This window comes from Muscardinus avellanarius (assembly GCF_963383645.1).
Source record: "Muscardinus avellanarius genome assembly, chromosome: 13".
Classification (NCBI taxonomy): domain Eukaryota; kingdom Metazoa; phylum Chordata; class Mammalia; order Rodentia; family Gliridae; genus Muscardinus; species Muscardinus avellanarius.
The window spans coordinates 5,325,327-5,605,375 of NC_137799.1; the positions used below are offsets into that span (position 1 = coordinate 5,325,327).

General features: G+C 55.6%; 5 protein-coding genes across 13 annotated transcripts; 2 read left to right on the forward strand and 3 right to left on the reverse strand.

Annotated features, from left to right (window-relative positions):
- Nucleotides 1–2,940: 2,940 nt before the first annotated feature.
- RAPGEF1 (Rap guanine nucleotide exchange factor 1) lies at nucleotides 2,941–128,235 on the forward strand (the record flags this gene model as incomplete). The annotated part of the gene is made up of 27 exons (XM_080708867.1): nucleotides 2,941–3,001; nucleotides 65,311–65,450; nucleotides 72,039–72,217; nucleotides 76,878–77,034; nucleotides 89,359–89,447; nucleotides 90,202–90,354; nucleotides 90,919–91,039; nucleotides 91,343–91,526; nucleotides 92,880–93,386; nucleotides 97,403–97,605; nucleotides 99,845–100,000; nucleotides 111,047–111,304; nucleotides 112,421–112,513; nucleotides 113,802–113,887; nucleotides 117,550–117,661; nucleotides 119,617–119,692; nucleotides 121,324–121,460; nucleotides 121,686–121,789; nucleotides 122,320–122,547; nucleotides 123,295–123,480; nucleotides 123,942–124,026; nucleotides 124,110–124,204; nucleotides 125,559–125,637; nucleotides 125,715–125,816; nucleotides 126,304–126,401; nucleotides 127,733–127,861; nucleotides 128,085–128,235. The coding sequence occupies 27 exons, from the start codon at nucleotides 2,941–2,943 to the stop codon at nucleotides 128,233–128,235; spliced, it is 3,969 nt and encodes a 1,322-aa protein (XP_080564993.1).
- Nucleotides 128,236–134,344: 6,109 nt separating this feature from the next.
- On the reverse strand, nucleotides 134,345–139,429 carry PRRT1B (proline rich transmembrane protein 1B; the record flags this gene model as incomplete). Its single annotated transcript, XM_080708868.1, is given in 6 exon segments — nucleotides 134,345–134,494; nucleotides 136,041–136,209; nucleotides 137,613–137,630; nucleotides 137,632–137,932; nucleotides 139,116–139,313; nucleotides 139,420–139,429. Coding segments are annotated over 6 exon segments (846 nt in total).
- A 5,546-nt stretch (nucleotides 139,430–144,975) lies between these two features.
- On the forward strand, nucleotides 144,976–148,833 carry UCK1 (uridine-cytidine kinase 1; the record flags this gene model as incomplete). Of its 6 annotated transcripts, none has more annotated exons than XM_080709537.1 (7): nucleotides 144,976–145,083; nucleotides 145,339–145,498; nucleotides 146,069–146,165; nucleotides 146,562–146,704; nucleotides 146,789–146,944; nucleotides 148,261–148,347; nucleotides 148,652–148,833. In XM_080709537.1, 7 exons carry the CDS (start codon nucleotides 144,976–144,978, stop codon nucleotides 148,831–148,833), a joined length of 933 nt encoding a protein of 310 aa, XP_080565663.1. The 6 variants fall into 6 exon arrangements, with proteins under 6 accessions (XP_080565663.1, XP_080565664.1, XP_080565666.1 ...); XM_080709538.1 differs by having other exon boundaries at nucleotides 146,789–146,916; nucleotides 148,281–148,347; XM_080709540.1 differs by having other exon boundaries at nucleotides 146,789–146,883; nucleotides 148,299–148,347.
- Nucleotides 148,834–150,977: 2,144 nt separating this feature from the next.
- POMT1 (protein O-mannosyltransferase 1) lies at nucleotides 150,978–171,077 on the reverse strand (the record flags this gene model as incomplete). The annotated part of the gene is made up of 17 exons (XM_080709660.1): nucleotides 150,978–151,159; nucleotides 151,858–151,984; nucleotides 153,513–153,626; nucleotides 154,180–154,277; nucleotides 154,754–154,874; nucleotides 155,138–155,230; nucleotides 157,997–158,093; nucleotides 162,442–162,537; nucleotides 162,865–162,995; nucleotides 164,926–165,081; nucleotides 165,299–165,392; nucleotides 165,465–165,530; nucleotides 166,496–166,607; nucleotides 167,643–167,789; nucleotides 168,526–168,576; nucleotides 168,733–168,839; nucleotides 170,956–171,077. 17 exons carry the CDS (start codon nucleotides 171,075–171,077, stop codon nucleotides 150,978–150,980), a joined length of 1,914 nt encoding a protein of 637 aa, XP_080565786.1.
- A 6,368-nt stretch (nucleotides 171,078–177,445) lies between these two features.
- PRRC2B (proline rich coiled-coil 2B) lies at nucleotides 177,446–232,395 on the reverse strand (the record flags this gene model as incomplete). Of its 4 annotated transcripts, none has more annotated exons than XM_080709229.1 (31): nucleotides 177,446–177,580; nucleotides 178,918–178,999; nucleotides 180,804–180,895; nucleotides 181,327–181,482; nucleotides 183,174–183,414; nucleotides 184,075–184,202; nucleotides 185,165–185,262; nucleotides 185,919–186,111; nucleotides 186,211–186,315; nucleotides 187,112–187,198; nucleotides 187,576–187,752; nucleotides 187,855–188,043; nucleotides 188,445–188,527; nucleotides 190,514–190,655; nucleotides 191,114–191,259; nucleotides 192,467–192,672; nucleotides 193,632–195,680; nucleotides 196,243–196,459; nucleotides 202,191–202,386; nucleotides 204,362–204,585; nucleotides 206,003–206,318; nucleotides 209,005–209,197; nucleotides 211,966–212,056; nucleotides 218,850–218,992; nucleotides 219,550–219,659; nucleotides 220,057–220,298; nucleotides 222,931–223,074; nucleotides 225,195–225,267; nucleotides 228,824–228,926; nucleotides 231,482–231,659; nucleotides 232,281–232,395. In XM_080709229.1, the coding sequence occupies 31 exons, from the start codon at nucleotides 232,393–232,395 to the stop codon at nucleotides 177,446–177,448; spliced, it is 6,654 nt and encodes a 2,217-aa protein (XP_080565355.1). The 4 variants fall into 4 exon arrangements, with proteins under 4 accessions (XP_080565355.1, XP_080565354.1, XP_080565356.1 ...); XM_080709228.1 differs by having other exon boundaries at nucleotides 187,855–188,046; XM_080709230.1 differs by lacking the exon at nucleotides 178,918–178,999 and having other exon boundaries at nucleotides 177,538–177,580.
- Nucleotides 232,396–280,049: the final 47,654 nt, after the last annotated feature.

Here is a 280,049-nt window from a genome sequence, read left to right on the forward strand (position 1 = left end):
CATTTTACCTCTGAGCTACACCTCCTGCCCCATTTTTTATTCTTTTATTTTGAAACAGGGTCTCACTGAGTTGCCAAGGTAGCTGAGGCTGTCCGCGAACCGCGATCCTCCGGTCTCAGCCTCCCAGATGCTGGCATGACAAGCGTGCGCCACCGCGCCCGGCTTTGACGGTAGCTTATCTGATTTATGTATTTCAAGGTGAACGGGAGGGAAAACGAGCCCCTTGGTTCTGTGCTGCTTATTTGTACGTGGGCTGAGAGCAGTGAGCAGGGCCGGATCCCTGACATGGAGCCTCCCACCTGCTACTACAGTGCGCTGTTATGCCGGGCGTGGGGCGCACGCTTGTCATCCCAGCACTCGGGAGGCTGAGACGGGAGGATTGCAGGTCCAAAGGGCCTCGGCAATGGAGCAAGGCTCTCAAAAACCTAGTGAGGTCCTGTTTCCAAACGAGAAATAAAAAATTGAACTAGGGGTATGACATGGAGGTAGAATGCCTTTAGGCTTAATCCCCAACACACACACACACACACACACACACACACACACACACACACACACACACAAAATAAAGTATGTTGTTATTCAGTACTTGCGTGACACAGTCTGGCTCCCAATTAAGCTGTGAAGTCTTCCGAGGGAAGACTCAATTGTGTCCATGTTTAGAGGACCACCGCCTGGCCCTAGTAGGCTTCTCGAACCTTCAATGACTTTATTGTTTTTTTGGTTTTGATCCTGGGGATTGAACTCAGGGGCATTTTGCCTTTAAGCTATATCCCCAGCCCAATATATGTGTGTGTGTGTGTGTGTGTGTGTGTGTGTGTGTGTGTGTGTGTGTGTTTGGTGGTACTGGGGTTCCTGGAAGCCCTTCTACCTCCGGGCTACACTCCCAGACCTATTTTATATTTTTATTTGGAAACAGGCTCTCTTAAGCCAGCAAGGATGGCCTCGAACCTGTGCAATCCTCCTGTCTCCACCTCCCAAGTGCGGGGATTACAAGTGTGCGCCACCATGCCCGGCTCCATTTTATATTTTTAAAAATTTGAAACAGGGGCTGGCTAAATTGTGGAGGTTGGCCTTGAACCTGCAAGCCTCCTTTCAAACCTCCTGCAAGCCCTGGGATTATAGCTGTGTGTCACCACACCCTGCCTCCAGTGACAGCTCCTTAGGGTGCTGGAGAAGGTCTACAGCTGAGCCCCAGGGCTCCCATCTGAAGGGAGTTGAGTAGGGCAGGCATGTTCTGTTGAGTCCCACCAAAGTTGGGGGGGCAGTCCACCACTTGGCAGGAATGGTGGGGTCAGCAGAAGGCCTTCTTTATATTTGTGGCACTGGGGATTGAATCCAGAGGCATTCTACCTCCAAGGTATACCCCTAGCCCTATTTTATTTCTTTTATTTTTGAAACAGGTCTTGCTAGGTTGATAAAGCCTCACTACTTGCTAAGGCCGTCCTCAAACCTATGGTCTTCCCGTCTCAGCTTCCCAACCACTGGGATTCAGGCAGGCCTCACCATGCTGGCCTTTTTTGGGGGGGGTTGGTGGGTACTGAGGATGAAACCCAGGGGCTTTCTACCTCCAGGCTATACTCCCAGACCTATTTTATATCTTATTTGGAAACAGGGTCTCACTAAGTTGCTGAGAGCCTCACTAAGTAGCTGAGGCTGGCTTCGAACCTGTGCGATCCTTCTGTGTCAGCCTCCCAAGTGCTGGGATTACAAGCGTGCGCCACCACGCCTGGCTCTGAGGCTGGCTTTGAACCTGTGCGATCCTCCAGTCTCAGCCTCCCCAGTACTGGGATTACAAGCATATGCCACCATGCCTGGAATTTTTTTTTTAAAACAGAGTTTCACTTAATCACGGAGGGCCTAAGTTGCTGAGGCTGCCTGTGAACCTGAGATCCTGCTGTCTCAGCTCTGGGAGTACTGTGGGAGGTGCTGTAGGGTCACTCCCAGGCTTTGGTGTGGAGGCTCCAGTTGGATTGGGGTTCGAGGACAGCCTCAGCTCCATAGGGAGGCCAGCTGCAACTTAGTGAGACCCTGTTTCAAAACAAAGAACCAAAAATAGGGCTGAGGTTGTAGCTCAGAGGTAGAATGCCCCTGGGTTCCATCCCCAGTACTGCAAAAATAAATAGATAAATAAGAAGGGAGTGCTTTATCCTTGGCTAGGGGGAGAGGGGCCAGGTCTCCAGATGGCAGAAAGCTAACCTGGTACCCCAGCTGTGACAACCAGCTATGTCCCCAGCTGGATCACTTTCTGTCTTTGGCGTGGAGTTTCTGGTCTGCAGAGGGTGCTCAATATTGGAGGGTGGGTGCAGTTCCATGTCCTGGGGTGGAAAACCGGGGTCAACAGTGGGTCCTGCGCTGCAGGTGAGGGGCAGGCCAGGCTGGGGGCCGTGCCAGGCCCTGGGCGCCGGGGCTCAGCCCGGGTGGGTTCCGAGCGCTGCGGCGGGGACTCCGAGCCGGCAGGGGGCGCTGTGCGCGGCGGCGGGGACTCCGGGCCGGCAGGGGGCGCTCTATGCGGCGGCGGCGGGGACTCCGGGCCGGCAGGGGGCGCTCTATGCGCCGGCGGCGGGGACTCCGGGCCGGCAGGGGGCGCTCTATGCGGCGGCGGCGGGGACTCCGGGCCGGCAGGGGGCGCTCTATGCGGCGGCGGCGGGGACTCCGGGCCGGCAGGGGGCGCTCTTCGCGGCGGCGCGCGGCTTCCGGCAGGTGGCGCCGTGGCCGCGGCGGCGGCCGGGCGGGCGGCGGCGGGCGCTCGGCCGGCTCGCGGGCCGGAGCGGCGGGCGGCGGAGCGGCGGCGGCGGCCGGGCGGGCTGGAGCGCGGGCGGCGAGCGCGGGGGCCGCGGCCGCGCGGGGCCCGCCATGGCGGCGCGGGCGTGAGGCCAGGCCCGAGGCGAGCGGCGGGCGCGCCGGCCGGGGGCCCCGCGGCGGCCCGGCCCGGGCCCGATGAGCGGCGGCCTCGGCCTCCGGCGCAGCCCGGAAATGTCTGGCAAGATCGAGAAAGCAGGTGAGCGGCGGCCTCGTGGCGGGCCATCTTGGCCCCGGCGGGCGGAGCGGCCGCGGCCCGGGCGGTGTCACTCTCCCGAGCCCGGAGCGTAGATTTAGCCCCGGGTGGCGGCCGGGGCGGCCCCGGGCGGGCGGCAGGCTGGCCGCGTCCGGGCAGGTTTTCCGGGCGCCGCCAGCTTGGCCCGGATCCCGCCCCGAGCGGGCCGTGCGCGGACCGAGGGCTGGGGAAAACCTCCGCTCTTTGTGCGCCCGGGTGTCGGGGAGTCGCCTCCCTGGCGGATTCCCTGGGCTTGGCCTATCCTGGGAGTAGACGCCCCGAGGAGTCAATTACCGCGGTGCATCTGGGGCTCCGGGCTCCATTAGCCGGCGACACCTTGCAGGGCGAATGTCTGGGTGCAGGGCGAGGCAGGGGCCGGCCAGGGCGGCGTCGGCTGTCACAGCCGTAGGAGGTCAGCCTGGAGCAGTGTAGGCAGGCACGCCTTGGGGTCTGGAGAGGGGTCAGTAGCACTGATTTTTGGAAGTTGTTTGTGTTCCCCAAGCTCAATCGGGCTCCTCTTCTGGGATGCATCTCTGCAGTGGACCCAGAAGGCGATGTAACTTTTGCAGCCTGCGGTTTAAGCACAGGAAGGAAATTTTTGTAGCCTCTGTTGAGGGTTTGCAGTGTATGCGGCTGGGTGCTTAGCTTCCTAAATGTGTTGCTTCTTAAATCTTTGCAGATTCTCTGCGAGAGAGAATAAGGCCCCAGTTTTACGGGCTCAGAGAGGTTCAGTGAACTTCTGTAGCCAGCCCAGCATGGGGGCAGCCCCCTAGCCCTCTGACCTAAAGCTGGAGCACCTTTCCCAGGAGGAGGCCCCTTGTTTTCCGGGTGCTGTTTCTAGGGTGTTTTCTCAACAGCGCTCTGGCCCCAGGGCCTTGCCTGGTGACCATGAGTCGCTCTCCCGCACAGGTGCCGGTTCAGAAATATCTGTCCATCTGTGTGGCGTCTCAGGAACTCCCCGTGCAGCGGCTCCTCCGAATGGCACTGCTTAGAAACTTGGGTAGTTTCTTTAAAAATAACAGCAGCTGGTTATTCTTTGATTATCCGAATATTATACGTTCATTGTCAAAAACTTGGGCTTGGCGGGGGGGGGGGGGACGATCAACAGCACAAAATGAGACTGACCTGTCGTCCCATGAGCCGTTTTCCACAGCTCGGATGACATGGCCTTGCGCTTGGTTCTGTGGTACCAGTCCATTTCAGCATAAGGCACATCGGGCCTTCTGTGGCCACTGCCTTCTGCTGGAGGCCATAGTAGATGCAAACACCAGCAGGTGTCTGTCCTCAGAAACACCGGAGCAGGCGGCTGGACGGCTGGACCCAGCCATACTTGGGCTGCCAGTTTGCACGTGAGGCTGCGGTGGGCCCAGGTCAGGGAAGGGCCTTATCGGCAGGGAGGGATGAGGAAAGCTCTGGAGGGGACCGGGTCTGCTAGGCTCTGAAAAGAAGGCTGGGATATCCTGGGGGAGGCTGCGGAAGGAGGGCTGAGTGGACAGGGCTGAGCAGGGGCTGTGGAGGAGCGGGAGGAGGATGCGCTGTGAGAAATAGCTCCAAGACAAAGTTCTAAGGTTGGCAGGAGCAGGGTTGGCACCTCTTCTGGTGTTGGGGTCGCAGATGCGGAGCTGGCGGGAGGCCCAGCTCTCTTGCTTGCAAAAGCTCTTTTGATGCACGCCCGCTGAGGAGGGTTGGGCGATTCCTGGAGTAAGGGCTAAACCTTTCATCTGGTCATTATAAGTCAACTTCCTTCTGTACTTTGACACTTTCTGGGTAGGCTTCTGTTGGAGTTTTTCATTTTGTCTTGTTTTTAAGATGGGGTCTTGCCAAGTTGCCCAAGTTGGCCTTGAAATCATCATCCTCCTGTTCCCCCCCGCCCCCCAGTAGCTGGAATTGCAAGTATGTGCCTCCAAGCTGGCGCCTGATGGGGTTTTGTAAGTGGACCTGCTACTCAGTCATCAGAGGAGTGTTTGACTTGAAGGAGCCGTCCTTCGGTGAAGTGACTGGTCTCCAGGAATTACGCAGCCTCGCGCCCAGCAAACAGTCGTTGCTGTGAGGTGTGCTGTTTGTGCTGCCTTGAAGCACCGGCGGGTGTTTGTAGTCCCTTCCCTCTGAAAGTAGAAGGACCACCATTTCTACTCCTCAGGGCTTTCTGAGGGAGCCGTAAAGCTCCTTTACACACCCTCAGGGCCTGGGGAGGCCCAGCCGCCTCTTTGGCCTGCAGGTGAGCTGGCTTCCTTCCAGCCCCGGGGCAGATCTTCCACGCCTGCCACTCTTCTCTTCAGGGCCTCGCTTGTCCAGCAGCACCTGGCAGCCACATACATCTCAGAGGACACGCTGCCTCATGGGGACACAGACGGGCAGGCCTCACAGTCGGCTGTCAGGCACCATGGGGGTTAAGACCCTGGGTTCCAGGGGTGGCCGGGCCCATCAGGGTGGAGGGCAGGAAGAGGCTGGGGTGAGGGCAGCCAGGGGCCTTGGGTGCGCTGTGGGCAGGTGCCGAGGACAGCTCCTAGGAACCCAGAGGGGCTTGTGGTGCAGGACCCCAGGAGTGGGGCCGGGGCCGTGGCGTGGGTCTGGTTGTGCACGCTCATGTTTCTTCCAGACACTGTGAGACGAGTCGTGCTCTGGCATTTCTGGAGCTTAAGGCCGGCCAGGCAGCTGGGGGCTGGCATCGTCTTTTGATGCACAAGTGTTCCTGAAGAAGAAAAAGAGCTGATGGTCTCCCCCCCCCCCAGGGGCATTCTACCTCTGAGTTACACCCCCAGCCCTATTTTTTATTCTTTATTTTGAAACAGGGTATCACTGAGTTGCAGAGGGCTTCACTTAGTAGTAGCTGAGGCTGTCTGCCAAACGCTCTTCTCCTTGTCTCAGCCTCCCAAATGCTGGGATGACAAGTGTGCGCCACCACGCCCGGCTTTTATCCTTTATTTCGAAACAGGGTCTACTGAGATGGAAAGGGCCTCACTAAGTAGCTGAGGCCGTCCACAAACCACAATCCTCCTGTTTCAGCCTCCCAAATGTTGGGATTACAAGCATGTGCCGCCACACCCAGCTTGATGGCATATATATATATATATATATATATATATATATATATATATTAGTGTGTGTGTGTGTGTGTGTGTGTGTGTGTGTGTGTGTGTGTGTTACTGGGGGGTGGGACCCAGGGGCTTTTCTACCTCTGGGCTATACTCCTAGACCTATTTTATACTTTATTTGGAGACAGGGTCTCACTAAGTTGCTGAGAGCCTCACTCCGTACTGAGGCTGGCTTGGAACCTGTGTGATCCTCCTGTCTCAGCCTCCCAAGCGCTGGGATGACAAGCATGCGCCACCACGCCCTGATGGTCAATATTTTAAATCAGGAAATTACTCAGAAATCTCAGGTTCCTGATTCTCGTGAAAAGCGAGGACCTCTGGGAACCCCGAGCCCTCGTTGGAACCTCCTGAACCTCCACGGAGCCCCTGGCCCCCGCCAGCCACACCGCTGACTCCCACCGCCCACGTGACTGCTGACACTTGGATTTGTGTCCCTGGTTTTTTTTTTTTTTTTTTTTTTTTTTTTTTTTTTTTTGCGGTACAGGGGGTGGAACTTGGAGGCTTTCCACCTCCAGGCTATACTCCCAGACCTATTTTCTATATTATTTGGAAACAGGGTCTCACTAGGTTGCTGAGAGCCTCACTAAGTAGCTGAGGCTGGCTTCGAACCCGTGCGATCCTCCTGTCTCAGCCTCCCGAGCACGGGGGTGACAAGCGTGCGCCACCACGCCCGGTTTGTGTCCCTGTTTTGAAGACGCGATTCACGATTGTTTGCATTCGATCTGGACATTGGGATCTTTGCCCCATTCCTTTGTTGGCTGGCTACTCGGTTCCTTCGTCCACCAGAGCTGCCAGGCGCTGTACTGGCCTTGGGGTCTGGCGGGAGCTCGGCAGCTCAGGTCACCCACTGTACCAAGGGCATTGGCCCGTGGTTACAGGAGTGGCCTCAGAGTGGTGGTGGCGGCTGTGGACTGCTGTAACCCAAGGAGATTTCAGGAGGGCCATGAGGACGAGGGGATTAGCTGGCACAGCCTGCTGGGGCTCGCCCGCCAGGCCCCTGCAGCTGCAGGAAGGGTCCTTCAGTGCTGACCGCTCATCGCACGCTCCTCTGCTCTCTGCTTCCTTCCTCCCCCACCCGGTGCGTCCAGCAGGGAGTTTCTGGAGCACCATCTGAGCCCTGGAGTTACAGTCCTGGGCAACATGGGCCAGAGCCCCGTCTCTGGGCCTCACTAGCTGGGGCAGACAAAACAGTACCAAGAAAGAAAGAAATTACACAAAGTCCTTTTTTCCCCTCCCTTGTGTGTGCGGCTTTCCTCCCTCTCTGCTTCCTGCAAACACAGTTTGCTTAGAAGTTTCATCATTTACCAACCCCCTGGTCGGCGCTCGCTCCCCGGGGCCTTGGTGAGTTCGGTGGCCACAGGCCCACCCGGCACTCCAGCAGTAGACAGAATAAACGTGGGTCTGACTCCATGGGCTCCATTTTTCAAATGCTCAAAGCTGCTTTTATTATAAAGTGAAAGGAAATGCAGTGACCGTCTTCCTGGTAACTCCTAGTCAGCCTGTGTCTTCTTACAAGCACTAGCACAGGCGGGGTGGACACCCTAGCGAGCGTGCCCATTTCACCTCGCTTGGGTGGCAGCCCTGAGGATGAGGGTGGGCAGAGCGGCCTCATTTTGCACCTGTGGGCAGCAAAGGCCCCAGGGAAATTTGGCTACTTGCTCAAGATCGAAGCCATAGAGAAGTGAAACGGGGAACCGCCTCTGCAGAGCGCCGGCCAGCGCCTGCGTGCTGGCGCAACACAGCAGCTTTCGCTCTTAATTCTGGTCATGCTTCTACATTGCTTTTTTTATCTTAAGGGAAAAAAGTCTGCCATTTAAATTAAGGTAGAACCCACCTAGCCTTTAGGCTGTATAAGATATAATGCTAACAATACTAAAAATACTCTAAGGAGGCCAGGCGCGGTGGCGCACACTTATAATCCCAGTACTTGGGAGGCTGAGCGAGGAGGATCGTAGGTTCATGGCCAGCCTCAGCAACTTAGGGCCCAGAATGAAAAATAGGGCTGGGAGTATAGCTCGCAGGTAGAATGCCTCTCGGTTGGATTTCCAGTACCACAAAGGGGAAAAAAAAAACATAAGGAGATAAGAACTTGCCCTAACACAGACAAATGTGTGTTTTTTTGTTTGTTTGCTTTTGTTTTTTTAATCAACCACGGCAACCCCAAATGTTTCCTGGTCTGAGCAGCTGTTCGCAGAGGCCTTTTGAATGGGATTCCTTGTAGCCAGGAGACCTGAGAGGAGGCCTATGAAGATGAGTCATGTATGAGCTTGCAGAAAAGTCATTTCCCAAATTAGCACAGCTTACAGACTGCCTGGAACGCCAGGCTGGGCCTTACCTCAGTCCAGCTGAATGCTGCCTGTTGCCGTGATGACGCACTGGAGAGAGGCCCGCCGCCCACGCCGCCGCTCTGGGACAGGTGGCCGCGACCGCAGCCACTTTGCCCCAAGGGCTGTTTATGAGTAAACAAATAAAGCCCATAGTTTGTGAATTGTTAAGGGACCTGCCATCTTTGTTTCTAGTCCTTTGTTCAGACCAGTTGAGACCTGATGTGTCCTTGGGTGAGTCTGGCCCGTTTTGGGGTCTCATTTTCTCTGTCACCAGGAAGGGGTGGGGCTCTGAAATTAGGGTTCCTCTGTTTGTTTCTGTCTACAGGAGAAGGCCTTTGTATGATGGCTAGTGGGGAAGCCGTCCTCCCACCCTCCACCAAACTGTGAAAACCCACTTCCTGGGTGCCCTCCCGGTCCCCACCAGCACTCTCCCTGCACACCCTCCAGCCTCCCTTTCCTCTGGCAGATAGCGAGTCCCATGGAAAGGCCCCAAGGAAACACTAGGTAGAATGACATTGTTTAACTCATTCAGAATTCAAAGCTCCAGTTTCCTGTCTGTGAGTTAAAAATCAACAAATAAAGCCCTAAATAGACCATTAGCTCTGTGAGGGAGGGTACCTGTCGACCTCCGAGTGACCAACAGATGCCCAGCACACAGTAGGTGCTCAATACACATTTAATAAGAATGAGTAAACTTAGTTAATATTTTCAGAGTAAACTTGGGGTTCTGATTTCTTTTTTGCTCTTTCTTTTCTTTTTTTTCCCTCTTGTGTGTGTGTGGTGCTGGGATTGAACCCAGAGGCTTTCTACCTCCGAGCTGCATCATCACTCCTATTTTTTCTTATTCTTTATTTTTGAAACAGGGTCTCACTGAGCTGTGGAGGGCCTCGCTAAGCTGCTGAGGCTGGCCATGAACCTGTGATCCTCCTTTCTCAGCTTCCCAAAGACTGGGATTGTAAGCCTGCCTCACCACACCCGGCTAGGGCTTCACCGTCAGTCTCTGATTATTTTTAATCCCCCTTTGGTGCTCGGGACTGACTGTAGAGTCTTGGACTTGCTAGGCAAGCGCTCTGCCACTGAGCTCCATCCCAGCCCTGAGGAGCTTTAGATGTCGCTTCTGATTTCCAGTTGCCAATTAGACTGTCTCTTGGTGAAGTAGGAGGACTAGTATTCTGAAGAGGGCAGGGCTGTGTTAACCATGCCCGCTGATCAGTGCTTTCTTATGACTGAGGAGGCAGAGACTGGCTTCCCAAGCCAGTGTGCAGTGTATGCACCTCACTCGGGGCTACTCAGGAGACTGAGGCAGGAGATGGCCTGAGTCCAGGAGTTCTGGCCAGCCTAGGCAGCATAGCAAGACCCCATCTTAAAGATGGGCCAGCAGGAGGCTGCTGGCAGTGAAGCCAGTGGTGTGGCCAGGAGACAGCGCGCCCCGCCCACGGATTTGCCGGTCAGCGCGCACTGCTGGCTTCCATTTGTAATGGCGGCTTGGCCCTGTGGGACCTGTGGGAACAAGTACTCTTGGGCCTTGCCCATTCTGTGGAGAGCAGTTGTGATTTTGCCGGACAGTCACAAACCGAGCGAGGCCCGGAGCCCATGGGCGCGCTCCCCTTCCCTGTGCTTTTGCTGGCTCTGATGACATCACTCTCTTAACTCTGGTGACATGGTAGGAGTGGGCTTCCACATGCCCAGGGACCCTCTGCCTGTGAGGCAGCTGCCTGGTGATGAGGCCCCTGGCAGCATGGGGGTGCTTGAGAAGACAGCTGCCCTGCTGGAGCTCCCCGGGGTCACACTGGCTGACTTCTGCCCAGCCTGGCGCCCATAATGAGCCCTAGAATAGAAGTCCATCATCCCTAGCATTTTCTCCTGGTCTTAGAATGGCAGTGCCAGCTCCCTGCCCACCAGCTCTGTCTTTGAGGGGCTGGGAGGACCGCTCGCCGCCCTCTGGCTCCTCTTTGGTTTTGTCAAGGGGCTTGGGTGTCTCTCTTGCCACTTCCTCCTCTGTGCGCTGAGAGCAGTGGAGAGTCTTGGCTGAGTGGACTAGAAAGCTGGTGTTGATGGTCACAATTCCTTTCTTGCCCATTTTCTTCCGGGCTGTGGTTCTGGAGACAGATGACATTCTCTGAACCCGCCCACCTGCCGCTTCCTGGACATGGCTCCCGCCCCACCACGGCTCAAGCTTCTGCACCTGTCGGCCCCGAATGAGGCCTCTCTCTCTTGGATTTTCTCTGGCTGCAGAACTGTAGGCATTTCACAGCACACGACGCTTTGTGGTCCGGAAACTCTGCCCTGTTTTTAAAGCATAAAGACGGGGCCATCCAGCACAGCATGGTGTGGTGCTTCCCAGGGCCAGGGGCAGAGGGGCTGACTTCAGGCGTTTGCTTTATAGCTTTTAAACGTGTGTGCCATTGTGGGGACTTGGCAGGTGTGGCTGCCAGCCACATGCCGAGCTGTTAAAAACAGCGCAGGTGCGTGGCGCGGCGATATATGGGAGAAGGAAGGACGTAGAATGGGAAGGGAAGGCGGCTGAGCGCAGGGCTGTGGTGGCTCCAGACACCCGTGTCGCCGACCCAAAGCAAACTGAGCCTGCTTGGAAACAGTGGCTGTATCTGTTTGCTGGTTCTGGGCAATCACGTGCACCGGCCCTCCTCCAAGTGGCTGGTTGTGAACAAATAGATGGACAGTTGTGCCTGGGCCCTGGCATTGGCTCCTCTCGGGCCCTCCTTTCAATGATAAGGAAGAACCATAGTAGCAGCTGAGCTCACTAGGGTCTTGTCATGTGCCAGTACCAGGCTGTCCTGTGTGTTTTGCACATGTGATTTAATCCTTATAATAGGAGAAAGGTGCTGTCACTGTTCCCGCTCTGTAGAGGACACTAATAAGCCACAGGGCTTTTGACGTCTGGGATAGTTAAGATTTACACCCTCATCCAGTGAGTGGGCAGAGCCAGGACCAAAGCCCATGATTCTGAGGACACCATCCCCGGCCCTTGTGCGCGGGTGAGGCGGGCTTCCACGTGTCCAGCGACCCTCTGCCTGTGAGGCGGCTGCCGAGGTGGTGAGGCCGACACCGTGGAGGGCCTGGGACGGCTGGCCTCCTGGTCGCGCAGCTCAGGCAGCCCTGCCTCTTGCTGGGTGACCTCGGCAAATGGCTTCATCTTTCCGAGCCTCTGGTGTCTGTCGTAACGTGACAGATCCGCAGACCCGCCTGAGAGGCCTTTTCTCAGCTGACTGTGAGTCTAGGTTGCAGAACAAAGAGGGGCTTGGACACAGGGAGAGTTGTCTTGCTGGTGGTTTTTTTTTTTTTTTTTTTAACATGCCAAGGGCTACATGGCTCTTAACTACCATCAGAACAAAACCCATATAATCCTTTATTTCTTTCAAAACACTTCTCTAGACATTCGCTTCTTTGTTGCTTTAGATTTTATTAATCCCTTATTTCTTAACATAAGGTTTTGGCGTTAGATAGCACTTTTCTCTAATAAGAAAGATGTCAACTAGCCAGTTGTGGTGGCGCACACTTGTAATCCCAGCATTTGGGAGGCGGAGACCGGAGGATCGCTGTTTGCCGACAGCCTCAGCTATGCAGCGAGGCCCTTCACAACTCAGTGAGACCTTGTTTCAAAAAATAAAAAATAACACCAGGGGTGTAGCTCAGAGGTTGAATAACCCTGGGTTCCATCCCCAGTGCCGCAAAATAAATAAATAAATAAATAAATAAATAAATAAATAAAACAAGGGATGTCAACTAACATTTGTTTAGCACTTCCTGTATGCCAGGCACTGTGCTAGGAGCTTTAGCTTCAGATGAGTGTATAATTTAATTAATTGTAGTAATGGGAGAAACTGCAGACTGGCGTGTGTGTGTGTGTGTGTGTGTGTGTGTGTGTGTGTGATCACCCAGGGCACATGCTAGGCAAATGCTCTTCCCCTAGCTACATCCCAGCCTCTTTTACTTGTTTATTTATTTGTTTACTTATTTACTTACTTATTGAGACAGGGTCTCATGAAGTTGCTGAGGCTGGCCCTGAACTTAACGTTCCTCGTGCCTCAGCCTACCACGGGGCTGGGGTTAAAGCGTGGGCCACCGCACCCCACTTTATGCGCCCATTTGTCTGTTGAGAAAAGCGGGGCAGTGAAGGAAGAGACTCGCCCAGTCCCAGACTGGAGGGCCCTCGGCTCCCGCCCTAGCCGCTGGCCGCACTCCCCCGGCCAGGCTGGCCTGGTCTGCTGCAGGGCCTCAGGACGCACCACCTTTGTGCTTGCGTGGAGCCTGCCCTGGGCTCCCCTGGGGCTTTCTGGTCTCTGCAGGACAGTGACACTGGCTGTGCCTCTGCCTGCAGATTTCTGAGGTGCCTTCTGGTCTCGGTTACAGAATGGCGTAAAGAGCGCAGCGCCCGGCTGGGTGTGGCAGCACGTGCTGGTACTCGGGAAGCTGAGACAGGAGGGTTGCGGCCAGCCTCAGCAATTTAGCAAGGCCACTCCTGTTTCAAAATAAAAAATGAAAAGGGCTAGGGGGGATAGCTGAGAGGTAGAATGCCCCGGGTTAATTCCCAGTACCAAAAATAAACAAAGTGCATTGGCTGGAAATACTGCCTGACAGTGTGCTAGAGAGACTTTCACAGATGGTGCAGCAGAAGGAAGTGGGCCTTGTGAGTTAAAATGGTTTCCTCCAGCCAGCCAGCCCCGGCTGAGTGTCCCTGGATGCCAAGCAGCCTGTTTAGGTGGTGGGGGACTGGGACGGTAAGGGGTGTCAGTGCCCTGGAGGAGCTGGTCTGGCTGCCACCTCTGTGCACAGAGACTGGGCCTGGGCTGCACACGCTTGCTTTGTTAAAAAAGGCAGGAAGGAAGAGCATCCATGTGGCCCCGGCCTGCATCGATGCCCTGGCCAGTGTCCCTTGTAAGTCCTCAGCCTCACGCCTGTGCAATACTGCAGGGTGTCAGGACCAAGCCGTACTGAGTCTGGGCCTCAGTCCTCTCTGCAGCTGGGGGTTGGGCTTCCAGCTCTTGCGTATGACAGTCCAAGAATCTTGAGCAGGCCACTCCACCTTATCTGAGCCTCAATTCCTTATCAGTAAAGTGGAGAAAGTAAGAGTAGCACCTGCCTTTGCTGTTGAGAAGGCTCACACAGCATTTTAGCATCTTGACACCTGAGAAGCGCTTTGTCCTTAGTAAGGTCCTGTCTGCTCAAAAATGACCACTTCTGCAAAAATGGCAATATGGGTCGTGCATGGTGGCACGCACCCGCAACCCCGGTGCATGAGAGGCTGAGATGGGAGGATCCCAGGTTTGAGGGCAGTCTCAGCAACGTACTGAGGCTTTCAGTCCCCTAGTGAGATCCTGTTTCCAAACTGGAAATAAATAAAAAGCGCTAAAGGCATAGCCTGGAGGTAGAATGCCCCTGGGCTCAATCCCTAGGAGCCCCCCAAATGGTAATATGGTAAGTAAAATGTAGACCTCAGCCTCCACAGAAGAAAGGGAGGTCTCTGGCCACTGTGATGTTCCAGTGTCTTCTCTTTCTATGGTGCTGGAGAGTAAACGCAGGGCCTTGTGCCTTCTAAACAGCACTCTACCACTGAACCGCACCCTTCCTCCTCCCTCTCCCAACACTTGAGGATGCCGAATTCCAAAGAATAGACTTTTACAATTAAGCAGCGCCGGGGAAGAGGCAGTTCATAGGAGTAGGTGGCGTTTAACTTTAGCTGCATGTGTGCCCCAGCGCATGCAGACAGAGCAGGGGGTCCCGGCCTCCTTCTCTCGCACGTCTGTCTAGCAGGAACGGGACCGTGCTCGTGGGCCAAGGTTTACGTCAGAGCCACGGCAGGGCTGATCTAGCTGCGGGTGTATTTCTGCTCCATCCCGAGAGATGCCACTTCAGTGTCACCCAGTAGGGGTGACTCAGGATTAACCAAACCGCCTGTGTTCAGTTCTGGAGGCGAGATGATCAGAATGTGCTGCTTTTGTTAAATGATAAAACCCCACTTGTAGGGGCAAGCGGCTTAAAACGATGTCGAGTACCTCACCAGGGTGAATGCGTACCGTTTGCTTTTCTCCCTTGATGAACTCCCGGGGTTAAGATAAACTGAAGGATCCTGTTGTTGTGTGTTCCTTGACAGGGCGCTCCCGGGCGTTTCTGGCCTGTGAACGTGAGCGCCTGTCGCCGCCCGCAGATGTGTGCAGCTCGGGAACGTCCCTTGCAGAGGCCAAAGCCCAGTCACCCCTTTCACACTCCAGCCATCCGGCCCCGGAGCCGTAGGACCTCTCACTTCACACAGCCACGCTGGGTTGCACGTTTACCTCAGCGAGTGGAGAGTGCTGCGCAAATATTAATTCCGTGAGCTCATCACAACCAGAGGCGCAGATCAAAGGCATGCTTTTCTGTATGGTCGAGCCCAGTTGTTTCTGTTCAGAGGCAGCTGTCCATGAATGACACTGAATATCCGAGGTTTCATATTTGACAAGAGAGGGATCAGACTAGGGGTGGACCCCACTTCAGCCCAGGTGGCAGGGGCCCCAGGTCACATGAGTCACTGTCGACAGCGCGGCTTGGAATGGCTGCGCCTTTGGGTAAAGCAGGAGAGTGGGCGCAGCGCTACCCCGCCGGCACTGTGTCCTCCGCACGCCGCCGCCCTCCCGGGGCCCTGAGCTAGAGCAGAGGCTCCTGCGCTGCCTAAGGTCATAGGTCTGCCGAGGGTATGCTGGGCGCTCTGGGACCTAGTCCCCAGGGGGAAAGATTGATTATGTGCAGGCGTGTTTCTGCCAGCTGTAGATTCCTACTACCATGACATGAGAATTTCCACCCCCCTGGGCCTGGGAGAGGCGAGTAGAACTCGGGTGCTGGGACTATCAAGGCTCGGTTGCTCCCAGATCTCTCAGGTCTGGTTCAAGGGGCAGTCAGTGGTTATGTGCATTCCTAGGCTTCTGAGAGGATTCCGTGAGCTACTGCTTGTAAGTCACTTAGTTTAGTGCCTGTGTGAGTAAAAGGGGAACTTTCCCTGCTGCGTGGGAATTTTGAAAAATCTCTGTATAGTAGAATTGGCTTCTGTGAGCTGAAGTTCTGCTGCACTTGGGCATGTGCATAACACCTCCACTCCAGGATGCAGGGAAAACCTTGCGGCTGCTCCTACATGGTTTCTCCTCTCAGCTAGCAAACATCAATCTGTTTCCATCTAGAGCTACACATTTGCCTTTTCTAGAATGTTTTACAAATGTAACTACATGACTTGTAACCTGTGGACGTTGGCTTCTTTTACTGTGCATGCTGCCTTTGGGATAAGTTGATACTGTTACCACTAATTCCTTTTGTTTTGTTTTGCCTACTGGGGATGGAGCCCAGGGGCATTCTACCTCCAAGCTACACCCCCAGCCCTATTTTTTATTCTTTATTTTGAAACAGGGTCTCACTGGGTTGCAGAGGGCCTCACTAAGCAGCTGAGGCTGGCTGCGAACCTCCCAAATGCTGGGATTACAAGTGTGCGCCACCACGCCTGGCACTCATTTCATTTATGTTTTCTTTTATTACTGGGGTTCGAACCCAGGGGCACTCTGTTACTGAGCTCTGTTCCCAGAGCCTTTATTTTGAGGTGAGGCCTTGCTGAGTGTGCAGGATGGCCTTGAACTTGTGAGCCTCTTGCTCAGCCTGCGTGTTGCTGGATTACTAGCATGTGCAACAGTTCGTTCCTTTTTATTGCTGAGTAGTATTCCATTGTATGGACATGATAACTTTATATACATGAGAATTTGACCTTGATTAATCATTTAACTCTGCTTCCTAGAAATAGATAAAAACGACAGGGAACCAACAAAAGCAAACAACTCGCCGAGTGCGGTGGGCGCCTGTCATCCCCGCGCCCGGGAGGCGGAGACGGGAGGATCGTGCAGGTGCAGAGCCAGCCTCAGCTCCTGAGTGAGGCTCTCAGCAACTCAGTGAGGCCCTGTTTCCAAATAAGTGTAAAATAGGTCTGAAAGTATAGCCTGGAGGTAGAAGAGCCCCGGGGTTCCACCCCAGGACCACCAAAAAAACAAACAAACAAAAACTCGTTTTTTAAAACTGGGCAAAAGACTCAAGTAGACATTTCTCCACGGAAGGTATCCAAATGGCCAACAAGTACGTGAAAATAAGCCCGGGGTGGCGCACGCTTGTAATCCCCGCGCTTGGGAGGCGGAGACAGGAGGATCGCACAGGTTCAAAGCCAGCCGCGTGCGCTGGCTTAGGAGACCCTCTTTCCAAATAAAAATATAAAAATAGGTCTGGGAGTGTAGCCCGGAGGTAGAAGGGCTTCCAGGAACCCCAGTACCAAAAAAAAAAAAAAAAAAAAAATAGGGCAGGGGATGGGGCTCGGATGCCCCTGGGTTCCATCTCCAGACCTGGAAAAAAAAGAGGATAGAGGGGTCCATGTCGGTGATAGAGACTTGTCTAGCACGTGTGAAGCCCTGAGTTTTATTCCTAGAACATAGAGATAGCAAAATAGGGTTTGCAGGGGGAAGAGGAACAGAGAGTGAGTGTTTAAAGAGTATTTCAGTTTTGCAAGGTGAAAATGGTCTGGAGGTAGAAGGCAGCGAAAAGACAATAATATGAATGTTATTTACCACCACTGAACTGCGCATTTAAAACGGTCACCTTATTTGTTTGTTTGTTTATTTTGTGGTGCTGGGAATTGAACGCAGGTCTTGGTTCATGTTAAGTTAAAAAAAATTTTTTTAAATGCTATTGGAGCTGGGCATGGTCATGCATGCCTATAACCCCAGTACTGTGAGGCTGAAACAGGAGGATCCCACCTTCCAGGCTAGCCTAAGCAATTTTTTTTATGGTACTGGGGTTCCTGGAAACCCTTCTACTTCTGGGCTACACTCCCAGACCTATTTTATTTTTTTTAAATTTGGAAACAGGGTCTCTTAAGCCAGCGCGGCTGGCTTCGAACCTGCGCGATCCTCCTGTCTCCGCCTCCCAAGCGCGGGGATTACAAGCGTGCGCCACCACGCCCGGCTTAGCCTCAGCAATTTAGGGAGACCCTGTTTCAAAATAAAAAAGGGCTGGGAGTTGGTTGTGGTGTCAAATACCTGTAACCCTAGTGCTTGGAAGGCTAAGACAGGAGGAGCACAAATTTGAGACCAGCCTCAGCAACTTAATGAGATTCTCGGCAGCCTCGAGGGACCTCGTTTCAAAACAAATTAAAAAGGGCTGGGAGTGTAGCACAGGGGTAGAATGCCCCTGGGTTCAGCCCCGTTACAAGGGGTACCTGGGCACTTAGCTGTGCTGGGCCCCTTCACAGACCCTCAGAGCCATTGCCCAGCCCTTTGACAAGCTGCAGTTCCTCTTCTGGATCTTGACTCCATCAGTGCCAAGAATGGCCGATGGAAGTCCCGAGGACCTAAATGTCCCACTGGGCTCCACCCCAGTGGGCATTGCAGCCTGGCACAGTTGGTGCTTAGAGCATGCCAGCTGTTAGGAACATTTCCACCCCCCCAGTGGCTTCCATCAGAGGCCTGCCTGGATCCCATCGCTGGGTTGTTGGGGTGGTTTGTGCTCCAGCACCACTGGGCAGGGCTCTGGGCCCTTGGCTACATACCTGCGGTCGCTGGCTTGGGAGGGGAAGGGAGAGGGTGGCCTGCCCGGAGCAAGGTCAAGGCTCTTCTGAGAACTGCTCGGCCCTGTTGCATGGAGTGGTGCTCTGGATGGGGATGGCCACCTCGGTTTGCCATAGTAGCGTCTCTGGTCCATTAGCATCATCAGCACATGTCTGAGGATCTGGGTGATAACCAGCCACTGTGTTTTGGACATCAACACACTAATGTATTAAATGGATTTTCTCCCTGGTGCTGGGGATTGAACCCAGGGGTGCTCTAACACTGAGCTATGTATGGCCCCAGCCTTTTAAATTTAATTTTTGCAACAGGGTCTCACCAAGTTGCTCAGGCAAGTTTGGAACTTGTGATCCTCTTGCCTCAGTCTCCAGAGTAGCTGGGATTACACACTGCTCCTGGCATGAGTTGTATTACTAATAGTATTTGTTTAGGAAAGGAAAAGTATTTTAATAGGGTGGACTGTAAAACAGTGTGCCTGGATTCAAGCTAGACTGTGAGGAAGTGTGTATCTGAGAGGCAAGGGGGTGCCGATGGTTTCCCTAGCGCCTGCTCCATATGGTTCCCCCAGAGGTGCTTGGGGCGCTGACCGCAGGTCCAGGGCCCAGCCCCAGTGGCGCTCACGGTGGCTGGACTCCAGCTCGCCCGCTGAGCTGCACCCAGCCTTTGACTGCAGAGAGGTGGGCCATGGAGCTTCACTCATACCTGCCCCTCTGTCCTGGCCCCACGGTTCGATGTCTAAACTCCAGAGGAAAGTCTTTTTGGAGTCCCTGCTCAGGTGGACTGTGACAGATGGGGTGACAGCCGCACTTGCCTGCTTTCCCAGATGCCTTTAACAGCACTCCCCTGTTAGAGAGTGGCGGCGAGCCTGTAATCCCAGTACTTGGAGGCTGGGACAGGAGGATCACAGGTTTGAGGCCAGCTCAGCAACTTCGTGATAGGTTGTTTAAATAAAAAAGTAAACAAGTAGGGGGAGGTGCTGGAGGAGCCAGGCGCAGTGGCACACACCTGTAACTCTAGCACCTGGAAGGTGAGACCGGAGGATCACAGGTTTGAGGCCAGTCTTGGCAACCTAGCAAGACCCTGTTTCAAAATAAAAAATCAAGTGGGGCCGGGGTGTAGCTCTGAGGTAGAATGTCCTTGGGTTTAATCCCTAGCACCAAAACAAACAGAAGTGCCCCCACCCCCTCCTGCCACGTGTGCCTGGTATGGATGGGAGGCGCCGAGGAGGTGGTGGCCGCACATCTGCTGAGCCCCACGGCGCGCGTGGCCGAGTCTGGGCTGCAGTGAGGGAACTGCGCAGGGCCCAGCGCCGAGGTCCACGGGAGGCCCGTGGGGTCTGGCTTGGGTTCTTTTCCTCCTGTGGACATCTGCTTCCCACGTTCATCTCATTTCGGTTGTGAAAGTGTCAAAGTCTGGGACCGTTTGGTTTAAGGAACAGTAAACATGTATGCACATCAACCAAGAGCGTGTTTTCCATCTGATAAGTATTACCCATAGACTCATTCTTGGGATGGATGGAAAGGAAACTAGTATTTATGTCAATTTAAGTCCCATGGGGGGTCATTCTGGAGGGACAGTGAGCTGGGTTAAGCTGACAAGAGACTTTTCCTTGTCTCTATAGGGAGAAGTGTTGGGATAGAATTTTTGTAGGAAGTTCTGTTTTGTGCAAGTGGTGCATTTGGGGCTAAAGGAAACCATCCGGAAAGACCGATGGGAAGGTTTGAGTTTGTGAGAAGGCGGCAACGTAGCAGGTAGTGATCCGGATCGCCAGGACCAGATGGTCCCCGTCCAGAATGTTTCTGCAGGGGTTCTCAGCCTTTCACACCTCCAGGCTGCTGGGGTTGGCCTGAGAACTAGCTTTCCAACATTCCCAGGTGCTGCTGCTGGGCGCTGTGGAGCCACTGCAGGAAAGGGGTGGGAAGGGTCCTGGGGATTGCCCTTAGGATACTAAGAGTGATTAATGGCTGTCCGTTGATGTGGGCAGCTGGGTTATGTTTAATCTTCCCAGCAGCACTGCGAGGAGGTCGTGCTGGTGTTACTAGGCAGCCCAGCCTGAAGGGTTTGTGACTGGTCTTGCTGGCATGTGGGAGAGCTGGGTCAGAGGCCCTGCCCAGACTGAGACAAACCCATGGAAGGGAGCAGTGGCTGGAGACACCCCGGAAAAGACACCTCAGGCCGGACACGACGCTACGGCGTAGGCACGGTGGGCCGCGAGGAAGTCAGTGCCGACACCTCTCCCGGACGTGCGCCTTGCCAGCGTATGAGACGGAGAAACTGGCGGTGATCTGATTAGCTCTTCTCACACTTAATGTATATCGTGCCTTGGGGTGTCAGCTAATTAATTAGCATGACGTACTAGTCATCGTGCACAGCAAGACGTTCAGAAACTAAGCATCCAGAATGCGGAGGCAAAACTCTAAAATTCAAATTATATATTTTTTAATTTTTTTTTTTGTGTGTGTGTGTGTGGTACTAGGGGTGAAACCCAGGGGTTTTCTACCTCCGGGCTACACTCCCAGACCTATTTTCTATTTTATTTGGAAACAGGGTCTCACTAAGTTGCTGAGAGCCTCACTCAGTAGCTGAGGCTGGCTTCGAACCTGTGCGATCCTCCTGTCTCAGCCTCCCAAGCGCGGGGATTACAAGCGTGCGCCACCACGCCCGGCTCAAATTAAATTTTAAGTCACATAGTACATTGGTGCTTGTTTTTTTAATTTATTTTTTGTTTTTTTGTTTTTTTCTTCTGTGCTGGGGACCAAACCCAGGGCTTCACCTGTGCTAAAGAAGCACCTTGCCACGGATTCACATCCTCGGCAAGACACTAGTGTGTTAAAAACATAGCAGGGGAGCCCTCTCTTTCTCTTCTGAACCCTCCATTTTGGGACGTCCCAGGGTTGAGACCTCTGATCTCTTCCTAGGTAATCTAGTCTGTCTAAATACAGGTTATCCCCAAATACATACTCATAACTCCTATTTCTTCCTGAATTACAGACTTCTCTATCAGCTACCTGCTTAACATTACTACTTAGAGCTTTGGTTTGTATGGGCTGCTATAGCAAAATACCATAACGTGGGTGACTTATTTCTCACAGTTCTAGAGGCTGGGAAATTCAAGATCAGAAGCCCTGGCAGATTGGCCGTCTGGAGAGGACGTCTTTCCCGGTTTGCAGAGGCGTCTGTTGACTGTGCCGTCACGTGATGGAGGGCGTAGGTCTCTCTGTGGCCTCGGAATTTCCTGAGGGCATTCATCCCTGTGTGGAGCCGTTCTCATGACCTAATCACCCCCAAAGGCCCCACCCTCTCCTCGCAGCATGCTGGGGGTTATGACTTCAACTTGGACTTTGGGTGGACGTAAACATCCCGAATCTAGAACGTGTCCTGCCAGCGCAGGGCTCCGTGTGCCGGGCCCGAGAGTCGGGCTGTCAGGCTACCCTCTGCCGGCGGACTCCTCGGGTCTCCAGCACAGTCTCCCCGTCGCTTGGGCTCAGAGACCTCGACTCATCCTGACTGCTCTCACGCCCTCACCCGTCCACTGTGTCCTCCCCACTTGCTTCCATGCAGCCGTCGCCACGCTGCCTCCCCTGGGTGGGGCCGTCGCAGCCCCCGGCCCTCCCCCGCAGATCCGCTAGCCGCAGTCTTGGTTTCCACTCTTCGCTCCCAAGTGTGCACTCATCATTCGGCGGCCAGAGGGGAAAGGCCATCCCGTTTTCCTGCCCGCGTTGTCCGGTGCCTTGCGGCAGTGTCCTCTCCTCCCCAGGGCCGGTGGTGCCTCCTCTCTGGCCAGGCCCGCTCTGCCGCTGCTCGGGCCTGTGCGCTTTTCCTTGGCGCGTTCTCTTGCCTCTCTGGGAGCCTTGCCCTCGCTCTTCCTCCCCCAGGTGCTGTGGCGCTGCTCCTGAGAGGTGGGTCACAGCCTGGGCGGTCCTGTGACCTGGAGAAGCTGGCTCACCCTCTGGACACTCGGTTCCCTCCTGCGTGCTGGCACGGACTTGTTATCCTCGTACTTGGGAGGCTGAGGCAGGAGGAGCCAGGTTCGCAGCCAGCCTCAGCTACTTAGGCCCTCCGCAACTTAGTGAGACCCTGTTTCAAATTAAAAGAGAAAAAAAATAGGGCTGGGGATGTAGCTCAGAGGTTGAATGAGCCTGGGTTCAATCCCCAATACTGAAAGAAAAAAAAACCCACAAAACTTAATTTCGAGGCCGGGCATAGTGGCGCATGCTTGTATTCCAGTTACAAGCTGGGAAACTGGGACAGGAGGATCGCAGGTTCGTGGCCAGCCTCAGCAACTTAGTGAGACCCTGTTTCAAAAGGAATTGGGCTAAGAGTGTAGCTCAGAGGTAGAATGCCCCTGCGCTCGATCACAGTGCCACGTCCGTGTGTGAGATAGTTTCTTCTTCATAGATAGACCCAGTGGTGGAGCAGTCCCTAGGAAGCATGAGCTCTGCTGTGTGTGGCCACTCCTGGGCCCTGCTTCCCCACGCACAGGGGCCATCCCTCATTGCTGGGTCTGGAGTTGTACTCCAGCCATTTGGACCCATTTGGTGGCAGGCGGGTGGGGATGCGGGGTGTGTGGGGAGAGGGGATCAGGGTGGGAGGTAGCGTGGGGCTGGGCTCCGGAGGTCTCGAATGCTGTGGTGGCAAGTAAGACCCCTCTAGGCACTGCAGCGTAAGGAGTGTTCGCTACACGCAGTAGGACTTCGTGATCTTCCCATCTCTGCCTCCCAAGTGCTGGGATTACAATAAGCGCTGGGATTCCAAATAGCAGGAGGAAATGACAGAGGGGAAATGGACTGCTTCGTTCACTTTTTAAAAATAATGCCCCCTAGCTATCGGAGGCAGGTGGAAAAGTCGGGGGTACAGGTTTGCATGTCCTGATGCGGGGCAGTGGTGAGGGCCGTGCAGGGTGGCCCTTTCTGCAGTGGACCAGCATGGTCCACGAAGGTCCTTGAGGGCCACCGAGGTCCTGAAGTCTTTTTGCAGGCCTGTGGGCGGAAGTGAGGGGCAGGTTCTGAGCCCGGTGCAGTCCCAGCGAGATAGGCTGGTGACTTTACGTTTGTAGCTGTCCAGCGTTGCTTCCGGGCCTGTCTTGGTAGATAAACAGAGCGGCCTTGTCTGGGATCCCGTCAGTACTCAGTGAGGTTTGGGTTTGTGGCTGTTGACAATTTTCTTGCAGAAACAAGGTGCTGGGTGTCAGTGACCAGTTTCTGGCTGCCTAGAGGAAATCTTTACCTTTCTAGGCCTCAGTTTCCCCAGAAGAGGTTAGTGGTCCCTAGGCGTTTAGAACTTGTGAGACTGGTGAAACATTAGATCTCTTCCCAGAAGAAGGAACACGTGTGACTTGACCACTTCTGGAAGCCCTGAGGGTTCCATCCAGCCCTGCCCACCCCCTGCTTCACGCACCTCCAGCTACCCAGGGCCTTTGCACACACTGCCCCCCTGCCCAGGCTGCTCTCGGCCCCTTTGCTTGCCTGCCTTTGCCTGGCCTTCAAGCCTTACCCTTCCCTGGCTTCCCAGATTCGACTGAGCCCTGGGCTTTTCCTGCCGAGGACGGCAGCGACAACTAATCGTGCATGTCTTCTGATTCCGGAAGCGGCTGGTGCTGGTTCCGTAAGTCCCTGAGATGCTCCATCCTCACCTTCTGAGACCGACCTGGGGGTACGCGAGCGTGTCAGGAGAGTGCCGCACTTCCCATGCCACAGGCCGTGCCACGTGCCTTTGCTTTTGACGATCCCCTGGGCCAGGCAGATCGCTGCAAAGCCGAGGCCCAAGCACCCAGAAGCACCACTGGGAGGGGAGGGAGGCGGGAGCCTGGAGCCTGCCTCACGCCGCCCCTTGTGCGTGTGCTGGACCCAGCCCGCCGCCTCTCGAGGCACTCCCACGGAGCTTGGCGCTTCCTCGTATTGTTGGGGTTTTCTCCAGGAGGGAAGTGGCCTACATCAGACTTTCCTCCCGCAGACAATACACAAAGCTCCAGTCAGCTCCTAGTGCCCGCCCGAGAGCCCAGCCTGTTTCTTGGGCCCTGAGTGAGTGTGCCCGTGTGGGGCTCTGCTGGCCTGTCTCCTGAACCATTGCTGTCTTTCAGACGCCCCACTGCCAGAAGTCTTTCAGACACCCCACTGCCAGAAGTGGGCAGTGCCTCACAGAACTCTGGCTTAGGTTTCTTCTGAGTCCAGTAGCTCCACGCAGAGGACGGGGTGGTGGTGTGGGGGGGGCTGTCCTGGACAGGCCTGGGTTCCGTGGCAAAGCTGCCCTGCGCTGCGGATGTTTGTCGGCTGAGTTTTGTTTTATTTTCAGCACTGAGGCTTGAACCCAGGGCATTCTATCTCTGAGCACCACCACCATCTTTTTTAGTTTTTGTTTTGAAACAGGGTCTCACGGAGTGGCTGCGAGTCTCACTACATTGCTGAGGCCGTCCTCCAACCTGTGATCCTCCAGCTCAGCCTCCCAAATACTGGGATTACAAATGTGTGCCATCGTACCAGGTGTGAATTTTTTTTAATTGCACTGACGGAATGAGCAGATCTCACAGTGATACGATATGGGGGAAAGTCCCTGGAAGGGTAAATAATGTTTTTCTTCGGTGTCTGTGTCTGCTGCTCGGAAGCGCAGGGTCCCAGGAGACTCCAAGCTCCCTGCGCCCCCCGAAGCTTCTCCCCATGTCACAGAGGCCCCAAGGAGGGGCAGGGGTCCGGGCGCCAGATCTAGTGAGAGGGCAGGATCCTTGACTGGAAAACTGCTGCCCACCTCCTGTGCCCAGAGGCGCAAGAAGGAGTGGGAGAGACGGGCTTTGGAGGACAGCTGGCCTGGTTCAAATCTCCATGTGGGCACTTTTGAGCCGGGCAGCTCTGGGACAGAAATGTAACCACAGAGTCCTCACGAAGAGCTGCTCTCCCAAGGACTTCCCAGGTCGTCTGAAAGCATCTTCAGCAAATGGGTTGTTTGGAAGTTGGGTGCATTTTCTCATGGAAACCCCGCTACAGATGTGGACGCTAAGACGCAGCGAAGCCAGCCCTGAGCCCGGCTCCTGTAACGGACGCTTTGTGTGCACGGCACAGGAGGAGTCGCCACCAGCAGTGGGACTTCAAGGGCCTCACAGCCTAACAGGGAAACAGAGATGTGGGTGGCTCAGGGCAGGCACGCAGGCCGCGGCTGGGAAGGGGGCCGGAGCCCCCAGACTCAGCTAGGAAAGGAGCGTGTGCCATGCTGGGCGCGGGGCGGTCGGGTTTGCATTTGCTCCTTTGTTCATTTCTTCACCTGTCCGCCCCTTTGTTTGTTCAACAATTAAGCGCTGTCGTGTGCCAGGTCCTGGCCAGCATCATAAGTTGTTTGCCAAATGTTGTAAGCTAAAACTCTTTTAAAGGGAAAAAACTTTGTTTAGGTGGAAGGAGCTGTTAAACTGGCAGGTTGCTGATCTATGTGGCTTTGAAGGTACGTTGAACTGGGCTTAATACGGAAGGGAGGAGGTCAGACACCGCACCTACTATTGAACCCACCCAAGGAAGAGGGCGGGGTGCCTGGTGGGGGGGCGTAAGCTGCTCAGAGGGTGGGGAGGCCACGGCCGGGCCGGGTGCTGAGCTTAGGGGTGGCAGGCGGCAGTGCCCTCGGGCGAGCGGAGCCCTGCCTTGGGCTCTCCTAGTTTGGGGTTGCACTTTGGTTTGTGGAGGAGCGCAGCCATTTGGTGAAGGAAACGGGCACCTTCGTGCTTTGGCTCCTTCCTGCAACATCACTGACGTGAAACACACGTGGAGTTTGCTTTGCCATGTTTGCAGTCTGGGGATGACTTTGCCAGAATGATCCCTGTACTGGAAGGTCAGAATATGCGGTCTGAAGCCGGGCGTGGCGGCGCACACTTGTCCCGGTGGAACAGGAGGAGCACAGGTTTGAGGACAGCCTCAGCAAGTAGTGACACTCTCATCAGCCTAGTGAGACCACGCTTCAGAGTAAAGGAGAGCGGGGGTGTCGCTCAAAATACAGTGTCCCTGGGTTCAAGCCCCACTACCACCAAAGAAAGTCAATAAAGAAGTCTCACATCTTGCCGGGCGTGGTGGCGCACGCTTGTCATCCCCGCGCTTGGGAGGCTGAGACAGGAGGATCGCACGGGTTCGAAGCCAGCCTCAGCTACTGAGTGAGGCTCTCAGCAACTGAGTGAGACCCTGTTTCCAAATAAAATATAAAATAGGTCTGGGAGTATAGCCCAGAGGTAGGAAGCCCCGGGGTTCTACCCCCAGTACCACCAAAAAAAAAAAAAAAAAGAAGTCTTACGTCTTGCAGAGGTCTGCACTCGGGCCATCCGTTCTCTCTGAGTTGGCAGGAGTCGCTCCTCAGACCTGGCTGGCTGACACCTGGCCACAGCGCCTAGACGTTGTTGCAGAGCATTAAGCTCCTCTTGAACTTGGTCTCCTTTGTTCTGCGGGTCTTTTTTTTTTTTTTAATATTGCTTCCAATTTTACACCAATACTCTATTTGGTGTAGCCTCCAACGCTACAGAACAATTTGCTTTGGTGCTGTTGGCTGAACTGAGCGGAGCAAGAACTCTCCCTCTGGGCGCAGAGCTTCCCAGGCTCAGGCTGCCGTGAGGACGGTAAATATTTACGTGGGGCTTCCCGAGCGCGGGCAGCGTGCTTGGCTCTGCACACACTTTCTTCCCTTACGTCCTCGTTACAGCTGAGGAGGGGGCTGGCCTTGGGCCTTCAGCGGACGAGGAGACCGAGGCTGCCGGACTTCTTGTCTCAGCAGGCGCAGAGCCTGCAGGGAGAGCTAGGGGGTCCGCCCCTCCGGCCTTCCCCTGCGCGCCGGCGTTCTTACCCCTGATGCGGGGTGGGGGGGGGGGTCCTTAAGAGCTTGTCAGACCTCCACTCTGGTGTTTAAATAAATCAGATCTTTCCACCCACCTGGACGTCTTCTTTCTTACTACCAAAGAACATATGGCTATGTCCTTGTTTTCTTCAGCAAACCCATTATGTAGAATTCAGGTGATGCGACACCTTCTCTAGCGGTCATTCCCACAATGGAGCGTGCTCTTGGGCTTGAAGTTACGGGTGCTTAGCTGCATTTGGCCCTGTGGTCTTCTGTGGAAGCGGAGGCCTGTTGTTCTGTATTAGTGACATAGTCACGAGGTGCACACTGTGCAGGGAGACCTATGCCATGTGCCTGTGGGTAAGTTTCTGGAGGCACGCCCCAGAATTGGCCTGTCGGGACTGTCCGCTCTAGGAGCGCCCGGTTCCCTACTTCTCCCAGGGAAGAGCGTGCTGGGGAACGTAGTCCATTCTTTGAGGCTGCTGCTGTGCAGATGAGTAATAATGTCACAGAGATGCTTAATATAGAAAGATTACGGGGCCCACCGGTAGGGCGGCAACGAGCCCTTTCTTCTGGTTTCCTCCTGGGGACCAGAGTTTGAAAGGCAGGGCCGAGGCCTTCCAGAGTGGAGTTCCACCGTTTCCTCCGGGGGTGCGCCTGGGCCTGCTGCTGGGCGGTTTGGGATGTCCCAGAGACGATCCCTTTTCAGCCAGTGGCTCCATGCTCTTTATTTGCTGTTCAGCAGAGACACGTAGGCTTGAGGGGCCCTGTAATCCTCTGGCTGTGGGATGGGCAATGTGGTTGAAAGACAGAAGCCCCTGAGACGAAGCCATCTGTACCCCTGGAAACAAGGTAAGAAAGCCCTAGCTGCGTTTCCGGGAAGAATCGGGGCAGCCTTCTGCTGGGGGACTTGGCCAACACAGAGCTGGGAGGACTTGGGGAAACTCCTTCCCGACCAGAAGGCACTGCGGGCCAGTGTGGTGTAGAGAAAATTGCCAGACAGTTGTAAGGAGCAGGTGGCTCCTACCTCCTTAGGGCCGCTGGCCTGGGGAGAATTCAGCTCTGCTCAGGCATCAGGGCAGCATGGGCCTGTGTGTTGAAATCTTTCAGGTTCTTTTTTTAGGGACCTTCTACCTCCAGGCTCTTCTCCCAGCCCTGTCTTATTTCTTATTAGAAACAGGGTCTCACTAAGTTACTGAGGCTGGCTTGGAACCTGTGGTCCTCCTGTCTCAGCCTCCCAAATATTGGTATTATAAGTGTGTGCCACCAAGCCCAGACAAAATATTTCAGTTTTTAAAACACATTCTAAAGTCAAGTTTAGATCTCTAAGCGTGTGAGTATTTTGTGATATATTTGCCTAAGAATGTTATTAATAGCTCTTAAATATATACCATCTTTTTTCCAAAGAACCAGAGACCTGTAAAAATCTCATGTTCATCCATCACAGACACCATGATGCCGGCAACCTCTCTGAACCCCTACACTGTTTCTCAGGGGCTTGTATTAGTGCCCACTTGGAGGAGAAGGAAGGCCAGAGCAGTGCACTGCTCCTGGGCCCCTGGACCTTTAGACAGTGACCGCGCAGTTCAGTCTCTGCCGCCTTTCCCCTGTGGACACAGGGTCTGCAGGCCCTGGCCTGTCGGGGTGGCCCGCGGGGGCGTCTCCAGGGTGCGCGCCACTCGCCAGAAGTGCGTGCAGCAGTGCTGGGTCTGTGGCTGTGTTAGGAAGCAAGAAGTAACAGGACCAGAGTGCCTGGGAATGTTAACTGAGGTCAATTTATAGAAAAAAATTTTTGTTTCTCTTTAAAAGGGAACAGTAGGCAGGATGCTAATTTACTGTCAGATACCAGCTGTCTCGACTCTCCATAGTCACCTTTTTAAATTTTTAAAAATTTTTTGGTGATACTGAGGATTGAAACCAGGGCATTCTACCTCTGAGCCACACCCCCAACCCTATTTTTTTATTCTTTATTTTGAAACAGGGCCTCACACTAAATCGCTGAGGCTGGCCTTGAGCCTGCCATCCTCCTGTCTCGGCCATGGGATTATAAACCTGCACCGCCATGCGTAGTCACTCTTTGGCCTAGCTTGTCACTGTGTTTTTCTCGGTGCTACATATAATAGTGGTATGCACTGTGACTTGTTAGTGCATGCACATACCATAATTTGGTCCATCGCATCCCCTAGTTCCTCCCCTTTCACTCCTCTCGTCCCTCTCCTCTGCTGATCTCTCTCCTATTTTCACAAGGAACCCTCCCCCTTTTATTTCTCTCCAGCTTCCACATAAGAGAGAAAAATAACATGTTACTTTGAGAAAGGTACTCTGTAATGGAGTACCAACCCAGCTGGGATTTCCATCTTTAAGTCTGTTACCACCTGATTATAAACTACCTGAGAGCCCTCCGCAGGGCCCGTGGTCCTGTCCTAGCCAAGGCTCAGAGCGTGGCCTGGTGCCCTTGGAGCGCTGCCTGGCTGGCGTCCACGGGTTCCATGTGAGAGTGCGCACAGCAAGGGCCCTGCCAGTGCTGGCCAGGCTGGGGGACTTGGGAACGCGCACTCTTAGCCTTTCTCTGCCCAAAGGAGAGACGCTGGGCATGAAACAGGCCCTCAGCCCCTGAAGATTGTTTCACAAAAGACCTTTATGAAGAACCGACATTTAGTTGCTGATTCATTGGCCTCGGTACCTACCAAATACCTTCGAAATTTAGGACTAAATTGAGCTTTTCTTGAAAAAGGCCTATGATCCTGCCCTCCCAGAAAATAGGCAGGCAGACTTTCTTCCTCTATCTCTTCCTTTCTAAGGAATAGTTTGAAGGGTTGCTTATAGTGTTCATTTTGGTTCTTGGAAGTAGAACATGGGAAGAGATTTCCTTGGGAATTAAAAATTGCAGCAGTAATTGCAAATTGAATTGTTATTTCCTTCAAAATTCCCAGAAGCTCTGGGCCATACCAGCCTGGTAAATGGAAATGTTAATGATTTGCATGTTTGTACACAGAGTGGGTGTCAGTGAATGAAATTAGCACCGTTGGTGGAAGGGCTGACTGTAAAAAGCTTCAGCCCACAGCCCAGCTGAGTGTGAGGTTTGCTGTGCCGGGCAGGAGACTGGCAGTCAGAGGCTGGCCTGGAGGCAAGGACTGCCCAGCTCGCACGCCTGGGCGCCTCTGCGGTGGGGGCAGATCCGGAGCCTTGGATTGCATCCAGCAGAGGTGTTTAGACTTGCTCTGCACACTAGGTAGTGAAGAAGCGTCTGCGGCAGCTGGTCGTAAACATGAATCCAGAAGACGTGGGCTGGGGCTGCCGGACTCTGCCTGCCTGGTTGGCCCAGTGCCTTCCGGCTAAGGGAGACAGATAAATTGCTTTGCATTTCAAAGCATGTTTTCTGGTCTCTAAGCAAGATTTTTAACAGTGCCCATCGAGGGATTCTGTGAGAATGAAGATGGTTTGTGTAAAGATGTTATGGCCCTTAGCATGCAGCACGCGTTTACTCGATGACAGTAATGCTTGTTCTCATACGTTTCATAGTAGGAAGACCTGGATTTGCCAGGTCCGTGAGCAAGGATCGCAGGCCTGGCTCTGTCCTAACCCAACAGTTGTGTGAGTTTGGATAATTCTCTAACCACTTCATGGGTCCCCGAGGTCTGTGACCGGTGACTGGCAGACGGGTCACCATTGTTCACCCCTCAAGGGTTGCAGGAATAGTTTCAGTGGTATTGAATGCCTTTGAAAATGGTCCTTGTGGCTGGGCGTGGGGCGCACGCTTGTAATCCCAGTACTTGGGAGGCTGAGACAGGAGGATCACAAGTTCGCAGCCAGTCTCAGCTACTTAAGGAGGACCTCTGCAACTTAGGGAGACCCTGTTTCAAAATAAAGAATAAAAAGAAGAGAGAGAGGGGGAGGGAGAGAGAGGGAGGGAGGAGAATGGTTACTTTAGGTGAGTGAGTGTCTCTTAGTTACCCTTAGTATTGAACTGCCAAGGACAGTCCATTTTCCAGTCCTGGGTATTACGGTGTTGGAAGGTGGTTGTTATCATGTTACATAGTGGTTACGAGCCTGCACTCTGGAACCTGGCCGCCAGGGTTGAATCCTTGTTCTTCCACCTTCCAATTGGCTGACCTTGGGCAGACTTCTCATCTGCCCAGAAAACTGTGCCCAGTTTTCTCATCTGCAAATAGTACCTAGTGCACAGGGTGGCATGAGGCCCAGGGAGGGTTCACCTGTAGACTGCCTAGGACAGCGTCTGGCATGAAGGAGGGCTCACCGACTGTCCTGTTGTCGCTCCTGGGTTCAGTGCACGGACGTGGCATTTTAGTTGAAATGATGCTACTCCTGTTCTAAGCTCTGGGGATTGAACTAGGCCACATGCATTGCGAGGCACGCGCTCAGCACTGAACTCTACTTCTTCCCAGCCCTGTTGCTACAGTATTAAAGAAAAAATATTGGGAGAAATTGACAAGATGCAGAAAAGAATGTGCATGTTCAGCGTCAAACCTACGGGACTAGCCAGGCGTGAGGCGCAGCTTGTAATCCTCAGGCTGAGACAGGAGGATCGCAGGTTCAAGGCCAGCCTCGGCTACTGAGTGAGGCTCTCAGCAACTCAGTGAGACCCTGTTTCCAAATAAAATATAAAAAAGGTCTGGGAGTATAAACCGGAGGTAGAAAGCCCCTGGGTTCCACCCCCAGTACCACAAAAACAAAACAAAACCCCCTAAAGGACTCAACAGCAGAGGAGCGCATCAGCAGCACTGGTCTCCGGCACTGCACATGTGCCATGCTCCTGCCTAGCTGAACCATGTGCACGTAACTTGCTTTCTATTTTTTATTCTCTATTTAGAAACAGCCTCACAAGTAGCTGAGGCTGGCCGCAAACCTGCCATCCTCCTGTCTCAGCCTCCCGAGTACTGGGGTTACAGGCGAGCACCACCACGCCCGGCCTAAGATATTATGTTATGCTTCTGTGTGGTCTTCATACTGCCGCGAGGCCGTGGGATTCTACGGTGCTCATGTTCCACAACTCAGGTCATTCGCCTGCTGTCCGTTGCTGAAGTTTTGCTTTTGTAGGTAAGGCGGCAGTAGTAGCCTTATTAATATAGTCTGTGGTTCTGTTGAATGATTTTTAGGATGAGTTCCAAGCATAAACCCCCCTCGCAGAAACATGGGGATTGCTTTAAGGATCTTGCCATGTTGTTTTCTAAAAGGGATCCAGCTCTGAACATTTTCAGAGTGATACATAAATTCACTAGTTAGCCATAGGCATGTCAGCAGCCAGTGTTATCATTTGAAATTGTTCTTATCAAACTTAAACTGCACGCGCTAATGCCACAGTGATGAGTCCTCTGATGGCCTGGGGCTCAGGGAAAGGTACGGGAGGTCCAAGAGGCATCATCAGTGCCAAGAATCCATCTCTGTTAGAAGATTCTAATCCCCACAGCCCTCGCCTTGGCCTTGACGCAGTGCTGTTCAAGTGCTCTGTTTCACCCAAGCCATGAGGCTCTGCCTAAGGGTGCCCTCGCCATGAGGCTGTACCTAAGGGTGCCCTCGCCATGAGGCTCTGCCTAAGGGTGCCCTCGCCATGAGGCTCTACCTAAGGGTGCCCTCGCCATGAGGCTCTGCGTAAGGGTGCCCCTCGCCATGAGGCTCTACCTAAGGGTGCCCCTCGCCATGAGGCTCTGCGTAAGGGTGCCCTCGCCATGAGGCTCTACCTATGGGTGCCCTCGCCATGAGGCTCTACCTATGGGTGCCCCTCGCCATGAGGCTCTACCTATGGGTGCCCCTCGCCATCACGGCTCCTTGCCTCTGTCTCCAGAAAGCAGTGATTATTAAATACTCTCCTCACATGGAAGGTGCTCACCTGACCCTCGCTGTTAGGCGGCCTGGCCTGGCTCTTCCCAGCTGCTCTCATGGAAGGGCTGGCTTGTTATCATTTCCCCGGCTGCTTCTGTGCTGGGCACCAGCTCGCCGTGACTAAAGTAAACGGGCTGCAGTGCTATTAAGCGGCTCGCCTCCACGGGGGTTTGGATGGACCGTGCGGCTCCTCAGGCCAGTGCGAGCAGGATGGGTGGGCCAGGGCTGTGAAGTCTGCACCAACGAGAGCCGGAGCTGTGTTTGGGTGTCGTCAGAGGTGGTCCTGGGTGGTGAGCCATTTATGTTTTAAAAACAAGAGTTACTTAACATGCTTCTGGAATCACAGGTATCTTGAGCTAGAAGGATACACATTTTCTAAAATGGTTCCCTAATTTTACTAATGAAGAACTGAAGAGGAGTAAAGTAACCTGTCTAAAATAACCTTCCGCAGCTCATTCGTGGCTCTGTGTCTCCTGTGTTAGGACAGCAACTTAACATGTGTATAACACTAATGTAAAGCAATACAGCATACTCTCTGTTAGGGTGATATGGCTTAATTTACATGTTAGACATTTTAAATACATTGCATACATACCACATTATATATTGTATCCGTCATTGTTACATGCATACGATACAATGATGTATGTAACCATGCTCTGACACAGGAAATCTGAAGCCAGAGTTTGGAGGGTTTTTCTCATGAGAGTAAGCATGGGGCGCCGCTCTGGGTGTGGGTAAGAAAAGGGAAGGAAACTTGGCCCTGTCATCAGACATCTCCACATTTAGAACAATGTCTCTCCCTAGCCATTGGCTTTAGGGTGTGCTTTACTCTGGGAACATGCGTAAAATACATTTCCGTGTTTGGCTATTTCTTTTCCAGCTGTTTAGAGGGTGTCACCCTTATTTAATATAATAACAGTGGCCAGTGGCAACTTTATATCTAGTTACTTTTCTGATTACTTCTCAGGGATTGCTTCTAAAGCACTTGATTTCAGAAGTCACTTCATGCTGAAAAACCAGGGTGACTCTTTCTGAGGACACCGTAGCTCAGGAGTTTGCCCCAGAACAGCTCATCTGTGTTAAGGGTCAGGCAACTTCCTAAAGGGCCAGAGAGTGAATAGTTTAGAAAAAACAAAATCCAGACTACTCTGTAGATACGTATATGGTTATTTAAAATGAAACCATTTAAAAATTTGAAAACCATTGTTCCTTGCAGTCTATAAAAAGCAGAGCCTGAGCCAAAGGTGGCTGGTGGGGTGGAGTTGTAGGCAGAATTTGCCAGCCTGTGGCCTCCAGGGTCTTTTGGTTCGCGTATTCTCTGCAGTCATTGTTACTCTAGCAATAAGAAGTGAGCTGAATCTTCTGGAGCTGGGCATGTGGCACATACTTGGAATTCCAGCTACTTAGGAGGCTGAGGCAGGGGGATCTCAAGTTCAAGGCCTGCCTGGACAGCTTAGCATGAAATACTGTCCTAAACTAGAAATAAGCTGGGCATGGTGACGCACGCTTGTAATCCCAGAGGATCGCACAGGTTTGAAACCGGCCTCTCTGGCTTAAGAGACCCTGTTTCCAAATAAAAATAAAAATAGGTGCCTGGGAGTGTAGCCCAGAGGTAGAAGGGTTTCCAGGAACCCCAGAACCACCAAAACAAAACAAAAACAAACAAACAAACAAAAAACTAGAAATAAAATACACAAGGCCTGGGTTCCATGCCCCGCCCCAGCTTGTGTTCAGGGTAGAGGAGGACTGAGCGCCTCCTGCAGCAGCCCATCGTTGCAGTGGCTTGCTTGGCTGAGCTCTCTAGTCTGCCGCACACATCCGGGTCTGCGTCCCAGTGAGCAGCGAGTCGAGGGTGGAAGGCTTGTAGGCCCTGATGCGCTGACTGCAAGGCTTGCAGTGGCTTTCCTTCGCTGGTAAAGGGGACAGTGCATGAAAGGATTATGTTGTTTCTCTGTTCACTTGTCTCTGTGTTTATGTATTTTGCAGTACTGGGGATCAAATCCAGGACATCACACTTGCTAGGCAAGTACCCTGCCACTAGCTACATCTCCAGCTCTCACTCACTGCCTGATGGAGGTTCATTCATTCCACAAATATCTACTGGCTGGGTCCTGTGTTATGGTTCACATACAAATAGGTAAATGTATTCTCTTGGATAACAGCTGTTATATGAGGAAGGCAGGGAAGGGCAGAGGGGCCGAGGCTGAGGAGGTAGGTGTGAGTTTTGCACAGGGCAGAAAGGGGGTTACCCGACGATAAGAAATGGGAAGCAGAGTGTCGCAGCTGTCCCTGCCAGAGCGCCCTAGGACAAGGGAGAGCTGGTGCAGAGGGCCACGATGGGAGGGACTAGTTGCGTGCAGAAGCCCAAGTGGCCGGTGTGGCGGGCAGGGGAGTGCTGAGGTGAGCCTTGGCGGTGTGGGAGAGGGGTCGCGGGGAAGCAAATGGCCAGAGAGTGCCAGTGGAGCAGATGCAGGGCCAGCGGGAGCTGTTGGGTACGGACAGGGTCTGAGAGACTTACAGGAGGTGGCCGGCAGGCCATTAAGTATAAAAGGAGCTGAGACAAGAAGTCTGGGCGATGGGCTGGGTGAGCTCCCTGGGAGGTGAGTGAGGAAGGGCGGAGCTCCAGGCCTGTGCCAGGCACTCATCCTAAGGAGGGAAAGACAGGTGTTCTGGGACCAGGTGTGGTGAGGAGTCCAGTGAGGACGGGGCTTGGCCGCGCCCGGGCCCTGGTGGGCAGCTCCAGTGGACACTGAGGTGGATAGGAGGAAGGGAACCGCAGGGAGGACTTGGCCACGAGGAGCGTGCACAGCTCTTTGAAGAGCTTTGCCTCAAGGAGCAGACACAGGTGGTTGTTGTTGAGGGAGGTGGGGTCAAGGGTGCGATGGTGGCATCACCCAACAGAGAAGGAAACCCAGGGTGACCTAGAGACTTGCTGGCTAAGATAGAAGTGGGAGTTACCACGCTTCATTAGCACTATGGTGGCCAGTTACTGCTAGTGAGCTTAAACACTAGGTTTCTTATGTTTCTGTTGTTGGCAGTCTAGGCCAGACTGCCGGGCCTTTGGACTTCTGTCACAAAATCAAGACTGCAGTCAGCTGCAGGAAGGGTTCATCTCGGTGCCTCCAGCCTGCCACCCTGAGCCTGGCAGGTCTCCCAGAGACTGGGAGGCATGCAGGGAGAAGGGAGGAGGCCCCACCTCTTGATGGGGACCTGACTTTCAGCTTTTTGTTTTATAATTTGTGGTGCTAGGGATGGGATTCCTGAACTCACGCATGCTAGGCGAGGGCCCTTTTTATTTTTATATTGTGACACGGTGCTGCTAGGTTGCCCAGGCTGGCTTCACACTTAGGATCCTCCTGCCTCAGCCTCCCTAGTAGCTGGGATTACAGGTGTGCGCCTCTGTAGCCCACACTCGGGCCGCGACGTTGTGTTTGATCCTCACAGCACTCTCTGTGGTTGGCAGTATTAGACTCGCTTCACAGCTGAGCACCTGGGTCTCCGAGCCCGAGATCACAGGCCAGGAAGTGGCAGCATGTGGAGCGGCGCCTTGGTCCCTCCAAGTCCTTTCTTCCCTCTCTGCTTCCCCGATGCTGTCGTTTTCGAGAGCAGACTGGAGCTGCCTCCTTCCTCTCCTTCTGGGCATGGGAGTATGTTTTGGTGGGTGGTTATCATAATAGGAACGGACGGAGGGAGGCGGTTATCTTGTTGTGACTTGCCTGTTTACTGGATGGGGATTGGACAACTGTATTTATTAGAATCCCATTGAGGTCACAGTGGTGTGTTTAATTAGGGCTCTTATTGAGGCAGATTCCTGTCTCTGCGCTCAGCGGCCCCTCGTGCCCTTTCACAGACCTTCACACGTTCTCAGCTGACCTCCCTGTCCTGACAGCCTCACGTGGCCCTGCCGGCCCCTGGCGTGCAGGTCTTCTGACCCGTGTCCCGCCTTTGACCTGGCTTCTTTCTCTCTGTCCCTGGCACAGAGACACCTTGCCTCTACTCCAAGACCAGCCCCTCTTCATAACCTGTGGCAATCGGCCTGGCTCCTCGGCCAGCTGGTCGTCACGCTTTCCAAAAGCGGGATCCAAAGACCGGAAGGTCCTGAATCCACACCAGGCGCGTCTGCCTTGCCCCTGACTCCTCAGCTTTGGGCAGGCCCTTTGCCTCAGCTTCGAGTCTGAGAAGAGCGCACGGAGCCATGCCTGGGGAGAGCCAGGTCTGTAATGCCCACGCTGGTCCTGGAGCTCAGGCCTGTGTGCGGTGGCAACACTGTGTCCTGGGTCCTGACCTCCATGTGCATCTGACCACCCTTTAATTAGCTGCAAGAGCAGCAGCCTTCTCTGTGCCCTGTCATCCCATGTCAGAAGCTTGGTGGCCCGAGGGTCAAGCAGCTGCTGGCTGCTCAGCGTGCTAGGAAAGCAGCTGGGAGGGCGGCTGTGCTGGAGGCGGATTCCAGTCCCCAGAAAGAGGACATTTGGTTGGAGAGTGGAGACACATGAAAACGTGCTTCAGTGCTCTCTCGGCAGAGGGGCGGAGCCGTGGTTAAGAGGTTCCACCAGGCACTTCTGGCTTCTGGAACCTGGCTCGTATTGGAGCCAGGGAGCTCTGCCTTCCTGGAATCCCTGGTTGGGATCCCCGCCAGGCGGGGTCAGGACGCAGAGGTGGTCTTTACTCTTTATGCACTTCGCAGTCTCTTGCGACTGTGTCCTCTAACCTTGCAGAAGTGACCTCGTTTCTGTCAGCCTCCGTGTGCGCATCTGCAAAACGAACGCAGACAATGGCAGCTCCCTCCGGGTGTGCGGAGCGCACAAGAATCTGCTGACCAGTGCTGGGCCGAGTCGGCCGTGGTCCTCGCCTCTGTCCTGCCCGTATTGTATGGACATCACTGGCTAAGGAGCTTCCTATCTTGATCACCTGTGCTCCCAAGACTCATCCTTGCATTCCCGGCCACCTAGCCGTCCATTCGCCCGCTCACATTGATCCAGCGCCTGTTCGTAGGCGAGGAACTGCGGCCTGCTTCCTGTGTGTTCATCTTAGTGCTAGGTTCGAAAATCAGGGCATGAGGAGAACGTCATGTAGAGTCAGAATCACCCCTGGACAATCTCATCTGCTGTATTGTAAGTATCTTAGGCTTTGCAGACCACATAGGATCTCAGTTACACATACTTTTTAATTTTCCTTTTCACAACTGTTTAAAATGTAAAATCCATCTGTTAGCCCTGGGCCCTTCCAAACAGGCCTTGGGCCACATGAGTGACTGGCCCAGCGCCTGCCTCCTGGTGTTCACCTCTAGGTGTGGTCCTCTCCCCCACCGGGTCAGCTTGGTGCCTGTGACCAGTAGAATCTTCCAGGACTCACCATCTCTGCCTTCCTATCTCTCTCGGTGCCCTGTTGTGCAGGAGACCAGCTGCCCTGTCTGAGATCCAGGCTTCCTGCTCGCAGCTCGGCATTGAGCTAAGCAGGCAGCATCCCAGCCCAAGAGGCTCAGGCCCTCAGCAGCCTGGAGTCTGGGGGCCAGAGCCACTAACAGACCTGCCCTAAAGGGGCAGGCAGTGAGGACTTGTAAAGAACGGCTGCTCACCTGCAGAATGTAAATGCTCTTGTGGTTTTGTTTGTACATGAAGTTTCTGGCCAGTTATACATGCTAGCACCTGTTCATAGTTAGGATGAGATGGGAGGTGGCTAAGTACCTGAGGGTCTGATGAAGCTCTTCTGTGCTGAGGTCAGGGCTAGGCAGCCCTGAGGTCCGGGCGAGTTGGACCTGGAGACCTTGCTCCCAACCCCGGGAGGCCTTTGCTGATAGGCAGCTCTCAGCTCTAGCACAGCAGTGCGCTCGGGTCTGCAGAGAGCTTCTGCCCCCACTGGAGAGTTTCAGACTGCTTCGCCCTTTTCCAGTGTCACCCAGAGGAGCTTGTGCACTGAGCGGCTGCTCTGGGCGGCGGGCCTTACCTCTGTGCGGGCCCACGTTGGAGAGATGAGCTGGCCGCGGCGTTTCTGGCTTAGGAGCTCCCGCCAGGCTTTGTAACCTTTGGACGTTGGCGCTGGGTTGGAGCCGGGAAGCCTCGACGTGCTCCACAGTAGGACTGAGTAGTACTCAGAAGTGTTTTTGTGTGTTTCTGTAGAATGGGTGAGGCACTTACTCTGCACCACACATGGCCACGTATGTCACAGATCTCCTTGTGGAACTTCCACCTCTAGAATGGGAAGCCAGCAGTGAGCGGCATCCATTAGTGAGCTACGTGTGTAGCATGGAGAAAGATGTGGTTGTTCTCAGCTCGGACAGGGAGGCTGGTGGAGGAGAGGGTGGGGCAACCAGGTGCCGTCCCACGGAGAGTGCCCACTAGTTACCCTTTGGGCATGTGAGTGCACAGCTGGACAGAGGACGCCTGGGCAGGGGCTCCAGCAGAGATCCTTTAAGGCCTCAGGGGATGAGCTCCTGCGGAAGGTGCAGGTGAAGCCTGGTGCCGAGAGCCAGGGCTGCCGGAGCAAGGAGGCGGGTGCTGGGTCTCAGCAGTCCCCCTCCCACCCTTCCTGACTTCTGGGCCTGTAGCTGTCCTTGGGTTCCCAGGAGGCTCCTTGCGTTCTCATTTATCATCTGCGCGCCCTCTCGCGCTCTCTCGCTCTCTCTCTCTCTCTGTCTCTCTCTCTCTGTCTCTTTCTCTCTCTCTCTCTCTCTCTCTCTCTCTCTCCCTCTCTCTTTCCTGGTAAAAACTGACCATTGGGTTTAGTAATGTGAATGCAGTGAGACCATCACCCTCTTTGTATTTATATAAGTGTAGCCCATCATTTTTAATGTCATTGTCAACTATGTGATTTTTTCCCTTTTTCTTTCTTTTTTATACTTTTTAAAAAATTAGGTCAAGGTGAGTTTATTGTCCAAATAGCATAACCTAATTGTATGCAAAACCATTTCAACTCCATCTTCAAATCCATCTTTAAACTAGTCAAAAGAACAGGTTATTTTTTTAAATCACTTAACACTGAACAGATAAGACCTCTTAAAAAGGCAGCTGACTACCAGGTCGCCATCGTAGCCAAAATGACGTCTTCCCATACTTCCTAAAAGCTTTTTTTGTTCACAACCATGCTACTTTAACACTTTCTAGCATCCTGACCAAATAAAACACCCACACCTCTTCTAGAGTGCACTGCGAGTCTTTTTCATACTTTGGCGGGTACATTATAGCCTCACGTCACACTGTAGTTCAGAGATACTGACGTTGGTGCGCACACAGCCCCAGCTCCCTCCCACCCCCCTTCCCCACAGGGTACAGATGGCCGGTGTGTTCTCACGTAGACCCCGAATGTCCACAATGTCGGTTCCTTCGTTGATCCTCCCTCTCCCCCTCCTCTTCCCCTCGTCGCCTCCCTGGCCCCACTGAAGCTTCTCCTCCATTCCCTCAAGTCTCTGGTGTCCCGCTTACTCCCTAGCTTCTGCACATTAGAGAAAACACGGGCCCTTCACATGCTGTGCCTGGCTAGTCTCACTTCGTACGTGTTCTCCAGGCCCACCCGTTTGCCAGCAGAGGACGTTATTTTGTGCTTGATTGCTGAGTAGAAGTCCGTTATGTGTATATCCCATAATTTCATCATCCATTCATCTGTTGCTGGACACCTAGGTTGGCTTCATAATTTGGCTATTGTGAATTGTGGTGCTATGAACATGGCCGTGCACCAGCACTGTGATTCTCTGATTTCAGGTGCTTTGGAAAACTGCCCAGGAGTGGTGTAGCTGGATGCCTTCCTCTTGAACAGGTGTCCCCGAGCGTCCATTCTCGCTTCCCCAAGGCATGGGAGGAGGCACGTCCAGGGGTCTGATGGCTTTTCTGGGTTATACCAGGCGGCCTGGCCAGACTGGCTCCCAAGGGAGTGCTCTGTGGGATCCCGGTGTCCTTCCCGAGCTGTGGCTAGCCAGTGCACCGTGTGGTGCTCGGGGAGCCTGTGGGCTTGGATGGTCTCAGGCAAGGGAAGAGACTGGGCGAGGCCTCACTGCAAACCGTCCGCTGAGCTTTAAGCCTCAGCAGTCCTAATGCAGTGAAGGGGACTGAGGCAGTGGGTGGGTAGTTGACACGTTCCTCTTGCTTCATTTTCGCTCAGCAAACTTTTGAGCACCGACTGTGTGCCAAAGCTTCCCAAACCTGGGTTCCTCCTCTGAACCACAGGATGAAGGACTGCGCAGCTGTTTTCTCTGGTGTCTCAGGGCTCGTACACGGCCAGTGTCACTCTAGACACGCAGAGAAGCTATGCAATTCACTGCTCTGATGGTTGCTTCAGGGCTGCCAGGGAACCCTGGTTGAGAAGGCAGAAACCCTAATAGCCAGGTAGGTGCGTAATTACACACCGCTAGTTACTGTGAAAGGGTGGCGCTGAGATCTGAAGGCTCAGTCAGTTAATGAGGTGGAGTGTCAGGTGGGCCCTGGTGAGGGAGGAAGTGGCCTTTGTGGGGGGAGGAAGCCGTGGGCACAGGCCTGGGGCAGAGGTGCCAGTGGGGCTGACACGAGATGTGGCTTGTGGCCTATCAGAGCGCTGAGATTAAGGACACTGACAAGCCAGGTAGCCAGGAAGTGCTTCAAGGAGAGTGTGTGTGTGTATGTGTGTGTGTGTGTGTGTGTGTGTGTGTAGGAAATTGGTGAAGAGGGGGAAGATCAGATTTGTGCTGTCTCCTGGCTGGGGAGAGAGCACCAGAGGGCCGAGGATGGAATTTGCAGGTGGAGTTGTCTGCAGGCGGTGGTGACAGCTGGGTGGCGGTGGTGGCGGCAGTGGGGCTGAGAGAGGATGGCTCTGGGGTTTGAGGGATGGTGAGTGGGTCTTTGAACTTCCCAGAGGTTTGGGGCTTGGGTTGGTGGGTTGTTACCACCCACTAAGATATGGCATACAAGAGGAAGCCTGTTGTTGTGTGTTTGGTTTGTATATAAACAGTGGATAGTGATTCACTCGAGGGACTTTTCCACTTTTATTAGCCGTGCAGGTCCAAACTGCTGGCTGTAGGTGTTCACAGAGCTTTTTCTTTTTAAATTATTTTTTAGTATTAAAGGTGAAACCTGGGGAATTCTACCTCTGAGCTACACCCCAACTCTTATTTTGTTTTAAGCAGGGTCTCACGAGTTGCAGAGGCCAGCCTCTGCAACTCATGAGACCTGCTCTGCCTCCCACATGCTGGATAAGTGTGCACCACCGTGCTCACCCAGCTTCCCCAGAGTTCTGTTTTCTTTGCTTTTATATTTTAGTGGTACTGGGGATGGAACCCAGGGCATTCTACCTCCGAGCTACACTCCAGCCCTATCTTATTTTATTCTTTATTTTGAAACAGGGTCTCACTGAGTTACAAAGGGCCTCTCTATGTAATAGCTGAGGCTGTCTGGGAACCGCCATCCTCCCCTCTTAGCCTCCCAAATGCAGGGATTACACGCGTGTGCCATCATACCCGGCCTCCCCAGAGTTCTTGACCTGTGATTTGGGGGCTTTTAACAAGAGCAACTTGGAGAGCACCCCATTGCTTGGCACCTCTTTGGCAGCTCTGCCCGGGGAGAGAACTGCACACACCCAGAAGAGGGCGAGAGACCCTGTGGTAGCCCGTCTTTCTTTATACTCATGGCGGCTGGGCTCCTAATGACAGTGCTCCTTATTGGCGGTCCCAGGCAGCCTCCATCCACGAGTGGCTTGCGTGGCTCAGCGAGCCACCGCCAGGTGCCCTTCCTGCGGGGAGCAGCGCGCGCTCGAAGCAGCCCACAGGGCTTGGCATCAAGTTGTTGGGGCCCATGTGAGTGTCAGATCGACAAGTTAATTTTCTATTTATATGAACATTAATTTTGTGAGGCGTGGGGTGGAGCATCCGGGATGTGTGCGTGGCTCGGGGAGAGAAGACGGTGCTCTCACTGCATGTTAGTGTTGCCAGCGACGGGTGAGCTTTGGGTGGCGCTGAGCTCCGTGCAGGGGCTCAGGCTTCCATGGCTCCCTTCGCCTCTTCTAGTTAAGTAAAAGCTGAGGCTGCCTGGCGCTTTGAAGTAAATGAAGTGTAAAGGAACCCTCCGCACTGAGATCAGGTTCCTGGGGAGAGTTGAGTGGAATTCTCTGCAGGTCAGAAGAATTCCTGGCTGACTGCCAGCCACCCCTGTCCTCCAGGCCTCCCTCCTTACATCTGTCACTGTTGTCCAGAAGCCGATGCCAGTCACGATTTAACCTGGCGTGGGAGGTGATTCACACACTGGCACCGCTGGCAGCGTTCTTATCTTTGCATGGGTTTGAACTTCACAGTTGGAGCGTTCAGCTTCTTTCTTCTCACCAGAATCCCCTTTATAGTTCACCTGAGCAATTACCATATGACCGTGTGATGGCATTCAAAGGCTGGAGATGTCCGGTACCTAGGGCTGAAAAGCTCATAATGGAATCCAGTCTTTTACTCTACCCAGCAGATAGTAACAAGGGCTTTCTAGGTCTCTGCTGACCTGGGTGCGGGAGATGTGACAACAAGCAAGTCATAGCCAGCCGTGCTGCTGTGGCCTAGAGCGTCCTCAGCACAGGACGCTCCGACTCTTGGCCTCGCCTGGGAAGGGCCAGGAGAAAATGGCTCCAACAGAGAAGCCAAGCTTGTCTGCGCCTTCGGACCGGAATTCGATGTCCACTTTCAGGTTGATTTGGCAGCCCTGTGTAGAGGCCCAGCTGTGTGGCAATTGCGTTTTACATCGTGTGTGTGTGTGTGTGTGTGTGTGTGTGTGTGTGTGTGTGATGTACAGAGACAACATTGTGTATAGTCACAATCACCCTTGAAAATCCCTGTGGAGAGACTGGCAAAGCCCTTTGTTTTGTTTTCCAGCCTTCGAATAGAATGCTTGTGCTGGCTCTCCCCCTCCCCCTCCCTCCCTCCCGCTCTCCTTTCTCTCTCTCTCTCTCTCTCTCTCTCTCTCTCTCTCTGTACTGGAGATTGAACCCAAGGGCACTCTACCATTGAGATACATCACCAGCCCTTCTTTGTATTCTCTTTTGAGCAGGTCTTTTACTGAGTTGCCTAGGTTAGGCTTGAACTTGGGATCCTCCTGCCTCGGCCTCCCAGGTTGCTGGGATGACAGGCACAGGCTCCGTTGCTCCTTGAGAGCCCCGCCCACCTGCTCGCTTATCCTCTGCTGCTCTGTCACTCAATGGCAGAGTTGGCTCGCCAAGAGACCGTACGGCTCACAGAACCATCAGTATTTAGTATCCGCCCTTAGAAAGGAAAGTTTGCAGATTTCTGCCTTAGGGTGAGTGAAGGAATTAGTTTTTTGTTTAGGCATGTGTTATTTTTTTTAAAGTACCATCTTTAACCACTGGCATCCTGAGGAGTTCACACCACACAAGGCAGGAAGCTTACCCACTTCTCCTTTCTGCTCTCAGCCCAGCCAGGTGCTCGCGAGCTATGAAAGCGTTCACTCTCCTGCCTCCCTCCTGTCGGCAAGAGCAGAGTAGCCCCCGTGTGGATGGGGGGTGGTGTCCCCCACTGAAGGCCAAGCTGAGAAGAGTGAGCTATTTTAACGGCAGGCGGGGCATACGGAACCCTGCCACCTGCCGCCCCGTAGCTCCCTGCTGACCTGACGAGGGCACGGGGCCGGGCTGGCTGTAAACGGTGCTGTTCATCTGAGTTCGGGGCGGGCTTAGTTCATTCACACTTCATTTTAAGTGTGACCTGATGTGGGGATTGTCAGGGCGCTTTAAGCATGTGGCCCCAGGGCTCCCCACCCTGGTGTTCAGCCAGGAGCTGAGGGTGGCCGCCACCCCACAGCCAGCAAGAAGCAGGACCCTAGATCCTGCAGCTGTGCACAGGAGAGAAACATGACTTCCCTCTTCCCTTCTAGGCTTCGAGGCTCAGCTGTGAAGTAGATGACACAAAACAGCTCCTCAGGAGAGTGCCCACACCGCGACCCAGGCGCAGCACCCCACAGACAGGAGCGCTGTGCCTGGGCCGCAGAGGGGTGGGCTCCTGGGAGTGCCCAGCGCAGCTTATGGGAGGGTGCAGGAAGGGTTGGGTGGCCAGTGAACAGAAAGTCTCAGGTCATAAAAGCATCTCAGAGCAGCTCTTCCTGGCACGCTCACTTCCCCAGCTTAACTTTTGTGTGGGTGCACATTTCTTCCACAAGGGCAGCTCTGCAGAGCTGCTTGTGTGTCTGCAGTGTCTTGAACCCGTGACATGTCTGCTTAGGGTGGCATGTTCTAGCCTCCTGCAGTCATTTCAGACCCTGCTCCAGGGCTGCCTCCAACCCAGCACCGTGCCCTGCTGCCCCAGACTTTAGCCTCGGGAGACTGCTGGCTGTGCGGGACCCCACCCACAGAAGCTGTGTGAGGCGCCTGTCATTTTCAGTGGGTAAGTTTGTGATGCTTTGTTATGCAGAAAACAACACATTTAAGGAGTTTATACTAGTTATTAATGGTACATGTTTAGCATAAAATTCCAAGCCCACCCTAGAAACCTGCTCTAGTCCTCGGGGCTAGGGTGCAGCTCAGTGGTAGAGTGCTTGCCTGGCATTGTGAGGCGCAGCCCTGGATTTCATCCCCAGCATCACCAAAAGATGTTGTTAAATTATTGGGTCACTCCTAGCTAGGGCAGTGGTGTATCTACAGATCCAGCTCTGGGAGGCCGAGATCATGCGGAATTCGAGGGACCACCTGGAAAGCTTAGCCAGACCCATCTCCAAAGAAAGAAAGTATTGGGACACTTGACAAATGGAATGACAGCTTAAATAAGATCACTGCATCAATGTCACATGTAATGAAGTTGATTACTGGGATGATATAAGAGAATATCCCTATTCTTGGGAACTATTCACGAGGTTCTTAGGAGAACAGATCTCTTGTGTAAAACAACTCAATTTTCAAAGAATGCACGGTCTCACTACGCACAGCAGCCCTTTGTGGTGGGTGCTGGAGTTTGTTCTGTCTCCATCTTCCTAATGAGGCAGTCAATTGTCCACATTTCAGAGCTGCTTCGTGGTGGGCCAGGCTTGACACAGGCAGCCACCACATCCACGTGCTCGCCCGATGTGGCCATGGCAGAATCTCGGTCCAGCATGCCCTTGCCTTCCGCGGGCCCAGGAGAGGCCAGCTGAGCTCGGATGGGGCCACGGCCATCGAGTGCACCTTCAGTGCAGTCTGGACGTGCGAATCAGAACCCAGAGCTGCTGACCGCCCGTTCCCTCCTGCTCCTGGGGTCATTTTGGTGAGCTGACTTAAAAAGACGCTTAAACAAGATGCCCTGCTAGTGAGGGTTCCTTGGTCACGGTGCAGGGGCACTGTACACCTGTGGCCAGTGTCCTGTCAGAGGGCCCTGCGGAGGGTGGGGCTGGCCCTGCGCTGTCCACTGGGAGTCAGCTCCGAGGGGCACTGGGGTGCTTTGACCCACCCTCCACTCCTGCACGTGCCCCATGGCCCCAGTGCGGCGACCTTCAGGACACCGCCCACAGAGCATGGCTGTGATGGCCTCAGGTGGAGGAACTCCGCCAGTGCGTCTGTCCTGCTCCTGGGGTTGCTGCCCTTCCAGGCCTGTCCAGCGTCTTCATAAAGGCAGGGACCAGCGGGGCAGAGAAGGGCTGTGTGCGTCCCTGCTTTGCTTCTGCCAGGTTTCTCTTAGCTTCAGTGTTAAGTTGGGGCTCCTGAAAGCCAACACACTGGCCTATATATACTAACAGTTTAGATTTCCTAAGAAATATCTACTGACATGAAGTTATTGGGCTGCTGAATTTTCACAAAGCACCGATGTTAAAGAGTATTTGGGAGAGCTGGGCATGGTGGGCACGCTTGTAATCCCTGCGCTTGGGAGGCGGAGACAGGAGGATCGCGCAGTTTCGAAGCCAGCCGCGCTGGCTTAAGTGACCCTGTTTCCAAATAAAAACATAAAAAATAGGTCTGGGAGTATAGCCCAGAGGTAGAAGGGTTTCCAGAAACCCCAGTACCGCAAAAAACAAACAAACAAACAAACAAAAGGTATTTGAGAGAATGTAGATCTTATAAAATGAAAGTTGAAGACCCAGTTCACAGTTAACTTTACATCTTCCTTGGAACTCCTTGTACTTTTTTGTACCAGGGACAGTTACCTTCTTCTATGGATCCATATACTTTGTTTTAGTGACAAAATTAGCTCATCTTGTTCTTTCTACATTCACCACTTGGAAGCTTGGATAAACTAGCCACAGCTCAGCTACTGTAAGTCCTGTGTTCAGAGCTCCTGACGTGGCTTTTAAACCCGCCTGTTTGAGTTTAGTGCTGCCTGACAAAGCTCCTATGACAAGATTTGTTTTGCAACTGCACATTGGCTCTGTGCTTAGCTTTGACCCAGAGAGGCAGCTGAGTATGTTACACTAATTGTTACGTGAGTTGCTTAACTCTTGTGGACAAGAGTTTGTTGACCTGCCATGTCCAGGGAACTCTGACATCTGCTTTTGCTCAAGAGATCGCACCCCTGCTGCAGTTCTGACTTAGAACCCCCTCTTTGAGCAGCTGTCAGTCTTTGCGGGACGGGTGTGGAGCAAGGCTCTTGTTAGACCAGCTCTATGGCAGCCGGGCGGCTGTTTGCCTCCTGAGCTCCTTTCACCTGCCCCTCCCGTCTGCCTGGACAGAGGAGGGGGAACTCTTGGTGCATGTTTTGCGCTCGACCCTTAGGTGTAAGGGAGGAAGCTAATTTTAGTCCTGTTTATAGCAGTATGCTGGTTTGGTTGCGTGTTTCCTCTTAGGGTAGAGCATTTTAGCTTTTGTTTTTGGGTTTGCATTTCCTGTGTACAGCTCCTGAAGCAAAATGGATTGCTAAAAACGTCACTTGGTGTTTGTTATTTTGTGCCTAGAATAACATTCAAGACTTGTGAAACTGTGAGTCACTAAAATAGTTTTAGGAGAAAGAAATGTCATCTGTGTTACTCTGCTCTGTATTTTTCTGGAATATTTCTAGTTAATTTTCCGTGCTTATTGAATTAGACATACATAGGGCTGGGCTGTAGCTCAGTGATCGGCCTGACTAGCTTTGCCTGGAGGCCCCAGCTTGATCCCCAGCACCTCACACCAAAAATTGTGAGCTGGACATACAAAATCCATGTTTTCATCAGTAGCAATGCACCTTGCGCCTCCACTTGTACATACACACCTTTTCCAGGGAGGGGTGGGCTCAGTGGGCCTCATGTATGCAAGCAAGCGTGCTACCACTGAGCTATATATCCCCAGCGCCAGAACACCCCTTTAATAGGACAGTACGTTTTGGAAGACGATCGTGGCTAGAAAGGAGAGGCGCTGGGAAGCACAGTTGGGCTGCTTACCCAGTAATCCACCAACAAACAATAGTGTGCACATCCGTGATCAGAGTCTCACGGCGAGACACACACAGATTTGGGGTCATTCCCCGGGGTCCCTGGTGCCCAGCACACAGTAGACATTCTGTCAGTATCTGTTGGATAATGAACCAGTAGGAAGGCTAAGGAACAGTTTTGTAAGACAGTAGAAAGGGAGATTAGCTAGGCGAGTGTCCTCCAACTTAGTGCGTTCAGAGTCACCTGGAGGCTTGCTAACCCAGCTTACTGAGCCCATCCCGAGGGTCTGATCAGGAGTGGGTGGGGAATGTGCCTTTCTAAGAAGTCTCTTGGGGAGGCAGCTGCTGTTGCTAGGTGAGGACCCTTCTTTGAGAATCTCTGGTGTAGGCCAATGCCCCCATTTTCCACATGAGAAAAGAGAATGGAGGATTTGTTTACTTAACAAAACTGATCAGTGGCTGAGCCAGCACTAAAAGCCAGGTCTCTCCTCTCACTCAGGGAGGACTGTATTCCTGTGCCCCATGCTGGCCAGCTGCAGTGGTAACCACATGTTCATTTCTTTCCTGGGATTCAGTCCCAGCGAATTGACAACTGTGGGCAGAACAAGAGGACCAGGAGTGATGTTCCAGGTATCAGTTATGTCTGCCCTGTAACAGTCACCCCTTGACCCCCAAAGACGTGTACCACCCGTCGAAGGAAGAAGTTCGGTCGGGATCTGAGTGAAGCCTTGTGGTTGTTTGGAGGTTGCACCCCTGGAGTCTCTTCCCATCTTGGAGATCTTAGCGTGGCCTCAGGTGATAGCTGCCACTGTGTCAGGTGTGGGACAGGAGGCACTCTGATAGACAGAGGCGCGTTTGCTCGTAGCCCTTCTCTGTGTACTCCAGGTGAGCAGGAGGGGCCCTGGTAAGCACTTGGGCTGAGGGCAGGAGCTGTGCGGTCTGGCAGAGGTTCTTGTGGCCATTCCTGCCCGTAGTGCCTTTCATTTCCTTTCTACAGCACTGTCTGCTTCTTCCCCAGCTCCGGCTCACTCTGAGAGACATTACCTGTTGTGCTTAGATTCATGCGTCCAACTGAGTTTGTAGCCAGTCAGTGGAGCTGCTTCTGCGCTCAGGCTCTTCCCCTCTCTGTGCTGGGCCTGGTTGTTTTCTCTGAGCTTTAGTTTCTACGGCTGTACAGTGGTCATCAAGAGACCGTCGTAGGTCAGGGCTTACGGAGTTGACGTTCTCTACGTTATGGGTTGTTTAGGAGCATGGTGAGGATAGATTGGGTTCTGGGTAACACTTGGCTAAAGTTCACCTTAAATTTATCCTCATTGCGCATGTCCTAGCGCAGACTCGGATTTTACCATGTGGTCATTTGTTGGAAGAGAGTAGGAGGAATCCAGTTTGGGCCAAACATCAGGACTACCAGTACGCTGGTAACGACTTACATCTCAAAAGAGGGAAGACGACCTCCGGATTATTGATGTCCCACCTTCTTGGGATTTGTATGGAGATTTCCAAATTTGTGCTTTCTCCCAGCAGTGAGAAAGTGCATCACACACCCCAGACCCTGGGGTTATAGCACCCTCCGAGGCCGCAGGGCCGCCTGGTTCAGCCCCACGCAGCGCCACCTGCCTGCTGGCGCCATGCATCGGGATTCTGTCAGCTCTCTGGCCCACCTGACCCACTGCTCTTCCCTCACACGTACACACACCTCTGTCCATGCCTGGCCCTGCCAGAAACAGTGCACAGCCTACCTCCTGTACTGGCTCTCGTGGGCTTTAGGCCAAGCCAGTCTCCGCGGGCCAGGTACCGCCTGCTCACCTGTGGGTCTCTGTGGACCATGGCTCAGAGGCTTGTCTTTTCTCGTCGCTTTCACTTTCCTGCATTGCTACCCCACTCCCTCCAGTGGTCCTGTATCCCCAGAAACCACTTCTCAGGAGCCTGCTTCTGGGGAACCCATGGGGATTTAAGACCCTCCCTCACCATCACCAAATTCGCCAAGGGCTTTGGCCCCACTGTGTAGCCAGCACCCTGTGCTGATGTGCCTTCCCCACCTCCCTGAGCATGGAGCCTGTCTGCCTTGGCCCACCACAGCCCCGGTGCCTGACCTAATGTTCTCCTCCCCAGAGAAGGACGGAGGCAGGGAGGGCATGACTAAGGGCTACCCTAGCGGGCCCCCAGCTCCAGTGGGTTTCCTAGAAGGGCCTCTTTCCCAGGGAGCCAGGGTAGGCAGGACAGTACCGGTGACGTTTGTGCTTGCCAGGATAGACTCCACTGACCGTCCATGCCTCCTAGGACCTGCAGGCCTCGGTGGACAGACGGTAGACCTCTGTGTGGTGAGGACTCGTGCTGCGGAGCTGGCCCAGGGCTACTTGATGACACAAGGTCTGAGCTCATGCTTGTGTCGGGTTGACTTGGGAATCTCAAGCCACACAGTTCCCTGTCAGAGTGGGGAGAAGCGGCTGCCTGTTCTGGCACTTGAGGACTGACCTTCCATGGCTGGCATGGGGTCATGGCTCTTGGTGTTGACGATAAAGTGACGAGCAGCCGTTGCAGCAGCCAGACTTTACTCAAGTTCAGGACACATAGTTCTGTGCTAATATTTTTGTTTTGGCGAAAAAATTTAAAATCACTGCTCTCCACCTCCACCACAAAGAATACAAAAATATTATTCTAAAGAAACTAAATATATTTCAGTTCCTGCCCTGTGGTAGTGCGTAAGTCTGTAAAGAAAGAACAAAAGATGCTTTCAAAGCTAGGCTTTGCATCCCTCCTTACGGAGTACAGGCCCCACACTTCAGCCTGCAGGTCTGCCTGCCTCCTCGCACACACCTGCCGCCCTTTGGGCTGTGTCTCGCTCACCACTGTGCCCTTCGTGCCGAGGACAAGGCGAGTGGCAGGCACTGTGGCGGAACGGAAGCCGTCTTTTCTAGGGCACAGCCTGGGGAACATGCCGCGGTGTGGGTCTTCCCAGGGGAAATGAAGGATGTGTTTTTCATCGTGGTCACTTAGTAGCTCCTGGAAATTTCCGGTGAACACCATGGACTTCTCTCTCCTCCCTGAGGAAGGGGCTGTGGTGCCCATGCAGGTGGGCAGCATCCTCACTGGTAGGAATGTCTTGCTGTCCTCAGATCTGGGAGGGCCTGTCTGTGCTCTGGCTGCTGGGCCCTTGGTAGATTCCCTTCCTTCTCAGTAGATTTTGTTTTCCTGTTGAGAATATTCAAGATTTTCTATCTCAAACGTAGAACGAATGTGGTTATCTTCTTAATGTGCTGGCAGGACTTTGAAGTTACTTTGTTTTCCACTGAGGACCAGTTTGCCACAGGCTAGGGCAGCAGTAGAGCCGGAGCAGAGCCAGCACCTTAGGCCACGTGGCCCCGCGGCTCTGCCCAGCCTGACCTGTCCATGTCACTATCTCAGCCCGTGTCCTTCAGAAACTCTGCATCGAAAATCACTTCGTGTGCTTTGCATTCCCATGAGAGGGGCAGCAGGACTGTGTGCAGAACTGCCTTCTTGACTGTGCACCCTTTTGTTTGTATGTATGTATGTTTTGTTGTATGCCCTTTCAGAGCAGGCACCCTGTCCTGACCCACCTCCTTCCTCTCTGGGGAATTACCGACACAGTGCTGTTACTTGAGGGCAAAAAGCACTTTCCCCCAGTCCAGAAGAGGTGCTAAGCCAACACTGCAGCTAGGTAAACAAGCAGGTCACTAGGCAGGAGGGAGAGCCTGCCTGGGAGCCCTTTGCTCCTCCCGTTCTGGATGAAACGCCTGCATCACACTACCGCGTGCAAGAGGCTTGGGGAAACGGCGAGTGTCTGCTGGTGCTCGGGCTGGGCCTGGCTAGATCTTCCTGATGGGCGCCTGTGGTTCGTTGGACTTTGGCGGCTGGGACTGGTAGCCACCCCCGCCCCACGCCGTGCAGGGCAGACCTCCTCTGGGTACAGACTCTCCCGGGCTGTCACGGTCGAGGACCCCACCTGCCTGCTGCTCTCCACATGCACGTGCTCTACCCCTCCTGAGCGTCACTGTGACCGCAGCCCTCTACCTTCGGAAACAGCACACTGCAGGCGCCTGCAGGATTGTGAAAGCCCGGATTCTGCAGTGTCCTTAGTCCCTGGCCAGGGGGACTGGAGAGCTGGTGACCCTGACTGTCATCCCTGCTCAGATGAGAGAAGGATCGAGATGCTAGCTTGTCTTGACATTAACCCTGTAAAATAGTGAAAAGGGAAATAGAATTTAAATCCCTTCAGATTTTTTTATATCCTTTTGTACTGAAGGATAACAGTGAAAAATGAGATTCCTTCTCCAGAAGGCACAGACACACCAGTTCCTGCTCTGAGGATTCTAGGATGAAGCCACTGAGGGTTTTGGATGTGTTTTCTGTGCTGTTTTAGAGACAGGTCTTGCCATGTTGCCCAGGACTCCCCGGCTCAAACGATCCTTCTGCCTCAACCTCCTGAGTAGCTCAGACAAATTTTGGAGTTGGGTCCCCCCTCCCCTGGATTTCTCCTGAGGTACTCTCTTGGAAGGGGTGTGTTTCGGGGGTTCTGCAGGAAAGGCAGTTTGGAGGGAGGTGCAGAAGTGTTGGGGCCAAGAGAAGGAATGGCTGTTTGCTAAAAACACATTGCCAGTGAGCCCTTTCATCAACATCATGAGGCCGCCCTGATGCTGAACACAGACCGTGAAGCCTCAGACTCAGACCCCTTCTGGGCTTCTTAGTCAACCATTGGCCACTCCAGACACCCCTGAAATGCAGGTTCTCCCTTGCCCACTGCTTAAAAATCAAGCGGGGCTCCACCCGTGGCCCCAGCTCCAGGTTGGAGAGCCAGGCTGGGACTGTGGCGTCTTCTGCCTGAGTGGTTTGGTGGGGCACTCTCCAGCCAGCAGGCTTTGATGTGTTGCTGCTGCTGCCTCTGCCGCCGCTGCTGCAAGTAACCCCAGGGCTGCCTATCAGAGGCGATTCACTTATGAGCGGCACTGGCCAGAAGTCTCGTCCTCTGGTCTTGTGGCGACTTGTTTCCTTCGTGGCCGTGACCACGGCTATGTGCTTCTAGCAGATCCTGTGTGCTAGGCACTGGCTATGAAGGGGGGAACGGAAGTGTGGGGTGTCCCGAGAGTGGGGAGCCAGGCCAGCACTTTGCTCTTCCCTTAGAAGGCGCCAGCTTAGCCAGACGTGGTGGCGCACTCTTGTAATCCCAGCATTCGGGAGGCTGAGATCGGAGGATGGTGGTTCACGGACAGCCTCAGCTACTTAGTGAGGCCCTCCGCAACTCAGCGAGACCCTATTTCAAAATAAAAGAATAAAAAATTGGGCAGGGGGTGTAGCTCGGAGGTCAAATACCTCTGGGTTCCATCCCTAGACCCGCAAAAAAAAAAAAAAAAAAAAAAAAAAAAAAAGGCGCCAGCTTGTTGGAAGTGGAACACGGACCCAGATGAAAACAGATTCCCCAAGGGATGAAGCGGCTCACCCATGTTCTGGTCTTTGAACCATCCTCCTGAGCACGCTTACTGCGACCCCACTCTGAAGCAGGAAGCTGCTGGCTGGTGTGTGAAGCAGGACTGGGTCTCAATCCAGGGACTGCCCTTTCTCCTCTGCCTCAGCCTTGCTGCTGTGAGGACCGGGTGCCCACCCTGCAGGGTCACTGGGGATGAGATGGGGCAAGGCCTGAGCAGGGCCGTGTGGACGCTAACTGCGGGAACTGGCCCGCGCTGATGCTGTGCTGTCGTGATGGTCACCTGCAAGGGGCCGGCTGTGGGAGCTCTGCCAGACACAGTGGGGACTCCCATTGGACTGGGAGTGAGGCGAGTACATTTCAGCCTCTGGACCAAGGAAATTGTGGCTTTGCCTAATCAGCATGACCTCAGGATTTTGTCCCAGACAAAACCGGTGGGCTGTTGGCTACCTGTGGCGGAATTTGAGAGCAAGAGTGTGGGTGGGCGTCCCCAGCACCGGGCCAGGCGCTGTTCTCCCTGGGTGGGTGTCCCCAGCACCGGGCCAGGCGCTGTTCTCCAGGCCCTCGGAGCTCTTGGCGCTTTGTTGAGGCAGCCACGTGAGGAGCAATGCTGGAGGTTGGGGGTGCTTTCCTAGCACCGCTGAGGAAGGAGCCGCCGTCCCTAGCACCGTGCACTCTAGGCAGAGAGGAAGGGGAGGGCCCAGGGTGACAGGTGATGGCTCTTCCCTCGCTGCCACAGGGCACGGGCTGCAGCAGACAGCGCGGGGTGCTGCGGCCTGGAGCAGCCCAGCCCTGCACTTCTGGGCAAGACGGGCCAGCCTTTGTCTCAGTTCCTCAGGAACCGATGAATATTATTGAATTATATGCTCAGAGACAGAGACAAATGGAAATGGAATTTCCTCCTCTGGAAGCCTGGAGGGTGGCCGGACAGTACCGAGTCCTTGGGGACCCTGAGCGAGCGAGGGAGGGGGAGCGGGCCGAGCCCAGCCTGGGGCCGTCTGCCGGAGCCTTCATCTGGAGCCCTGGTGAGCAGGCCTCCCGAGCCCACGAGCCCACGCTGGTGGCTTGCTGGCGCCTGCTGGAGGGTAGGCTGAGGTACGGGGGTGGGGGGGGAGAGGCTGCGGGTGGTAGGACCGCTGCTTCCAGTGGGACCTGACACCAGTCCTGAGGGAGGAGTTGCTCCAAAGAGCTCTAACTAGAGGACAGAGGTTAGGAGGGCTGCTTCCGTGTTATCTGGACCCCAAATGGCTCTGCCCACGTTCTGCCCTGTGCCCTCTGTTTATTCAGAATAAACTCTTATTTTATCATATCTCGTTTTTTTCATTTTGTTTCGGAAATTAAACTGGAGCAGTGATTCATTCGCATCTCCAGAAGCCTGAGGTCTTAACCTTCAGGTCGGCCTCATACAGCAATGGAAAGAAATGTAGGCCGAACGCGGCGGCGCTGAATGGCCAAGACAGGAAGCTCACGGGGACCAGGCGAGGCCCTGCCCCAAAAACAAAAGCAGGCAGGGGTGCCGCTTGGAGGTAGAATTACCCTGCGTTCAAGCCGAGGGAGGGAGGATAGACTTCCTTGGAGCAGGCTGCTGTAGGCACAGTGGTCCTTGAAAGACCCGGACTCCAGTTAGGCCTGCTCATGGGCGCTTCTGGCTTAGCCATGTGACTGTGTCCGGCTCCTTGGTACTCTGACTTGGTGTGCTCACTGTGACGGTGAGCCCTTCCTTCCCGCTCTAGGCGTGCACAGGAGTGTTGAGGGTGCCCCGGATAGTGCCTGCGACTGTGGGTTGTTCAAGGACAGCAGCTGCTGGCACACGCCTTCACTGGGCTCCATGAGAGCCCCTGTCCTGGGCTCCCCACACTCCTTGCGCTGCTGCCTGGCTGCCAGTCAGGTAGTGCTGTCTGCAGAAGGCCCGGTGCGCAGTGATGTCTTGAGCCAGCCCTGCCGGGGAAGGCCGGGCTCCACCAGAGGAACTCGAGTCCTCCCTGAGCCTGGTCTGTTCATGCAGACCGTCCCCTCTGCACCTGCAGGCAGCTCTTACCTCTGGTGTAGAGTGAATGAAGTTAGTGTTACAGAATTCATTCTCGGTTCTTCTGTGCTCTTTATCAAACACTCTGTCCACTGTGTGTCTGTTACTGGGCTAAGTGCCACAGCTGAAAATGAACAAGACTTGATCCTTGTTGGAGTCTTAAGGGACCAGTGAGTAGCACCCTCTTCTCTCCTGAGTTCTGAAAGTTGAGGGGGAAGACAGTGAGGGAGATGGAGACCAGAGTACCACCTTGGCTTCCGACAGAGCCTTGCCTGAGGGGTGGGGTGCTCTGTGGGCCTAATGGGCTTCCGGGTGTTGGGCCCTGCTAGACTAACCCTGCCCCGTTGTGGCCGCCTGGCACCTGTCTGTGCGGGAGCGCATGGAGCCAGCTTGCAGACAGGAGCAGCCTGCCGGCCTTCCTCAAACACAGCCACTATCTTGACTGACGTCGAAGTTGAAATCTGACTACTTTTGTGTTTATGTCAGTGGAGTCAGTATAGTGTCTCCTGTGTCTAGCTTCCCTCTCCTTGGGAGAGTCATGCCTGCAGTAGTCTGCGTAAGGCGGCCACACATACTCATCCCGTTGTCCACAGGCCTTGGGACAGCACTTCGGCACACGTGTCATCGTGCTCGCGCAGGCACGTCTTCAGAGCACGCCCATAGAGGAATGACTGGGGCTGGGCCAGCGCACCGCGGAGCAGCTGCGAGGAGGGGCCGCCTCGCTCTCCTCCTCCCAGCCCGTGCTGGCGCCTGGCGCCCACTTACCCGGCGCGAGTCGGTGCCCCTCTAGAGCTCTGCTCCCCTTACTGCTTCCTGATGCCAGATGGAATGGGCTCCTCGCTCCGTGCTTGCTGGCTGTTTGGATGTCACCTCTTGTGGGACATCTATCCAATTCAAATGGTATTTTAATCCTTCACAGTTATGCAAGTGAAAGGAAAATGGCGGCTCTGTCAGCCCTGAGTCCAGGCCCAGGGTGAGGCTGGCTTCTGCAGGCGGCAGCCCTGCCTGCCCGAGCCTCGCTGCCGCGTCCAGCCCGGCACAGGGCAGTCTGCAGCCTCTCACCCACTCTCCCTGCTCCTCCTCTTCACCCTGCAGTCCTGTCTCTCTCAGTCGGCCTTGTCTCCCAGGGCGCGTGTCAACACAGCGTTGTCTGGAGAGCGGCAGACAGAGTCCATTCAGTCAGGACTGCATATGGTGTGGGCTGCCCGCAAGAGAACATTAATTAGCCGTTCACTGTAGTCACAGGCGAAAATGCCCAAAATGTATTGTTAAATTAAAAAGTAAGCCAGGGTGTGGCAGCACGGGCCTGTAGGCTGAGCTACTCAGTAGGCTGAGGCAGAAGGGCTGCAAGTTCAAGGCCAGCCTCGGCAACTTAGTGAGATCCTGTCTCAAAAATAAAAGGAGCTAAGCTGGGCGTGGTGGCACACGCTTGTAATCCCAGAGCTTGGGAGGCTGAGACAGGAGGAGCGCACAGGTTCAAAGCCAGCCTCAGCTACTTAGTGAGGCTCTCAGCAGCTTAGTGAGACCCTGTTTCCAAATAAAGTATAAAATAGGTCTGGGAGTATAGCCCAGAGGTAGAAAGCCTCTGGGTTTCACCCCCGTACCAAGAAAGAAAGAAAGAAAGAAAGAAAGAAAGAAAGAACTTATCTAAAAAATAAATAAAAAATAAAAGGAGCTAACGATGTAGTAAGTAGTTCAGTTGTAGAGCACTCGCGGGCTCAGGGCCCAGCACCACACACACACACACACACACACACACACACACACACAGCATTCAGTCCTGCCATATGTGGAGTCATGAGTGATTTTCACTTTCTTTGTTATTTTTTTCAGTGCTCAGATATTTATGAGTTTATATGAGACTTTTTTTAACCTTTGTTGTTGAGGAAAATAGCATAGCCTAGTATTTCCTTCAGCAGAGTTCTAGGTATCTAGACTTACTGAACAAGTAGGTAAGATAAACAGATTTCCATGTCATAAGAGCCTTTGATATGGCAAAACTTCAAATATTTTCCCCTCTCTTTTAACAAGAATAGTCCTATATTTAGTAAGAGAGGATCTTCTAATGTGGAAATTGTTAGGAAGAAATAAAACACCAGGTTGCTTTTGGCTGTGCTTTGCCGGGACTATTTTTAGCTTTTGCCTTATTAAGCGCTGGCAGAGGCCTGGCAGTGTTATCAGACAGCGGTAATGGCAGTGATTCTGAAGCGTTTGCTACATAGCAGGTCCCTCCGCCATGCTTTGCCTACAGGCTCACTTTAACTCTACGGCCACCCAAGGAGGAGTCACGCCTTTTCTCTAAGTGAGGAGAGGCGAGAGGGGGAAAGCAGAGGTTTGTCCAGTTACTGGAAGCTCCAGGTACCCGAGCAGGCGGCCTGACTGCAGCCGCGGCCCCAGCCCCTTCGGCCCCACGTTAGGGCGTGTGGGATCCTAGACAAGCCCACGCTCTCGGCCAGGCTCTTCCTGACGCCTCCCAGTCCCTGCCGGTGCTGTGCGCTGCGGCCGCCACAGGCCAGGAAACAACAGTAGCTGCCACGGGGTTTCTCAGGTTGGCTGTGGACATTTTAGAACTGCCTGGAAGTGTTGTCCATCCTGACCTTGACTTTGTGGTCCTTATGTGGTTGATGTTTAGAAACTCCCCCATCCCAGGGTGAAATTAAGCCCGGACAGAAAGCACTGCTAAGTTAAGCTCCCAGCTGCTCTAAGTGACATTTGGACGAGGCCGGCTAATCCGTACTTTCGTCAGCAACAGGCAGCGGCACTGTCAGGCCTGGCCGGGGCGAGTCAGAGACCTAAGAGTGAGAGTAGCCCTGGAAGACCACTCGGGGAGGGGTTGTTGGCTTTGTGCATTTCCTTTCGGCCTATGCCTTCCCCCGCTGCCCCTCCTCGCTAGGTAGAGTCTGCGGTGTGTGGGGGGTGCCCAAGGAAGTAGCTGTTGTTAGTAACACCATGGTCATTTACACAGAAATTGTGACGTCATGTGAGTTACTCCTCCTGGGAGAAATGACTGCAGACGACTCCTCGAGAGCCTGGCAGGCTTTGGCATGCATGCCACACTGGGCAGTGGGCGCCTAAGGCCTGTCACGGCCTGTCGAGTTGCTTCGGCACGTTGAAGGGGCACACTGGGTACACAGCCCACGGCATTTCCATGTGAAGGAGGGCGCCTTCGCTTCCTGCTGTTAGACACGGCTGTGTGGAGAGTGTGCGCGTGGGGCAACCCCAGTCACTGGCAGGGAGCGCTTGCTCTCGAAACCATTTGACAGTATCTGCAAGATCAAATATGGCTCACGTTCTACAACCCAGCAGTTTACTCACGGAGAACTCTGGCATCTGTGCCAGACAGGAGAATGTTCATAGCAGCATTGTTCATAAGAGCAAGGCTGGAAACCACCCAGTGTCTGCCAGCAGAGCAGCTCAGTGAAGGTGGTAGTATGGAGTTCGTGGGACTTCAGAGCTCCCCACCTCCGCGCAGTTAAATGCCAGCCTGCTGCTGAGTCAGATAGCAAGAGCGTGAGGGTCCTCACAGTATGCCACTTGTGGACCTTCACAGACTTATAAATTGAGCCACGTGTGTAGACATAAACAGTCACAGGCAGAAATGTAAGCATGAGTGTCGGCATTGTGCTGTCCGTCAGAGGGGGCAGACCTGTGGCTGTCAGACATCTGGACACCATGCAGTCGACGCCACCCCACCCGGTGTGGCAGCCACCCGTCACGTGTGGCCGCCTAAAAGATTCAGTTAAACCGAAGTTCTGCTCCTCGGCCACACAGCCACGTTCGAGGGCTCAGCAGCCACGGCAGCTGTCGTGTGAGTGCAGACACTGGCTGTTCCATCCCTGGAGAACGCTCTCTCTGACGGTCCACATGGTGGGTGCGTGAATTGGATGCATCCTTTCTAAGTGGAATACGTGCATGCAGAAGTCTTTTTAATACTTTTTGTCTTCAGCAGGGCGTGGTGGCGCACACCTATAATTTCAGCAACTTGGGAGGCTTAGGTGAGAGGATCACAAGTTCAGGGCCAGCCTTGGCAACTTAGCAAGACCCTGTTCAGAATAAAAATAAGAAGAAGGGCTGGGGATATAGGTCACAGGGAAAACAATTCACTTTAGTACTAGAAAATCTTTGTGTGGGGGGGGGTACTAGGGATGGAACCCAGGGGCATTCTACCTCCACGCTACACCTCCAGCCCTATTTTTTCATCCTTTATTTGGAAACAGGCTCTCACTGAGTTGCCCTTGAACCTCGATCCTCTTGTCTTAGCCTCCTGAATGCTGGGATCACAAGCGTGAGTCACCACGCCCGGCTTGCTAGAAAATCTCTTAAAAAGCACACAACATCTGCAGTGTGATTTCCTAAATGGAGTCAGGAGGGAGCAGGGGGGGTGGTAAGGCAGCCCACGGCAGCAGTAGCACTACTCCAGTGATTGACGCACGCGTGGGGAGCAGGGGAGCGGGAGAGCAGGCGGCTCGGTGCATGTGTCTGGAGCCCTTGGCAAGATCACCCCAACAGCAGTGCTAGGCGGGTGCCGCCGCTGCCGCCTCCACCCTGGCGCCCGGTCGCACACGGCGCCTCGCCAGCACTCGGGCGTAGGTAGAAAGATTGGAACTCAAGAGACCTGTGCTCCAAGTTAGAATCTGGCCTCGTTCTGCTGGCCTTGATCTCCTGGGTTGAGGTTAGCTGTCATTGCAAAAAACAAAACAAAACAAAACAAAAAACCTCCTTTCTCCCCCTGATTTATCTCATCGCCCTGTGCTAGAGCTGGCTGCTTTGGGGCTACTAAATACCCGAGAGAGAGCAAGATTTATTGGTAGGCGTGCCCCAGGGCAGACTGTAATGGCGGGCGAGGCTGGCAGAGCAGGGTGGAGGGAGGCTGCTGTGACCTGCTTCCTGGGCCCTCAGCAGCTCCTTGTTCGTCTCCAGGTCACAGTCGGGGCCAGCCCCGTACTTGGCCTTAACCCAAGAGGCTTTTGTGTGACCGCATGACCTTGCCTACGCTGGTCCCCCACCCCGCTTCATGATGGCGGGGCTGTGGATCTGGCCTGCCTGAATAGCTCAGGGCAGCAGAGTGCGGAGAGACTGAAGGTGCCCACCCTCCCAGCCCGAGTTTCTGAGGCTCTTTGACCTTCAAGCAAACCCAAGAAACCACACGTCCTGCCCAGACTCCCATTTGTGCCTGTTTTTCTCTCTGCTTTCAGTCTTACTTATGTAAATTTGTAAGTTGATGCCCGCACCCATCTGCCTTGGGGGCCTGTCTGGTGAGGATGCACTTTATCTTTTAGGGGGGCTGTGCAACCTGCATTGGAAGGAGTGGGTGGGGCCGCAGGATGGTCGAGGCCCAAGGAGGCAGGTTGTCCAGAGAGGAAAGTGGGTTAGTATGCTGTTGGATCAGTGTGAGCAGAGGGGAGAGTTGGCTGCTCAGGAGAGTACGCTAAATGCTCAGTGCTACAGGATAACTTGATACAGATCTGTGAGCATTTGGGAAATAGGAATTCAGAATTAGATCAATCTTGCTACCCAACCAGCCCTAACAGGTAGTTAGTGTGTGCACTGAGCAGGCACCATGTGGCAGCACATGGTGAGAACAGGTGCTCCTTGACTTAGGATGGAGCTCTGCCCAGCGAACCCGCTGCAGTAAGCAGTGGTTTAAGCACACTGGACCTACAGAGCGTTACACTTGCTCGGCCCCGCCCACCTTCACCACGCTCAGAACACGTATGTTCTCCTGTATTTGGACAAAGCCACCTAACAAAGCCTACCTCATAATAGTGCCCAGTGTCTTGGGTCATTTATTGGATATCTGTATGTGAAGAATGCCAGCCACACAGTTAGAATGTGAGATGTCTCCTTCACGATGGCATGGCTGACTTGGGAGCTCTGGGTGCCATGCCACATTGCTAGCCCAGGAAGACCAGGATGTGAAGTGTGGTCCCGCTGCATGTATTGTCCACAAGCAGCCTCCAGTTTAATCCTCATCACACCAGCCATTGCCAGAAGAGTATTCTTGGCTCGAGATTTAGGGAAGCCATGTGTACGTGTCACAGCCCAGCCAGCCGACGCCGGTGCCCTTTCAGCAAGCACGTGGCTTGACTGCTCCACAATTCCGAAGTACCGGGGAGGAAGCATAAACGGGGAGCGGGACACAGCCTGCCTGGTGAGGAGGGGGGCAGGCCTCTGCTCAGAGCCCCAGGGTCCAGGGCTGGCTGCCGGCCACAGGGCTAGTGCTGAGAGCCCTCAGCCTGCGCTGGCGAGGCCAGGCACGCTGCGCCTGTGGGTTTGTGTCACTTCTGGGGACGAGATAGGTTTTCCTGCAGCTCTGGCCAGCACCCGGCTGTGACGCGGTGAATGGGGACCAAGCCCTGGCTTTTCTCTTTGGTCTAGAGTGCTTTAGGCTCCTAGGTAATTTGTAAAGGGCAGATAGTGTATCTGATCCGGTTGGGCCACCTGCAAAGTCTTTGACAAAGGAACTGAACTTTGGCCTCATTAAGTCCGCAGCAAGGCCCTGCCATACAAGGTGTTGTGTCATTTACCTTATCTGTGTGTGCAAGCAAGGCGGCCACGTGCGCACTGTCATTCATTTGGACGGGATCCTTTTAGTACTAAATTGCTGGAAAATTTGATGGAGTGCTTTTTATTTTTGAAACTAGGTATTTATTTTTCCATTGCATAGGATGGTGTTTTGTTCTTTAATTTTTCAGCCAATTTTAAGTACTGTCTGTGAACTTTTGTTGTTGCTAAAAGAGGCAGTGGTTCTTCTTGGGTGTATTTTGGTTGCTTTGTTCATTTGTTGAGTGGATATTTACTGAGCATCTTCTCTGAGCCAATACCATGTTAGCGCTGGGAAAGCAGGCGTGAGCGGCGTAGGTGCTGAGCTCAGGAACGTGAAAGCCTGTGAGGAAACAGACATAAGTCAGTCAGCTAATAAGCCGATTCGGGCACTGGAAAGTAGTGTGGGAACTGCTGAGATGGAAGGAGCTGCCCAACTTTATTAAGATGTTGTCCACATATCTTACAGCTCATTGTTTCAAGTATACCGCTGGGTGTTCTTTGAGTAATTCGCTGGCTTGTGCAGCATCACCAGATTCTAATTTTAGTATAATTTTGTTCCCACCAGAAGAACCCCTTTACTCATCAGCAGTCAGCTCCATCCCTCCCCTCCTCCTGTAGTCCTGGATGACTACGAATTCACTTTCTGTTTCAATAAATTTACACATTCTGGGATCATACAGTAGGTGGCATCACACAGCATAACGTTTCCAAGACCCACCTGTGTTGTTGCAGGAGTCAGTGCTAATCTCTTTTTTATCGCCAAATAATATTCCATTGTGTGGATATATTAGTTTTATTTATTCATTCATGAACAATAAGACATAAGTTGTTTCTACCTCCTAGTTCTTTTGAAAAATGTTGATGTGTGCTTTCCTGTACAAGTCATGTGGCTGTATGTTTTTGTTTCTTTGGGGTATTTCTAGGGGTGGAACTGCTGGGCCATACGATCACTGTTTGACATCCCAAAGTGGCTGTGCCGTTCTCTATCCCACCAGCCGCATATGAGGCTTCCGGTTGTTCTAGGCCTCACGTGGACATGAAGTGGTAATCTACTATGGTTTTGATTTATGTTTCTCTAAAGATTAGTGATGCTAGCCATCTTTCCATGTGTATATTGACAGGTTTTTTTGTTTAATCTTTTTTAGAGAAATGTCTATTCAAAGCCACTGCTCATTTTAAATTGGGCTATTTGCCTGCCGTTGTTGAGTTACACGGATTCTTTTAATTTCTTTGTTCTTCTTTCTCAGGGCCTCATGCGTGCTCAGCAAGCACGCTGTCACTGAGCTATACCCCAGCCAAGTTTTTCCATGTATGTATACAAGCCCCTGGCCATATATATGGCTGGCAAATATTTTTTCCCATCCTGCAAGGTCCTTTTTCTGTCTTTTTTATTGTTGTTGTTGTTGTGCTGGGATTGAACCCAGGGGCATTCTACCTCTGCGCTACATCCCCTGCCCTATTTTTTATTCTTTATTTTGAGACAGGGGCTCACTAAGTTGCAGAGAACCTCACTAAGTAGTTGAGGCTGGCTGCAAACCCAGCTTCTCCTGTCTCAGCCTCCCAAGCACTGGGATCACAAGCGTGCGCCACCGTGCCCAGCTTAAGGTCCATTTTCTTGATGGTATCATTTCCAGCACAAAAGTTTTTTATTTTGTTGAAGTCAAATTTATCTACTTTTACTTCTGCTGCTTGTGTTTTGGTGTTATATCTAAGAAAACGTGGTTAAATCCAAGGTCACAAAAACTCCAGTGTTTTAGTTAAGAGTTCTATGGTTTTAATGCTTACATTTTGGTCTTTGACTCAATTTGAATTCATCTCTGCATATGATGTGGTATAGGGGTCAAATCAATTCTCTTTCATGTGATTATCCAGTTGCCTGCGGACCGGTTGTTGAAAACACTGTTCTGTCTCTGTCCATTGGTCTCGACATCCGTTTTGAATGTTCTCTGGCCATAGACACTTGAGTTTTTTCTGGACTTCCAGTTCATTCCACTGACCTGCGCGTTCATCTTTATGTCTCCGCCGTCTGGCTTCCCAGTGGTCTTTAAGTCGAGCAGTGTGAGTCCTCCAGCCTTGTGTTTGGCTATTCTGAATCTCTTGCATTTCCATACTAGTTTAGAGTATGGGATTCTCATAGGGAGTACACACGCTCATCACAGAGTGTTGCCATTCTAACGGTTTTAAGCTTTGTGATTCATTCAAAAAGGTTTCCATTTACTTATGCTGTCTCTAATTTCATTCAGCAGTAATTTGTAGTTTTCAGTGTGTAAGTTTTGCGATTCTTTTGTTCAGCCTATGCCCAAGTATCATCTTTATGATGGTGTTATAAATGACAGCTTGGGATTTCATTTTGGAGTGCTCATTGCTACTGTCTAGAAGTACCATTCTTACTTTTGTATCTTGATGTGGTACCCTATGACCTTACAATACTTACTCGGTTAATAATGCTGTTCTGCCTTGGTTTGCTTTGTTACAGTGCTGGGAATTGGATTCAGGGCTGTGCAAATCCAGCTAGGCAAGCACTCTACCATGAGCTGCGCCCACAGCTCAGCATTGATAGTTTAACAGCTTGCTTGTGATTTTCCATGAGCGAGAGCATGTCTTCTACAAATGGAGACAGTTTTGCATGCGCCTTTCCAATCTGGATGCCTTTCGTTCTCTTTTGTGCCTAATTGCCCTGCGAGAAGCTGCGGTGTTTAAGTCAGAGTGGTGAGAACAGACACCCTCGCCTCCTCCTGATGGTGGGGCAAGCATTCAGCTCTTCAGCAGGGCCCAAGGGACGGGAACACCTTTGCTTCTGATTCAGTCTCCACCGCCAACTCTGGGCCTGGCCCTGCTGCTCCACCAGAGGATGGAGATTGAGTTGGAAGGGCCTTCCTGGCTAGCTCTTACATCCTGCACTTCTGTGATTTCCCCTCTCTTTCTTCTTGGCTAGTCCTCTTGAATGTGGGTGAGATTCGCATACAAACTCAACAGGGACACTTGGGTACATTTGAAGCTTGTTTTCCATACCCGTTTTGACTGTTTGGGATGTCCACAATTCTGACCTAGATGGGAACTGCAAACACTGAAACGTGCAAGCAGAGCAGAGGAGAGAGAGAGAGAGAGAGAGAGAGAGAGAGAGAGAGAGAGTGAGAGTGTGTTGTGCTGGAGACTGAGCCCAGGCCTCGCACACATGCTAGACAAGTGCTTTGTCACTGATAGTCCCAGCCTTAGAGATGTTTTGATGGTTCCATATTTCCTTTCCTTTTAATCCCTGCCCAGGGAAAAAGATTGGCTTGAGGACACTGCTCGTTTTCCTGAAAGACCAGCGAGCCGCCGCGTCTCCCCCTCCACCTCTCACAGTCTGTGCCCTCTCTGTTTTCCAGACTCTCAGCGCTCTCATCTCTCCTCCTTCACCATGAAGCTCATGGACAAGTTCCACTCGCCCAAAATCAAGAGGACACCCTCAAAGAAGGGGAAGCCAGCCGAGGTGTCGGTGAAGGTTCCGGAGAAGCCTGTGAACAAAGTAAGCCGCCCCCTGGAGTTGCCCCGCCTCCCTGTCCACCTCAGGAGCGGTGCTGCGGTGAGCACGCGCTCGCTCGGGCCCGCAGGAAGCAGGGCTGGACGATGGTGAGCGTCTGCCACGTTAACCAGCCAGCTAGGTGACCGGACAGTTCTCCTCCCCAGCTGTGTCGCTCGCTGGACATTTCAGACAGCTCAGGCATGTGTTCACACCCCGGGTCTCCCTCCCCAGAGGTCCCCGAGGTGCCCTGGGCCCACGTCGACCATTTGGCTCTGAAATATGCAAACCCCTGAAAACTCAGCCAGAGATGTCCACCAGCCCTGGCAACCTCAGCAGGCCAGTCCAGGCAGGAGTGTCGAAACAGCTGCAGGATTCCACCCCCCTCAGCCTACGTGGCCATTCCAAGCTCTGTAGGAATCCAGGTTTCCTCTCTTCCAGGAGGCAAGAGACAGATTTCTACCAGAGGGCTACCCTGTCTCCTTGGATCTGGAGCAGCAGGCAGTAGAATTTATGTCCACCAGTGCTGTGGCTTCCAGGTCTCAGAGGCAGAAGGTCAGTGTGACATGAAGAACAATTGGGTTTGCCTTACCTTCTACTGCGGAATCCTGGTCCATGGTTTTGGGGATGAAAAAACTCAGATTGCAGTATCGCTGTGTCTCACTGTGCCAAGCACTCAGAAGAGGCTGCAGGGCACTGGATTAAAGGGGGACTTTACCCATGCTCCCCTGGGCTGTGGAGAGCACTCAGAGCTCCTCAGCAGAAGCTCGGGAGCTCGGGGTTTCGCCTGGGCTTGGTGTGGGCCCGCTGCTAGGGTCCAGCCGCTCAGGGGATGTGGGTGAGCCTCGCCTCTCAGGAGCAGCTGTCCTTAACTTGAATTGCTGAGATGATGCAAATGGCTAGAAGGGGAAGGCTTCTAAGACCTTGGGCACGCTCAGCCATCTGCAGGGTCTGGGGGATGGGGAGACCAGATGCTCTCAGAGCAGGGACTCCTGGCCGCCAGCGCTGAGGGGGTCTTTCCCTGGCCCCTGCTGAGTGCTGCACACCTTCTCCTACTTTGTCTTCACAGCTCATAGGACAGGTGAGAACCCACTTGACTTCAAGGACCCCAGTAGTAGCATCGAGCCAGCCACACTGCCTCCTGTGTGCTGCGTTCCTCTTTAAGAAAGAAACTTGAGTATCCCACAGATTGAAATGTTAGTCCTGACGTGGCAGTGTAAAACAGAAACAAGCATCGAACACAGATAGACCCTTCCCCTCTACTGAGCCCCCGGAGGCGAAGCGATGGGGCCGTTGTCAGCCTCAGTGTCAGGCAGCTGACGATGCTGCTCCACCGTGGAAGCAGTGTTCCCACTCCGTGATTCATCCACCTTTGTTTGTGTCAGCCTGCGGCGTCTTAAACGTCTACTTAGAAGTAGAGAAAGTAAAGGTTCTGAGTCCAAAGTCGTTTGTTGAATAGCAGTTTTTCCTGCCCCATCTGTTAACAAAAGGGGCCTGAAGAGCAAGAGGGATATTCAGTGTTTGCCCGAGACCTAAATTCCAGATTGAAGAAGAGTAGTAAGTTAGTTAAAGATGTGGTCCAGCCACACGTTGTTTTGTTCACAGTCTGTTTAGCAAGCTCACAGCTGAGTGTCATGGTAACCTAAGGGCGGTATATGCCACCCTCTGACACTCAGCCAGGCAGTTCAGAGTCAAATGGCTTATGGACAACTTTGCTTCCTGGTAAATTCTGCTATGAAACTGTTCAGCCACTTAATCCTCAAGCTTTCCCCTCTGTGTTCACTAACGAGAGAGGCCATGGAGGAGAGTTGGATGTGAAGCACGTGGGCCCCAGGCTTGCACATCTGGAGGTGCTTCTAGTTGTCGTCACAGCAGGCTGAAGCAGGTGCTGCTGGGCATGTAGTGGGTGGGGCTACAGCGCTGTGGGCATCCTGTGGTACCCAGCCACCACCGGCAGAGTCAGCAGCGTTGGGGCTGAGGCCTGCTCTGGAGCCAGGAGCTGCAGGGGTGACCTTCAACCCAGGGAGACAGCCCGTGCCGGCCTTTGCCATCAAGTAGGGCTGAATGACTGTACCCTGTACCGCGTCACCTGCACACACCAGATTGAGTACAGACCGCTGCTTCGCTGGGGCCCCACACAGCTGGGAATGCTGGGAGTCTGCCCGGTACGCACACCAGGAGGAGCGTGGTCTTGGCTGCTGGCGTAGTGTCATCCATCCGCGCTCTTGCCACTTCGAGGATTGATGTACATTCTCGTCCCGGCTGTGTGCGCTGCCTTCTCTGTTGAAATGCCTGGGAAACTGAGGCTCGGGCAGACAGATGCACTCGCTAACGTTGGTCTTTGTCCTGCCCGGGTGTGTGTCACACGCTCTTCTCTATTCCTCGCCATAAGCGCGCGGGGAGGCTTTCGTTGCCGCCAGTGGGCACTGCGTCGGCTCTGGCCCAGGCTTTCGAGTCGTGTCTGTTCTCCCACCACATCCTCCGTCTTTCCAACTGGTTTCACGTAGGTGTATAAGTTTTCTCTTACCTTTTCAGAGATGAATGTATAAGCTCTTTTTGCAACTTTTAAACAAGCTTAGCAGTGAGCTGGAGAGTGTTAAAGTAATAGAGAAAATGTAGCCACACACTGAGAGTCCAAAGTTGATGGTCCCAGTGTGATGGCAGCACGTTTCTGCTAGTCCAGAAACTCCAAAGGGGCAAGTTCCCCAACCCTGAGGACATTTGTTTTGTTTGTTTTTGTGGTATTGGGAGCAGAACCCAGAGCCTTCCACAACGGAGCTACATGCCCAGCCTCGGTTTTTTTTTTTGTTTGTTTGTTTGTTTGTTTGTTTTGTTTTTTTTGGTGGTACTGGGGTTCCTGGAAGCCCTTCTACCTCTGGGCTACACTCCCAGACCCATTTTTACATCTTTTTTTATTTGGAAACAGGGTCTCTTAAGCCAGCACTGCTGGCTTCGAACCTGCTTGATCCTCCTGTCTCCACCTCCCAAGCGCCTGGGGATTACCACGCCCGGCCACCCCTAGCCTTTTAATTTTGAAAGAGCATGCTGGTGTCTCGGCCTCCCAAGTCCTGGGATTACAGGCGTAGGCCAGGCTCCCTGAGGGCATACGGACACATCGTGGGGCTCTTGAGTGGCTCCTGAAGAGGCTTCCCTCCCGGCTCCCACGGTCTAGATGAAGTCCAGGCAGGGAGTTGCAGTACCACGCGCCGGGCAGTGGCGGCGCTGAGCACTCTCCCGGCATGGCTGGCCTGGTGGCAGGGAGGGCTCTTCCCGGGGCCTGGAGAGCGCCCAGGGAGGGACGATTTTGCATTGCCTTGAAACTCCCACGACTCCAGGTTTTTATTACGCTCGCTCTGATTTGTTCACTATCCTACAGTGTTGGGAATTCTGTGGAGCAGGGACAGGCAGGTGGGATGGGGACGGGGGTGCCAGCTGGGACTGGCGCCGGCCCAGTCCCTTCCCGCTGTCTCCTGCAGAGCCTGCCCTGCGCAGCGGCCCATAGCATGAAGCGCAGGTCTCCCGTGGAGACAGCACCACAGGCAGGGAAGCGGCTTCCGTTTCTGTCCATCAGAGCCTCCTTTTGCCTGTTTCTGAAATGAAAGCTTGGAAAGGCGATTGCTAATAAATGACTTTTCTTCTTCCCATACGCTTCCCACGCATCCCCCGACGAGTAGCCCGCAGGAGAGATGGCGCAGTGCGGCGGTCGGCCCACAAGCCCCTGGCCTCCTCCGGGGCCTTGCATCCTTTGTGCTGCTCTGCTTCGTTTCTGGCAGTGATCCACTCCCTGGTGTGGTGTAGTCCGCGGTGTGTTCTGTGACCTCCATACACGCCTCTCCCCGTCCTCACTGATCCCCGGAGCTCTGAGGGCAGGCGCAGCCTCCCCCCCACACACAAGGAGCCTGAGATCCACTGAGTCCAGCGGTGAGCCTCACTCCTAGGCCCTTCCCGGGACCCTCGTCAGGGCCAGCAGTGGCCGCTGCCCGGTGTGTCTCCCCAGGGTAGGCAGCCGGGCAACCTTGGCAACGCCACAGCCAGCGAGCCCCGAGCCCCAGATGGCTGTGCGGGGCGCAGGTTGGCCGCAAGCAGGCTTCTCACTGCCCCGTAGGGCAGGGGAGTGGACCGTGCTGGCGGTGACGGCTGCCACCCGCCTCTGCCCGGCCCTCAGCGCCTTTGCCAGGTGCCTGGGGCAGCCCGGCTCTGGCAGGCTGCCTTGATCTCTGCAGGGCAGCTCTTTCTGTTTTGAATTCAGCACCTCGCCCCTTAAGTGCCCCCCATCCTCAGATCAGCCCCCGTGCCCTATGTACCTGCTGAGGACATTTCTTAACACTTCCTGTTCCCTCACCGAGTCTCGTCACTGCTGGCTTCCGGCACGTTCCGGTGTGCCTCGACAGCAGTCTTACCCCATCCTCCTCTCACCACACTGCCAGGCTCTTCCAGCACCTTCCAGCATGGCAAAGCTGAGGGCCCTGTCCAGGAGGTGGGTAAGCAGCCCCAGGCCCTTGGGGGTGAGACAGCTAATCAACAGACAAGTCAGGTCGGGAACGGAGGAAGTGAAGGGGGCAGTGATGGGCTGGGGGTCGCCTCAGGGGTAAGGGCCACAGAGAGAAATCACGGGCACCCACTTGTAACCCTAGCATTCAGGAGGCTGAGACAGGGGAATTGAAGTTCACAGACAGCCTCAGCTACTTAGTGAGGCCCTTTGCAACTCTGTGAGACCCTTTTTCAAAATAAAGAATAAAAAAATAGGACTGGAGGTGTAGCTCAGAGGTAGAATGCCCCTGGGTTCCATCCCCAGTGAAAGAAAGAAAGGAAGACAGAAAGAAAGTCAAAAAGGAAGGAAGGAAGGACACTGTTTACTGACCGATCCCCTTCGTTTATAGAATTTTTATATCCCTGTGAAATTAAAGTTTGTGCTGTTGAATTTAATTTAAAATTATATTCCCCATTATTTTAGAGCTAGAGTCCAAAGCCATAATCGTTTTTGTAATATTTTGATCATTTATATATGTATAGATTGTTGTTTTCCAGCCAGTGGTGGTGCACGCTTGTAATCCTAGTCCTTGGGAGGCTGAAACAAGAGGATCGCAGGTTTGAGGCCAGCCTCAGCTACTTAGTGAGGCCCTCCGCAACTTAGTGAGACCCTGTTTCAAAATAAAGAATAAAAAATAGGGCTGGGGGTGTAGCTTGGAGGTCAACTCTCCTGAGTTCAATCCCCAGTACTGCAAATAAATAAGTAAATGACTTTCTTTTTCCATAAGTTGCTCTTGCCCTCAGTTGCTCCTGTTTTCATGCTTTGTACTGGAGAGCCCACGGGCTGCAGTTTTGTCATGCACACTCCTTTTAATTTGCACTGGCCCTGTGATGGGTTCTCCTTGAGTAAGTGTCCACTCGTAGAGCTGTCCGTTGGGCGGATGGCTCTCCGTTTCCTTGAGGAGGAGTGGCAGGGTGTGTTCTGCTGGGGTGGGCCCAGGGCCGCCCACACTCAAGGAGAGCAGAGCTGGGTGGTCGTTCTGGAAGCACAGGCTTTCACCTTTCTTCTCATCGTGTGTCTACGTGGCTTTCCTGGGGGCAGAGGGCCCATGCTGTTGGCAGCCATGCTCCTGCCTCCTCACCTTTCACCTGAGCATCCTGCCCCTCCCAACCAACCGTGCGGCTCCTGGGTCCCGTGGGAGCCGCAGACCATTTCTTTGAGAGGAGACTGAACAATGTGGGCGTCTCCCGAGGAACCCTGGGGACTTTGGAGCCTTAATGCCCACGGCCTGTCCCACAGCCTGGGATCTCTGAGAAAGCCTGCGGTTCTGGGTTTGATGTATAAGGTACGGGCATGTGCATAGGACTTGGCCTTTGTTTCCCAAGTCATCAGCTAAGTAGTCCTCATTAGCCGGGCGCGGCGGCGCACGCTTGTAATCCCAGCATTCAGGAGGCTGAGACCGGAGGGTCGCGGTTCGCAGACAGCCTGCCCTCCGCAACTTAGTGAGACAGTTTCAAAATAAAGAATAAGAAACAGGGATGGGGTGTAGCTTGGAGCGCGAATGTTCCTGGGTTCCATCCCCAGACTCGCACACACACACACACAAAATGAGTCCTCACTACACTTGCTGAGATTAGTGATGTGCCCGGTTAGGTGAAGGCAGGAGAGTGATTCTCAGCCCCTCAGAGTGGGGGAAGGGAACTCAAGAATTTCTAGATGGCCTCCCCCCCCCTTCAGTACTGGGCATGGAACCCAGGGGCATTCTACCTCCGAGCTATACACCCAGACCTATTTTTTATTCTTTCTTTTGAAACAGGGTCTCACGGAGTGGCAAAGGGCCTCACTAAGTAGCTGAGGCTGTCCTTGAACCGTGATCCTCCTGTCTCAGCCTCCCGAGTGTCTAAATGTCCTTTCTTAGTCCAAGCCCTTTCTTCTTCAAGTCTGGCCTCTGTCTCCCAATCACAGTCTGTGGAAAGGTCATCTGGCCTGGCCTCTGCGGCCAGAACCTTCTCCGTGTGCAGCAGCCTCGAGCCAGCTTACAGGAGCTTTCGTTGTATGCTGTTTGTTCAAATAGTTCTCTTTAATCTCTCTCCTCCCTCCTTATGTTTAACGTTTTCTTTCAGAACCTGAGCTGGCTGGAAGAGAAAGAGAAGGAAGTTGTCAGTGCCTTGCGCTACTTTAAGACCATTGTGGACAAAATGGCTATTGATAAGAAGGTGCTGGAGATGCTTCCAGGGTCAGCCAGCAAGGTGCTGGAGGCCATCCTGCCCCTGGTGCAGACCGACCCCCGGATTCAGCACAGGTGAGTTGCTGTGGAGCATCTTGGTGTGAGGTGCTTACAGCACAAGGTTCTGGGAGCAGTGGGGAGAAGGACTCGATGTCCCCTTGAGCTCCCAGCCGCCCGGGGTTGTCCCAGCATGTGGCGAATCCGTGTCCCCTGAGGTGTTGATGCTGGGGCGGATCTTCCCCCGCCCAGTGTCACCTGTGGCCTCATGGATGACAACCCCGTTGGTTGGAACATATTTCTCCTAGTACCTTTGGTCACGTAACATGGCCACGCACCATTTATTTTGACAGGTAGTCCTATTAGTAGAATCTTTGACCACTTGGATGACCAGGCCGGAAGAGGCAGAACACAGGAGATGCTTGGCTGTGTTGGGCCGGGGCCTGCAGACAGCCTGGGGGCCGGGCCGGGGCCAGCCTTTGCCCGCGATGTTTGTTGAGTGCAGAGGCTTTTACAGCTAGAGTGCATTTCCTCTTAAGGTTAGCAAGCAGCTTGCCCTGTATTCATTGTGAAGTAGAGAGAAGAGCCGTGTTAAATGTGATCTCGAATGAAGGCCTGGCGGGAGCTTTCCTTAAGAGGCTGGCGGCCTGTGTTTTCGTCCATGGTACCTGTTCAGGATAAACGGTCTGTTTCAGTTCCTCCAGATGGCTTAGTGTTCATTTGGCCCCAGGAGGCTGAGCTTTTGTGAATGGCTTTCAGAACTTGGCAGTGAAGTTCAGAGTTTTCTTCTTCTGGGAAATAAGGCAGCAGTGTCTTGATTTCTCAGAAATCCTCTGCTCTGGCTCCTCCCCCGGGCCCTTTCTGCTGCCGCTGGAGACCGTGGTCTTCTGGCTGGAAGCTGCCTGGCGCTGTTGGTGTGGCTACCTGTCTGCTGTGTGCACTGTGACTCTCCTGTTAATCCTGTGCCGCCTCCTGGAAGGGCTCTGTGCAGCTCTCCTTCTAGGGCGCCTGACAGGAGGCCAGGCTGACGCATGGACGCTCCCAGTGAAGTGCTGTCACCACTTACTGTCAAGTGCTGGTCTACCAGGGAACAGTTAAAACCTAGTGGAAAAGACCCAGCTGCCCACCATATGCCAGAGTGCTAACTGTGTGGGCAGAGTGGAGCTCTGTTGGCGTTTCCAGAAGGGAGCCCGACAGGAGAGTTGGAGTTGGTCGATGGAGCTTCTTGGAGGAGGAGGTGCTGGCGGCAGCCCTGGGGAAGGCGGGGGAGGGGCGGAGGAGGGGCAGAGACCAGGCGCCCCCCCACCCCCGCGGCAGGGTGTCCCTGGGAGGGGTACAGCGGCAAAGAGGAGGACCACTCACCTGCTAGCCTCTGGTGCTCAGCCTCTTTGGGAAGGTCCCCATCCTGTAGTCATTACCGTTAGTATGTGTCGTCCCTAGAATTGCTGGGTCCTGGGCGGTCGCCGGCGCCTGTGCTGGGAGAGTGTGCAGACACCTGGTAGTGGCTGGGGTACTTGATGCAGTCAAGTTGCTAAAAGTCACTTAAGCCGGCATCGTGGGTCATGCCTGGAATCCCAGCCACCTGGGAGGCTGAAACAGGAGAATTGAAACCCAAGGCCGCCTGAGCAACTCGGGGGGCGCAGTCTCAAGTAAACAGAGAAGGGTCGGCAGACGCAGCTCAGCAGAGCCCTCGGTTCCATCCCCCGCCACAAAATAAGCATCACTTAATGTCTGCCCCTTCCCATTTCCTAGGAAGGATAAAGGGTGCACCCAGATGTAGCAACACGGAACAATGAAATAAAAATTCTCTGCTATTCCTTTGGCTGGTACCATTTAAGAGATTTTTTCTTCTGAAATTCCTCCAAAGCCAATGATAATACTTTTATTTCCCCGAAAGGGAGAACACCCTCAGGTGTTTCTTCTAGTCTTTTCACTGTCTCCTCCTCCTCTGTGGCTGGTGCCCGGCCACCCTCCCCGAGGTTTCTAGGGTGCCTGTGGGGCCTGGAGTGGGCAGCCGGCAGCAGCCTGAATAGAGGGTGCTGCGGTGAGATGTGTTTGGTGTGTGAGGGGAGAAGTAATTCCCCCACCACAACCACGCAAACAGAAAAACCGCGGATTCTTGTCCTAAGCTAAGAATAAATATGCATAGCTTGGACAGTTGCTGAAGATTTAAAGAAGTTTATTAAAAAGATAAAAATACAGGAGATAGAGCCCTGTGCCCAAGAGAGAGGCACAGGGGGGCAATTCGAATGAAAATACGGAAGAACTCCAGTATACTGAGTGTTTTTATCCAGACCAATTCTGTGGCAGGTCCTTTGATCTGTAGATGTCTCTAGCCCTATCTCTAGCCCAGTCTCTGCTGTCTCCAGCTGGATTTGCCCCGAGGGGGCAGCTGCTCCGCCTCCAAACACAGCCGTCTACACCTCTGTGTGAAATTGTTTCTCTGGATCTGGGATTTCCTCCACCCCTGGCTCCGGCTTTCTTCCTTCTCTTTAGAAATGTAAATTACAAGTCCCTCCTTCCTACCTGGTGTTTCTAGTACAAACGATATATTTTTAAAATTGGAAATCTTTCCCAATACTGATACATTAATACATTTTAAAACCTCTTCCCATCTTCCCAATACTAGTACAGAGGGCTCTTCCGCGCCCTCTACCTCAAGCCTTGAGGAGAACAGGAGTCACACCGTTTGCATTAGGCTTTGTCCTTGGAGAAACCAGCCAGCAAGGGGCCCTGGGCACGCTTCCTAGTGGGAACCCTCCTTCCTCTCTCCTGTCTCAGCTCCTTGCCCAGGACCCCTTTGCCCCGGGCTCATCAAGGGAAGGGTGGGCAAGGTGGCCAGTTCTTCCAGTGCCTCTAGGGAAACACCAGCATCGGTGCTGGTAGAAATGAAGTACGAGACAAAGTATCCCCCTTTCATCTTCTCGCTGCCAGCCGCTCTGCAGCAGGGCGCTAGGCGGGCTCTGCGCACGCTCCGCACCATGCAGAGGCCGCAGGCTCTGTCAGAGGCTCGGCCTCCAGGAAGAAGGGCCCAGGGCTGCGAGCATGGCCCGGGGGAAGGGAGGGCTCCCGCACCACTCCCCATCTCACTCCCTGGGCCTGACCCATTTCCCTTGTTCTCAGACTTGAGTTTGCTTTCTGTCTTGCTGACCGTCCTGTCTGGACACGCAGAGGGCAGCGATGGGCTGAGGCGAAGTGCCGTCTCTTAGAGAAACGTTTTCCTCCAACTCGGGTCTGAAGGGCTTCTGGTGAGAGCACTCTTTGTTCAGGGCTTTTTTTTTTTTTTTTTTTCTGCACTGGGGACATTATACTCCTGGCCTCTAACCCAGCTCAATTTTATTCTTTATTTTGAATCAGAGAGTCTTACTAAGTTGCAGGAGGCCTCCCAAGTCGCTGAGGCTGGCCGCAAACCCATGATCCTCCTGTCTCAGCTTCTCAGTTAACTGGGATTACAAGTGTATGCCACCATGCTCAACTCAGGAGGTTATTTTAAATGACTTTGTGAACCAGTTTTAGTCATATCTTACAGTGTTATGTCTTTGACTCTTAAGTGTCTGCCCCATCTCCTTCTGGAGTGGAAAAGGGGGTAGCATACACATTTTCTATATCTTTGCGCATGCATTCTCTTTATTTGTTTACTTAATCACTCGTTCATTCACTTTGTGGCACTGGTTATTGAACTCAGGGGCATTCTGCCTCCAAGCTATACCCCCCCCCCCAGCTCTGTTTTATTATTTTGAAACAGGGTCTTGGTTGATGAGAGTCTCACTATTTGCTGAGACTGTCCTCAATCCTGCAATCCTCCTATCTTAGCCTCCCAAATACTAGGATTACAGATGTGCACCACCATGCCCGGCTTCTCTCTGTTTTAATGAATAAAGTTTGAAATGGAAAAAAAATTACCCTTTCCAGAATTCCCAGGGAAAGCTTTAGTCATCTAAAGATATGGAAATGTCTTTTAAAGATGGAAAATGTAAAAATGGTGCTCTTGGCTGCTAGTCTGCAGTCACTGGGGCTCCTGCAGTACTTGGAGCTTGCATTTTGTGTGTGTTGGCATCATGTGTGGCTGGAAGCTGGCACCTAACTCACAGGCCCACCTGCATCACCACCGCACCCCCCCGTCATGGGTCCTTGCCTCCGGCCCTCGCTCTCAGCAGTCTTCACTAGTGTGCTCCTCTGCCTCTGCAGCCACCATCACAGTGCAGCGATGGGGAGGCTGAGCTGGGAGGGAGGAGTCCTATCAAACCACAGATCTGCTCTGAGCTTGTCGCTCTTCCTTTAAAGGATCCTGCTCATTAAAATTCCACAGGCCTGTTGGCTCCTTGTGACCCGTCCTAAGTGAATTGTAGTCTCACCTAAGACAAGTACACAGAGCTTTGACCTAGGCCATTGTTTAGCAGCTTGAAGATGGGGAAGACTGAGCGCTGTGTGAGAGATGTCATCAGAATCTTACAGAGGGAGGTGATGTTTGGAAAAGGTTACTGTTACAGCAGACTTTATACATTATATGTGGGAAATAAAAATAATTATAACAGATTAGAATATAAAGCTCCATTGAATCTCCATTGAACATGAGAAGAAGTTTATTGAAAGGAGGTGCAGATCTTACACAGCCTGGCCACTGAGGCACTGGCTCCATGCTAAGTAGACATCTCGGTGCTAAGTGGGCGTCTTGAAGCGGTGGCCATGGTGTCAATCTCTCCTAACGTTCTCTTTAACATCCTTCTCTTCACTCTAGCTCAGCACTGTCCTCCTGCTACAGCCGCGTGTACCAGAGTCTCGCCAACCTCATCCGTTGGTCTGACCAGGTGATGCTAGAAGGCGTGAACTCAGAAGATAAAGAGATGGTGACAACCGTGAAGGGGGTCATAAAGGCTGTGCTGGACGGAGTGAAGGTACCCGGCGGCTTCTGGCAGCATGCTTGCTGTTAACTTGCTTGGAGACTTAATGCAGGGGGTGAATATCCTCCAGAGTTTCTGACAACCGCTTCATTTTCTCAGGACTGTCACGCATGGCACTCACAAGCCTTTGGAGTACTTGTCCAGACAGTTGGAAAGGCCCAGAGCCATCGGCCTTGCTGCTCACCGTGTTAACTCTTGTGGGGGCGGGGGAGGGTACTGGGGATGGAACCCAGGGCATTCTGCCTCAGCCCTATTTTATTTTATTTTGAAACAGCATCTCACTGAGTTGCAGAGGGCCTTGCTAAATTGCTGAGGCTGGCTACAAACCTGCGATCCGCCTGCCTCAGCCTCCCAAGCATTCACTCTACAATGAGTTCTCATATCCAGCTCATATCAGCTCTGGCTGGCACAGAACGGCGAGGCAGAACAAAAGGCGCGTGTTTCAACGTTGACTTAGAGCCAATCTCCCGGGGTATCAGCAGCTACCTTTCGTGTCTAGAACCTTCTGGGATTTTTGGTAGAAAAGCAGGAGTGAGAGGAGTAAGAAATAAAACTGTTTTCTACCATCCGTCATGGGGTTTGGTATTTGCCATCCAGGGAGTTATAAATTGTAGTGAGGGTGAGAAGCAAAGACCGTGCGGGGCCTGGGATCGAGGCCTGGGATCACCTGATGGTACAGTCCAGTGGATGAGGAGCAAAACGGAAACTTAGGCATGAAATGTGGAAGGGCTTTTGCATGAGGACTAGGGCAGTGGGCCGTCGGAGCGTGGGGACCAGCCGTCAACGAAAAGAGGATAGCCAGGGGCCTGGCGCTCCAGCCTGAGGCCAGCACTACTGCCCTGTGAGCTCAGCTGCTCTCTGCCCTAGCTCAGGATCTCTGTGAAGGTCCATAGGAAGGGTCCGATCACTCCACATCTATACAGTGCTTCTAGGCTGTGCCTTGTACATACCGAGCACGTGGCACTAGCAGCTGCTTATTATTAGTTATGTGGTGCCAAACGCATGACTTAGAAGTGTGGCTTGGAGCACTGTCCTCTTCCTTCCTGGGCCCTCCACCTCCATGTACGTCCAAGAGGCCTGCCTGGATCAAGGATGAGTCCTTCCACGTCCACTCGTCCAGGCTATCTTTGGAGTCCTGAGGGCGTCAATTACGGAATGGGCTGAGGGAGCATTGCTCAGCATGGCAGACACCCCTGAGCAGGCCGTGTAGCGAAGCCCTGTGGCTGCCACCCCAGCACCCTGTAAAGGAAGAGGGCTGAGCTGCCTGCCAGGGCCTCGAGCCCACGCAAAGGGCAGCGTGGCCCAGTGGTTGCCACCTCAGCACCCTGTAACGGAGGAGAGCTGAGCTTCTTTGCCGGGGCCTCGAGCCCACGCAGAGGGCAGCATGGCCAGTGGCTCCCACCCCAGCATACTCTCGGGGAGGAGGGCTGAGCTGCCTGCCGGGGCCTTGAGCCCATGCAGAGGGCAGCGTGGCCAGTGGCCGCCACCCCAGCACCCTCTCAGGGAGGAAGACTCAGCTGCCTGCCGGGGCCTCAAGCCCACGCAGAGGGCAGCATGTCCCGGTGGCGTTCATCTCCCGGGGTCTCCTCATTCCTGGTAATTAGGTCCCACGTTGCCCGTTTGGCCAGTGAGCCCTGTGGGCGTCACCAGGGCGGCTGTGGCAGTACGGCCGCACGTCACTCTCCAGAGGTGGAGGCAGCCGCAGTCCTGGCGTCCACTCCCCGCCGTGGCCCTGGTCGCAGGTGGCAGCGCCCGCTTCGCCGCTTTGTTGTTTGTTCTGGGCTTCCGGAAATGCTGTTGCTGGGAACTGTTTTTCTGACCAGGGGGTGTGCTTCCCAGGGCCCGGCTCCACGCGGGCTCTGTGGCACTCCCGCTGACCAGGGGGTGTGCTTCCCGGGGCCCGGCTCCACGCGGGCTCTGTGGCACTCCCGCTGACCAGGGGGTGTGCTTCCCGGGGCCCGGCTCCACGCGGGCTCTGTGGCACTCCCACTGACCAGGGGGTGTGCTTCCCGGGGCCCGGCTCCACGCGGGCTCTGTGGCACTCCCGCTGACCAGGGGGTGTGCTTCCCGGGGCCCGGCTCCACGCGGGCTCTGTGGCACTCCCGCTGACCAGGGGGTGTGCTTCCCGGGGTCATCTGCACACCATGGCTTCGCTGGAAAGGCGCGTCTGAAAGGAGCACTCTGCTGGTTACAGGGACCTGGACGGGAGGGAGAGCCTCTAGGGCGTCACCTAGCAGTATCTAAGCAAATAATTTTCCACACTTGTTTTAAAAATGTTTGTCAGAACAAAGATCTCTAGATGAGTTCTAGAAATCAGTCTTGCTGCGTTTATTTAAGAAGCGTTTGGCGGGGTATGGTGGTGCATGCCTATCACCCCAGTACTTGAGAAGCTGAGACAGGAGGGTCATAGGCTGGAGCCCAGCTCAGCAACTTAATGAGACCTTGCTTCAAAATCAGAAGTGTTGTGGTATGCTCAGAATTAGAACCCTTAGGTTCAGTCCTCAGTACCAAGGCCAAAAGCGTTTAACGGTGACGTCTGCGTGCTAGATTGGAGCGTGGTGAGGGGCGTGTCCGCGGGGTCCTCGGCCTCCTGATGCTTGCAGACTAAGGAGAGGAAGGCAGTGCGCGGGTACATACCGTGACACTGCGGGGAAAGCTGGCACGCGGGGCTAGTGTGGACGGGCCTGCCTTTTTCAGGGTAGTCAGAGCTGCTTCTCCAAGAAATGATAGGCCAGTCCCTGGAGGAGGGCAGAATGGCTGTCTGTGGAAAAGGTGGTGAGGGCGATCACGTTGTTGGCCTCTGTTATTAGTGTCTTGCAGCCACCATAGCTAGCATTCACTGAGTGTTTGTTGTACAGTACCCCCGCTCAGTACTCAGCGACCCTCAGCGGTAGGCCTGAGCACCTTCACAGGTACAGAAACTGAGGCTTGGGTGGACCAGGCGTCGGCCCTGACTCCTGCAGCCTCTGGGCCCCGTGTGCTTAGTCACCATGCACTGCCGCCTGGGGGAGGAGATCTGCGCCTCGGCCCAAAGAGTGTGTGCTCTACCTCCACGCCAGCCAGCTCCAGCCTCTCGCCGTCCTGCAGGCCTGGGACACCTTACAAGCCCACGTCCTGGTGTGAGAGCCTCGCCCAGCCGGCGGCCCAGGGTGTGCAGAAGCACACGGCCTGTCGTCATCGCTCTGGAGGGCGACGCTGGCACGTTCCTCTGAACTGACTCACCGACTTTCAAGTAACTCCTTGAGTTGTTAAACAGAATTTTATTGAAGTGGGTAGGAAGGAAGAAATGTTTTAAAACCGAATTACTTTGTTTTCTGTCCCTGAATGGGGAGTGTCGTTTATCATTTGAAACCCTGCATGGACACCTCCCTTAGCTGGAAGCCGGGACAAGTCGCTTCTCAGAGGTTGCGAGGACAGACTGGGCTGACGTCTGTGCGCACCTGGTGAGCACAGGTGCCGGCGGGCATGGAAGAGGGCTGCTCACCACTGAAGTGTGCCAGGCCTTCACCGATCGCGGCCGTCCTGCAGGTTTCCAGTCTTCCTGAGCTGGCCCTGCCCAGTCCTGGAGCTCAGTTCTGCCCTCTTCTTGGACCTTGTGAGGAGGCAGGGCTCCCCTGTGGACCTCCCTTCTCTAGCTTGAGGTGCCCCTTGCCCTCCAGCCGCCCATACACGCCACATCTCTTTGTGGGGGGAGGCCTTCATGTGCTCAGAGACCAGGGGGAGACCTGCAGTTCTGTGTTCATGTGACCATTAGCATGTGTCAGTGCAGCTTCACAACAGGAGTCCTTTACAAGGAATAGCTTCTGATGGTCAGGATTAGGTCTAACTGCAGAAAGCCCAGGAGGACAGTGCTTTTTTTTTTTTTTTTTTTTTTTTTTGGTGGTACTGGGGTTCCTGGAAGCCCTTCTACCTCCGGGCTACACTCCCAGACCTATTTTTACATTTTTATTTGGAAACAGGGTCTCCTAAGCCAGCGCGCGCGGCTGACTTCGAACCTGCGCGATCCTCCTGTTTCTGCCTCCCAAGCGCGGGGATTACAAGCGTGCGCCACCACGCCCGGCTTGACAGTGGCTTTTTTTTTTTTTTTTTGGTGGTACTGGGGTTCCTGGAAGCCCTTCTACCTCCGGGCTACACTCCCAGACCTATTTTATATTTTTGAGACAGGGTCTCTTACGCCAGCACGGCTGGCTTCGAACCTGCACGATCCTCCTGTCTCCGCCTCCCAAGCGCGGGGATTACAAGCGTGCGCCACCACGCCCGGCTTGACAGTGGCTTTTTAAAAGATGGAACTTTCTCACTTGCGTGTGTGAGAACCCATTGCAGAGATGCCCAGTTAAAGCTAGTGTGGGGGTCCGCAGTGGCGGGGCTGCCATCTTGCTTTCCTCTGCTCTTCACACATGCCTTCTGCCTCCCGCTAGAGTGGCTGTCGCATCTCCAGCTCTCACAAGTGCAGTCCAGCCAGCAAGGGAGACAAGAGCGGGCCCGGTGTGGTGGCGCACGCCGCTGCTAACATCAGCTACTCGGGAGGCTGAGGCCCAAGGATTGCAACTTCGAAGCCAGCCCGGGCAACTTAGCGAGATCCTGTCTCAAAAAGGAAAAGGGTTGGGGGTGTAGATCAGTGATAGAGCACCCCTGGGTTTGATCCCAGTGCTGCAAAATGTAAGTAAAAATAGAAATGAGAGTAGGAAGCTGTGTCTTCCCCCTTCAAGGGTGCTTCTTTGAAGGCCTTACAAAATTTCCCTCTACTTTTAGAGGCACTCTGCTTCCAACCTGCACCCCGGCCCTCTTTACGTTTTGTTTCTAAACAGGGACTGGCTTGATTGCTGAGCCTCCCACTAAGTTGCTGAGGCAGCCCTTGAGCCTGGAATCTTTCTATCTTAGCCTCCCAGGCACTGGGATCGCAGGTGCCCCGACCTGCCCAGCTTCCCTGTGTGTTTTATTGGCCAGAGCCTGGTCATGCGCCTGGCTGAAAATTTATTTGAAAAAACAGGTACTGTGGGCAGCCAACCGCCTCTGCCACACTGATATTTCAGGTAACCCATTTCTTCGGTCATTTTCAGCCTATTTTTAAACCTTTTTCTGTGGATAATTTCAAACATTTTCAGAAAAGAGAATAGTGAGTAGGACGAGAGCAAGGCGCTGAGAGAGGCCCCGTGCGCTCAGTCCCCCGGGTCGGTGTCCCCGCCGCCCCTCGCCGCCGGGCCACTCTGCTCCCGGGATGACGTGGCGGCCGGCCCCAGGCACCCTTCCTGTCGCCCGTACCTACTGTAGCGCCTGTCTCTAGAACAAGGCACACTTGTTCCAAAGAGTCAGTAGTCAGCATGGTAGGTCTTCAGGCCGCGGTCTGGTTGCGTAAGCCTCTGTGGGTTTTGTCTTCGTTGATCTTGAACTAGTAGTCTTACCTTGAGAGCCTGTACGGAAACAAGCCCTGGGCTGGATTTGGCCTGCAGGGTGTGGTTTGTTTTTTACTTTAGGATCCAAACAAAGTCCATATCTGTAACCCCCTCTAGGTGTCTAATTCCCCTTTCTCTTTGTGTCTCCTGGAAACTTGTTTTTAAGGAGCCTTTGCTCATGGAGTCCCGCAGTCTAACTCTTGTCAAAGGCCCCCAAGTGGCGCTGCTTGTCAGCACGTCCCTCTGGCCGTGACCCGCCTGCAAAGCCCAGGGCTGAACAGATGGGGGCTTTCTGTGTTGGTAGGAGGCCTGGGTGGTGCCCGCGCTTGCCCGCTGGCCGCTGCCCGCGCCCGTTGGCTCTCTGGGTTGCAGGCTGAGGGCACTGAGGTCCTTTCCACCACCTCTCATCAGCATGGGCCTGAATACGCATGAAGGAGAGGCTCCCCGCCAGCGCCATGCAGAGCTCCACTTCTGTGCACAGCACCGCTTCCTGTGTCCTCTAACGTGACTAGTGAATGTTCTGATTGTCATTACATATGGATGGATTGAGGCCTGCTTGATATGTTTTCGTCCAGTGCAGTTACTATTCTTAAAGACGCCCAAGACCGTCTTTGGCCAATGGAAGCTCCTTTGAGTTATTTCCTGAGTTAATCCGACGTGACCCTGGATGTCTTTGCTAGTTCTCTGTTTTTATTCCGCGCATGTATTTGCTGTTTCTAGACGGGAGGGAGGGGATGGTTTAGTAACAGCTTCGTTGAAGTATAATTTCTGCACCATACAATTAAGCCATTTAAAATGTACAATTTAAGTCAGACGCATGCCTGTAATCCCAGTACTTGGGAGGCAGAGATAAGAGGATCACTAGTCCGGAGAGGTGGTGCACGCTTGTAATCCCAGTACTTGGGAGGCTGAGCTAGGTGGATTACAGGTTCAACACCAGCCTCAGCTACTTAGTGAGGCCCTCCACAACTTAGTAAGATCCTGTTTCAAAATAAAGAAAAAAAATAGAGCTGGAGTGTAGGTCGGAGGTAGAATGCCCCTGGGTTCAATCCCAGTTCTGCAAAGAAAAAAACAGGATTATAGGTTCAAGACCAATGCAATAACTTAGCAAGACCTTGTTTCAAATTTAAAAGAGGGCTGGGGTGTAGCTCTGTCATAAAGGGCTTCAGTGTTCAATCTTTAGTACCCTTCTCACACACATAATAAAATGAATAACTTAGTAATTTAAAGTATGTTCATATAGTTGTACAACCATCACCACAATCCGTTTTAGAACATAAGAGTCTCAGAATAAATAACACCACCAAATCTGGCCGTGGTGGTGCGCGCTTGTCATCCCAGCAGTTGGGAGGCTGAGACAGGAGGATCCGTGTTCGCAGACAGCCTCAGCTACTTAGTGAGGCCCTTGCAACTCAGTGAGACCCTGTTTCAAAGTAAAGAATAAAAACTAGGGCTGGGGCGTCACTCGGGGTAGAATGCCCTGGGCTCCACCCCCAGTGCTACAAAAAGAACCCATCATGCTTATATTTCATATTTCAGGTTCATATATTTAGGATTTGGAGAGGTTTTGTTGTGTTTGTTTGTTTGTTTGTTTGTTTGTTTGTTTGTTTGTTACAGTTCTGGGGATGGAACCCAGGGCATTCTACCTTCAAACTATATACAAGTGTGTGCCACCAGGCCCGGCTTGCTTTGTTGTTGTTTTTTTTTATTTTTTTTGTTTTTTTTATTTTATTTTTTGGTACTGGTGCTTGAGCACAGGTGTTCTACTTCCAGGCTACACCTCCAGCCCTTTTTATTTTTTAATTTGAAACAGAGTCTCACTAGGTGCTAAGGCTGGCCTCAAACCTACAGTCCTCTTATTTCAGCCTCCCAAGCATTGGGGATTATAGGCCTGCATCAGGCTGTTTTGTTTTTAAATAAATGTGCACCTGTAATCTCAGTACTTGGGAAACTGGGACTCGAGGATCGTTGGTTCGAGGATGGTCTTAGCAAGTAGTGAAACTCTTGTCATCCAGTGAGATCCTGTTTCAAAATAAAAATAAAATTGGACTGAGGTTGTAGCTCAGAGTTAGAAGGCCCCAGGATTCCATTCTTGGTGCCACACACACAACAAAAAATAATGTGGCTTCAAATAAAAGCTTTCTCTTTCCTCTACTGACCCCTCCCAACCTGTTATCTGAGCAGTCCAGTACTTCTCTTCTGAATAAAAGTCCTCATAGGAAGCGCACAACAGGTATGTACTTCTCTTAGACTTGGGCGCTGGGACGCAGAGTGTACTCGGAGTCCTGGCAGCAGCTCCTCCTTCGGTTGGAGGCTGGTTCTTTCTGGCTCAGTTGCTCAGCGAAGGCTCAAAGGTCCATAGAATCTGCTCTTATCTCTGAGCTTCTGCAGGGCCTTTTCTAAGTGACCTGCAAGCCTTTGTTATTTGAGTTGTAGCTTTTTGCCCCAACTACATTATTGGTTTTAAAATCGCCCCCTGCCCCTGCCTGGCACTGCTTCCTGGTGCGACTCGGGCCTCCCGCTGGGGTGGCATTTGAGACACCCGGAGCTCACAGCCAGGGCCGCGGGCTGGGAGCCGCCACCACCAAGCCGCTGTTGCCGCAGCTCCCTGCTTCCAGACTGCGCAGAGCAGGGAGACGTGCCTCTGTCCAGCTGCTGGGTGTGGGCAGAGAAGGGTTCTTTTTGTCTCCATAAGAAAATTGCCCTGGGACTGGACATCCTCTGATCTCACTTTGCAGCTTCAGTCAGAGGGAGCCCCACACACCCAGTCTGTCTTCCTCATACTTAGAACCAGGCCTCATCCGAGGCATGTGAAGAAGTGACAGAGACGGCTGTACAGAGCGCCTCCCCTCGGCCAGGCAGGCCTTGTGGGAGCAGCGGGAGAGGGGGAAGGGGAGGAAGATAGCTGGATCCTGCTCCTTTGTTGAGCACTAGGAGGCCATTGAAGGCTTCTCTCTCTGTGATAATTTTCAATAGAAATAAAACGAACATGGAAATAAAACATTATGGCGGGGTGTGGTGGCGGACGCTTGTAATCCCAGCATTCGGGAGGCTGAGACTTGAGGATCGTGGTTCTCGGACAGCCTCAGCTACTTAGTGAGGCCCTCCGTAACTTAGTGAGACCAGTTTCAAAATAAAGAATAAAAAATAGGGCAGGGGATGTAACTTGAAGGTCAAATGCCCCTGAGTTCCATCCCCAGGCCAAGAAAGAAAGAAAGAAAGAAAGAAAGAAAGAAAGAAAGAAAGAAAGAAAGGGGGGGGCACGAGCATTATGTATTTAGGAAGGTATTTTTCTGGAGTATTGAAAGTCTTTTCGGTGAGCCAGTGATTGGTCTCATCTACGCCATTCTCCACTCGCACACAGTCCAGAGCCATCACTCTCTGGCTTTTCAACTTGTGCCTCAGGTTGAGTAAGTCTCCATTACCCTCAGCAGTTCTGCCTTGAGGAGGAGGCGTGGACCCTGGCCGGTTTGCTCATGGTCCACTCTCAGCGGGACCAGGCTGTCAGGAGCCACCGAGGCGTGCACGTCCAGGGCTCGCCTCCGTGTGGTGGCTGCGAGTCCAGGCAGGAAGCCCCGCCCCTCCGGCCTCGCCAGCCACACAGCGTGGGCGCTGGCAGGAGGGAAGGCGCTGCAGTCATGACGTGGTCTTGGAATTTGGGGGCACGCTCACACATGCGAGCCTGTCGTTCCAGGATTCTTTTGCCATTGTTCAGTAGTTGAGGTCACAGCTGCCTTTCTAGAAAGATGGTAATCTAATTTTAATCGCTGAGGGATAAGGAAGAATTGGGGGAATTTGCTCCTACGTCAGCAGATGCGAACGCGTAGACTTCTCTCATGATTTTGTCGCTTTTAGGAGGGAGCGTGACAGCGGGGCTCCGCATGGCCTTGGTCTGGCTGCAGGCTCTCGGGAAGGCTGCCTCCGCTCTCCAGGCAGCAGGTGCAGGGGACTGCGGCCCCCAACTGCTGTCCTCAGCCCCCACCCCCACCGGGCGGGCGCCGGTTCTCTCCTGTGATCTGTGCCCCTGGGCTCAGAAACCTCCCTGCTCCGAAGAAATTATGGCTGTTTTAGGAAACTTAGAAAATACAAGAAAATGAAAAGAAGATAAAGGGTGTTTTACGGCCATATTTTTTCCATTACATATATTCCTGGTTTTGTTTTGTTTCTAAAACATGTTCTACACCAGCATACCAGCTCAGGCTGTTTTTGCATTCAGGGTTTTATCATAGCACCTTTTTTCTTTCTTTCTCTGATGATACTGGGAATCAAACCCTTGGGGGTGCTCTACCTCTGAAGTACACACTTGGCACTTTTTATCTTTTTATTTTTGAAACAGGATCTTGCTAAGTGGCCAAGGCTGGTCTCAAACTAGGGATTCTCATGTCTCCGCCTCCCAAGTCCTGGGATTCTAGGCATGTGCCACTGTACCCAGCTATGACTTTATTCTTAATGGCCATCTCCTGGTTCCTTGATGGACCCTTTCATGATTTACTTAATACCTATTAGCAAATATTTAATTATGGGCTATTGATAATTTAAATTTTTTTCTGAGATAACAGTTCTTTGTGGCTGAGTTTTTGCACACATCCATGACATGTTCCTGGGGCAAAATTCTCATAGTGCAGATATTTAAGACTTCCCACATGTCCCAGTAAGTCATCCTCTGAGCAGTCATCTGCTCAAAATGATACTCCTCAACACCACCCCCCACCCCCACCCCCCGTCAGGAAGTTTCTCTTTTACTACCATCAGAGCTGAAGACTCCTGTGATTATGACCATGTTGTTTATGTTGATGGATTTTCTCCTTTATGTATTTTTTCGACGTGCTCATCTTCGTGTCTGTTTTTGTGCTTTCCGCTGCTCTGGGAAGAATGCCGCCTCTGCCTGACTCACGCGCGGCATATGTTAGAGTTTCTGTGGGGTCTTTAGTGTGGAGAGGCTTCGCAGCCCTGACTGAGGGGACTGTTCCTGTGCTGCCCACTTCCATCACTGCCTCCTCTCTGACTTTAGAAGCAACGTTCATAGCCCAGCACGATGCCACACACCTGTGATACCAGTACGTGGGAGGCTGAGACGGGAGGACCAGAGGCTCAAGGCCAGCCCCCGCTGCTTAGCAAGGCCCTTAACAACTTAATGAGACCCTGTTTCAAAAATAAAAGATAAAATAGGGCTGGGGGTATAGCTCAAGGTAGAATCCCCCTGGATTCAACGCCCAGTCCAGGAAGGAAGGAAGGAAGGAGAGGAAGAAAGAGAAATCCTGTTCATGCTGAAAGCCTGAAACCCCGAATCAGAAGTAGGGCCTGCAAGCACGTTCGCCAGCAGAGCAGGTCAAGACACCGTGCACCTTCACGCACAGCAGCATTGCGCAGCCGCAGGAGGGGCACCCCACCGGTGCCCCAAGGAGCAGGGCCGGCTGCACAGAGCAAGAGAGGGCCGGGGCCTAGGCGGGTCCATAGAGCCAGAGGATGGACATGAGGAGGGCCAGGACAATGAAAGGCCTAAAACTGACCGTGTTGATGGTCATTCAGCTGTGTGAATTCTATGTCCATACACCTTTCTTTGTCTTTCTTTTCTTTTCTTTTCTTTTTTAATGTGATCCTGGAGATTGAACCCAGGGGCATTTTCCCCCAGCCCTCTTTTTATTTTTTATTTTGAAACAGGGTCTTGCTAAGTTGCTGACAACCTCACTCTATTGCTAAGGCTGTCCTCGAACTTATAATCCTCCTGTCTCAGCCTCCCAAGTACTGGAATTACAGGTGTGTATCATCACGCCTAACCTTTTTGTTGTTGTTGTTGGCTTTTTTGGGTTTTTTCGGTACTAGGGATTGAACCCCAGGGACATTCTACCTACACCCTCGGGCCTGTTTTTGAAACAGGATCTCACTAAGTTGTAGAGGTAGTTGCAAATATGTCATCCTCCTGTCTCAACCTTCTAAGTGCTGGGATTTCTAGTGTGTCCCACCATGTCCTGCTTCCATAAGCCTTTTAAAAGAACAAGGTGGACACAAAAAATATGCACATTACTTGGTTCCATTTATATCATACTCTGAATAGACCAGAGTAATCTAAGATAGCAGAATCAAAAAGTAGTGGGGCTGTGAGGGGTGTCCCGCACCTGTAATCCCTGTAATCTCAACAACTTGGCGAGCCCCTGCTTCAAAAAGGTGCAGCGGGTAGGGTCTAGCTCAGAGGTAGAATGCGCCCGGGTTCGATCCCAGGACCACGCAAAACTGAGAAAGTAGAAGTGGGGTGGGTGGGCAAGGGCCCCTGAGCTGATGGCCTTTCTCTGTGTCCTGAGCGGTGCTCAGGTGGTGCGTGCAATCGGGAAAACTCATCAGATGCGTCCTCACTGAGAAAAACAGAGGCTTCCGTCTCTGCCATCTTCCCCTGTGATTTCAAAGTGATTTTCTTTTTTTCTTGGTCCTGTGTTAATGATTGTAAAGCCATTTCCCTGCTGAGTATTAGAATCTCACTTCCCTGCCCATTGACGGAGATGGCAGCCAGTCCTTGGGCTCTAGCCGCCAACACCCTAAGGCCAGCTCACTTGGGGAAATCGGAGCAGAGGCTACGTCCTTACAGGGCCTCTCTGAGCACCAGTGTGATGGCTCCAGAGAACTAGACGGGTAGTTCTCTCCCGCAAGCTGGCTGGGGAAGCAGTGCTAAGCAGTCATTTTGAGACAGTGGGTTTGCCATTTCCCTTTCCAAGAGGAAGAAGTGTCTGCATTTGAAGCCTCTCGACCTGCAGTGAAGGTGTCTGGGGCAGACAGGGGACGTTTGGGAAGTCTCGAGCTTATCTACGGCAAATAACCCTCGTATGTGGGCTGCGTGAGGATGTGGGGGCGCAAAAGCAAGACTTGCAGCGTGCGCCGGAGGCTCCCTGCCTCTGGGGAGAGCTCAGGGGTCCTTGCCTCTCTCTGTGTGCAGGAGCTGGTCAGGCTGACCATCGAGAAGCAGGGGCGGCCGTCCCCAACAAGCCCAGTGAAGCCCAGCTCCCCGGCCGGCCAGCCAGACGGGTACGTGGTGAGCAGCCCTCCGGCAGCGCGTTCACGCGGTGGGGGCCCACATGTGTTCTGGGTGAGTGAGGACCTGTTACTCTGCTGTGTGCGTCGTTCACATAAGCTTTGCAGAGCGGCCTCGCCTGTCCCAAGGTGGGTGTCCCGAGTGGCCGTGTCTGGAGATGCTGCAGACCCGGTGACCTTTACCGAGCAACTTCCCTCCATGCTTACAGCCCCCGAGACACTGGTCGTGGGATTTGCCTGGAGAGTGCTTTGGGTTTCTAATATTTTCTAATATTCAATCAAAAGAGTAAACTGACGATGATGCCTTGCGTTAAATTGTACTACCTAGAGCTGGGCGTGGTGGGCACGCTTGGCATCCCCACGCTTGGGGGACGGAGACAGGAGGATCGTGCAGGCTCGAAGCCAGCCTCAGCTGGTTTAAGAGACCCTGTTTCCAAATAAAATATAAAATAGGTCTGGGGGTATAGCCCGGAGGTAGAAGGCCCCTGGATTCCATCCCCAGAACCACACACACAAAAAATAAAACAAAATAAATTGTGCTACCTACAAACCCCTGGGGACGACACGAGGCATTAATTTGTAGCCTTGTAGGGCACGTTTAGAGTCTGTTTTCAGGTGATGAAACAGATGCAGCTCCGGGAGGGGGGCGGCTCTGGTAGTTGGTCAATGCCCAGGGCTCCCGCACCTCAGCCCCAGGGCCTGAGTGTGTCCTGTAGCCCGCTGTAACCTCGAGTCCTTCCATCTCCAGCCAGCCTGAGCTGCCCCTGACAGACCGAGAGATGGAGATTCTAAACAAGACAACAGGGATGCCACCATCAACGGAGCTGCTCCCAGACTCCTCGGAGGAAGAGGTCGCGCCCCCCAAGCCTCCTCTACCTGGCATTCGGGTGGTCGACAACAGGTACATCATGGGGAGGGTGGGGAGCCAGGCTCTGGCTCCTCTGATGCTCTGGGGTTTGGCCCTGCGTACGAGGGGTGTCTCTGAGGGCCTGGGGGTCCCTGCCCAGGGCCCTGCACATGCCCCGAACTGTCCTTACGGCTTGCATTTGGGCCTCAGCCAGGTGAAACCTGGTGTGACTTACTGTGAAAAGAAGGAATTCTGACTTTTGTTCTTTTGGTATATATTTTGGCAAGAGGGGAGCAGGTGGAAGTTTAAGTGTGAAAATTGGGTGTGGAGAGTGATAGTGAGAGAGCCCGCCCACATCCTATGCCCTATCATTCTTGGGGGGGCAACAGTTTCCAAGGTTTGAACCCTGGAAACTGTTGTTCGTGCCAGGCAAGCACTGAGCCACACCCCTGCCCATTTTATTTCACTTTGAAACAAGGTCTCACTAAGTTGGCCTTGAACACGCCATCCTCCTGCCTCAGCCCCCTAGGTAGCTGGGATTGCGGGCGTTCACCACCGTGTTCTGGAGCACTCTGATTTATGGTGTCTGGTTTGCCTGGATGTTTTGCTCTCTTTCAGCCCACCAGCTTTGCCACCCAAGAAAAGACAGTCAGCTCCATCCCCCACCCGAGTGGCCGTGGTGGCGCCCATGAGTCGAGCCACCAGTGGCTCCAGTTTACCTGTTGGAATTAATAGGCAGGTAATGTGGCCCTGCTCCCTGTAGGGAAGATGGGAGGTGGGTCCTCCCGCCTGCCGTGAGTCACATCAAGAGGCGCGGGCAGGGGCAGAACCTGTGTCCTCCCTCCAAGACGCGGTAGAAGCTCTGGAGCGGGGCTGGAGCCACAGGTGCTTCCTGGCAACGGCCCTGTCCACACCCTCGAGCCCGCGGGGCTTCTGGTCTCTGTGTCACTCGGCGGCTTCTCTTCTGCCTGTGTACTGCTTGCATTGTCCTTGGTCTCGGCCACCTTTCTCAGAGATGACCTGACTCACTTTCCCCTCCAAGGACTTCGACGTCGACTGCTACGCACAGAGGCGCCTGTCGGGAGGCAGCCACTCGTACGGTGGGGAGTCTCCCCGCCTCTCCCCCTGCAGCAGCATCGGCAAGCTCAGCAAGTCAGACGAGCAGCTGTCCTCTCTGGACAGGGACAGTGGGCAGTGCTCCCGGAACACAAGCTGTGAAACACTAGGTGAGCCGGGGCAGCCTCCTGTCTCCTCCTTCTTTGGTGGCTTCTTGGGGTCATACCATCCTGGGCTTGAGTCCCAACTAGTGCCAGTCAACGGCTCGTTGACCCTGGCCATGGAAAAAGTCACTTAAATGCAGGCCTCCTCTGCAAAGCGAGTCTAACATTCACCTCTGGAGGCAGGCATTCCTGCCTGGAATAACAGCATGAAATCGCACGCAGCGCTCAGGTGGTCATCATCCCTGCGGCTAAGCCATCAGCAGTAACTCCAGCCTCTTCCATCTGTGCCTAGAAGAAGGGCAAGCCCTGACAGTACCTGGCAGAGGGCGAGGTGGCAAGCGGGCTTGCTGACCCGAGTTGGCAGCCTGGTCTGGCAGGGGCTAGAAGGCATTAGGCCATGTGTGTCCCGTGAACTGGCTATTTTCACTTCTAAGAATGTGTCCAAAGAGCATAATCTGATGTATAGCAAGATTCTGACCGCAGTACATTGACCTCCGCGTTGTTAGAAGTGGTGATGATCTTGAAACACTGAGAAGGTCCTGCTGAGAAAGCTGACGGATGTTAGGACCTTCATCTGGTGGAATAATCTGTAGCTATTAAAAATCACTTATGCTAGATTGGTTAATGAAAAAATCTAAGACCATTTACATAGTTTTTTTTTTTTTTCTCAGCTGGCTTTAAAAATAAAAAAAGGAATGCTAGAGGGAAAGAAACTTTTAAGAAATTATATCAAAATGTAAACAAAGAGCCGGGCGTGGTGATGGCACGTTCGTACTCCCAGCACTTGGGAGGCTGAGATAGGAGGATCGCAGTTTGAGGACAGCCTCAGCTACTTAGTGAGGCTCTTTGTAAGTCAGTGAGACCCTGTTTCAAAATAAAGAATAAAAAACAGGGCCGGGGGTGTAGCTCGGCAGTAGAATGCCCCTGGGCTCCACCCGCAGTACTGAAAAAATGTGTGTATAAATGAAGATGACGGGTTCTGAGATTACGGTATTCTTTATTTTCATGATAGTTTGTCATGTTTGAGTTAGAGATTCAAAAGATTATAGGAAAGGGCCAAGGGAATAGCTCAGTGATAGAGCATTGCCTAGCACATGTGCAGTCCTGGGCTGAATCCTCAGCACCAGCCCAAAATACATGTAAGTGTAGGAAAGCACAAAGAGTAGAAGAGCCGTATCCCAGCTGTTTGACAGGCAGGGAGCAGAGGGAAGACTACCAGGTAAAGCGAGAGCTCGCATAGGTGAGACTGAGACACACCTTACTCCCTCGGCGAAGCAAGACCAGGCGAGGCAAGAAGGGCGGGTCTGTTGCTTGGCGGGGCCTGGCAGCTAACAGGCATTTTTCCTCCTGTGATTGCAGATCACTATGACCCTGACTACGAATTCCTCCAGCAAGACCTCTCCAATGCAGACCAGATACCTCAGCAAGCGGCCTGTAGCCTTAGCCCATTGCCCGAGTCCTTGGGGGAGTCTGGGTCTGGGTCTCCATTCCTTAGCCATCCTTTCCAGCCACCTCTCGGCAGCTGCACCCAGTCTGAGGGACCCACGGCCCTGGGGCAGCAGACAGACCTGCCACCTGCCCTGCCCGAGAAGAAGCGCAGGAGCGCAGCCTCCCAGACCACGGACAGCTCTGGCTGCCGGGTGTCCTACGAGCGCCACCCCTCGCAGTACGACAACATCTCTGAGGACGAGCTGCAGAACCCAGCCCCGGTCCAGTCCATCCCCTGCACGCCGTTTGCTGCTGTCCTCCCTTTTCAGCAAGGAGGCTCCTCCGCCCCTGTTGAGTTTGTGGGTGATTTCACAGCTCCTGAATCCACGGGTGACCCAGAGAAGCCACCTCCTCTCCCGGAGAAGAAAAACAAACACAGTAAGCTTTTGCTGGGCTCTCGTCAGGAAGTGCATTTGTGACCTGAAATAGTGGTGTGTTTTGCTTAGTTTAAGCATTAGACTGAAATAAAACCAGTAGCTTCTTTATTTTATAAGAGATAGGGCCACAGGTGCACACACGTGGACATTCCGGGAGCCTGGTGCTATCATCCCTGATGGCTGTCCTTTAAAGCCCGTCAAGCTGGCCTCTCCCTCGCAGTCTCTGAAGCCTCAGCCCTTGTCAGGTGGCGGTCAGTTGCCGTCTGGCTGCACACGGTGACGAGGGGGCACGAGTGCCAAGGCACACGGGACGGGCTGCAGCAGCGTCTGCGTACTCGGAGGGAATGTAGGTGTAAACAGAACTGTCCAGCTCCCAGAGTGGCTTCTGAGGCCCCCTGTGTAGACAGGCATCCCGGGTGCACACCGTCCTCGGCTTGCAGACACAGCGGACAGCACAGGCACAGAGCCGCCTGGAGCTGAGGCTGCCTGGGAGGGGCTGAGAAAGCCTCCACCAGATGTCCTCACGGGTGGTGCTAGCGTGCTCTGAAGGGTGGGTCTGCAGCACTGCGTCTGCATTTGGAAATTTCCTACTGTAAATTGCCGTAGAATGACTAAGTAGCGTCTCTCCAGAAATCTGTGTTCTCCCAGCTCCCTTTACGGCTCCACCTCACAGAGGGCCGTCCACTGCCCCAGCTTCTTGACCTTGCAGAGGGCTGGCCATCCGCTGCCACCATTGCAGTGTGTGTGGCCACGTCAGCCCCACAGCCCCTCATTCCCTGGACTCAGTTGAAGCAGCCGGCAGAGGACACCCACAGACTAGAAACGACCTCTGTTCCAGACTCCCAGGCCAGAGTGCCCACTCTGAGAAGGGAGGGCCTGGCGTGGTCCTACAGGACCCTCCAGGGCCAGCTGGCAGCTTTGGAGGGGAGGTCGCGAGGGTGGAGCCTTCCTCCCTGCGGGCTCCCTGCAGCGTGTCGCCCAGCTTGTTGCTGGCCTCAGTGGGGAGGTCCCCAGCTGGAGGGAGAGCCGGCTCTGTGGGCCCATGATGTCACTTCCATCTGTCACATACGCTCACTCCCTAGAAATCAGGGCCTTGGTGGGGATGCACATCCGTGCCAGGAATGTTCCCCTCTGGGCTTCTCCTTCAGTACGGGAGGGGCATTTAAAGAGACACTGGGCCAGGCACTGTAGCCCATGCCTGCAATCCTAGTACTTGGGAGGCTGAGACAGGATGATCCTAGGTTTGAGGCCAGCCTGGGCAACTTAGCAAGACCCTGTCTTAAAATAAAAAATTAAAAGAGCTGGGGGGGTAACTCAGAGATAGAATCCCCTGCGTTCAATCCTCAGTACCATCAAAAGAGAGACAGACAGACAGAGACACACACACACACACACCCACACACACACACACACACACACCCCTTGGCCTCTCCCTCCACCACCTTGCCCAAGCAGCTTGCCATTTCCAGCCCACCCCCTTTCCTCTCCTCAGAGTCCTGGAACTCAGGTGCAGGACAGGATTGCAGCCATGCCAACTGCAGCATCCACGCGCCACTGCCTGGCCAGGAAGCCTCCCCTTCCAGCCCTTGGGACCAGTGTGGGCGGCACCTATGGAGCAGGAAGTGGAGAAGGGTGGCCATTGCTCCTGTCAGCCCAAGTGGCTGAAAAGATCTGCCCGTGGAAAGAGGCACTGCCCAGGGCCTGTCCTGTGTGTCTGCATGGATAGCTGCAGACCTAGCAGAGCCATGGGTCCAGGCGCGCTGTGCTCTGTCAAGCGGAAGCTCCTCAGGCCGGCCTGGCACGGCAGGCACTGCCAGCTTCATGGAGATGAAGGGGCTGGAGCTCAGGGTAGCTAAGCTGCTGTCCAGATTGCCTACGAGGACCTGGAGCCAGGATCCATGGTGGAACAGGTTCTGTGCCTTCCCAGCCTGAGCAGGAAAGAATCGGCCCACCTTCCTTGAGACCCCATCCTCAGTCGTGACCCCGTGCAGGGGTGGTCTTTTCTGTGCTCTCTTGAAAGAGTTCCAAACCTGAGGTTCCCCAGTACCCTCTGCTCCCTGCAAAGCCCTGGAGAGCTCCAGCCTGTGACACTGGGAAATGCCTCACAGAGTTGCTTTGGGAAAACGAGGTCAGCACGCCCTCGGCTCTGGCAGCTGCTAGCTAAGGTCACACACACAACAGTCCCAAAGTCATGGTGTGTCCTCGTCCAGCGGGGGCTCCTCACATCACAAAGGGCCTGGCCGCCTCACTCGGCACATTAGGCCCATGGGCCCCTGGTGCCAGGGAAGCCCCTGATCACAGTCCCAGTGCCCAGCGGGGCCCAGCCGCAGAGCCTGCCTGCGCTGCCAGCAACTCCACGTCTGAGCTGTCACTGGCTGTTTAGGGAAGGGCCTGTCTGGGCCTCCTGTTCCGGGAGGGTGGGCACCACTGCTGCCCCTCTGGGCGTCTCTAGAACTCGCAGTGCAGGACCTCGTGTTGGGAGTTCTAGAGACCTGAAGCGACTGCAGCTTGATGGGCCTTCGGGCGGAGCTGGCTGCGTGGTTCCGCAGGGAGCAGCCGGTCCGTGGCCCCCTTCCAGGCTCGCACCTGATCTTAATGTGGCTCTTCCGAGTTCTGCAGTGGCCCCGGGTCACCTCCCTTCACTTTCTGTGGGGACCTATTTCCCGACTGCTGCACTCTGCCCATGTCTGTCACCTGAGTGTTAGCCCCTCGGGGTAGAGGGTCCGTCCTCTAGCCTGCTGTAGTCCTACCACCCGTGTGGGGCCTCACCTGAATGGCCGGAGCTCAGTGAACACCGAGTGAATGCAGGGCGGCCGCAGACAGCTCTGCTCACATTGTTCCTGACAGGGGTACGCAGGCGAGAGGAAGGCTGTGGGGAGCCCCAAGTCCAGTGGGCACACCTAGAGCCACACATGCAGACCCCTCAGGGTGTTCAGCACCTCGAAGGGTGGTGCCGCCAGGGCAGCGCAGAGGGCCGGGGTGGGGGTGCGGTGAGCAGCCCTGCCTAGCTCAGGAGCCCCACAGAGGGCTGTTGCTGAGTGTGGCTGGAAACCCCCGAGCTGTTCAGGGAGGAAATATGGTACCCCACGTGCTTTCTTTTAATAGACGTTACATCTTTTTAGAGAAGCTGGAGGTTCACAGCAACAGTGAGTGGAAAGCACAGAAATTTCCCTTTTCCCCAAACCCCACACACGCGCAGGCTCCCCTGTCCCCCTGCCCCACACATGCTCAGCATCCCTGCTGTCTGTACCCCTTCCCAAGCCGGCCTCTTTTTTTTTTTTTTTTTTTGCGGTACTGGGGTTCCTGGAAGCCCTTCTCTCTCCGGGCTACACTCCCAGACCTATTTTATATTTTTTATTTGGAAACAGGGTCTCTTAGGCCAGCGAGGCCGGCTCCAAACCAGCGCGATCCTCCTGTCTCCGCCTCCCAAGCGCGGGGATTACAAGCGTGCGCCACCATGCCTGGCGCAAGCCAGCCTTTTTGACCCCACACACGTGCAGGCTCCCCTGTCCCCCTGCCCCCACACACGCTCAGCATCCCCGCTGTCTGTACCCCTTCCCAAGCCGGCCTTTTTTTCCCCCAGGTACTAGAGATTGAACCCATTCTACCTCTGAGTTATACCTCCAGCCCTATTTTTATTTCGAAACAGGGTCTCACTAAGTTGCTGAGAGTCTAACTACTTGCTAAAGCTGTCCTTGAACCTGCAATCCTGCTCTCTCAGCTCCCAGGGACTGGAATTACAGGTGTGCCCTCCCATCCCCGGCCAAATGGGGCATTTTGTTACAATAGAGGGAGCTGCGCTGACATGCCACCGTCGCCGAGAGCCTTCTGTGTACAGGAGCGTTCTCCCTGGGTGTTAAAGGTTCTGTGCATTTGGACAAATGCGAGTCTGCCCTCAGAGTATCGCCCAGGGCAGTGTCGCCACCTGAAGCCCCTTGCTCCTGCCCTCCCCCAGGGTGGGCTCTCAGCGGGGCACCTGCCCCGGGAGAGGTGCCAGGGTCACACTCTGTCTTGCAGTGCTGGCCTACATGCAGCTGCTGGAGGACTACTCGGAGCCGCAGCCCTCCACGTTCTACCAGACGCCACAGAAGGAGCACGTCTACCAGCAGAAAAACAAGCTGCTCATGGAGGTGTACGGCTTCGGCGACGCCTTCAGCGGCGGGGACCCCGTGCAGGAGCTCGCCCCGCCGCCCGCTCTGCCCCCCAAGCAGCGGCAGCTGGTAAGCAGCCCCGCCTCGCCTCAGGCGGGCGGAGTGCCAGAGCACCCACCTCCTGGCCTGGGCCTGCAGGGGCTGCGTCCCCCATGGGCACCTCCCCTTCCTCCCGGTACTCACAGGCTGCGTCTCCACTCGCTGGGGTCGTGGGCTCTTCTTTTCCAGAGCAGTTTGTGCAGCTGGGACAGGCTTGTGCTCAGAATATTTGCTTTCTCTGCTGACTGTCTCTAATATTTTTTCTTTCTTCTTTGGCTCCAACAAAGATCTCCCAGGAAAGAGACGCAGTCTCAGAGCACAGGGCGTGGTGTGTATGTGACCATCTGTGGACGTGGTTTCCATACTGGGCCTAATTATATGGAGTGGCTTACATCCCAGCCCTTGGCCAGGGATGGCCCCGTAAGAGCAAACTCTGCTGGTGCAGGACAGCTTTAAACAGAGCTGCTTTATAGCGCACACACAGCACCCGTCCTCCTCTGACACACCTCTGTGGGGAGCGCCTCGTGGGGAGCAGCTGCCCCGGCGGGCACTGGGCAGACCAGCGGACCTGTTGGTGCCTCCAGCCTCTCCCTTTACTCAGCTGACAAGCCCAGTGGGCTCTCGCCAGGCTGTGGGATCCAGCCTTGGTCCAGCCACACTCTCCAGGAGGGACGTCTCGGCTCACTCAGAGCTGCGAGTGCCCTGGCTCCTGCACTGGCCCGTCTGGTAGTTTTCAAACCAGAGGGGAGTGGTGTGGCAAGCTGGGCCATCTTCTGTCTGTCGCTACCAGACATGAAGGTGCCGCCTGGTTGCTCCTTTTAGCCCCCTGAGGCTTGGCCTGGGCCCTGGGTCCTGAGCTATCTGGCCTTCAGTGGGCCCTGGCTGACCAAGCCAAGGACTGCAGCCAGCCAGCCCTGCTGGAGACGGCCTTGGCGAGCAGAGGAAGGGCTGCGCGTGGCTGGGAGTCCTGGATCCCAGAGCTGCCGCTCACCAGCTCTGTCACAAGTGCTGTGTTCAGGTCTCCATCTTCCTCTGCCCCGCCCACCCATCAACACCACACTAGATCTAAATTGCCTTCACAGAGGCTTCTTCACCACGGAAACCGCTGCCTGGCCTAGGGACCCCAACCCAAATGTGCTCGAAGCCATTGCAGAGCCAGTTTCCATCGGAAGATCAGATCGGTCCTGTGTTGCCTCTTGTCAGCCTTGGGCGTTGGCCATGCTGAGGAGCCCATACGCTCCGAATGCTTGGAGGCAGAGCCCCAAGGAGCCTGTGGGACCAGAGCCCCTCCAAGGGAACACCCAGCCTGCTACACCCAGCCAGCAGCATGGGCCCTGGAGAGGCCAGGCAGGCATGGGAGGGTTCATGTGTTTCTACACAGTCTTCTCCATGGTCCTGGCAACCCTGGTGTAGGTAAACTGAGGCTGGGAATTAGACTTGCCTAGTCAAAGATCTAGAGCCCAAGCCAGGCATGGTGGTGCACACCTGTAATCTCAGTATTTGGGAGGCTGAGATAGGAGGATCGTGGGTTCAAGGCCTGCCTCGGCAACTTCGCGAGGCCCATAGCAACTTAGCAAGACCCTACTTCAAAATGAAAACTAGGGCTGAGGATGAAGCTTGGAAGTAGATCCCTGGGCTCAATCCCTAGTACCACAAAAAAAATAAAAAAAATAAAAAATTATGTAGAGCCCAGCTCTAATGAAGATCAGGACTCCGTGCAATGGCCGTGTGGCTGCCGGTCACGGCCTGTGCCCAGCGCAGGAGGAGCTACGTACATCCTGTGAACAAGAGTGATGGTGGCCAGCCATGCCCTGGTCAGCGCCATTCCGAGCACTTCACCATGCCAGCTCAGTGACTCTCCCACAGCCCCGCACAGGAGGCGCCAGGGTTGGCCCCGTTTTCCACATGGGAAACGGAAGGCGCCGAGATCTTCAGGGAACACCCAGGGCTCCAGGTGGTCAGTGGCAGAGTCCACATTCCAACCCAGGTGTCCTGGCCCGTTGAGCTCTGCCAGGCTAAAGACACGGGTCTGCCCCCTGCAGAGGAGCTCCAGCCGGCCTGAGCCGCTCTGCAGCTGAGCTGAGTGCATCGTAAGGAAGCTCAGGGGTCCCCTCGCTCAGGCGCTCTTTGGTGGGACTTGGTCCCGGACGCGCCAGGTGGCCCTCCTGCAGCATCGCTGAGCAGGGCTGGGTAGCAGCGCCTTGGCCCTGGCCCACATGCTGACATTCTCTGCTTTCTCCCTCCTCCCTGCCTCTCGCCCTCTGCCCAGCAGGCCTCCTATGCTGCTTCCTCCTTCTCTGTCTCCTACTGTGTCCAGCAAACTAAAGTGGCCTTCACCCCCGAGGACGGCAGTGCCGCTCAGGGCCTCAGTGTGTCCGTGTCTAACTCCTTTCTCAGCCGGCACAGCAGCTTGCCTGTGCCCTCGGTGAGTCGCTCCCTGCCGGTCTTTACTTGCAGCCGTGTGAGCAGCCTGTGCCTCTCGGGCATGCTCGTCGCTGGCCCTGCCTTGTGCGTGCGTGCATGCATGCGTGCGTGGGAGAGGGCGTGCCAGGCTGCTTCTCTGTGGCCTCCAGGACTGACTGTCCAGGCGGGGTGGGCAGGGCAGGAGTAGGGAGGGAGCAACCACGCAAAGGACGGAGCCCCCTCGGCCTCTTGTTCTGCCCTCCGTGGGGCCTGGGTTTAAAAGGGGCTGTCCTCGCTCCTCACGAGCACAGCGAGGCTGAAGGGGAGAGCAGCGTTCCCAGGTGCATGAGAGTGAGCTTGAGGCCACGGCAGTTAGCTGCTGCTGCATAACAAGCCACCCGAGGCTCTGGCTCCACACAGCCTCACGCTCGGCACGCGTGGGCAGGCTAGGAGGAGGGCTGTGGGACCTCTCTGGGGCCTTAGCTGGCAGTCCTGCTTACTCATCTGTCGTCTGCATGAAGCTGGCCTGGGCTTGTTCTCATGGCAGCTGGCAGGGCTCCCAGGAGACAAGTGGGCGTGTGCGAGGCACCCTGAGGCCTAAGCTGGAGCAGCGTGCCCAGTCACTCAGAGCAACCACAGGCCTCCCATTGCCGGGCGCGGGGAGGAGATCCACACAGCACCGTGCCACAGGCGCAGGTGGACACGGGGGCACAGCCATCTTCATAGACAGGTCACTGCAGAAGGCAGGGAGGTATAGCCATCACTGGAGTCTGCATGTTCCCGAGAGCCTGGACAGCCACCATTCCCCGTGACCTGCTCGGATGAGCCCTGAGCAGCGGGAGAGAACGGCGCAGGTTCCGTGGTCGGTTTGGCCTCGAGTGGCTGGCCTCTCCTCCTGGCCTCGCCTGCTCTGCAGTGTGTGGTTGAGAGGACTCAGCAGCACCGAAGGTACACTGTAGTGAGTTTAGGGGGTGTGTTATGCTGATCTGAGCTCTGGGCTCTGGGCTCATTCTATTTCTAGTTCTATACTCAAGAGTGGAGCAAGTGCCAGGCATGGTGGCACATACCTGTAATCCGGTTCTTGGGAGGCTTGAGACAGGAGGATTGCAGGTTCGAGGCCAGCCTCAGCAAGTAGTGAGACTCATCAACCTGGCGACCCCGTTTCCAAATAAGAAAATCCGGCTGGGGGTATAACTCGGAGGTAGGATGCTCCCGAGTCAGTTGCCAGTGCCACAAGGTTAAAAGAATGGCGTTTGCCACCCACCCGCCCTCTGTAAACGATGGCCTTGAAGGGGTGGCCTGAAAGACTTGCCGAGGAAGACTTGCCGGAGCCCAGGTTCCTGGTCTGACTTGGGTGTCCATCTGTGCCCAGCGTTGCAGTCCGATGCAGGCTGGCATTGCCTGCAGCGAAGGCCCGGACTGTATCCTTTGATCCAGTGCCGAGGCCTAACCCTTCAGACTCTCGGCAGCCCGGCATGCCGGAAAGGCCAACCATTGCCCCGCCGCCTCACAGACGCTCCCAGCTCCTGCAAGGCCCCTGGCTCGCTCCTCCCACACGTCCCGAAAACCTGGCTCCGGCAGTTCCTCTGGCTCTTGATTTCTCCCCGCCGTGAACAGAAAGGGCGCATTATCCTAGGAGTTCCTACCATGTCCCTCTGAGCAGTGGGAGGGTCGAGGACTGAATGGACTGGACTGTGGGCGTTGAAGCAAGCACGAGGATATCCTGATCACGTTAGGGCATCGGTGTGTCACAGCTCGCCCGGGACGGAGACCGTCATAGGGCGTCTCGTGTCTATAATCCTGTATCCAGCACCTTTCCAGGAGGAAGCTGGGGGTGAGCTAGCACCACTTTATTTCATTAAAAGGGAAATGCCGCCAGGCGTGGTGGCGCGCGCTTGTCATCCCCGCGCTCGGGAGGCGGAGACAGGAGGATCGCGCAGGTTCGAAGCCAGCCTCAGCCACTGAGTGAGGCTTTCAGCAACTTAGTGAGACCCTGTTTCCAAATAAAATATAAAATAGGTCTGGGAGTATAGCCCAGAGGTTGGAAGCCTCTGGGTACCACCCCCCAGTACCACCAAAAAAATAAAAATATAAAAGGGAAATGCCTTAAGAACTATTGGTAAATGTTTCTAGCATTCGACATCTGATAGCTGAAACCCCAGAGAAGTGATTCAGTGTAATACACACACTTCCCAAAGTCTCTGTTAAATCCTGAGTGCAGACCTGGGGCTTCTGATTACTGTCAGAGCAGCCCCTTATTCCAGAATTTCCCAGTCTGTGTTGCTGGGCCTGTGTTGTTGGTCCAGCTTGGAATTCAGGACGGTGCCCTGGGAATGTAGCAATTTTCCAACCTGAGAACACCTCGCATAGTTCTAAACTGAAGTGGGTCTGAAGAAGTATCCCCTCCACTCCCCCAAGACCCCGGGGATGAGGCTAACTCAGCAGACAGGATGTCTCCTGGCAGGAGGGACGGAGGTGGAGGCCCCATGCCCAAGAGAGGCTTGCAGTTCAGTGGCAGAGTGAGGAGGCAGCTTGGGGTAAGGTGAGGAGCGTCTCCGGAGTAAGCTTGGGCGTGTGGGGGTGCTGGTTTTAGGGAGGTAAAGGGCAGCCAGAGCCCTCCTGGACAGTGACGTGAGCACCCGGCAGAGGCAGTGACGGGAGCCAGCTCCCACCATCTCCTCGTGCGCTGCCTGCTGGCGGAGCTCCCCTCGCTGGCCTGGCCCCTAGGCCCAGGCCGGCCTCTCTCCTGGCTCCGAGCCTGCAGGTTGGTCCCCAGTGGCTGCAGTTTCTGCTCCCCGTTCTCTTCCCAGCCTGCAGGGGTACCACACCCCACGTGGTGTCAGCGCCGGCTCACAGGTTCCCTCTCTCCTGACATGAGCAGTCGTCCTGGGCAACCCACGCAGCACTGACAGCCATCCACTCCCATGACCAGACCCAGAGAGAGGAGCTCCAGAGAACCAGGGGGAGGCCAGAGGCCAGGAGGGCAGCAAGCGGGCACAGCCTCCACAGAGGCCCCTTGCCACGGGCCCGCCAGCTCTCCCTGCTGGACGCCCCCAGTGGCTCTCTGCTCTCATGCCCCCCTGCTGCCTGCCACATTCTCGCTGCTGCCCAGCCCCACCTTCTGCCCCATGCCCCGGCCAGCTTCTTTGTGTGGCCATCCTCTGTTCTAGAACTTTTGAGTTTGGTCCATATTCTCTTTGACCTTGACCAAGGTGTCATTGTCAAGATGCTCAGTGACCCTGAGGGTCACTAGTGCCCCCCAGGCACTGCAGTGCAGTTGGAAAAGTCTCCTTTCTCTTCCCAGACGTCTTCCAGCCTTCCCCTGTTGGTAGGAAATTGCAGGTGTTACCCCCCAAGGGGCCTGTTGGGTGCTAGCAATCCGCTGGCAGTGATGTCATTTCCATCCTGGCTCCCAGATAACTAGGAATGAGGATACTGCTGGGACCCACTTCAAGGGTCCATTGATATGCTTACAGTAATGGCCATTTGAGCTTTTCAAATCTTCAAGGCAGGAAAGTCAGCTGTGTCATGGTGAGGACCTTGGGTTTAGAGGGGTTAGAGAGCAGCGGGTGGTTTCCCCTTCTGACTCATGTCACTTTTCAGAGAGTTTGGACCCAGGTCTCTGCAGCGGCACACACGTTCCTCACAGGGGGCCTGGGCCTCACACCGGCACGGGGTTTCTCTGCCATGGTACCCCTCACTCTGCAGCTGCAGGGCCCCTCCCCCGGCACTGGGCAGGCCTCTTCTGCCCCCCAGTGCATCCGCACCTCTCTTGCTGGCTCACTCCATCCCCCGACCTGGCCGCTAGCATCACACAGAACAAGGGAGCGCTGCCTGGTCCAAAGCCAACAGGAAGGGGAGCTGAAGGGGGAGAGGACCGCAGAGGGGCTAATGGAGGCAGGGAGCAAGTGCGGCCTTCTGGAGGCTCAGCAAAGTGCAGTCTGTCCACAGGCGGGGAGCAAGGCCCCGCCACCTCCCCCTGAGCTTTCCCAACTAGCCCCATCCTTACCAGCGTCCTGACCTGTGCCAAGCTCAGCCCCTCCCAATGGGAGAGGGAAGGGAGGGTCTCAGAGCCGCCTCCCAGCCAGGGGACAGTGCTGCCCCAGGCCTGCCTGCTCTGCATTTCCCTGGAGCGTCCCCTTGCACCGTCAGCCTGGGGGATGAGGCACCTGCTGCCAACCTCCGTGGGAAGCATCTGAGGGCCTGGGTGTCCCCACTGGCCTGCTGCATGCGGTCTCATGGGCCTTGGCTCCCAGGCATCCAGGCATGGTATTCTCGCTGCACAGTAGCCTCATTTCCACACTGGACTCCGGCCAGCACATACCAGGTGGTCGGTGAGAATTGACTGACTTTTTTTTTTTTTGCGGGTCTGGGGATGGAACCCAGGGGCATTCAACCTCCAAGCTATACCCCCTGCCCTATTTTTTAGTCTTTATTTTGAAACCAGGTCTCACTGAGTTGCGGAGGGCCTCACTAAGTAGCTGAGGCTGTCCGCGAACCGCGATCCTCCAGTCTCAGCCTCCTGAATGCTGGGATTATAAGCGTGCATCACCATGCCCACTTCACTGACTCTTGTCTGTTCAGACCACCTCTTCTCCCCAAAACTGCTGTCTCGTGGGTGTTTCCGCTGTCCCAAGCAGGCAACAGAAGTGTCACCGTGTATACTGGACTCACGTCCACACAGACCCCAGTTCCACCGATGCCCACACCGCACACCTCGGGCAGGTCGCAGCTTCTACCACTTTGGCCCCGGCCCTGCTCTCCTAGCATCCTGTCCCAGTGGCCACTGAGGCCTCCTTACTGGCCTTCCACCTTGACTGACTAAAGTGCCACCTGCCCCGCGGCACCCAGAGCCAGCACTGGCGTGGTCCTCTAGGCCTGGCTGGCTCCGTCTACCTGCTGACTGCAAGTCTGTCCTTGAAGTGCCCTTTGGCCTCTGCAGTGTTCCCGAAAAGTTCAGGCACTTTGGATGAGCATGGCCTCTGAAGTGTGTGGTCCAGATTCCACCCTCTCCACACCTGACACACCCTGTGGAAGGACTCCTTGCAGACTGGCACCCCTCCCCATTTCCACAACCTCGGGAGAATGTGGGGCCACATTTGTACAAAGCCCAGCTCGAGCCAGGAGCAGCCAGCAGCCAGAGCCTGGCCACAGGACAGACCTCACAGTCCTCGGTTGGGGCCTTTGCAAGCAGCAGCTCTGGCTCAGCCGTGCCCCTTGTTTCTAGACTTGCTGTTGTTAGCCTGACCCAGCTCTTTTATTTATTTTTTATTTATTTTGTGTGTGTGTGTGGTACTAGGGGTGGAACCCAGGGGCTTTTCTACCTCCAGGTTATCCTCCTAGATCTTTTTTTATACTTTATTTGAAAACAGGGTCTCGCTAAGTTGCTGAGAGCCTCACTAAGTAGCTGAGGCTGGCTTCGAACCTGTGCAATCCTCCTGTCTCAGCCTCCCAAGCGCGGGGATTATAAGCGTGAGCCACCATGCCCGGCCCTGACCCAGCATTTGATAGGTCAGGGGTCTGGGACCAGCCTCAGGCACAGGGACGTGGCTGTAGCACCCACGTCCCTGTGCCGGAAACACACCAGAAAACAGGTGTGTTTCTGAGCAGCCAGCACAGTCAGCTGGTCAGGTAGCAAAGGTCACCTTTCTCAGGAAGGTCATGGTGGCGTGAGCCCTCAGGGCTCCGCTCCACACTCGGCCTGTGTTGCCTTCCCTTCCATGTTGTTCCTCTCTGTCCAGGGCCTTCCTTCCAACTCTGTGAACAATGTTTCTAGAGAGGGAGCAGCCCGAGTCGGGAGGCTGAGCCATTACTTGTAGTTCTGAACTAGAGCAGACGTTAGAACCCAATTCCTCTGAACCACCACCGTGTTGGGTTGCCATTTACCAGCTGCTTAGCTGCCAAATAAATGCTTGATCAAAGGAGCCAGTTGTGTAGACGCAGGGCGTGTGCTGGCCCTCCCTCGCCGAGGCGGCGCTACGTGCAGAATAGCCCTGAATAGAGTTCTAAGAATAAGTGAGTTAGAGCCCCGTCAACCTGCCAAAATCCAGGCAGCATAAAAATAGTTCTGGTAGACTGTGAGCCCAAGTTTGAAGCCTTTTTTAATCTGTACTGGATCTGTCTGTAGAGAGCTGCTGCTGCTCTAGAGACAGATTCAGGTCTGCGTGTGGCGTATGCAGAGCCTCCTCCAGGGCGGCAGGTTTGGAGAGGAGGCCGTGGGCGGAGCACGGTGCTCTCGGGAAGGCCTGTGATGTCGCAGGCGTGTGCAATTGGCAAGGGACGCAGTCCGTTTTCACGCTCACACCTCTTGCCCCCAAACTTCTCCCAAGCAAAGCACCACTGTTCTTTTACATTCTCTGTCCAAGGATGGTTACGTGGCTTTTTTTTTAAACAAACACTACCTTAGGCCTGCTGATGCAGCTCAGTAATAGAACACTTTTCCTAGTATGCATGAAACCCCAGTTCCATCCCTAAAATGGCAGAAGGAAAAAAACCACTAAAAAGTTTGTTCCAACAGGGAGAGGATATTTTTGGGCCTCACATGATGCGAATGCCATCTTTCTTGATAAGGTCAGTGTCCTCACTGGTCTCACAAGTGCCTCTCCTTGCCAGGAGCAAAGATAACAGCAGGGGGCAGGTGTCAGGCCCACGTGCATGTGGTATTGGCTCAGAATCTACCCGTTGGCTCTGGAACTCTTTGGTTATTACATAAAATGTAGTTGTTAGAAATTAGCACAAGGGCATCAGAAGAGGGAGTTCCTCTGGGCCCAAGGTAGACCCAAAGGACGGCTTTCATGACAGAGCTAACTGACCAGGAAGAAGAGAGAAGGAAGAGGTCTGCCCTGCAGTTTGCCACAAGAGTAAGGAGGAGATTATCTAGGACCCTTGCTGGTGTCCTGGGAGGGCGTGCGTCCCATCTCCATAAGAACCAGCTCAGACCAGCGTGCGGGCTGCTGGACGTCCTTGAAAAGCTTGGCTTCTTTGAAACAAATTAATTGGGCCCCACGTGTGCCATTGCCAACCCCTGCTGAAGGCAGTCTGCGCTGAGCCCAGGGCCAGCCGAGCACGGTCCCACCATTCTCCGCAGAGGAGGAAGCCTTGGCGCCCTGGAAGGCAGTTTCCATGAGTGTTTTCTCACAAACGCGGGATTAAAAATGAAAGCCTGAAAAGCAGCTCTCCAAAAGCTCATGTTGCGTTACATGCATCCAGAAACACGGATGTCCCCGCCTCTCCTGAGCCGGGAGGATGCCCAACGACCATCCCCGACACACCCGGGCAGCGAGTCCCTTCACACTGCACCCTCGTTTTCCGTCCCTGGCTGGGAGCTCCCGCGCGGAAGGCCGCCTTCAGCCCGAGCACCTGCGCCAGCCCCGCTGCTGATGCACAAGCTCTCCTCCAGCACCCAGGTCTCGCTGACGTCAGAGGAAGTCAGCGGAGTGACGCTGAGAAGCTCCTGCCCTGTGCCAAGCCATCAGGGCCCTCCCCGTCAGGGCTCAGGCCTGCCGACATGGAGAGGAATTGTCACCGCAGCTGGTGCCTGGCAGCTTGGGGGTGTTCGCCTTTACTGACGGGCCCCAGGCTACATGAACGCCTGCCCACTGGCCTTTGCCATCTTTTTGAGTCTAATCTCAGGTTGCTGCTTCCAGTCCTGGAATGCTCGGTCACAGAACTGCTCTCCTCATCCTCGGCCTGTGTGGCAGGGCCGGCTCTGCCTCTCACAGGCCCAGCACCGCAAAAGGAGATCTGAGTGACGGGGGACCCTGCCGCGCTGTGGGACCACGGGGGGCCTGTTGTGTGCCTAGAACAGACCTCAGTGTTTCAGAAAGTGAGCACCCTGTGTGACACAGGTCAGCCCCGCACCACCTCTTACCAGCTCTGTGCTGCTGCCTGCATGGTCACACGGACTGCAGCGGCACTCCCGCATGAGATGAGATGATCCTGCAAGGTCCTTCTGCCTGCCCAGAAGTGCCCAGTGAGGGCAGCTGTCCTAGTCTTCAGTGGTTCTTGCTGGCATTTGGCTATGTGGCCAGGGCTGACAGTGGAGGCCAGACACGCCTCTCCTGTCTGCTTACTTACTCTGGCACCCCCAGATCTCCTGCAGAAGTTTGCAGGTATCAGACAAGAGCCCTTTGTGTTCTAGAATCTTCAAGCCAAACAGTCTCGCCCTGACTATAAATAAAAGTTCCTGCAGCAGGCAGAGCAGCAGCTTGTCAGAAGCACAGCCGGGGCACAGCCAGGTCCCAAAATAGACCATGGCTGCCGAGTGGCCTCCTGCCCTCCCTGCCCTGGGGGTGCACATGCTCCACAGGGACCACAAGTGTCTCCTGGAACCAGCTGAAGCAGGACTTGCTGGGAAGGGTGCCATCCCGAGCCCCGCCCCAGCCAAGCATCTCGGGCTGTAGCGGGCCCAGATGCTGTGTGGTGATTAGAGATCTGTCCCTGGCATCTCCTACCACAGGAAGGTACTTTTCAAGCTTGGCTTTTGTCCCAGCGTGACCACATAGCTGGAATACCAGAGCCAGGGAAGGAGAGACAGGACGGGGACAGGCAGGCCCCTTGGCCCTTCCCAGTCTGCGGTGCAGACCCCAAGCCAGGGCAGCAGGTGAAGTCTCTCGACTACACTCGCAGCTGAGACGCTGCTGTGGGCCGGGCAGCGGGCAGGTGCGTTAATAACAATCCGGTCCTAATTGCCCATCAAGCGAATATGTATCGGGCCCTGTGGTGCCTTGGCCCTGCTATTTACAGTCCCGACATGCATGTTTTAGAGGGCAGGCACGGACAGCTGGTGGCGATGGAGGCTGCGCACTCCAGACATTTTCTCTGAATGGCCGCAGACTGCCAGAGGGCGTCGTTCTCGCGCCCTTTGAAGAGGAGCATAGGTCGCACGTAGGGAGCTAACAGGGACCGAGCCTGTGTCGGACTTGAGAACCTGCATTCAGCAGCTCCCCCAAGTGTGGAAGTCTACCCCGAAACACGTCCAGCCAAGCCTGTTGAACACGCCACACGGTTGACTAGGAAGCTACCTGCCCAGCTGGATCACACGGCGCCCTGTGTCTGTGCGTCGGCTCCGATGCTGCGGGAGTTCCCCCAAGAGTGGGCCTTGAAGCTGACTCTGACGCTAGAGGCAGCAGGGATGTGGATCTGTGCCCCGCTCGTGAGTGGCTGACTTGTGCAGCGCCTGGGCATGGGCGCAACTGGCTGGCAGACTGAGAATCCACTGACCCCCGGCTACTTGTGAGAGGACCTTGCTACAGAGGTGGGCATCCTCCAGGGGCCCAGAGAGTGCCCAGGCCTGCAGCACCATCCTTGGCAGCTGCGGAAGGGTTTGAGGGAGTGCGGGATATGCCGGTGTCTCCGGGTGGGTGAGAGCCGCTGGCCGGGGTGTCGGGCCGGGGCCTCCACTCCGCAGCTTCTCTGGGTGAAAGGGCGTGGGCAGGCGTCGCTGGTCACAGGCGTCTGTTGAGTGTTACTTGGTGCGGCACGTCCACTGATTCCTCTGACCGCGGCCAGGAGTCGACCTTCTGAGTTAGATGGGGAAGTAAAATGAGTCAGCGTAGTAGGTGCCTGGGGCAGGCGACATGTGTCTCAGACAAACCAGCAGCCCCTGGCCCTCAAGGGAGGAGAGAAGGCTTTAAGCTGGCCAGGGCTCTGAGGCAGACGGCAGGGACGGCCTCCTCCCGGACTTGCAGCAGCACTGTCCCGGTTAAAGGCAGCTGTGCAGGGCTGTGCACACGCTCAAGAAGCGTGGGGACTGCGCTGCTCCTTTCCCTCCTCTCCATGGCTCTGGCAGTGGCGCGTGTGAACACTTGAGTGGTGTGCACGTGAGCCCAGCGGGGACTTCCGGCGTGGTCCCTTCTCACGCAGCTACCCAGCCTCAGCCTGGTCAGAGCCCAGCGGGGCATGCTCATCAGACCTGAGAGGGCCAGGGCTCTCAGGGCACTTCTCAGGCTAGTACAGGCTTTTATCTGAGGAAGATTGAGGGGAGTTTTGCTTTCAGGGTGCCAGGAGACGTGGTATAAGATCACTGAGGTTTTTGTTTGGTTGTTTTTTGTTTGTTTGTTTTTGCAGTACTGGGGATGGAACCCAGGGGCATTCTCCCTCTGAGCTATACCCCCAGCCCTGTGTTTTAGTCTGTCTGTTTGTTTATTTATTTATTTGTTTATTTATTTGTGGTACTAGGGGTAGAACCCAGGGGCTTTCTACCTCCGGGCTACACTCCCAGACCTATTTTATATTTTATTTGGAAACAGGGTCTGACTGAGTTGCTGAGAGCCTCACTAAGTAGCTGGGGCTGGCTTCGAACCTGTGCGATCCTCCCAAGCGTGGGGATTACAAGCGTGCACGCCCACGCCCGGCTTAGTCTTTATTTTTTGAAACAGGGTCTCACTGAGTTGCAGAGGACCTCACTAAGTAGCTGAGGCTGTCCACGAACCATGATCATCCTGTTTCAGCCTCCTGAATGCTAGAATTACAAGCATGTGCCTAAATTTGTTTTAAAATGAACAAAAATGTAGGGAAAAGGAAAAAGATTCAGTAGGAAAGGAAGTGAACTCACAGAAACGCTTAGCATTTTGATAGCATAATCCTAGCCATATTTAAAGCTCTGTCCTTTTCCAAAGGGTTTGAGATACACTGCAGTATTTAAAAGGTGGCAACATGTGTCTTTTAAGGGATAAACTAAGGAGACTCATCCAAAGGGTCCTCGTGAATAAACATGACCGCTGCATCTAATTACCCTGACATCCCTGAGAGGACAGATAGCTGGGTGGCTGAGTTTGATTTCACTAGACAGCCCGTTAGCAGCCTCATGGCGAGTAGGACCTGCTCTGACCGGGGCATCGGGAGCCTGCGGTAGGAGCTGGTCGGTCTCCAGTCTCAGGGCCTCTCTCGGAGCCAGTGCTGGGCGAGGGCGCGCAGGGCTTCCTTTGGCAGGACCAGTGGTCCCTCATTGGTTAGTTAGATGGGTGAGGACAGCCCATCAGCACCCGGCCAGCCAATCTAATTGCGTTTTCTCTTGTCTGTTTCCTCCCATATCCTCATGTGTTCGTCTTCCGCACTGATCCTGTAGTACAAATCTGTGTTTAGGTCCTGCTCCCAGGACTTCGTGCCTCACCACCACGCTTCCGTCCAGCCTTTCCTTCCGCCTACCTCCTCTTCCTCTCCACATTTCCCACCTGTCCACCCGTCTCAGAGCTCGGACTTAGCGGTGCCCTCCGTGGCCAGCCCGCCTCCCAGCACCGTGGACGGGCCTCTCTCATCCTCTCAGGAGAGCAGCTTTCACAGGAGCCCTGTCTGCCTTCCTTCTGAAACCTCTTTCACTGACTCGGTGAGAACTCCGCACGCACATCTGCACGCAGGGCTGCCTGGTTTACAGAGCAGGGTCCTGCTCACCACGAGGGACCTTGTCTTCTCACACCAGCGATCGAGTCTATTGCTGGCATGGTCCGTTTGCAGCAGGACCGCACTGACAGCTACGGAGGGCCACAGGTGTGATAGCAGGATACGCAGATACAGATAGCAGGATACGCAGATAGCAGATACGCAGGTGTGATAGCAGCCCACCTCCCCAGAGCAGACACTGAATGTGTTGTGCACAGTTCCCAGCACACTAGATACCCCTTTTCCACAAATGGATGAGTGCCATTTAGAGACAGTATGTTGGAATAAGGATGAGATAGAAAGTGCTTCTGGGCCAGGTATGGTGGTGCTCACCTGCAATCCCAGTACTTCCCGGGGAAGCTGAGACAGCAGGGTTGTAGGTTTGAGGCAGTCTCAGCAACTTAGCAAGGCCCTCGGTGACTTAGTGAGACCCTGTTTCAAAATAAAAAGTAAAATGGGCCGGAGGTGTAACTCAGAGGTGGAGTGCCCCAGTACAAAAGAGAGAATCAGAGAATGAAAGAGAAAGAAAAGGAAAAGACTTCTAGTTTTCCACTTGGCAGTTTGTAGAGAGAGTCACAACCCCCCTTTGGAAACGTGAGAGGGCTGCCTGCTCTGCCCCGTGTGTGCCCAGGAGAGAGGCCTGGTTTCCTCTCCTATGCGGCGGCCTCTGGTGCTTCAGGAGCGCTGGGAGGAGCTACCTCACCCTGAGGTGGAGGGCAGAGGATGCCAACAGGTGTCTGCATGTGTCGCTTCTTCCCACCACAATAGGGACCTGGCAGTCCCCGCCACAGTCAGGCTGCTTTCATGGGACAGTTTGCAAAATGGCCCTCGACGCCTTTGGAGAAGATCCAGCAGGAATCCCTCTTGGGCCCCACTATCCCTGAGACAAGAGTTGGCAAAAGCAGCTTTGTCCCCTGGCCCTGAGGAAGTGGAACACAAGCCCCCAGGCCTTTTCTTGTAGAGGAGCCTTCTGGTCCCGGCCAGCCCGGCTGGCTGCCCTCACCGCCCCAAGGACTGGCCGCAGGGCCGGCCCATTGTCTCTCCTCTGTCCTGTCTCCCCCAGAGTGAAAAGGCCAGCGAGGACGCTGGCGAGGGTGAATACGTCAGTCTGTATTCCTCTGGCCAGAGCAGCGAGGAGCTGGCTCCCTCTCGAGGAGTAAGTAAGCTCGGCTCAGCCTCGTGCATGTGGCCTGGCCTGCGGGCTGGGCTCCTGCTGGCCCAGCCGCCTCCCCAGCACCTGCTTGTGTTTGGCTGAGCCATGCAGGCCCGCCCAGAGCCAGCGAGGTCCTGCGCGAGGACATGGCTTCCAGGTGGAGGGCTGCCCTCACTCCTGCTTTAGCGGCGGTGCTTTTCAGGCCTGGCCAGGGGCAACTAGTAGAAACCTCGAGGAGCAGCCCGGGGTGCGCCGGCCACCTCTCCGGGGCTTGCTGTGGGGTTCCCTCCCTCCCTCCTGGCGTGGAGCCCCTCTCCACCCCCTCCAGCATGCCCCATCCCTGCTGCTCTAAGGTGGGTCTGGCAGCACCTCCCTCCCTAGTGCAGCCCGCCAGCGGCCCTCGCTGAGGCAGTGGTTCTGTTGGGCAGTCAGCTTTCCAAGCTTGGCTTCATAGAGCTATGAACAGATTCAGAAGCTTCAGGGGCCACTTCCTCTGAGCCTGAGCACAACACGTCCTTCCAGGGAGGACGGGCAGCCCTCCCCAAAGAGGATGTCACTGCATCCGGGTGGGGCCTGGGGGCTGAGATGTCCCACGGCAGGCCCCACTGCAGGCACCAGCTAGTTGGGGAACCGTGGGGATTTGCTGTCTGTGGGGCTGAGCTGTCCCCACCCGCCTGTCTGCTCTGATGACCTCTGCCCTTGGCATCCAGCTCAGTTGCACAGTGGCCTCCCACGGCCACCCACAGGGCTCACTTCCTTTACTCTCCTGGTGATACCCCCGTATTTATGTGTGGCGGCCCTGGGCCTTGGACAGCTGCGTTGTCAGGAGGCAACAGCAAGTCTGTGGCGGTTCACACCACCCGCTGGAGCAGCTGAGCCTTCAGGCCGTCATGGTTGAGCAGTATGGCCCTGAGACCCTCTCTAAATGAGTGAAGTTTTGCCACGCGCAGCCCGGTGGCTAAGGGCACAGGCTATGGAGGTGGGCAGCTCTGCCATTCACAAGCTGCATGGTGCAGGCAGGCCCTGGACCCTGGCCTCGATCTCCCGAGGCCGGAGGGTCATTATCTGATAGAGGAGAGGTGCAGAGCTCCTGGCGCCTGGCCAAGCCTTGAGGATCGCTGCAGCAGTCCTCCCCCAGAGGCGCTTCATCTAGGCTGGCAGCTGACCGTGTTACAGACCGGCACCTCTGCTGAACGTACTCAGGCCTGACGTGTCCCCACCTCGGGAGCTCCTGAGCCCTTTGCACTCCAAAGCCACCTGTCCAGAACCCAACACTCTCTTCTCTTCACAGGAACTGCCAGCTGGGAAAGATGCGCCCAGGGATCCGTCAGCGGGGGGCGGTGCACCCGGGAAGGACAGCAGAGATGGCGGCGAGAGGTAGGCAGGGAGCGGGGAGAAGCCCAGTCCGCCCCGTGCAGGATGATGGAGCGGCGCGTCCACTCGGAGTGGCCTCCTGCGCCATCCGCGCCAGCCAGCCTGCCAGGCCTGCATGCGGTTCTTGTCAAGATTATTTCTTTTTCTGATTCTCAAATAATACGTGCTGTAGAGGAAACTGCAAGACAATAGAAAATTCATCAGTGCCCCACCCTCCAAAGGTCCTAACACAAAGTCCACCGCCCACCTCCAAATTGCTCCTTTTTTTTTTTTTTTTTTTTTTTTTTGCGGGTCTGGTGATGGAACCCAGGGGCATTCTACCTCCAAGCTACACTCCCTGCCCTATTTTTTATTATTTATTTTGAAACCAAGTCTCACTGAGTTGCAGAGGGCCTCACTAAGTAGCTGAGGCTGTCAGCGAACCGGGATCCTCCGGTCTCAGCCTCTGAATGCTGGGATTACGAAGGTGCGCCACCATGCCCGGCTCAAATTGCTCCCTTTTTAGTCTTGTCTTTTCCAATCTCGGGCTAACCTTCCTGGACTCTTCCAAGCGGAGGCACCACTGGGAGTGTGAAAGCCCCGTCACACCCTTGCCACCCAGACTTATTGTGGATGTTGCTAGGTGTGTGTGCGTGTGTATTGTATTGCTAAGCCATTTTAAAAGTAAGTTATAGATGTGACTCTTGGCCTCCAAATACACCAGCATGCCTCTCCTAAAAAATAAAAAATCCCGCCGGGCGTGGTGGCGCACGCTTGTAATCCCCGCGCTTGGGGGCAGAGACAGGAGGATCGCGCAGGTTCGAAGCCAGCCGCGCGCGCTGGCTTAGGAGACCCTGTTTCCAAATAAAAAAGTATAAAATAGATCTGGGAGTGTAGCCCGGAGGTAGAAGGGCTTCCAGGAACCCCAGTACCACCAAAAATAAATAAATAAATAAATAAATAAATAAATAAATATAAAAAATAAAAAATCCCGACTACAATATCATTGTCACACCTCAGGAAATTAGTAGTTAGTAGTCGTGTCGTCTTATAGGCAGACTGTGTTCCACTTCCTCTGTCCCCTAGAAATGTCCGGAGTACCTTAACTTTCTACAAACCTAAGATCCATCGAGTCATGTAGTGCATTTAGTTGTTATGTCCCTTTGCGCTCTAGAACGATTTTTTCTTCCATACTGGCGATGGAACCCAGGAACATTCTACCTTCAAGTTACACCCCCAGCCCTATTTTGTGTGTGTGTGTGTGTGTGTGGTACTGGGGTGGAACACAGAGGCTTTCTACCTCCGGGGTACACTCCCAGCCCTATTTTATATTTTATTTGAAAACAGGGTCTGACTGAGTTGCTGAGAGCCTCACTGAGTAGCTGAGGCTGGCTTCGAACCCGTGCGATCCTTCTGTCTCAGCCTCCCAAGTGTGGGGATTACAAGTGTGTGCCACCACACCCGGCCCAGCCCTATTTTTTATTCTTTTTTTTTTTTTTTTTTTTTGGTGGTACTGGGGTTCCTGGAAGCCCTTCTACCTCCGGGCTACACTCCCAGACCTATTTAAAAAAAAAAAAATAAGAGACACTGGAAACAGGGTCTTCTTAAGCCAGTGAGGCTGGCTCCGAACCAGCGTGATCCTCCTGTCTCTGCCTCCCAAGCGCGGGGATTACAAGCGTGCGCCACCACACCCGGCTTATTCTTTATTTTGAAGCAGGGTCTCACTGAGTTGCGGAGGGCCTCACTAAGTAGCTGAGGCTGGCCGCGAACCGCGATCCTCTGGTCTCAGCCTCCCGAGTGCTGGGATGACTAGCGTGCCTGCCACGCCCAGCTTGTAGTGTTCAGTGTTAGCAAGCACCAAGGCAGCGAGGTAGGGAGGGCAACAAGCGTTCCCGGCACGTGCTGAGGTGTGTGAAGGAGCTGCAGGTGAGACGCCCACTGGCCAGGCTTTTCCTCCCTCCTCACCCAGGGAGAGGCCACCTGCGTCGTCCTGGGTGATCCCAGCAAAGCACGGCAGTGCCCGTTAGTCAGTGTTGGGCCCCAGCACGAGTGGGTGCAGAAGAAATAAAGAAAGAGCACGAGGATCCCAGCATGGGACACACGCCTGCCTGTCGTCTCAGCACTTGGCAGGCTGAGATAGAGGATCCCAGGTTCAAGACCAGCCTCGGCAGCTTAACAAGCCCTGCTTCAAATAAAAAATGTAAAAGTCAGGGGGTGTGCCTCAGAGATAGAAGGCCCTTGGGTGCAATCTCCAGTACCAAAAAATAAAAAATAGCAAGAGAAAGAAAAAGACACAGGCGTTCCAGCATTCCATCAGGCCTGTGGAAGGGGCCCCCTGCCTCTTGGGTGCTGTCCACATTGTCTGCTAATTGTCCTGCCAAGCCGAGGCTCCCCCAGCTGAGGGAGGAACGGTGGGTTCTCCAGTGGAATGCTTAGCGCCAAGGTCTGCATGTGCCCATCAGAAGCAGCTTGTGGGTCCTGTCACCGCTTCATTGAACCCCAGAGTGTCACTTTCAGAGTTTAGAGGGCCCTCGTGCAGGAGCAGAGAGGTGAGCACCCTGAGCCAGAGCAGTCGCCGAGATGCCGTGCTCCCTCCTCAGAGGCCGGTCATGGCCGGGCCCTTGGCAAGGCAGGCAGCGGAGTGGTTCTTCCCCAGCCTGACCCCTTGCGCTCTCTCTCTCTCTCTGAAGGCACATACTCTTCTGCTTCAGATACTTGGGGCTAAAGCTGTGACCTTTGGCCGGCCATGATGGCACATGCCCGTAACCCTAGTACTTGGAAGGTCAAGACAGGAGGTTCAAAGCCAGCCTCAGAAACCTAGCAAGGCTTTCGGTGACCTAATAAGACCCTGTTTCCAAATAAATGAAATCGGGCCAGAGGTCTAACTTAGAGGTAGAATGCCTCTGAGTATAACCCCCGGTACCAAAAAAATTAAATAGAACTGGAGATGTAGCTTGGAAGTAGAATGCCTCTAGATTCAATCTCCAGTACAAAAAAAAAAAAAAAAAAAAATGACCTGTGACCTCGAGGCTGACGTGGGGATGAGGGAGAAAGCGCTGGGGAGCCGGCTGTGGCAGACCAGCTTTCCTTCTTACTGGTCGCGCCGCCCTGCTGGGGTGGCCCTCCCTTCCCCAGCCTCACCAGCCCTTCCCAGTGCTTCAGGTCTCAGCATCTCTGCCCCCTGGGGCCTTCCAGGGACAGTCCCCTGCCCATGCTCACACCCCCTGTCCTGCCCTCTCACTGAGCTGCTCGGCCACAGGTGCCGAAGTCTGTCTCCTGCTAGACTGAACCCTGGACACAGCAGCCATGTCTGCTGGGTCACCACTTTTCTTATTGCTGGGCAAAGGGCCCGACCGCGTTGCATCACCAAGAATCCTTGGAGAGCGGCGTGGAACGGGGCGGCCTCCTCTGCAGCCCGAGGCCCCTCTGCGGTCCCACTCTCCACTGGCAGCGTATAGTGGCCATGGCCATCACTGACAGGCGAGCTGTTTACCTCCAGCATAAGCCTCCGCTTACACAGGAGGTGCCTGGAGAGGATGGGAGCGTCCGGAGGCCGGGGCTGGTGAGCCAGCGGCAGAGCCAAGAGCTCAGTCCGGGTCCCACGCTGCTCTGCTCCAGCTCCATGTAGCCCTGAGGAAGTCCGAGGCCTGTCTGACGCTCGCAGCACCAAACATTTCTCTCTCCAGGGCCCCAAACTCACCAGACGCTCTAGAGTCGGCTCCGTCAGAAGAGGAAGTGGACGAGCTGTCACTCATTGACCACAACGAAATCATGGCCAGGCTGACGCTCAAGCAAGAGGTGAGGGCTCCAGCCTGGACTTTGCAGTCCAGCCCACAAAGTACGAGAGGGAAGGCCTGCGGCAGACATGGCCTTGAGCTCTCCAGCGGAAGGACCTGAGCCAGGGAGCAGATGCGGGGTTCTCAAGCTCCAGCAGGGGCGGGTTCCAGAAGGAGCTGTGCTGTCTTGCTGCTTCTAGAGAGAGGTCTCGGGTGTTATGGAGCCTCCCTGAGCCCTGGAGAGGGCTGCGCTGTGCAGGGGCCGCGTGAGGCCTTTGTGCTAACATGGCCCCACCGCAGCCACTGCCTGAGAGGTGTTCGCTAAGAAAACCCTAAGAAAAACCCCAGGCTGAGATGGGCTCCGTGGTAAAGCACTAGCGTGGGAAGACCCAGGTGTGACTCGAGCATTGTAAAACTAAAACAGAGGCCTCACGCCAGACACGGGGCTGCTCCAAACTGTGCCTTGTGTGCAGAGTCCGCTGCAAGAGCCACCCCAGCCCTGCCACGGCAGGAGAGGGTGCCGGCCACGAGGGCCCTGCCCTTCTACTGTGCAGTTCTGGATGCGTGGAGGCCCAGTTTCCTAAGGAGCCTTGTCCAGCCGGGTATGATGACGCTGGACAAGGCGCTTGTAATCCCAGTACTTGGGAGGCTGAGACAGGAGGATCGCAGGTTCACAGACAGCCTCAGCAAGTAGCGAGACTCATGAAACTAGCAAGACCCTGTTTCAAAATAAAAGTAGGGCTAGAGGTGTAGCTCAGAGGTAAAATGCCCCAGGGTTCAATCCCCAGTGCCACAGAAAAGAAAAGTCCTGGCCAGTGAAGCCGGCGACCTTTGTCTGTCTGCGCTCCAGCTTGACGCCCCACGCAGGACAAGGAGGCAGACCCTGGCCCCGCGCTCTTGCCAAGGCAGGGAGCAGCCCAGGAGGTGTGGGTGCGCTGCCAGGCTCCTGCGCAGCTGGGCCGCTCTGCAGAGAGCAGCTCAACTTCTCCAGTAAGTCAGGGCATGGGGTAGGTGCCCCCACCCCCAGCATGAGGCCCAGAGCGCTGTCATGACTGGAGTTGAGGTAAAAACACCAAAGCCCGCAGGAGCAGGTGTCATGGGTGTGTGGCAGCAGGGGGCACGGGTATTGGCTCCGACTCCTTCAGGGCTGCGGAGCTCTGGAGGCAGCAGGGCTGGGCCTGGCTTTCCCGCCTGGCCCTGCGGTTCTCCTGGGCTCTGGGCCAGGCGGCTTCTTGCTGGCCCACGTGGAAGCAAGCCTTGGCCCCTTCCTGGCGGGCGGGCGGGCCTGGCGGCCACATAGCTCAAATGCCCAGGGCATCTTTGTGATGCTTCTCTCTCCTCTAGCAAAGGTCCCTCACTGCAGTTACCGCCACTTCCACCCAGGGAATGGCCTTGGAGTAGGGCAGGTCGCTGTAGTTTTGGGAACAAGAGCATGCTTGAACGTAGTCCCGCTGCTTCCACAGGCTTCCAGGGCTATGGGGCTGCCCGCCTCCCTGTGGGCCCACACTGTTCCGAGTGTGACGGCTCCCACCTCACCTTTGACCCCTGCATCTAACAGGGCTTAGAGCCGGGCGTGGTGGTGCAAGCTACCGGTACTTGAAAGACTGAGACAGGAGGATCACAGGTTTGTAGCCAGCCTCAGTTACTTAGGCCCTCCATAACTCAGTGAGACCCTATTTCAAAATAAAGAATCAAAAATAGGGGTGTAGCCTGGAGGTAGACTGCCCTGGGCTTCATCCGGGTTTTGAGTGGCTGGATGTCCCCTGGTCTCAGTGTGTCCTGGAGAAAGAGCTGTAACGTGCCTTGATGTGGAGGCGTCTGGGCAGCCCCAGGGCACCCTGCTCCCAGGCCAGCTTGGTCCGTGCCATCTGCTGTGGGCCTGCCCCTGTGCCGCCGGCTGGCAAGAGCTGAGTGAGGCCGGCCCTTGCAGCGCGATGTGTCCCCACCCTGCCCCTGCTCTCTACTCTCCCACTCCAGGACGACGACGGGCCAGATGTGCGCGGAGGCTCGGGAGACATCTTACTGGTCCACGCCACCGAGACAGACAGGAAAGGTACGCCTGCTCCGTGGCCATCATCTGCCAACCACTACTGAGTGCAGCGGGTCTGCCACGCGGGTCCCAGCCAGGCCCTGAGGGTGAGCGCCATCCTTCCGGGCGCAGCCAGCTGTTCCAAGACCTCCTAGTCTGTGCCAGCCGGACCCGCCGGGGAGACCACTGCAGCTGGAGCTTCTGCCGGTTCTGTTGGTGGGGGCGTTTGGGCCCTGCGGAACCAGGGCTGGGTGCCCTTGCGGCAGAGGCCCTGGGCTGCACTGTAAAGGCGAGGCGCCTGTGGCAGGCGGCAGAGCTTCTGCAGCTGCAGCACCAGTGACGGCCAGACACGTGGGGCCAGCTGTGTCGACAGGTCCGTCCCTGCCCCGGCCACTGTGCGCTCCAGGCCTGCCCCTCAGCAGCCCACTTCCCACTGCCGGGAATAGCAAAAGAACTATTTACCACGGCAGCCTGCCGCGAGCCCCACCACCCTGTCTGGTGGCCTGGGCATGTTCCTTGGCTCTCGGGTGCTTGTGACAGTGCTCTGCTGTGGAAGGGCACGGTGCGTGTGCTGAGCGTGGCCCGGTGCTCCCCAGCAGGCGGGGCCACACCCTGCGAGAGGCCGCCGTGGCTCCTGGCAGTGGTCCTCCCTGCGTGACGTGTGGCCTTGGGTCGGGTCTTCCAGAGCAGGCACTGGTATGTGTTGCCCATCTCGCTTCCTTGCTCAGCCGCTCCGAGCAAGGCCCAAACGTGGCACTGAGCCGGGTGGGCTGGGTCCTGGGCTGGTGCCGGGTGCAAAGCCCCAGGACAGGAGCAGGCGGTGGCTTTCCTCAGTTAGCTCCAGATGATGGAGCAGGTGCCACGCGTCGGTGCCTAGTGGGGCCCTTGGGATTCGGCCCCAGCAAGTGCAGGGACATGGGAGAGACGGTGGGAAGCCAGTCTATGCGCAGAAAGCAGAGTTCCCATGGTGCCACAGACGCCCGCCCACGGTGGGGCTCAGAAATTGCCTGCTCTTTCCCTTTAACGTTAGAAATAGCATGGCTGGGGGGCGTGAGTCAGACAGCTAACAGGACCATTGTGATGCTGAAGAGCTGGAGTCCCTGCTGGCACCAGCTCCTATAGAAGAAAAGGCCAGTGGAGGTGGGGCCTGCCAGGTGCTGGCCCAGCCCTGTGGAGTTGGCCTTGCCCTCTGGTTGCCAGCGTGCCCACTGTGCATTCTAGCACCCGCCAGGCCGCGCTCTCCAGCCTCTGCTCAGGACTCTGTGGGGTTTCCCCATGGCATTTAGTCACTGGACCCTGCTGTCTAAAAGGACCGCCTCTGATTTAGATTCGGGATTCTACAGACCAATTTGAACTCGTTATTTTCTCTGCCCGTGATGGTTAAGACCCTTTGAGTCACTGAGCCTTGGGACACATGGACCCTCTGGTGATGCAGGGGCAGCACACCCCAGAGCAGGCGAGGCGGACGTCACTAAGAATCGGGGTTCTCTCCCCACGGGGACCACCTGGCCTCCACCCGTCAGCAGTGGCCCGCCCTCCCCTGTAGAGATGGACAGGGCGCCGCAGCTTTCTCTGGATGCAGCCAGATGCCTGTTCCCAGGCGCCCCGACCCCCGCCTGCGCCCTGACCAAGCCTTCCCTTCCCTTGCCCCGCAGACCTGGTGCTGTACTGCGAAGCCTTCCTGACCACCTACAGGACCTTCATCAGCCCTGAGGAGCTCATCAAGAAACTGCAGTACCGATATCCTTCCCTCCGCCCCACCAGGCCCACCCAGACCCACGGTGCCACGGAGGTGGGGACCAGGCATCTGGGGCCCAGGCTCTAGCCGCCCTCGGCGCCCTCTCAGAGGGCGAGCGGGGACACAGAGACCCCAGCACCTTGAGCGCTAGCTGGCCTAGCCTGCCTGGCCCTGCCACCTGCTGGGCAGCGAGGCTGAGCCCTCCAGCTCTCCGCCCTGCTTCCTTCAGTCCAACATCATGGCCCCTTCCAGGCTCCCTCCCTCCGCCCTCACCCTTAGGTCCTCTGGCCTGTCAGCAGATGTGACATTTCCCACTTGTGGGGTGTGGGGTTCCCTCCAGCCTATGTCTGTTACCTGAGCGCCTGCCTGCAGCCTGGCCCACAGTAGGCAGGCGCACACTGTCAGAGGCCCAGTGGCCGCCTTGTGCATCTGCACGTGTGGTCGCACACAGCTCAGAGACTGTCTAACGCGCAGGCAATTGCCGTGCCATACAGGCTGCTGTTGGAGCACTTCCTACACTGTAACCCATGAAGCTGAGGCCCGGTGACCTGCAGTCACTGCCAGCGTGGCCGACCAGCAGCCTCAGGTCCTCCTCGAAGGGCACAATGCCTGGGCCCAGCTGCCAGCCAGCATTGCTGGGCCCAGTGGCCCATCACCAGGATCAGGCAGGGTAGAGCCAGCACAGCTTTGGGGACTTGTGGGGACCACGACGGGTCAATGCTAAGAGGCAGGTGTGGCGGAAGCTGCCCTGGGGAGGGGACTGGCCAGTGTTTCCTAGGCGAGAGCTTCCTGGGGTGTCTCAGAGCAGAAGCTTGTGGGGAGACTGGAGGAAGACCCGCAGGTCTGTGCGCCTTGTGGGAACGTGGTTTTGAGGGCGTGTGCTTGGGAGCCCCATTTCCTACCCACCAGCCAGGCCTGAGGGGCGCGGGGACGGGCCTGCAGACGAGAGGACAGCGGTTGGGCACAGCCTTGGGCTGCGTGGCCTGGCTCAGCTCCGGCTTTGCACGCTGCCATCTTGCCGTGGCTGTTTCCTTAACCCACGCTCCACGTACGAGAAGTTCTCTCCCTTCGCCGACCAGTTCAAGAAGCGCGTCAGCAAGAACACATTCTTCGTGCTGGTGCGGGTGGTGGACGAGCTCTGGTGAGTGCTTCGCTCCGGCGCTGGAGGAGGCTGGCGAGGCCCCGGCTGCTGCAAAGCCGCCACACTGGGCTGGCCGCGCCAGCTCTGTCCTGGCCCTCAGGGAACGCGAGCCCCCGCAGAGCAGAGTGAGGCATTCACCCTGGTTTTCCCCACAGGGTCCGTCCTGGCTGACTGCAGGCTGGGGATGGAGGAGGCAGCCTTCCCCACCCCTCAGCTTCCACTGAGAGCAGCAGGAATCTGGGGCACCGCCCTTGCTAGCTCCATGTTTATCAAGTACACCTCGGGCAGGTTCCTCCCAGGGTGTGCTGAGCTGGGAGCAAGACAGACCAAGTCTAGCTTCCCACGCTGACCTGCCAAGGAGAGGGCCTCAGACAGTAGCTGCACAGCTGCGGAGGGCCCCGCCTGAGGGGCGGGGGCTTGCTGGTGGGGCAGGGGCATCTTCTGGCCCAGGGGTCTGGCCGCCTGCTTGGCAACTCTCTTCCCAGCTGAGGCCAGGAGCTCCTTCGCAGCAGGGCCGGTGTGGAGTTGCAGTCCATGACCCAGTCTCCAGAGTCCCCAGCGCTGGCCAGCACCAGTGAGCGTATCCCAAGTAATGGCGGGCGGTCTTGTCAGGGCGGCTGCTCACAGAGCCACAGAGCATGTAGGCGGCCGCGCAGCAGTCTTTCCCTCTCCATGCTCTGCCGTGCGCCCTCGGTGTCGTCGGGTGGCTCGTGAGTCCCTGCCCTCACCCTGGCCCTGGCCCTGCAGCCTGGTGGAGCTGACGGAGGAGATCCTGAAGCTGCTGATGGAGCTGGTCTTCCGCCTGGTGTGCAGCGGCGAGCTCAGCCTGGCCCGCGTGCTCCGGAAGAACATCCTAGACAAGGTGGATCAGAAGAGGCTGCTCAGGTGCGCCAACTGCGACCAGCCACTGGCAGCCAGGGGCGTCGCAGCCAGGTGAGGCTCCTCCCCACCCGCCACCGCGCAGCTGCCCGGTGACCGCCTCTCCTTCACTTTCCTCGGCCTCCCTGCCTCCCTCCCTCCATCCATCCATCCCTCGCCAGTCCCAGTCCTGGTTGCCCAGGCCCTGGGCACGGCTGAGCCTCTTCTCTGGGTGGGGCTGAGCTCGACGCATGGCACGGTGGTGGCCGTGCCCAAGCGGCCCCAGGCGAGCGGCAGAGCCCTCAGTCTCCATTCACCTGGCACCACCTCTTCTGCTCTGTTTTGAGTGGGTCCTTGAGCCCCTGGACTGTCTGAGCCCCCAGGGAAGCTCAGTGTAACTCTGGAGGCCGCAGGCATCCAAGGAGAGCCCTGCAGCCAGAAGCACCAGTGCCGTCCTGCCGCAGAGCGGGCTCAGGCCTGCGGCGTGGTGCCTGCGCGGCGCCCGCCCTGACCCCGCGCCCTGCCTCTGCCTGCAGGCCGGGGACCTTGCACGACTTTCACAGCCACGAGATAGCTGAGCAGCTGACACTGCTGGATGCCGAGCTCTTCTATAAAATAGAGGTGCGTGCCGAGGCCTGGCGCGGGCTGCGGCTGGCTGGTCACGGGGGAGGGCAGGGCTCCAGCACTGTCTGTTCCTTCTGTAGATTCCTGAGGTTCTGCTTTGGGCGAAAGAGCAGAATGAGGAGAAGAGCCCCAACCTGACCCAGTTCACGGAGCATTTCAACAACATGTCCTACTGGTGAGTGCGGCACCGCCGTGGAGCCGCTTTCCTCTGGAGCTGGTGTAGCAGGGGCGGCCTCTTCACCCCTCCACGCTCCGAGGGCCCGTGGGCAGCAGGGAGAGCCTGGAGGGCCGCCGAGGGGCCTCCCTGCCGCGGGGCCACTTTGCCTGTCCCCTGTTGACAGTCTCCCTGCTGCGCGGCCTTCAGCTCCAGGCTGGTGCTCCCCTGAGGAGATCCGTGAGCAGAGCACAGTGTCTGCTCATGTTTTGGTTGGCCTTCGGTTCTGAACGGAAAATGAAGCCCACAGTGTTCATACCCAGAACTCTTGGTTCTTTGAGAAGTGATTCAGAAGCACTCATAGCTAGCTGGGCACAGTGGCGCGTGGCTCTAATCCCAGTTCTTGGGACCCAGGCGTGGCGGTGCACACTTGTAATCCCAGTACTTGGGAGGCTGAGACAGGAGGATTGCAAGTTTGCAGCCAGCCTCAGCAACCAGCAAAACCTTGTTTTGAAATAAAAAATAGGGCTGGGGGTGTAGCACAAAGACAGAATGCCTCAGAGTTCACAAGAAAGTGCCCATAGCCCTTGGGCCCAGAGGAGCTGTTGGAGCTGAGGAGCAGGTGCTGCCTCCTGCTACAGCCAGGCCCACGCACACGCCCATGGTGGCCTGCAGGGAAGTGGCTGATGGTGGGTGTGTGTGTGTGTGTGTGCGCGCGCGCGCGCGCGTTTCTGGGGCTGGAGCCCAGGCACCGTGCGCACAAGGCAAGCGCTCGCGGCTGAGCCCCGCCAGCCTGGCTGCCTTTAAACGCGCCGTCCCAGCGATTGCTTATTGGAGGCAGATCCCGCCGGGCGCTCTGCCTGCTCTTCCGCCTGGCCCAGACACGCTCTTCACTCACAGCTAGTGCTCAGCAGTAGCGGCCCAGCAGCCCCGGTACCACACACAGAAGAACCTGCACACGGGTGCCTGGTTGGGGGCAGAAGACTCAGCGCTCACCAGGGCGCCTGGTGGGGAGGAGGCACGGGGCCCCTCTGAGCTACAGCCCCTAGGTTGCCCCTGGTGGTGGGCCCTCTGAGCCATGGGAGGCAGGGCCTGAATCCTGGACGAGGCTGAGCTGTGGTTTCAGCTCTGGCTGCTGCTGCGGTTCTGAAAGGTTCTTCCCCTGTGCTACAAAGGCGGCCTTCCTTCCACTCGGGTTGCTGGTCGCCCTGAGCCCGTCCTGAGGCTTCTCCCTGCCCCAGGGGGCTCCGGGTCGGCACTCTCCAGGAGAGTTGTCCAGCTTCCTCTGCACCACTGGGTGCCTCTCCTCTGCCCCTGCACCCTGAGAGCAGAGGCCAGGTCCGTGCCGGGCTCACGCCGCGGCTCCGCTCCGCAGGGTCCGGTCCATCATCATGCTGCAGGAGAAGGCCCAGGACAGGGAGCGGCTGCTCCTGAAGTTCATCAAGATCATGAAGGTAACGGGGTGCCCGGCCCGCGCCCCGCTGGGCAGGCCCGCTGCTCCCCCGCCCGCCTCACAGGCCCCTCTCTGCAGCACCTGCGGAAGCTTAACAACTTCAACTCCTACCTGGCCATCCTCTCGGCGCTGGACTCGGCGCCCATCCGCAGGCTGGAGTGGCAGAAGCAGACCTCCGAGGTGTGTGAGTGGGAAGCCATCTGGGCCGGCCTGCGAGCCGGCCGGGACCCGGAGTGGAAACTGAAGCCTGGTCTGCTCTGCACCGACCTGCGCGTGGCCGGGACAGCTGCCCTCGCCGTTTCCTGTCTCTGGTCTTAGGCCTTGGGCCTGAGGGCTTCGTGTTTGGTTCTGGCTGTTGCTGCCGTGAGCCGGCCTTGAGCCGCAGCTTCCCGGCTGCCTCCTTCAGCCTCCATCACAGGGCTGCTGGGCTTGGGGCGGGCCGAGTGGGAGGCTTGGCGGTGGGTTTCTGCAGGGTGTCTGGTGCTAAAGGGAAAGGGTGAGGGGTTGAGCCAGCGTGAGTGGGGTCCTCCCACTCACACCACCCCAAGGGCATTTCCCCCCAAGAGGCCCCCTGCGTATGGCCAGGTGAGAGCCGGGTCCGCCGGCCCCTCCTGCGTATGGCGCCACGTTCCTTTGCCGCGCTCCGTGACCTGCCTCTCGCCTGCAGGGCCTGGCCGAGTACTGCACGCTCATCGACAGCTCGTCCTCCTTCCGCGCCTACCGGGCCGCGCTGGCCGAGGTGGAGCCCCCGTGCATCCCCTACCTGTGAGTGCTGGCCTCATTCTCGGGCTCAGAAGTTCTCCTTGAAGGCTTCCGGTGCCTTCATTTATCCGTGTGTTTTACCACGAACATTAAAAGCAGAGCTGCCTCCCGAGTCACAGTTGCAAAAGAAGGGCCGGGTCAGGCGAAAAGCGCACTGTCCCTTTCTCATCTCCAGCCCAGCCCCTGGCTGTGCAGACGCTTCTCCCCACAGCACAGGGTGTAGCTTGGAGGTGGAATGCCCCCGGGTTCCACAACCAGCACTGCAAAAAGGGGGATCTGGGGAATCAAAGCTGAACAGGTCTCTTCGTGGCAGGACTCATCAGAACCTGATGAGTTGACATTGGGAACCCAGGGGTGGCCGGGGCTAAGCGCCTGCACCCAAGACACGCAGGCCTCTCCTGGCCCCGCCTCGCCTCGCCTGGCCCCGCCTCAGGCACGCTGCCCTGCGCCTGGCCGGGCTCCCCGGACAGAGGAGCTGCCTCATCGTCCCGCGTGGACACTCACATTGAGGAGCGAGAGGCCACCTCACCTTGCGCCTCTTTTTTTTTTTGCAGGTCTGGGGATGGAACCCAGGGGCATTTGACCTTTGAGCTACACCCCCTGCCCTATTTTTTTATTCTTTATTTAGTTACAGAGGCCCTCACTAAGTAGCCGAGGCTGTCCGCGAACCTTGATCCTCCAGGCGCAGCCTCCCCAATGCTGGAATTCCAAACATGCACCGCCACACCTGGCTCCACCTCACTCCTCTTAGGTCACCACACCTCACACCTTTTAACAGATGGTCTTATACCCAGTTGTTTTGTGGTGCCTGAGATTGAACCCAGGGGAAATCGACCTCTGAGCTACACCCAGCCCTATATTTTTTATTCTTTATTTTGAAGCAGGGTCTCACTAAATTGCAGAGGGCCTCACTAAGCAGCTGAGGCTGGCTGCGAACCTGCAATTCCCCTGCCTCAGCCTCCCAAGTATTCAGATTACAAGCATGCGCCCCATGTCCAGCTCCCACCCAGTTTTGATTCTGTTTTGCTTTACAATCCATTGAATAACTTTGCGTTAGCAGCCCACGTCTCTGCGTCACTGACGTGCCCTCGGGCAGAGGCAGGCAGTGTCGCGGGCTCTCTGGCGCCTGGCCGGCTCCTGAAGGACACAGGTGGTCACGGGTCCTGAGTTCTGGGGCCGGGCCTTAGCGCTCCGGGCAGGGCGCTGCTTGGCCCAGGCAGGAGCCACTCGTCTCCTGCTGGCTGGTCCTGGAGGAGCAGCCGCCTCGCAGCAAACCGGCTGCCTTCGGGGCTGGCCTCCAGTACAGTGACTGGGCTCCTTCGCCCTCCTCCCAGGGGCCTGATTCTGCAGGACCTGACCTTTGTCCACCTGGGAAACCCCGACTACATCGACGGGAAGGTGAACTTCTCCAAGCGGTGGCAGCAGTTCAACCTCCTGGACAGCATGCGGTGCTTCCAGCAGGCGTGAGTACCAGGGGCCTCCGTTGGAGAGACGTGGCTCTCCCACCCCAGGGCTCTCCCGCAGACCGGGACAGACAGCAGCCAGGGTGGCCACCGCGCAGCGTCCGGGGTCCAGCTGCAGCACCAGGCAGAGGGAGCAGGGCTTCGCTCTGAGCGCCCTGGAGAGGAGGCGGCTCCCGGCTGCTCAGCCTCCCTGCAGCTCCTGACTGCCTCCCTCCCTCTGCAGGCACTATGACATCCGGAGGAACGACGACATTATCAACTTTTTCAACGACTTCAGTGACCACCTGGCCGAGGAGGCCCTCTGGGAACTCTCTTTGAAAATTAAGCCCCGGAACATAACCCGGAGGAAAACAGACCGGGAGGAGAAGACCTAGGAGCAGAGCAGTGCTGTGTGCGCGGAGAACACTGAAGAGGCCCACAGGGCTCGAGCCCAGAGAGGACCTGGGGCCTGCCGGCGGCCTCAGTGTCCCTGCTGCACCGCGGCAGGTGGAGGACTCCACGTGGCTCCCGGTTTGCTTTGGTTTTCTGCTTTCACCTCCACCATCCCTCCCTTCTCTCCTCTCCCTCCCGGCCTGGGAGCAGCACAGAGGCAGGCGTGGGGCCTTGGCCGCCCCAGGCCAGAGTCCCTGACCCTCCAGTGGCAGGCGAGTGGGGGCAAGGCCTGTGGCTGCCCTCCAGGACAGCTGGGGCAGGCAGGGTGTCTGGGCAGGCCTTTGACTTCCCATTCCCTGGGATTCAACATGGAGGACCAGGTCCTGGGTTCAAACGTGGCCCAGAAGGCACGACCTGGAGCTGGTGCCGGCATTCCTGCCGCCCTGTTGCCCTTGGGCTCCCCGCTGCAGACCCCCAGACCCACCCACGTTGCCCCCGCTGTGGGAAGAGGGCAGGAGGAAGGCAGGAGCAGTGCTGAGCAGAGCTGAGGCCTGAGCTGCCTGGCGAGGGAGGAGCCGCGCCCCACACTTGCTGTGTGCCTTACCGCCAGCTCCCGCCCCTCTTGCCCTTCCGGCTTCCTGCGGCCCTCCCCAGGTGACCAGGTTCCTCACACCTGCCCTCCAGCAACCCCCAAGGACAGGCCCCTCAGGTGCAGGGTGGGGACTGGCTGCGAGGCCTCCTGGGGCAGCTGGCCCTGCTGTGAGCCACTCAGCAGCTGCGAGGTTGACAATCCGGGGAGGCGTGCGGCTCCTGGGCGGGTGCTGCCACCCCTGCCCGCGCCTCCAGCCCTGTTTGCCTAGACGAGGGCTCATGTCTCCTGGTGGGACTTGGCCAGGCGGACACCAGACACTGCTTCCTCAGCCCGGAGCGGACGGCACAGGAGGGGCCGCGGCTGTCCACCCCACGGGCGAGTCCTGCCCGCCCTGCCCCTCGAGTCCTTCAGGGGCTTTACGCAGCTTTGATGGAGGAGATGTGGATTGTGTTTGGGTTTTTTCTCTTGTGTTTTATTTGTCATGTAAATAAGGGAGAGACATGTGAAATGTCACTTAGGCTCCCCTCTGGCGGGCGTCACTTTCTTATTTAAGGAGTGCGTGTGGAGTCGGGTTTAACAGTATTGTGGTGGGGTTGGGTTTGGGTTTGCTCCGCTTTTGTAAGTCCTTCATTTCAATCTCTGCCTCTGGCGTCCCGTCCCCCGCCGGCTGGGGAGTGCTGCTGTGGGGGCGGCCTACAATTCTCCCCACACTCTGCCGCCCCGAGGGCCATCCCTCCAGGCACAGAGCAGCGCCAGTGTTGCGTTGCCACTCAGACCTGGCACAAGCAGAATCACGTCCATGGTCGGGCCTGTCCGCTTGGCCCCAGGTGTGAGCTGGGCAGCTGGGACTGGGAGCCCCCTTCCTCAACTCAGTGCAGACCCGGTGCCTGGCCCCAGACTGCCCAGGCCCTCCCCTGCGCTCCCTGGGAGCCCCCGTGCCCAAGAAGAGGAAGGGGCAGTGTCCCCGGCGCCCTGCATGAGGACTACCGGGTTGCTGTGTTTAACTTATTGGCCGGCAGGCTGCCCTCCCGCCTCGGCTGTGGCCAAGCCCAGGTGCTCAGGGCTGGGCCTGGCTGCAAGTCATCTGTTTCCTGGGGGACTGGGGAGGTTGTGCGAATCACCTGTCCTGACAGACATAAGCGACATGGATAGCCTGGTTTCTGCAGAGGTCAGTGCTTACCGCAGGTGTGGGTGGAGCCAGGAGAGGGTCCGAACCATGCCCTGATGCTGAGACACGCTCCGGCTCGGGTGCCCACGGCCACCCTAGCGTTAACTGTAATATATACCCCAACTAACCCCTCTGATAGCGGCATCTTCCTGCGGACATTTCAAACGTGTGACTTTTATATGAAGAGAAATAAATAGACGACGGCTGTCTAAGCGTGTGTTTGATGGTGTGTCTGCGCCCTGCGCCGCACGCCAGGCCACTCCTGTGACCCCATGTGCTGGCCTGGCCCTGGGCGTTGGTCCGTGTCCACTGCCTGCTGCTGCGGTTGTGGTAGTTCTGGCCTCTTCCCAGAACTTTCCCTCTGGGGTCTTTGCCCCAAGAACAGACCTCACATGCCCTGGAACCAGCCTCGTGCCGTGGAGGTCCCCCGCGCCCACCACAGGAGCCGTGAAAAGGGCGCTTCAGGTGTGGAATCCGCGGTCACCAGGGTCTAGGCCCAGTGTCTGTGGCCCTGGAGCTTCCTCAAAGCGAGCTTCTGCAGGCCGCCAGCCCGCCCAGAGGCGGCACCCAAGGCCCGGTCCCCCGTGCCTACACAGGGCCAAGCAGAGCCCAGGTTCCCTGCCCTTCTCTGCCCGAGGCCCTGGGGACGCTGGTCACCTCCCCCCTTTCGCCTGTGGTTGCCCACAGGCAGGCTCACGATGCACTGCAGGACCCGCCCGGCACCCCACCACAGCAAGCCTGCAGGACGGGCAGGGCCTGTTCCGCTCCTCTGTGCCTGGCGGGCCGAGGCCCACAAAGACAAGCTGTGGGGAGAAAGGCATCTTCCTGCAGACCCCACCGTGAGGGGCTCCCCTTACATGCCCCAAAAAGCCAGCCGGAGCCTACCCCTTCAAGGGAGGGACAGTGCGCCCTGCTGCTCGTGCTGTGTGGCCAGGCACCAGGCATCAGGAGCCTCAGCTCAACCTGCAACCAGACCTGCTTCCCCTTGGCCAGCATGTCCCGGCCAAGTCACTTGGTCTCGTTTTCCTCGGCTTTGCCACAGGCACCCTGGACCCCAGAGAGAGAGATAGACTGTGCCCCCCAGTCCTCTGCTCCCACCTCCCCCAATTGCCAGAACCTCATCTGGCCCCAACTCTCACAGGTGACCGGGAGTCCACAGGCCCTCCACCCAGGCAGTGTCCTGGTCACTGAGGGAGGGGCTGCAGGGTCGCTGAGTGGCAGCCGTGGTCGTGCACTGCACGCTCAGGGCCTGGGACTCTGTGTGCGTGGCCAGTGACCCAGGAGGCTTGGGCACCTGCACCAGCAGCGATCCAGGCAGCACCAGGAATGAACTGTGCGGACCCGGGGGGCAGCGATCCCAGCCCAGCCCCCAGTGGCCCAGGGCCCGCTCCTGGGGTAGGAGGGCTGCAGAGGGCTCCTCCAACAGGATGGGGACGGCCCCCACATGCACTGAGGCCCCGCTGCCACCCATTTGCTGGGGGTGCCTCCCTTGGGCCTCGGGGAAGGCGGGCCTGGGCCACCTGATCCAGCACTCATGGGCACCAGCTGAAGAGTTTGGCCGATGGCCGCCAAGGGCTCCATGCTGCTGCTAAACGGAGGGCCTCAGGTACGTGCTCCTGTGCAGGCCCCGGGTCCCTGGCTGGAAGCAGGCGCTGTGGCAGCCTTGCCTCAGGGCTCTCGGAGTGGACACATGGCACAATTTATTTTCAATTATTTTTAAACTGCACAATGCAAACCAGACGTGGTGGCGCACGCTTGTAATTCCCATACTTGGGAGGCTGAGGCAGGAGGATCACAGGTTGGCGGCCAGCCTCAGCTACTTAGTGAGGCCCTCCGCAACTCAGTGAGACCCTGCTTCAAAAATAAAGAATAGCAGGCATGGTGGCACACACTTGTAATCCCAGCATTTGGGAGGCTAAGAGAGGAGGATTGCGGTTCGCGGACAGCCTCAGCTACTTAGTGAGGCCCTTTGCAACTCAGTGAGACCCTGTTTCAAAATAAAGAATTAAAAAAAGAGCCGGGCGTGGTGGCGCACGCTTGTAATCCCTGCGCCTGGGAGGCTGAGACAGGAGGATAGCACAGGTTCCAAGCCAGCCTCAGCTTAGTGAGAGGCTCTCAGCAACTTAGTGAGACCCAGTTTCCAAATAAAATATAAAATAGTTCTGGGAGTATAGCCCTGAGGTAGAAAGGCCCTGGGTTCCATCCCCAGTGCCACAATCAAAAAAAGAGAAAGAAAGAAAGAAAGAAAGAAAGAAAGAAAGAAAGAAAGAAAGAAAGAAAGAAAGAAAATAAAAAAAAATAGGACTGGGGATGTAGCTCGGAGGTAGAATGCCCCTAGATCCCACCCCTAGTACCGTAAATAAATAAATTGCACAATGCAGAAATACATCCCACTTTATATTTTTTACTTATTTATTTAATCTTTGGTACGAGGAACAAACCCAGAGGAATTCTACCTACAAACCACACACCCAACCCTTTCAACTTTTTTATTTTGAAACAGTCTTTTAACCAGGCATGGTAGCATACGCTTGTAACCCCAGTACTTGGGAGACTAAAACAGAAGGATGACAGGTTCACAGCCAACCTCAGCAACTTGTGAGGCCCTCCACAACTTAGTGAGACCCTGTGTGAAAAGAAAGAAAAAGAATAAAAAATAAGATGGACGTGGTGGCGCACACTTGTAATCCCAGCATTCGGGAGGCTGAGACAGGAGGATCGTGGTTTGCAGACAGTCTCATTTACTTAGGCCCTTTGCAACTCAATGAGACCCGGTTTCAAAATAAGGAGTAAAAAATAGGGCTGGGGGTGTAGCTTGGAGGTAGAATACTCCTGGGTTTTATCCCCAGTACAGAAAGAAAGAAAGAAAGAAAGAGCGAGCTGAAAGTGGGGCTCGGAGGTAAAATGCCCCTGAGTTCAATCCCCAGTACCAAAAAAAAAAAAAAAAGGAAGGAAGGAAGGGAGTCTCACTAAGTTACCTCACATGCTGGCCCCAAACATGCAATCCTCCTGTCTCAGCCTCCCAAATGCTGGGATTACAAGCGTGCGCCACCACGCCCAGTTTTTATTTTTTATGTATTTTTTATTTATTTGTTTGTTTATTTTGGCAGTACTGGGGTTGGAATCCAGGGACATTCTAACTCTGAGCTACACCCCCAGCCCTATTTTTTTATTCTTTATTTTGAAACAGGGTCTCAGTGAGTTGCAAAGGGCCTAAGTAGCTGAGGCTGTCCACGAACCGCTATCCTGTCTCAGCCTCCAGAGTACTGGGATTACAAGGATTACAAGCATGTACCACCACACATGAGACGCTGTTTCAAAATAAAGAATAAAAAATAGCACTGGAGTTATAGCTCAGAGGTAGAATGCCCCTGGGTTCCATTCCCAGTACCGCCAACACAAAAACAAAATAAAACAGGGTCTTGTGAAGTTGCCAAGGCTGGCCTTGAACTTGTGACCCTCCTCCTGTCTCAGCCTCCCAAGAACTAGGATTATAAGTGTGTGCCACTGCGCTTGGCTAAGCTGCCAACTTTTTATGGAATAATCAGGTCTGTCTGTCTGTCTGTCTGTCTCTCATTCTCCCCTGGCCTGGGTGATCCCCTATCAGGTCAGCCTCCCCAAGTGGCACCAACTGCCCTCCATCTTTGGACACGCGAGGCAGCGGCAGGGAGCACTAGCTCAGCTAGGGAAGGCAGGAGCTGAACCCCCGGGAGAGGCGGTAAATGGAACTGCACGGTGGCGCAGAACCCAGGAAGTTTCTAGCAAAGTCACCCTGGAGTGGGTCGGGAGAAGCTAGCCGCCTCTGTGCGGGCCGCGCCGTGTGAGCGTGAGATGAACCTTGCTGGAGCCGCCCACGGTCTCGGAGGGGCGGGGGAGGGCACCCCGGGCCCAGCTGTGGACAGAGGTGGCTGCTCGTCCTGGAGGCGACCCAGAAAGCAGTCAGGTGCCCCAAACAGCAGGAGGCCTTTGCTTTCTGCTGGCTGACCAGAGGCCCCTGAATCTCTGGGCGTGGGGTCGGCACGAGAGACCCTGTCTCCTGGCACGGGGCCAGCCGCCAGGAGCTGCCAGGGGAGGGTGCACCCCCGGGCAGCGGCATCACCAGTGGTCCCATCACCCTCTGGTGGTCCCCGGGCTGGGACAAGCTCCGCGGCAAGGGGCTCCGGTGGCCCCTGCCAGGGCCGGGTCTGGGCTCCAGGCTACTCAGACTAGGACACTGGTGTGGCGGAGAGTCTGCAGACGGCTGCAAAGCCCGCCTTCTCTGTCCTCTGCGGATGGCGGATGATGGGAGAGGCTGGCCCTGGGCTCGGGGCACAGACAGGCTGCAGCCAGGCCTGCGGCCCGCAGGAGCAGCTCAGGGCAGGTAGAGGGCCACCACCACGTAGATCACCCAGCTGGTGGAGACGAAGACCCCGAAGAGCAGGCTGAAGAGCACGAGCGAGCGGGCCTTGCGCGACGCGTCCTCGGCCTGGGCCAGGTCGCCCCTGCTCAGGGCTGCGCGGGTCTGCGAAGGAGGGCGGTGAGCAGCAGGCCTGGCCGCCCCGGCTCACAGGCGACAGCAGGGGGCGCCCTTAGCCTCTTCTCCTGCCGGATGGCGGCGCTCAGAGTGGTTGAGCCGCCTGCCAGGGCCACAGGGCCATCGCAGGCCACAGGGCCATCGCGGACCAGGACGCTCAGGAGGGCGGAGAGCTGTCCCGAGAGGGGCCCGCTGGTGCCTGGGCCCCAGCAGAGCGAGCCAGGCTGTGAGCCCGGCAGCGGGCACCGGCCCCAGGCTGCTCTCCTGTCCTCCTGTCTCTACTAGAGTGGCATCACACGCCATCTCCAAATCCACAGGGCCTGACTCAGCTGAGCACAAAGGCCCCAGCAAGAGAGGAGAGAGGGAGGGGGGAAGCTGGGAGACAGAGGGTGAGGGGCGAGGAGGGGGGCGGGGGGGAGGGAGGAGGGAGGCAGGGATGGGGAGGGAGGAGGGGGTGCGAATGAGGGAGGAGGGAAGGATGCAGACAGAAGGAGGAGGGAGGGCCGGGCGTGGTGGCGCACGCTTGTAATCCCCGCGCTTGGGAGGCAGAGACAGGAGGATCGCACTGGTTCGGAGGCAGCCTCGCTGGCTTAAGAGACCATAAAAAAGTTAAAAAATAGGTCTGGGAGTGTAGCCCGTGGGAGTGTATCCCAGAGGTAGAAGGGCTTCCAGGAACCCCAGTACCACCAAAAAAAAAAAAAAGGAGGGAGGGATGCAGGTGGCGGGAGGGAGCGATGAAGGGAGAGGCTGGAGAGATGGTGGGTGAGAGCTAGAGGGGCAGATTCTGGGCAGGTGGACGGTGGGTGGGTGGGTGCTGGCAGGGAGGCGAGTGTCTAGAAGGACCCCCGGAGGCGGCGGCGGAGGCGCTGACTGGAGCCTATGGAAGCACATGCCCGCCAGGGTGGGCAGCACCGGCTGTCGGTCATTCACAGCTCTACTGTAAATTGTTTCAGCAGAATTTTCCAGAGCAGATTTTTGTTTGTTTTGTTTTGATGCGGGGGACTGACCCTGAGCATTCCACCTCTGAATTAAACCCCAGCCAGCACTGTGGTTTTTTGTTTGTTTGTTTGTTTGTTTGTTTGTTGTCATACTGGGGATGGAACCCAGGGGCATTCTACCTCTGAGCTACACCTATTTTTTATTCTTTATTTTGAAACAGGGTCTCACTGATTGCAGAGGGCCTCACTGAGTAGCTGAGGCTGCCGGTGAACCACAACCCTCCTGTCTCAGCCTCTCAAATGCCGGGATTACAAGCTTGCGCCACCACGCCTGGCTTTGTTCATTTAATTTTTGAGACAGAGTCTCACAAGGTTGCTGAAGTCCTCGCTAAGTGGCTGAGGCTGGCCTCAAACCTGCAATCCTCCTGTCTCAGCCCCCCAAGTACTGGGACAACAGGCGAGGGCCAGCGCCCAGCTGTGGACGGCACAGAGGGGCCCGCAGAGAGTGGGCCCACCCTCCTCCCCCGCCCGCTCCTTCAGGAGCCCCCAGGGAGCCAGGTCTGGGAGACGTGCTCTGAGACCCCGTGCCCGCCTACCTCGTGGGAGTACACGATGGCGATGAGGCCGGTGAGTAGGCAGCAGAAGAGGGTCACTAGCACCGACTCGGTCATGTAGTCCTTGGGCAGCGGCCTGTGCTCCACCGGCGCCGGCAGCCCCAGCCCGGGGCCGCTGTACTGCGGGTGCAGGGCCGCGTGAGGCCCCGTCCTGAAAGCCCCAGCCCCAGGAGTCCTCCAAGCCCTGTCCAGGGCCCAGCCCCTGAGAGAGCCCTCCCCTGCCCTGGCCCTCCCCACTGGCCACCCAGAGCTTCTGTTTGTTTTGTTTGGGGTTCTAGGGACTAAACCCTAGGGCATTCTGCCTCTGAGCTACACCCCTCTGTCCTCCCACCTTTTTTAATTTTGAAACAGTATCTGGCTGGGTTGCTGAGGGTCTAAGTTGCTGATGCAAACCCCAGATCCTCCTGTCTCAGCCTCCCAAGTACTGGTATTACAGGTGTGTGCTAACACAGGTCTTTTCTTTAATTTATTTATTTATTTTATTTATTTATTTATTTATTTATTTATTTATTTATTTTGGTGGTCTCACTGAGTTGCTGAGAGCCTCACTAAATAGCTGAGGCTGGCTATGAACCTGCGATGCTCCTGTCTCAGCCTCCCAAGTACCGGGATCACAAGTGTGCGGCCAGCCCTGTTTTTATTTATTTATTTATTTTGAGTACTAGGGATGGAACCCAGGGGCATTGTATCTCTGAGCTACACCCCTAGCCCTATTTTTTTATTCTTTATTTTGAAACAGGGTCTCACTGAGTTGCAAAGGGCCTCACTAAGTAGCTGAGGCTGGCCGTGAACCACAAACCTCCTGTTCCAGCCTCCTGAATGCTGGGATTACAAGCGTGCGCCACCATGCCTGGCTTGCCAGCCCCTAGTTGAGTGTGTGTGTGTGTGTGTGTGTGTGTGTGTGCTGGGGATGGAACCCAGAGGCTTCCTACCTCTGAGCTACACCCCCAGACCTATTTTCTATTTTATTTGGAAACAGGGTCTCACTAAGTTGCCGAGAGCCTCACTAAGTAGCTAAGGCTGGCTTCAAGCCAGTGCAATCCTCCTGTCTCAGCCTCCCAAGCGCGGGGATTATAAGCGTGCGCCACCACGCCCGGCTTTAATTCTTTATTTTGAAACCCACGTCACTAACTTGCTGAGAGCCTCACTAAGTGGCTGAGGCTGTCTGTGAACCTGCGATGCTCCTGTCTCAGCCTCCCAAGTATTGAGATTACAAGCCTGTGCCACGTCAACCGGCCTTTTTTACTTATTTTTTAAATTTCGAATCAATGTCTTTTCTAGGTTGCCGAGAGCCTAGGCTGCAGAGGCTGGCCAGGGCCCCGAGAGCCTCCTGTCTCGGCCTCCCGAGCCCTCTGATCACAGGTGCCGGTCATCCTGTCTGGCTGCTGCCTGGAAATCTAAGGCCCCCACTCCAGCCCCAGCCTCTGGGCCCTCACCCGGGGTCCTACCTTCTTCCCTCCCCACTCGACTCCCGCCACCCGTCTCAAGGCGCACCAGGCCTGACCGGCCGCCCCTGTGCTGGCCCTGGGCAGCCTCCCGCTGGCCCCGGCTCACCGTGGGGAACGGGCAGAGCGCGGGCTGCAGGAGCACGGGCAGCTGCGGGAAGGCCGGGTAGAGCGGCGCGTAGGGCGGCGGCTCGCCCACGAAGCCGAGGTGCGGGGCCGCGCCGCCCGCCTTGGGCCCGGGGCCGGCCTCGCCCTCCGCCCGCGCCGGGGCGGCCTGGGCGGCCCCCTGCCCCGCCGCCGTCCCGTCGGGGGGGTCGCCGGGCGCCGCGTCGGGGTCCAGCAGCTGCGGGCGGCGCGGGAGCTGCGGGAGCTGCGGGGGCTGCGGGGGGCCGCGGGGCTCCTCGGGGGCCGCGGGCGCAGGGTCAGGACCTGGAAGGAACCACAGGGCGGTGAGCCCCCCCCACCCGGGGGCGGCCCAGCACCCCCAAAGCACAGCCCAAAGCTGGTGCCCGAGGGCCCGCTGGCCTAGAGATGGTCGCAGGGTAGCTCAGCTCTTGTAGGCCTTTGTATAGATATGAGGGGATTGAACCCAGGGGCCTTACACATCTGAGCCTCATCCCGCCCTTTTTATGTGAAGCAGGCTCTCCCAGTTCCTCAGATCAGTAATCCTGTGTCAGCCTCCCCAGTACCGGCATCACAAGTGTGAGCTTCTAGTGTCTTATTCACAACCCCTGAGGGAGACCAATCCCTCCTACCACAATTGAAAAGGCTTTTTTTTTCAGGGGATGGAACTGGGTATGAAACCCGGGCATTCGACCTCCAAGCTACACCCCCAGCCCTATATTTTTAGTCCTTTTAATTCTGAAACCGGGTCTCACTGAGGTGCAGAGGGCCTCACTAAGTAGCCGAGGCTGTCCGAGAACCGCGATCCTCCGGTCTCAGCCTCCCGAATGCTGGGGTTACAAGTGTGCGCCACCGCGCCCGGCTCCAGCCCTATTTTCTATTCTTTATTTTGATACAGAGCCGCACTGAGTGGCAGAGGGCCTCACTAGGTAGCCGAGGCTGGCCGCCTTAGCTACATAGATCCTTTGGATTTTTTGATGCCCATTCTACAGACAACGGACCTGAGGCTCCCAAATGGGGGGGGGGGTCCCTCCAGAGTTGCCACAGGAACCCCCCCCCCAGCTATCATAACAAAAACCGCAGTTTCCCTGGATCCCGCCAGGGCAAATACCTGGCCCGATGGCACGGAGATAGGGCGCCAGAGTAAATAAATCTGCTGGCAGGGCTGCCCGGCTGTGCTCTCGGTTCTAGACATCTGAGCCTGGCTGGACATTCCAGCCGCGAAAGGGGGGCTGGGCTGGGGCCTGGGCTGGGGAGTGGGGGCAAGTGTCTGAGGGTCTTGGGGGGGGGTCCTGGATGGCGGGATCAGGGATTGCCAAGCTAGTCCTGGGAGCCGGTTGCAGATGGGACCTGGGTGCGCCCTGCCCAGTTTCCAGGTCAGCGGGGCTGGGGGCGGCCCATTGTGGAGGCTTCAGGGCTCTGCAGGGTCCTGAGCCCCCACCCCCAGTCTCTGCCCCCACGCCCGCCCCTCTGTGTCTTCATCCCCCACTCCCCACTCTGCCTCGGCCTTTGGGGTCCCTCCGCAGCTCCCCGTTGGCAGCGTTGCCCCATCCTCTGCTCTGCGACCCCAGCCCGACACTGGCATGAAGGGAGCAGGCCTGGGCGGGTGGGGCCTCGCGGGACTTGCGCCGCGGGGCCACCTGCTGCCCGGGCTGCCGCCCGGCAGCTCCACAGGGGCGCTCCGGGTCTGCAGTGGGCACCGCCAAAGTTCCTGAACTGGGCCCGGCAGCCTCCTGGCCCCCCAGATTCGGGTGGGGCGGTCCCGGGCTCCCGCAGCGCCCCGCGCCACTCACCTGCTTCCATGGCTGCGGCGCCCAAGGATGCGCGGTGCGGTGCGGCTCCGGCCTCCCGCCGGGCTCAGCTCCCGGCGCCGGCTCGGGTTTCCCGGTGCCGGGCGGCGCAGGCGAGTTAATAATTGACCGCCTTGTTTGTGGACCGCTGTGTCAACACGACGCTCCCTCACACCCTGGCGCTCGGGCGGTGCCTGGACGGGCCTGGGCCCTGGCGCTCAGGCGGGCGGGACGGGCTCCGGGAGGCCACAGGCTAACCGGCCCGGGGGGCAGGAGGGTCAGCAGAGACAGTGAGGCTGCTGGAGACTGCAGCTGGAAGGCTAAGCCGGATGTGTTGGGGACCAGCGAGGGAGGACGGGAGAGACAGGGGAGACCAGGCTTCCCGTAACCTCCACCCCACCCCAGAGAAGTTAGAAATGGAAATGGAGATCCTCGCGTGGGAGAGCCAGACGGGGTGGTGCAGAGGTGGCAGGCCAGCCTCGGCAACTCAGCCGCACTCTGCTTCAAAAAAAAATAACAAGAGCTGGAAGCCGGGTGTGGTGGCGCCTGCTTGTACCCCCAGCATTGGAGGCTGAGACAGGACGATCGCGTTGGCGGCCAGCCTCAGCTCCTTAGTGAGGCCCTCTGCAACTCGGTGAGACCCTGTTTCCAAATAAAGAGTAAACAATAGGGGTGGGTGTAGCTCAGAGGTAGACTGCCCCTGGGTTCCATCCCCAGCACTGTAAAAAACAGAGAGAGCTGGGGGTGCATCTCCAAGGTAGAGCACCCCTGGGTTCAATCCTGAGTCTGCCTGCCTGCCTCACACACACACACACACACACACACACACACACACACACCAATAAAATAAAACAATGTGTGACACAACTGGAGAGCCTGAAGCAGATCCCAGCGCAATCACCCGGAAACACCAGCTGAGCGCTGACATGCCGGCAGCCCTTCGCGCTCACAGCTGGGCTTCCACCGGTTAGGAAAATCCCCAGCAACCAAGGAGCAGAGGGAGCAGCTGATGAGCCCAGAGACGGCGAGTGTGATGGCCTCCCCGTCAGGAGCTTGACGGTTACACTCAGATGTGGACAGGAGACCGAGCCCAGGTCTGCGATGCACAGGGACGCATGAATAGCGGTGGGCAGAAGGAAAAGCCTTCCTGACTCAGAAGCCACGAGGAGGCTGCTTTGTGCGTGAGGTAACAAGACTCACGGGCCACGACGACGGGGGCCCGTAAGCCCAGTACTTAGGAGACGGAAACGGGAGGATTACAGTTCCCAGGCCAGCCCCAGCAATTTAGCGAGACCCTGCTTCAATAAAATAAAATAAAGTAAAATAAAGTAAAATGGCTGAGAATGTTGCTGAGAGGTAGAATGCCCTTGGGTTGAATCCCCAGAACCCCCAAGATAACCCCCTTGTGACCACAGATGATCTGTCCCTAGGTTCACGCGGCCTCCCCACGCCTCTGCAGTGTATCGTCTAGAAATCTGCTACTGAGCCGGGCGTGGTGGGCACGCTTGTCATCCCAGCACTCGGGAGGCTGAGACCGGAGGATCGCGGTTCGCGGCCAGCCTCAGCTACTTAGTGAGGCCCTCTGCAACTCAGTGAGACCCGGTTACAAAAGAAAGAATAAAAAATAGGGCAGGGGGTGTAGCTCGGAGGCTGAATAAAGGAGGAGCTGGTCAGAGCCCACGGTAGAGCACTTGCTTAGCACGTGCAAGGTTCTGGGTTCAGGACCCAGCATCACGAAGAAAAATGAAGAGGGGATTCCAGGAATGAGCTCTGGGAGGGTTTTATTATTATTATTATTTTGCGAACCTAGAGATTGAACCTAGGGGCATTCTACCTCTAAGCTACACCTAGGCTCTATTTTTTATTCTTTTATTTTGAAATAGGGCCTCACTAAGTAGCTGAGGCTGGCTTTGAACCTACACGATCCTCCTGTCTTGCCTCAATTCCGCCATTTTCCACTCTCTCTATTTCAGATAGGATGTGATGACTGGAAATGTTTCTGTGTGTTGTCCCAATCGGCTATTAAATCAAAATCTGTTGTCCAGGGTTTCTCAGGGGATGCCTGTCCTATTCGGCCGCTGCTAACCATCACCGCTGTGGTCATGGTCGCCGATGCAGCTCCAAATGCAGCCGCCGCCATCTTCCTCCCTCTTCAATTTTTTTTTTTAATAAAAGAAAACAGTATGTGTCTTTTGCAGGAGTTGGGGGCCCAAGTTAGTAGCAATGTGTTTTATCTCCCCGCCAAGAGCGGAGGCCCACAGCTGCACCACGGAGAGCGGGTTCTGCTGCTCCGCGCACCCAGCGCCGGCGCTGCGCAGAGGAGCGTGGCACCCGGAGCTCCCTTGGCTGCTGGGATGCGTGGCGCTGGCCAGTCTGACTATGCGGGGCTCCACCTGACGCGCCCCAGACATTTTTCTTACATAGTATCTGTCCAGAGTTCCTGAGCATGTGGGGCAGGTGCAGTCTTTTTGGGGGGAGATTTCTCCAGCAGTTCAAGGCGGGTTGAATTGGTTTTATTTACCTCTCCCGAATACTGGCCGCCACCGCCACCGCCGTCTCTGCCATCTTGGTCTGTCTCTTCTTTCTTATATTTTAGTTAGGAAGTCATGGCTATCGATGTCTCTATACATTGTCCCAATCAGATATTAAACCAAAATCTGTTGCCCGGGGTTTCTCAGAGGAATACCTGTCCCGTTTGGCCGCTGCCAGTTCTTGTTGCTGCGGCCGCCATATTCCTGGAAATCTCAACTTGTTATTTTTTGGCAGTACTGGGGATTGAACTCAGGGGCATTCTACCTCTGAGTTACACCCAGTCCCATTTTTCATCCTTTATTCTGAAACAGGGTCTCCCTGAGTTGCAGAGGGCCTAAGTTGCTGAGGCTGGGTGCAAACCTGCGATCCTCTTGTCTCAGCCTCCCAAGTACTGGGATCACAAGCGTGCGCCATCACGCCTAGCTTAGTGAAGAGATTTAACTGGTGGGTTTGTGTGTGTGTGTGGTACTGGGGTGGAACCCAGAGGCTTTCTACCTCCGGGCTATACTCCCAGACCCATTTTATATTTTATTTGGAAACAGGGTCTCACTAAGTTGCTGAGAGCCTCACTAAGTAGCTGAGGCTGGCTTTGAACCTGCGTGATCCTGTCTCAGCCTCCCAAGCGCGGGGATTACAAGTGTGCGCCACCACGCCCAGCTTAACTGGTGGTTTTACATCTATATTTTCTCTATCCATTATACTTTTCCGCTCAGTCAGCGTGGCCATGGAGCCCGTTTTCTATTTCTTCCATTTGAGCTTCTCGATAGGCAAATCCATGTATGTGCGGTTTCGTGTTTTGCTGAAACCCTCACAGAGCTTAGGGTTGCTCTGGGCACACTCCCCAAACTGACCTTAAACTTGAAATCCTCCTGCTTCAGCCTCCAGGGTCACTGGGATTGCAGACGTGTGCCGCTGAACCCAGGATAACTTTATTTTCTGTAGAACTGGGGATTAAGGCCACAGGGATTCTAGCTCTGAACTGCACACTCAGCCCTTTTTGAGAGAGTCTCACTGGCCTAGAACCTATAATCCTCCTGTCTCAGCCTCCCAAGTACTGGGATTACAGGAGTGTGCCGCCGTGCCCAGCACGGCCAGGATGCCCCTGCATCCCGTGATGGAGCTTGCTGGGGCCAGCTGGAGGTCTGGGGCTGGCCTGCTCGGCCGTGGCTGGAGGGCCCCTCGGTGTGGCCACTTTTGGTCCAGAGGCCTGAGACCCGGCTCGCTGGGTCCCTGGATGATAGGGATCTTATGTAGCCCACGGGGTCTCTTCACCCTGGGAGCAGAATAGAATCCCTGTGGGTTTAGTCCCCAGTTCTACAGAAAATAAAGTTATCCTGGGTTCAGACCCAGGCAGTGGCCCAGACGGAGGCCCACGGGCACACAGGGCAGAGGCTGTCATGTGTGGCAGGTCACTTTCTGCCAGGTCTGCTTCCTGCCCTGGGGCTAGACTGCGGGAAGAAATGAAAAGAAACTCTGTTCTTCTGCATACAGTATGGGATGTCTCCAGATATGTCTTGCGTGGCTCCAGAGGCCAAGGACTGAGGTGACGCAGGGACAGGGGACCCTTCTGGGACTTAATTTATGGAGGCTTGGCTGAGTGACCACAACGTCCAGGAGACAGGGTGGGAACACGGACCCCTGAGCCCTCAAGGGGCCTCCACGGGAAAGGCTGGCGGGGGGAGGCAGCTTACGGATGCTCAGGCTGGAAAAGTCCAGTGGGCTCTGGGCTTTGGGGTGTCTCAAGCTGCTTGGCACCTGCGGGCAGAAACACTGGCTCAAGGACGGGAGCTTCGTGAAGGAGGGGCTTGGGCTGGAGACTGAGGGTCGTTGGGTTCACACATGAAGGCTGTTCCCAGGCCTGGGCCTGTGTGTCTCAGGTGTAGGACCCCTAAAGGCCAGGCCATTAAGAACACAGGTAATAGCCGGGCGTGGTAATCCCAGCATTCGGGAGGCTGAGACAGGAGGATCGGGGCTCACGGACACCCTCAGCTACTTAGTGAGGCCCTCTGCAACTCAGTGAGACCCGGTTTCAAAATAAAGAATAAAAAATAGGGCTGGGGGTGTAGCCCCTGGGTTCCACCCCCTCAGACCCGGAAAAAAAAAAAAAAAAAAAAAACAGGTTATGGCCGGGCGTGGCGGCGCACGCTTGTAACCCAGCATTCGTGAGGCCGAGACAGGAGGATCGCGGTTCGCGGACAGCCTCAGCCACTTAGTGAGGCCCTCTGCAACTTAGTGAGACCCCGTTTCAAAATAAAAAATATAAAAGCATGCTGGGAGGGAGGCAGAGTCCCCTGGGCTCCACCCCCAGTACCACACACCAAAAAATTAAAACAGAACACAGGGTGAGCTACAGTAGCTGGACGCCGAGGTTCAGGCCCGGCCTAGCTCAGTGCTGGCCCCCGGGCCGCAGGGGCCAGTTCCCTCCCGCTGAGCGCCGGCGGCCATCGGACACGGCGCGGGGCGGCGCTGGGCCTGGGGCCCGGGCCTCGGCCCCCAGCAACAGCCCGGTTATTGCGTCACTGGAGGAGGCGGCGCCCGGCCTGGGCAGCCCCGAGCTCCGGCCGGTGAGCGGCACGACGGCTGTCTGGGGCTGCGCGGACGCCGAGGACGGCGCGGGGCGGAGCCCGGGGCGGTGCGGGGCGCGGGCGGCGGCAGGGCGGGTCCGGCAGCCGGGCCGAGGCTCCGCCAGGTGAGACGCGCGAGGCCCCGCCCTCCGGCCCCGCCCCCGAGCCCGCCGAGGCCCCGCCCCCGAGCCCGCCGAGGCCCCGCCCCCGAGCCCGCCGAGGCCCCGCCCCCGAGCCCGCCGAGGCCCCGCCCCCGAGCCCGCCGAGGCCCCTCCCCGAGCCCGGCCGAGGCCCCGCCTCTCTGGCCCCGCCCCGCTGCCCGCCCCCGAGCCTGGCCTAAGCCCCGCCCCCGAGCCCGCCGAGGCCCCGCCCCCGAGCCCGCCGAGGCCCCGCCCCCGCGCGCGCACCGCGGCCCCGGAAGCGGAGCGCCAGTCGGCCGCCGGGGAGGCGGCGCGGGGTTGACATGGCTTCGGCCGGAGGCGGCGATGGCGAAGGCCCCGCGCCGGAGGCCGAGCGCCCGCACCCGCGGCCCTTCCTGATCGGCGTGAGCGGCGGCACGGCCAGCGGGAAGGTGAGGGCCCGGCCTGTCGCGTGCGGGGGCCTCGGAGCGGGTGCAGGGCGGGGCCGGGGTGGGCGGGCAGGCGCGCACTGGCCTCCATCCGCGGCCTCCCGCCGGCCTGGCCCCGCGCGCCCGGGGTGCGGCCGCCCGGGCCCTCGCCCGAGCGCGGCGCCACCTGTTGCGGGGCGCGGGGCCGGCGTCTGCAGAAGCCCGCTGCGGGCCAGCCGCCCCCCGGTTCCAGCAGAGCCGCCCTTTCTGCGTCCGCAGTCAACTGTGTGCGAGAAGATCATGGAGCTGCTGGGACAGAACGAAGTGGACCACCGGCAGCGCAAGTTGGTCATCGTAAGCCAGGACCGGTTCTATAAGGTCCTGACCGCCGAGCAGAAGGCCAAGGCTTTGAAGGGACAGTACAATTTCGACCACCCAGGTAGGTCCAGAGAGGAGGCCGATTCCTGCCCCGGGTTCTGCAGGGATGCTGAGGAAGATACCCCAGGGCAGCAGCCCTGCAGATTCAGCCTGGAGGGTTTGCTGAGTTCCCCTAGAGCTACCCAGGAAGCTGCTGCAGGAGGGGCCTGCTCCAGGGTCACTCACCTCCCCTCACCCTGCCCAGGTGGTCTCTTGGGACCTGCCTGCCTGGGGCAGAGTCCTTAGGCCAGTGTGGGACTAGCAGTCCCCTTGTCTGGTCTGAAGGTGCAGGCCAGTCTCCCCCCCCCCCCAGCTGTCTGTCATCAGTTTCCCAGGGAAAGAAGAGCTGTGAAGCCACAGTCTAACTAGTCAGTCCCAGCAAAAGAGAGGAGCAGAGGCCGGACCTCCCTGCCTCCCAGCACGGGTCAGGAGAGTCCGCGTTCCCACTTCCTGTGGCGCTGCCCGAGGGCAGCCTGGGCCGCCGCATCCTGGGGTCTGCAGAGAGGCTCCGTCGCTGCCAGGCAAACTGGGAGCAGCTCCTGGTGGCGGCTCCAGGGCAGCCGGTCACCTTGCCTTTGCTTAATTTCTGCAGATGCTTTTGATAATGACCTGATGCACAGGACTCTTAAAAACATCGTGGAGGGCAAACCCGTTGAGGTCCCGACCTATGACTTTGTGACTCACTCAAGGTAAGCAGGCCCCTCGGGGGAGGTCGGAGGAGAGGGACTGGCCAGAGTTGGCCCAGCACAGACGGCCCTATGCCCCATGGCAGGTCCGGCCCCAACTGGCTTCTTTGCACCAGTGCTCACCCATCCCCATCTGTTCCCTCCTGGTGTTTTCCTTCCTGCATCTAAAATTGACTGTCTAAAACCTGGTGTGGTGTCCATGCCTGGAATCTCAAAATAGGATTGCAGGTTTGAGGCCAGCCTCAGCATCCTAGCCGGACCCTATTTCAAAACAAAAATAGAAAGGGCTGGGGGTGGGGCTCAGCATTAGAACACCCCTGGGTTTAATCCCCAGCACCAAAAAATATTCAAAAGAAAGCTGGACGGTCAGCAACCGGTCGCTTCACCTCTGCGCACTAGGTTGCGGGAGACCACGGTGGTCTACCCTGCGGACGTGGTTCTGTTTGAAGGCATCCTGGTGTTCTACAGCCAGGAGATCCGCGACATGTTCCACCTGCGTCTCTTCGTGGACACGGACTCTGACGTCAGGCTGTCTCGCAGAGGTGAGTGGTCTTGGGGTCCGGCGGGGTTGGCCGTGGTTCTGAGAGGGAGGGCCAGGCTGACGATGGCGCCTTCTGCCGCTGCAGTTCTGCGGGATGTGCGCCGAGGGAGGGAGCTGGAGCAGATCCTCACGCAGTACACCACCTTCGTGAAGCCGGCCTTCGAGGAGTTCTGCCTGCCGGTAAGGCCTTGGCCCGCTGCACGGGGGCTCCCGGCTCTCCAGGGCTCACTTGCGGGCGAAGGTCATCTGATTGAGAAATGGGGCGTGCTGTCATCCCAGCACTTGGGAAATGAGGCCCTCAGTAACTCAGTGAGACCCGGTTCCAAAATAGAGAACAGAAAAGGTAGGGCTCGGGGTGTAGCTCGGAGGTAGAATGCCCCTGGGTTCCATCCCAGGTTGCCAAAAAAAAAAAAAAAAAAATGGAGTAAACTTTTGTACCTGTGTATCCAGGGACTAGTGCTCGGCTCCACACGTCTGCGCTCGCACCCACCCCACATCCACACTGGCTCGGCTGCCCTGCAGCGCCCTGGGCCGGCCTTACGCAGATGTCACCTGTTTTGACTTCCTCGTTTCACATTGAAACCCTGCGCGCCCTGCCGGCCCAGCTCCCACCTCTCCAGGACACTCACCGTGGCCTGACACACACTCACGCTCCTTATTTCCCTCTCAAAGTGGCAGACTGGCCCTCGACTGGCCTCTAGGCTGCGTCCTTCAGGCCACTCCTGGCTGACATACGTGCCCGCGCCCAGCTGCTCAGAGGGAATTTGTGTCCCCCCGCCCGCCTTTTTGGTGTGTGGCTGGGGTCAAACCCAGGGGTATTCTACCACTGAGCTGCACCCCAGCCCGCTTTTGAGACAGGGTCTTGCTTGGTTGCTGAAGCTGGCCTCAAACTTGTAACCCTGCCTCAGCCTCCTGAGTGGCTGAGAGTTTAGGCACGCACCACGACACAGGGCTCCCAGACGCGTGTGCGTGTGCATGTGCGTGTGCGTGTGTGTTACTGGGGATTGAACCTAAGGGCATTCTACCTCTGAGCTATATCCCCAGCCCTATTTTATTTTTCATTTGGAAACATGGAAACATACAGATTCACTACTTGCCGAGGCTGTCCTCAAACTCTTGACCCTCCCATCTCAGCCTCCCCAGTAGTGGGATGATAAGCGTGCGCCACTATGCCCTGCTTTTAGACTTCTTTTTTTTTGACACTGGGGATTCTGCCTCCAATCTACACCCCCAGCCCTGTTTAGTTTTTTATTTTAAACAAGGTCTCCCTAAGTTGCGCAGGCTGGCCTTGGACCTGCCCTGCTTGCCCTTCAGGGGCTTGTGCAGAAAGGGCCTTCGCTCTGAAGGATCACGTCCTGGGTTGTGGAAAGGAGCTGCGCTCACCCGCCGGCAGATGGGCTGTGCGCAGCGAGCGCCACCCGCAGGGCCCGCGTGGCCTCTGGCTTCACCCTCGCCTCTCACACCTGGTTGGTAGGTGTCCCCACCTGCCAGTGACAGCGGTGCCTCGGGTGCCAGGCTTGGCTGCTGCTGCGGGTGTCCCCAGCACCCAAGATCCAGGGAGGAGAGGTCATCACGAGGCCCCTTGTGTCTTGCAGACAAAGAAGTATGCGGACGTGATCATCCCTCGAGGGGTGGACAACATGGGTAAGCAGTGTCCCGACCCCCACGGCCGCCGAGCCAGGCCTGTCCATCGTGGTCACGGGGGACCCCGAGCGCGCGAGACCTGCGTGCTCCCCGCCGCACGGGTCGACGCGGGCTCTCAGCATGAGTGCCCGGCAGCGGCCGAGCCCCACCCATCTCCCCCAGTGGCCATCACCCCCCATCTCCCGCAGTACCCATCACCCCCCACCTCCCGCAGTGGCCATCACCCCCATCTCCCGCCGTGGCCATCACCCCCATGTCCATCACCCCCATGTCCCGCCATGGCCATCACCCCCATCTCCCGCAGTGGCCATCAACCTGATTGTGCAGCACATCCAGGACATTCTCAACGGCGACCTCTGCAAGCGCCAGCGGGGAGGCACCAACGGCCGCAGCTGCAAGAGGACCCTCCCCGAGCCCGGCGAGCACCCCCGGGCGCTGGCCTCGGGCAAACGCTCCCACTTGGAGTCCAGCAGCAGGCCCCACTGAGGGCGTCGTGCCTCCCGGGCAGGCCGCGGTGTCCTGGGGACACCCACCTTCCTGCAGAGACCCAGGTGGTGTGAGGACGGAGGCCGTCCGTGCTCTGAGGGCACGCGCGCTGGTGGCACTGCGGCGTGCCGCTCCCTCCCGGTGAGGGAGGCTGGCGTGTCTCGCTGCGTGGCTCAGGACGCGGGTCAGCCTGGCGCTGGCTTCAGGAGGAGCACGGCCACGTGCCGCGAGGGCGGAGGCGGCCGGCGGCGGCTGGGGCACGGCACGGCGCGGCCGAGGCCGAGTGTAAGATGTGCGTTCCCGTTGTCTCATAACAAGGCTGACTGTGTCCTGTAAACCCCGTTTCTGACCCATCGCCGGGCTGTGTCCCGTGCACGCAGTCACGCGGGTCTGAGCGCCTGGGGGAGGCAGAGTTCTGGGGCGCCCCCCGCAGCACTTTTCTAACCAGCAACGGCCGGTGGGCTGGGCGCCCCTCCCCTCCCACAAGGCGTGTCTGTGGACTGCCGCCCTGGCTTAGCGGCCACTGTGTCCATGGTGGCCGCCTCCAGCCAGTGCACCCACTGGCGTGCAGTGGCGGCGGGTGTGGCGGTCTCCCCTCCACGTGGTGACCCTCTCTGAGAAGGTGTCGTGCCGGGGCCATGGCCGGCGCGGGGTCTTGCGGCTGAGCACAGCTGGAAGTAGCTGCTTTGTTAACTCTGAGCTCGCCTTGAGCTCACACCCCTCTGGAGGGGAGACCAATAAATACACCAAATGCAAACGCCACTGTCCCTGTTTTATTTACACAAAGATCCGGAGCAAGGACACAGACTGTGGCTGCCAGAGGCGCCACTCGCCGTCTCGGCGCCTCAGAGCGGGCTTTAAACATGGCGGCGGCAGTGGTCACGGCCCTAAGGTCATCAGAGCCCGTGGGCCGCTGAGGCGGGCGGACACCTGCCGGGGCTCAGCGGGTGCTGCTGGGAGGGTGGGCCAAGTCAAGCCCAGACCACCGAGTGAGCCCATGGCCGTCTGCCTCCCACGAGCAGGACGGGCCCTGCCCTGCCTGCTGTCCTCGGCGGCCCCTTGGCTGGCTGCGGAGAGGCTCACCGTGTGTGGGGGCTAGGGGACTTCACGGGGGGGAGGTGACAAGGAGGACATGTTTTTACTGTTCTTTACTGTTTGGGAAAAATAAAACTGCACAGAGAACTGTGTCAAGATGAAACGCCAGTTAGGTCCCAGGAGTCCTTGCTGAGCCCCGCGGGTCCCTGCCAGCGGGAGGCCCGGCTTTGAAGGCCCTGCTTTGAAGGACTGCGGCCTGCCTGAGCCGGCCGGGCGGTGCCTCCATGACCGTGTCCTGCTACTGTTTACGGATCAGGATGTCCCAGCTTTCTTTCCAGCGGAGGGCCTGGAGTTCACTTGGCGAGAGCGACCTGTCCCCGTAGGTGAGCGGGCGCAGCATGCTGGACACGTAGCACGCGGAGGAGAACCAGGCCACGACCAGGGCACTCAAAAGGCTCCGCTGTGGCTGGGACCTGCGCAGGAGCGCGGCACGTGGGGCTCCCGTCCCCGCCGCCAGCCTGCGGGCCGGGCCTGGCCCTCCTGTCCCCGGGTGCGCCCAGCAAGGCCCGCTCTACTTCTGGATCCCACAATCTCTAGTCCACCCGCACACACAGCTCAGCTCAGCCCCGAGCCGGCACTACACGCCAGGCCCTCCTGAGCCACGGAGGCCTGGCCACTGCTCCAGCCCCGAAGCCCTCCTGGCTCACCTTCCACACCCCAGGAGATCTGGACAGCAAGCAGCTGCCACTCAGGGCCCTGGCGTGCCCGCCTTCCCTCCAGAGCCGCACCACCTCCATCCCCGTCCCCCTGGGACTTGCGGCTGTCATTCAGCCACCTGGAACTCCCCAATGACACCCGAGCGCACACCCGTGCTTGTGTGGTGCTGGGGGATGTGCCCAGGGTGCACTGCCACTGAGCCCCACCCTAGCCCTAACGTGGAAGTAGGCTCTTGTAAGTTGCCGATGCTAGCAGTCCTGCCTCAGCTCCCAAGTTGCCAGGACCAGGGTGTGTGCGCTGCACGCCCTGCCTTCTGTGGCTCTCTTTTGGATACCGCCCCGTGCTGAGCCCAGGGTGGTCTCCGTGGCCCGCGCCGCTGCTGTCTGCAGCCCTCACCTGCACAGGTGGTCGCTGGCGTGCTGCAGGACGAGCGGGAGCAGGAGGATCTGGAAGGTGAGCGCGGGCAGGTAGTGGTAGAGGAAGAGCGTCTTCTCCATCATGAAGAAGGGCAGGTAGTTCAGGGCCCAGCCGCCGGCACACACGGCCCCGGCCAGCACCCAGCGCTTCCAGGCGTCTGTGGGGAGGGAGGGCGGGCGGGCGCTCCTCAGCAGGTGCCACCGGGCTCCGCCAGGCACGCTCAGACCCTCGGTGCCAAGCTCCTCCCCACCCTCCCACTCTCTGGGAGGGAGAATGGGCTGTCTATAGCATCCTCCCTGGTCCTCACACCCCACTCAGTGCTCCCTGGGCCCTGGGAGGCCAGGCCCAACCTGCATGCCAGCCTCAACATCCCTGCCAGCATGCCATGCCTGCCGCAGGCAGATCTCCTCCAGCCAGGGCCAGCCTGGCCTCACCTGTCCATCAGCCCAGCGTTGCGTGAGGTCACTGGGAGAAGGGGTGGGCTTCCAGACACGAGCAGAGGCCGCACAGGTGCCAGGCCGCTCCCACCCATCTGTGGGGCTCCAGGCGCCCACCCTGCACTGGCAGGCTTCCTATTCTAGTCAGGCGTCCTATTCTAGTCAGGATGGTTTCGAGTGTGGTTGCGCCAGGTGCAGCAACCTGGCCCCGAGTGCGCCTGGGACTGCGCTGCTCCGCGGGCAGGCACGCGGAGGCTGGGAAGCAGCCTGCCCACACACTGCTCAGGGGAGACTCCTCTACCCAAGCCTCCACCTGTGGCTCCTGGGAGCCAAACTTACTCAATTCCCTCCCTGCAGAAGCAGAGCTGGGCCTGAGGGCCAGGGCTCCAGCAGGTGGGGCTGTCACCTAAGTACTGACCCTCAGGGAGGTCGTAGATGTCCCGCCGCCGTCGGAGCAGGTACCAGCAGAAGAGCAGGAGGTAGGCCACCGTGGCGAGGCTGGCCGAGGCCCAGATCACAATGTTCCCAAGCAGGTGGATTTGAGCCTGAAAGCGTACGGCAGCCACTGTCAACCCCCTGCCCCTGCGCAGAGGGAGCCACAGCAAAGGACCAAGCAGGCGCTCTACATTCAGCAAACAGTTCAAATAACACCCGGGGAGGCGGGGCGCGGTGGTGCACACTTGCAATCTCAGCTGCTGAGGAGGCAGAGGCTGGAGGATCTCAAGTTGGAGGCCAGCCTGGGTAACTTAGCAAGAACCTGTCTGAAAAATAAAAAGGGGCTGGGGCGTAGCTCAGTGGCAGGGCCCTGGGTTCCATCACCTGCACTGCAGTCAAAAAGCAACCACACGGGAACATCCCGGCGTCCTCCAGACACATCCCTGATCTGGTCATACCCCTGCTCAATGAGGCCCTTTCTAGGAAAGTGCTAACACCGTTTCATAAACTAAAACTGAAAACTAGGAGAAAATGAGACGTGTGTGTTGGGGAGTGAACCCAGAGTGCTATGCACGTTAGGAATGAGTTCCACCTCTTAAATACACCCAGGCCTCAGACACTTTTGGTTCTCTCTGAGATGGTATCTCACCAAAATTACCCAGGCTGACCTCAAACTTGAAAGCCTCAGCCCCGAGGAGCTGGGATTACAGGCGTGCACCACCATTCCCAGCTTGAGAGTCAGTGCCCCCCCCCACTCTTTCTTTCTTCCTTCCTTCCTTCCTTCCTTCCTTCCTTCCTTTCTTTCTTTCTTTCTTTCTTTCTTTCTTTCTTTCTTTCTTTCTTTCTTCTTTTTGTAGTGCTGGGGGTTGAATCCAGGGCATTCTACCTCTGAGCTACCCCTAACCTATCTTATTATTTTGGAACAGGGTCTCACTAAGTTGCAGAGGGCCTACGTTACTGAGGTGATCGTGAACTGCGATCCTCTTGTCTCAGTGAAATTCATTTTTTAACGATAGGGTTATTCACAGAAAGATAAACGTTCTCACAGCACCGCTTGGGTGGAAACGTGGGTTTGCCCTGCGGGCTCTCTAGCGACTTGAGCGAGGAGCGACGAGCTCGCGTTCTCAGCCGCGCAGGGCTATTTTCTGAGCACGGACGGTGAGCGGCCCTACCGTGCTTTCTTTCTGTGTAAAGACAATACATGCAGCGCTGGGCACTGGCAGCTCGGCTGCTGGGCGGCACAGGGCCTGAACATAGGCGCATTCCACCACCGTCCTATTTTATTTTTGCTAAGCAAGAGGGTCTTGCTAAGTAAGTTGCTGAGGCTGGCCCTCAACCCATCATCCTCCCACCTCAGTCTCCCAACTACAGCCTGGTGACACCGTGCCTGGCTAGAAAATATTTTAAAAACAACTTCTGCCAGGAAAAGGCACCAATAAACTCCCACGTGTAACAAAGCTGGGCTTCCTTTGATAGGCAGATTGCCACAGCCCGAGCCCCAGGCTCCCAGCATCCTGGGCCTTGGCTAGGATCAGCTTTGGAGAAACCTAGGGCCCTACAGGACGCACGGCTGTCCTGCTGCCAGAGGGACCCCACGCAAGGGCCGCGCCATGCCCGCCAGCCGCCGTGGCTCCTTACGCTGGTCCTGGGGTGCAGCCAGTAGGCGACGCTGGTGTCCAGGGTGAGCCACTCCAGCGGGGTGGAGCTGTACTTGTGCTCCGTGTCTTCGCTACTCAGCGTCAGCATCCTCCACTGGAACAGAGCAGAGGCCTCAGCTCCCCGCGAGTCAGGGGCTGGCGCACGCGGGTCCTCCACAAGTGTCAGAGCAGGCCGCCGCCCCTTGCGCGTGGACCGCCCAACTTCAAGTTGAGCTGGACGCAGCAGAGGTGGTGACCAGGTGTGCAGCGGCGCTCGGCCAGCAGCCTGCACTGGAACCCTGGCTGTGGGCTCGGGGGGGAGGCCCCGCGCAGAGGCCCCAGCACCTCCTCTGGAGAGGAGCGCATACCCAGCGCCCTGAGCGTGTCTCAGGCACACACCGTCTGTCCTCACTACCCTCCTCCAGCACTTGGTGAGTGGAGCAACCTGGCGGCCATCGCAAGGCCACACTTAGGCTGAAACTCCTTGTCCCCGACTAAGGCCAAAGGGATGGGCCACAGGGTTACACTCGCCACTCGAGCTGGGGAGAGCGGGGCCGCTCATGCTGCCTGAGTCTGAGGTCCTGACTAGACGCTGGAGCTCAGCAGACCAGCCTCCTACGGGGCGGAGACGCGCCTGCCTGCCTGCGGGCTCCGACCCCCGCCGTCACCTGCAGTTCTGAGAACCGGGCCATGAAGCTGAGGTTCCTGCTGATGTCCACCTGGGTAGGCGAGTGCAGCTCCAGCTCCCTCTCTCTCTGCTCCTGGCCTAGGAGGACATGAAAGCAACAAACACAGGCGCTACCGGTGTGGCAGAGAGCTCGGGGTCCTGCCTTTTTCTTTTTTGAGGTACTGGGGATGGAAGCCAGGGGCACTCTACCTCCCAGCTATACCTCCAGCCCTGTTTTTTATTCTTTATTTTGAAACAGGGTCTCACTGAGTTGCAGAGGGCCTCACTAAGTAGCTGAGGCTGTCCATGAACCATGATCCTCCGGTCTCGGCCTCCCAAGTCCTGGGATCGCAAGCGTGCACCACCACGCCTGGCTGGGCCCGCTTTTCTAACCACATAGCGGTATTTCGTTAAACTGCATTGCTACGTGTGGTTTTCCCTCCATATCCCAAGCTCCCCTTTTCCTGGTCAGAGAGCTCTGCTCACACCCGCGGCCCCAGGTCACTGTCTGGCGCTGAGAGACTCCCGGCAGCCCCAGGCTTGCCCCCGCGCCGCCCCCCGCCGGCGCCACTCACTTTGGCCGTACCGGTGCTCCTCCACGTTCCACAGCATGCTCTCGTGGTGGCCCCGCGACAGCTTCTCCCCCACGACCTCCAGCTGCCGAAACCCCCAGTCCGGGAGGTGTGCCCCACTCAGCTGGCAAAACCGAGGAAGAAGGGGTGATGGGAAAGCCGACCGGCGGGCTCAGCGCCAGCACGGCCTGTGGGACACCCCAGGTCAGACGTCCCCGTGGGAGCGCCCTGGTAGGACTGCATCCTGAGAAGTCACAAAACCTCCTCACTGCAGCAGGGCAGTGACTTAACTACTGTCCCGCAAAGGCGCTGCAGGGCCTGAGGAGCTCGGGGAGCGGGCCGGCGAGGGGGCCTGCGGCAGGCCGGGCAGCTGCAGTGGCGGCACACCTTCAAGATGGCGGACGTGTTCACGTGCACAAAGCGCACCTCCGACAAGATGGTCTTCCAGACGTCTCTCTCTGACTCTCTGTTCACGATGTCCTGCAGAAACAAGTCCTGTTGGCCTGGGCCTGGGTCTGCCCCCCGGCCTGCGAGACTCAAACAAAACCAGCGCGGGGCCAGTGCCTCGTCTTTTCACATCCTCTTAAATGGAAACAAAGAGCAGTCACCAAGCAATGAAACTGACGTGGGGAGCCGGCGGGACAGGCACGCTCGGAACCCTAGGACGGAAGAGGCCGAGGCGGAGCACGGCAGGTTCTCAGCCAGCCTCGGCCACTGAGTGAGGCTTTGTTTCAAAATAAGGAATAAACAGGGCTGGGTGTAGCTCAGAGGGAGAATGAATGCCACGGTTCAATCCCCAGTACTGGACAAAGAAAGCAAAGAACAGGGGTCTGAACTGAGGGGTCGGGGAGTGCGGCTCCACGGGCACTCCTCCCATCCCAGACAGCCCGGCCTGTGGCCAGCAGAGGCCCCGCGGAAGGCGGGCTGCACGCAGAGGATGCCGCCAGAGACCAAAGGCCTGCCGAGCTTCCGCGGCCGGCTTGGAGAGCCGCGGCCGGCCAGTCCTCAGTCCTTCCCTGGACGACGCAAAGCTCAGATGGAGGTCGGCCGTGCCTCTGGGAGGGGCCCTCGCTGGGTGGCGATCAGGGCATCACGGCCCAACACAGCGGCCTCACTGTGGCCCCAAGACGTCACAGAGCTCGTGTTCCCCATTTGAATGACCACACCCAGAGAACCCCAGAGGCTGAGCCGCAGTCCAGGGCGCCTCCAGGGCAGCCTCCTCCCAGCTCCATCAACATGGAGCGGGCAGGCGGTGCTAAAGGGCCACGGGGCTGAACGGGGATCAACAGCCGAGCCATGAGCAACCAGATGGCAGAGAGGAATACTAGGCAGAGGGCCAGAGCGGGACTCCCGCGGGGAGAGCGACCCAGCAGGGGCTGGGGCACGGAGGGGAGGGCGGACACAGCACGCTCAAGTCAGCACGCAACGGCAAGAGGCGGAGTGCTGACTGCGCAGGGCCCCGCTCCGAGACCACAGGGTGGGCTGGCGGAAGCAGACTGAGCTACAGATCATTCGACCGCCAAGCAACACCCCGCCCTATTTTTTATTCTCTATTTTGAGCAGGGTCTCACTGACTTGCAGAGGGCCTCGCTAAGTAGCTGAGGCTGTCCATGAACCCTGATCCTCCGGTCTCAGCCTCCCGAATGCGTGCGCCACCACGCCCGGTTTCTTTCTTCCTCCTTCCTTCCCTCCTTCCTTCTTTCCTTCCTTCCTTTTTTTCTTTTATGGTACTGGGGATTGAACCCAGGGCCATTTTGCCTCTAAGCTATAGCCCATCTCTTTCTATACTTTGTTTTAAAACAGCGTCTTAGCCGGGCGTGGTGGCGCACGCTTGTCATCCCCGCGCTTGGGAGGCGGAGACAGGAGGATCGCGCAGGTTCGAAGACAGCCGCGCGCGCTGGCTTAGGAGACCCTGTTTCCAAAATGAAAATGTAAAAATAGGTCTGGGAGTGCAGCCCGGAGGTAGAAGGGCTTCCAGGAACCCCAGTACCACCAAAAAGAAAATAATAATAATAAAACAGCGTCTTAGCCGGGCGTGGTGGCACACGCTTGTAATCCCAGCTTTTGGGAGGCTGAGACTGGAGGATCGCGGTTTGTGGACTACTCAGCTACTTAGTGAGACCCTGTTTCAAAATAAAGAATAAAAAATTGGTCAGGCAGTGTAGCTTGGAGGTCAAATGCCTCTGGGTTCCATCCCCAGACCTGCAAAATAAATAAATAAATAAATAAATAAAATAAAACAGGGTCTTGCTAGGTTGCTGAGCCTCTCACTAAGTTGCTGAGGCTGGCCTCACACCTGTGATCCTCCTGCCTCAGCCTCCCAAGCACTGGGATTACAGGCATGCGCCACCATGCCTGGCTAGATGCTACTATTTCTTTAAGGGAGAAAAGTACTTTTCGGAACAAGGTGAGCTGAGCTGAAAGGACGCTGGCGCTGGGCTGGTCGCCACTACCTGAGTGTGCACCCACGGGAGCCGGCCACGAACCAGGCGCCGGCAAGGCAGCCGAGCCGTCCTGCTTCCAGGGGGAAGGTCACACCGAGGAGGCCTCTTCCAGGGATGATCTAAAATGACTGGGTGCACAACCCCGCTCTACCTTGGAACCAGTCAACCAAGCGCGTGAGGAAGGCACGGCTCCAAGGCCGGGGCCTCCTGTGCCCACGTGGCAGGGCTGTACACCAAGCGCAGCTAGACAGAGCGGCCTCCCATTGTGGGGTGAGCACGGAGGCTGGGGCTGCTTAGCTCGGCACCCTGCCATGTGGCCTTTCCCAGGAGACTTGGTTCAGGGAAAGGAGACCCCGGACCAGCCTCCTCGGGAAAATCCACGCTGACCCAGCCCCTCACAAGGCGCCTGTGGGTGTCCAGGCCGCGCACGGGACACAGCCCAACGCCAGGCAGGCCTGCACCTTGGCAGGCTCATTCCGTGCCGGGTGAGACTGCCCAGGGACCCCAGCTTCCGTGGAGGCGCAGCGGCTCTCTGCTTCCTGGGAAACGTCTCTGGCTTGCTTCAAGAGCAAAATCACGCTCCCACTTTACATCTGAATCAGAATGACCGGAAACGGCAGCAACACAGTGAGACTCTGTTTCCAAACAAAATATAATTGGCCTGGAGGTGAAGCCCGGCGTCGAAGGACTGGGTTCTCTCCCCGGTGCCACAAGAAAGAAAAAGCCTGGAAGGGCAGCTCTGAGCGCGCGCCCTCCCAACCACCCTCCCGCTGCCGGGTCTAGCACGGCCTGCGCAGCTCACCAGCCTCCAGAGGTTCTGGGCGGGCATGGAGACGTTATAGTCAATGTAGCAGGACACCTCCTGCGAGTGCGGGCTCAGCGGGGCCGCCACGTCGTGCCTGGAAGACAAAGGGACGCGGCGCGTTCCTCTAGGCCACTGCGTCCTGTTCTTTCTCTTTCTTTTCTTTTCTTTTTTTTTTTTTCAGTACTGGGGATGGACCCAGGGGCATTCCACCTCTGAGCTACACCCCAGCCCGATTTTTTATTCTTTATTTTGAAACGGTCTCACTGAGTTGCAGAGGGCCTCACTAAGTAGCTGTGGCTGGCCACGAACCATGATCCTCCTGTCTCAGCCTCCCGAATGCTGGGATTACAAACACGCACCACCAAGCCCAGCCTCTTCCTTCCTTCCTTCCTTTCTTTCGTGGTACTGGGGGTGGAACCCAGAAGCTTTCTACCTCCGGGCTATACTCCCAGACCTCTTTTATATTTTATTTGGAAACAGGGTCTCACTAAATAGCTGAGGCTGGCTTCGAACCTGTGTGATCCTCCTGTCTCGGCCTCCCAAGCGCGGGGATTATAAGTGTGCGCCACCACATCTGGCTTCTTTTTCTTTCTTTCGTTTTTATCCGAGTCATACCCTCTGCCCTATTTTTTAATTCTTTTAAAAAAAAATTTTTTTTTTGGTGGTACTGGGGTTCCTGGAAGCCCTTCTACCTCCGGGCTACACTCCCAGACCTATTTTATATTTTTATTTGGAAAATGGGTCTCTTAAGCTAGCACAGCTGGCTTCGAACCTGCACAAATCTCCTGTCTCCGCCTCCTAAGCGCGGGGATTACAAGCGTGCCCACCACACCCGGCGTCTATTCTTTATTTTTGAAACAGGTCTCACTAAGCTGAGGAGGGCCTAAGTAGCTGGAGCTGCCTGTGAACGCATCCTCTGGTCTCAGCTTCCCAAATGCTGGGATTACAAGTGTGTGACACCACGCTTGGCTTCTTTCTTTTCTTTTCCTTTCTCTCTTTCCTTCCTTCCTTCCTTCTTTCTTTCTTCCTTTTCTTTTCTTTCTCTCTTTTTTGTGGTACTGGGGATTGAACCCAGGGGTGTTCTGCCTCTAAGCTATGGCCCATCTCTTTCTATACATTGTTTTGAAACAGGGTCTTGCTAGGTTGCTGAGCCTCTCACTAAGTTGCTGAGGCTGGCCTCACACCTGTGATCCTCCTGCCTCAGCCTCCCAAGCACTGGGATTACAGGCATGCGCCACCATGCCTGGCTAGATGCTACTATTTCTTTAAGGGAGATAAGTACTTTTCGGAACAAGGTGAGCTGAGCTGAAAGGACGCTGGCGCTGGGCTGGTCGCCACTACCTGAGTGTGCACCCACGGGAGCCGGCCACGAACCAGGCGCCGGCAAGGCAGCCGAGCCGTCCTGCTTCCAGGGGGAAGGTCACATCGAGGAGGCCTCTTCCAGGGATGATCTAAAATGACTGGGTGCACACCTCCACTCCACCTTGGGACCAGCCAACCAAGCGCGCGAGGAAGGCACAGCTACAAGGCCGGGGTCTCCTGTGCCCGCATGGCAGGGCCGCTGGCTGTGCCCGGCTGGCCTGGGGCTGCAGTGTCATGCAGGCGCACCTGGCTACACACGTGAGTTGAACTCAAAGGCCAGTTCCTCCTCACTAATCATAGCTCTGCCCTGCCACATGCGCAGGCACTGCTCAGAGCAATCCAAGCCCACCTGTGCATGGGCAGCAGCGCGCCAGGCTCCTGATGCCATGAACAAAAGCAAAATCGCAGCCCGGTGCGGTGGCGCAGGCCTGTAACCCTAGTACTTGTACATGGGAGGCTGAGACAGGAGGAGGCAAGTTGTAGGCAGGTCACTTAGAGAGACCTTGTTTCAAAACAAAAAAAGGTAAAAGGGCTGGGGATGTAGGTTGGAGGTAGAATGCCCCTGGAGTCAATCCTCAGGAAAGGAAGAAGGAAGGAAGGAAGGGTGGGCGGCGGGCAACAGGGTCCAAGAAGCAGCCTTCTGATGAGGTGGCCCGAGCTGACCCTTAAATTAAGCACGTGGTGGGGCTGGTGGACTGAGTCTGAGAACGCTCCAGCAGGGAGCCCTGAGGGCTGCCCTCAGTCATCTGGGCCTGGCAGGGAGGTCGGGATGGGGGTGAAACATGCCAGCAGAGTCACAGGGACCTCTGCTGGGGAGACCTGGGGGAGACAGGACACGGGGAGTGGCCTGAGGGCTGCATGTCCTGGGGTGGAGGCAGGTCAGGACTTGCACGGGGAGGGGACCTGGCTGGGATGTGGAAGCGGTGGAGACAGACACCCTCAGGGTCAGTTCTAAAGGTCAGGACAACGGGAGAGCTGATGGAAGCCTAGAATGGGAGAGGGAGCGGGCAGGCTTGCAGGAGGCTGCCTGAGAGCCCGGCTCTGAGCAGGGCGCCGTGGGGACAGGGCAGCTGTGGCGGGACGTGGCCTCCTGGGAGAGGCTGGGTTCCAGATGTGAACCCCGGAGAAGCAGCCTCCCGAGAAGTCGGGTGATGAGAGACAGAGCCCGGTGGCATCTGTGCGGGTAGGGGTGCAGAGGCGAGGACCCCAGCCCAGGCACGTAGGGCACAGGCGGGGTGGGGGCGAGTGAGGCTCCGAGCGCAGGTACTCACGTGTTGAGCAGGCGGGCGGTCATGCCGTGCACCAGCTGCACCACGTCCCCGTGCCGCACGGACCTCGGAGGGCTGTGCACCTCCAGCTGATGCCTGGGGACGACACGGTGCTGTCAGCTGGGGCCTGCTTGGGGCCCGCGAGCCAGCGTGGAATCGGCAGCGCCCATCTCTGCACCTCTACAGGGGGCTTCACGTAGAGGCAGACTTTTATTTAAACTCTTCCTGAAAGCTGAGGTCCTTTTTTTTCTTTTGCAGTATTGAGGATTGAATGCAGGGGCATTCTACCTCTGAGCTATAACCCCAACCATACTTTTTATACTTTTCGTATTCTTCTAAGTTGCAGGGGGTCTCCTTATGTGAGATTCTCCTGTCTCAGCCTCCCAAGTACTGGGATTACAAGTGTGCGCAGCCACGCCGACTCTAAGGTCCCTTTTCAAACTGTTAAAGGTACACACACGTGGTTGTGGCATACGCCTGTAATCTCAGTACTTGGGAAGTTGAGATAGGGGAATTGCAGGCTCAAGGTCAGTGTCAGCAACTTACTGAGGCTTTCAGCAACTTAGCAAAACCTTGTTTCAAAAAAAACAAATAAAGGGCTGGGAGTGTAGACTGGTACTTTTTTCTTTGTGGTGCTGAGAATTGAACCCAGGGGCATTCTACCTCCAAGCTATACTCCCAGCCGGAATTTTTATTCTTTACTTTGAAACAGGATCTAAGTTGCAGAGGCCTTACTAAGTGGCTGAGGCTGGCCATAAACCCGCGATCCTCCAATCTCAGCCTCCCAAATACTGGGATTACAAGTGTGTGCCACCACACCCAGCTTCCATCCCCAGGACTTAAAAAAAAAAAGCCAAAGTGGAGTCTGCAGCCATCATCACGCCTGTCTACGAGTGCTACAGTGGTGTACCGTGCTGCCAAGAACGTCTTCTAATAGGTAGACTGCAGCTCCTGTCCACCCAGCAAAAGCATTCAGAGCCTGAGAAGTCCCAGGCACTGGGCGGGGCGCTGAGCACATGGCTGGGTGAGCCAGGTGGTGGCCGCTGGTCTCCCCTTGCTGTGGCGGCAAGCGGAAAAACAGACGCCAGCAAGGAATCACTGATCAAACCAGCGGCTGCTGGATAATGGGCAGAGGAAGCCGGGGGTGGCGACAGCAGGGGGCCTTGGGAGCCCCAGGGAGCTGACCTGCATGTTCTGAGCAAGGGCCAGCGGGCAGGAGGTCCTTGCATGGGCTTGGGAGGGGCTGGGCAGGAGTGCCCTGAGACAGGCCCCCAGGGCTGCAGACACGCGGGTGGGAGCACAGGGTGGAGGTCCGCTGTCAGTGGAGGCAGGACCTGGATGTTCAGGGTCTCTTTGCAAGCAGAGCCCATAGTCCCGCATGTGGGCATGTGGGCGTGAGCGGGAAAGGCCTCCCCAAAGCCGAGCAAGGGGATGCCATTTTCTTTTTTTTTTTTTTTTAATTGATTTTTTATTTTTTTGGTGGGTCTGGGGATGGAACCCAGGGGCGTCTGACCTCCAAGCTACACCCCCTGCCCTATTTTTTTATTCTTTGAGAAAGGGTCTCACTAAGTTGCGGAGGGCCTCACGAAGTAGCTGAGGCTGTCTGAGAACCGCGATCCCCCAGTCTCAGCCTCCCGAATGCTGGGATTACAAGCGTGCGCCACCACACCCGGCTAGATTGTTGATTGTTTTTGTCTTTTGGTGGTAGGAGGGATGCCCTCCGCTCGGCAGCAGGGCAGGTGTTCTGGGGTTCCAGGCTGAATAAGCTGCGGAGAGGACACAGATGGAGCTGGGGCCGGGACCCGCACTCACCTCCTGGGATCCTTCACTATCCACCAGTTGTTGACGTCTTTGAAGGGGTAACAGGTCACTTGCTGCTGGTGGGAGCTGCCCCGGCCGTTCTCATATCTGCACGAGGAAGTCAACAAGGGTGTACCTGGCAGTGGTCAGCACAGGGCCCACAGGCTGTGGCCCACGGCTTCTGTGGAGGGACTGAGGAGGACAGCCCAGTGAGGAGCTCAGGGCTGAGCCACGTCCGGGGTCTGACTCCCGGGGCCACAGGGCATGGAGAGCAGTGCTGGTGTAGGAGATGCTGCCTGCCACCCGCCGACCCGCCGTGGCAATGGGGTCCAGGCGCCAGCTGCCCGCGCTCCCTGAACCTGCTCTCGACAGCGGGAGCTGCCACCACAAGCCAACGGTGCAAAACAGAGCACTGTGTGACCTCGCTCTGCTTACATCATGGGGTAGGTGTTCTCGTGGGAATGCAGCCAGCAGGGCACGGGCTTGCCAGAGACGCTCCTCAGAGTGACCTGGGACCCGAAGGCCACCTCCAGGGGCTGGCCCTGGGTGATGCGGGCCAGTCCCCCCTACGACAGACAGAAAGGGCCGCGGGTGAGGGGAGCGCGGGGCTACACGAGCCGGACTCCCAGACAGCCACCCTCCGAGGGTGACGATCGAGCAGGGCACAACTCACACGCATGCTGTCCTGCCGTGTGTGTGTGTGTGTGTGTGTGTGTGTGTGTGTGTGTGAGAGAGACACACTCACACACACACACACACACACACACTGGGGATGCAATCCAAGGCATTCCACCTCTGAGCTCCACCCCAGCCCTATTTTATTCTTTATTTTTTTGTGGTACTGAGAATTGAACCCAGAGGCAGTCTACCTCTGAGCTACACCCCCAGGCAGATTTTATTTCTTATTTGGAAACAGGGTCTCACTAGTTTAATCAGCGTCTCGTGAGGCTGTCCTTGAACCTGCGATCCTCCTGTCTGCCTCCCAAGTACTAGGATTACAAGTGTGTGCCACCACGCCCGGCTCCTGCTCTCACACTTGAAGTCATCGCCGGTGCTCCCCGAGTGCATGCTGCCAGGGGCCAGCACTCAGCTCAGCCTTTACCAGCACCCTCACTGACCTCTTACAGCTGCTCTGTGAGACCCAGGAAAGACACTTATGTGTGTGTGTGTAGGTGGGGAGGCTCTGGGGATTGAACCCAAGGACCTCTGAGCTACACCCCCAGCCCTATTTTATTTTATTTATTTGAAACAGGGTCTGTTAAGGAGAGCATCACTTAGTTCCCTAGGCTGGCTTTGAACCTGTGATCTTCCTGTCTCAACCTCCCAAGTCCTGGGATTACAAACGTGTGCCACTATGCCCGGCTCTGCAAAGGCTTTATGGCAGATTATCCCTAATCTGAAAATCTGAAATCCAAACTGCTCCAGTATCTGAAACTGTTTAAATATCATGTTGGCACTCAGAAAGTTTTGGACTCTGGATCGCTCTGGAGTAGGGATTCTCAACTTGTGACCTATTTGAAGGTCAGTATGAATGAATGCCAGGCTCGAGTCTCATGACCTTCCTGAAAGATATTTCAAATTGCCCAGGGTGCGTGGGACTTGACGTTAGGATGTTTTTGAGCAGGTCAGAGAATCCAAGAGAGCCAGCCCCTTCATTTTTCCATGTGGTCAGTATATACAGAATTCCTTTAGAAATACTGACATGGCTGCCTTATTTCTTTTTTTTTTTTTTTTTTGTGGTACTGGGGGTGGAACCCAGAGGCTTTCTACCTCCAGGCTATACTCCCAGACCTATTTTATACTTATTTGAAAACAGGGTCTCACTAAGTTGCTGAGAGCCTCACTAAGTAGCTGAGGCTGGCTTCGAACCTGTGCACTCCTCCTGTCTCAGCCTCCTGAGCGCGGGGATGACAAGCGTGCACCACCACGCCTGGCTGGCTGCTTCATTTCTTGATGTGACTTTTCCCTCTAGTGCTAACTTGATAACATTTAGACAGAAGACACTGAATCGGCCAGACATGGTGGTGTGCGCCTGTAATCCCAGTATGTGGGAGGCTGAGACAAGAGGTTGCAGGTGTGAAGCATCGGCAACTTAGTGAGACCCTGTTCCCAAATGAGGCAACGGCTCTGCCCCTGAGCTGCAGCTCAGCACACCCTGCTTCCAAATGAAAACCACGGGGCCAGGGGTACAGAGATAGAAGGCCCCTGGCTGGACCTGGCACCACACACACACACACACACACACACACACACACACACACACACACACACCAGGGGTACAGAGATAGAAGGCCCCTGGCTGGACCCGGCACCACACACACACACACACACACACACACACACACACACACACACACACACACACCAGGGGTACAGAGATAGAAGGCCCCTGGCTGGACCCGGCACCACCACACACACACACACACACACACACCAGCGGCCAGGAGACTGTGCCCCGGCCATCTGCCGCAGGTGGCAGCAGCAGCCACGTCTTACCTCCAAGCTGGCTTGAAAGGCACTCGACATGATTTGGTCGTGGGGCCCAGAGCGGTAGAGCAGCCTCAGGTGGACATAGAAGAACAGTAAATACATGATGACCGGGATGACCAGTAAAGCCACCGCTCTGGCCAGCAAGTGACAGAACACGCAGACCTGCAGGGGCGCAAGCTCGCTGAGCCCCTCTCCACGGAGGCTCATCCCCGGCCGACGTAGCCCCGGAGCCCCGCCCCACGCAGAGGCGCCCGCTGGCCGCGAGGCTGCCTGCCCTGCCCACCTGGAGCTTCCAGGACTCGGGTCTGGGCCACAAACGCGCCCGCGGGCAGTCCCGCCAGCCCCTCATGGCTGAATGCGGCTGTGATGTGGCACCTACATTTGACAAAGTCTGGTCTCCAATCAGGTGCCAGGCGTGGACGGCTGCGACACCCAGCACGAGCAGGTAGGTGAAGACGCCCATGTACTTGATGCTGGAAAGACGGGACTGAGTCAGGGACCTGGCAGCGGAGGGGCGCGCGCTGCCGGCAGGTGGCGCTACTCACCCGACGGCGCAGGAGCAGGCGGCCCCGCTCAGCATCAGCCAGGACCACTGGCACGGCGAGAAGGCGCTGGGAGGGGGCGAAGGACCGCGTCAGGGCAGGGCCGGGCGTGCTGGACACGCCAGGCTCTCTGGGCGGGCTCTCCCTACGAGCACCAGGCACAAAAGTGCATCCCCATCTCCCCGGCGTCCAGTTTGTCAAGAAGAATTTTTGTAGTAGGTTAAAATTACAGAAAAATGAGAATAAATGTATGAGGCCAACCCCAAAATGACTTGACCAAAAGGTATTTGGCAGGCAAGTCCTCAAAATAAAATGTATTACAGCCGGGCGTGGTGGCGCACACTTGTCATCCCCGCGCTCGGGAGGCTGAGACTGGAAGATGGCAGAGGTTCGAAGCCAGCCTCGGCTACTGAGTGAGGCTCTCAGCAACTTAATGAGACCCTGTTCCCAAATAAAGTATAAAATAGGTCTGGGAATATAGCTTGGAGGGAGAAAGCCCCTGGGTTCCACCCCAAGTACCACCCCCCCCCCAAGAAAAAAAATATATAATCAGAAACTCCCCAAGCTGGGCATGGTGGTGTAGGCCTGTAATGCCAGGGCTTGGGAGGCTGAGACAAGAGGATTGCAGGTTCAAAGCCAGCCTCAGCAACTTAGTGACACCCTGTTTCAAAATTAAGAATAAGCTGGATATGGTGGCGCCCGCTTGTAATCCCAGCATTCAGGAGGCGGAGACCAGAGGATGGCAGTTCGTGGACAGCCTCAGCTACTTAGTGAGGCCTTTTGCAACTCAGTAAGACCCTTTTTTAAAATAAAGAATTAAAAATAGGGCCAGGGGTGTAGCTCAGAGGTACAATGCCTCAGGGTTCCATCCCCAGTACAGAAAAAAAGAAAAGAAAAGAAAAGAAAAACAATATAGCTTCAAGACTGGCTCAGAAGTAAATGCCCCTGGCTTCCACCCCCAGTATGGAAAGAAAGAAAGAGTCCACCCAGAGTCCCTATCTCATAGACGGAGGGAGCCGGGCGGCACCCCGTACCTGTGTCTCTGGGAGTTGAAGAATTTCAGGTAGGAAAGCACAGCCAGCAGGTTAAAGAAGATCAGCAGGGACTCCAGGAGCATGAGCCTGGACTGGGTGATCAGGGCGTTCTCTGTGACACACGGAAGCTCATGTCAGGCCCAGCACGCGGGGACGACAGGCACGCCAGCAGGCAGCTGGCCCCAGACCCCGCACACCCACGTCCAGACGCTCACACGTTGACATATCCTCCTGAATACTTCTAAACATATCTACCTCAGCTCTACCCCAGCCCTATTTTATTCTTTAGTTTGAAACGGCCTCACTAAGTAGCTGAGGCTGGCCGCAAACCTGTTCTCCCCCTGCCTCAGCCTCCTAAGTGCTGGGAGCCCAGGTGTGTGTTGACTCTGCAGACGCAGGACCTTAAGACCCAGAAGTGCTTAATGGAGACAAACACAGCGACCCCCAGTGCCGCAGAACATGAACGCGTGAGTTCAGAAATAAGGAGGCTGGCAGGGCACAGGCAAATTCTTAGGTCTGAACAGCACCTCCTGACACTGTGTAAGTTTGGGCACGTCACTTAACTTTTATGAGCCCTTCTTTTCCTTATGTGCAGAAGTATACCGATGCTGTCGAGCTGCTGTGAATGTTAAAACATTAAATGGGCAAAGGACCTCATATACAGGGTCCTGCTAAGTTAGCACATGCTGGCCTCGAACCCGCGACCCTCCTGCCTCAACCACCCCAGTACTGGGATTAGAGCTGTGCACCACGGCGCTGGCTTCTCTTTTGGTTTGCTAGTCTAATTTTTCATTTGACTTAATTTCAACTGAGTCCTGGGAGGTGGTAGGAGGAGGGGAGGTTGTCAGCTAGCGACGCCCAGGCTGGATGGAGGCGCTCGGGCGCTGTGTCCCCTGGACCACTGCTGGCGGTTCCCCTTCTACACAGCCACACCTCCACTACTGGCAGTCTCCCCATAGTCCTGCAGCCCCGGGGCTCAGCCTGGGAGTGGGGCACAGCAGCGTCCGATCCGGAGGAACCAGATGTGCGCCAGATGTGCCGCGTGCCCCCAAGGCCATGACTTCTCCAAGCCTAAAGCTGAAACGTCAGTGCGACCCGTGCTCGGTTCTCGGCTGCACGATGCCAGGGCGGGGCGGGCCGGGCTCACCTATCAGCATCAGCAGGGCAGCCCCCATGGCGGCGCAGTGGGGAAAGCGGAGCTCCGACACTATCTGGTAGGCCATGGGGACCGACAGGGCCCCCGCGAGCGCCGGCAGCAGGCGCAGGGACCACACTGGCACGTTGCTGCTGTACTCTGGAAAGAAGGTCACACGGCAAGTCACTCAACTTTTATGAGCCCTTATTTTCCTTATTTGCAGAAGTATACCAATGTCGTAGAGCTCCGGTGAATGTTAAAACATTAAATGGGCAAAGGACCTCATATACAGGGTCCTGCTAAGTTAGCACATGCTGGCCTCGAACCCGCGACCCTCCTGTCGCCGCCACGGGCCCTAAGCCACCGTGTGTAGAACTGGGGATGGACCACGTCAGCGACTGCGTGTGCAAACATGGGTAAAGGCTTTGAAAGTGGATCTGAAGTTTTGTCTTTATTGTTGCTATTTAGAGACCAGGTATCGGTATATTTTTCAGACCAGCCTTGAAATCCTCGCCTCGAGTGATTCTGCTGCCACAGCCTCCTGAGTAGCTGGGATTACAGGTACACACGCCGTGCCCAGCTGCTCTGAAACGAGCGCCCTATAGTCAAGGATCCGGCTCTCACCCGGCATAGGAATGATGACTAAGAATTCTAAAGTTAATATTCGTCTATATTTGCCCCACCTGTTTCCAGAAGCTTTCTGGGTATCTACAAAAAGTAGGTTTATGAAATAATTACTGCACCTAAACACTAGACTTTTGCCAGACTTTTCAAGTCTGAATTTATGTGCAAATAATTTATCAGGTAAATAAATGACAACTGTTAATCTCTTATAAAAGTCATTATCTCTCCCACTATATACACATTAAGAAGACAAATTAAAATGATCTTTTACCTGCTCCAATTCTGTTCCACAGAAAGTTACCATCAAATCCTCCTAAATAACCTGAAACAGAAGATTCATTTCTTGCATATCGGGGCAAGCAATTCAGAAACAGATAAATAAAGACGTGGTGCCTGTGCTCCGGACATCTCACGGGTCAGCTGCCCACTTATCTGAGGGCCAGAAGGGCAGTGGCCTTCTCTAACTAACGAACCCTACCTCCCAAGGCCAGCAGCATGTGGCCTAGTGGTGGTCCACTGTCATCCAGAAAGAAGATCCGTTTCATATAAAAAGAGATGTACTGCCCATAATACACTTCATCAAAACTGGAAGAAAAAAAAAGCCACATTATATTCACCTAGAAATCTTAACTGTAGACAAGAGGAGTGAGGGTAAATACATTTCCACATGACTTTAGGTGAGTGACCAGCGAGGGTCCGTGGGGCTTTTACCCTAAGGTGCCCCATCCCCAAAGGTTCCGACACATGGACAGAATCATCCATCTACAGGGAGAGGGTAGAAAATCCACCAAGACCACCTAGCACTCAGGCCCCGACCACACAGGGACTCCACTCTCTCTCTTCTTTTTTTGGTACTGGGAGGTGAACTCAGGGGCATTCTACCACTGAGCCACACCCGCCTCACCCTTTTTATTTTATTTATTTATTTATTTATTTTTCTGGTACTGGGGGTAGAACCCAGGGGCTTTTCTACCTCTGGGCTATACTCCCAGACCTATTTTATATTTTATTTGGAAACAGGGTCTCACTAAGTTGCTGAAGCTTTGAAACTGTGTGATCCTCCTGTCCCAGCCTCCCAAGCGCTGAGATTACAAGCGTGCGCCACCATGCCCAGCCTTTTTATTTTTTAATTTGAAACACAGTAAGTAAGTAAGTAGCTGAGGCTGGCCTTGAACCTGTAATCCTCCTGCCTCAGGCCCCCAATTACTGGGATTACAGGCTTCCGCCACCGCACCTGCTATCTATCTAGTTTTCAACTTAGTATGTGCTACCGGCCACCTTACCAAAAGACCTCGTGGGACCCCAGCCGGCTACCAGCGCATGCCTACAGCTAGGAGCTAGAATCAGACCCAAAGACCCAACAAAACAACTGCGGGTAGGAAAGGAAGACATTACAGGATTCAAGTGCAGCCAAGCATTTTCACACAACTGGGGATACTTGCTGGTACCAAGAAAACCGGGCCAGTTTCTCAGATATAATCTATCTATATATTATTAACAATCCTGACTGCTGAGGGTAGTGGTGCACTCTTGTAATCCCGGTACTGGGAGGCTGAGAAAGGAGGACCACAGGTTCGAGTCCAGCCTCAGCTACTTAGTGAAACCCTCCGTGACTCAGTGAGACCCTGTTTCAAAATAAAGAATAAAAGAATAGAGCTGGAGATGTAGCTCAAAGGCAGGATGACTCTGGGTTCCATCCCTGGAATCACCAAAAAAAAAAAAAAAAAAAAAAGAAAAGAAATGAGGCTGAGTGTGTGAGTGTGCAGCTCAGAGATAGAATGCCTCTGGGTTCAACCCCCAGGACAACAAAACAAAACAAATCAAAGGGCTGAGGATGTAGCGTGAAGGCAAAATGCTCCCCAGTTCAATCCCCAGTAGCAAAATAATAATAGGAAAACTAAGACTGGTGCCCAGATTTCTTTCTACTGCACCCACTTAATGGGTTAAGTTTTCCTGCTATAGTGCAAGACCTAAAAGGTCTCTACAAGGGTCCTCCTGGGTACTAGTCTCACCCATACTGCCCACAATATCCATTGCCGAGAAGCCTAGAAATTCACTCTCCCATTTACATCTTTATTTATTTGTTTGTTTATTTTCAGAACTGGGGATAAAACCTAAGGGCATTCTACCTCTGGGCTACATTCCCAGCCCTTTATTTTTTTGAAACAGGGTCTCATTGAACTGCAGAGGGCCTCACAAAGTAGCTGAGGCTGGCCGTGAACCGCGAGCCTCCTGTCTCAGCCTCCCAAATGCTGGGATTACAAGCGTGCCCACCACGCCCGCCCGGCTCCATTTACATCTTTTAAAGAAGCACTTCCCCTGGGCATGGTGGCACACACCTGTAATCTCGGCCCTTGGAAGGCTGAGATAGGAGGAGCGTAGGTTTGAGGGCAGCCCCAATCATTTAGCAAGGTTCTCAGCAACCCAGCAAGGCTGTTTCCAAATAAGAAAGTAAAACAGGGCTGGAAATATAGCTCAGATTCAAGCTCAGATTCAAGCCCCAGCAACACACACACACACACACACACACACACACACACACACACACACACACACTTCCTCGGGGCTGGAACACAGCTCGGTGGTACAGCATTGGCCTCCTGCACACAGGTACAGGCTTAGATCCCCAGCAACAGGGTACTTCCTGCCGTAAACTACAGTTCTTCCTGCGTCTCCCAGCCCCCAGGAGCGCCAGGCTTACACCACCGCCCTCGGGTAGGAAAGCTGCCACAGCCTGCTCAGCAGCCCCATTCCAGTCAGAGCCACGACGTTCAAGTTGATGTGAGCCGTCACCACGATCGGGCGCTTCAAAATCTCCAGCATCCTGTAGGGAAGCAAGTTCCGGAGGACACCCTAAAGAGAAAGGCAGAACCGCAATCCTGAGGGGCCCCAAAGAGGCTGCAGAAAGGGTCCCAAGCCAGCCTGGCTCCAGGTGCGCCCAGGGAGGGCCACAGCGCAATGGGACGGGGTGAGAAAGTCGGACGGCGCTCTGGGGCATCCTTACAGGAACGCAGATCTCCGAGGACGGCACACTTGGGTGGGACTGCAGGATCTGGGCCTGGGCTCCGGCTTCAACGACTCATTCCACAGACCTCGGGGGCGCACCTGCTGGGAGCGAGGATACCTAGCCTGTGGCTGCAACTCCCCTGGCTCTGGGCGGACCTGGGGGGCCTGCAGCCCAGGGGCCTCCACCAGCCTTCTGGAGATCCCGTCCTGGGCTAGCAGCGCCTCGGGCCTCCCTCTCTTAACTGGAGGGTGAGTTGCTCTGGGGCTCCCCATTCTCCCGGGGCTGCATCTGGCTCCTGCAGACCCTCTGGTCTCCAAGACCCCGGGCCCCGCGTGGTTTCCTCGGCCCCTGCAGCTGCAGCTTGCCCTCCTGAGGGCCCCGCGGCCGGGAGGCCAGCTCCTTCCCGAGCGCATCTCCGGGTCCCTGGCGCCCTCCTCTCCCCGAGGCTGCACCTGCCCGGCCTCGCCTCCCTCTCCCTGGAGCCCTCTCCCCAGGGCGGCTTCTTCCTCGGGCTCCGCTTGCCCCGGCACCCGCTTCCCTCCCGAGGATGCCCGGCCCCAGCGCGTCCCGCACTGACGGACTCCGGAGCACCGCTCGGGCTCGCCTCCTCGGCACCCCGAAACCTACTCGCTACTCTCAGAGCCCCACAGAGTCCCAGCGCCCGCCAAGCCTCGGAGGCGGGCCGTTGGGAACGAGGCTGCTCGGCACTCTGTACCGCCCGTCGCTCGACGTTCGATTCGTCGCGTCTGTGGGGCCCGTCGGGCAGTGGCGCGCGTGCGCGTTGAGTAGGGCAGCGGCGCGCGTGCGCGTTGAGCAGGGCCGCGGCGCGCATGCGCATGACGAGAAGGGGCGGGCGTGGACAGCAGACGGAACCGGAAGGATGTGAAAGACTCTTCCCCAGCGTGTTTTCCTGGACCGCTGTTCCTCCGCTGTTCCTGGATCTCCGTGTAGCTTTTGAGCATTTTTGTCTTTTTTTTTTTTTCCACTGGAAACCGAACTCAGGGACATTCTACTTCCGAGCTACCCCTCCAGTTCTTTTTGCTTTTTATTTTGAAACAGGGTCTCAGTAAACTATGGAGGGCCTAAGTTGCTGAATCGGGCCACAAACCTAGGATCCTCCAGTCTCACCCTCCCAAGTACTGAGATTACAGGCGTGCGCTTCTATGCCCGGCTCACGAGCCTTTTTATTGAAGAGCAACGGGATCGATCTAGGCAGGCCGGTTTGCGCCTCGTTCTCGCGGGCAGCTGCCACCAGCACGCAGGTCTTGCTGGCGGAGGGCAGGGTCAGCGAGTGCGCCCCGGGAGGACGGGGCGTTCAGGGCGCGGCCGGTGCGCCTGCCCACCCCGGGCCTTGGCTCCATGAGCTCGCCCCCCGCCCTCTCCCTGGTAGAGACAGCGAGCACCGGTAGCGGCACCCACGCAACAGGCCCGGCTGCGGGACCTCTCTTCTCCCCAGCCCTTCTGTTAGTACAGTTGGATGCGGCTCCTTTATTGTTTTTTGAGATGCGGTTTTTGTTTTTTTTTTTGTTTTTTTTTTTTTTTGGTGGGACTGGGGTTCCTGGAAGCCCTTCTATCTCCGGGCTACACTCCCAGACCTATTTTTACATTTTTATTTGGAAACAGGGTCTCCTAAGCCAGCGCGCGCGGCTGGCTTCGAACCTGCGCGATCCTCCTGTGTCTGCCTCCCAAGCGCGGGGATTACAAGCGTGTGCCACCACGTCCATGCGCTTTTGACATGTCGGTCAATCCAGCATTGGGTGACACTGGCCCAGAACGGAGTGAAGGTTCGTTCTTTCACGTTCACCTGAACGGTAGGGGAAGGAGCTGGTCCCAGCCATCATAGTGCTCCGGGGATACAGAGCTTCGGTTCTGTGGGCACTCGGCCTCCACAAATCCAGGTTCCCTCTGAGGTCTGGGGAACCACCAGTCCCAGCTGCAGTGGGCGTGGCCCTAAGAGCTGAGGGTGCCAGTGCCCAAGGAGCCATGCTTTTCTGTAACCAGAGGCTCAGAAGGAATCTGGAACCGTTTAACTTTCGGGGTGTCATTTAAAAGTTCTCTTACCTGGTTGTAGGCCCTACTAGAGGCTGCCGTTGACCTTGAGTCCATGCTTCCTGCTGTGGGTCCTGTTACAACCCATATCTGAAGGGCTAAGGAAATCTTGGGCAGAGGTGTGGTGCCGCCTTGGGAGTTGCAGACCTGAGCAATCCACGCAGGCCGGGCGCCTGCTTTCCTCCTCCAGAAGCCCAGCATCACCGTTTTCTACTTCCTGCTAGGACTGGGAGCCCACAGTCCATGTCAAGGGCCCAAGAGAAGTGGGCAGAGGGCAGGCAGGTCTCGTGCACCCCGGAATGCCATCCATAGAGCGGAGGTGGGGACTGCTAGGTGCTGCGGCCTCGCCCTTCACTGCTCTCAGGCAAGGCGTTTTGGCCAAGCCATGCCTCCTGGTCCCCGTGTAACTGTAAAACTGGGACTCTCCATCTGTAGGCGTGTGCAGGCCAGTGACTGAGAAACAAGGGACACACAGCCTGAGAAAAAGCACGGTCAGCTTTATTTTTTCCTTTTTTTTATTTAAATAAGGAGAGTTCTTTCATATGGAAAGAGCTAGTACAATCACATATTTGAAAGGAGAAACAACAGGTACTGAACTGGAGGGGAGGGAGGGTGAGCGTCCAGCACGGCCCATGAGTCCACGATGCCATTTCCCATCCGAGGTAAGTTTCCCCAAAACACGTATAAACAAGCTGCACAGTACACCTTTAGCCATCATCTGCCCTTTCAAATATCTGGTCTACATGAAAAGACAAAAAAAGGAAAGGCCAAAATAAAAGCAAAAAGAAACAAAAGCAAAACATAACCCTTTCAAAAACAAAACAGAAAAAAAAAAAAAGAAAGAAACCCTAAATCCTTTTTATTACACAAGGCGTGAGGTCAAACGCTTCGAGGCAGGGTCCCCTTTAAGCAATGGAGGGAAACCATCCGCACAGAGCCTTGATAGAAGTTTCTGCTCCAAGGCTTCCTGACATGCCAAAGATAGGCCCTGGGGATGCTGTCACTAGCCTGGAGGCCACCAGACCAAGTCTTGCGTGGCCGGGTCGGTGGAGAGTGCGGCTGGGAGTCAGTGTCGCCAGCCCCAGCCACTCCTGTCCAGGGTCCACCTCACACTGAAGGCCGCTTTCTGGAAGCCTGCGCTTGCCACTCAACACAAAACACGACAGAGCGCATACTCTTAGCATCTTGGTGGTCATCCTTGGGCCATTTTCCAAGACCCTCTAGCCCAGGCTTGCTCTGCAAGAAGTGAAAAGGGACAGGAAGAATCCAAGGCGACGTGCGGCTCCTTGGCAGGGGGAGCCCCCTGCGCTGCAGGGGAGGGCCCTCGCCCTGGCTCTGCTCGGCGACCTGAGCACGGCAGGCACTCACAGACCTCTACCACTGGCCGTCCGGAAGGAACGCCGTGCCAGAGTGTAACAAGTCACCCCGACATCCCGAGAAGCAGCTAGAATGACCACAGCTTTGGGACAGAACCAGCTTTTCTGAATATAATAAAGTCATCATTTGTCTTCCCCCTTAAGGAAGCTAGAGCCAGAAGTGTTCCATGGATTAACAGTGTGACTAAATCCTGGCATGCAACAGCTGGAAGGCCAGACCACACACAGCCGGCTGCACAGCACCCTGTGGGCAGGTGCTGCTTCAGACACACCCACGCTCATCTCACTAAGCTGTCATTAGTCAACACTAAGGCAGAGGCAGCAGTTGCCGAGCAACGGGCCCAGGCAAAGCTGCCAGCATCTGGCGGTGGCACTCCCAGGCAGGGGTGACAGTCTGCTGTCCCTTGCTCCACCCTTGCCTGCCCCAGCGGCAGCAAAGGCTGGTGCCGGGCTTCACCTGGCCCCCCAAAGGCCATGGCCTGGCAGAAGCTCCTGCCTGCATCTGTGATCTGAGGATCAGGGTTGGAAACCAAAATAAGACCCCAAGCCTTATTACCTTGAACTTGGCCCTTAAACCATGTAAAAGGAAGAGAGATATTGCACCTTATTATGTCTCTGCACTAAAAACTGCGTTTAATCAGACCACAGCCGGGGCTGGGATGTGGGGAGGCCCAAGGCCTGCTCTGTGCCCCCAGAGTCGAGTTTGAAGTCTGCATCTCAGCGGGAGGAGCCTCAGCTGTCAACACAGAGGTGGAACACCGAACTTCACATGCAATTTCCTGGCCTTCCCTTACAGAGCACTTCAGACATAGATAAATAGAGCAGTGGGACAGTTACTTTTTTTTCACCTAGACCTACAACATCAATACATATAAATAAATTCTAGTGTTTCTTGTTTTTATTTGGGGTGGGAGGGAGGAGGGTAATACAGGGGAGAGGAAAGGGCTGAGAACAGGTGACCTACTTCTCAAACAGGAAGGACTGCTGTTCTGCGGCAGGCTCACCTGCAGGGCACATCTCGAGTTTAACAGCGTCCAGGACTGTTCTGCTGAATTTCAAAATGAGAACGTCTTTTGTTTCTTTGAACACAACACGCACCGGCATGCGCTGAGCGAGCGGGTCCGGCCGGTTTCTAAGGTGGACAGGCAGCGGTGACGGGCTTGGCTGTAGAGGTCGGCTTTGCAGTGGGGGCAGGGGGCTCCTCACAGGGACAGTGACCAGACACCTTGCAGGGGGAGGAGGGAGAGCAGATGAGGGACGTGGGCAGGCCGGTGCCGGCGCTCCAGTGGGCAGCCCTTTGAGGAGGGGCTGAAGGAGGAAAGGCAAGCGGAGGGTCTGCGGGAGGTGCCGAGCGCCTGAGGAAGCGGCAGAGCACCTCCCACCGAGGCTCCGGGCACACGCCGGACCCTGCAAGCCAGGGAGGCCAGTCCCCACTTCCTCACAAGAGCAAAGGGGGCCTCAGGCTACTTCAGAGCCCAGGCAGCTGCCACACCCCCGGCAACAGGGTAGACTGGTGAGCCCTGCCAGGTCTCGGCCACCTACGGGGCAGGCAGCAGTGCCGCAGGTGCCTGGCTGGCGGGGCCCTACCTGGGGCCTTGAGTGTCCCCCTCTTTCCTTGGAATGCTGGAGTGTGGGGCGATTTCTGTTTCTTATTTTAAAAAGAAGCTGGGTGTGCAGAGGCCCCCACAGCCCGCCTGGAGCGCTGCCCGGGCCCCGCCTGGCTGGCTAGAGATGGGCGCTTGGACACCTGTGTAGCTGAGGGTCCTCCAGCCCAGCAACCTGGGTCTGCGTGGGGAGCAAGGCAACGGGGGGGGGGGGTGGTGTCCCCGCAGCCTCGCTGAGGGACTGCACACCTTTGCCAGGATTACGACCAGACAGGTGCCTGTGCGCTCTGAGCTGTCGCTACTTGGCTTTAATGATGAGGTGTGTGGTGGGGCGAGGGACTGGGATCCAGAGAACGCCGCAGGCTCTGGAAAGAAAGTGCTGGAAACAGCAGCCCCAAGGGCCAGGTGTGGGGTCAGGAAGCACAGAACGCTGCGTCAGCTCAGGGTACCGGCCAGTCCGGAAAACAGTGGCCACTGCTCTCCTCTGGCTTCTGAAGAGCGTGGGACAGAGATTGTGTGTAATTCTTAGGCTAGAATTGTGTGTAATCTCAGGCCAGGGCCTAGGGCCCAAGTGAGGCCCTGACCTACCTGCTCCCACTGCCCTCGCTGCCCACAAGGCAGGAGCGGAGCACCAGAGCCCACCACCGTGCCCTCAGCAGCCCCAGAGGTGGCCTGCAGCACGCTCTCGAGAAACATCTCAAGGTGTCGCAGTGATGCGAGACAGGACAGAGGTAAAGAGACCAGAGGGACGGCAGGGCGAAGAGGGCCGCGGGGACGCAGAAAAGTTCAGCTAATACAGACACAGCTGCTGTGCCTTCCTTCCCCTTTGTAAAAACCTCAGCTGCTTTTTAAAACAAAAAGCCTGCGGCTAGCGTGACCCTGCTGCCAAACCACGGTGCCTGGGGAGGGCGGACGGTCTGCAGGGCACGGGAGACGCCCTCCACAGCTACGGGGGCGGGGAGGAGGCGCCCGCGCTCTTCTCAAAGCAAGCAGGTCAACGCCTCCGATCCGTGCTGCGAGCCAGTTGACAGCGGAGCTTTCGGGGTGGAGGAGGGAGAGCGCTCAGTCCGGGCTGGGTGGCTGGACGGTGGGTCCACGGAGCTCCCGGGTGGCACTGTCCCCGCTGCGGCGAGGCGGGAGGCGGCAGCGGCACCCTCAGGCTTTGCTCTCCTCCACTTTGACGGCCCGGGGCTTGATGGCTCCAGTTCTCTTCATCTGGGAGGTGGCAGAGGGGGCCTCGGGCAGCTTCACGGCTCCCAGGCTGGGTTTTTCATCCACTCGTTGTTTTGCCTTTGGACAGATGAATGGGGAAAAGTGACCCCAAAGCAGAGACATCGGTACGAAACACAGTCCTCACCACTCCCTCTCTGCCCCTGAGTCACAAGGAAAACAGCTACCCTACGTGGGTCCCTAGGACACAGAAGCCGGCTCAGAAGCACTCTCCTAGTGAGGCACCTGGCATGTGACTGCCCTCGGCCCTCCCCAGGTCACCGAGTGCAGTGATTCGAGAGGCAGGAAGACGCGAAGCCTCCACCACAACCTCAGCGTGGCTACCACCAGGCCGAAGTACTTCTGCTCCCAAGGCTGGCTGGAAGGGGTTTTCGAATCAGTGCACCCTGTGCCCCACAGGCCAAGAGAGTCCCCTCAAATAGATCCAAGCACCTCCCACACCGCGGAGTCCCCCTCTGTCTGCAGGGCGGGCGCGGATGTGCTTCTCCCCGATCTCTGACCCTGACGCGGGCAAGCCTTGTCCCAGGATCCTACTTTGATCTCGAAGCTCCTAAAGAGATTTTTCTTTCTTCTTTGCGGTACTGAGGATGGAACCCAGGGGCATTCTACCTCTGAGCTACACCTCCAGCCCTATTTGTTATTCTTTAATTTGAAACACGGTCTGAGTTGCAGAGGGCCGCACTTAGGAGCTGAGGCTGTCCCGAGGACTCCAATCCTGTCTCAGCCTCCCAAGTGCTGGGATTACAAGCGCGTGCCACCATGTCTGGCTCCTAAGAGGGCTCTGCCTCCGCTCGGTGGTCTGTCTGAGAGAAGCTTTAGAAGCTCATGCCACAGGGTTCAAGCCGGACCCGGAACCTGGCTGGCGAGTGTGAAGCCTCCCCCACCGCCCTCCCACCTCCACCACTAGATCCTGAAACCCAGGCGCAGGTCCCCGGCTCGGAGCCCCAGCACACACTTCAAAGGAGGGAGGAGAGCAGGGCCTCAGGACAGACTGACAAGTCCTCACTGTAAAGCGGGAGAGCTTATCCTGTCTGATCCCACCCTGCCGAGACAAAGACAAGACACGCCACTCACGAGCGCTAGCACGCGTGCACACACGCCCCGGCTTCTGGAGCTAACCCCCAGACCGAACCCAGTCCCCGAGCGCCGGGACAGCCCAGCCCCAGGGGCAGCACGCCCAATGGAGCCGCCTCCTCTGACCCAGTATCCTCCCTTCTCTGCAGGACAAGGAAGGACCCAGACGCCATCAGGAGGGGCTCGGGCGACCCGGCTCTATCCACCAGGCAGAGCCAGTTTGCTTTAGAAAGGAGCACTCAAGTGGCTGGACAGTCCCTTCTCTGGCGCTGGACAAGGGCCTGCGCGGCCAGGGCTGCGGGGTCTGGAAAGCCATCCTCTACCTGTTGACTGTAGTGTCCCTGCACAGAGCCCATGTTAACTGCTGATCCAGAGGGCTTCCCACTGGGGCTAGCAGAGCTAGGCCTGCAAAAACCAAAGGCAGGGTTGAGAACACACACGCATCGCCACGGCAACGGAGTCAAAGCCCAGCACAGGAAGGAGGCGCGCGGAGGGCAATCGGAGGCCGCTCAGGAGGAAAACCAAGGACCCGAGACAGCCTAGAGCACCGAGGGGTACAGTGGAGGCACTCGCCAGGAGAGGAGATGCCGCGCTACACACAGGTGGGCACTGACCACCTCGCAGGGTCTGGACCAACGTGACGGGTGTCCAGGACAAAAGGTCGATACCCTGACGCTGAGCCACAATTGTGCTGGGGTACCTGCTAGTCCTCCCCTGGGAGGGGCCTAGCAATGTGCAGTGTTACAGGCCACTAGCTCTCAGGGATATTAATGAGGCGCTTTAACTGAAGGTTTTGTGATCAGAAAGCTTAGCCAGTGTGATGCTGAGTTCAGCAGGACTCTCTAGTGTGGGGCCGCTCAGCCTCGTGCCCTGGGGCTGGCACACCACTGGCTGGCGCTTAGGAAGCGCACTCGAGGACCCGGCCAGGGACCCCTCTTGCAGAGCATGTCCCAGCAGCCCCACTTGCAGAAGACTTTGACCCCCCAAACACCCTGCAAACAGGTGCTAGTGAAGACTTAGGTTTTCTAAATACAGTGGGCCCTGGCTGCCTGCCCTAGCCCTGCAGACACCAAAATCCATGGATGCTCAAGTCCCTTCCATAAAATGGGGTGGTATTCACACTTCACCTGCACACCCGCCTATATAATTTATTTTTAAGCTTTTGGTGCTAAAGATTAAACCCAGGGCCTCATGTACCGAGCCACACCTCAAGACCCCATACAACACCTTAAGCCGTCTCTAGATTTCTTTAGATACTATATAAATAGTTGGTGCACTGTATTGTTTGGGGAACATTAACAAGAAAGAAAGGGCTCCACGCCCCCCAGATTCCTCCGCTCTGTGGACACGGAGGGTGGACTGCGTTCGGCGGGCCTGTTTTCTGCACCTCGCTCTCTGGGGTGAGATCTGCAGTGGATGCTGCTGGCGGGTCTGTGACGAGGACGTGCTCATCCCGAAGCCCCCCCACCGTTATGGCTGCTGTGCAGGCCAATGTGACCGGAGACAGCAGGAACACACAACACACCAACACACGGGAAAATGAGGCCCGGGAAGTGGGAAGAAGAGAGGTGAAGATGAAATGGGGGGTGGGGGGGTCGTCACACAGACACTTCCTCCGGCAGGCAGCGAGGCTGGCAGTGCGGAACAGTGAGACGGAAGGGCCCGGCCTGGCACGCAGGCCCAGCGCTCAGGCCTGTCGCAGGTCACTTGTGTGTGAACATGAGGGAGGCTCCGGGAAGCTCCCAGGGACAAGTGTGGTCGGTGTGGCCCGGGGCCGAGCTGCCTTCCCATCCCTGCATAGAGACTGAGGGGCTCCACTATGACCTAAGAGCTTGACCTAACACCATGACCTCCGCCACCAGAGGCGGCGAAGGACGCTGAGGAAGCAGAAAGCGGTGCAGAGGGACGGCCCCTCCCCAGCAATAAAACAGCCCCTGGCAGGGCTCAGAGGCGAGTTCAGGAGAAAGGCATGCTGGGAAGGCCATTCATTTCCCTAGCCTTCCAGAAAGCTCTCACAATCCTGGCATGTTAGCCTGATGGTTAAAAACAAATCCACACTCCCAATTCCCTACTTTGCCAAGTTTTCTAAGGCACAAGCTTGCCCCTAGGAATTCTCTCGGACATCCGGGCCTCGGCACCCCGCGGCTCTCCTGAGCCATCGGCTCTAGCCTGGCACCCTCGGCCCCTACCCCACAGGGCATGGCTTTACCTGTAGGTCGGTGGCGGTGGGACGGAGCCTCCTGTAGGAACATTCTGTTTACTGTCGGCAAAGTGGAAGCCTTTCAGCTCCATTTGAGAGGACTGGGGAGACCAAGAAGCGACAGCCTTGTAGTCGGCCCTCGGGAAGCCCCGCAGAACCCGTGGGGCCCTGAGGACTCCCAGGGACTCCTTCTAGAGGAATCTGCAGCCCTCCCTTTAGGTCCAGGCCCAGAGCCAGACGCTTCTTCTCAGAAGCGGGGACCACCCCAACACTGTGTCTAAGGAAGGGCAGGAGACCTAACCACGCATGACCATCCTCACCCGGTGAGGAATGTGGCCCTGGCCTGACGGTCTCGGGGACCCACACCTTCCCTGCCGTCTCCCACGTGCAGGAGGCCCTGCTGCTGGATTCTGAGGACGCTGCAGTACCTGGGGCAGCTGGGGCGACTGAGCCACAGTGGTCCTAACTGGCCAGGAAGGGCAGGCTAGCCAACGTCTCCGCCCCAAGTGGCAGGTGGACGGCTCACCCTTACCTCTCTGCTGGTGTTCAGGACTGGCGGCTGGGACCCGGGTGGCGGAATCCTTCGGGGAGCCCCGACAGAGAGGCTCTGCCCTGGCGGCAGCTGAATAGACTGTGGCAGGATCAGAGGCTGCTGCCCGGAGCCGTACCGAGGCAGGGGCATGGTCAGCTGCAGGGTGACAGGTCAGGCAGTCAGGAGGAGCCAGGAACGGGGGAGCGAGGAACGTGTGCACGGCTGAGGAGCACGGTGTCCTCCAGGCCTCTGCAGAGCGCTGTGTGCGGCAGAGTCCTGTGTGCCTGAGGTGCTGGGCAGCCACAGGGCACCACTGGACACAAGCAGGGCAGCATGGCACGCTGGACATGGCTGCCGGCTACCAAGAGCACAAAGAAGCAACAGAGCCCACGTGACGAGTGCCGGGTGGGGGCCAAGTCAGGAAGGCTTCTGAGGAGTCCTGGTCAACCCAGAAGATGCAGGCGCACAGGAGGCACAGCTTTGCATTGCCTGCCTGGCGTGGAAATGTGGCCGCGGACGGCTATGCATCAGCGGGCAGGAAACAAGGCCAGCCGGGTGCGAGGCCGGGCCACGCTGTCCCTCAGTCACTGCCGAGTCTACAGTGCAGGGTCGGAAGGGTCTATTGGAACCACGTCACTGAGACCGTGGCGCCCCAGCCTCGGGAAGCCATGCTCCTGCTCAGGGCGAGGCTGGGGGAGGGAGCAACCACCGGAAGCTGGGACCTAAAGGACCTGCTGATGGATAAGGGGCGAGGGGTGGGAAGCGGGTCCCAGCACGGGGACTGGGCCACAGCAGGACAGGGTGAGGATGGGATGCGAGGAGGCAGGAGGCCCGGGCGCCCCCACATCTGGGGTTCAGGGCCAGGATGTGCACTGGGCTGAGGAAGGAATCCAGCACCTGGGCGGGACTTAAGAGTCACAGGATGAGAAAATGGCCCACAGACGGGGCGCAGGGGTACGCCTGTTACACACTCAGGGAGGACACAAAGGAGACGAAAGCAGAGGGTCTAGGAGGCGGGAGAAAACCAGGAGGAGCAGCCGAAGCCCAAGGGAGGAACATGACCCGGGGAGGAATAGCCCCAGGTCAAATGCTGGGCCTGGTGGCCAGGGACGCCGCCAAGACCCCAGGATAGAGGCTCAGTGGCTAGCATCTGCGCAAGGCTCTGGGTTCCATCCCCAGCACCGCAAAAAAAAGGGGGACCTTCTACTAAGAGGGCAGCATGGAGCCCACCCATACGCTGGGTGGCCCTGAGCAGGACCTCCCCAGGGGCAGGAGTCTAGCTGCACATAGGCAGGAAGGCGTGGCTGCCAGGCCTGGGGACGGTCACTGCCCCTTCCCTGGTGACCCAGGGATCGAGGCCACACACAGCCGGGTGGGCGGTGGAAGTGGCAAGTCTAAGTGGCCGCTGGGCCGCAGTGCTGAGGCTAAGGGCCCTGCTGCTGGGGAGGAGGCCACAGGTGCGAGGCCGGGAAGTGTGCGGTCCTGGGGTGGACTGGAGCAGGGCCACCCAAAGGTCAGAGTGGGGAGTGAGTGGCAGCGAGGGACGCGCACACCTGAGCCCAACGCGGGACTTACACTGGGAGGCCAGCGGTGAGTCGGCACGGCTCATGGGGGCAGGGGATGCGGGGAGAGTGGGACAGAGACACCACCTCCACACCCGGAACCCGGGCCGAGGCAGAGCGTGGCCTCCGCAGGCCTGGGGCAGCTCCAGAGAAGCAGCTCAGGGAAGCCGGATCTCGGCACAGAGGCCGAGTTCTGCCCCGGGGTGCCGGGGTCTATGGGAGGCCCAAGGCCAGCGGCAGGTACGAGGCCCGGGCATGAGGAGGCTGTGCGGCCGGGGGCCTTACCTGTGGGAGCTGTGAGTCCAACATCTGGGAGGCGCCCAAGCCGGCGGCCTGGCCGAGCTGGCCCTCGTAGACCAGGGCCTGGCTTCCACTCATGGGCTGGTAGGGCGAGCCGGACGGGGGCTTCACCATCTCCAAGGGCTGCATGCCCGGGAATGCCGAGTATGGGGGCTTCAAGGCCGTGCCCCCCGACAGGATCATGGTGCTAGGCGGGGACAGGCTGGGGTGCATGTACACCTGAGACCTGCGGGAGCCAAGGTCACAGGGTCAGGAGAGAGCACAGCCGACCACGAGCCCCCACAGCCTGGGACCGAGAGCCAGCAGCAACACAGAGCCCTGCTCCCCGGAGCGTGGCTCAGCCTCCAGCCGGCCGAGGCGGGAAGGGGCATCACTGGGTTAAACCCAGCACACAGGAGGCACTGAGGAGCAGGAGGGAGGAGGGGGAGCATGGGAAGGACGTAAGGAGCACTGAGGAGGAGGGGGAGCATGGGAAGGATGTAAGGAGCACTAAGGAGCGGGTGGGGGAAGGAGGGAGGAGCCTGGGAAGGACGTCAGGAGCACTGAGGAGCAGGTGGGGAGGACCACAGGGAAGGACGTCAGGAGCACTGAGAAGCAGGAGGGAGGAGGGAGGAACCTGAGTAGGACGTCAGGAGCACTGAGGAGCAGGAAGGAGGAGGGAGGAACCTAGGAAGGACGTCAGGAGCACTGAGGAGCAGGTGAGGAGGACCGCAGGGAAGGGCGTCAGGAGCACTGAGGAGCAGGTGGGGAGGACCACAGGAACAGACTGGGAAGGGCCAAGCGTGCTCCCACACCACCCTTGGGCCCGAAGCAGAGGAGCAGGCGCAGCCGCAGCGCGTGGAGGTCTGGCACCCTGGCTGGAGCGCCAGGTCCGTGGTGGACTCACCTGAAGGGCTGCAAAGAGCTGAAGATCTCCTGGGACTGGGACACAGGCAGCCCGCCCCTCAGTCCAAGCTGAGCTTGAGCTTGCAGAGACGTGTGGAGGGAGATGGGGATCTGCTGAGCAGCGGCGGCCTGTGAAGGGAGCAGGGTGACCGCCACGCCTCCAGGGCGCCGCCTGGCCTCCCAGGGGCAGCTGGTGCCTCCTCAAGATCCCAGCCGGCCCCACCTGACCCCATGTTATTGGGGTAAAGGCCACAACAAAAACAGGAGGTGACATGAAGTGGTCTATCCCTACACTGCAATTCTGTACAGAAGCATAATGAGTCCTAGAGCAGGGTGTGGTGGCGTGCGCTTGTAATCCCGGGACTTGGGAGGCTGAGACAGGAGGATCACAGGTTTGTGGCCAGCCTCAGCTACTTAGTGAGGCCCTCTGCAACTCAGTGAGACTCTGTTTCAAATTAAAGAATAGAAAATAGGGCTGGGGGTGTCGCTCAGAGGTAGAATGCTCCTGGGTTTAATCCTCAGTACCACCTCCCCACACACACAGTGGGTGCTAGCCACACATCTTAATGGAGAAAGAAACAGAACGGCTGTTTCAGAAGAAAAGGATATGGGATGCGCACAGTGTGATCCCTGCAGGAAGACCAAGCTTTTACACAGCCAAAGCGCTCATGTTTTCAGGAGGAGGGGAGGACAGCACGGCCTCTGCCCTGGCCCTGATGTGCAGAGGAGCGCGCCTGCCCCAGTCCTGCTGTAGGGTGGCTGCAGAGGGTCACAGCGTGCGGGAGGCCCGGCATGGCGCACAGAGGAGACTCAGAACACCGCCACTCTGGGTAGACAGCATGCCAGCGCGGCACCCAGCCAGCGCCTGCTTGCTTCTAAAGCTGCCTCTCTCTACCTCCACCAGGGCTCTTCCTCTAGGGACACCTGGTCACCACAAGGACGCGCTTCCGCTAACCCCAGAGCACAGCAAGGGGACCGAAGGAGAGCGGAGCCAGGGTCCGAGCTCTGTCCGCAGCCTGCTCGTCTCCCCGGCCCCTCATCCCCCCGACCTCTCTGGCTGCCAGATCGCGCCGGGTGCTGGGCACACTCACCTGCTGGTAACTCTGCTGCTGAGGTATCGTCTGCGGAACCAGCCGGGGCTGACTCGCGAACACGTGGCCGTCCAGGTACAGAGGTGGGAGGTGGTTGCCTGGAAACAGAATCCGGAGGAGGCAGAAAGGGATCAGGCCCCATGGTTGCTGTTTAGGGAGCTACAGCACAGGGCCCCTGGCCCCAGGCGTGAGGGCGCATGCCTGGAGAGGCCGCTCAGGTTGGGGCTGTGGCGCAGGCCTCAGGCGGCCTGGAAAGCTTTGGCAGTGGTGAGTACCCCCAAAAGTGCCCTGTGCTTACGGCCGCGCTGCCTGGTCTCTCAGTCAGTGTCCACTTCATCCCCCCGTTATTGAGTCCACAGTGAGGGTCAGAAGGATCTATTGGAATTTACATCACTGAGACCGGCAGCCTGGCCCTCAGGATGGGGACAGGAAGGAGAATAAGAGCCGCCGCCGGTGGCAGGCGGGGCCGACACCCAGCACCTCCCGGGCGGCCCCGGGGCTGCCCGTCGGCCTGGCCCAGGAGAGGCGGCTCGCCGCGGAGCTGGTACAGCACCGGCATCGCCTTGCTACCCCTCTCAGCAGGCGGAGCGCCTCGCCAGGGACAATGGTCCTGCGTCCCCCGGAGGACAGCAGGAGCCCACAGTGGCACGGGAGGAGCAGAGACCAACCGGCCTGAAAACCAGCACGTCCCCTGCCACACCCCTTAGGCCGGGACAGGACACAGTGCTCAGGGCCTTACTCCAGGGTGCGATACCTGGCAACGAAGCAGAGGGCGCTACAGAGGCCACGGGCACGGGCGGCATGGACACCCCGCCGAAGGAGCTGTAGTTGACCCCGCTGGAGGCGCCCACAGAGGACGGAGGCTGGATGCCCGAGCCGGCACCCCCTGGAGAGCTCTGTTCTGGCAAGCTGGGGGAGTTCTCCCAAGCCTTGCGTGCAGATTCCATCTTGGAAAATCAGAGGGGGGCGGAGCATGAGTCCCCACGGGGGGCCAGTGGCAGCTAAGCCACGGCGCGGCCTCCTCCCCAGCTCGGCGGCGCTGTTACCTTCAGCGTGAGATCCGCGGTGGGGAAGGACATCGGGGAGAGGCCAACGGCCCTCTGGATGTGGTGGTCCCGCCGGAGGATGGGGATACTCTGCGCCAACCCTGCCTGGAGACGGGGGAGGAAACGTGTGCAGGAGGCCCGAGGAAACGAGGCAGCTGCCTTCACCATCCTCGACAGATGGCCGTGGAGAGGCACCTCCACACCCCAGCACGGCGCCCCCCACCAGGGACAGCCACGTCCCAGCAACATAGACGCGGGCCGGCCGCCGGCACCTGCCACCTGGCTCTGACATGCATGGGTCCAGACAGGGAAGGCCATGGCCATCACGCAGCCCCTCAGGAAACAGGAGTCCATGCAATCCAGACAGGAAACGCGATGGCTAGACCCTCCCACAGAGCCCAGGAGACCCGCGGCACGTTACGGTGTCGCTGAGGAATCTCCAGGACACTCGGTTGGCCCGGTATGTTCACACATATGACCACGAGACTTTGTGGCTTTCAATGCCTATCAATGTCTGCAGCCCAAATATTCTCTGAAACCCAGGGAATCCTGCCTAAACTATCCTCATTCATTCAGAGCTTCTGAGCTGCCCAAGGCATGAGCAGGCTGCTTCAGTCCTGCATCCCTCGGCAGCCACACCTGCACCTCCGAGCGCCTGGGAGCAGGCTGGAGGGGCAGGAGGCCTCCTGGGTCACGGCACTCGGCCATGGACCGCGGGGACTCCGGGAGGCCTTGCCTGCTTTGCCTCTGCCCCCACTGGCCATGGAAAGGCGAGGTCTATGCAGAGAGACTGGAATCGATGGAGCTGTTAGCCCCACTGAAAGTCACAGAAGCTGGGCCTGAGCAGAGACCGGACCCCAGCGAGGCGGGGCGCCAAGGCTGCAGGAGGAGCTGGACTTACATTGCTGGCCAAGGCGTCCTGGAGTTTGACAACCGGATTCCCTGCAGGGCCAGAGCCAGAGCCAGGTGGTAAACTGAAATCCGAGTCCTGGAAAAAGAAGGGTCCATGGCCACCCGCTTCTCCTGGCTCACCTTCCCCGGGGCGTGCACGAATGCAACCCAGCCTCCGTGATGGAAAACCTCCGCTGAGCGACCTTGGCCGGAGCCGCAGGTGAGTGAGATGACCGTGCCCGGAGGGGAAGCTGCCCGGCCCCTCGCCCCCCGCCCGCTGCCCCCGCCCGACCTGGGCACCCAGCAGGTGACAGCAAGGCCACCTGCAGCAACCCAGTAAGTAGCACCCCCTGGCCACCGACCCCATGCCAACATGCCCAGAACGGTGCCCAGCCCCCGCCTCCCTGCTCCTAGGGGTCAGCCCCAAGCCTTTCCAAGTACCAAAACGAATTAAAAAATCAAATCAAGCCTCACTTTTGGATTGACCCCAAATTCAATGGGCGGCACGGGCAGTACGGAGTCCACGTGGATCTCCACCCCGTTGACGGGCGGGGCGGCCCCCTCCGAGCCCTTCCTGTTCCTCAGGGAGCGCTCGTTGCCGATGGGTCCTGGCCTGTGTTCCTTGCTCTGCCCGGAGCCTTGTTCCGAGTCCTTGGTGAGAGAGCAGAGCGGCTGAGACACGACCTCTGGCTCCCGCCTGCCCCAGCATCGGGGACCAGGACCTGGACACCACGAAGGGGACCTCGGGGTTACCTTTTGCTCCGATGGCTTCTGAGCCTGCTCCTTGTGGCTGTCAGCCTTGGGCTCTGCCAGGCCCGGCCCGCTCATGTCCTCTGGCTTCAGGGTACCGTATGGGGAGCTGCGCTGCGAGGAGGTCGCGGACGACTCCCGAGACTCGGCGCTCAAGTCGACGCCACTGTCTCCCTGGCTGCTCTTGAAGCCCTGCTGCACAGAGCCCAAAGCTGGGCATTAGAGCCCTGCCCCAGCTCCAGACCCGAGGTCCAGGGGCGAGACTCTGCAGCCCCGGTCTCCAAGTCCAGGCCCGATGGTGGTTCTGACCACCTACAGTGCCCGACCACACACCAGCAGCCCTGCCCGAGCTTGTGACGACAGGACACCCAACCAGACTGCCAAGCTATTTCAGCCACACCAGACCAATGAGCACCCAGAGCGGCTCCCTCTGTCCCCGGGCGGGCTCCATTCTCCCTTGTTATCCCTGCTCGTTTTCTGCTCTGGCAGGCACGGGACACACACACACCGGAGACCGGACTCAGTAACAGTGCGGCCCAGGCAGGGCAGGCTCGGGGCTGGGCTGAGCAGGGCACACCGCGGGGCACGCTCACCTCGGCGGCACTGGGCTCTGTGCTGCTGAAGGCGGTGACAGCCTTCCTCCAGGAGTCGCTGGCCGTGGCCTGCACGGGAAGGGCTGCCGGGACAAGAAGACAGAGTCAGGACATCAAAGAAGGCAGGCAATCTGCAGCTGCGCTTGTGGCTCTGAAAAGGTAAGCCACAGAAGTCCCACCCCTGCCTGCCTTCCCGTGCCGTGCCGGCAGGGCCTCCGCAGAGCGGGCCGACAGCATCCGCACTCCCCCCCCCCCCCCCCCGGCTCCGGGCAGCAGTCCTGCGCCGCTCTTTATTTCCACCTGTTTGAATTCTCCATCCTCACTTCAGCTGCTCCTGCTGCCTTTCGCTTAAGCCACCTGCTGGTTTCTAAAAGTGAGCAGTTCCTATCAAGTCTTTGGAAGGTCCAAGCAGGTGGGACTGAGGTTTCGTTAGGTCACAGACCCCTCAGAGAATCGGACCAAAGTTATGGATCCTGATCCCAGGACAACATATACATATGTAAAATATGATAAGCTGCTTTAGGGGCCAGGGGCCCTGTGGGCCGTCCATGGTCCTCTGGTCTGAGTGCTGATGGGACGCTGTGGGACCCTGGAGGACCCGACTCCCCGGAGGGGTCAGCTCTTCAGTCCAGGCCATGCTGCCCAGGCAAGCTGGTCAGGGGGTATTTTTGGACACTGGCACCATGAGGGACATCACTCAGCCATGCTGCCAAGCTCAGCGCTGCCAGTGTGTATCAGGAGATCACCGCGCTTTCTGATCGTCACGCTCTCTCTCAATCGGAGCTCAGCGTCACTGATACTACCCTGCGGTGCTGGCACCACCGTTTTCACCAGGAGCACAGGGGCAGGCGGTGTGGAGACGAGAATTGCGGCAGAACCTGGCGTCTCGGCGTCATGTGACCTGAGGCCGTCACTTTGTCTGCAAACCTCAGTGGCTTTGTTAAAAGTAAAAAAAACCTGGAGTCGGGCGCACGCCTATAACTCCTACTAGCTGGGAGGCTGAGGCCAGAGGATCACAAGTTTGAGGCCATCCTGGCCAACTTCGTGAGAAACCCTGTCTCAAAAATTAAAAGGAGTGGGCATCGTGTCACGTGCTTGTAATCCCAGCATTTGTGAGGCTGAGACAAGAGGATCCGGGTTCGTGGCCAGCCTCAGCTACTTAGTGAGGCCCTCTGCAACTTAGTGAGACCGTTTCAAAATAAAGAATAAAAAATAGGGCTGGGGGTGGAGCTTGGAGGTAGAATGCCCCTGGGTTCCAGCCCCAGTACCGCAAAATAAATAAATAAATAAATAAAATTTTAAAAAGAGAGCTGGGGTGCAGCTCAGTGGTAGAGTGTCCCTGGATTCAATCTATAGTACTGAAACAAAAAGAAAGTGAGAAAGGGAGAGGAAGAAACAAAGAAGCTTTTGTATTTAAAAATGAAAGCCAGCAGGGCACAGTGGGGCATGGTTGTAATCCCAGCACTTGGAGGCTGAGTACTGAGGACTGAGGAGGGTCGCAGGTTCAAGGACAGCCTCAGCAGGCCATTCTGCAAACCTCGTGACAAACTCTGTCTCAAAAATAAAAACAAAATATAGCTGGGGTGTAGCTTGGAGGTAGAATGGCTCCAGGTCCGATCTCTAGTACCACCAAAAAAGAAAAGAGAGAGAGAAAAAGGAAAAACTACTGGAAACAGCTTTGGATAGGAAACTTACAATTTCAAGGAGACAGATTTTCCAAAGGGAAAGATACACTGTCCTGTGGTCTCAAGTTGCCTTACCCCCGAGAGCGTCTGGGGCTCAGAGGGTTTTCTTCCCGTTGGGGAGAAAACGCCGGCGGCCTCTCTCTTGGCCGTCAGCAGCTCTTCTACAGGCAAGAAAGAAGCCCGAGGGGCGGGCCGAGAGCCAGCCCCAGGCTGAGTGGGCTCGGCTGGGGGCTGGCGTTCCCCTGGACTGCTGGGCGCGCAGAGCACTCTGCTCTGCTCACACCGTAGGCAGGAAGTTTGCCTGTGTGGGGGCTAGGATGGGCTCGAGGGAGGCGGGCCGCACTCCACCTACATCAACAGCCCCAAAGCAGGGCCCGCGCTCACCCTGGCTGCTGCTCTCCCAGATCTCAGTACCCAGGCTGCTGCCCGGCACGGCCACGTCGCCCTGCTCCAGGCACAGGTTGTTCTGCTTCTTGGCGAATCGGGGAGGAATCCGAGAGGAAAGGCCTCGGCCCTTGACGGGCACCTAAGGGACAAGAGAGGTGCCGCCGTCTAGCCCCGGCACGAGCAAGGACCAAGCCCCAGGAGGAGCTGGCCCGAAGCCCTGGCACCCCAGCCCTCGGGAGGCCCGGCCACGCCACGCTGACCAGAGCGCCAACAGACCGGCCCCTGGGAGCCGTGACGCCCCGACCATGGCGGTGTGCAGGGGTCCAGCCCTGGTTTCACACAGAGCTCCTGACCTTGGGGGAGAAGCATCTCACGCCCCCCACCCCTAGGCGGGAACGCCGGGGAAGGAGGAGGACCGGGGCTAATGAAGTCAGAGTCCTGATCAGCCACGCTTTGGCTGCTAGACCCTGGGCAGGCCAGCCTCTCTGTGACTCAGTTTCCCCCCTATAACACAGTGGACACCCGCACCTGCTGGGTGTCCCCAGCAGGAGATGGACCCCTCCCCTCGGCCGCGCAGCCAGGCCGCCCGCCCCTCACCTGCGCAGCTTGCTCCTTCTTCCTTCTCTCCTCCTCCAGCAGGCGGCGCTGTTTCTTGGTCAGGACCTCAACGAAGCCTTCGCCCGCCATGGAGCCCACCTCGCTCTCCTCCCCAGGGCTGGCCCCGCAATTCTCAATGATGGCACCTGAACCAAGAGTTCACAAGAAAGGTGTCCCCACTCATAAGAAGGCCAGGGCCACTCAGCTCAACAGGCCCCGGGGGACAGGACACCTGGAGGCGACCATCTCAACCCAGGGCCACCTGAAGCTGCCGCGGGCCTCACTAAGTTACTGAGGCTGGCTGCAAACCTGCGGGCCTCTGGCCTCAGCCTCCCAAGGACTGGGATTACAGGTGTGGAACACAGCGTCCAGCTTGCAGACAGGAACTCTTATTTTATTTTTGTTTGTTTATTTATTCATTTTGGTGGTACTGGGGATGGAACCCTTCTACCTCTGGGCTACACTCCCAGAACTATTTTATATTTTACTTGGAGACAGGGTCTCTTAAGCCAGCAAGGCTAGCTTCAAACTTGTGCAATCCTCCTGTCTCCACCTCCCAAGCGCGGGGATTATAAGTGTGCGCCACCATGCCTGGCTTGTTTATTTATTAAAAAAAAATTTTTTTTTGGTGCAGGTCTGGGGATGGAACCCAGGGACATTCGACCTCTGAGCTACATCCCCTGCCTTTTTTTTTTTTAAATGGTACTGGGATTCCTGGAAGCCGAAGCCCTTTTACCTCCGGGCTACACTCCCAGACCTACTTTATATTTTTATTTGGAAACAGGGTCTCTTAAGCCAGCAAGGCTGGCTTTGAACTGGCGTGATCCTCCTGTCTCCGCCTCCCAAGCTTGGGGATTACAAGCGTGCGCCACCATGCCTGGCCCCTGCCCTTATTTTTATTCTTTATTTTGAAATAAGGTCTCACTGAGTTGCAAAGGGCCTTCTAAGTAGTAGCTGAGGCTGGCCATAAACTGCAACCCTCCAGTCTCAGCCTCCTGAATGCTGGGATTACAAGCGTGCACCACCATGCCCAGCTAGACAGTGACTCTTAAGCCCAGTTCTTTGCCCACCTGCTGCGAGGCCTTGGACACCACCAAACCCCTGTGGGCCTCGGGCCCCCTCTTTTTAAAATTGGAAAGCTGAGGGCCGTCATGGAGACTCAGTGAGGCTGGAGACCCAGAAAGGCAGGTATCGGAGCTGGTCTCACCACCATAGCCCAAACACAGCCTGGGGCTCACTCAGCGCGGGTCGCCTGAGCTAGCAGTTCCGAGGGCGACCACGCCCACCCATAGAAACAGCTGTGGCCCTGGTCCACCTGCCCTTCCCTAAGGATAGAAGGGTGCCCAGACTCACTTCCATAGCTGAGATCAAACTGCTTCCGGGCCTCGTCCTGCTCACCGGGCCTCTGAGCAGCCAGTGTGCCCTCCTCCTCTGCATTCTTGCTGGTGGCTTCCGGACTGTCAGGACTGGCATGGGTGGCCCGTTCCAGGGCGTAGGGAGAGTGGCTACTCCCAGTCCCACAGCCACCAAGACCTCCAGGCAGTGCCTCATCTGGGGACCTAGGAAGGAAAGACGTCCTGTGAACTCAGAAACGCACAAAGGCCAGGAAGCAAAAACCCAGCACGCACGGCGCACACCCGAGCAGAACAGCCGCTCTAGTGCAGCTCCTCCTGCGAGCTCTGCCTGGCCGGGGGCTCCTTCCAGCCTTCTGGGTGCTCTGCTCTCTCCCCCACACTGCAGTCAGAGGCTGCAGGAGGGAGGACAGCAGGAAGCACTGAGGACAGGGCTGCCCATCTTTCTCTTCTTACCAGGAGACTGATGAGCAGCCAGCAGCCCAGGCCCTGCCCTGCTGCAAGGCTGAGGACGGCCATGTCTCGGCTAGGAGCCCTGAGAGCGAGGTTAGACGGACACCCAGAGGAACGGGCATAATCCTGGGGTCCTTAGGGTGCATAAGCACCTCAGCTTCTCACTCAATTCTAAGCAAGAGGCATAAAGCCATCTTGCCAGTGTGCTCTGACAGCAGGGAAAGCCTCAGCACCCCTGCGCCCCTGTCGGAGACGGGCCAGACACGGTCAGACAGCTGATCCCCCAGAGCGTCGGCTCCGGACTGGTGGTGGTCATTCCCCGCTGCTCCTGGTGGCTGCGGCCACGCGGGGCGGCAGGCAGGAAGCAGAGCCACTGCCATGCAGCCATAAAGCCCGCCAGGATGCCGCCTGGCTGACCGACCATGGGGCCCGGCAAGTGCCACCCAGAGGCAGCACCCCACACCTCAGGGCCCAAGGTCACCCTGAGGCCGAGCCCTGGGGCGGGGGCCACAGGGTCCACGAGGAGTGGGCGGGGCACTCGAGCTCGTGGAGCCACAATAATGACAACGACACACCACGAGGGAGGCGGACAAGCGATGAGGGAGCGCGAGATGGAGACGCGGACATGGCGGCCGGCGCTGCTGGCGGGGCCTGCATGCATGGACCGGGGCTGCCGGGACAGGACACACGGACCTGGGACGTGTTCTGGTTACCTTTTGGCTTTCACAGGCGTCCCGCTCTGCTGGCTGTCATAGCGGGGGGACGTGTCACCACCACCTGGCCTAACGGGCTTCTCCCCAAACCCTCCCGGCTCCAGCTTGCGGCTCTGCCTGTCAACCAGGGGCCTCTGGCTGGAGAAGCTCCTCTTGGCAAGCTCCTTCTTCTCACCCAGCCCGGCCCCTGACAGGCCACCGTCCCCCTGGGGGTCGGGCTCGACCGCATGGCCGTCCCGGCGCTCCCGGAGCTCGCTGAAGTCGCTGCTCTCGGAGGCCGTCTCCCACTCTTCGTTGGCGTGGTCGGAGGAGTTCTGGTAGGCAAGCTCGGGGGACCTGTGGCCTCCGCCGCCGCCCTTGTCCCCGGCACAGAGTTTGGACCTGCCCGGCCACTGGCCCGGCAGCAGGGCGGGCTCCTCCTCGGGTCCCCACAGGCCCAGGGACTCCCGCTCCTGCCGCAGGCGCCGGAAGCGAGGGGGCTTGTCCTGGCGCGGGGGGCGCCGTCTCCGGAAGGGCCGGTTCTCCGAGTTTTCAGAATCTGCCACGTGGTCGTCTTGGAAGAAGGACCTCTTGTCCTCTAAGCGGCCATCCTCGAAGGCCCGGCTGCCGCACGCGTCTGCGTGTCGGTAGGAGTCGGGGATGTAGTCCCTGTCGGTGGCGCGCCGGGGCCCGCAGCTGTCGCATTCCTGCCAGGAGCCGCCGGGGCTCCTGCCCTGCCAGGGGGCCGGCTCTTTGGAGACGAAGGTCCTGCGACCGTAGCCCCAGTTGCTCAGCCGTGGCGGGAGCGCCCGCCCGAAGGCCCGGGGGCCACGGCCCTTGGCGTCCAGGCTGCTCTGGTCCTCGGAGTAGGTCTTGTTGGAGCGCCAGGAGTCCTTCCTCAGGGCGCCCTCCTCCCTCTCCGGCAGTGTACCCTCGGGGCCGTTCTCGGAGCCCCTCTGCCGGCGCCTCTTGGGAAGCTCTTCGTACTCCGAGCCCTCGCTGTGGGTCTCGCTGGCGATGCGCCGCCGGGGCTTGGCTCGGGGACAGTCCTCGGGCTGGGGGAAGTCACGCAGGCCCCGGCCGCGGCCACTGCGCTGGCTGCTGCTGCTGTAAATGGCGCGAGCCCCGAGGACCCCGCCGCCGCCGCACAGGCCGCTCCCGGTGCCACCAGTGGGCCGACTCCGGCAAGTGAACTCCCGGAAGCCACGGCCACGACTGCGGGCCTGCCCTCGGCCCCCAAAGGCTTGCTCCTCATCGATAAAGATCCAGTTGTTCCTCTTGGTTGGCGGGACGTCGTTGGTCTCGCGGGAGGGCCTAGGCTCCCAGGCCTGGTCAGGCTTGTCGGTCTCGGGGCCAAGCCTGGCCTGGGCGGACGCCTTGTCCTCCAGAGCAGAGGGACTGGAGTTGGCCAGGGCGGCGTCATTCTCCTGGTCCTCGGCCTCCTCGGCCTTGCGGGCCAGATCCTTTTCTGAGGCCAGCCGTGTGGCCTCCTCCCCGAGCCCCTGCTTGACCTTCTCAAGCTCCCGCTCCTTCTCTTCCACCTTGAGGGCTTTGAGGACAGGCCTCTTGATGGGCCCTGACCTCCGGGTCCTGCCCGGCTGCTCCTGCTGCTGGCTGCCGGAGCCGCGGGACTCGGCCGTCCACTCAGGCTCCTGGCTGGGCTGCTTATCAGGGCTCCCTTCCTTCTCCCAGGAGGAGACGTGAAAGGGCAGCTCCTCCCGAGGCGCTTCCTGCTCGCCGCCCTTGGCGGGCTCGGCGGCCTTCGGCTGGGGGCCAACATCCCAGCTGCAATACTCCGGCTTGTTCTCAGCTGGGACAAAGTCAGGCTCCAAGGGGGGACGCCTGAGGTTTGGGGTGTGACCCCCAGGAGCACCCGCCTCCTGAGCATTTTCTTGGGGTGGAAATAAAAGCTCCTGGCCTATTCTTTGAGAAGAGATACAGCTGTCAAAGTCTGCTTGGGCCTTCTTGTCAAAAGTACTCAAGTACTCCTCCCCTCTCTCCTCAAAGAGATCGCGCTGGGCACTTACGCCCCCTGACCTTCCGGGGGAGGCAGAGTAAGAACTTTCACTCCTGAAAAGGAACCAGAAAAAGCAGTCAATGTGATTGGAGCTTGGTTCCTGGTTTCCATGCTGAACACAGAGATTAGTTTTAAAAAGAAAAAAAAAATGTGTTTTTTTTTTTCTCTTAAAAAAAAAAAGAAAGGAAAACACAAGCCAACATTTGCTTTATCTTTAAACACGTCTCAGAGCTGCTGGGTGGGTTCTCGGTGGGCCCTGGAGTCCTGAGTGCGGAGGTGGCAGCGGCCACCCGGAAGCAGCGAGGAGCTGGAGCCTGGAGTGCCGAGTCGGGCCCTGGGGCAGCGGGCGGTCTCTGTTGGCTCCCCGGGAGTGAACCCAGGCCGCGGCGCTCGACCCACCTGCCTACACGGCCCCACCCTTGCTCCCTGCACAAGGTTCAGGGGCCCAATGCCCCTGCTGGGCCTTCAGCCCCACCATCAGAAAGAGCCACTCACACAAAGCTTCCAGACACTTCTGCCGCGCCTCCCGCTTCCGCTGCGGCGTCCCCAGGCCCTCCCTCCCGAGGACTGGAGTCTTCCTCCAGCGCAGGACAGCGGGACCGAGTGGCGACTCACCTGACGTGCATGTCCATAGCCAGAGTGTCGCTTGACTTGGGCTGGGGGGGCGGGTAGCCCTTGCCCTGCAGTGCCATGTAGCCCTCGGGGCTCCAGACAGGGGCCGGGTCGATGGCCGTCACTTTTCTTTCTTGGAGCGGGGGCACGCAGTTTTGATCTTCGGAGCGACAGCCGGTCCCGCTGAGAGACTCTTGGGGCAGCATGGGCTTCATCAGTCCTGAGGAAGGGAAGGGACCGATCTGTCACCTCATTCAGAAAGCGTTCAGGACCCCTGGGGCCAAGGGCCGGAGGCAGAGGTGGTCACCCGGCGGCCCCGGGCCACGGCAGCCCACCCTGAGACAGCCTGGGGTCCTCCTTCCTTTCTGACCAGGGACCTTGAGGACACATGGGCGTGCAGAGACCTGTGGAGGCAGCTGCCTGGCTTCCCTGACCAAGAGCCCCTGCCAACGGGTAACAGAACCAGAAATGCAGACTGGCCAGAGAGGCCAGAGTACGGTGGTGTGGACCGGAGGCCGGGGGCTGGCCGGCGAGCCGAGGGCTGCCCCGCACCAGAGATGCCGGGGGCCTTCCAGCGCAGGCACCAGGGAGACAAGCCGCGGCCCTGAGAGTGCGTGTGGAGCGGGGGCTGGAGTCCAGCGGCCCCGGGTCTCTGCGCAAAGACTCGGGCAGGGAGGTGGCTTGGAGTTCCTCCCAACCCTGAGGATGGACAGAGCTCCACACTGTGTCCCCGGGGGATTCTGGGCTCGTGGAGAAGAAGAGCGTGGCTGCCCTGAAGTAACAATGAGCCAAGCCGGGCGTGGTGGCGCATGCTCGTAATGCCCGCGCTTGGGAGGCTGAGACAGGAGGATCGCACAGGTTCAAAGCCAGCCTCAGCTACTTAGTGAGGCTCTCAGCAACTTAGTGAGACCCTGTTTCCAACCAAAATATAAAATAGGTCTGGGAGTATAGCCCGGAGGTAGAAGGTAGAAGGCCCTGGGTTCTATCCCCAAGCACCACAAAAAACAACAACAACAACAAGCCGGGCGTGGTGGCGCACGCTTGTAATCCCTGCGCTTGGGAGGCTAAGACAGGAGGATCGCACAGGTTCGAAGCCAGCCTCAGCTATTTAGTGAGGCTCTCAGCAACTTAGTGAGACCCTGTTTCCAAATAAAATATAAAATAGATCTGGGAGTATAGCCCGGAGGTAGAAAGCCTCTAGGTTCTACCTCCAGTACCACCAAAAACAAAAAACAAAAAACCCACCACCACCAACAACAACAACAACAAAAAACAATGAACCACTCACTGACAGAAGGGCCCAGGTGCTGTGCTGGCCCTGCCCTCCCTGCCACTGTCCACACCTGTCAGACGAGGGGCCAGGCCAGCAAGGATGATATGAGACGTCTGGGCCTGATTCTGCGGGAAAAGCCAGACCTGATTTTTCAAACACTCTCTCCACAAAGCTGTTACGCATAGTTTTGTGTGTGTGCCCATCTTCTAAGCAGAGATAACCTGGCTGGACACGGTTCTGCATCAGGCTGGCGGTGAAAAGCTTTCCTTCCGCCATGGAACGCCGTTCCAACGCTGCTGACACTGGCCCAGAGCAAGTCAGTCTGGAGGAAGCCTAAGATTCACGAGACACACACACGGTGCCTTGTCTGTGGCCACGCGGCAGACGGTACTTACCACCTGAAGGGCCACTGTGTCCAAAGACAGCAGAGCTGTGTACTTCCCAGAAAACAAGACAGCCCCAGAAACCGACAGCACAGTGGGGGCCTGGAGCTGAGCGTCCTGACAGGCGCCAGGGCGGCGGCCGGCCGGAGCCTGGGAGCCTGCTCCTTTGCTCGCTACCTTAGGGGAGGTGAGGCCAGGCCCTGCGACGGAGATGCTGATTGTCACAAAACCCCTAAGAAGCCCCGCCCGCAAAAAGTGCTTTAGAAAAACCACAGTCCTGGCTGGGTGTGGCGACCCATGCTCATAATTCCAGTGCTTGGGTGGCTGAGACAGGAGGACTACAGGTCCACAGCCAGCCTCAGCTACTTGTGAGACACTCTGCAACTCAGTGTGACTCTATTTTAAAATAAAAATTAGGGGTAGGGGTGTAGCTCGGAGGTAGAATGCCCCTGGGTTCCATCCCCAGTACTAGCAGGGAAAACGAGGAGGACAAAGAGAAAAAAATACACAGTCCTCAGCACAGAGGGCTGGCTGGGAAGTCTGTCTTGGACTGTACCATGGCAGGACAAACATACTTACTCTCCAGGAATTCAAAACCACACACTTACTTTTATGAGGGTTGAGAGGAGAGGTTTCAAATTTCTACCTCCAGAATGGTCCAGAAACCTCCAAAATTAAGATCAAAGGGGGGTTCCTGACTGGAAGAGAACATAAAAGCCTGCTGGAGAGCCGGGCACAGTGATGAACGCCTGTATCCCCGGTACTTGGGAGGCTGAGACAGGAGGATTGCAAGTTCACGGCCAGACTTAGCAATACTTAATGAGGCCCTCCACAATATAGTAAGACCCTGTTTCAAAAATTAAAAAAAAAAAAAAATAGGGCTGGGGCTATAGTTCAGAGGCAGAATGCCTCTGGGTTCAATCCCCAGCTCCCCCACCCACCCCCCAACACACACACACAACAGGCTGGAGGGAAATCCCTCAACCCGACTTATACCAGATCCAGGAACCAAACTCACAATTCAGAGTCATCAGAAAACATGTGGAAAGGAATCTGCTGTGAGTTCACAGGATTAGATAGCTCCTGAAAAACTACGAATAACAGAACAATCTGTTAAACACTAGAAAATGACATTGAAAATGACGAAAAGCACATGAGATGGAGTTAAAAAAGAGTCACAACACAGGACCAGGAAGCTGTGAGACTGGGGCTGATGTGACCATTTAAACACCGTCACTGCGGTTAACACTCCCCGGACGGTGGGCAGGGCAGCTGGGGAGCGAGTTTCCTGGAAGGCAGCAGAGGGGCCACCTTTCAGACTTTCCGAGTTCAGACGCTTGCGAGACAGAAAGAGAAGGTACAAAAACCCAGTAGAAATCTGAGAGGAAGGGTGCCAGGGACGAGGAGGTTGCTGGGCAGGCAGCTGGGTGGTGCGGGGCTCGAGCGGCGTGTGCGAGAACAGAGCCCCAGTTCTCCCAGCCCACACACACTCACACCGGAAAGCAGGGGAGAGGCGAATGTTTGAAGTCATCATCAGAGCAGAATTTTCCAGAAGTGGTCAAAGATCTACAAGCTGAGGTTCAAGTATATAGTGAATCCTAAGCAGAATCAAAGAGATCCAGATGTGCCCCTAAATACAACACAGAGAGACAGAACTACAGAACACCAAAGACAAGAGGAGATCTTAAAAGCATCTGGAAAAGCCGGGCACGGTGGTGCATACCTGCAATCCCAGGACTTGGGAGGCAGAGACTGGAGGATTGCAGATTTGAGGCCAGCCTCAGCAAACTCAAGAGAGAGCCTCGGAAACTTAGTGAGAGACTGTTTCAATGTTTGAAAAAAGGGCTGAGCCCCCCTTCCCCACTGGGTTGATCTGCAGTGCTATAAAAAAAAAAAGTAGTGTGTGTGTGTGTGTGTGTGTGTGTGTGTGTGTGTAAGTGGGAGAGGGGAACCATGGTGAAGTCGTTTGTGGAGATAATGTAAAAAAGATAAAGAAGAGAGAAACTTTAAGAAAAAGCAGAAATAAAACACACACACAGAGGAAAAGATGGATAAAAATTCAGATATCTAACTATAAAGTCAAATTAAATCTAAAAGGGACAAGCTTTAGTAACTAGAAGTCATAGATTTTCTGAGCAAAACCATACACATCTTACAGATGCAAGGTTATACATTCCCTAAAACAAGGGCTCAGAAAAGCCACCAGTAAGAGGCTAAAATACAAACTATCAAACTGAAGGCTGCAAAAATCATACTCCTAGTAGACAAAGTGGACAGCAGAGGCGGAAAGCAGCCGGCGTCCGCGGCCCCGCGTGATTCCGGGAGGGAGGGGACGTCTGAGGCCGCCCGTGCGCCCCTCGAGACAGAGCAGGGCTGGAGACCGACAGGAGCCTGCAACCACAGGGGGGGAGCCTGCAACCACAGGGGGGGAGCCTGCAACCACAGGGGGGGAGCCTGCAACCACAGGGGGGGTCTTTCTTTTCTCCCCAGTGCTAGGGATTGAACCCAGGGTCTTGTGAAGCATCAGCAGAGGCCTCGACCACTGAGCACGCCCCAGACCCTCCCGCCGGGCGATCCCAACGCAGCTCTCAGTGATTGATGGGGGACAAACGCGCAGTGGTGTGGATTCTGTACGACACAATTGGGAGGTCAATTCCATGGACAACGTGCAGAAGGTTCCGAGGCAAAAAGAAAAAACATCAGTCCACGTAACAGCCTATAAAGAAGACCTCAGTGAGAGTCAACCCGTCTAGGAGTTGGTCAGCACGCTATGACCTCTGAAGGAAATCTGGCCAGCGACCTATTTTATAGATAATAGCTTCTTCCTTTTCTCTCTTTCTCCTCCCTCCCTCCCTCTCTCTCTCCCTCCCTCCCTTTCTCTTTCTTTCTTTCTTTCTTTCTTTCTTTCTTTCTTTCTTGTGGCACTTGGGACTGAACCCAGGGGCATTCTACCTGTGAGCTACACCCCCAGTCCTATTTTTTGAAACGGGTCTCACTAGGTTGATGAGACCCTAACTACTTGCTGAGGCTGTCTTCACACCTGTAATCCTGCTGTCTGAGCCTCCCACGTACTGGGATTACCGGCACGCACCACCAAGCTAGGCTCATAAACAAGGTTTCAGTGGGTGAGTAAACCCAATGCAGCCATTTACTGTTGTCTATGACTGTTTTTCCTCCTACAACAGCAAAACTGAAGAGTTGCTCGACCTAAGCCGAAGATATTTATTATCTGGCCCCAGATGGAAAAAGTGTGCTGACCCCCGTCCCTTTCAAACGGACCATATTATCTGGCTACAGGCAGCTACCCTGGAAATGAACACCTTAAAGATCATCTTAAAAGTCAGGAATCAATGAACCAAGCTTCCAACACTATTAGTTAAAACGAGAACAGAAAATCCAGGCACACTGGCCTGCACCTATAACCCCGAGAGACGGGAGGCTAAGAGGAGGATCGCAAGTTGAAGACCAGCCTTGGCAACTTAGCTAAGAATAAAAGTTGGTGAGGTAGCTTAGAGGTATAGCGGCGCTGGGTCTGATTCCAAATACAGGGGGAATTTTTTCCCCCCAGGAGAACCAAGAGGAGGAATAGCAGAAAATAATTAAATAAGACCCAAATGAGATAAAAGAATGAAGACACCCAAAGTCGGCCTTTACAGAATTTTGGGCATGGTAGCACACACCTCCAATCCCAGAACTTGGGAGGCTGAGACAGAAGGCTGGGAGGATTGCAGGTTTGAGACCGGCCTCAGCAACTTAGGGAGACTCTCAGACCCTCATAAGAGCCTGTGTCAAAATAAAAGATGAAGAGCTGGGCGTGGTGATGCACACCTGTAACCCCAGCATCCGGAAGCTGAGCCAGAAGGATCCGGGCTCATGGACAGCCTTGGTGACTTAGTGAGGCCCTTTGCAACTAATTGACACCCTGTTCCAAAAGAGACTAAGAAATAGGGCTGGGGGTGTAGCCTGGAGGTGGAATGCTCCTGGGTTCCATCCCAAATACCGCAAAAAAAAAAAAAAAAAAAAAAAAAAAATTACACCTATGGGATGACTAATAAAAGAAAGAGAGAGAGAAAACCTACAAGGAACAGTAGGAATGGGAAGGAGAAGCGAGAGCGCGGAGGACTCTGAGCACGCGTACCACGCGACCTTCGTGACCCCTCCCGAAACTCTCACGACAAGAGCATCACTGGGCCTTCAGTGCGCGAAACGCCCACCAGCCTCGTGCCCGACAGAGGCCGGGACGGGCTCCGCGCGGGCCAAGCCTCCGCACGCCCGGCCACGCCGGCCTGGCTCACCTGAAGGGTGCAGGGCCGAGGGGTAGAAGTCCACGGGTGTCCGAGTGGGTGTGATTCTCGGGTCCAGGTAGGAAGGCATCATCACCCACCGGGGGTCGAAGCCCAGCATCTGAGGGTGGTGCGGGTAGAAGGCGCGCTGCGGGTGGGAGGGCGGGGGGTACACCGGCTGCCAGTGGTGCACCTTGTACAGCTGCTCCTGAGCAGGGAGAGAGAGCGGTCACACAGGTGCCGGGCTCCCGCCGGAGGGGCAGCCGCTCGGGGGAGCCCGGCAGCGCAGCTCTCAGGCCGGGGCCTTCACAACAGGGGTCACTCAGCCAAGCCTGCCTCCTGGGGAGCCCCTCCTGGTCCACAGCCACCACCCGGACACGGCATGGCCCTCCCCCTCTCCTTTGTCCTCGCCACCCTCCCCACGCACCCCGGGCGAAGATCGCTTCCCTGCTCCCTGTTGCAGGCCCTGACAACAAAGGAGCCTTCCGTGTCCTCCGCCCAGCCCGGGGACGGCCCAGGGGACCCACCATGGCCAGCGGGGCCTTGCCTCTCCGGCTTGGGTTCCACAAGTGGCCCGACCGCCCCACACGCTCGGCCTGCCCGCGCCAGGCCTTGGAACACGCCAGGCATCTGTCTGAGGCACGTCGCTCCCTCCTGTCCCTAAGCCCACGTCTCCAGCTTACCAACCCTTGCTCCGGGCTCACAGGCCCCCAAGACCAGGCCCCGTGTGCTCCGTCCCCGTGGCACGGCCATGCTTTGATGGCACTCGCAGCCGTCACTGGGCCTGCTGGTGGTGTCCTGTCTAGACCGGGAGACTGCGCGTGCCTGGTTCACCGGGGGCCTCCCCGACCACATCCTTGGCATACGGGGCCCCAGGTAAAGCATCCAAAATCAAGGCCCTGCTCTAGCCCATCAGTGACCTCGGACGCCGACCTCCCTCTGAAGCTCAGACCAGTGCTCCAGCAGGGCTCCCGTGCTGGGTCGGACTCCGAGGACAGCTCGCTGCCAGGAGTGCGCCAAAACCCTTCTGCTCTGCAAACAGAATGACCGCCGTGGGCAGCTGGCAGCCCGAGGCTGCCCTGGGCTGGAGTCCCAGGTGCACCTGCTGGCTCTCGCTAAACAGAGCTCCTCAGCTGGGCTGTGGCCTCTACCCCACGGCTCCTCCTCCTGTCTAGACCCAGGTCCCCGGGGAGCCTGATCAGCCGGGCTGCCCGGTGCTGAAAGCCATCAATTCTGAAGGAAGGCTTTGCCCAGCACCGCCTCCCCCGCCAGCTATGCTGCGTAGCCTGGAGCCACAGAGACTGCTGCGGAACTCCAGAGACCTCCCGTCAGGACCGTCAGAGCCCAAGCACTCACTCAAGAATGCTAAGGAATCGCACAATTAATGTGGCCCTGGAATACTGGGAGCCCAAGACAGAGACAACCGGGTGGTTTCACAGGAAATCAAAGAGACAGGAGGGCAAGGCGCACGACCTTGGCTTGTTTCCCCAGGGCACACGGTCTGGGCATTTCCTGCTGAGGTCGTCATTGACTGCACACCCAGCTGCTGGGCTTGCACCGGGTAGCACCTCTGCCCTCTGCTGCCCCCAGGAAAGTGCTTCCAGCTGGCAAGAACTCTCCAGGGCCCTCTCAGCTTTATAAAAGGCTGCTGCTGATGCTGATGGGTCAGTGGACGGGGCCGCTCACGCCCAGTAAGAAGCACTGCTAGGATGGGACGCCCCCCCAGAGCCCACAAACCTACGTCTTCAGCTGAAGCTGATGTTCTGGATAATGGCTCCCAGAACAGCCCGCCACCTCCCCCCGACCGCAGAGGAGCCCTGTGAGCCCCTGCACATCTAAGGAGCTTCCGAGCTGAGCTGCTTCAGAATGAAGAAACCTCCAAGCTAACCAGTGCAAGTCAGCGCACACACCACTCCCTCTTTTCCTCTGAGTATCAGAGAGCACGACCAATAAGCCAGTCCCGGGGTCATCTGTCCCTAGAGGCTCTATCGCTTGCAGAAATAATGGCCGGGGTGAGCTGCTGAGCTCACAGGTTTTGAGGTGCAATCCTGGCATTGCCTGGGACCGGGACATCGCCAGATGCCTCTGTATTTTGCAGGGGCGTGGGGACAGAGAGAGGGGACAGTCCCTCAGTCGCCAGCTCTGTTCAGAGCCACCTTTAAACGTCCCATCCATCTGTTTACCTGCTGCTGCTGCTGTTGCTGCTGCTGCTGCTGGCGCTGGAACCGGGGAGGGAGGGACTTCGGATACTTGCAGAACTCCTGTACCGGGGACCCGGCCTCCCTGGCCTCCTCCTCGCTGCTGCTGCTGCTGCTGCCGCCGCTGCTCTGAACCACAGCCGGGGAAGCTGTGGGGGCCTCTTCTGGGAAGGTGGAGGGGGCTTCCTGGGCAGGGAATTCCGGAGAGCCTAGAGAATGAGTGAGTGGAGAATCGCCAAGGTGAGCGCACGAGAGCCGGCAGCCTCGCCGCTGAATGGCAGGTGCTTTCCCAGTGGGACTGTGCACAGCCCTGCATGGCGATGTGCGACGCGCTCCTCCGGTGTCATCTCACAGATTTCTCTAACATACTGTGAGCAGGCTCCACCCACCGCTGCTTGAGAGATGAGATATTGAAGATGGTGTGGTTAGAGGAACGCGGTCACAGTCACAGACGAAGTCTAGTTAACTCCAGAGCAGCCAGGGATTCAACAATAGCCCATCCATGTACCCATCACCCAAAGAACGTATCCGCCACAAGCCGTGTGGCCTAAGTGCGTTCTGGCCTCTCCCTGTCTGTCCCGTTATTGGAAGGGTACCACTATGCCCACACCATGGGCTTTCATGAGAATCCACTAAGACGGCTGACACAGTAGACGGGAAACAGTGCCAGGGCTGCTGCGGTACCCTACGCCTATAATCCCAGCTACTTGGGAGGCTGAGGTTGGAGGATGGCAAGTTCAAGGCCAGCCAGAGCAACTTAGGGAGACCCTGACCCAAAATAAAAAATAAAAAGGGCTAGGGATGTAGCTCACTGGTAGAGCATCCTTGGATTCAGTATCTAGTAAGTGTACGCACACACGTGCGCGCGTGCAAATAAAAAATGCTCATCAAAATCTCTCCCCATCCCATCTCAACAAGTACCCGGAGACCGGTGTGATGCTCGTTCACACCTCAGTGGAAGGGGATTAGTGGGAAACCCAATTTCTGTCTCCCGGCCAGAAGGGCACTGACGGCTGGCCCACCCGCGGAGCTCCCGAGAACTAAACTAACACGCGCCCGTCTCCTAGCGAGAGCTGACGGCAAGAAATTATAGAGAACACAGCTGACGGCGTTCCTGGAGAGAGTCCCTTGTCACGGTGTTAATTACACGGCGCTATTCAGGGTCTCTGGCACAGCCACGTGACCCGCTCCTTCTGGAACTACTGCCAGGAAAAATGTCTTCCACAAGCAGGGATGTTTTCCGTTCTGAGTAAAAGGATAGGATATCTTTTGCCGAGCAGCGCAGCAGTAAGAGCGATGGCAAGACCAACAGTCTCGATGAACACGTGCCCGTGTTTCACACACTGAACGCTGGGCAGCAGCTTCGGGTCCTACGCTTGCGTGGCACGCCGGTGTGCTAGCAGGGCCGTGCTACCCCGCCGTTTACAAAGACTCGGGCTCCAGAGAGGCCGGGCGCTGCGCCAGCCAGTTAAGATGTTGAAGCAGGACCCGAGGCCAGGCACGCCGCCCAGGACTGAGCACGCAGTGGCTGACGCTTCCCATATCATCTACCTTTAGCCACAGGTTCTAAACTGCAGTAACGGACGCAGCCCGGGGCTCCCTGTGGGGGCCGAGGCACACTCTCACCTTTGCGGACAGTAGGGCCGTTCTCCTGCGGCGAGGCCTTCTCGGTGCCTGGGGACCGGGACGCCTCCTTCTCCACCTGCTTCTGGGCCTCGCTCGCCTTCTGGGCCTGCTTGCACTTCTGGTCCAGCTGCTTGAGCTTGGCGGCGCAGGCGGCCAGCCGCTCCTCCCGGGCGCGGCGCTCCTCCTCCTCTCTGCGCTTGCGGGCTCGCTCCACCGCCTCGGACATCTCCGACTGGATGAACTTCTGCCGCGGGGGCGGCTTGTCCTCCCTGTCCTCGACAGACTGCTGCCGGAACATGCTGCCCACTGAGGGCTTCTGCAAGAGAGAACAAGTCTATGATGAGATGGGGGAGAGCGAGCCCAAAGCCGGGGGCCGCTGCCCTCGGGGGATGGAGGGGTAGCTGCGGTGACGCGGCGGGTAGTCCTGGGTTTTACGGGGTTGAATCCAGGGCCGCGTCCATGCTAAGCAAGTACGCCATCGCGGAGCTCCGTCCCCGCCCTGGACTGGGGTTCAGCCCTGCTCAGTCCTGTGCACGCTTGGAATGGCAGCTGGGCAAGGACCATTTCCCATACCTTTCTGGTTTATAACAAAGGAGCCCTTGGGACTGCACAGGTGAAACGAGATGTTCACCACACACTCAAGCTGTGACCAAAACATGGGGACAGTGTGGCTGCGCCCGCCACTGCCAGTGGACACACGGACCGAGTCACCACATAGTGGGACCATCATTCCCGAGGCACAGGGCTGCTCTTCTGCCCCCCGGAGATTCAGCCACCGGGCTTAAGGAGGCAGGGGAGGATGGGACTCACTGCCAGACATACAGCTTCCAATCCATCGTCACAGACAGGTCGAAAGCACACCTCAAAACATCGCTCTTGTTCCTGAGTCACACAAACAACCAGGGTGCCAAAGACGCAGTGTGGAAAATTCAACAACCTGGGAGAGATGTCCCAGCTCTGCAGGGGACAGCAGCGACTGATGTGTGGAAGTCCGGGGCACAAACTTCCGAAAACAAGCCTTCCTGTTCTGAATGATGCTTACAGCCGTGCGTGCCACTGCTGAAGCCACCGAGCAGGAAAGACCAGTGCATTTTTTCCCCCTGTGGTACTGGGGATGGAACCCAGGGGCATTCTACCCCCTAGCGACACTCCTAGCCCTATTTTTTTCCCCTTTATTTTGAAACAGGGTCTCACTAGTTGCAGAGGGCCTCACTATAGCCGAGGCTGTCTGGGAGCCGTGATCCTCCCGTCTCAGCCTCCCGAATGCTGGGATTACAAGCGTGCGCCCCCACGCCCTGATCCAGTGCATTTTCTCATAAGCTACTTGTATCTCAACAGAAAAAATAAGCGACACACATTCTGTGGTTATATAGTGTTCCCCCCAACGGCGCCCATGCTTCAAAGACAATTATGAGTCTTAAGACGGTAAACTTCCAACTTAGAAGCATGAAGCTACTTTTTGCGTGTGTGAATGGAACTGAGGATGGAACCCAGGGGCATTCTACCTCTGAGCTAAGCCCCCAGACCTACTTTTTTAATTTTTTATTCTTTGTTTCGAAACAGGATCTCACTGAGTTGCCGAGGGCCTCACTGAGTAGCTGAGGCTGTCCTCGAACCGCGATCCTCCTCCCAAATGCTGGGGTTACAAGCGTGCACCACCATGGCTGGCTCGATTTCTTCGTTTGAAACAGAGTCTCACCAGAAGGACAAGGACACAGGGTGTGCCCCCCCTATAATCCCAGTACTTGGGAGGCTGAGACAGGAGGACGCAGGCTCAAGGCCAGCCTAAGCAACTTAGCAAGGCCCTCAAAGAGGTAAAATGTGTAAAAAGGACACAGCGCCACAGAGGCTCCCAAGAGCCCAACCAAAGACAAGCCACATAGAGCGCATCGGATGGTAAGCCCCCGAAGTGAACAAAGGAGCAGGTGAGTAAGACAGACCTGCACGTCCCACACCTCTCCCACGGGTGTCTTGTCAACTGCAAATGGCGAGGAGTGTTCACACTACGGCACGGAGCCTGCAGCTGCCACCTCACTAAGAGGTGCCTGCGTGTGGCCGCCAGAGCTGGGGAGAGAGCCGGGCCGCAGTCGCCTGCTGCCCGCCTGTGAAAGGTGTGAGATCCCTGCGTCAGACAGACCCGCTTGAGGCGCCTGCGGCTGCCCTGTCTTCTTCAGAGATTAGGCAACAGGCGACAGTGAACGGAGCCCTCTGCGTGAAGGCCCTTGGCGCGGCAGCGTGAAGCTGACCAGCGCCCATGGATGGGCTCAAGGCGCCGTAGCAACACTAGCTTCCTGCCTTCAACTACGGTAATGTTAACAGGAGTGCCGCGGCCCTACAGGAACACCACGGAGGGACTCTGCAACGAGAGGGGCCGTGGGCTCAGCAAACTGCCTTCCCATCAGTTCAAAAAGAATGTTCTTGCGCTGGGCGTGGTGGCGCACGCTTGTAATCCCCGCGCTTGGGAGGCGGAGACAGGAGGATTGCGCAGGTTCGAAGCAAGCCGGGCTGGCATAAGAGACCCTGTTTCCAAAAATAAAATAGGTCTGGGAGTGTAGCCCGGAGGTACAAGGGCTTCCAGGAACCCCAGTACCGCCAAAAAAAAAAGAAAAAGAAAAAAAGAATGTTCTAGCTGGGCATGGCGGTTCATGCTTGTAATCCCAGCATTCAGGAGGCCGAGACAGGAGGATCGAGGTTTGCGGCCAGCCTCAGCTACTTAGTGAGGCCCTCGGGAACTTAATGAGACCCTGTTTCAAAATAAAGAATAAAAAATAGGGCAGGGGATGTAGCTCGGAGGTAGAATGCCCCTGGGTTCCATCCAGACGCACAAAAAAAAAAAAGAATGTTCTTTGTATCATGCCTCTGATTTTTTCTATAACTTTGTGGTTGTTGATGGCGGTAGAGGACCTGTGGTTGTCTTCGTCTCGACGCCCTGGCCAAGTGACTTTGGTGGGGGACGAGGCGGGCGACGGCTGAACGCTGCACGGAGCCCCGAGGCCACATACCTGGTAGTCCGGGCCTGAGGCCCAGCAGTGGAGCTTTCTGGACGGTGGCTGAGGCTCCGGCACCTTCCTGGGGCCGCGCGACAGGCCCCCGGCATCGGCCCGGTCCTTCCCTTCCTCCTGAGTGCGCTTGGCGTCGGCGCTGTCTGCACAGCTCACGGCCACCTGCCGCTGCGTCCTCGGGTCCCAGCTGTCCCTAGGAGAACGGCGCTCGCGTTAGGGTTCCCGGGCCGCCAGGCGGATCCTTGCATCGAAGCTGACTACCCTCATCAGAAGGCCCCGCCCCGCCCTTTCTGTGAGGACCCTGATATTCCACAGGAACGTCTATCAAGTCACTCTGATCCACAAAGCTGCAGGCAGGATGTGAAACGCTCCTCAGATCGTGGACTGCAAAGGTAAGTCCCTACTGCCCCATTTTAAAGAGCTGGAAACGGAGGCTCAGGCTAGGGAGCAACTTGGGTAGGAAGGAGCCAGGACCCACCGCTGGCTTCCTCAGACCCTGCATACAGAAGGTGCTCCAGGAGAGCGCCCCAAAGGCTGCCCACTGAAGGGCGCCATGGGGGGAAAGCAGGAACAGCAAAGAAAGCACACCCAGCACCGAAGAGGGGGCCCCATGGGAGCGGACGGGCGGCGCAGCAGCGGAGTGCTGGGCCAAATCGAGACACGTGACGGGTGCCTGGTAAACACTGTCTGCTCCAGGGAGGAGCAGGTGGGGTGGCGAGCGCGCATGCCTGCGCATCTGTGTCCACACACACCTGCAGCGGGTGGAGGGGAGGAGAAAGGAAGGGGGGGAATTGGGAGAAAACAGGAGAGCACCGGCTGCTGGCGATCTCTGACTTGATCTTAAAAGCGACGCACACCACTCTAAAAAAGACCTGTGCTCAGCCAGGTATGATGGTGCACACTTGTAATCCCAGTACCTGGGAGGCCGAGACAGGAGGATCGCAGGATTCGCGGCCAGCCTCGGCTACTTAGTGAGGCCCTCTGCGATTTAGTGAGAGCCTGTTTCAAAATAAAAAGTAAGGCTGGGGGTAGCTCGGAGGTATAAGGCTCTGAATTCAATCCTCTCTGCTGCAAAAAAAAAAAAAAAGAAAGAAAGAAAAGAAAAGAAAGAAAGAAAGAAAGAAAAGTCTGTGCTCTTAGAAGACAAAGCAGGTGACCTCTAGAGGGTCCAAACAAGAAAGGATGCTGGTCCTGAGAGCCCCAAAGCACATGCGGGGACAGAGTCGGGGAGTCCCAGGAGCCAACGCACATGAGGCCACAGGGACGACGCGGAAGCCCGCGGCTGGGCTCTGGGAGCTGGGCATCATGGACCCGCTGGGTGGACACTGGAAGGCGCGGGTTTGGGGCGGTCACCAGGGTCACACCAGTGACAGAGCTGGGCCCACAGCCCACGTCTCACTCCTACAGCGAACACCCCGTTCACATCAACTGAGCGACGGGACACATTTCGATGCAGCGTCTTGTGTCTTTGCTCTTGGTCTCGTCCCCTCCGAGCTTACTGTTTCAACTGACCCACAGACCGGCCCCTAATGCGTCCACAGCTTCAGCTGAGACCAGCTGCATGAAAACGAGTCCCAGATGCTGTGATAGCTCATTTTTTGTGTCTCACTGGAGGAAGAGTGAGAGTCGACTGTTCCTGGCCCCCTCCAGGAGAAGGGTGCTTATGGGGGCTTTGAAGTGAAGACAGAGGACACGAGCCGGTGGACTGCCGGCATGAACACTAACGGCCGGCGGGGAAACGAGCCGTGCTGCCGCATGGCCGTGCTCATCACCAGACAGCGCGGAAGGCTAGCGTGTTCCGTCGGAACGTGGGGAGATGCGCAAAGGAAGGGGGCAGCGCTCCGAGGGAGGCAGGCTGGCCAGCAAACATGCCATGCCGAGGCCGAGCACAGCGCCCTGGGCAGCAGCTGAAAAGCAGGGGCGCGAGCTACTGCTGTAAGAAGTAGAGGGGCCGGGCGTGGGGGCACGCGCTGGTCATCCCAGCACTTGGGAGGCTGAAACAGGAGGATCGTGGTTCACGGCCAGCCTCAGCTACTTAGTGAGGCCCTCCACAACTCAGTGAGACCCTGCTTCAAAATAAAGACTAAAAAATAGGGCTGGGGTGTAGCTTGGAGGTAGAAGGCCCCTGGGTTCCATCCCCAGCACCACAAAAAAATAAAAATAAAAAATAGCCGGGCGTGGTGGCGCATGCTTGTAATCCCCGCACTTGGGAGGCGGAGACAGGAGGATCGCTTGCAGGTTCAAAGCCAGCCGCCGCGCTAGCTTAAGAGACCCTGTTTCCAAAGATAAAAAAAATAGGTCTGGGAGTATAGCTCAGGTAGAAGGGCTTCCAGGAACCCCTTCTGCTTGTACCACCAAAAACAAACAAAAATAAATAAAAATAAAAATAAAAAATAGGGCTGAGTGTAGTTAGTTCACTCAGAGGTAGAGTTTCCCTGGGTTCACCCCCCGTTCCATCAAAAAACAAAACAAAAAAAATAAAAAACACCCTAGAGGAATTATGGCTTCTGGGCAGTATTTGCCAAAAGGCCCCAAGTAGAGGCAGCCTGATAAAATGATTAAAAAAAAAAATTAGAGAGAGAAAGATGGAAACAAGTGAAATTAAGTGCTGGGAATCTGGCCTGCGAGCTCCCCCTGTGCTTCAGCGCACTCACACCCCTAGGAGACCCCGGAGGAAGGCGGCCTCCGGAGCTGCTTGGCCACGGGGCCTCTCTAGGCACCACGCCTGCAAACCACAGAGGAACCGGCCACACGCCACACTCGAGAGGCCCAGACACGGGACCCTGGCGTGCCCGGATGTGAGGCCTGGCTCTGTTCCTGAACAGCTGTCCTCAGGGGCTACCATCCCCAGATCTGCAGAAACCCGTCTGGCCCTGCCAGGCTGCTATGGAAACCAGGAAGCGCACTTGGCGGCGGCAGCCAGCAGGGCCGGCGGGGGAGGCTGGGGCTGGGGAGTCTCACCACTTAGGCCGGCCGTCCTTCACCGCTTCCTCCTCCTCCTCGTCATCGCTGAACTTGAGCTTCTCGGAGTAGTCCACTTCTTCATGGAGGCCTACGAGCCAGAGGGAAGGAAAAAAAGAGGAAAGATGAGTGCCGCTGGGAGTTAGGACCCAGCAGAAAAGCGTCCTGCCCTGGGCTGTCTCACCTCCCTGACTGCGTGGGACCACCCAGCTGCCAGCACCTGCGCCAGCCAGCAGAGCAAATGGCTGACCTGGCCCAGCCCCACACAGATGACAATGTTTAAATCTCATCGCGCGCGCGCGCGTGTGTGTGTGTGTGTGTGTGTGTGTGTGTGTGTGTGTGTTGCTGGAGATAGAACCCTGGAGCATTATACGTCTGAGCTACACATACAGCCCTTTTTTTTTTTTTTTTTTTTTTTTTTTGCCAGTACTGAGGATGACACCCAGGGGCATTCTACTTCCGAGCTACACCCCTAGCCCTATTTTTTATTCTTTATTTGGAAACAGAGTCTCGCTGAGTTGCAAGAGGGCTCAGAGGACTCACTAAGTAGCTGAAGCTGTCTACAAACCACCTGTCTCAGCCTTCCAAAGGCTGGGATTACAAGCATGCGCCACCCGCCCAGCCTTTTATAAATTTTGAAACAGGGTCTTGTTAAGTTACGGTGCCCCGGCCTAGGCAATCCCCTTGTCTCAGCCTCCCGGCACAGGGATTACAGGCATGCCACACGTAACCTGCAGACAAAACACTAAACATGCATTTCAAGGCTCAGCAGAATGAGCAGGGCAGGAAAAGCCAGGCAGGGCCTCTGCCCTGGCTACACAGGCACTCTGCCACGAAATGTGCACGCCCATCTTGCTCCAGGCACTCCTCAGGCCCTCAGTGGTACAGGTGATAAAAAAAGGATGAGCAGGGAAGCAAAACGCGGTACATCCACATAACGGAATACTATTTGGCCATAAAAAGAAAAGATGTGGATCTACAACATGATTAACCTTGACTACTGAGTGAAAAAAACCCAGACACAACAGCCCACATCCTGCAGGATCCCATGAGTGTGAAAGATGCAAATTCACAGAATCCTGGTTGCCCAGGGATTGCAAGAGGGGGATTAGCAACAGGTGCATTTTCTGTTTTGGACAATAGAACTAAACTACGCTGGAACTGGATAGTGGTGAAGGCTATGAGTGCTAAAAATAGGGGAATTGTAGGTTTTTGTGTGTGTATGTGTGGTACTGGGGTTCCTGGAAGCCCTTCTACCTCCGGGCTACACTCCCAGACCTATTTTATACTTTTACTTCGAAACAGGGTCTCCTAAGCCAGCGCGCGGGGCTAGCTTCGAACCTGCGTGATCCTCCTGTCTCTGCCTCCCAAGCGCGGGGATTACAAGCGTGCGCCGCCACGCCCAGCGTTGAGTTGTAGATTTTAAAGGGATAAATTTTATTCTACATGGAAATTTTTTTTTAAAAAGTGGAAAACCAGCCGGGCATGGTGGCGCACGCCTATAATCCCAGCATTCGGGAGGCTTAGACAGGAAGATCGCAGTTTGCGGACAGCCTCAGCTACTTAGTGAGGCCCTTTGCAACTCAGTGAGACTGTTTCAAAATAAAGAATAAAAACTAGAGCTGGGGGTGGGGCCCGGAGGTCGAATGTTTACAGGCTGGAGGAGGAGAGGGAAATCCCCTGATGTGCAGTGTACTCTCTAAGCAAATCAAAGCCAATCACTAGGCCAAACACGAGGAGGAGGGAGGGAGGAGCGCGTGGGGTGGGAGCTGGGGAAGGGCTCAGTGAGTGTGTGCATGTGCGCCTCCGCCGGCTCCTACCCCATTAAGATGTATGACAACAGTGCACCAATAAGGTATCTCAGGGTCAAACTGTTTCACTGATTTTTTTTTTTTTTTATAGTATTGGGGATGAAACCCATTCTACCTCTGAGCATTCTACCTCTGAGCTACACCCCTGGCCCCATTTTTTAATTTTATTTTTTCTTAAATAAGGCCTCACTAAGTTGCAGAGGGTCTCACCAAATAGCTGAGGCTGGCCACAAACCTGAGATTTTCCAGTCTCAGTGTCCGTAATACTGGGGTTACAAGCATGCGGCACTACGCCTGGCTGACTGGAGAATTTTATCCAGTGCTTAAGAAAGAAATGACAGCAGAAAGCCTAAGGAAACTCTTGAGAGCAGAGAAGAAGTGGGTTCCAGTCATTCATGAGCTTAGCACCAGCTGATGCCGAGGCCCATAGGGACACTGAAAGAAATCAAGACCTTCATAAACACAGATGCTGAGTAATCCTAGTAAAATAGTACCAGACTGGATGAGAAATGCAAAATGGTAGGGTTTATTCTGGGAAGAGCAGGTTGGTTTAGCAGAACAACAATCAAAAGCTGGGCACGGTGGTGCACACTTGTAATCCTAGTATTCGGGAGGCTGAGACATGAGGATCGCAGGTTCGCTGCCAGCCTCAACAATCTGTGAGGCCTTCCGCAACTTAGTGAGACTCTGCTTCAAAAGAAAGAATAAATCTCGGAGGTAGAAACCCCCTGGGTTCTATCTCCAGTACCACACACACACAGAGAAATAAAAGTCAGGTGCAGTGGTGCATACCCATAATCTCAGTCCTTGGACCACAGGTTCGAGGCCAGCCTCAGCTACTTAGTGAGACCCTGTTGCAAAGTTAAAAGGGGGGTGGGAATAAAGACTGGAGGTATAATGAATGTCCCTGGTTTCAATCTCTAGTACCAAGAAGAATGATAATCGTAAGTCAATGCAATAGGTTATATTATCAAAGAAGAAAACTCCTATGACCACAGACACAGGAAAAGCACTTAGCAAGACTCGTGATTTTAAAAGGAAAAAACTAAGACTAAGCAAACTGGACCCGTGGGAGGCCCCTCCGCCTGCAACGCGGCGTCTGCGATGAGCGCGCGTGGCGAGCTCAGCGGGAGCACAGGCAGGAACACAGGACCGTGCGGCGGCACGACACGGAGAGGAAATCGAGGCAAACGCCGCCGAAGACGTGAAATGTCCTCACGTGTGAGCCACGCGAGGCTTACGTGGGAAACTAGAAGCCAACGAAGCCAGCGAAACGAACGCGCATGCCCAGCAAAGCCTCGTACGTGGTCAACACACAAAATCAACTATTTCTACCAAATGGCAGCAAACATCTAAAGACTGAAATTTAAAAAAATATATCAAATCAAGACCACTTATAATAGCATCAAAAGCAGGAACAACTGAGACAGAGCCGGGCGCGGTGGCTCACGCTCGTGATCCCCGCGCTTGGGAGGCTGAGAGAGGAGGATTGTAGGTTCACGGACAGCCTCAGCTACTTAGTGAGGCCTCTGCAATGTAGTGAGACCCTGTTTCAAAAATAAAGAATAAAGCCGGGTGCAGTGGCGCACGCTTGTAATCTCCGCGCTTGGGAGGCTGAGACAGGAGGATCACACAGGTTCAAAGCCAGCCTCAGGTACTGAGTGAGGCTCTCAGCAACTTAGTGAGACCCTGTTTCCAAATAAAATATAAAGTAGGTCTGGGAGTATAGCCCGGAGGTAGAAAAAGCCCCTGGGTTCCACCCCCAGGACCACCGAAAAAAAAAAGAAAAAAAAATTTACGAGACAGTGTCCCCCTATGTGGCCCCAAGCTGGTCGTGAACATTTGTGCTGAAACATCCTCCTGAGTAGCCAGGACCACAGGCACATTCCACTGTGCCCAGATTTTTGTGTGTGTGTGTGTGGGGTAGTGAACTCAGGGCTTTGTGCTCTATTGGTGAATAAAAATCAGAGAAAAGATTCAGGACCTCTCCACCAAAAACTGTACAACATTGTTAAGAGAAATCAAAGTCTTTTTTTGGAGGGAGGGGGTACTGAGGATGGAACCCAGGGGCATCCTACCTCCGAGCTGCACCCCCAGCCCTATTTTTATTCTTTATTTTGAAGCAAGGTGTCACTAAGTTGCAGAGGGCCTCACTAAGCAGCTGAGGCTGGCCGTGAACCTGTGATCCTCCTGACTCGGCCTCCCAAGTACTGAGAGTACAAGGGTGCGCCACCCCCAGGTTTAGAATGTTCATGAGAATGTTAATAATGAGATCCGCCAGGCCCCTGGCACTGAGGCTGCGGACTCGCCGTGTGGCTTATCCTGACGCAGGCTCAACACAGCCCCAGACTAAATGCCTGTAGCGTCTGTGTGAATACTGACAGTCGGCTCTGAATTCACATGGAGCAAGGTGTGGTGGCCCATGCCTGTAATCCCATTACTTGGGAGGCTGAGGCAGGAGGATCACAGGTTCGAGACCAGCCTCATCAACTTAGCGCGCCTCTCAGCAACTTAGTGAGAGATCCTATTTAAAAAAAAAAAAAAAAAAAAGCCGGGCGCGGTGGGCACGCTTGTCATCCCCGCGCTTGGGAGGCAGAGACAGGAGGATCGCGCAGGTTCGAAGCCAGCTGCGCGCGCTGGCTTAGGAGACCCTGTTTCCAAATATAAAATGTAAAAATAGGTCTGGGAGTGTAGCCTGGAGGTAGAAGGGCTTCCAGGAACCCCAGTACCACCAAAAAATAAAAATAAAAAAAAAAGTAAAACAGGGCTGAAGGTGCAGCTTGGAGGTAGAATGTCCCTGGATTCAATTTCTAGTTAAAAAAAAAAAAAAAAATCACATGAAAATGCAGACACCTGGACTTGTCGAGCAATGCTGGGGAGAACAAAACTGGAAAACATATCACCTATATTTAGGATCTACTACCCAGCCACAGAGTGGGACTGGCATAAAGACAAACGGACCGACGCAACTAATAGCTTCCAGAAATACACCGACGCTTACATGGTCGATTGGTTTTTTGGCAAAGAGGCCAGAAAGCAATTTAGTGAGGAAAGGGAAGTCTCCTCAGCAAACGGGGCGGAAAACGCAGACGCCCACGTGGAAAACAGTGCCTAGGCCCCTCCATTACGCACCCGCGAAAACCAGCCCAACGAGGGCCAAGATCCCAGAGATGAGGGCCGGGGAAAACCTGCCAGACGTGAAGGGCAAAGGGCTCGTACCTAACGCTCAACTGGAAAGCCCACGGCAGACGCGCAACAAGGACCGCACGTCGGGAGCCAGGGAGCTCAGGAAGGCGCGTGCACCACCTTAGTCACCAGCAAAGTGCAAATTGAAAGCACAATGAGACGCCAGTCTACACCCACCAGAACAGCTAAGACTACAAAGACAACCCAGAGGCGCTGCGCGGAGCGGGGCGTCCACCGCTTCTTACGCGGCCTACTGGGAATGAGAAATGGTGGGGCCGCGCTGGGGGGCTGCGGGGCTCTTAGGGACTCCGCCACGCACCTACCCTCTGGCCCAGCAACTCTGCTTCTGGGCCGTCACCCGAGAGAAATGGCGATATTATTCTTCATGGGACTTTTGAATGGACGACTGACATATATAACATTGATGAATATTTTTTAAAAAATCACACAAGAGTAGAAACCTTACAACCTCGTTCATTAGAAACTCTCTAATAGACCGGGCGTGGTGGCATACACCTGCAGTCCCGGTCCCTGGGAGTTGGAGACGGGATCACTGCAGGTTCGAGGTCAGCTCCAACAACTTAGCAACTCGTTTGGCAACTTAGCGAGACACTGTTTCCAAATAGAAAATAAAATAGGGCTGGAGGGGGGGGGTGACTCAGAGGTAGAATTCCTCTGGGATACATCCCCAATGCCATACACACACAAAAATCTATAAATAAGCAAAATTAACTTAGTAAAATGAATCATAAAAGAAGACAGGCTTAAGAGCCTGAGGAAGCTTTTCGGGAGGTCCGACTCTTGTCCCTCCTCATACAGGAGCGTGGCACGGGTGTGTGTCCATCTACCACACTGAGCAGCTGAGATGCGCGCTTTTCTTCCTTTTTCTTTCTTTCTTTGCTTTTGCACAGTGCTAGAGATGGAGCCCAGGACCTCTTCAATGGTAGGCCAGTGCTCTAGCGCAGAGCTACATCTCCAGCTCTGCTTCTCAGCGCACTTAAAGTGAGCTTTTTTTTTTTTTTGGTGGTACTGGGGTTCCTGGAAGCCCTCCTACCTCCGGGCTACACTCCCAGACCTATTTTTATATTTTTATTTGGAAACAGGGTCTCCTAAGCCAGCGCGCACGGCTGGCTTCAAACCTGCGCGATCCTCCTGTCTCTGCCTCCCAAACGCGGGGATTACAAGCGTGCGCCACCACGCCCAGCTTAAAATGAGCTATTTTAATAAAACAAAAAAGAATGGTTAGTGGAGACAAGACTAAGAATGGCGGAGCACGCTGAACCAAGTGATGTGTGCGGGCATTTATGTATCGGCCCTTTGAATCTCACTATCGTGTATAATTACGACGCACCAATAAGTGTATATACACACATATGTATGTGTAATATATACATATACATACGCATGTATACATATATATACGTACACATGTGTATATACGTGTGTATACATGCACACAGAAATAATGGTGAATTGCTGGTACTTCTTGAAGCCGGATGGCCGATAGTTAAGAGCCCATTCTTTTAGTGTATTTTGTTTAAAATTTCCATTATCACACGTTCTTTTGAAAAGTTAACAACAGCCAGGCGTGGTGGCACACACCTGGAGTAATCCCAGCACTTGGGAGGCTGAGATAGGAGGCCAGCCTCAGCAACTCAGCGAGACACTGTTTCAAATGTTCAAAAAGGGCCTGGAGTGCAGCTCAGATGTAGAATGTCCTGGGTTCAATCCCCAGTACCACCACACAAAAAAAGTTAACAGCACAATTCCCACGGTTCTGAGAGAAAGAGCAGAGACCAAAAGAAGATGCGGCCCGGTCAGAGAACCCTGGGGCATGGAGGCTGAGGCCCTCTCAAAGGGTCTCCGGCCAGCGCCCCCGCCGCCCACCTGCCCAGCCGTCGTCGGCGTCCGTGTCCAGATCGTCCAAGCCCTTCAGGTTCTCCGCGTTGATGATGGTGGGCCGCGGCGCCCGTTCCACCAGCTGCCTCAGGGGGCGGACGGGCCGGGCCATCCCCGGCCTATTTTCTTTTCTGATGAGAGAGGAAAGTAAAGATGATGGACTAGTATCAAGACAGAGACGGAAGCAGATCAAACGCTTTCCCAAAAATACGTTCTACATGGTGACCGTTCATGTGCGAGTTACTATTTACACCCATTTTTTTTTTTTTGAGGTACTGGGGATGGAACCCAGGGGCATTCTACCTTCAAGCTACACCCCCAGCCCTAGTTTTTATTCTTTATTTTGAAACAGGGTCTCACTAAGTTGCAGCAGGCCTCACTAAGTAGCTGAGGTGGCCACGAACCGCAATCCTCCTGTCTCAGCCTCCCAAGTACTGGGATTGCAAGCGTGCGCCACCAAGCCCGGCTCTAAATAACATCCTTTTAAAAGAAATCTCTAATGGACAGATAAATGCACCCAGGGGGCTGATCCTCCTGCTCCTGCAGGTCCTCTCCCACGTGGCTCAAGGCCACCATAGGGTGGGTAGCGCGGAAGCCCCGGCCGCCCCACGCGGTGTCCAGAGGACGCAGCGCCTGCCTTCACACCTGGCCACCGGGGCCTCTCCCCGCGCCGCGGCCACAGCCTTACCCGTCCTGGCCATTCATCTGGAACTGTCTAAAAGGAGCGCGCGGTTCCAGGCGGAGCTGAGGGCGGGGGAAAGCTGGACCCTGGTTCTCTGCTGACTGTGGCGGACACATCTGAAACGCAACACCGGTGAATGGGATTTGCTGGCCGTGGCCCGGGCTCCAAGCTCCACTTAAAGCAGAATTGGTTTGGGAAGGTGGAAAAACGGGAAGAAGAAACAGGAAAGGCTGGGGCTCCCCACGAGTCCTTCCACAGGGGCCGATTCTTCCCTGCCATCGGCAGGGGGCTCTGGGGGAATACGAGGGGACACCTGCCTCTCTTTTTCCTAAAACCCTGAGGCTGAAACAGCATCTACCTCACCAGGGACAGGGTCAGAGGCCCGTAGCTTCGGAAAAGGGCCGAGGAAAAAGGCAAATGATCTGGAAAGTTCCAAGTGGGCCTGGGAGGCGAGCCTGCGGTGGACCTGCCACTGAACTAGGCGCGGCTGGGCAGGAGCATCCGGGGACTTACAAAAGCCGGAAGCATGTCATGGTATGTAGGAGGGTGGTACACATTTCCCATGAACTGTGAAGCCCCTTTGCGGACAGGCTGGGCCGGGCGGAGAGAGGGGTCCTTAGAATCGCTGGTGCATGCCGAGGAGGGGGCTCCATCTCCCGCACTCGAGTTCCTGCTGCCCAGCTCAGCTGGGGAGGCGTTCAGAGACGTGGCAGGAATTACGTTTCGCCCACCGCCCTCCCTCCAGCTTGTCACATCTGGAAATGGAAACGGGGGCAAAAGGGGAGAGGAGAGAGGAGGGGAAGGAGGGGATTTATGAGGTTCTGAAGGTCGGGGCCCCCTCGCTCCCCCAAAAATTAAAAATAAAAAACAAAAACAAAAAAACAAAAAGGAAGAAGTGTCTAGTCTATCGGGGAAGGGTAGGGGCAGACGCCTGGCCAATGAATGGAACTCTGGGAGGGGAGTCGGGCTGCCAGAGAAATACACCTAAAATAAGACGTGCTCAGAGAGAAAGCAAAGGAGAACAAGACAAGGCAGCCTCTGGGAGGAGAAGCCACACGCCCGCCGAGTGCAGGCCGGCCCAGGCAGACCCGGGCGTCCTGCGGGAAACGGCCCAGAACCACAGCGAGCTCCGTCCCGCTCTGCTCAGCCGCAGCGGCTGCGGACCCCGGTTCACAGGTAGCACGCTGCTCCCACCCCTGGAACACAGGTAAGCCTTGAGGACCGCCCATCTCCCCGACATGGCGCTTCCATCGCCAAATGGAGGGGATGCGGAGGAAATCACCGCAGTAGCTCCCTTATACAGGAGATATTCCAAGACACCACCCCAGGGTCCCTGAGCCCCAGATACCTAAGCCAGCACATACTGCTTGCTTCCTTCCTTCTTTCCTTCCTTCCTTTTTTTTCTTTTTGGTGTGGTACTGGGGATTGAGTCCATGGGCATTCTGCTTCGGAGATACACTCCCAGCTCTTTTTATAGTTTATTTTTCAGTACTGGGGATGGTACCCAGGGCCATTCCATCTCTGAGCTACACCCCCAGCCCTATTTTTTATGCTTTATTTTGAAACAGGGTCTCACTGAGTTGCAAAGGGCCTCACTATGTAGCTGAGGCTGTCCGCAAACCGTGATCCTCCTGTCTCAGCCTCCAGAATGCTGGGATTACAAGCATGAGCCACCATGCCCAGTTTATTTATTTATTTTTTTTTTTTGGGTGGTACTGGGGGTGGATCCCAGAGGCTTTCTACCTCCGGGCTATACTCCCAGACCTTTTTTATATTTTATTTGGAAACAGGGTCTCACTAAGTAGCTGAGGCTGGCTTCGAACCCTTGCGATCCTCCTGTCTCCGCCTCCCAAGTGCGGGGATTACAAGCGTGCGCTACCACTCCCGGCTTTATGGTTTGTTTTTAAAACAGGGTCTTGCTAAGTTGCTGAGGGCCTCACTAACTGCTAAGACTGGCCCTGTGATCCTCTCAAGTCCTAGGATTCTAGGCGTGCACCACTACACCCAGCTGTGCTTTTTTTTTTTTTTCCCTATATATACACTTACTTACAACAAAGATTACAGTCAGGCACAGTTAAGGGATAAGCAGCTATAATAATACGTATAATAAAACTTATAGGTGTGTGGCCTCTCTCGAAACCTCTTGGTACACAGCAGTGCTCTTGGGGGAGGTGGAGGGGTGGAGGGTACTGACCCAGGGTCATTCTACCTCTGGGGTCATTCTATCTCTGAGCTACACCCTCAGCCCCTTTTTATTTTTTATTTTCAAATAGGGCCTTGCTAAGTTGCTGAAGCTGGCTTTGAACCCAATATTCATCTGGGTCAGAAGTACTACTTCTCAATGTAGTTGACTACAGGACACTGAATCTGCAGATAAGAGGGTTCCATGGGCCAGAGAAAAACCAGATGACCCAAAGGCCTCTCTCTTCAGTCAGCTTTTGGTCGGGGGTTAAAACATTAAAGATTCCCAAATTGGTGACCCCTCAAGGGGCCAGGACTGACACAGAACCAGAACCCCACTCTTCTTGTGACCAGGCAGGCGAGGTCACCCTTGGGCCTTCTCAGACAGGGAGAGGGGAGTACTCCTAGGAGCTGCTTCTAGTTCTGTGTTTTTTTTGTTTTTGCAATACTAGGGATGGAACCCAGAGGCATTCTACCTCCGAGGTATACTCCCAGCCCCTATTTTTTCTTTACTTTGAAACAGGATCTCACTGAGTGGCAAAGAACCTAAGTGCTGAGGCTGTCCTTGAACCCCAATCCTCCCGTCTCAGCCTCCCAAATGCTGGGATCACAAGCGTGCGCCACCGTGCCCGGCTCTAGGTCCGTGTTTTGATAGTCCTGCAGAGCTGCGGACCTTAATCCCAGACAGACATGATTCTTGTCCTGAGCAACTTGATTACAGACAGACAGTAAACAAAAGCAGCCCACGCCCCTCTGCAGGGCGTTGTTTTAAGTAGAGGGCAGAGGGTCATCTAGCGCACTGGACATCAGCTCTGCCTCGATGGGCGTCGCCACCAGGAAAGGCCAAGATGAGTGAGTGCGAGCCCTGCCGGTCAAGGCGGGCCTGGGTAGCCTGGCTGGGGAGGGGAGGACTAGAAACCAGACTTCTGAAACAGATCCCCCAAGTGACTCTGGAAAGATTGGGTTAGGTCTGGGAAGCACTGGTTTACAAAGTTCTGGAACTGAGGGCCTGAGCTAGCCGGCCTTTTGTGTGGAGCTTGCTGTGATGTCCAGCACAGCAAAAGTAAAGAATGGATGACAGAGAAGACGGGGACGGCCTGGCCAGGCCAGAGGACAAGATGGACGGAGCCGGGGTCCAGGGCGGGAGTCCAGCAGACCCTGCGTGGGGAAGGGCGCCGTCGAGCCCCGAGGGGAGGGGCCACTTACTCTGGGGGCGGAGGCTTGGTCCTGGCCCATACGACAGATCTAAGGCGCCCTTTTCCCTGCCAGCTTTGTCCTGCCCGCCGGCTGCTTTCAGCGTCGGAAATTCCTCGGGAGAGAAGGATAACAGTCGGCTTGAGCCCCTTAAACCTGTGGAGAGAGCCAGAGAGACGCGCCGTGAGAGGGAGAGCCAGAGACGCGCCGTGAGGCGGCCCCTGCCCGCTGCTTCCTGGCGCCTCACGTGGAAGCCAGCCCCCCACCCCAAGGTGGCCCCTTCCCAGCTGACCTACAGGGACACCGCCCTGGCAGCCCTCGTCCCTCCCCACCAGGGGGCCAGGACGATCCTCCTGCCTGCCCCTGGGGGGTCATTGACAAAATCATTCCCAGGAGGCGCCTGCTTCTGTGTGGGGCGACAGCCGCAGAGGCGGCCCCACCCGAGGTTTATGGCCCGTGGGCCCCGTGACCTGTCCTGTGTTCACCACTCCCTAGATGCCTCTGCCCCCAGCTGGACTCGCAGGCCCTGGGAGCCTGGGGACGGCGTCTCCTTCGCCCCGTCTGCTGTCCCTCAACACAGCACTCCCTGCAGGAGCAGCCTTCTTGCTTAACCTCACTCCTGACAGGTTCAGGCCGCCGCACGGGTTCTGTGCTCCCAAAAGGTGATAAAGGCTGGGATGCAAGGTGCAGGGGAACTGGTCCTCTCACATGAACCTCGGAGCAACCGTACCGCCATGACTGCACCGCTGAGGCACGCCCTGCTCTCTACAGTCGGGCCAACCCCGCCACCGAGGCCAGCTCTTAGCACCATGGACGCGAGGACTGTAGCCCGCAGCCAATGGCCAGGGAGAGATGCTGGCATCGCCACAAAGGCCCGAGGCGTGGGGACACCAAAGTGCCCTTGGGGGGTTGTGCCAACTGGCACTGCTCTCGTTCTTACAGTTCTTTTTTAATAAAAATCTATATTCTATGTAAAGAAGTCGAACCTTACAGAAATGAAAGCCAACCAACAGTGCAGTGTCTGCTCTTCCTGACGCATCTTTAAAGGCCCTTGGGCTCTGGCCGCCGACCCTCAAGTCACCTCCCTCCCTCTGCCGCATGCCCCAGGCTGAAACATCCCTGACCACCCCCTGCCTGGTGCACACCAGGAGCCTTCTGCGTGTCCACAGCTCCTTGGGGACATGGGTGCTGCGCTCTACTTGGCACCTGGGCTGGATCGCCGCTTCCTACTGGAGACCGAGGAAGCCTTCGTCTCTGCGACTCTGACGCGCAGGGGCGCGGCCTTGGCTAATGCTGTCTGGGGGTGGCAGGGCCATGCAGCTGGTTTTTTAAGGCTAGCCACAAGAGGGCAAGGCTGGCAGCGACAACACAGGAGGCGGAGGGCGCCCCCGGCAGCCTGCGCGCCCACCTCACCACAGGAAGAGGACCGTGGGTTTTCACCAGCTTATATACTCGGAAAGGACCGTGCACCTGTTACTGGTCTCCTGCAGCTCGGCAGCGCTACCTAGCGTGGTCTACACAGAGTGCTAAGAACAGTCCAGGTGATGTTGGGAAATTAAGAGTTCAGATAGAAAAATCTAGATTTAGGGTGGTCTCAAATGCACCTGCTGCCCCCGGCCCGCATTCTCGAGACACTATAGTGGCAGGAGAGACAGCATGGAAACCCTGGCAGCGCTCGCCCTGGTAGCACTTCACCTCCCGGTCTGGGCTGGCCTGGCCTCAGAAGCTACCAGAGTCTGTAAGTCCCATTCTAGGCCGACGTTCAGCATTCATCGCGTACAGCTCTGCACACGCTTTCCTTCCACCCGTCTCCTTCATCTTTCTTCCACTGAACCAGCCGCTCCACGCAGCAGACCGCTCTTTCTTTCCAAGAGCCTCCTGTGTGTCAGGCATGTGCCGGCGGTGATGAACCCCACGCGCCCCCAGGCCTGGTGTTCAGGTCCACACATGGCAGCTCAGTCCCCATGGCCCGCCGCCTCGCAGACCCCAGCCTGAGCTGGAGCTGCGCAAGCAACACACTCTTCCTCCCGGGAGCCGGGTGCTGGCGACAGGACCGGGCAGGGACTCCCCAGCGAGCCAGCCACCACCCAGGCCTCCTCTCACCCTTGAGGAACGTCCAGCAACGACGGTCGCTGGAGTCAGGGAGCCAATGGGCTTGGCAGAACCAGCACCTCAAAGGTCCACCTCTGCAGAGCTCCCAGGCCCAGCCGGGAAGGTGTGGAGAGGCCCCGGGGCTTTGCACTCACCACCTTCGTGGCCCCCAGCCCCACACTCACCACCTTCGTGTCCGGCTGGCTTTCCATTCAGCTGCGCCCATGACTTTGGTCCACCTGGCACTGAATTTGTATTCTGAAAAGGAGGAAGGGTACAAGGAAAGCCACCTCAGTGAGCCTCCGTCCAGCAACGGGGCGCCAGGAGGGCTCGGGGTCGCTCGAAGGTGAGCGCCAGTGAGCACCCTCGCTTGCTGAGGCCATGGGGTCCAGTGCGGTGCGGAGCCAGCAGACTCTTTGTGGCCCCCACGCACTGTCCTTCCCAGTGCACTGGCCCCAAAGGCTGGCACTCTTCTAGGCACAGGACGGGAGAGAGCCCCACGGCCGGCACCCTCAGAGCCAGGGCGCAAGCCCGAAGGCCTCCTGCTGCGCCTGCCACCCTGTCAGGCTGCCCCTGGGCCCATGCAGGGCACTCCGTCCTGCCTGTCACACAGACTAGACCAAACCTCAATTGTGGTGCACGTTCAGCTCGCCGAGGGCGTGCCCGTGGAGCCTTCTGTAATTACTGTTACTCCGCACAGCAGGACCCCGCGGGACCGGCCTTCCTCCCCACTAGCCTGGACTTGCCTGTCAGCCGCAGCCCAAGGGGCAACTTTATTGAAAACTCACGGGGGTCGGGTGGCTTCTAGGCATGCCCGGCCTTACCAGATCTCACCACACCCCAGGAAGGGTCTAGGCGAACCAGAATGAGGCTCAGAAAGTGACTGATTTAGACCCAACTGGGGACAGGCCCAGGATCCACACCCGGCCACCACCAAGGACCCTTCCCCAGATGGGGCTGCACGTCCTGCCCCGCCCACCCGAAGTCAGGGGACCCGGAATGTGGCTGTTCAGGTTCCCCAGGCCCTGGGCGACACTAAATAAGTGCTAGTTGTTTTGTTTGTTTGTTTGTTTGTTTGTTTGTTTATTTATTTATTTATTTATTTATAGACAGGATTTGGCTTATGTGGCCCAGGCTGGCCTGGAACTTCTGGGCTCGAGTGATCCCGGGCAGCTGGGACCACAGGTCACCACGCCCTGCTGAGAGCACACGCGGTTTAACAAGCTCTGTACAGCCAGGGGCGGGAAACCATGCCTTAAAAATCCCACTGAGTTTATATTCTGAGAAAAAGAAAGGGGCTAGACTATGTACTGACCGGAAGGCAGGCGCCAAGCAAGGACTTAGGTCAGTGAATATGGCCTCCCAGATGCAAAGGGCTCTCTCCCTGCGTTTTGTGTATTGGGCATTAAGCCCCGGGGTGCTCTATGTCTGAGCTATATTCCCAGCCCTCTTTTATTTTTTCTAATTTTTAAATTATTTATTTATATTATTTTATTTATTTTTGCCGTACTGAGGATGGAACCAAGAGCATTCTACCTCCAAGTGACACCTCCAGCACCCCCCCTCCCTTTTTTGCAGTACTTGGGATAGAACCCAGGGACACTGTACCTCTGAGTTATACCCCCAGCCCTTATTTTTTGTTCTTAATTTTGAAACAGGGTCTCACTGAGTTGCAAAGGGCCTCACTGAGCAGTTCACAGTGTGCACCACCACACTGGTTCCTCTTTTATTTTTGAAACAGGGTCTCAACTAGATCGCTGAGTCTCATTCCATGGCTGAGGCTGGCCGTGAACCTGTGATGCTCCTGTGTCAGCCTCCCAAGAACCGGAGTTACAGGCATACACCCAGGTCTCTGCTGTGTCTTTCATTTGAGTGTTGGGCACGGAGAAGGTTTCATAGCAAAGCAAGAGGCTCCCTGACACCCGGCTCTGGCAGACAGGGGTCAGACCTACGTCACCCGGGGAGTAATACACAATCAAGTCATCAAGAGCTGGAAGACACGAGGTCTCTCTACTAACGGTGCTCCTGTCCCCTAAAAAACACCATAGACTTCTCGAGACTTCAAGCTATCCGCTACATATATATTCCTGCTGATTTATACAAACACACAGCCAGGCTCTGGGGCACCAAGTGGACTCGGAGCCCTTGCTTGGCTAAACCTCAGCGTTGTTTAGAGAAAACATTTAAATGTACCAAAAAGACAGCTCGGCATTCCCTCAAGTGTGTTCTGAGAGACATTGGTGCTTTCAGTTAAGAAAGGGTTCCCGAGCCGGGCGCAGTGGTGCACGCTTGTAATCCCAGCATTCAGGAGGCTGAGACTGGAAGATCGCAGTTCGAGGACAACCTCAGCTACTTAGTGAGACCCTGTTTTAAAATAAAGAATAAGGGGTTTCCCTCTCGGGACCCCCTCCCCTTTTGGGGAGCTGTTCTCTCTCTCGCAGGTCGTGTTAGCCCTGAGAGAAGGCAGAGTGCAACTGATGGCACGTGGCCCAGGATGCTCGCGGGTAGTGACCTGAAGGCCTCTGCTGGACATCAAGGCTGACCAGGGCCCTTAGGGGTGACCTGCACCTCTTTTCTGACAGATCGTGTGGACTCTGGGAGAAGGTAGTTTGCAACTGATGGCACTTGGCTCAGGCGGCACTCAGGTAGTGACCTAAAGGCAGCTACTGGACACCAGGAGACCCGACAGCCCGAGTGGTGTTCTGCCTCTTTTCCTATTCCCTTCTGGCAGATCCCGTGGACTCTGGAAGAAAGCAGCCTGCACCTGAAGGCAATTCAGCTTGGGCTACTCTCAAGTATTGTCCTGAAGGCAGCTGCTGGACCCAGAGTTCCCGCCCCTTTGGGGTGTTCAGCCACCCTTCCCCATTCCCTGCTGCTTCAAATAAACCTTTTACTCCCCTTCAAAAAAAAAAAAAAAAAAAAAAAAAAGAATAAAAAATAGGGCAGGGGGGTATATCTCGGAGGTCGAATGCCCTTGGGTTCCATACCCAGACCTGCAAAAAAAAGAATAGAATAGAAATTTGCACTAGTGGTATAGCTCGGAGGTAGAATGTCCCTGGGCTCAATTCCAGCACCATACACACACACAAAAAAAAGTGTTCCCGAGCTGGGCATGGTGGTGCGTGCTTATAATCCCAACATTTGGGAGGCTGAGACTGAGACAGGAGGATTGCAGTTTGTAGACAGCCTCAGCTACTTAGTAAGGCCCTTTGTAACTCAGTGAGACCCTGTTCCAAAATTTTAAAAAATTAAAAATAGGGCTAGGGGTATAGCTTGGAGGTAGAACGCGCCTGGGTTCTATCCCCAGTAATGCAAAAAGAAGACAGAAAGTGTTCTGGACGTGGCAGTTTAGGGGAATGGGGGAACAGAGCCCCTCTGTGGACAGCACTCCCAGCCCTGCGAGGGGCTGCAGCAAAGAGGATCCGAGGTGTTTTCCAAACTCACCTGACAACCTTCCGTTTCTTCTGACACCGATCTCCACAGAACACACTTGGGGAAACTGAGCCAGGCTGCAGTCCAGCCTGAGAACCCCTCCCAGCCCACCCCCGAGAAAAATCAACGGAAACTAAAGCAACGTCCAGTGCCCTGCACTGTAGCTGGAGTCCTTTTCCTAAGTGGCAGGCCACGGTTCTTACAGTGATCCCAACTTCTTCCTGGGCTCCCCGACCAGGCCCCGCCGCGTGCACCTCCGAAACATGCCTCCAGGACGCTCAGCCTCCGAAACATGCCTCCAGGACGCTCAGATCACCAGAGAACAGCAGTGACGCCCGCCGGCCCCGCCACGGGGAAGCCAGGACGGAGCCCCGGCACTCACCTCCTGACTGGTCGACTGTGTCGGCTTCTGCAAATTGGACACAGATTTCTGCAAACCCGGCTGCGGCAGCGACTCCGGCGGCTGAGAGGCCGTCGCACTGGAACTAGAGCAGAGCACGACACACGGGGTGAGACGGCACAGCACGTCCGACCAGGCCCAGCGCAGCCCAGGGCCGCGGCGGGCAGCTGCTCCCCAGGTGCAAGGCCGCCGCTGCCCAACGGAGGTGAGCCCGTCCCAGTAGACTCCGGTGCGGGCAGACGGAAGACACCAAGCCATGCCCAGGCGCCTCGTCCCTGACGCTTTGCAGGACCAGGCAGTGTGCTGCCTTCTTGCAGGGGCTTCGCTCTGCAGAAACTAACATTTTAGCTGGGCATGGTGGCACTCGCCTATTATCCCAGTACTTGGGAGGTTGAGACAGGAGATCACACAGGTTCGAAGCCAGCCTCAGCTACTGAGTGAGGCTCTCGGCAACTTAGTGAGACCCTGTTTCCAAATAAAGTTTGAAGTAGGTCTGAAAATATAGCCCAGAGGTAGAAAAGCCCCTGGGTTCCACCCCCAGTACGAAAAAAAAAAAAAAAGAAAGAAAGTTAGAAAGAAAGAAAGAAAAAGAAATAAAAAGAAACTAAAATTTCAATGTGCATGAACTCAATGGGAGATTTGCTGATGGAGGAACCAAGTCACCGGTGGAGTCTGAGCCCCTTACTCCTGACCACGGGCCCGCACCTACTCAGGGCTTTAAGATAGGAGCCAATTTTCTACCATCTCTTGGCTTATAAAAGACATACGGGGATGGGCATGGTGGTGCGCACCTGTAATCCTAGTACTCAGGCGCCCGAGACAGGAGGATTGCAGGTTCAAGGCCAACCTCAGAAACTTAGCAAGACCTTCAGCCTTTCAGCAAGATTCTCTTTCAAAGCAGAAATAAAAAGGGCTGGAGGTGTAGCTTGGAGGGAGGGTGCCCTTGGAGGCAAAACACACAGGCTCGTAGTAAAAATAAATTTATATATATATATGAAACAGAATTCGTCACGATTTCATCCTCCACACAGAAACTCAGGCAGAGTTCCCTACATATATGTTAATAGCTTTTTTTTTTAACAGAAGTAGGACTGTCCCAAGTACATCATTTCAGAATCTCTTTTGCACTTTAAATTTATGAACATTTTCTCCTAACACATACAAACCCACCGTTCTTTTTTGTTTGGTCTGTTCTCTGTGGTATTGGGGGTTGAAACTAGGGATATTCTGAGAGACGCCCCGGCCCTTTTTTTAAATGGTAGCGGGGATTGAACTCAGGGGCATTCTACCTCCAAGCTATACCCCTTACTTTATTTTTGCAGGACTGGGAATTGAACCCAGGGCCTTCTACCTCCAAGCTACAACTCCAGCCCTATTTTTTTTTAATTTTATTTTGAAACAGGGTCTAAGTTGTGGAAGGCCTCCCTAAGTAGCCGAAGCTGGCCTCGAACCTTCGATCCACCTGTCTCCGCCTCCCAAGTACTGGGATTACACGCATGTGCCACCACGCCCGGCTTCCCTAGAACTCTGGGGAACAGAGGCTCGGGCTCCGCACAGAGCGTGCGCCACGGATAGAATGGAGCCGACAGCCGGCTGAGCCCTGAGCTGCGTACTTGACCTGTGCCAGCCACGGACGCCTCGCTGGGGCCTAGTGACCAGCCCTGGAGCCAGGCACTGGTCCCACGTCAAGGGAGGACACCGGGGTCAGCGGTGAAATCCTCTCCAGGTGCCAGCTAGCTAGTCAACAGGCCGGCAGGACGCCCGGGCAGGGCTGGCCGATTCTAAGGTCACTCCATGCCCTTCCGTCAACACGCTCCTTCAGCCAACTGCTAGGAAAACTCCGTAATAACTCTGAGGCTCTCGTCTCAGTTGTTCCGGCTGCTCAGGCACCTGGCTGTGTTATTTGCTCACTCCACATCTAGGTAAGGTGACTCCCAGGGCCGCCTTCCGGTCACTTTCGCCCGCGGGATCCTGAGTCCTCAGGATGCGACCGGGAGACGCGGAGGCAGGAGGGCAAAGACCTGGCGACTGTGGTGTTCCTTCCCCAACAGGTGAAGCCAGCGGCAGGTTTCCTGAGCCCTCTTAGCACAAATCCCCCGCCCAGGCCACGCTCCTCGCTGGCCGCAGCAGTCAGAGGACTGAGGGGAGGAGAGGAAGCCTCAGCACCCCGGGGCTCGCACAGTCCCGCACCCGGGCTGCCCGGGGCCCCACGCGGCACCCTCCATCGCGGCTTTAGACACTCGGCTTCCCGAGCCCTCCCGCGTGGGAAGCGGGAGAACCCTGGGTGCCGAGGATTCAGCCTGGCTCCCCTAAGAGCTCGGTCTGCTCGTCCCCTCCCCCGGGGAAGCCCCCAGTCCCCAGCCAGGGTGCTGCGTGCCCCTAAGGCTCAGAACGCGGACCACAAGCTCCGTCCACGCAGTTCTCTCAGGAACTGGCTCTGCGCGGCCGCTCACGCTGCTCAGAGGCGAGGTGGCCTTTCCTAGCAAGGACAGGGGCTGCGAGTCACTGGGACAAGGCTGGCCGCAGAAACCCTGCAGCATCGCCTCCGGAAGTCAGGGAGGATGGCGACGGGGACAAGAGGCACAGCACGGGGGACGGGGCTGTGCCGCGCCTGCCCGCTCGCCTGGCCCACGCGCTCACCTCTTTGGGTCTGGCTGGTCCTGCTTGTTTGCCCATCCCGTCCCGTCCTTGGGCACTATCACGATGCTGGGGTCGTTGCCTTTGTTTTCTGACTTCAGGCTTGGCAGGTTCGCGGGTGGTGGCATGCGCCGGGCTGTGGCAACTTTCCCGAGAGTCTGCAGGCCATGTCTAGGAATAACTGCGGCGGGAGAGCACAGAAGAGACACCACGGCGGTCACAGACAGGAGGCCGCGTGTCCCACCACTCTCCCTCCCTCCCTTCCTTCCTTCCTTCCTTCCTTCCTTCCTTCCTTCTGTCTTTCTTTCTCTTGCGGTGCTGGGGTTGGAACCCAGGACCATTCTACCTCTGAGCGACACCCCCGGCCCTCTTTTTTTTAGTCTTTCTAATTTTTAAACAGGATCTCACTGAGTTACAAAGGGCCTAAGTAGCTGAGGCTGTCCACGAACCATGATACCTTTGGTCTCAGCCTCCCAAATGCTGGGATAGCAAGGGTGTGCCACCACGCCGGGCTGATGCCCCGTCATTCTTTAAGTGAGAACGCCAAAGGGGTCAAGCAGAGCTGAGTGCCTGGCAGTCACTGTGGTCATCCTACGCACTCTGTGCCCAGGACTTCAAAGGAAGGAGCTATCTGCAGGGCACAGGCTTCAACAAATAGATGGGGAAATGATTCTGCTACAGGAGACAGGCTCTCCAGGGATCTGAAGTCTGAACTCGAGTTGGAGACTCGGCTGGCTGCACGCACCGCCTGCCGGGCCAGGTCCCGGGACCCCCGGGAGGGAAGCAGGAGGCCCGAGCTTACCTGAGGATCTGACTGCGTCTACTGATCTTCCTCTATACTTCTCAAACAGGCTGAGCGTTGAATACTTGCTTTTCCCATCCTTGCCCTTGGTTATTTGCCCCAAACGATCGGACATCGCGATGAAATGTCATCTAGTAAGGAAATTTTTCTCGGCTCCGCTCCCGATCTGCCTTTGGGGTGGAGAGGAAAGCGTCAGGCTCCGGGCCAGGCCGGGGGCTCGCTCAGCGGGGACTGTGCATCCCTGGACATCTGGAGAGAATGCTGGACTCTGTCCCCAGGAAAACGCCTTCGCCACCCGGGGGGATGTGCCCCCGGTTAGAGGGTGTCCTGCAGACACCCCGGGGAGCCACAGGCCGCCCCAGCCCAGCCCGCTGGTTACACACGCTGTGAAAACTAGCTGGAGTCGAATGCACGTCACCCCACGGAAGCGGAAGCGTCAACGTCCTGGGTCCTTCTCTAAGCCCTCCAAGATGGAAAAAGAAACTCTCCTGACCCACAGTACAGCCATGCACTATCGGAAATCAGACTGAAAGACTAGACTCAGGAGGGACACACACTCCTGCACCGGGGCTGCTTGTCCCAGTGACAAGAAACCAGACGGAAGGAAAGTCAGCAAGGTAAGAAAATCTCTCAGGAACATCTGGGCACTTGCACTTCCCAAATAAACAGAAGCTGGCCATGGTGGCACACGCTATAATCCCAGTACTCGGGAGGCTGAGACAGGAAAACTGCAAGTTTAAAGACAGTCTCAGCAAGACAGGATGATGCGCCCGCTTGTGATCCCAGCATCCGGGAGGCTGAGACAGGAGGATCGCGGTTCGCGGACAGCCTCAGCTGCTTAGTGAGGCCCTCGGCAACTCAGTGAGACCCTGATTCAAAATAAAGAATGAAGCCAGGCGTGGTGGCACACGCTTGTAATCTCAATATTCAGGAGGCAGAGACCGGAGGATAACAGTTTGTGGACAGCCTTAGCTACTTAGAGAGGCCCTTCACAACTCAGTGAGACCCTGTTTCAAAAAATACAGAGACTAAACCGGGCGTGGTGGCGCACGCTTGTAATCCCAGCATTCGGGAGGCTGAGACCAGAGGATCGCAGTTCGCAGACAGCCTCAGCTACTTAGTGAGGCCCTCCACAACTTAATGAGACCCTGTTTCAAAATAAAGAATAAAAAATAGGGCAGGGGATGTAGCTCAGAGGTAGAATGCCCCTGGGTTCCATCGTGACCCGCAAAAAATAAAATAAAATGAAGAGACTAAAAAATAGGGTTGGGGGTATAGCTCAGAGGCAGAATCCCCCTGGGTTCCATCCCCAGTACTGAAGAAAAAAAAGAAAGAAGGAAAGAAAGAAAAGAGAGAAAGAAAGAAAGAAAGAAAGAAAGAAAGAAAGAAAGAAAGAAAGCTAGCTAAGAAAGCTAGCTAGCTAGCTGGGGGTATATAGCTCAGAGGTAAAATGCCCCTAGGTTCTATCCCCAGTATCACACGCACGCGCGCACACACACACACAAATTAAAAAAAAAAAACCTTAGCAACTTTGCAAGATTCAAAAACTTAATACGCTTCTGTTTCATAGTTAAAAATAAGCCAGATACAGGTGTGGTGGCGCACGCTTGTAATCCCAGCATTTGGGAGGCTGAGACAGGAGGATCGCGGTTCACAAACAGCCTCAGCTACTTAGTGAGGCTCTTTGCAACTCAGTGAGACCCTGTTTCAAAATAAAGAATAAAAAGTAGGGCTGGGGGTGTAGCTCAGAGGTCAAATGCCCCTGGGTTCCATCCCAAGTACCACAAAAAAAAAAAAAAAAAAAAAAAAGCCAGGCGTGGTGGCACATGCCTGTGATTCCAAGACGTGGAAGGATTGCAGGTTTGAGGACAGCATCAGCAACTTAAGAAAGCCCTCCACAAATTAGTGAGATCCTGTTTTAAAATAAAATAGGGCTGGAGCTGGGCATGGTGGCTCACACTTGTAATCCCAGTACTTGGAAGGCTGAGACAGGAGGATCGCAGGCTCACAATCATAGGTTGCCTCAGCAACTTAGTGAGACCCCCGTTTCAAAATAAAATAAAATGGGACTCGGGATTTAGTTTGGAGGTAGAATGCCCCTGGGTTCCACCCCTGGTACCATAAGGGAAAAAAGGTGGCAAGGCAGGTATGTAGCTCAGAGGTAGGATGCCACTGGGCTCAATCCCCAGCACTATAAACAAATAAAGAAATGAACCAGAACTGGGTGTGGTGGCACACACCTGCGATCCCAGGATTTGAAAGGCTGAGACAAGAGGATCACAGGTTTGAGGCCAGCCTTCCCAATTTAGCAAGACCCAGTTTCAAAATAAAAAGGGCTGGGGGTATAGGTCAGAGGTAGAATGCCCCTGGGCTCAACTCCCAGTACCAAAGAAAGAACTGGTACTTGGGAAGGAAACATCTGACGCAGAGGCAGGCTGCCCTCCTGTGCCAGGTGCAGAACGGGGCAAGCTCCGGGTGCTAACAAGAGGCCGCCCGCACCTCCACTCAGAGCAAGCCCAGAAGCAAGAGTCTCCAGCCAGGCGTGGCGGCCACACCTTCATCCCAGTGTTCTGCTTCAAAATACAAAGGTGCATGCCGGGCCTGGTGGCGCACGCTTGTAATCCCCGCGCTTGGGAGGCAGAGATGGAGGATCATGGTTCGCGGACAGCCTCAGCTACTTAGTGAGGCCCTCTGCAACTCAGTGAGACCGTTTCAAACATAAAAAACAAGGACCAAAATACAAATTTTGGGGTAGGGCACAGAAGTAGAATACCATTGGGTTTAATCCCCAGCCCCTCAAAAAGAAAATAAAGCATCCTCCCCTGCTACATTTTGTGTGTGTGTGTGGTAATAGTGGTAGAATACAGAGGCTTTCTACCTCCAGGCTATACTCCCAGACCTTTTTTTTTTTTTTTTTAATTTGAAAACAGGGTCTCACTAAGTTGCTGAGAGCCTCACTCAGTAGCTGAGGCTGGCTTCGAACCTGTGCGATCCCTCTCTCAGCCTCAAAAAGCGCAGGGATGACAAGCGTGCGACGCCATGCCAGGCTCCCTGCTATACTTTCCACCAGCACCCAAGGGTACAATAGCACTTTCCTCATTCGCTCATTCAAATACCCGGTGCCCACCAAGCTCAGTGAACAGTGGGTATCAAACCCCGAGACTGGGGGGGGGGCTTGCTTTTTTTTTTTTTTTTTGCGGTACTGGGGGTGGAACCCAGGGGCATTCTACTTCCTAGCTACACTCCCAGTCCTTTTTTATTCTTTTTTTTTTTTTTTTTTTTTTTTTTTTTTGGTGGTACTGGGGTTCCTGGAAGCCCTTCTACCTCCGGGCTACACTCCCAGACCTATTTTTACATTTTTATTTGGAAACAGGTTCTCTTAAACCAGCGCGTGCGGCTGGCTTCGAACCTGCGCGATCCTCCTGTCTCTGCCTCCCAAGCGCGGGGATAACAAGCGTGCGCCACCACGCCCGGCTTATTCTTTATTTTGAAACCGGGTCTCACTGAGTTGCAAAGGGCCTCACTAAGTAGCTGAGGCTGTCCGCGAACCGCGATCCTCCTGTCTCAGCCTCCCGAGTGCTGGGATGACGAGCGTGCGCCACCACGCCCGGCTTCCTCACTGGTTTTTCACCCACACCCGATCTCCCACCCTGACTGTGGCCACTAAACCTGGGGCCTGTGTAGGGAAGTGGCATCCGGAGGAGGAAGTGACAGGGTGCATCCAGGCAGCCTGGCCTGACGTCCTGAACAACTCGGGTGGTCACTGCAGCAACGCCCACCGGCTCACAAGAGGAACTCCACGGGGAGGCTGCCACGGTCCAGTCGGCCACATCAGCGCCCCAGGCTGGGAGGTCACACTGGTGTCTGTACCCAAAAGATGAGTTTTAAGATCAAAGACTCTATAATGATCTTAGACTGCTAAGTGTGGAGGGTGAAGGCTGATTACAAAGGGTTCTGGGAGGCCATGACGTCACCCCTCAGACCCGGCCTGAGGCTGCGCGGGGGTGCAGAAGCTGCCCTCACACAGAGGGCTTTGCCCGGCCTTTGGTTTACTTGGCAAATACTGAACGATGCCCAAGACCCGCCGGGCACTGCAGGAGGAGCATCCTTGGCCAGCCAGGCACAACGTGCTGAGTGTCTGTAATCCTCTCAACTCCGGACGGGGCTTGCGACGCAGCCTCAGAGACCCTCCAGCCAATCCCAGCAGTCTTCAAGCCAAGGATGTTACCTTTTACTTTTGTATTTGTTTAAAAAATTAAAAAATGCGCCGGGCGTGGTGGCGCACGCTTGTAATCCCAGCATTTGGGAGGCTGAGACAGGAGGATCGCGGTTCACGGCCAGCCTCAGGTACTACTTTAGTGAGGCCCTTTGCAACTCAGTGAGACCCTGTTTCAAAGTAAAGAATTAAAAAATAGGGCTGGGAGTGTCTCTTGGCAGTCGAAGACCCCTGGGTTCCATCCCCAGACCCACACACACACAAAAAAATTAAAAATTAAAAAACAGAAACTATACAACAGAGACCACATGTGGGCCATGAAGGCACAGTAGAAAAAGTTTGCTGGTGCCAGGTTGGAAGGAGATGCTAACGGTGGGGAGGGCAGACAGCAGCCTCTCTTGGGGACACCGGCCAGGTCCTGCTCTATGGACCAGGACAGGGATGCCTTAGACCCTCTAACTCTTTACAAACTCATGGGAGGCTGGACAGGTTTTGTAAAAGGAATGTTGTACGTTGTACGGCTCCCCAACAAAAATGTCCAGATGCATTAGCCGGGCGTGGTGCCACACGCTTGTAATCCCAGCATTCCGGAGGCTGAGACTAGAGGATCACGGTTTGCAGACAGCCTCAGCTACTTAGTGAGGCCCTCCGTAGCTTAGTGAGACCCTGTTTCAAAATAAAGAATAAAAAATAGGGCTGGGGGTATAGCACAGTGGTTGAATGCCCCTGGGTTCCATCCCCAGACCCCCTCCCCACATACAAAAAAAGTCCAAATTCTCGCACCTAAAACCTGAACGTCACCTTTGCACGGCAAGAAGGATTTACAGGTGTGCCTGAGTTAAAGATCTTGGGATGAGAGATTATCTTGGATTATCCGAGGGAGCCCAGTGGGATTACAAGGGTCCTTGTAAGAGGGAGCAGAGGTCAGCAGCAGACAGATGTAAGCAGCCAGGCGGAGAGCGCGTGCGGGCAGCGTCTGGGACCCAGCTGACACACCGTAAGGCTCATTTCAGATTTCTAACCTCCAAAAGAGTAAGAGATACATGTGGGCCGTTTCAAGCCACCAACGGACACTCGTGCATTCATTTACTAACACAACTGTGTCCAACAGGAAGCTGAGCCCCGGAGAACCCGGGCAGGAGGACACAGCCCCACCCACATCCGGCGTAGAGAACTGCCGGGACTCCAGTCACAGCGCAGAAGAGGCGTGACCTCGCCTCACACAGCCCCGGCAGCGTGGGTGCCCAGCCAGTGCCTACCCTCCAGCCACACGGTGCGCAGACTAGACTCAGCACAGCTAACTCAGTTCAGATCACTAGTTCTCCACCCGATTAAAAGAAGAAAGAAAAAAAAAAAACAAGAGAAAGAACAACTGTTTACCAGCCCTGGTAATCTAAAATGTCTGGCAGGTTAAGATTCCACAGTAAAGCCAGGCGTGGTGACTCACCATTGTAATCCTGGCATTTGGGAGGCTGAGGTAGGAGGACTGTGGTTTGAGGACAGCCTCAACTACTTAGTGAAGCCCTTTCCAAGTCAATGAGACCCTGTTTCAAAATAAAGAAAAAAAAAAAAAATAGGGCTGTGGGTATAGCTCGGAGATGCCCCTGGGCCCCTGGGTTCATCCCCAGTACTGCAAAAAAAAAAAAAAAAAAAGGATTCCACTGTAAATCTTTTTGTGTATGCGTGATGCCGGGGATCGAACTCATGGCCTTGCGCATGCTAGCCAAGTGCTCTGCTCAGCTCAGCTATACCCCCAGCCTTCTACATAAGGCTTAACCTGTCTGATTTCTTCAATCAAATGCTATATATGGGAGGTGGGCGTGGTGACGCACACTTGTAATCCCAGTACTTAGAAGGTTGAGACAGGAAGGATCGGGGCTTCACGGCCAGCCTCAGCTACTGAGTGAGGCCCTCTGCAACTTAGTGAGACCCTGTTTCAAAATAAAGAATAAAAAATGGGGTTGGGAGTGTAGCTCAGAAGTAGAATGCTCCTGGGTTCCATCCACAGCACCACAAATGAATGAATAAGTAAATATTTCTAAAAAGTCTGAAAGCCTGTTAGTCCGAGCTTCTGCCACTGCGCTGACACAGACATCCTGCTCTGACTCCACACTGACCCGGCTCATGGGCAGAGACGAGGGCAGACACAGACAGCCCTCTGCGAGTCCACTACAGCCCCACCGCAGGGAGCGCCAGGCGACCAGAAGCCTGCACCCCCCACCCAGCACCCCAGAAAATCACAAAAGCCCTGCACGAACAGGAGCCCTCTCCTGGGAACGGGTACAGAGGGAGGGGCAGCCGGCGACTGCTGCTAGAACCGTGTCTTTCTGGCCGGATCAGCCCCTCAGCAAATATAACCGGGCACTGACCTCGTCCCAGGCGAAATGCTGTCCGCCCTGGTGGCCACATCCTGGTGACTAACGCCCGTGTGGGACACGCCGGCTAACACCGCATCGTGCCCGCACCTGCACTGTATCTGAAGAGCCGAGTTTCAGAGCAAGTTTAACCAAACTCTGTTCTGTTGGGGGGGGGGCCTGTCAAGAACTCTCAAATACCTTCTGTCCTGAAATCAAGCATGGCCACATTAATCACCCACAGCCACAGAATTAGAAATGAATTTCTGCCAACCTGGCGGTCTCTTACCACCCCACCTGGGACTGGGCCCCATGTCCCTATACTGAACTTGGGATGCCAATAAGCAATCAACTGCATCCCTGCTGCCATGGAAACGGCACCCCAGGGGAGGCTGACACATTCCTCCAGCAAGTGGAGGTGGCCGGGGAGGCCAGCCTGAGAAGTCCACCCAGAGTACCTATCTAGCCCTTTACAAAGTAAGTTTAGAACACTGGCTTAGAGCATCTGAGGCTCCTTTGTTAAGCAACTTTCATTGGACATAATCGCAAAATAAGAACTACAATTGTTCGGATTTCCCCCAATTGTACGTGTCTCTGCTGAGGCTCTGCAGGATTCGGGCTCTGGCCCAGCCCACACCCATCTGGCGCCTCTGCTTGCCAGCTGGTTTCCCCAAGCATGGGCTAGGAGCACCAGCTGCGAGCAGGCCTTCATCCAGAGACTGGTTTGTCCTATCAAAGCAGGCGCGTTAGGGAGAACGAGGTTCACTGAAGGAATTACTGCCATTGGCTATGTGTACCTATGTGGAACGCCAATGTCGATCTCAGGACTCTGTGTGGGGAAGGGGGAGGGAGACGGGGAGGCAGAGGGGGTCCACCATGTGCTATGCCTACGTCACTGTCAACAAGATTTACATTATGAGCCGGGCATGGTGGTGCACACTTGTTCACCCATGCATTTGGGAGGCTGAGACAGGAGGATCGCGGTTTGCGAACAGCCTCAGCTATTTAGTGAAGCCCTTTGCAACTCAGTGAGACCCTGTTTCAAGACAAAGAATAAAAGCCGGGCGTGGTGGCGCACACTTGTAATCCCAGTGCTTGGGAGGCTGAGACAGGAGGATCGCACAGGTTCAAAGTCAGCCTCAGCAACTTAGTGAGGCTCTTAGCAACTTAGTGAAGTCCTGTTTCCAAATAAAATATAAAAATAGGTCTGGGAGAGCAGGGTGTGGTGGTGCACACTTGTAATCCCAGCATTCGGGAGGCTGAGACCAGAGGATCGTGGTTCATGGGCAACCTCAGTTACTTAGTGAAGACCTCAGAAACTTAGTGAGACCCTGTTTCAAAATAAAGAAAACTTAGGGCAGGGGGGTGTAGCTCAGAGATAGAATGCCCCTGGGTTCCATCCCCAGACCTGAAAAAAAAGAAAAAAAAGGTCTGGGGTAGAAGGCCCCTGGGTTCCACCCATAGTACCACCACCACCACAACAAAAAATAAATAAAAATAAAATAGGGCTGGGGGTGTGGCTTGGAGGTAGAAAGCCCCTGGGTTCCATCCGCAGTACTGGGGAAAAAATAAGATTTACGTCATGATGTGAGACTATAATGCACCAGATAAGGCGTATTAAAAAAAAAAGCGCACGCACACTTGGTGAGCCCCGCCCTGCACAGAAGGAAGGCGCGTGTGAACGCTAACTCGGGGGCTGGCCGAGGCCCATCCATCAGGTCTGACTCACTCCCGTAACCATGGCGTTTCTGCTGCCTTCTGTCCCTCTCGTAGGTGCCGGGTTTTTTTTTTTTGTTTTTTTTTTGGTGGTACTGGGGTTCCTGGAAGCCCTTCTACCTCCGGGCTACACTCCCAGACCTATTTTTACATTTTTATTTGGAAACAGGGTCTCCTAAGCCAGCGGGCGCGGCTGGCTTCGAACCTGCGCGATCCTCCTGTCTCTGCCTCCCAAGCGGAGATTACAAGCGTGCGCCACCACGCCCGGCAGTGCCGGGGTATTTTTATCCCCAAACAAAAGCACCCAGAAAACCGGAAGAAGTAAGAGGACCCTGCCTGGGAGAGGGCCCAGCCTGCATGCCACCCGGGCTACAACCCCTTTTGGTCCGCTGGAAGCCCACCGAGGTACGACAAGGGGCCCAGGACCTGTGAAGTGACATCCTAAAAGGCGACTCTTTCATTAGGCAGATGGGAATTGGGCCTAAAGGCCTTGGGGAAGGGGCGAAGGAAGAAAGGACCTTCAGAAAGAGCCCAGGACTGCATACTTGGGCGAGTCACCAAAGACAGTAGGCCCCGCAGAGCCAGAACTAAAGCTCCCAGCAAGGCAGGCCAATAAAGGCCACCGACACCAAGCCCGCCCCAGACACACCAGGGCCACCCCAGCCTGTGGGCTGTGGAGCAGGTTTCTGAGAGCGCAGCGGGCGGCCGGCCGACAGGGAAAGGCTCCTGCTCGCTATTTTATCAAAAGCCATTTCCGGGTAACAGGATTAATTTCACTCCACGCTTGGGTAGCAGCCAGTCAGATGACCGTCCCCGGCAGGCGATGTGGATGACCGGAAGGACGGCGCACATACCGAGCGGGTAGCCCTAGTGCCCAGCCCCCGTGCCTCGCACTGCAGGGCCCCCCCATGTCTCTGGAACACGCTACCCCGTCAGCCTGGGTGACAGAGGATGGCATGAAGATCCAGTCAGGACAGAGGTGCGTTTTAAGGTGAGAGGGCTGCCATCAGGCCTGCGGCACAGCCAGAAGGGGCGACAGGACTGGCCCGACCCCAGGCTCCTGCTGCTGCACCCGGGGAGCCCTGGAGACAGGAAGAGGGGGCACGCGAGCCACTGCAGATGGTGGGCCTGCCAGACCCAGACAAGCCTTTAACCCACTCTTGCCTTCAACAGCCAGGTTCCCATCCACAGGTCAGTCCTCCACGGGTCCCCCGATCCCACTGCCTCTGGGTCGACACCATCTGTTGCTTGACTACACGCTGCTCGGCCTGGGGATGCCCAAAGAAGGGGCCGCACTCCCGAGCTCAGAGCCCGCGGGCACTCAGGCCACTCAACAAGGGCAGCGTCTGTCTGTGTTGTGCGTGAGCCAAGGCCGATGCCCCCAGCCTGGGGCCCAGAGGAGGCAGGCTGGGGCGTCTGGGCGTGGAAAGGCCACAGCAGAAACCACAGTCGCCAGGAGTGGAGACCAACGCCAGCAGCACAGCGCTCCGGAGAACCGCGACGGGGCCAGGAAAGGACGCGGCCACTGGATGGTTGACTTGCTAAGTCTCAGCCAAAATGAACCATCACCACAAAATCTATGAAAGGAATAAGGCATCCACCCTTCTCCAACACACCAGTTTTTTGTTGTTGTTGTTGTTTTGTTTTTTTTTGTGGTACTGGGGATGGAACCCAGGGGCATTCTACCTCCGGGCTACTCCCCCCAGCCCTATTTTTTATTCTTTATTCTTTATTTTAAAACAGGGTCTTACTGAGTTGCAAAAGGCGCCACGAAGTAGCGGAGGCTGTCCGCGAATCATGATCGTCCTGTCTCAGCCTCCCGAATGCTGGGATTACAAGCGTCTGGCTCAACACACCAATTTTCAAAAGAAAACAAAACAAAACAAAAAAACACCCTGCCTGAAGAAGGGTACATCACTCATTCAGGCATTCAGACGTCAAGGAGCAGGAGCAGGTACAAAGCCAGACTGCACCAGGCGCTGAGGACCCAGAGGCAAGGGGCCTCCACCCTGTGCTCCGGGAGCAGGAGGGTCCCCTGGCCTTCCTCATGCAAGCCAGACAACAACACCTGGCTCTGCCAGCCACCCAGTCTCTGGCGCAGCTGCTCAACCCAGCCCGACGCTGTCACTGTAGCCGGAAAGCAATTGCACATGATATACATCGCCAGAGAACACGGCTGCGTCCAGGAAAGCCCTGCTTACCAGGTTCCCAGGGCTGCAGCTTATCTGGAGGAGAAAGCAACTCTGGAAATGAAGATGCCACAATAAGGTGAATCGAAAAATCAGGGCTTCGCCAGTGTACCAGGATGGGGGACCGTGGCTGCCTTTCAAAGGGAAAGGCCTCGCCATTCAGAGACCCCACACGGCGGCCGTGGCTCTTCTAAACCAGGATGCCACCCCACCGGGCGCCCACGTTTTTCTGTCCTCTAGGAGGCAGGCGCTGGCCTCAACTACCGCACCGTCCTGCCCCTCCCCTAAAAAGACAGCACAGACCTCTCCCGGGACACGGCCCCTGAGAGTGGGGCCCGAGGGAACCGAGAGGCGCCAGCGGGGTTGTCCATGCTTAAAGAACAACAGAAATGAAAAATACGAAATGGAGCCGGGCGCGGTGTTGCACACTTATAATCCCACTACTTGGGAGGCTGAGACAGGAGGGTTGCAGGTTCACGGACAGCCTCGCCTAACTTAGTGAAGCAATTTAGGGAGACCCTGTTTCCAAATAAAGAATAAATAATAGGGCTGGGAGTGTAGTTTAGAGGTAGAATGCCCCCCTTTTCAATCCCCAGTACTACAGAGAGAGAGAGAGAGAGAGAGAGAACGCCTTCCTCTATCCCCAGTTCTGCACTTCTTTCTTTCTTTCTTTTTCTTTATTTTATTTTCTTTATTTTTTATTTTTTTGCTTTTTTTGCTGTCCTGGGGATGGAACCCAGGAGCATTCTACCTCCGACCTAGACCCCCAGCCCTATTTTTTTTTTTTTTTTTTTTTGCGGGTCTGGGGATGGAACCTAAGGGCATTCAACCTCTGAGCTACATCCCTACCCTATCTTGATTCTTTATTTTGAAATAGGGTCTCACTAAGTTGTGGAGGACCTCACTAAGTAGCTGAGGCTGTCCTTGAACCGCGATCCTCTTGTCTCAGCCTCCCGCATGCTGGGATTACAAGCGTGAGCCACCATGCCCGGCTCCCGGCCCTATTTTTTATTCTTTATTTTGAAACAGGGTCTCATTGTGTTGCAAAGGGCCTACGTAGGAGCCGAGGCTGTCTTTGAACCACAATGTTCTTGTCTCAGCCTCCCAGTGCTGGGATCACAAGCGTGCGCCACCACGCCAGGCCCAGTTCTGCACCCCGCATCCCCTCTGGCACACCTGCCTGAACCACATGTCCACTCTCCCTGCCCAAGCCTCAGCCTTTCCCCACCAGAGCTACGCCACAACCAGCGAACCTGCTCATGGCTACACCACCATCCGCTACCCCAGGGGGCACCCGGCCCCCAATGGCCTCACTGGGCCCCCCTTGTCATCTCTGAAACAAAGGGTTTGCAGCTCACCCTCACCCCACACCGCCTGGGCCTTAGGAATCGAGAACTGCTCCCTCGTGGATTAAGTAAGGAGGAGAACATCATTACCCACCTCCCAGGTCAGGAATAAACGAGCAAAGAGTTCCCCACCTGCGCTGGACTCAGGCTCGCCCTGGCCGAACCAGGCAGCTGACACTGGGCTGGGCTCCCGTTCTGGGCCTGGCTGCTGGGCTCGGAGCAGGTCTCATCCCAGGTGCAGGTGCAGAGCCTCCAGCTTCCCCACATGCCTGGCTCCTGCCCACTGGCTTCTCCCTCCTCTTCCTGGCTGCAGGAACCTGCCCCACCTGGGTGCGTCACCGACTGAGGGAGCAGCCCTTCGGAAAACTCAAGGACCAAGGCACACGTGTCCAGGATCTGGAGGTGGACCCTTCTGCTAACTCTCAGGGGACAGAGATGTACTTAATTCTCAGTCAACCCTCTGGAGACCAGTCCTTGGAGAAGACCACATCTTAAACAACACCAAACTGTCCCAGTTTCCAGGGTGCCAGTTCAGGGTGGTGAGGGTGGCTGTTCCAGGCAGTTGCACGTCTGTGTTGCCACAGGCCAGCTTCGGGGGGTGAGAGCCCCAGCCTGACTCACTGTTTGCCCACAACATTTTCTAGTTAAAAAAGAATATACATTTTAGAGCCAGGCATGGTGGTGCACACTTGTAATCCCAGCACTTGGGAGGCTGAGACAGGAGGATCACAGTTTGAAAGCTGCCTCAGCTCCTAGTGAGAGGCCCTTTGTAACTCAGTGAAACCCTGTTTCAAAAAATAAAGAATAGCCGGGCGTGGTGGCGCACACTTGTAATCCCCGTGCTTGGGAGGCGGAGACAGGAGGATCGCGCAGGTTCGAAGCCAGCCGCGCTGGCGTAAGAGACCCTGTTTCAAAAATATAAAATAGGTCTGGGAGTGTAGCCCAGAGGTAGAAGGGCTTCCAGGAACCCCAGTACCACCAAAAAAAAAAAAAAGAATAAAAAATAGGGCAGGGGGTGTGTAGCTTGGAGGTAGAATGCCCCTGGGTTCTATCCCCAGTATCACACACACATACACACAAATAGAATATACACTTTAGTACGAAACAATTGTAAAGCCTGACAGAAATATGCACACAGCCCCTAACCTGGCTCCTAGGCTCATGGCCAGATCCTTCTTGCCCAGCACAGGTCACTTGGGCCCCGGGAGCCACCCTGTCACAATGCCAAGTATCTGCCCCCTGTTACTTTGTGTGTGTGTTGGGGGGGGGGGTTCTAGGAATGGAACCCAGGGTCATTCTATCTCTGAGCTTCTCTTCCAGACCCATTTTTTATTTATTTTGAAACAAGGTTTCACTAAGTTGCAGACGTTCTCACTAAGTAGCTGAGGTTGGCCACGAGCCTGCGATCCTCCTGACTCAGCTTCCCAAGCGCGGGGATTACAAGCGTGCGCCACCACGCCCGGCTTGTATTTGTTTTTAAAAGTGTTATGAAGCCGGGCGTGGTGGCGCACGCTTGTAATCCCCGCGCTTGGGAGGCAGAGACAGGAAGATCGCGCAGGTTCGAAGCCAGCCGCGCGCGCTGGCTTAGGAGACCCTGTTTCCAAAATGAAAATGTAAAAATAGGTCTGGGAGTGTAGCCCGGAGGTAGAAGGGCTTCCAGGAACCCCAGTACCACAAAAAAAAAAAAGTGTTATGAAGCAGGGCATAGTGGTGCATGCCTATAATCCCAGAACTTGGAAGGCTGAGACAAGAGGATTGCAGGTTCAAGGCCAGCCTTTTAGCAAGACCCTGCTGCATAGCTAGGTATGGTAGCACAGGCCTATAATTCCAGTACTTGGGAGTCTGAGACAGGAGGATCAGAAATTCAAGGTCAGCCTAAGCAATTTAGACCCTGTTTTAAAATTTTAAAAAATGGGCCAGAGTTATAGCTCAGAGGTAGCATGCCCTGTGTTCAATTCCTAATGCCGCTAAAAAGAAAAAAAAAATTTAATAATAAGTAAAAAGGGCTGAGTATGAAGCTCAGAGGTAGAATGCCTCTGGATTCAACCCCCAACACCAAAAAAATTATTTTCTTAGATAAAAAATTTTAAAAATAAAAATGTATATAAAAATAATTTTAAGCCGGGCGTGGTGGCGCACACCTGTAATCCCCTTGTTTGGGAGGCGGATACAGGAGGATCACGCAGGTTCGAAGCCAGCCATGCTGGCTTAAGAGACCCTGTTTCCAAATAATATATATATATGTATGTATGTCTGGGAGTGTAGCCCAGAGGTAGAAGGGCTTCTAGGAACCCCAGTATCACCCATAAAATAAAATAAAATAAATAATTTTAAAGAAAGCTTAGCTAGATGGCAGGCAGCGAGCATAGCTCGCAGAGGCTGCCAGCCCAGCCAGCTGCAGCTGTCCCCAAGGCCCAGCGGCGACTTTGTTTACACCCAAATCCTCTCCCGTAGGATGACGTCACCCGCAGCAGGCTGGAATCTGGGCACCAGAGGAAAGAGAGGAGGATGGGGCTGGTTGGCCGCTGGCAGGAAGCGGCTTTCTTCAGACTGGGGAGGGCGCCTCCGGCCTCCCCTGACCCTGCGTCCTCACAGGATCCTCAGAGGGGAGGCGGCCTCGGTGTGAGCTCCCGCCCAGCGGCCTTGCACACAGCCCAGGGGCCAGGGAGCCCAAATGCCATCTCCCCTTCTTCCCGTTCCAGCCACAAAATGGGGCAGACAGCTACCGGGGAGGAGGAGAGGGGAGTCACCAGGTGGTACAAACGCCTCGGCGGTGCCCGGCGTGGGAGGAGGCCGTCCGCCCCCACGAGCTCGGGCTCTCCTTCCTCAGAGGCCTGGGGAAAACGGGCAGGAGTTCACTGTCCGCCCAGGGAAGGGGCCGTGCCGGGAGCGGCCTGCCGGGCCCTCCTTCCCGGCCTCACAAGCAGGCTGGAGGGATCTCACACAACAGGGTGCCAGGCCCCGCGGTGTGGCAAAGATGGCAGGGTGCCTTGAGCAACACTCGGCGTGGCTGACTGTACACCCCTCAGAAAACGCCCTCTGCTCCACTCCACCAGACACCAGCAAGCCTGCGGGGAGGGGATCTGGTTAAACACAGGCCCCCGCAGCTCAGCCCTCGGGAAGCCCCTAAAATGAAAATAAAGAATCTGAGAAGCAGGGCCACTCCGGCAGACCAAGAGCAGGACGCGAGCAGCCGTCGGAGATGCCCCAAAGCGAGGGCCGCAGGGGACTCGGTTCACCCAGGAGGTGAGAGGACCCGGGCCACCGAGAGGTGGCAGGTGCCTTGTATGAAGGGGGCTGGGACCTTGTACAAGACCACTGGGAGACAGCCAGACTGCCCCCAGGCAAATTAAACAAGAGGAGCCTAGGGAACACAGAATGCTGGGGGTGCCAGAAGAGCACACAAGAAAGCTGTGCCTGTATAGTCCCAGCGCAAGGAGGCCGAGGCAGGAGGATCCCTGGCTCAAAGCCTCAGAACTCAGTGAGGTCATTTCCAGATAAAAAAAAAAAATAGAAAGGGAGCTGGGCGCAGTGGCGCACGCTTGTAATCCTAGCATTTGAGAGGATTGCCAGTCTCAGCTACTTAGTGAGGCTCTCTGCAACTCAGTGAGACCCTGCTTCCAAACAAAGAATAAAAAATATGGCTGGGGGTGTCGCTCAGAGGTAGATGCCCCTGGGTTTCATCTCCTGGACCTCAAAATAAATAAATAAATAAATAATTTTTTTAAAGGGCTGGGGGTGTGGCATGGAGGTAGAATGCCCCCTGGATTCCATTCAAAGAAGAGAGGAGGAGGAAGAGGAAGAGGAGGAGGAGGAGGAGGAGTCAGGGGCTACATAAGAACCAGAGAAGCAACATGTGGGATTCTTGGGGCAGGGTCTGCAGTGGTATCGAGCTCTCTCCCCTCGCCCCTGCAAAGATTGCGTGTGCTTGGAAAAACCGGCCCAAGACAAAGAAAACCTATGGGCACACCTAGCAGTGAAAAGGTCCTCCTGGCCCTTCCCTTTAATGGACAGTCAGAAAATAGGAGAAAGCAAGCCGGGCCTGGTGGCGCACACTAGTAATCCCAGCATTTGGGAGGCTGAGACAGGAGGATCCCAGTTTGCAGATGACCTCAGTTACTTAGCGAGGCCCTCTGCAACCCAGTGAGGACCCTCTTTCAAAATAAAGAATAAGCCGGGCGTGGTGGCGCACGCTTGTAATCCCCGCGCTTGGGAGGATCGCGCAGGTTTGAAGCCAGCCGCACTGGCTTAGAAGACCCTGTTTCCAAATAAAAATGTAAATATAGGTCTGGGAGTGTAGCCCGGAGGTAGAAGGGCTTCCAGGAACCCCAGTACCACCAAAATAAATAAATAAATAAATAAAATGAAAAAAATAGGGCTGGAGGTGTAGATCGGAGGTAGAATGCCCCTGGGTTCCATCCCCAGTACTGTAAAAAAATAAAAATAAAAATAGAAGCACCAGGAAGAATTAAACATGTGACAGTCAAAACCCCATCAACCTCACGCTGATCCTGAGGAAACTGTCAGAGAAATCCCAATTAAACGGCATTCTTTTGAATGCCTGCCCAGTCTCCTCAGAAGTGCCAAGTTCCTCAAACACGAGGGAACTGTGACCGTCATGGCCAAGAGGACACTCGGGGACAAGGTGACCAAAGGTGGGGTGGGGTCCTGCAACAGGAAAGAGACACCAGACAAAAACCAAGTGAATCAGAAAGAAGAGGCTCTAGTTGGTGACTACGGCGTCACTATCGGTTTATCAGTTGTGAGAACCGTACCATACTAATGCCGGGCGTTTGTAACGGGAGAAACTGGGAGCAGAGTACACGGGCTCCCCAACTGTTCTGTGAATTGAAGTCATTCTAGCCAGGTATGGTGGCAGGCCCTGTAATCCCAGCACTTGAGAGGCTGTCACAGGAGGATTGCACGTTTGGAGCTCACCTTAGCCACACAACAAGACTCTCAGTGACCTAGAGAGATGCTATTTCAAAACAAAAAAATATATATATAAAGGGCTGGCTGGGTTCCATCTCTAGGGCTCAAATGAAAGAAATTAACAAGGTGGTGAGTGGTGGTCATTCACTCCCGTCCTGAAACTCCAGGATTAAAAATTCAGAAGGAAAAGGGGGGGGGGGAGAAATTATAAAATAAAAATTACAAGAGTTGGGTGTGGTGGTGTACACCTATAAACCCAATACTTGGGAGACTGAGACAGGAGATTCACAGGTTTGAGGCCAGCCTATGAAATTTATTAAGAACCTCAGCAACTCAGACCCTGTTTCAAAATAAAAAAGTAAAAAACTAAAAAGACTAGCCGGGCGTGGTGGCGCACGCTTGTAATCCCCGCGCTGGGGAGGCAGAGACAGGAGGATCGCGCAGGTTCGAAGCCCGCCGCGCGCGCTGGCTTAGGAGACCCTGTTTCCAAATAAAAATGTAAAAGTAGGTCTGGGAGTGTAGCCCGGAGATAGAAGGGCTTCCAGGAACCCCAGTACCACCAAAAAAAAAAAAAAAAAAAAAAAAAAAACTAAAAAGACTAGAGGTATATCTTGGAGATAGAAGATCCCTGCGTTTAATCCCCAGCCCAAGCCAGGCGTGGTGACACACGCTTATGATCCCAGTACCTAGCAGGCTGAGAGAGGAGGCGTGCAGGTTCAAATCCAGCCTCAGTAACTTTGCAAGGCTCTGAGCAACCTAGTGAGACCAAAATAAGAAATAAAAAAATCAAGCTAGGGGTAGAATTCCTCTGGGTTCAATCCCCAGTACCACAAAAAAAAAAAAAAAGGTCCCAGGACAGAACGAGAATGATGGAGTTCTCCTGAGCCAGCGTCTCCCTGCACCCTCATCTCCTGCCCTGACAATAACTGTCAACTCAGAACCCAGCGCTCAGCCAACCAAGTCAACCAGCAACTAATTCTCCCTTCCTCTTCCGACACAGAGCATCTTCCCGTGAGCCTGTGAGGCCGGCCACACCCAGCCACAGCCCGGGAGAGCCTGGTCCAGGAGGCCAGGCCCAGCCGCTTGCCGCCAACTGGTTCAGAGTGGGAAGCCGATCTCTGGTCCCTCAGCAACAGAACCTCTGAACGAGCATCGCAAACCCATCCCCTTCTGGACTTGCACTTTCTAGAGCCAATGAACATCCTCTCTGTGGAAGATAGTTGCTGCTACTGCGTGCCCAGATTCTCCAACTGGTCCACACAGGGTCTGGAAAACAAGAAGCCCACGTGGATCCCAGAATAGCACCAGCAGAGGCTGAGACAGCAGCTATGTGTCAGGAGAGTGGCCAGGCCCAGGGGCCCGGGACAGGTGTTGGCCTTTGTGTCTGGCATGTCCCCCAAGGCCCATGTGTTAGAGGCAGGATCCTCAGGTGCACTTTTGGAAGGTGGTGGAACCTGCGAGGGGCGGGGGTGGCGGGGTTAATTAGGTCACCAGGGGCACCTCTTTCTTTGTTCCCTGGCTAGTGTCAAGGTGAGCACAGGCTCCCGCCATGATGTGCCACCTCAACCCAACAGGCCTGGAAGCAAGCGGGCTCGCCCACCATGGACTAACGCCGCTACTGCTGTGAGCTAATGCAAACCTTTCCTCTTTATAACTCAACCGTATAACTCATCTGTTACAGTAACAGAATGCCTGCACAGGGGAATACACCAGGCAGATTACCTGGCGGATTGGAAAACAGGATTTGGTGTGTTTTTCTGGAGCATTCTAAAAAGTACAAGTTTATCACTTCATCACTGGATGGATGCGCTGGAGGAAGGACTGTGTGCTGCTGTGATCACAGCTATGCTCTGACAGGGAAATGGCTGTGTGTTTACAACGTCCCAATACCCCACCAGCGTTCCCGAGGCCTGCGGTGGAGGTCACACCTGGCCTGCAAAGGCCTGAGCTGGTACTGGCATTTTTACTCTGCTATGGCAACCCTTACCCCTGAGCCTGCTCCTTGCCCCTGGGGGTCTGTCCTGAGCCCCCCACCTAGCACACAGGCAGGCAGGCCAGGGCTGGCTGAAGCCTGAAATGGACTCTGGCTAGAAACCCCATTTGCGATCTGCAGAGTTATTGACCTACCTCCCCACCTTTGACTATGCAGTCAATTTAGCAAGGGGGGTGGGCGGTGATTTTCAACATATAGTTTAGGGCTGGGCATGGCGGCACACACTTGTAATCCCAGCACTTGGGAGGCTAAGACAGGATCGTCGCAGGTTTGAAGCCAGCCTCAGCAACTTAGTGAGACCCTGTTTCCAAATGAAAATTAAACTAGGCCTGGGCCGGGCGTGGTGGCGCACGCTTGTAATCCCCGCACTTGGGAGGCGGGGACAGGAGGATCGCAGGTTCGCAGGTTCGAAGCCAGGTTCGAAGCCAGCCGCATGCACTGGCTTAGGAGACCCTGTTTCCAAATAAAAATAATATAAAATAGGTCTGGGAGTGTAGCCCGGAGGTAGAAGGGCTTCCAGGAACCCCAGTACCAACAAAATAATAAAAATTAAGAATTAAAATAAAATAAAATAGGCCTGGGGGTGAGCCCAGAGAAAGAAGGCCCTTGGGTCCCATCCCAAGTACCAAAAATATATATATATTAAATATACACACACAATTTTTATATATACATATATACACACACATACATATATCTTTTATACATACACATATATATTTTACACACACACACACACACACACACACACACACACACACGCAAGTTTAGGGACGGACAGCTGGAAGGATGTGTTCTACCCAAGCCGCTCCCTCCAGCGTGAAACTTAACAGGGACCTGGCAAGAAAAAGAAATAAACTACACAGCTGGACTGTAATTTCCCCTTCCTTTTCCACCTCCAAGTGATGGTGCATCAGCAAGTAAGGAAGTCCTCTGCAAATGGCACCAAGATCTACGTTCTTTACTGTAAAACCTGATTTAGCAGAGAACAGAAGCTGGAGATGTACTTGTATTGGACTGCTCCTTCTCACCCCATCAGCGAGGCGGTTTCCAAGGGCCACTGACACATACACAAGAGACAGAAGACTGTCCTGGCCGGGTTCACGGGAGCCAGCGGGCCCGGCACCAGCAGCCAGGGCAGCCTGCACGATGTGCCCGGCCGGCCGGTGAAACACGAAGCCCGGGGACCTCCCCGCGAGGCTCCCGCCTCCTGGGAGTTTGAGCTCTTGCCAGGAAGGAAGGGCCCAACCACCAGGCCCAGCCCTGGCCTGCCCACTCCCCCACGTTGTTCCACTGTCTTCAAACAAAAATGAGTTACTTTATAATTACTCATCTTTGTAACCAATACATGTTATTGGCATTCATTCAGTAATGCAAATTCAAATGATACTAAATAAACCAAACTCACTCAAAAGGTAACCACTTTTGCCGGGCGTGGTGGGCACGCTTGTAATCCCCGCGCTCGGGAGGCGGAGACAGGAGGATCGCGCAGGTTCGAAGCCAGCAGCGCGCGCTGGCTTAGGAGACCCTGTTTCCAAATAAAAATATAAAATAGGTCTGGGAGTGTAGCCCAGAGGTTGAAGGGCTTCCAGGAACCCCAGTACCACCAAAAAAAAAAAAAAAAAAGGTAACCACTTTCTTTCTTTTATTTTGCAATATTGGGGATTGAATCCAGGGGCATTCTACCCGTCAAGCTACACCCTCAGGCTGATTTTTTTATTCTTTATTGTGAAACAGGGTCTCACTAAGTTGCAGAAGGCCTAGGTAGCTGAGGCTGGCCATGAACCCCCGATCCTGTTTCAGCCCTCAGGTACCGGGATTATAAGCATGCACCACCACATCCAGTTAGGTAACCACTCCTCACGGTCTCTGGGCTTTAAACCGATCAGCTAGCCAGGCGTGGTGGCGCACGCTTGTAATACCAGCATTCGGGAGGCTGAGACTGGAGGACTGCGGTTCGCGGACAGCCTCAGCTACTTAGTGAGGCCCTCCGCAACTTAGTGAGACCCAGTTTCAAAATAATAAATTAAAAAATAGGGCTGGGGTGCAGCTCGGAGGTTAAATGCCCCTGGGTTCTATCCCCAGTACCGCAAAACAAAACAGTCAGCTGAGTTGCAGCTTCGATCTCTTTTCTTTTCTTCCCCCCACTCCCCAGTACTGGAGATTAAACCCAGGGCCTCTCAGGGTAGGTAAGCAAGTACTGTACTGCTGAGCCTCACCTCCAAACCCTAGCTGCAGTTTATATTCTACAAATTAGGAAGTTATTATATTATCCTGCAACTTAGGTCATTAATACCCTGTAGTCATCTTTCTAAGAAAATAACAGCAACCTGAGCTGGGCGTGGTGTTGCACACCCATAATCCCAGTACTTGGGAAGCCATGATGCGAGGGTGGCAGTTGAACGGCCATCCTCAGCAACCTGGTGAGACCCTGTTTGAAAAATAAAAAGAACTGGGGCTGTAGCTCAGAAGGAGAATGCCCCCGAGTTCAATCCTCGGAATTTAAAAAAATTGCTTTAATAAGTAAAAAAATTAAAATATAACAATTTGGTTTTTTATTTTGGTTTGGGGGGGCTTTTTATTTTTACTTATTTATTTATTTATTGGTCGTACTGGGGTTCCTGGGAGCCCTTCTACCTCTGGGCTACACTCCCAGACCTATTTTATATTTCTTTATTTGGAAACAGGGTCTCTTAAAGAAGAGCAATCCTCCTGTCTCCACCTCCCAAGCGGGATTACAAGCATGCTCCACCATGCCTGGAGGGGGGGCTTTTTAGTTGTTGTTTGTTTGTTTGTTTTGCGGTACTAGGGATTGAACCCAGGGGCATTCTACCCCTGAGCTACATTCCCAACCCTATTTTCTCTCTCTCCTTCTCTCTCTCTCTCTCTCTTTTTTTTCCTCTCTCTTTTTCTTTTGCAGTACCGGGGATGGAACTCAGGGGCATTCTCCCTCCAAGAACCTTTTTTTTTTTTTTTTACTTTTTTAGTGGTACTAGGGATAGAACCCAGGGGCTTTCTACCTCCGGGCTATACTCCCAGACCTATTTTATATTTTATTTGGAAACAGAGTCTCACTGAGTTGCAGAGGTCAACTACAGAGCTGAGGCTGTCTGCAAACCTGATCTGATCCTCCCTTCTGTCTCAGCCTCCCAAATGCTGGGATTACAAACGTGAGCCACCATGCCTGACTTTATTTTCATTTTGAAACAGGGTCTTGTGCTAGGTTAATGAGAGTCTCACTATTTGCTGAGACTGTCCTCAAACCCGCGATCCTCCTGTCTCAGTCTCCCAGGTACTAGAATCACAAGCCTGCCCACCAGGCCCACCTGCAATCCATATTTCTTCCTCTCTCTCCCTCTCTCTCTCTCTCTCTCTCTCTCTCTCTCTCTCTCTCTCTCTCTCTCTCTCTCTCTCGTTGTCTACACAGCATTCCACCTCTGTGCTGTGACACACTAGAACCAGCACTCCAGTGCCCCAGGGCCAACAACCCCTTCCCAGCCGCTCATGAACCACATTTTTAGTTTATGTCCAAGGAACCAAAAGGCAGGCAGGGAAGGTGATGCTGAGAGCTGTCACCCTGCCCAGAGAAGCCAGCGGCCGCCTGCCGACCTTTCATTAGGGAAATTACCGGGACTCAGATGCCCCTTAGCAGCAAATGCCCCAGGGACCCAGAACACAGCCTACTCAAGACCAAATAAAAAGTGACTTCTCTTTCCACCCCCACAGTCAGGCTGGAGGAGCCGGAAACCTGCACAGGCTGCTATCACAAGCCCCAAAAGGAGCCGCCTTTGCAGCTAGCCAATCGACCAGTGTTTCCCTCGACTGCCTGGAGGCTGGGGCTGGTGAATCACCGCAGGGCCTGGGGAGCTGCGGCTGCCCTCACCACCACCCCCGAAGCCGCACACCTCAGAGCCACAGGAGGTGGTCACCAGCCACTGAGCCCCACAGACCCCCTTTCTCTCTCCCTCTTTTTTTTTTTGGTGATACTGGAGATTGAACCCAGGGGCATTCTACCTCTGAGCTATATCCCGGCCTACGTTTTATTTTTTAGTGTGAAACAGGGTCTAAGTTACCAAGTTACCACTCACTGGCTTAGAATCTCCGATTCTGGCTGTGCGTGGTGGCGCATGCTTGTAATCACCGCGCTTGGGAGGCGGAGACAGGAGGATCGCGCAGGTTCGAAGCCAGCCCCGCGCGCTGGCTTAGGAGACCCTGTTTCCAAAAATGAAAATGTAAAAATAGGTCTGGGAGTGTAGCCCGGAGGTAGAAGGGCTTCCAGGAACCCCAGAACCACCAAAAAAAAAAAGAATCTCCGATTCTGTCTCAGCCTCCCAAGTACTGGAATTGCAGGTGTGCTTCCCCCCACTAACCTCCCCTTTCCCTTTGGTTAAATAAATAAGTCCAAGGAAACTGAAGGTGGGAGGGGGCAAAGGGCAGAATGGATCCCAGGAAGTCAGGTGTGGTGGCACATGCTTGGAACCCCAGCATTCGCTTGGAACCCCAGCATTTGGGAGGCTGAGACAGAGGATGGCGGTTCACGGCCAGCCTCAGCTACTACTTAGTGAGGAAGGGCCTTCACAGCTCAGTGAGACCCTGTTTCAAAGTAAAGAATAAAAAATAGGAATGGAGGCGTAGCTTGGAGGTAGAATGCCCCTGGGTTCCATCCCCAGTACCACACACACACACACACACACACACACACCCACACACACACCACACACACACACACACACACACACACCACACACACACACACCACACACACACACACCACACACCACACACACACACACACACCACACACACACACCACACACACACACACACACACACACCACACACACACACACACACACACACACACAGGATCCGAGGGATCTCCAACAAGGCCCAAAGGACCCCACCTAGGAGCCCACCTGCTACCCCGTCCCTACAGGAAACCCAGGATGGTGACAGTCACCCGGCCACCCATCAGACAAGACTGTGCCAGAGGGGACAAAGAGGGCATACCAAAAGCCAGGGCCAGGTGTCACCCGGCGCTCACAGGTGTTTGCCAACCTGTACTTCAGGAGCAAGCTGGGAAGGAGCATTCATCCTCCCTGCAAATATTCTAACTTTATCCACTTACCGTAATAAACCAATGTCACAAAGACAGTTGCACAGACCTTTACCAGCTAACGGGACTTGAGCCTCAGAGCTCCCTACCACCCGCCTTCCCCAGCTCCGCATGAATAGACTGTGTGCCCCTGGCCCCTGAGAGCTCATTTCAGGGACACAGGCCCGCTCCATCCCCTGGACTCCACGTCCACTCCAGGTCCCGAGCGTCGCAGTCTCTGGAGAGCCGTGCTAGTTAGACGGCCTCTGCAGTGCTAAGTTTTCAGTCACACAGTGCTCCGATTCTCCCAGGATGGGCGGAGAGCCTGAGCGGCCTTCCCCCGGGTGCAGGGCCAGGCTGCGGGGAGAAGGCCGGGGTCACGTGTGCAAGCTCCTACCCACACGAGGCACACACATCCACATTCCCATGGTCACTCCAGGGGGAGAGCTCGTGTGTGCAGCTAGAAACGGGCCAGATGGCTGGGAAACAACGCTGTTGTCAAGGCAGTGGTCCCCTCCTGGTATTAAAAAGGCGCAGCGGGAGGAAGGAGTGGCTTTCATTTCTACCTCCTGCACTTGGCAGGGTTGGGGCTTTCTGTAACGAGCCTATACCGTTCCTCTTGCTTTATGTGTAACCCCCACACACCCTGGACTGTTCCCGACTGGACCAGGTTCCCTGCATTGCGCTCCGTAGTCCCCGACACAAGGGCAGTCTCCCAGCAACGCCACGGGACGGGCTCCCTCCCCACGTGGCAGATAAGGAGTCTCTAGGGAGGTGTGGTCAAGGCCTTACCACAGGTGGGCGTAGGTCAGGGAGAAGGACCGAATCCGGGCTGTGGTCAGCTAGCCAGCAGGGTCGCCGGAGCCTGTGACCCGCCTCGATGTCCCTTTCAACACATTTTCCTAGAACGCCCCAAAACAGAACAGACTCAGCACAGGGCACAGCCAGCGATCAAGTGCCCTCGTTTGCTGGTGAAGATCAAGTGCCCTCGTTTGCTGGTGAAGGGTCTTAAGAAGAAGCGGTGTTTAGCCGGGCGTGGTGGCGCACGCTTGTAATCCCCGCGCTTGGGAGGCAGAGACAGGAGGATCGCGCAGGTTCGAAGCCAGCTGCGCGCACTGGCTTAAGAGACCCTGTTTCCAAATAAAAATGTAAAAATAGGTCTGGGAGTGTAGCCCGGAGGTAGCAGGGCTTCCAGGAACCCCAGTACCACCAAAAAAAAAAAAAAAAAAAAGAAGAAGAAGCGGTGTTTCTCAGATGGAGGGCAGAGGAGTTCCAACACGCCTGCCTCATGGGGAGGCCCTTGAGGGTCAAGGTGCCTGAGTATCTGGACCTGGTGGCCTGCCTGTGATTTCGGTCTCAATCTGGAGGCAGAGGGCTCAGCACACAATTAGAAACCCTACCATGGAGTAAACAAACAGGCCCCAGGTGTATAAGACTGCCTACTCCAAACCCCCAGGCCCTCAGGGGGCCAAGCTCAGGAACCATTAATAGCTACTGTTTATTAAGAGCCAAGGCGCCTTCCAATCACTTCAGCACATGACCCTCTCCTCCCTGATTCGACAAGGCGTCACATTCTGCAAAGGGAGGAGAGGGGCAAAGGTTTAACAACTAGCGTCAATCACTGAGCTCCTGGGCAGACCTGCAGGCAGCAGATTCCCACAATGGCCTACCAAGGCAGGGAGTTCACTGTGCTTCTAGGACCTGCCAGGAGAGCTGCCCAGGATCCTGCAGGAGAGGCGGGTGTGGCACCCATTACTCCCAGTGAACTCCCTCTAGACTCAAGCTAACAATAACAGCCTCGGGGACCAGGGAAGTGCAACTTCCAACGGCCCCCTCCCTGCGCTCCTATTGGCCAAGTCCTTCCAGCCTCTCCTGATGAAACACCACCCAGGTGTTGCCAGGTCCTGACTGCGTGGTCACTTCACGGGCCAGATGTGGTTTCCCAGAGGCCAGTGGCTCTGCACAGAGCTGCAGAGGACCGGGCTCTACTGCGACCAGGGGTCAAAACAAGAGCCTCGGGGGCCTCCAAAGGAGGCGGTGGTGCACACCTGTCATCCCAGTAACTTGGGAGGCTGGGACAGGAGGATCGCAAGTTCACCACCAGCCTCAGCAGCTTAGCGAAGCCCTCTCCAGCCTAGACTCTTGTTTCAAAATAAGCAATAAAACGGGGTTAGGGGCATAGCTCAGAGGTAGAATGCCCCCTGGATTCAATCCCCAGTGCCACACACACAAAAAAACAAGGTGGTCTCCAAACTTTATGCAGCAGGTTCCAAGCTACCAAGCAGAGACTCAGTGCCAGGGCCTCTTCCTACAACCTCCATGTGCCCAGAGCACCTCCTTCCTGGCCAGGCCTGCACCACCAACTCCAGTGACTGCAGCTGCCGGCTCTGGTACACAGGACCAGGATCACCCTGCACCCTCAAGAGCACGCAGAACGGCCATTCCGTGGGAAACACACACAGCACCCCACTGTGTCTAGACCGACCCAGAGGTTTTAAGCAGGAAGTTAGCAGAATTCTTATCAAAATGCTCTTCAATGGAAGAGCTCACACCGCAGATACACTTTCAAAGGCCATCGCAAACAAGCTGTTTTTGAAGAGAAATTTGGCACCATTTTACCAAAACTGTGTAATATCCCCAAATTACAAACAGACTAAGTGTCCACCAGTAGGAAGCAGGTTAGGTCAAACAAATCCACAAAATATGCCATGCAGTTGTTAAAACAGATGATGTAATCTGTCTGTACGTGCCGGGATGGAGCACGACAGGACATTTTACCAAGAGGGCGGCGTGCCCTAAGAATATAAATATGAAGCTGGGCCCAGTGGCACACAACTGCAATCCCAGAACTTAGGAGTCTGAGACAGGAGGATCACAGGTTCAAGGTCAGCCTTGGCAACTTAGAGACCCTGTTTTGAAAAAGAAATAAAAAGGGCTAGGGGTGTAGCTAGGAAGTAGAATGGGCCTGGGTTCGATTCTCGAGAACTAAAGATAGATAGATGGATATAAGTATATATCTATAAGGTGTGAGGTGTGAGATATAAGGTGTGAGAACAACGTGGGGTTTTCTTTTCTTTTCCTAGCAGGAATCACTAGAAGCTTTTTGCAATAGAGGGACTGAGGAAGAACCTTTATACCTCAAATTTTCTAACCTTTTTTCTTTTTCTGTGGTAGTAAAGATGGAACCCAGGGGCATTCTACCTCTGAACTACACTCCCAGCCCTATTTCATTTTTATGTTGAAACAGGATCTCCCTAGGTTGACGAGTCTCACTACTTTCTGAGGCTGTCTTCAAACCTGCGATCTTCCAATCTCATCCTCGAGTACTGGGATTAACTTTTTTTTTATATAATTTAAGCCAAGTAGAAATAACTGGACAACGGGATCATTATTTTTGTTTTCTTCTTTATACACCTGTAGATTTTAACCTAATAAACATTATTTTTTTAAAAATTGAGAATGTAGTAGATCTCTTGACATTAGTATGAAAAAAATGTTCTGGTAATATGTTTAAAAACGCAAGTTGCCGTGGTGGCGCACGCTTGTAATCCCAGCATTTGGGAGGCTGAGACAGGAGGATCGCAGGCTCGCAGCCAGCCTCAGCTACTTGGTGAGGCCCTCTGCAACTTAGTGAGACCCTTCCTCAAAATAAAGAATAAAAAAATAAGGCTGGGGATGTAGCTTAGAGGCAGAATGCCCCTGGGTTCAATCCCCAGTACCTAAATTTAAAAAAAAAAAAAAATGCAAGCTGCAATATAATAGTACAATCCTATTGTGTGTGTGTGTGTGTGTGTGTGTGTGTGTGTGTGTGTGTGTGTGTGTGTTTACAGGGGATAGAGCCCAGGGGAAGTCGATCTCCAAGCGACACCCAGCCTTATTTTATTTTATTTTTTTTTTACTTTGAAACAGGACAATCTCACTAAGTTGATGAGTCTCCCTACTTGCTGAGGCTGTCCTCAAACCTGCAATCCTCCTGTCTCAGCCTCCCAAATACTGGGATGATAGGCACGCACCACCACGCCCAGCTTCATTTTGCTTTTTAAAAACCTTCCCAGATGCCGGGCATGGTGGCGCACGCTTGTCATCCCCGCGCTTGGGAGGCAGAGACAGGAAGATCACAAAGGTTCGAAGCCAGACACGCGCGCTGGCTTAGGAGACCCTGTTTCCAAATTAAAAATATAAAAATAGGTCTGGGAGTGTAGCCCGGAGGTAGAAGGGCTTCCAGGAACCCCAGTACCACCAAAAAAAAAAAAAAACCTTCCCAGATGAGGCCACATTCCAGCATGCACTGAGGGTCTAGAGGGATAAAGACAAAGAACTTAAAACAGTGGTTACTGCCTGGGGAGAAAAGGACTTCCATTTCTCCCCCTACACTGGCTTCTCTCCCTCTCTCTCTCTCTCTCTCTCTCTCTCTCTCTCTCTCTCTCTCTTTTAACAACTCTATGTACTTTATTAATTATCAAGAGGGAAAAAAAAAAATTTCACAACCCAGAAGGTTTCAAGACCACATTCTGCTGTCCCCAATGATTTCTGAACACTGAGCCCATTCAGGGCCACAGACAGGTCAACCAGGCAGAGCGAGGGCCCCTCCCAGCCAGGCCCCAGCTTTCTGTCCCCCTGAACAGAGCTGTTCTTCAAGGCCGGATCTGTTCGTAAACACCTGCCAAAAAGAGCTCTGGACTACACAAAAGAAACAGGGAAAGCGTGCTGGAGATGACCCCTTTTTCCAGTGGGTCGTGCAGCAGGCCATCCCGCCCTGCACAAACCCGATCCTGGAGCAGGCTGGGCTTTCCGGAGCCACAGCCCCATTTTGAGCCCCTGCAGAGTGTCCACATTCAGAGGCCTCCGTGCTCTGGAGAGCAGGCTGCCCCACGGCTCCCTTCGTGGGCCCAGTTTCTGATGTCAGCTCAGAGCCACATTATTAATATCCCAGGTCCTGCTATACAGTATTTTCGAGAGGCATTTACTTCCAGCCTGCCGTGTGCCAGAATGCCTTCCCCGGCTTCCCGGGCTGAGTGGGGCTCGACCTCCGTGGGCTCCTGAGATCCTCTTGCTCGGCTCCACCTATACCAGGCGACCCACGCAGCGCACGGCGACGCACAGGGAGCAACCGGGTCCCCACCGAGGAGGCTGGGACCACCCGTACACAAAAAGGCGTCGACCATCCACGTATGGATGGGTAAACAAAGCGTGGTGCTCTGCAGAGAATGAGATATGAGTCAGCCTAAAAAATAAAGGAAATTATGAAACGTGCCACAATGTGGAGGAGGCCTGGTAAATAAGCCAGGCACAGATGACATGTCAGGCGATTCGGCGTACCTAGAGGAGTCATGTTCAGAGACAGACAGAGGACCAGTGGCTGCCACGGACCGGGAATGGGATTCGTGTCTACTGGGCACACACGCTCAGTTTAGAAGGACAATTGCGGCTACCTCGGAAGGAGATGGAAGGAGATGGCTACTTAACACGTCAATGTGTTTCACGCCTCCGAATTGCACACTTGCAAATGGAAAATTTTACGCTTTTTTGTGTGTGGTACTGGAGTGGAACCCAGAGGCTTTTCTACCTCCGGGCTACACTCCCAGACCTATTTTACACTTTATTTGGAAACAGGGTCTCACTAAGTAGCTGAGAGCCTCACTAAGTAGCTGAGGCTGGCTTCGAACCTGCACGATCCTCCTGTCTCAGCTTCCCAAGGGCTGGGATTACAAGTGTGCGCCACTACGCCCAGCTCTCACCATGACTTTTAAAAGCTTTTAAAAAAAAAATAGGAGTTGTGAATGGTGCTACAAAGAAAAGGAGGGAAAGGGGGGGAGGGGTGGAGAGAGAGAGGGAGAGAGAGAGCACTGTCTTTTTTTGTTTTTGTTCTGGGTACTAGAGATTAATCCTAGAAGCACCTACCTCCAAGTTATGCCCCAGCCCACTTTATTTCCTTATTTGGAAACAAGCTCTCACTAGGTCTCTGAGAGCCTTGGTAGGTTGCTGAGGCTGGCTTTGAATCTGTCCTTCTGCCTCAGCCTCCCGAGTACTGGGATTACAAGAGTGGGCCACCACGCCAGCCCCCCAAAGCCTCCTCAAGGAGGAACCTGCCTCCTCGCTGCCGGACCACAGCTCCGGAAGAATGGCTGGGGACACCCACACCTCTACATCCCCAGAGCAGTTGGTGCTAAGACAAGATCCCATCCAGCTAACTGAGTAAGACCCAGAGCCCCATTCATCAAAGGACTTCTTTGGGACTTGGTGGCTCGCGGAGGAAGCCACCTTGGGCTCGAGTCTGCAGACGGCGACAAGGACCAAAGGACAAAAGACAGTGAGAAGACAGCCCACACACCCTGAGACTTCGGCAGGACCGCCAAGGGCAACGACCGTGACTTCCACACACAGGTGCCCCCTGAAGTCTTGTTTAAGAGAAGAGAATGGGTAACAGGGGCCTAGATGCCTAACAGAGGATTAAGTCAATCACGGCAGGTCCACACCACCACAACTGTGCAGTGAGAAAAGCCTCCTGGTTTTAATAAGCTACGGGTACACACTACAATGTTAAGAGGAAAAGGCAAACTATCAACTCCATATAGTGTCTACAGAACTGCTCCAATTCTGCAAAGATAAACACACAATTAGAGGAAAATACCAGAATCTATACAGTAGGTATTACTGGTGGTAAGATTACAGGTGATTTATGTTTTTTGTTTGTGTGGTACTGGATATTGAACCCAGGGATATTCTACCTCTGAGCTACACCACCCCAGCCCTATTTTTAATTCTTTATTGACACAGGATCTCACTAAGTTGTGGAGGGCCTCATTACGCAGCTGTGGCTGGCTGCGAACCTGCGATCCTCCTGTCTCAGCCTCCCAAGCACTGGGATAAAAGTGTTTCCCACCACACCTGGCTTTATATTTCATCTTCATGTTGTTTTGTTTTGTTTTGAGTATTTTCCTTTCTTTATTCCTCCAGAGACATGCCATTACTTTTTTTTTTTTTTTTTTTTTTGGACTGGGTATTGAACCCAGGTGCATGCTACCTCCAAACTATACCCCCAGATCTTTTTTTTTTTTTTTGGGGGGGGGGGGTCTGGGGATGGAACCCAGGGGCATTCGACCATTTGACCTCCGGGCTGCACTTCCTGCCCTATTTTTTATTCTTTATTTTGAAACCGGGTCTCACCGAGTTGCAGAGGGCCTCACTAAGTAGCTGAGGTTGGCTGCGAACCGCGATCCTCTGGTCTCAGCCTCCAGAATGCTGGGAATACAAGCGTGCGCCACCACGCCCGGCTAGATCTTTTTATTTTGAAACAGGGTCTCAAGAAATTGCTGAGGCTGGCCTGGAACCTGTGATCCTCCTATCTCAGTCTCCCAAACACCAGATTATAGGCGTGAGCCACCGCATTAGGTTCATCAAGAGTAAAAACATGCTTACAAGGCCTTGCACCATGGCTGGCAAATACCAGGTGCCCCAGCACTATCTGTTACACCACCAGTGAATTAAAACTGCAATAACAGCCAGGCATGGTGGCTCACACTTATAATCCCAGCATTTGGGAGGCTGAACCAGGAGGATCGCAGTTTGCAGCCAGCCTCAGCTACTTAGTGAGGCCCTCTGCAACTCAGTGAGACCCTGTTTCAAAATAAAAAAGTAGGGCTGGGAGTGTAGCTCAGAGGTAGAATGCCCCTGGGTTCCATCCCCAGTACCGCAAAAATAAATTAATTAATTAATTAATTAATGTGCAATAAATATTGCCCCTGCCACGCCAAAGAGGAAAAGGCTGAGGGTCTGGAAGGGGGCAGTAAAGGCTCCAGCCAAAGCTACCAAACTGGCCGCAGCGGGAGGAAAGAAGAAATGCGATAGGTAGGAGGCCCCTGCAGACACCTCCCACTGCATGGAAAGCCTCACACCAGAACCTCTGCCGCATCCCGGAGGCCCGAGCCGGCCCTCGACCCCGAGGGCCCCTGGTGAAATGCGCTCTTCAGGTCACATGGGAAAGCAGCAAGCTTGGACCAAAGCTCAACCACTCGTGGCCCAAGTCACCAAGGCAAACCTGCCTCCAGCTGCAGAGCCCCACCTGCCAGCCACAGGTGTCCACAGTCATCGCCAACAGCGTCCGCCAGCTCCCAGGCGGGGCCTCGGGGACCTTCTCACCCTAAGAGCTGGTCGTAAGCACTGGCTCCACCATCTCCCCACACCTGCCTGCCTGTGTGTTTCTCTCTCTCCCCCTCCTCCTGCAACATAGGAGGTGCTTTTACTTTTTTTTTTCTTTCTCGTGGTACTGGGGATGGAACCTAAAAGCTTTCTACCTCCAGGCTATACTCCCAGACCTATTTTATATTTTATTTGGAAACAGGGTCTCACTAAGTTGCTGAGAGCCTCACTAAGTAGCTGAGGCTGGCTTCGAACCTGCGCGATCCTCCTGTCTCAGCCTCCCAAGCGCGGGGATTACAAGCGTGCGCCACCACGCCCGGCTCTGCTGTTACTTTTTAATCCACAGGACAGAGCCATGTTTTCTGAGGCCTTTGAAGCCCCCCCCCACTAAGTCTTCAAAAGAAACCCAGCTATAATTTGAAAAGATGGCTTAGTTGGCCCTGCCTTTCTGTGTGGATTTTATTTAAAACCCCAAAATACGAGATTGAGAGCACAAAGCCCAACAGATGTCTGCTGGCAACTGTATTTGTGGAGGGGAAATGCGCGCTTAAGATCTAGTAGAGATAGGCCCTATTAACGCCTGCCGTCCTGGAACTCGATGCTACCACTGACAGGGCAGAAGCCTCATTATCAAATTTAGAAATACATGCACTGGTCCTCGTAGCCTATTCTGGTCTGAAATAGAAACCGACACAGAAATGATCAATCTTAAATGGTAGAATAATGAGACCCATAACCAGCATACAGCCATTAGCAACATGAGTCAGTACTTTGTGAAAGGAAAAAAAAAAAAACTTGAAAGTACAATAAAATAATCCTTCAGGAAAAAAAAAAAGAGAACTGAAATTCAAAAGAGGGTGGAGGCCAATCCAAAGGCCCAGACCAAAAAAAAAAAATTCCTTCAGCAAAGCCCGAGGCACAGACCCAAGCAGGAGCGGTTCTGACCTGCCATTCCTGAAATTCCACTCTCCCGAGGTTTCCTGGCGCTTTCTCCTTCTCCATTTGGGCCTGGTGGAGACTGGACAGGCCCAGGGCAGGCCCCACGACAGGCTGGGGCAAGGGCCAGGCGGCAGGCGTTAGGGAGTTAAAGATAACCAAAATGCACTCCTTGAAAGCGCGGTGGGAGGGGTGGCTGACCGCCGTCCCCCAGCCCAACAGCAACCGGCAGCCCAGGGCCAGGGCCAGTGAGGCCAGACAGAGAGGTTCAGCTAAAAAGGCTACCATGAGGTAGCCAGGGTGAGCTGTCTCTATCTCACAGCCAGGAGGCCTGGAGGGGCCACGGAAGAGAAAAAAAAATCAGGAAGAGAAACAAAAAACCAGCAAGGTGGCTGGGGAATCTAGAATGAACCGGGGCAATTCCCCAGCAGCGCCTCCAGGGCTGTGACCGGGATGTTCACAGGTTTAGCCAAAAGGCAACCGGGGTCTTAGTTCCCACTTGTGGCAGAGATGGGGGATCTCCCCCTTATTGACCTCCCTCATGGTCGCCACTAAACAGCAGGATCCAGGTGGAGCCGAGACCCCCCTCGAAGCCCTCTGGTGCTTCCAGACATTTGGGTGATAGGCAGAATATCAACGCACGAGTCGGTCATACAACCGGAGGCAGGGAGGCCACGGTTCTACGTCAGGAGAATATGAAAGGCTCAGGCATCACACGAAAAGAACCCGAAAAATATGAAACCAACAACAACAAACAACATCCACTTTCATCAGCTTCCTCTGGATGGCAACCCTCGGCTCCAAATCTCACGTGAGGCTCCCAAGAGCCCCAACAGATACCCACGGCACTGGTATAATTATTCTGTTTTATAGATGCGGGAGGTTCAACGAGGACCAAATGGCAGGTTCCAAGAGACGCACCTGCCCGAACAAGCCGAGGCTCCCCAACCCAGACGATGGCTTTGTCCATCTTAAAGTAGCTGTCCTCGAAAGGCAGGACTCCCTGGGCCCTGCCTGTCGTCCTGGGAATCGTGTACTGACCCCCCCCCCTACCTCAATCCCAGCTGTAGCCCAGGACTCAGATGGGCCGGCCCAGGGGGACCACAGCCAGGGACCTATCCCACACACTGCGGGTCTAAGTTCTTAGGGCTCCAATACTCCGCTCCCGGCCTTGCCCCCCACCCAGGACCAGCAGTGACTGTCAGTAAGACTCTGTGTCTCGGATTCCTTTTCCCTGGTCCAGGCCTCAGGTGCACCTGCGGTGTGCGAGGGCACCGCCTGGTTCTATGGGTGGCACCACAAGTGGCCAACCCTCTGTTGGGGGACTCGGCAGCGCTTACACGAACAGAGGAGGACAAGTATTGAGCGCTGACTGCATGCCAAGCCAGCACTGTCTTCCCAGTCCTAGACGGCTGCAAGGTCCCTCCTTAGGCTCCTGAAGGCTCAGAGAATCCCAGAGGCACTAGGTTTAAAAGTGACAGGAGAAAAGATGTGCACCCCAGCGCCCGGGCCCGGCGCAGAGACCCGACCCAGTGGCTGCAGCTGGATTTGGGGGAAAAAACCATGCTAAGACCCAAACTAGAGGACTGCAGAAAACCGCACCAGAAAAACACACACACACACACTAAACCTTAAAGAAAAGAAGAATCACGGGGAAAGTTGAACCATTCTGCAAGCCAAAGGTTGTTAAAGGTTTCTCCCAGGCAGCCATTGAGCTCGCTCGGAGAGGAGCCCCCCTTCTCCCACTCCCTTCCAGCTCACGGGCGCCTCGGAAAACACCCCTTCCTGCCTAGGTGGGCTCCGACCGCCCACGGTATTTACGAGGAGGAGGAGAAAAGCAGCACCTTCCGATCGGACGCAGGCAAATCCGCTACCGAGGGGCCCACGACTTCAACAGGGCTGCGTTCTCACTGGGGGGGGGGGGGGGAAAGGGGGAGGGAGAGGAGAGAGAGAAAGCCATCTGGCAGGCCCCGCGCAGCGACATCCTGTTTATTATTAAACAATTTCAGCGGCAGAGCATTCAGCGTCCTGCAACCCCCCCCCCCGGGCTCCCGCCCGCCGACCCCGGCCCGGCCCCGCGCGCAGGGCGCGGCTGCGGCGACCCCCGCCGGCCGCCCAGGCCCGGCAGCCACAACAATGGCGAGCGAGCGAGGAGGAGCGGCGGGCGCGGGACGAAGGTCGCGCGGAGACAAAGCCCGGCGCCCGGCCCACCTGGTCTGGTCCGCGGCGCGTCGGGGCCGGCGCTGGGCGGCGGGGCGGCGGCGGGATGGCGGCGGATGGCGCGGCCCCGGCTCGTCGCTGCTGGCGGCTCGCTGCCTCCTCCTCTCCTCTCCTCTCCTCCTCCTCCTCTCCTCCTCTCCTCCTCCCGCTCCGCCGTCTCGCCGCCTCCCGCGAGCTCCCCGCCCCCAGCGCCAGCCCCGCAGCGCCCCCTGCCGCGCCCGCCCCGCGCCGGGGGAGGGGGAGGGAGGGAGGGGAGGGGGAGGGCAGGGGGGAGGGGCGGCCCCTCCCCCGAGGCTCTGCGGCGCCCGGCCCCAGCCCGCCCGCATTGTTAGCCGGCGCCCCGAGGACGGATGCGCGGAGGAAGCCCGAGCGATCCGCGGCCCCCCGCGCGGCCAGGTTGTTGCACAATCCGGATACTGTATCCCTGGGTCTGAGAGGAGGAGGAGAGCCGGCCTCTCCCCGCCCGCCCGGGTTCCTGCGGTGCAAAACAAAAGGCCCGCCTCCCCCGGACCAGCGGCTCTCCCCTCCTGATTCCCTCCCGTGGCCTGAGGCGCGGGGAGCTAGGGAAAGGGTCCCGCCTTTTATTTCCAAACACCTTGGCCATTTAGAAAATGATTTCAGAAAGTCAAGGGGAAAAAAATGTCGCTGGGGCCTGACAGCCAAAGCCTCTTGCTCAAGCCCTAGGGCTTTTTTCCTGATACACTCAGCACCCAACAGGGCCAGGGCCTGGCATGAAGGGCCTGGCTTGGTTTGGAATAATCCCAACCCTGCTAGCGGGGCGTGGTGGCGCACGCTTGGAATCCCAGCATTTGGGAGGCCAAGACTGGAGGATCACGGGTTCGCGCCCAGCCTCCGCTACTTAGGCCCTCTGCAACTCAGTGAGACCCTGTTTCAAAAAGAAGAATAAAGCCGGGCGTGGTGGCGCACGCTTGTCATCCCCGCGCTTGGGAGGCTGAGACAGGAGGATCGCACAGGTTCCAAGCCAGCCTCAGCTACTTAGTGAGGCTCTCAGCAACTTACTGAGACCGTTTCCAAATAAAATATAAAATAGGTCTGGGAGTATAGCCCGGAGGTAGAAAGCCTCTGGGTTCCACTCCCAGTACCACCAATAATAATAATAATAATAATAATAATAATAATAATAAATAATAATAAAAAATAAAAAAAATTAGAGTCGGGCGTGGTGGCACAAGCTTGTAATCCCAGCATTCGGGAGGTCGGAGGATCGCGGTTCACGGACAGCCTCAGCTACTTAGTGAGGCCCTCCGCAACTCACTGAGACCCCGTTTCAAAATAAAGAATAAAAAATAGGGCAGGGGGTGTAGCTCGGAGGTCAAATGCCTCTGGGTTCCATCCCCAGACACACACACACACACACACACACACACACACACACACACAAATAGACAACCAGATGTGGTGGTGTACACCTGTAATCCCAGTACTTGGGAGGCTGAGACAGGAGGATTGCAGGTTTGAGATTAGCTTCAGCAATTTAGTGAAACCCTGTTTTAGAACAAAAACACAAAAAGGACTGGGGACATAGCTCAGAGGTAGAATGCCCCTGGGTTCAGTCCCCAGTACAAAAAAAAAAAAAAAGTCAGACTTGCATAACCTCCCCCCTGGTGTCTTTATTCTCTAACTGAAACAGAGACAATGTAACCCCAGCCTTCAATTTTCATCTTGTACACTGATGCGTGCGTGTGCACGTGTGCATGTGTTACTGGAGCTTAAACTCAGGAACATTCTACCTCTGAGCTACACCCCCAGCTCTTCTGCTTATTTGTAAACAGGGTCTCCTAAGTTGCTGAGAGCCTCCACTAAGTGGCTGAGGCTGGCCTGGAATCTTTGATCCTCCTGCCTCAGCCTCCCAGGTCCTGGAATTACAGGTATGTGCCACCACGCCTGGCTTCCGCTGACCCACTGTAGGTTTCTCAGGTCCAGAGCTGTACAATAATATAGTCACTTTACATTAAGCTGCTCAACCTGCGACGTTTGTCACAGGAGCCACAGGAGACCAGTGCAGCCTCCGAAGCTCCCCTGAGACGACGCGGCAGCGGGGCAAGGGTTAAATGGTGGGCGGAGGTGATGCCAGTTCAGCTGCCTCCCACCCCACAGGTCAACCTGAGATTGCGGTGACCATGATGGACCTGACCATCAGTTACGGGCGGCCTGGAGAGCTATTCTGGCCCTGGGCACCTGCCCCGGGGCATCCCCGGAGCCGGGCAGACTAGGCCCACGACAGTCAGAAAGACAAGCACACATACGTGCTGGGTCCCAGGCGGTTGGCCTGGTTCACCTTTCAACTAGCAGAGGCACCTCTGGGTGCCCCCGGGGTTTCCACCACTGGAAAGTGGTGGCCATAACTGTGGTCTTCCTCTGTTCTGGAACCCCGGGCAGAGAACAGAGTTTGTGATGAAGCCGGGCGTGGTGGGCACGCTTGTAACCCCAGCATTCGGGAGGCTGAGACCGGAGGATCGTGGTTCGCGGACAGCCTCAGCTACTTAGTGAGGCCCTCAGCAACTCAGTGAGACACTTTTAAAATAAAGAATAAAAAATAGGGCAGGGGGTGTATCTCGGAGGTCGAATGCCCCTGGGTTCCATCCCCAGACCCGCAAAAAGAAAAAAAAAAAGAGTTTGGGGTGACTGGTGACCGGAAGAGACCCTCTTTTCCTTCTTGCCTTTCTGGGGTTCTGCGCCATCATGAATTACACAGTAACAGTCTGGACCAGGAAATTCATGACTAATGGGCTACTTCAGAGAAATCAAATGGCCGCAGCTGGCCTTCACCCTGGGAAGGCGACTGGACCAAAGAGGGAGATTGGGAAAACGTAAGCCACCTTGCTCAGGAGAACACCGAAGGGCATCTTTGTATTTGGATTCAGGGCCCGTTCTGGTGGTGGTCGGACAACTGGCTTTCCCATGATTTATATCCTTGGATTATGCAGGAAAAAGAAAATGAACCCAGGGACTGGGAAGACACAGCCTGCGGGAGTAGGAAAAGATCTCCAGAAAACACTGAGAGGAACACAAGAACGGAATGAAGAAAGTCAGGAGGCCGGGCGTGGTGGCGCGCGCTTGTGATCCCAGTGCTTGGGAGGCTGAGACAGGAGGATCACAGGTTCGCAGCCAGCCTCAGCTACGTGAGGCCCTCCACAAGGTAGTGAGACCCTGTTTTAAAATAAAATAGGAGCCAGGCGTGGTGGCGCACGCTTGTAATCCCAGTGCTTGGGAGGCCAAGAAAGGAGGATCGCGCAGGTTCGAAGCCAGCCTCAGCTACTTAGTGAGGCTCTCGGCAACTTAGTGAGACCCTGTTTCCAAATAAAATATAAAATAGGTCTGGGAGGTAGAAAAGCCCCTGGGTTCCACTTCCAGTACCATAAATAAATAAATAAATAAATAAATAAATAAATAAATAAAATAGGGATAGCGGTGTAGCTCAGAGGCAGAATACCCCATGGTTCCATTCCAATACTGAAAAAAAAAAAGACAGACAGTCAGGGGGTCTGCAAAGGCCAATGTGGTGCTGTCAAAAAGCCAAGGAGTGCGCCGGGCGTGGTGGCGCACGCTTGTAATCCCCGCGCTTGGGAGGCGGAGACAGGAGGATCGCGCAGGTTCGAAGCCAGCCACGCTGGCGTAAGAGACCCTGTTTCAAAAATATAAAACAGGTCTGGGAGTGTAGCCCGGAGGTAGAAGGGCTTCCAGGAACCCCAGTACCACCAAAAAAAAAAAAAAAAAAAAAAAAAAAAGCCAAGGAGTAAAGGTTCTGCAATGATTTTATCCACGGTGGCTATGCCAATTTTTCACAATGATTAATTTCACAATGATTTTTTAAAAAACGGTAAAAACCTGAGAAAAAAAGGAAAGAGTTTGATACAAAGTAGGACAGCCTGGATGGTGACAGAGGTGATCAGGCAGAGCCGGGCGCGGTGGCACACGCTTATAATCCCAGCATCTGGGAGGCTGAGACACAAGGATCGCGGTTCGAGGGACTCACTGAGTTGCAGAGGGCCTCACTAAGTGGCTGAGGCTGGCTGTGAACCTGCGGTCCTCCTGTGTCAGCCTCCCAAATGCTGGGATCACAAGCATGTGCCACTACGCCCGGCAGGATTGCAGGTTTGGGGTCAGTCTGGCCAACTTAGTGAGACACTATCTCAAAACAAAAAAATAAAATTAAAGGCCAGGTGTGGTGGCGCACGCTTGTAATCCCCGCGCTTGGGAGGCGGAGACAGGAGGATCGCACAGGTTTGAAGCCAGCCGCGCTGGCGTAAGAGACCCTGTTTCAAAAATATAAAAAAAAGGGTTAGGAGTGTAGCTTGCAGGTAGAAATCCCCTGGGTTCAATCCCTGTAACAAACAAACAAACAAACAAACAGCGAGCTCTCGCTACCTGCAGTCCCCGCTGGAGATGGTTCTGAGTGTCCTGGCACTGGGCTCGTGCCCGGCCTGTTCCTCCCCAGCCCCGACTGTAGGAGACAGGGGCTCTGCCCACAGCCGCTTCCCTGGCGGCCTGCCTCCTCTCCGCACCTGTTCTCTGGGCACAGCTGTACTCCTGAGGGCCAGCGCCCGTTCTAATTTTCAGTTTGGAAACTGGGGTCGTCTTAACTCAAGGGAAAAGGGGGGTAAGAATCCAGAGGGAAATGGGTTCCAGCTGGGGCGACCGAGAGGGACTTCCTGGGACAGGCGCCCTGGATGCCAGGCCTTGGGGGGGATTGGAGCTCAACTGAAGGAGGGAGAGGAACACTGCAGATAGGGGAAACAGCGTGAGCACAGGCCTGGAGCGGGGAGGCTGCGGGCCTGGAGGGCCGCGGCTGGCTAGTGGCCATGGAACTGTGGCCCCATCCTAGGGAATGCGCGTTCTGGGAGAAGGCAGCCTGAGCTAAAAATAAAACACTGAGTCTGAAGGTGGCGGAGAGGCCCTGCACGGACCCAGAGCGCACACCAGGACGGCAGCAGCCGCTAAAGCCAAGTCCCTTCAGAGGGACTCAGGGACTAGCAGACCCAAAGCCCTCGCACCTTCCCTTCAACCCACATCTGCTTCTTGTAACTCTGTCCTCCAGTTCCACCTGACACTGGGAGTCGAGACAGGAAGAAAAGAGCCAGGCGTGGTGGCACACACCTGTCATCCCGGCACTTGAGAGGCTGAGATAAGAGGATCGCAGGTTTGAGGACAGCCTTGGCACGTAGCGACACGCTCCTCAACCTAGCGAGACCTGCTTCAAAACAGAAATGAGAGCTGGGCGTGGTGACGCGCACTTGGAATCCCAGCGTTTGGGAGCCTGAGTCAGGAAGATCGCGGTTCGCGGACAGCCTCAGCTACTTAGTGAGGCTCTCTGCAACACAGGGAGACCCGGTTTCAAAATAAAGAATGAAAAATAGGGCAGGGGGTGTAGCTCAGTGGTAGAATGCCCCTGGGTCCCATCTCCAATACCAGAAAACAAACAAATAAATAAAAGGTAGGGCCTAAGATGGGCACAGTGGGGTACATCTATAATCCCTGCAACTTGGGAGGCTAAGGCAAGAGGATCACAAGTTTGAGGCCAGCCTCAGCAACTTAGCATAGCCCTGTCTCAAAATAAAATTTAAAAAGGATGCAACTCAGTGGCAGAGCACCCAGAGGTTCCATCCATGGAAAAAGAGAGAGAGAGGGGGTAGTGGGAGGTCTCCCAGCCCCTGGAGACATATCCAGCAAGGATAAATGCACGCTAGTAACCCCAGGATTCAGGAGGCTGAGACCAGAGGACCGCGGTTTGTGGACAGCCTCAGCTCCTTAGTGAGGCCCTCTGCAACTTAGTGAGACCCTGCTTCAAAATAAAGAATAAAAATAGGACTGGGAGTGTAGCTCAGAGGTCAAATGTCCCTGGGTTCTATCCCCAGACCTGCAATAAATAAATAAATAAATAAATAAATAAATAAATAAATAAATAAATGTCAACAGGCTGGGCACGGGGCACACACTTATAATCCCAGGATTTGGGAGGCTGTCATGAGCAGTGCCGTCTCCCTGGGAGGCTGAACCGAATCGCTCTCGAGGTTGCTCTCCTTTTTGGAAGAAGGACAGAGAAAAAGTGGCAGGGAGGTCCTGCCACACCTTCATTAATGCCTCAGGCCGAGCTCCTTGGAATTCTGGGATGTGCTTTCTGACCCTCAGTACCTCCGGCCTCATCCCCCACCTCCTCCCTCCAGACCTGGAAGGAATTCTCATTTCCTAGAGCCTCCACTGCCCGGGTGAGTTCTACACAACCCCCAGGGCTCAGTTGAAAGGGAGGCACCGGGGGTTGAACCCAGGGGCATTCCACTGAAGGTGGGACACCTAGTCAGAGCCTTAGACCTGTTTTCGGGAGTTCAGACCTAAGATCTGAAGGAGTGAGAGTTCCCCAACCCCCCCCCCCCAGCTAGTTTGCAGATGAGCAAGGAAGCAGATACTCCAAAAGATAAGGGAGCTGTTCCCTAGGCAACCCAGAGTCAGGATCCGGGAGCCCTCCCTAATACAGACAAGAGAGAGTCAGCAGAAAGGTTGGAGAGAGCTGGGGGACGGCACGAAACTTAAGCGCCTTGCTAAGTACGATCGATCTCACGCTTACTCCTCCATGGGGTGAGAGACCCAGGCTGTAAGACCCATGTGAAGCCGGGCTTGGTGGCGTGGCATGGAATCCCAGTACTGGGGAGGCTGAGACAGGATTGCGGTTGGCGGCCAGCCTCAGCTACTTAGTGAGGCCCTTTGCAAAGTTAGTGAGACCCTCTTCAAAATAAAGAATAATAGCCGGGCGTGGTGGGCACGCTTGTAATCCCCGCGCTTGGGAGGCAGAGACAGGAGGATCGCGCAGGTTCGAAGCTAGCCACGCGCGCTGGCTTAGGAGACCCTGTTTCCAAATAAAAATGTAAAAATAGGTCTGGGAGTGTAGCCCGGAGATAGAAGGGCTTCCAGGAACCCCAGTACCACCAAAAAAAATAAATAAATAAAAAAAAATAAAGAATAATAAAAAAAAAAATCAGGTTGGGAGTGTAACTCGGAGGTAGAATGCCCCCGAGTTCCGTCCTCAGCAGCACACACACGCACACATGCGCACACCAGAATAGCGTGAGCCTTTGTGCAAGGCTCAGTTCCGTGAGAGTGTTAACTGAGCCATTTTCTAGTAAATAAAGAAAACTGCCTCTGATTTCGGGCTCCCAAAATCCTGTCACAGGAACCAGGGGAAATTGAGGAGGGGGAAACTGAGTCTCCTGCAACACCACCTCCAAGTTATACCCAGCCCAATTTTATATCTTATTTGGAAACAGGCTCTCACTAAGTTGCCAAGGCTGGCTTCAAACCTGCAATCCTCCTGTCTCAGCCTCCCAAGCACTAGGATCACAAGCGTGCACCACCATACTTGGCCTGTATGTGTTCTTTTAAGAATCCTTCCTTATAGAGCAGGCTTGCAATCCCAGCATTCTGGAGGCGGAGACCAGAGAATCACGGTTCACGGCCAGCCTCAGCTACTTAGCGAGGCCCTTCGCAACTCAGGGAGACCCTGTTTCAAAAATAAAAAGACTAAAAACTAGGACTGGGGGTGTAGCTCGGAGGCAGAATGCCCCTGGATTTCATCGCCAATACTGCAAAAAGAGAAAGAAAGAAAGAAAGGAAGAAAGGAAGAAAGAAAGAAAGAAAGAAAGAAAGAAAGAAAGAAGGAATCCTTCCCTAAACTGGGTGAGATGGCACAGCCTATAATCCCAGTACTCAGGAGGCAGTCTGAGGACAGCATTCATGAACCCTTCCCAGCCGGGCTTGGTGGCACACATTTGTAATCCCAGTGTTTGGGAGGCTAAAACACGAGGATGAGTTCACAGACAGCGCATGTGCCACCATGCCTTTTTTTTTTTTTTTTTTTTTTGCGTGTCTGGGAATGAAAACCAGGGGAATTCGACCTCCGAGCTACATCCCCTGCCCTACTTTTTATTCTTTATTTTGAAACAGCGTCTCAAAAATACAACTGAATCTACTGTCCTAGAATTGGTAATGGTTTTAGAAAGTACTAGGTTCACAAAAATAAAAGTAAAAAACAGAAAGAAAGAAAGAAAAAGAAACAGGGTCTCACTAAGTTGTGGAGGGCCTCACTAAATAGCTGAGGCTGTCTGTGAACTGCGATCCTCCAGTCTCAGCCTCCCGAGTACTGGGATTACAAAAGTGCGCCACCACGCCCGGTTCATTCTTTTTTTTTTTTTATTTTGAAACAGGGTCTCAATGGCACTAGCTTGGAATCTCCTATCTCATATTCCCAAGTACTGGGATTCCCAAGTACCAAGCCTCTTTTTCATTTTTGAAACAGAGTCTCACTGGATTGCTGAGAGGCTTCCTATGTTGCTGAGACTGTCCTCGAACCTGTGGTCCTCCTGTCTCAGCCTCCTAAGCACTAGGGTTACAGGTGTGTGCCACCATGCCTGGCTGAGACCATTTCAAAATAAAAAAATAAAACGGGAGCCGGACATGGTAATGCATGCTGGTAATCCCAGGACTTGGGAGGCTGAGACAGGAGGATCAAGGTTCACAGATAGCCTCGGCTAGAGACTTTCTGTAACTCAGTGAGATCTTGTGTCAAAGTAAAGAATAAAGATGAGGGCAGGGGGTGTATCTCAGAGGTAGAATGCCCCTGGGTTTAATCTCCAGAACCCCGCCCCCAGTTTATTTTCCTTGCTCATTAGACTGCGAGGTCCTCTCGCAGGGATGGTGTCCGCTGGCTCCCCACTGGCTCCCTGAGTCCCACACGGTGCCTGGCACAGGGGGAGCTCTGCAAGTACCTGTAAATCGATGAACAAGGGAATGAGCAGGTGAATCCATGAAAGAGAGGAGAAGCAGAAAAGAGGTGGGTGGGATGTGAGGAAGAAACCACAGTCTCGGGTCTCACCCCTGGACGCGGCCCACAGCCCTCATGTTTCCACGCGCGTCCTCTGGACATGGGACACAGAGCTGGGGCGAAGGCAGAAACAGATCCGAGAAACTCAGTGAGACCCTGTTTCAAAATAAAAATAAAAGATAGGGCTGCTGCCGGGCATGGCGACACAAGTTTGTAACCCCAGCATTCGGGAGGCTGAGACAGGAGGATCATGGTTCGCGGACAGCCTCAGCTACTGAGTGAGGCCCTCTGCAACTCAGTGAGACCCTGTTTCAAAATAAAGAATAAAAAATAAGGCTGAGGGTGTAGCTCAGAGGTAGAATGTCCCTGAGTTCCACCCCCAGTACAGCAAAAATAAAATACAATAAAAAATAAATAGAGAAAGAAAGAAAGAAAGAAAGAAAGAAGGAAGGAAGGAAAGACAGACAGACAGGCTGGGAAGTGTGTCCATTATCTCTGTTCCCAACCCATCTTCTGGAACTCTTACCTGGAGGGAAAAGGAAATGGGAATGACAACATAATTAATTATAGGCTTATCAGGGCCATCGTTCTCAACAGTTTTGCTTTTTTTTTTCTTTCTTTTTGTGTGTGTGTGGTACTGGGGATGGAACCCAGGATCATTCTACCTCCAAGCTACACTCTCAGCCCTATTTTTTATTTTGAAACAGGGTCTCACTGCATTGCAAAGGACATCACTAAATGTCTGAGGCTGGCCTGGAACAGCAACCCTCCTGTCTCAGCCTCCCAAGTGCTAGAATTACAGGCGTGCGCCACCACGCCCGTGTATTCTTTATTTTGAAACAGGGTCTCACTGAGTTCCAAAGGGCTTCACTAAGCAGCTGAAGCTGGCCGTGAACCTGTGATCCTCCTGTCTCGGCCTCCCAAGTGGTGGGATTACAAGTGTGCGCCACCACGCCCCGCTGTTCTCTACTTTCATACAGCTCATAGGATCCTCACCCCCCCCCCCCGACACTGACTGTTAATACCTTTATTAATTCGATTATTTTGTGGTACTGGGGACTGAACCCAGGGGCACTCTACCTCTGAGCTACATATACCCCCAGTTCTATTTATGTGTGTGTGTGTGTGTGTGTGTGTGTGTGTGTGTGTGTGTATTTTGGTGGTACTGGGGGTGGAACTCAGGGACTTTCTACCTCTGGGCTATACTCTCAGACCTATTTTATATTTTATTTGGAAACAGGGTCTCACTAAGTTGCTGAGAGCCTCACTAAGTAGATGAGGCTGGCTTCGAACCTGGGCGATCCTCCTATCTCGGCCTCCCAAGCACAGAGATTACAAGCGTGCACCACCACGCCCCGCATTTATTATTTTTTTTGAAATAGGGTTTCACTAGTTTGCTCATTTTCACTACTTGCTGAGGCTGGCCTTGAACCTGCGCTCCTCCTGTCTCAGCCTCCCAAGTCCTAGGATTACAGGCGTGTGCCACCTTGCCTGCCAATACCCTTATTTTATTTTATTTTTTTGATGGTACTGGGGGTGGAACCCAGAGGGTTTCTACCTCCAGACTATACTCCCAGACCTTTTTTATATTTTATTTGGAAACAGGGTCTCACTAGGTTGCTGAGAGCCTAAGTAGCTGAGGCTGGCTTCGAACCTGTGCGATCCTCCTGTCTCAGCCTCCCAAGCGCAGGGATTACAAGCGTGCCCACCACGCCCGGCTTCAATACCCTTATTTTAAAGGAGTCTGCATGGAGAGGTTAGCTGGATTGCTTGGGATGGCTCTGTAAGTAGCTGCAGAGACAGAAAACCCCAAGCAGTATGTCTCCATAGCCCACGCCTGCACAGTTGCCTGGCACCTGCCTTCCTGCCAACGGTAAAAGGAAAGAATCTGCCAAGAGAGGTTCTGGTGCCCTGGGGCGAGCGCAAACTGCTTCCCTGGGAGGAAGGCAGGAAAATAGAACTCTTCCACTTATGTTTATCTTTAATCTAAAAAAAAAAAAAAAGTGATATTAAACTTTACTGATATGCATCATACCGATAGACCCCGGTGCTCACGTATTAGTAAAAACCTAATAATGCTTTTTTTTTTTTTTTTTTTTCAGTACTGGAGATGGAAGCCAGGGGCATTCGACCTCTGACCTACACCCCTAGCCCTGATTTTTATTCTTTATTTGGAAACAGGGTCTCACTGAGTTGCAAAGGGCCTAAGGAGCTGAGGCTGTCTGCAAACCTCGTGGATGCTGGGATTACAAGCGTGCGCCACCACGCCCAGCTGCGTGAGTGGCTTTAAAGGCTCACACCGCCAGGAACCTACACCAGACACACCCAGACGCGCCGCGCATGCCCAGAAGCGCTACGTTGCAACGTGGGAGGCGGGGCTTGCAGCTACTCGCCTTCATTTCCCCGCCTACCTGGCCTTTTCCGGTGCCGTCATTGGCTGCCTTGTTTGTGATTGGGCGGGTTGCTCGCGGCAGGAGGGATGCGATTGGATCAAGTTTCCGCCTCTCACGCGGCAGCCAGCTTCGATTGGCCGAGGCCCCGGCTGTCGTCTCGGCCGTCGGGCGGTGACCTTATGGCGACAGGTGTCTGGCGCGCAGGAGCAGCGGCCTGGCTCTGGGGCCCCCAGCTGCAAATCGAGGGCCAGCAGGAGGGCTGGTGGCTCGGGAAAAACGAATCGCCAGGACCGCGGGAGCCCTGGAGGGAGAATGGAGGAAAAGCGGGGTGCGGTGGTCTAGTTTCTGGATCCGAGCCAGGTCCCCGATTCGCGCTGGCCCAGCCTTAGACTTTTATGCAGGCAGACGGGTGCAGCTCATCCGCTCAGTTACAGGAAATAATCTGTGTCTGAGCAGGTGGGACTTCTACAGCACAGCCCTTAGAGGTTTTTGAGCAAACGAGCTGGAAGAAATAAATTAAAAAAAAAAATAGTCTAATGCTGACAGCGAGCACACTTGGCTTACACACCCATCTCTAGAACACACGGAACAACTGCAGACGTCAGAGCAAAAGAGAAGGATCCAGGAGAAATGTGACCGGTCGAGATCTCTGCGCAGCTCAGGTCGGACACTCCAGGACCTGGGGGTAAATAAACCCTGCCCCACACATTTTTATTTTTTTATTTTTTTGCGGGTCTAGAGGATGGAACCCAGGGGCATTCGACCTCCAAGCTACACTCCCTGCCCTATTTTTTATTTTGAAACCGGGTCTCACTGAGTTGCAGAGGACCTCACTAAGTAGCTGAGGCTGTCCGCGAACCGCGATCCTCCTGTCTCAGTCTCCCAACTACTGGGATTACATGCGTGCACCACCACGCCTGCTACAACACAACTCTAAACACATTCCTAGATCAAGATTTGTCATCTGGGCTGGGGCGTGGCACACTGGCAGAGCACACGTGCGCAAGGTCTCTGGGTCCAATCTCCAGCACCAAATAAATAAATAAAAATTGGAATCGTTGAGATGCCTGAAGCCTGGGAGAGATGCGATTCCCTTCCCAAGAGAATGTATTTTGGCAGAGGTATTTGAAATTCTCAGTGAGTCACATGGTACTTGCCAGAGTGCTAAAGACGACAGTAGTTGTTGGGCATGGTGGCACAAACCCGTAATCCCAGCGCAGACTGGAGGGTTGAAGGTTCCACGCAGCAACTTAGTGAGACTTGTTTCATAGGGGCTGGGGGCGTAGCTCAGAGGTAGAATGCCCCTGGGTCCAATCCCCCATAAAAAATTTAAAAAAAGAAAAGAAAAAGAAAGGTAATGCAAAAAATGATGGTAGTAGTCTGGAATAGGGCAAGATTTTGTGTTAT